Raw genomic sequence first — 288,358 nt, forward strand, 5'->3', positions numbered from 1 at the left:
TATCTGATCCATGGGAATCAGCATGAGAGGTCGATGGATCATTTGCCATCCTCTGCACCAAAGGAAAGAAGATAATGTCTGCGTGCAGCCAGAAGCTGAACAGACGGCTGGACACCGAGAAGGGGGTGTTTTCCAAGCAACGGAGCCCCAAAAGGTATGCTGAATTTCGGGCTAAAAAGTGTGAACACAGATTGATTTATTCTCTGGTTCACGAGAGCTGCGTTTGGAAAAACAGCTCTGAGAGCAAAGGCTTGCATACCAGGAATTCTTGTGGTTGATAAGATTTCCTGTCTGAAGAAGTATGCACAGTTGCTAGGCAACGACAGTCAGTAGGCTTGGAAAGTTACTGACTGGCTCAGTGAGAGCGTGAGAGAGTCAAAGTTTGTTTTGGCTATCTACGCAGCTGTGCAAGGGCTTTGAAAACAGCGTGCAGTTTGCCTGCCAGTGAAGGCAGTAAACAGCCCAAGAAGAGACTTTTGGATTATACAGGCTTGAAAGTAAGAGCAGACACTTGGATTCAGAATGGATGCCAAGAAGGGGGGAGGTTTACCCTATCCACCTCCCCTGACTAATGACAATTATTCATCTTGGTCTATAAAGATGAAGGCCCTGCTGCAGAATCAGAGGATCTTTGAGGTGATTGAGAACCCCATCCCTGCAGCACCAACGCGAGGTTGGGAATCACAGAATCTAAAGGCCAAGACGGCTATAATTCTGTGTGTCTCAGATTGCCAATTGGTGCATATTCAGAATTTAGAGTATGCGCGAGAGATTTGGGAGACGCTGCGTAGAACACATCAGAGGGATGCTGGTTCTTCAGCGTTGCTGTATTTTGAGAAGCTGACCAATCTGAGGCTTGCGCCTGATGGAGATGTTCAAGCGCACCTGACGGAAATCAAATATCTGCGCCAACAGATGGTGGAACGCAATTTCCGTCTGCAGGAGGAAGTGTTTTGCTTCATGATGATAAACAGCCTAAATCGGACTTACAAAACCGTTGCCAGTCAGCTTGGTTCCCTCCCGGCTCAGGATTTGACCGCGGAGAGGGTGTGTGCCGTTGTTTTGAATGAACATGACAGACTTACTGCACTGGAAGTAAAGGACAGGGGGAGGGAGGAACGGAGTTCTAATTCCCCCACTGATGTGGCTACTGGAGAAAATGCTGTAGCTTTAAACGTTGTCCGATGTTACAATTGTGGACAGGCTGGGCATCTTCAGCGGAACTGTAAGAAGCCACGCCAGCCAAAAGGAGCTAAGGGCCGCTCAGCAAAGCCTGAGGCGTCAGGCAAAAGTCATACCAAGCCTTCGGTGAAACCTGCAAAGGCTTTGATGGCGAAAGGAACCACGCCAGATGTTAACAACTCGTTTGTAATTGACACTGGATGTACGTTTCATATGTCCCCACACAGAGATCTCTTTTCAACGTTTAAGAAGCAAAGCTTCGCTGTGAAACAGGCCAACGGTCAGGAGCTGGAAGCAACCGGGATAGGGACTGTGTATCTTAAGAGTCTGAACTTGACTATAAACAATGTTTACTTGGTTCCTGAGTTGAAGTTCAATCTGCTGAGTGTTTTGCAGATTGCAAAGAAAGGACTGAAACTGTCCTATGATGCTGAGAGCTGCAAGATCTTCAAAGATGGAGAGTTGTATCTTTCTGCCAGAGAGAAAGATGGACTGTATTTGTTGACTTATGCACAAAGTGATTACATGGAATGTAAATCATCTGTGTCTAACCTAATTTCTCTCGCAGGTGTGACCAAAAGGGATACCAAGAAGGTGACCGGGGTCGACAGAGAATTTCAGCGAGTGTATGCTGATGTGATTGGTCCTCTAGCACCATCTAGAGGCAATGCAAGATTTTATCTTGTGTGTGTGGATCATTTCTCTAACTTTGTCTGGATTTATGTGTTAAAGAGGCCACAGGAAGCCGTGGAAAGGTTTCAGGAGTTTTGTGACAAGGTTGAAAATATGCATGATGCTAACATTGATTTTCTTTTCACAGATGAAAAGCAAATTTTTCTTTTACAGGATTTTCAGGAGTTCCTGCAGAAGAAAGGGATAAGACACAAGGTTGCTGTTTCAGCGGAAGCGTGGAACAGGGGTGTCTGTGTACGGGTGAACAAAGAATTGCAAAAGGGGATGAATGCGCAATTGCTTAGTTCACATCTGCCACATGAGTACTGGGCCGAGTCGCTAATGTCGTATTGTCATACGTGGTTGAGAAAGGTTTCAAAAGAGTTGGGAAGTTCTCCTTTTGAGAAACTGTTCCATAGAAAACCTTCTGTTGCCCATTTCAAGGTTTTTGGGTCTCATGTGAGGACAGAAGCTCCAGGTGGGGTAAAGAATGCCAGAGGCATTTTTGTGGGATATGAAAAGGGTCTCTACAGAGTAATTTTGTGTGAATCTGGTCAGGTGATTCTCACAAAATTTCTAGAGTGTGCTCCTGAACAGGAGAGAGTAATTGTACACACATTTCCCACAGGGGACAATTCAGATGATGATGATGATGATTTTACAGAGTACAGTGGTACTGAGAGCGACAGTGATAGCTCGGAGAGCTCAGTTGTCACAGTCATTGAGAGGAAATCTCACACAATAGATAGACCTTCACAGGTGAAGGATGAACCACTGTTTACTATTGGAACTGGTTCTCCAAAGAGTCCTGAGACTGAACCAGTGAGCAGAGAAGATCAGCACCTCATACGAAGGTCTGAGAGAGTTACAAAGGGTGAGCCACCCAAGAGGTACTCAAAAGAGTTTGCTAACTTAGCTGTTGCATGTGTTGCTGTTGTACACAACCGAGGACAGGTTGGAGCTGTGTCTAAGTCAGAGACAAAGACACAACAGAGAGTTGCTAGCCAAGGAAATGCAGATGCACTCATTCCTTGGAAGCCAGACAACCAGAGAGGTACACTGGGGAGACCAGTGGCGGGGAGTTCCAAGGGTGGAACTGTAACAACAGGGGAGTGTTATGTGTATAATAACTGTTTGTTTTCTTCTCTGGATCACGCTTTGCTTGCCGCAACACGCATTGATTCTTTTGGGGGAGGATGTTACGAAAAAAGAGCAATGCAGCAGCGTGCTCCAGGTGGCTGGAAAGCCAAACAGGATGTTGATAAATGGGACTGTACCGTGGGAACAAAGGGACAGCCTATTCAGTGTACTGAGCACTGGATGTTGGCTCAGAGTGGCACATGACCCTGTACTGGAAGTACATGGGAGGAGTTTTTCTCTCTCTGCTGTTGGTGATGAGAGAGTGCAGTCACGTTTTCTCTGTACTGCTGGAAGGACAGAAATAAAGGCATGTAAATACATTTCTGTCTGTCTCTTTCCCCTCCCTGGGGATGAGAGGGGAGGAATGGTGTGTTCTTCTCACGTTGGGAAAGATCGCCGATTGAGATCTCGCCTGATCTTTCCGGGAGTCGCAGACAGGGAGGTCAACAAGGATTCAAGCCGGGCACCTGGAGGGTGGCCAATTCCTCTGACTTTTGGCTTGAAACCGACAAAGATGGGTGACACCTGGCTTGAGAGCAGTACATGTGAAAAGGATCTAGGAGTCTTGGTTGACCACAAACTTGACATGAGCCAACAGTGTGATGCGGCAGCTAAAAAAGCCAATGCAATTCTGGGCTGCATCAATAGGAGTATAGCATCTAGATCAAGGGAAGTAATAGTGCCACTGTATTCTGCTCTGGTCAGACCTCACCTGGAGTACTGTGTCCAGTTCTGGGCGCCACAGTTCAAGAAGGACACTGACAAACTGGAACGTGTCCAGAGGAGGGCAACCAAAATGGTCAAAGGCCTGGAAACGATGCCTTATGAGGAACGGCTAAGGGAGCTGGGCATGTTTAGCCTGGAGAAGAGGAGGTTAAGGGGTGATATGATAGCCATGTTCAAATATATAAAAGGATGTCACATAGAGGAGGGAGAAAGGTTGTTTTCTGCTGCTCCAGAGAAGTGGACACGGAGCAATGGATCCAAACTACAAGAAAGAAGATTCCACCTAAACATTAGGAAGAACTTCCTGACAGTAAGAGCTGTTCGACAGTGGAATTTGCTGCCAAGGAGTGTGGTGGAGTTTCCTTCTTTGGAGGTCTTTAAGCAGAGGCTTGACAACCATATGTCAGGAGTGCTCTGATGGTGTTTCCTGCTTGGCAGGGGGTTGGACTCGATGGCCCTTGTGGTCTCTTCCAACTCTATGATTCTATGATTCCCTGAGGCAGACAGCAGCACAACAGTTAAGACTCTTTAACTAACTGCCATAACTGCCACAGAGTGTATGACATCAGAGTTCTACAGCTCTTGCAATTCATGCACTTAACATATGCATTTTGGATGCTAACATCCAAGTTTTCAGTGGTGGCAGGGGTGCCATAGAATCATTGCTTTTCTGCATGTTCTGTCTCTTTTTCCTTTTGTTTATTTCCCCCTTCCCTTCTTGGGCTGGCGCTTTAATGCCAATTATGTAGCGTGGATATTGCAAATGAAGCTTGCAAAATAATCCTGGGAACTGTAGTTTGCTAAGGCTGCTGAGACTTGTTAGGAGATTCCCCTCTTCCCCTCACAGAGCTACTACGATTCCCAGAGTTCCCTGGGAAGAGGGATTAATTGCTAAACCACTCTGTAACTCTGTGAGGGGAACAGAAGTCTCCTAACAACTCTCTGCACCCTTAGCAAACTACAGTTCCCATACCTGGGGGGAAGCCATGACTGTGGTATGATACTGCTTTAAATGTGAAGCTGCATCCAGTCTCATTGGATATTCTGTGCAAAGTGAGTTAGGTTGGTGGGCCCTCTGCAAATGCCCAACCTTGCCACCCTCTGGAGCAAGCCCTGATGCTAGATCAGGGGTCAGCAAACTTTTTCAGCAGGGGGCCGGTCCACTGTCCCTCAGACCTTGTGGGGGGCCAGACTATATTTTGAAAAAAATATATATGAATGAATTCCTATGCCCCACAAATAACCCAGAGATGCATTTTAAATAAAAGGATACTCTACTTATGTAAAAACACGCTGATTCCTGCACCGTCCATGGGCCAGATTTAGAAGGCTACTGGGCCGGATCCGGCCCCTGGGCCTTAGTTTGCCTACCCATGTGCTAGGTAAAGAGTTTGGCCTTCAATTTGAGCATTGATGACAACCTAGAGTCCCTCAGCCAGTGGAAACCTGGAAGGTCTAAGTACCTTTGGTGGTGAAAGTATCTGGCCGAAAATGAGTTTCATAGTTAGGTGGGGATTTGAACCTTGATCTCTCCGATTCAAGTCCTATCTTATCTGCTACCTCATGCTCCAATGTATTCCACCTGCCAGAGACCCCCAACAAAGAAGGCACAAGCTCCTGTGAATCAAGTACCTCCTGAATATTATCAGCACCCAGGCGCAGTAAAGCGATAGTATAATCCGTATAGTTAAAGCTATGGTTTTCCCAGTAATGATGTATGGAAGTGAGAGCTGGACCATAAAGAAGGCTGATTGCCGAAGAATTGATGCTTTTGAATTAAGGTGCTGGAGGAGACTCTTGAGAGTCCCATGGACTGCAAGAAGATCAAACCTATCTTCTGAAGAAAATCAGCCCTGAGTGCTCACTGGAAGGACAGATCGTGAAGCTGAGGCTCCAATACTTTGGCCACCTCATGAGAAGAGAAGACTCCCTGGAAAAGACCCTGATGCTGGGAAAGATGGAGGGCACAAGGAGAAGGGGACGACAGAGGACGAGATGGTTGGACAGTGTTCTTGAAGCTACCAGCATGAGTTTGACCAAACTATGGGAGGCAGTGGAAGACAGGAGTGCCTGGCGTGCTCTGGTCCATGGGGTCACGAAGAGTCAGGCACGACTAAACGACTAAACAACAACAACATTCAGGCTGAGCATTGTGCCCTCTGACTGCTGGAGCGATATGCCACGTTATCTTCACCTTGGGAAGATTATTCTCCACGTGTCGCTTTCAGAGGGATGTTCTTGGGTGCCAGCCAATATTCCAGAATCAGGCCTGACGGCATTTCAGTTCATTTGTTCCTCTGTAATCCTCACAAATCACACCCACGCGATCTGTTGTGCCCATCTGCTGCCTGCTGGAGTGATCAAGAATAGTCAGATAAATCCACTACATTATAACAGATGTGATAGGAAAATACAAATGCAGCAAAAGAGTGGATGCTTTGTGTTTCAGCTGAATGTGGAGAGTGAACCTCAACTGCACAGTGCCACTGTTTTAATGAATCACGTATCATCTGTCTGTCTGTCTATCTGCCTATATGGGGTGATATCTAAACCGCTGCAAACCATAGGAGACAGTGCAGTTACAGCTTGTGGTTAGCCCAAGGGTCGGCCCAAGACATTCTGGCACCCGAGGTGAACCACAAAATATACACACACCCCCACCAGGGAAGAAGTGGGTAAGTGAAGATTTGCACTGAAAACAAGGGAGCTCAGCATTGTGCATCAATAAAATGACCCGAGCAACAACACAAGAGACGACTCTACACATGGACATCACCAGATGGGCAGTATCGAAATCAGATTGATTATATTCTCTGCAGCCAAAGATGGAGAAGCTCTATACAGTCAGCAAAAACAAGACCTGGAGCTGACTGTGGCTCAGATCATCAGCTTCTTATAGCAAAATTCAAGCTTAAACTGAAGAAAGTAGGAAAAACCACTGGGCCGGTAAGATACAATCTAAGTCAAATCCCTTATGAATACACAGTGGAAGTGACGAACAGGTTTAAGGATTTAGATTTGGTGGACAGAGTGCCTGAAGAACTATGGATGGAGGCTCGTAACATTGTACAGGAGGCAGCAATGAAAACCATCCCAATGAAAAGGAAATGCAAGAAAGCAAAGTGGCTGTCCAACGAGGCCTTACAAATAGCGGAGGAGAGAAGGCAAGCAAAATGCGAGGGAGATAGTGAAAGATACAGGAAATTGAATGCAGATTTCCAAAGAATAGCAAGGAGAGACAAGAAGGCCTTCTTAAACGAGCAATGCAAACAAATAGAGGAAAACAACAGAATAGGAAGAACCAGAGATCTGTTCAAGAAAATTGGAGATATGAAAGGAACATTTCGTACAAAGATTACCATAATAAAGGACAAAAGTGGTAAGGACCTAACAGAAGCAGAAGACATCAAGAAGAGGTGGCAAGAATACACAGAGGAATTATACCAGAAAGATATGGATGTCTCGTACACCCCAGGTAGTGTGGTTGCTGACCTTGAGCCAGACATCCTGGAAAGTGAAGTCAAATGGGCCTTAGAAAGCACTGCAAATAACAAGGCCAGTGGAAGTGATGGTATTCCAGCTGAACTATTTAAAATTTTAAAAGATGATGCTGTTAAGGTGCTACACTCAATATGCCAGCAAATTTGGAAAACTCAGCAGTGGCCAGAAGATTGGAGAAGATCAGTCTACATCCCAATCCCAAAGAAGGGCAGTGCCAAAGAATGCTCCAACTACCGCACAATTGCACTCATTTCACACGCTAGCAAGGTTATGCTTAAAATTCTACAAGGAAGGCTCAAACAGTATGTGGATCGAGAACTCCCAGAAGTGCAAGCTGGATTTAGAAGAGGCAGAGGAACCAGAGACCAAATTGCAAACATGCGCTGGATTATGGAGAAAGCTAGAGAGTTCCAGAAAGACATCTACTTCTGCTTCATTGACTATGCAAAAGCCTTTGACTGTGTCGACCACAGCAAACTATGGCAAGTTCTTAAAGAAATGGGAATGCCTGATCACCTCATCTGTCTCCTGAGAAATCTCTATGTGGGACAAGAAGCTACAGTTAGAACTGGATATGGAACAACTGATTGGTTCAAAATTGGGAAAGGCGTACGACAAGGCTGTATTTTGTCTCCCTGCTTATTTAATTTATACGCAGAATACATCATGCGAAAGGCTGGGCTGGATGAATCCCAAACTGGAATTAAGATTGCCGGAAGAAATATCAACAACCTCAGATATGCAGATGACACAACCTTGATGGCAGAAAGTGAGGAGGAATTAAAGAACCTTTTAATGAGGGTGAAAGAGGAGAGCGCAAAATATGGTCTGAGGCTCAACATCAAAAAAACGAAGATCATGGCCACTGGTCCCATCACCTCCTGGCAAATAGAAGGGGAAGAAATGGAGGCAGTGAGAGATTTTACTTTCTTGGGCTCCATGATCACTGCAGATGGTGACAGCAGCCACGAAATTAAAAGACGCCTGCTTCTTGGGAGAAGGGCAATGACAGGCCTAGACAGCATCTTGAGAAGTAGAGACGTCACCTTGCCAACAAAGGTCCGTATAGTTAAAGCCATGGTTTTCCCAGTAGTGATGTATGGAAGTGAGAGCTGGACCATAAAGAAGGCTGATCGCCGAAGAATTGATGCTTTTGAATTATGGTGCTGGAGAAGACTCTTGAGAGTCCCATGGACTGCAAGAAGATCAAACGCATCCGTTCTTAATGAAATCAGCCCTGAGTGCTCACTGGAAGGACAGATCGTGAAGCTGAGGCTCCAGTACTTTGGCCACCTCATGAGAAGAGAAGACTCCCTGGAGAAGACACTGATGCTGGGAAAGATGGAGGGCACAAGGAGAAGGGGGCGACAGAGGATGAGATGGTTGGATAGTGTTCTCGAAGCCACAAACATGAGTCTGACCAAACTGCGGGAGGTAGTGGAGGACAGAGGTGCCTGGCGTGCTCTGGTCCATGGGGTCACGAAGAGTCGGACACGACTAAACGACTAAACAACAACAACAAAATGACCCGAGAGGAGGAATCAACCAGCTCTCAGCCTGCTCCAACTGGCCTCTGCAAAGGATCAGTGCCGGATTTACGTATAAGCTAAACAAGCTATAGCTTGGGTCCCCACTCTCTTGGGGGCCCCCAAAAAAATTAAAGGGAAAAGAAAATGGATGTATATTTCCAAAATATAGGATAAGTTCAACAATTACTTTGATAAAAAAACATATTTTGTTATGTGCAAATGGCTTTAGATACCTATTAGGTACATAAATTACTATATAGCACAGGGGTCAGCAACCTTTTTTCAGCCGTGGGCCAGTCCACCGTCCCTCAGACCATGTGGTGGGCCAACTTTTTTGGGGGGGGGAATGAACATATTCCTATGCCCCACAAATAGCCCAGAGATGCATTTTAAATAAAAGCACACATTCTACTTTCTTCAGATGGTTTTATTTAGGTTTTATTGATTTAGTATGCTGTAAACCGCTTTGAGATTTTTCTTAAAAATATAAAGCGGTATAGAAATAAAAAAATAAAAAAAAATACTCATGCAAAAATACCAGGCAGGCCCCACAAATAACCCAGAGATGCATTTTAAATAAAAGGACACATTCTACTCATGTAAAAACATGCTGATTCCTGGACCGTCCACGGGCCGGATTGAAGTGATTGGGCTGCATCTGGTCCCCAGGCCTGAGGTTGCCTACCCCTGATATAGCATATGTTCAACACAAAAACAGCGACAATTTGTTGTTGACAAAGGACAGCTGGACATATAAAGGGCCCCATTACCTTCAGTAGGTTGGGGCCTTATCAAACCTAAATCCTGCCCTGCAAAGGATTTGAATGAATTGTTATCACAACTGTTCCTGTTTATTTTATTGATGCGTTTTCCAGTGGCTGCTTAAAAACACTCTTGCTTAGGCAAGCCTAACCAGACGCATGCGATACGGACATGTGTTTTAAGTTTATCATGGGTTTTAATTACTTTTTTGAATTTTCCAAATACTTGGTTTTAATTGTCGCCCCCCCCCCCGGATTATTTTATCTTTTTTTATTTTTGCAAAATGCTTCAAGGGCTTTTAAAGTGCTTTTAAAAACAAACAAAAAATCAAGTCTTATATACACTTTATGGGGGGGAGCCTGCACACACAAAACCCAGATTTTATTTTTGTTTTATTTATTTAACTTCTATACCACTTTATATTTTTAAGAAAAATCTCAAAGTGGTTTACAGCATACTAAATCAATAAAATCTAAATAAAACCATCCGAAGAAAGTCAAATACAGTCATACCTTGGGTTACAGACCTTAGCTGTCAACTTTTCCCTTTTCTTGCGAGGAATCCTATTTGGAATAAGGGAATTTCCCTTTAAAAAAGGGAAACGTTGACAGCTATGTTACAGATGCTTCAGGTTGCGTGTTTTCAGGTTGCACACTGCGCCAAAGCCGGAAGTACCGGACTGGGTTACTTCCAGGTTTCAGCGCTTGCGCATGCACAGAGGTGCTAAATTGCGCTTTGCGCATAAGCGCCTAATCATGACCTGGGTGTGCGCAGATGCGGCGCTGCACATTGCGAACGTGCCTCCCGCACGGATCACGTTCACAACCAGAGCGTCCACTGTACAAACAGTCAAAGCAATGTAATTAAAACTAAAATATTATCATAAAGATTTCAAAAGAAAACATCACAAAGGAGGTTAACTACGGAATACATAAAGTTAACAACAAAATCTTAAAACATTTCAAAAGAAAACATTGCTAAGTGAAGTCAAATATAAAATGCACATTTAAAACAGCATAATTAACAAGAGAATAAAAGATTATCATAAGCGTGACACAGTTTATGAACTGGATGAACAGACACAGATGAACTGGAGCACAGCAAAAACTTATTTGCAAACTGTCCGGGATTTGCGCGCGTTACTCCCAACGACGGCCTCGGGCAGAGCAGGAAAAACACAACGCGATTCTTGCGCGCGCTTGTGCTCATTGCAAATTACCTTTTTATCACCCGAGGAAACCATCGGATTGCAAAATAAAATAAAACATATCCAACTTTCCTCCTGCCCCGTCACCCCTGCATATCCTACCCACAATTTCCAGCAACGGAAAATTAATTTATTCGGAATATACGGTGCACGCTCGCTTCCTCCCCCTCCCCGCACCGCCCCCTGCCGGCAGAAACGGCAAACTGCAACGGCGGGCAAGGAAGAGGAGCAGCACGCCGAGCGAGGGCGTCAACTGCGGCGGCGCGTGCGCGAGGACGCCGGCAGCAGCGCCTCTCCGGCCCCGGTTGGTGGGCGCCACGCGCGCGCGCTCGGCGTTGGCGGGTCGTTGGCGGCCGCGAGGCTTCGCGCCGAGGCACGTGCGCGGGGGGGGGAGGGGAGCGGGGGTTGCGGGGCGAAGCACCTCCGCTTTCAGTGCTAGGCGGGAAGGGAGGAAAGAGGAGGCTTTGAGCTTCCTCTGCCAAGTGTGACCCTCCCCCCCGGGGTCAGTACTGGTTTAAGCAAATGAGAAGAATAAGAATATACCCTCACGTATTTTATATTAGGGTGGTTGTTTTTTTTTGAAACAAAGCCGTTCATTTAAGGAGAGTTGGGTGCGGCTGGTAAAGGGGCGATTTGAACCCGCGTCTCCTAAACCGTTGCGTCGGCTTTCCCCCCCAACCCTAATTCAGACTCCCGCCGGCACCTATGAGAGTTGGGGAATATGGGTGAAACCTCTTAAAATGACTTAAGTGTGCGGGTAGTTTCATACAGGGGAAGTCAATTAGAATCATAGAACTGTAGAGTTGGAAGGAATCCCGGGGGCCATCTAGTCCAATTCCCGGCAATGCAGAAATCTCAACTAGATCATGCATAAACAGAAAAAAAAAATTCCTTCCAGTAGCACCTTAAAGACCAACTAAGTTAGTTCTTGGTATGAGCTTTCGTGTGCATGCACACTTCTTCAGATACACTGTGTATCTGAAGAAGTGTGCATGCACACGAAAGCTCATACCAAGAACTAACTTAGTTGGTCTTTAAGGTGCTACTGGAAGGAAAAAAAATTTCTGTTTTGACTATGGCAGACCAACACAGCTACCTTTCTGTAACTAGATCATACATGGCAGGTAGCCATCCAACCTCTGCATAAAGACCTTCAGTAAAGGAAAGTACACCACTTTCTGAGGGAGTCCGTTCCACTGCCAAATAGCTCTTACTGTCAGAAGGTTCTTCCTGATGTTTAGTTCGAATCTCCTGTCTTATAACTTGAATCCATTGGTTTGGGTCCTAGCCTCCAGAGCAGGAGAAAACAAGCTTGCTCCATCCTCAATGTGACAGCCCTTGAGATATTTTAAGATGGCTATTCTATCTCCTCTCAGTCTACTTTTTACCATGCTAAGCATACCAGATTCCCTCAACCATTCCTCATAAGGCTTGGTTTCCAGACCCTTTATCATCTTGGTCACCCTCCTCCAAGACACGTTCCAGCTGTTGAAGGATTCACATATTCCTCTTTCTTGTGCATTCTACAGTAGTACCTATATTGCTCAAACTTGACCTGGTTGGAGAGCATTCATTTCAAATGTCTGGATTTCTCTGTATCATTTTCTTTATTTCAGCAGCTTAAATCTGCAGTGATGACTGGGCGGGCTCGAGTAAAAGCCAGAGGGCAAATCCTTTCTGAAGAAGAACCTACGTTTGGACAACCTGGCTCCCTGCAACCGGTATGTAGGTGAATTCTGTGACTAATTTGTTGTTTTTATGGGGGGGGGGGGAGAGTATTCACTCAAGTCTCAGAAATGTCCTTACTTAAGCAGGGTGTGGAGGCTCACCACATGCAGCAGATTTTGGGGTACTAGTCAATGCAAGCAAAGTTGCCAGTTATTTCACATGTGAAGGTCGGCAACATCATCCCCACCGTTTGGGAATCCCTTGCAGACAACCACAGTGCCTGGAGACAGAGTCAGATTGTGCATCCATAGCAGTGTCCAGAGGAGGAATGATGGCTGGGAGGAGTACAGAGAGAAGAAAGGCCATGGTGCATCTGCAGCAGCACAACTTAATGCCTTCATCTGCCCCAGCTGCAACAAAACTTGCCTCTCCTCTGACAGTCTCTGCAGCCACAGTATGTGCTGCAACCACTGCCCCAAAGGCACACACCTCCATTGTCTCCTGAGACAGATGGATGCCAACAACCATATAACTTTCTGTTTTAGGCACCAAAATGTCTTGGACCATCTCCACAAATTCTAATCTTTTGAGGGAAAGTGGTGGGCTATTGCTCCCAAACCTTAAATCAGTCAGTCATTGTTTGTCATCTTGTAACCAATGGTTATTACTAAATAGGGAAACCAATATTAGGCAAACAAGCAAACAATATAAAAATTAAAACACAGAACTCGCTATAAAGTTTACAAGGTGAAACAAACAAATGAATCAGATGATGGGCCTGAGCTATACACCATTAGGTACACCCCAGAATACCTAACCACATTTTGTGCAGTGTATTTATTTCTAATCTTCCAATTGTTGCTTCTGTCATCAAGTTCTGTCAACTCAAGAGGAAGCCTTAAGGCTTCGGTAATCTGTTCAATTCTCTCAGCCTCCTATCTGCAATATGCAGAAAGTGACCCAGACCTGCCTTAACAGGTCTGTTGTAGGTCTGTTCCAGCCCACTTCTCAGGATATAGAGCCTCATAACATGAATTTTATTACACTATATATTTAAAGGGGTCTGTTCTTTTCTTGTTGGTTGCATTAAACCCGGGGTAGAGAATCTGCCTCTCTAGATGCTGGGCTACAGCTCCCATCATGCCTGACCATGGACCATGCTGGCTGGGGCTGATGGGAGTTGGGGTACAGCAATATCTGGCGGGCCACAAGTAGTCCCCATTGAAGCATTCAATTGTTTTGATGAACAAACATCTCTACACTTCTATTCTACCACATGTCAATAGGGAATGGTTTGTTTTTCTTTAAAATAAATTACTTTTGTGCATAGTATTTTAAAATGATATTTACTACCTTTGTGCCACTGTCTCTTCTGCCATTTCTACTTCACAGAGTTGCTCTGGGAGTGGGGATTCTTTTGCTTTGCAGAAAGAAAATTATAATACAAGTTCTGGGAACAGCCCCCCTAAATGTAAGTGTTTGGCTTAAATCACTATTTAATAAGTCACTATTGTTAACTCATCTTTCTCTCCAGAGCATGATAAGGTGTTCAAAGTGCTGGTAATTATTTGAGGTTTTTTAAATTAAATTTGTATACCACACTCCATCTGTACATCACAGGGTAGTTCACAACATAAAACTTTTGCTTTTAAAACTTTACATGGCATATCTGAGACAGCACCCTCTTCCACACAGGCCACTTCACCCTTCAGGTCATCTGAAGAGGCTTTGCTCTAAGATCAATCCTTTTCCAAAGGAAAATATTGTTGCACACACTACAATTTTGAAGTAGAGATTTTAGGGGTGTAGGTACATATTCATGGTTTGGTTTTCTTGGAATGAAGTTTGCTGGAGATGGTGGTGCCTTCATGATAAGCTGCCCAGATGGGCGGGGTATGAATTAATAATAATAATAATAATAATAATAATAATAATAATAATAATAATAATTTAGTTTTATTCACATATAGATGTAGAGGCTGACCATAAGAGGGAAGGGGGCTCTGCATTGACACTCTAACATACCTTACTCCCCCATTAGCTTTTTAGGGGGATTCCCAGAGCTGTAACTTTAGTTTCAGAACAGAGAGCAAGTCAAGCCTTGCTCTGCCTTCCCAGCTCCCACCTTACAATCCCTAGCCTATTATTTTCTTTTACCCAGGATGGCATCACCTCCAACCAGGTAGGGGTGGATAGACCTCACTTCTTCTGGAAAGATCGCTAACTAGTAGTTTTATGGTAACACACCTGGGTTTGGCCAACTCTTTAGTCGTGCAAAGACATACTTAACAGACTTGGCCAGAGCCATTAATTTGACAGAGGTTCATGAAGCCATTTTTCCCTATTACAAAATACACCTCACAGTTATAAAACCACAGGGGACCCAAATATGACATTAAACTCCCACCCCCAATCCAATAACAATATAGGTAAAGGTAAAGGGACCCCTGACCATTAGGTCCAGTCACGGACGACTCGGGTTGCGGTGCTCATCTCGCTTTATTGGCTGAGGGAGCCAGCATACAGCTTCCAGGTCATGTGGCCAGCATGACTAAGCCGCTTCTGGCGAACCAGAGCAGCGCACGGAAACGCCATTTACCTTCCCACTGGAGCGGTACCTATTTATCTACTTGGACTTTGTGCTTTCAAACTGCTAGGTTGGCAGGAGCAGGGACCGAGCAAAGGGAGCTCACCCCTTCGCAGGGATTCGAACCGCCGACCTTCTGATTGGCAAGCCCTAGGCTCTGTGGTTTAACCCACAGCGCCACCCGCATCCCTAATAACAATATGTTAGGGTGCATAACAGAACCCCTGTATTGTGATATGCTGTTGCTGGAAAAGCTCACCATGCTTCTTCATTTTTTACATTTTGTTGATAGTTAAATGATGTTCATGGTGAGTTTTTCTCATTCTCTTTGATTTTATGTTTGCTTTGTCTTCTAGATGGCTTTTCTGTCGGAAGTTCTGGGTATAAAGTGATGGACAGAGGGGGAAGGATCCGTTGCAACTTTCAAGACATGGGAGTAAATACCAGGGAGACAATAAAACATGTGAAAGATTCTAAAACAGGTAGAGTAATCTTTGTCTGGAAAGGGATTTTCATCTAGAAGTAGCCATCCTACTACAGCAACATGGCCTTTGCCCTGAGCTTTATTAGCATTGTAGCAGCCAAGCTGCAGCAATATTCCAGTTGCCGTGTTATGGGAGAGAGTAGGGTTGCCTGTGCATAGCCTTGCCATTGGGAAGTGTTTGTGTGTTTTAAGAAAATGTTGGAGTTGTGTGCTCAGTTATAGAAAGAGAGAAGGCACAAAGCCACCAAATAACCAATCTCTTGCTTTCTCTTTCTTTCTCTTTTTCTCTCTTGTGAAGTCTCATGCTCTAGCCACAGGCTCTTCTTGTCTGCTTTACACTGAAAAATATGAATTGCTCCTTCCAAGCAAACTTGGTTGTGCCCACACTGAAGCCACTTCATTTGTAGGGCATGACAAAGGCTGCTTGACTCTGCACACATCTTCCCCCAGTGATGCTGCTGTAGCCGCCGCCACTGCCACCAGAAAAGTGTTGGGCGCTGGCAAGCCACTGGTGTGTGTGTGTGTGGGGGGGACTTTAACCACATCAGTTACGTGGACCACTGGTTGCCTACCCATGCGCTAGACCAATTTATAAAACAACCTGAACAGAGAATTTGTACCTTTGGCAAAATGATTGCTAAAATTCAGCTGAGTAAACTGAGATTAGGAATGTACAAAAAAAAAAAATTGTAGTAAAAGCAGCAGTCTTGTGGCAGCATAAATACAAAAGATGGCCCCTCTCAAATTGGGGTGTAAACAGGGAGACAGAAGGAAATCTACTTGATAAGTCCATTTTCAGAGGATTTCTCTGATCCCTATTCAGGTGTATCTACTTTTTATATTGTGTTATTCTATCAAGATTTGGGTTGTTAATTAATTTGGCACTTTCATGCCTGGGGAGACAGAAGAAAGTGGAAAGGGCATCACAACACTTAAGAGAACCAGAGCCAATCTCATACAGTCTTCACAACTGAGTGCATGCCAAATACATAGTATAGGCATTGTATATACTGTTTGTCCCGGTTTGCATATAGCACTAAGCCACACCATGGCTATACGTGAACATGCAGACACAGTAAAAATGATGTCCATGTCACTCCCCTTATCAGCTCTGCTTCTGCACTACCCACAGCCATCCATGGTGTGTCATTTGTCTCGCTCCAGACAAGCCATAAGCTGTAGCCAAGATTTGTTGTTTGTTCAGGGGAGAGAAACCAAGGTTTGCTTGTGACGCAAAGAGAAACCATGGCTTCTCTGAGTAGGGTGACAGCAGCAGGACTGGAGGGTGGGGCGGAACAAAGTTGCTATAATTTTTACTGTGTGTACCTGCATGCTTATGTCTTGACTTGGTCATGTATTAGTGTTATGTGCGAACCAGGCCTATAGTCTTAAGTTAAATTTATCTATAAAGGCAGTCACATATTTAGCTCCTGTTGTGTGGCTCTGTATGCTAAACACTGCACATTGTTATGGCAGCTGCAAGTATATCTCCATTAGTACAGTAGGAGTGATTTGTAGTTTAGGTCTTTCCTTGCCTGGAGAAAAGTTTTACCCAATCAAGGCTAGCAGCACATTGAAAAGAATCAAGAATACCTATTTGTTCATGCAAAGTGAATTTTAATAAAGTTTGTCTATTTCAGGCTCAAGTGGAATTCCTGTGAAACTTGTTACCAACCTGTTTAGTTTAGGCTTGCCAAGGGAATGGCAGCTTTACCAGTATCATGTAGAATTTATGCCAGAGCTGGTGTCGAGACGTTTGCGGACTGCACTGTTGTATAGCCATCCTGAATTTCAAGGGAAAACCAAAGTATTTGATGGTGCATCTCTGTTTCTAACAGAGAAACTGGAGAATAAGGTAAGATCGTGTGCATCATTAAAATATGCAGGAGCCAACATTCTGGTATGTTTTGTTTGGGAAAGAGTTGCTTAAGAGGCGATATGTTAGCCTTCAAATATCATAAGAATTGTCTTGATGATGATGGAACAAATTCGTTTTGTGTTGCTCCAGAGGATAGGCCCTAAAACAGTAGATTCAAATCACAAGAACTTCCTAATGGTATGAGCTTCTCTGACAATGGAACAGAGACTGCCTTAGAAGGTGGTGGACTCCCATTGCTTACAGATTTTTAGGCAGTGGTTGGATGCCCAGCTATTAGGGAGGCTGTACTGCACTAACAAGGGTGTCATGGACTAGCTGAATGCCGAGACTTGGTGAGAGGCTCCAGCTGGCGAACCCCCAAGTAAACCCCCAGGGGAAGAAGACTCAGAGCCAGGGGATTGGTGGTGAAACAATGATAAGCAGTCAGAAGGACAAGACTGGGAGGAGGAGGTGTCAGAAACTAAAGAGCAGGAAGAGTCTGTGGCAGAGAGCAATCCAGAACCAGAGGCAGAGTGGAGGCTGGCTGCTGAAGAAGCCAGGGAGTCTCCCCACCCACTGCTGTGACCAGCTCCCCTCTCCCCTGGTTGCTCAGAAAAATGAAGAGTAAATGCAGGAATCTCAACTAGATAATACATGACAGGTGGTCTCCCCTTCTCACTTGCATTCCCTCACTCCTGCCTGCTGTCTTCTCTTCTTCATCCTTTTTCCTTCTCTCTGATACTGTTCCGATCCAGTGTCAGCATTTTTGCCCTCTTCTTCCATGGTAGTTCTAATCATGGCTGGGCCGAGAGGAAAGGTCTGACTTGCTAGATGGCCTGTTGGAAAATGACCTTCTCCATGCTGTGGCCTGAGGTGGGCTTTCCTCCTCCCAGATGCCTCCTCTTCATTTTGTTTGTTCATTTAGTGTGTTGGTGCTTGTGTGTGAAAAAAGCAGAAGTTGTGTGAAAGATAGATGCTCTGGAATTCCCCCATAAAAATGTATAAAGGAACTTCAAACTTGCTTATAACTTCCAATCTGGTTTATGCCAGACCCTGGAAACTTTTTATTAGCCACACCCCCACCCCCACCCATGAATGGCTTGCAAAAACAATAAAACTCTGGGAAAGTCTTTTGTTAGTAAAATTAACTGCCTGTCCCAAGATTCATGAAATTCAATAATTTTATTTCCCTGATTGGTGCAATTGCCCGATGATAAAACATAAGAACTGCCCTGTTACATCAGGCCAAAGGCCCATCTAGTTCAGCATCATGTTTTCACATTGGCCAACCAGATGCCTCCAACAGGTCATGAGCAGTCTCTCTACTTGCATCTCTGATATTGGAGGTAGCATAGCCTTCATGCCTAGAAGCCATTGATAGCCATATCCTCTCCGGATAAGGCACCTACATTTATACCAGGCCTTGACAATCTGTAGACTTCCTGTTGTTCGCTGGTTGTAGAAGCTGCTTGGTGTGTGATATTTGCTTTCCTTTCAGTTATGAAGAGAACTAAGAGGCTTTCATATGCACATTTCAAAGAAAAGCAAGCTAGGCATGAGACTTCAGCCATTAGTTTCCTAACTCATCCCAGGGTCTACAATATTCTCAGTACAATCCTTTTGCAGTATATAGAAATGAGCAAATGTAGTCTGAAGAGAAACCACATAACTCTAATGTTCCACTGACCCCTGGTTAGGTTACAGAACTGTCTTGTGTAACCCGGAGAGATGAAACTGTGAAGATGACTATTACACTAACCCACCAGCTGCTTCCCAGCAATCCTGTGTGCATTCAGTTTTTAAACATCGTCTTTAAGAAGTAAGCCTTTTGATAATTTATTGTCAAAGATCAGTTGGTCATAAAAAGATGCTCATAATATTTATATACAGTGGTACCTCAGGTTAAGTACTTAGTTCGTTCCGGAGGTCCGTACTTAACCTGAAACTGTTCTTAACCTGAAGCACCATTTTAGCCTATGGGGTCTCCTGCTGCTGCCGCGCCGCTGGAGCACGATTTCTGTTCTCATCCTGAAGCAAAGTTCTTAACCTGAAGCACCATTTCTGGGTTAGCGGAGTCTGTAACCTGAAGCGTATGTAACCTTAAGCGTATGTAACCCGAGGTACCACTGTACTGCTAAAACAATAAACAGCAAGCTATTAAAATAAAACCTTAAACATCACTGGCAGTTTATCATGTTTCTCTTTCCAGACTTCTTTGGGTGCAGTTTTATTATTGAAAAAGTAAATGAAGCCACTTTCACTGTTAACATTTTAAACTGCAACTAAATATTTAACTTTCTAGCAAGAGGTGCATATATTCAGTGCATCCAATGGCCTAGTTCACAAGTCACAGAAAGCCACAGCTTATGGTTAACCATGAACGCAGGGCTCACTCCTGCTTTTCTTCTCCTTTAGCATGGGTGGAAACAGCAAACCATGATCCCCAGCTTAGTATTATACCTGGAGCAGAGATCATGGTTTGGTTGTTTCTCAATCAAACAAACCACAATTAGTAAACCAAAAACAAACCATTATTTTATCTTGTGGCTTGTTTTGGAGCTAAACAAACAACAATTCTCTGTTCAGAAATAATGCTAGGCATCATGGATTGCACCTCACAAGGGGAAGAGAAGTGAGAGCCATTTGTGTGTCCATAGTAAGCTGTTAACTATGGTTTACCACATGGATCAGGAAACCTTTTCAGCTTGAGGGCCACATTTCCCTCTGGGCAACCTTTTGGGGGCCAAATGCCAGTGGTGAATGGAGCCGGAGGCAAACAAAAGTAGGGAGATCATGAATGTGAACAGTAGATAATGGCCAAGGCCATCTACTGCCTTATCTCTACAGATACAGATATCTTAAGATATACAGTGGTACCTTGGTTCTCAAACAAAATCCGTTCCGGAAGCCCAATTGGCTTCCAAAACATTTGAAAACTGAGGTGTGGCTTCCCATTGGTTGCAAGAGCTTCTTGCACTCAACAGAAGCCATGTCTCATGTTCGGGTTCCAAAAAACATTTGAAAACAGAAGCATTTACTTCCAGGTTTTTAGCGTTCAAGAACCGAAACGCATGACAACAGGAACCGAGGTTCCCCTGTATTTCTAAACATACCCACTAGTTATTGTGGACGTCAGATGTAACTTCCAACGTGGGATATTCTGAATGCTGATAAAAATTCTCATTTCCATTGCCAGTTGTTTTGAAACCAGCAGACCCCTTTCAGATTAGCCCATCCAAAATCCCCAAGACACCAGTCGTGTTCAGACATTTCCCACAAATTTCTGCTAGCTGTGCTCTTCGTGGTGCTGATGCCTCAAATTCACCATTCAAGATTTATTAGATGAAAATTGCTCTTTTTATATAAGCATGTTAAAAAGTACTATATAACTCTATTTGATTGTTCTAACCATAGTTTATACACCCGAATAGTTTCTGCCAAGGTAGATTTTAGTTCACATGTTGAGTTAGATTTGAGAAGTTTGCCCTGTGTAAAATTAACAAATTAGGAAAATTATGCTTCTATTGCATGCCATATTTAAACATATGTTACTATTTAGGGTTTTGAAAAAGTTGTCTATGCACCAGATTGGACGAAACTTCTACAGTCCTTCAGATCCAGTGGAAATTCCCCAGCACAAGTGAGTTGGTTGCCCCCATCTTGTAATTACATAATTGAATCTCTTATTGGTAGATTCATTGTATGGCAATATGTTTTATGTGCAGCCCAATCCTATTCATATTTACTCCAGATAAGTAAGTCTCATTGGATTCAGTTGGCTTTGCTCCTGCATAAGAATTGCAGCCGTAATCTTTTTGCAGCAAATGTAAGCTTTAGCTGTTAAACTATGTCCAAATTTGGACCTCTGCTTTTATATACCACCATGCTTAAAATGTAATTCTAGTTTCATTCCTGCATATACATTCCCTGCCTTTGAACCAGAGGGTGTGCACAGTCTGGATTTATTAGATCAACCCAGATATGTCTTTGCCATCCTTTTCTTTCAGATTGACGCTTTGGCCAGGATTTGCTGTGACTATTGGACAGTTTGAGGAGAAAGTGATGCTATGTGCAGATGTGAGCCACAAAGTCCTTCGCAATGAGAATGTATTGGAATTTATGATGAACCTTTATGGAAGTGTGGACAACTCACGTTTTGCAGAAACATGTGAAAAGGAACTGGTGGGGCTTATTGTCCTTACAAGGTAATGTTTGTTATTTGGAAGTCGCTTCTTCTTTTGGAAATTTTAAGTGGGTGCCTACATTTGAATTGGCAAAATTAGCAAAGATTCAGTTGATATACACTCAGAACTTTTAAGAGCTCCCTGTATGAATCCTATTTCCTGTAAGTTAACAGATTGTTGGGTTCTAGTCAGATAGGGTGGATTTCCCGAACCTGTAGCCCTCTGGATGTTGTTGGGTGATATTTGGATTATGTTGTCACCATTGGCTACATTGGCTAGGGCTGGTAGAAAGTTTTGTTCAAAACATCATGAGGGCACCTGGATGGGGAAGGAACAGACAAATCCTCATGCATAATCATTGCTTCCCTTCTGTGAAAAGAAAAATTGCAACTTGTCCCCAGGCCCACTGAAGGGCAACTGCAATATTGCATGAATTCACAGATCCCATATTACACCATGTATATGAGTAGGTCAAGCTTTTCTTTTAGTGCAAGTCATCTCTGGTGTGCCTGCCATTGGTGCTGAATCTTAGTGAAGCAGTGAATTCTGCTGGATCATTTTGGGTCTATGACAGAGCAGAATAATATTCTGAAATGCACTTTATGATATTTATAATATTTTGAAATGCATTATAATGTGCACTTAATCATTTCAGATACAACAACAAGACCTATAGAATCGATGATGTTGAGTGGACTGTGAAGCCAACAGATGTATTTCAGAAAAGTGACGGCACTCAGATCTCTTATGTAGATTACTACAAACAGGTAAATAAGAAGCAGGGTGATGCAGCAGGGCTAAACTCTTTTCATTGATACAAAATGGCTGTTAAGTGAAGGGTGGAATTTCACTGGTGAAATACAGGAAAGAGTTGAGGCAAAATGGATATGGAATAATGTCATTAGGAATGCAAAATACTCGAATTCAGTAGGACATCCCATTTTGCCTTGTGCTGTGTATGTGTTGCCAATAAGTACCATGGGCACAGAATAAGAACAATTTGCCTACCTCTTATTTTAAATTTCCCTGAACAGCAGTATGATGCAGTCCTGACTGACCTAAATCAACCCATGCTTGTAAGCCAGCTGAAGAGTAAGGGCAAGAGCACTGTTGGACCTCGTGTGGCCCACCTTATCCCTGAACTCTGCTACTTGACAGGTAAACAGCAGGTGATCTGGCCATTAGAGCAACTTTGTGAACTTAGAGAAAACAGTCTGAACTTGTCTTCATTCAGTCCTCCAGTATTCAGGGCTTACAGATCTGGCTTATAGTCACATTGACTTTGGAGAAATTGGATGTTTTCAATTGTGGCAAGCAGAATCTGGAATACCTATTGCATGAGGATGGACTGTTATGACAGAGTACATTCTTTGCATGCAAAAAGTTCCAAGTTTAATTCCTGGCACCTGCAGCTAAAGCAGAGAAGGCCCATCAGTTGTTGTTGATCTACAGCTTCCATCATCCCTGACCAGTGGCCATGCTGACTGGGACTGGTGAGAATTGGAGTCTTCTGGAAGGCCACAGCTTCCTTACTCCTGGCATAAATGTTAAAAAGCATGAAGAAGATCAAGTATGGTGGAGTGTTGTGAGAGTAGGCTGGGATGTTGAGAAGTAGCATTGTCTGCAGTATTAACAAAACACATAATTTATCTGTGTAGCCTTCTCCACTTCTTTGGCAGTCCTTTATTTGACACACACAAGTGTAGGCACCAACCGTCAACATTTGACAGTGCATATTCTAAGTACAGAGTGGGGTGGCTTTTTTGTTGTTGCTTACTTTAGTTTTGCATTTGACACGCATTAAAACATGCACTTCCTCTTTCCCACTGCACTCTGAAGTGATGACATGTGTTGACTCTGAATGCATAGAACTGCTCTTAGATGTTCTATCTACACATCATTGCAAGGCTTGCTGGATGAAGTGAGATATGAGATACTTTTGCACTTCTCTACCTGCCTTTCAGTCATGCCACCTACCTTGCTTTTGGGTACCAACTTTTCCCCCCATGGGTCCAAGATCGATTTCCTGATACAAATTGTTTGTTAGGCTTGAGCAACCGTGCGACTTCTGACTTCCGTTTGATGAAAGATTTAGCCCAAGAAACTCACTTGGCCCCAGACCGCAGGCACCAACGACTGTCTAGACTAGCCGACAACATTCAAAGGTAATTCTACTAGATCTGATGGACTGTATAAGTTTCGTCCAATTTGGTGCATAGATAACTTTTTCAAAACCTTAAACAGGTTTCGACAAGATCTGTTTCATGACTCTTGCTGCGTCTGCCATGCTTAGACTTGGACACTGCTTCAAGTATAGCTGCCCAAAGTGTGATACAGGCAGTGTAATATTTGTGTGTGTGATCTCTGTGTGATGTGATCTACAGGAATATTGACGGACTGTTTACGGACTGGATCTGGTTTGTGTTGAAGCTGGAAGCTGTTCCATATTTTTCACTCTTAAGGACAAAAAATAATGCTTTCAAGTTATAGAAAATGGACATATTCTACACTTTAATATTTATCTCTTTTTGGATTTTGTATGCAACTTGTGTGTGTTTTTATGTATTTATTAGTTATGCTAGGCCTGAGCACATATGTTCCATAGTACTTCAGCCCTTACTGTTAAATGGCACCTTTGACCACTTATAAGGCATAAGGCAGAATATACATATATACCACACAGTTTGCATAGGCATGCATATATAGAGAGGATTGCAGCCTTAGGTGTTTGTGGTGTTTATTCTGTGCCTACAACCCCTAGATGGAGTTAAAGTACCATAGCTGGTTATTACAATGACTAAGAGTATTTCCCCCTTTAAACATCCTGAAACATTCATGGATGGTTTCTACAAATAAGTCATTGACACTGTACACTCTTCTGTGTGGAAAAGACTTACTACAAAAAACCAAAAACCTGCATTTTTAGAATTATTCTGTATCAACTAATTTATGCTTTTTCTTTCATTCATTGCTTTCACCTTCAACTGATATTGTTAGCTGTGTTATGACAATACTGGCTTGGTTAAGCTCCAATAAGTTCATTCAGCTGTATGTTTTGATGAAGAGAATGTGGTGCTGGTGGGAGACAATGAACTTGGTCTTGGGGTGTTACTGCTGTGAATCCCTTCATCATAGGCTCAGGTTGTATATATGTAAATAAACTGTATACCCTAAAGTCACCACAGTATCTGTTGTACTTTGTTCCAAAGAAACACGAACCCTAGGTCAGTGCCTGGAACCCCTGAAATCTTGTACCGCTTGGAAATTGGGGTGGCACGCAACAATATAAATTTCTGCTTTGCCTTTATTTACACTGTAAAAACTATATACAAGCATACATAACATTGGGGGTCACATTTTATTGCAGAAACAAAGATGCGCGTTTAGAATTGGAGAGCTGGGGGCTGAAGCTTGGGTGTCAGGCTTCCTTGACTGGCCGTGTGGTCACCTCAGAAAAAATCCTCATGCAGAATGAAGTCGTAAGTATTATAGAGACTCCATTCCGTCTTATGTCCTGCACTTGAATGTTAGAGAGACTCAAACATGATTCCAAACATTGCCTTTGGCTATTAGAATAGTTCCTGTGCACAGCGGCATTTGTCTATGGGTGTGAGTCCTTGGAGGGAGATTCTGAACTTCTGTACAATTTAAGGTCATTTGAAGTTCCTGTTAGTTGACAGTTTATACATAAGCTTTCTCCCTCAAATTACTGGGGTCATTTGCATCTCTTTTTCTTCTTGCAGTGCATGCCAATGAATGCCAATGACTGGTTCAGAGATATGCGTAATATGAAGATGATAGGAGTGGCACATCTGCAGAGCTGGATACTGTTGTGCAGCAGCAGAAACTCGGAGCTTGCACATAGTCTCATGAACTGTTTGAGACGAGTGGGAGGTCCCATGGGATTCCACATTGAATATCCAAAAGTGTGAGAGAGATTCAGATAACAAACCTTGTTTTCTTCTTTACCTCACTCCTTTTCATACATTGTGGGTTTGGGGTTTTTAAATGGGTGCGTGTATAAGAAATTTTTAAGTGTGCATATCTAAAAATGCAAAGTGTGTAAATGTGACAGTGATGCATTTGCAAACTCATGGGGGAACGAGTGTTGACTTTTTGTTCACTATCTAAGGCAGAGGTTTTCAACCTTTTTGAGTCCACGGCTCCCTTGACCAACTACATTCTTTCTGCAGCACCCCTGTGGAACTCAAGAGCCAGTTATGTCACCCCTTGCCTACAGAGCTGGCAGCCCCTCACCCTTTTTCGAACACCCTCCCTTGTGGAGTGTTCTCCTCTCCCCTCTCTTCGCCACTCTGAGGTCCATTCCTTGGTCTCTGGGCTGCCCCCCCCCCAAAGAGAGGTGTCTCCTCATACTGCCCCACAAGGGCCTGGGAAGAGGATGCCCCCAACAGAGACTGGCCAAAGTTGAATGTGAGGCTAGCCCCTTACCTTGGGAGGCAGCAATGACAGCAGGCCTGCATGGAGGAAAGGCTAGCCATCAGCACTGGGCCCTCAGCTCCCAGGTAGGCCTTGCACACAGCAAGCACAAGAAAAGCCAGCGCAGTGACTGCCTGCTAGGCCTCCCACTTGCCTGTCCATTCCCAACAGCAAGGGCTGGTGGACTGGCTAGCTGGACTCCCTCGCCTGCTTGCTTGCTTACTCCAAGGCCGCCTCAACTCCTGGCAACCAGCACCCCTGGCCAGCCCCAGAGGCAACATTTGCCTGGGAAGCTTGTAGCCAGGGTTGCTGCAACAAACAGCTTTTGGGAGGCAGAAACATGAGAGGGCATCATAGGAGGGAAGGAAGGAAAGAGGGACAGAGGCCATTGTTGCCTGCAGCTCCCCTGACCATCATTCAAGGCACCCCATGGTGCCATGGCACACTGGCTGAAAAATCACTGATCTAAGGAACTCTTGGAGGCAGGCCCCTAGGTTTGCTGCTGCATAAGGTATGTACAGCAAACAGCAGTGTGCTTCCCTTTTGTCCTGTGTATATCAAGCACGCTAAGGATGGATAGCGGGCGACCTTTGAGTATGTGGTGGCAGTTTGAAATTGCCATGTATGGTGGTTCTTTACTATTTTTGTTTTATTTCATAAAATGTAGACACTGTTTAATTGGTTTCTTTTTTTTTACAAACACCTCAAAGCAGTGTACAAAAAGATAAAACAACAAAAACAAGTAGCAGTTCAGTCACGTGCTACTGCCAGCACATGCAGGATTGAGCTTATCGCACCGGGTAGCGCAGAACCACATTATTTGTGGTATATGGAAAGCTTCATTCTCTGCAAGGCTGGCTGGATGCCAGCTAGTAGTCAGCATGAGTATAGAACTTGGTGGGAGACATTGAAAACCGCTGGCTTTTGTATAACCTTCCTCCTTGCTAATTTTTTATGTTGAAGTTCTTCAATATTTGTGTGCTAATTTAATCAACCTTGATTGCCCATATCTCATATATCTCTAACTCTGACCATGGTTTGTTGGTCCATGTTAAATAGTGGGATTTCAGGCAAATGAGAACCTTCAGGTCATAAAAACTAAATCCCCACTTCACTACTTTTCTGCCTGTGCATATTACATCAATTAAGGCCATGAGTAGTAGCTGATTCACGCAATTTATAACTGGTGAAGTCAACCCAAGTTGATTTTCCAGTAGAAATTCACACACAGATGGGTTTTGCAAATATTAACTTTTTGAAGCATTCCACATTTACATACCCACTTTATGTTGACTTTGCTATAGAGAAAAATCCAAGGATTGTATAGTTTTCATTTGATGTGATGGTTTATCTTTAATCAGCATATCCTACATTCCTTTGTTGGTAGGGGCTCATATGTTCTTTAGTCCAGATAAAACCTGCTGTCCGTGAACAGATTTTGCATGGTTTGCTCTGAAACTTTAAAGACGGGCATTCACACAGGGCTTGTATTGATCTTTGCAACTCCATAACTTAATATGCTTTGTCTCTCCCCGTCTCTCCTTTTTATTGAGTGGCTCCAGTCCTAGAATATGTCAGAATCCTGGCAGGGTAATCTAGCCAGCACGAGCTGGCAACAGTACCAAAGCTCCACCAGCTGCGAGGGGTCGGTCTGTAATTATGCTCTGGCAATATCTCTATAGTTAGGCTTTCTCCTGCTCTTGGCAGACTTCATTGGGGGCCTGAGGGTTGGCACAGAAATCCCTTGCATTGGCTTCATGTCTGATTTTCTTACTGAAGTGGGAAAGTAATGACTGGCCATGAATGAAGTGGTTTTAGACTGAAATATGCATGCTTATAACAGTGTAATTGAAAGCATAGTGTCTCTGAAGTAAGTTCCACTGAATTCAGCGAGGCTTCCTCTTGTAATTGTATTGGGGGCAATAGTCTTAAGGAGGATTCCTCCCTTACCATATTTTGTTTGCAAACATCACAGAGTAGTGGAGAAAAGTATTTGTTGAATCAACCCTATACTGGACGTCAGAAAAGGGGTAGGGATGGAACGGGGTGTTTTCAGGCTTTTTCATTGGGTATTCCAATTATACACGGTTTCATGTAAGTATGCATAAATGGGGAGTTGCCTGTATTACTATCCTGGGGGGGTGTATGTGTATGTATCACAACTTCATATTTTACTTGGGCCTATATATAAAACGTAATTCTGTTTTCGTGGATCATCCTTCCTCTTCCCACCACTGTAATTTTGTGCATTATTAATCTCTCCTGAACTGCTGATGAATTCTGTCCTGGGTTTGATATCTTTTTCCCAAGAAGCCGGTGGAATGCTGTGTTCTGAGAGATGTCCTTTAGACTGCCAATTACAGTGTTAGCATTTCTAATGTTCCCCATTGCTTTCTGATCTTTGTCTGCAGCATACCAGTACAGGAGAACCCCTCAGCGTTTATTCGAGCTCTGCAACAGTATGTGAATCCTGAGTTACAGCTGGTGTGTATGCATATTTGAGTTGCTTTTCAAATGTGTTTGAAGAGAGGCGTGTATGTTGCCTGCTGATGTTCAAGGTGGCTGGAAGGAAGCTATTGGAAATTGGTCCTTCTAGAGAAGGCAGCGCAATAGGCTGCTTTGTATGATGATGATTTTTGTATGGTACAATTTCTTTTCCTGTTCACCTTGACTGCATATATGTGATACATTACTTCTCCCAGATAATCTTGAAATCCGTAATTTATCCCTCACAGAGCTACAATTCCCAGCACCCTTAACAAACTACAGCTCTCAGGATCCGGGTGGGTGGAGGAAGTCTTGTGTTTTAAGTTTATGGTGTGTATGCAGACTTTGTCAGCATTTGTCCTGGTATCCTAGTATTGAGAGAGCGTCCTCCTCACCCTCTGCCCTAGTTCTCAACCACAACTTTGCCAATTATACCAAAGTTATCAAGGACTATAGTTTGTAATCCACTGCGTTTGTAATCCAAAAACTTGCAGTGGAGGGTTTCAGAATTCTTGCCACTCCATACTGCATCAAATTTAAAGGGTTACTATTAGTGCAACTTTACTATTATTATTTAGCTCTTAGCTATGCCTTCAGGTTGGGTAAACGGGGGGGGGGGGTTAGTTTGTAATTTTTCTATTTTCAAAATGTAACTCAAAAGTATTTTTTTTTTCAAGTATAAAATTCAATTAAACAATTAGAAGTTTTGGGTGGCTCTTGCAGCTAACCACTCTGCTTTGGGCAGCTTTTCCTGATTTGGAAACTTGTTTTCAATTAATCTTACATTTGTACTACATGTTACATGTAAGAAAATCCTGACAACCTACTTCTGGTGGCTTAAAGGCATCCTTGGGGTGGTGCAATTGGCAGCTGGAAAGCAGGGAGTCACGCCTTTCTTTCACCAACCTTTTCTGCTTCGATTGCCACTTTCTCTCCTCCTTCAGGAGAGTTCCAGCTGTGTAATGCTGAATCAAGGATTGAGCAAGCCTGGCTTGTGAGCAAACCTCAGGGACTGAATCTGCTTGTCTGTTGTGCCACTTTTAGGTGCTGTGTGTGTTGCCTTCCAACAAGAAGGACTGTTACGATGCTGTGAAGAAGTTCTTAAGTCTTGAGCGGCCCATCCCTAGCCAGTGTGTGCTTGCTCGCACCCTGAGCAAGCAAGGGATGATGATGAGCGTAGCCACAAAAATTGCAATGCAGATCACCTGTAAGCTTGGAGGGTCACCATGGGCAGTTGAGATACCAGTAAGTAGTTTTGTTGACATCCACCCCCACACTGCCACTTCCAGACAAAGCAGGCCTTTATCATGCTGGTGTACTACCTCCTCCAGAATCAAAGGTTGTATGCCACTGAGTACCAGGTGTGTGGGGATCACAAGTGAGGAAAGTGCTATTGCACTCAAGTCCTGCTTGCAGTCCTTCCATCCTGGCATCTGGTTGGCCACTGTGAGAACAGGTAAGGTAAAGATAAAGGGACCCCTGACCATTAGGTCCAGTCGTGGCTGACTCTGGGGTTGCGGCGTTCATCTCACTTTATTGGCCGAGGGAGCCAGCGTACAGCTTCCGGGTCATGTGGCCAGCATGACTAAGACGCTTCTGGCGAACCAGAGCAACGCACGGAAACGCCGTTTACCTTCCCGCCGGAGCGGTACCTATTTATCTACTTGCACTATGACGTGCTTTCGAACTGCTAGGTTGGCAGGAGCAAGGACCGAGCAACGGGAGCTCACCCCGTCGCGGGGATTCGAACTGCCAACCTTCTGATCAAGTCCTAGGCTCTGTGGTTTAACCCAAAGCGCCACCCGTGTCGCATATAAGAACAGGATGCAGGAGTAAATGGGCCTTTGGTCTGATCCGGCATGGTGGTTCTAATGTATGCCGCCTCTGATTCTATCTGCTGTTTACTCAACAGCTGAAGTCCGTCATGGTGGTCGGCATTGATGTCAACAAAGATGCTTTGACCAAAGGAAGCTCAGTTATTGGATTTGTGACCAGCTCTAATTTACAACTGACTAGGTAAGATTCTTGATTCACTAGCTCAACACTTCTCAGGAGATTGTCACTGCAGTGGAAGCTCAGCAACTATGTAATGTGAAGGTGCAGATCCCATGTACTTGTCAGCTGTTCTGTTGATGCACTGTGTGGGCATGAATGCTGATCTTTTGGATATTTCAGTATTTCCCATGGGAAATGGGAACAAAGCATGGGCATTTGTATCACAAGTATCTGGAGCTACATCTCTCAAATCAATTTCCTGTAAGACAAGTAAACATGCTAGGGTTCAGCAGCTGCTGCCCCCCCCAACCTATTTGTGGTTTCTCTTGGTGATGTAGGAGTGTACAGAACCTCCGTGAAGGCAATAGAGGACTCCGAATAGAGTTTAATAAGCCTGTACTGCTATAACCTCAAAACAAATTTTATTTCCTTTTATGTCCAGGTGGTATTCTCGTTGCATGCTGCAAAATTCAGGATCAAACATTGCAGATTGTTTAAAGGTCTGCATGAAAGGTAGGGGTGCTGCTGTATAAATTAGTGAAATATACTTAATGGTTGAACATTTATTTCTTGAGGTGGGGGAGTAGATGATCCTTCATGTATCTGGGTCCCAAACTAAAAGTAAACAGCAGCAACACCTTGAACTGGATTCAGAAACTGACTGGAAGGCACTGTACTTGTACATCAAGCCCATACAATTTGTGTGGTCTGCCAAATTATCCACAGTCCTTGGGCTGTACATGAAGGCCTGTAACAGTAGGCTGAACCCTGCTGCCAACACCAACCCTGCAAGGTTGCCTAATAGCTCCAGGGAGTCCTGTCCTATTCTTCTGTCTCTCTGCTGCCACGACCCTCTTAGGAGTCACCTATGGCAAGGGGCACAGGATTCCCACTGCCTAACAGTGGCCTTCTCAGGAGTAGGGAAATAGCCAGCTGAATTCTAAGTCTCCTGCTTGGCAACTTCAGCCTGGCTCCCCTCCTGCTTCAGCAGTTTATTCAAAATGAGGGAATGAAAGAGCAAGTATGCAGATCAAAATAAAACATCATACAGTGGTACCCCTCGATGCGAACGGGATCCGTTCCAGAGCCCCGTTCGCATCCTGAACAGAACATAAGATGCGTGCGCAGGTCGCGTTTCGCCGCTTCTGCGCATGCGCGTGACATCATTTTGACCGTCTGCGCATGCACGAGCGACGAAACCCAGAAGTAACAGGCTCCGTTACTTCCGGGTCGCCGCGGAGCGCAACCCGAAAGTGTTCAACCTGAAGCGTATTTATCTCGAGGTATGATTGTACTAGGATATTAGTCTCACTGTTTCTACGGTAGGCCAAGCACTACAAAACTTATTCTCAGTGGTCATCTTTGGTGTTGATTGCATCAGGCATCAGTTGCAGGGACAAAAACTGCATCACAACACTAATATTTTAAAGAGTGTCTGACTCAAGTGGGTCTTGACTGACAGGTGGCTCTATCCAGCCAACCATAAGTCATGCCACATTCACAAGAGATTAGGGCCCTTTGCTATGTGGCCTACCAGATACTTTATTAGGCAGCAAAAATAGGGTTTGGAGGTTCTGCTGGGTTGCTGTGACTATTTGGAGAAGGACTATGGATGGCTCCTAGTAAACAGAACATGCTTCACATGCAAAGGTCATAGGTTCAGTTGCCAGCATCTCCAGGCGGGGCTGGGAGAGATCCCCCATCTTTAAACCCTGGAAAGTCACTGCCAATCAGCACATATTGAGCTGGATATAAAATGATCTGACTATATAAGGCAACTTCCTATGGTATACTCCGTTTATCATGGTAGCTTACAAGACTTTCCTGCATTTTATTTATTTTGTTCCCATGGTTGCATACTGTCAAATAGGATTTTTAAATACTACATCAGTCTGCAAAATGTGTTTACCAGAGGAGATAATGGGATTATTGTACATATCAGGAATGGTGGAATATGTGACCCTCAAAATAATGCTGAACTCCATCTCCCATCTGCCTTGGTCATGATGAATAGTTAGGGATGATCGGCTAAGGATGATGGAGAGTCACAAGTACCATTTGTATACACCAGGGGTCAGCAACCTTTTCCAGCCGTGGGCTGGTCCACTGTCCCTCAGACCATGTGGTGGGCCGGACCATATTTTGGGAAAAAAATGAACGAATTCCTATGCCCCACAGATAACCCAGAGGTGCATTTTAAATAAAAGCACACATTCTACTCATGTAAAACACCAGGCAGGCCCCACAAATAAACCAGAGATGCATTTTAAATAAAAGGACACATTCTTCTCATGTAAAAACACACTGATTCCCGGACCGTCTGCGGGCCGGATTTAGAAGGCGATTGGGCTGCATCCGGCCCCCAGGCCTTAGGTTGCCTACCCCTGCTATACACCATGCAATAGGCAGGTATCTGTTGCAGCCTTTCCTGAGCAGGTGCTCACGAGAAGCTTTGGACTACAACTTCTATCAGCCCCAGGCAGCACAGCTATGGAAGTTGTAGTCCATAACATTGGGAGGGTATCGGACTGGAGAAGGCTGATCTGTTGCCCATCTCTAGTGCCATTCATTCTTGAGCAAGTAACACCAGCTTTTGAAAACAACAACTAAAAGCCTTTGTGCCTACAGATAAAAGTTCATTCATTTTTGTTTCATCTGTAGTGTCAATGTGAAGGGAAGCTTACATATGATCAGCTTGTTCCCACATGGGATCAGTTATGTAACTCCATTCTTTATTTCCTCCTTGTGGTTCTGTAGATGCTTTAAGTAATTGGCAGACATGTAATGGGCAGCTGCCTGCACGCATCATAGTGTACCGTGACGGCGTTGGAGATGGGCAGCTGAGGATGGTGGTAGACTTTGAAGTCCCACAGATACTAAGTGCCCTCGATGAGTCCAGTGGTGGCTGCAGGTAAACTGATCCTGTCCTGCCTTTTGTCTTTACCAGGCAGGTACTTTGAAACAATCACGGTTGCTGGAAGCAAGACTTGTTCTTTATCCGCACCTCTCATTTAGCAGTGGTGGCAAAGAATGCATGGTTAGCCCTGCATCACTGATTCACCTTTTAAAATGTCTTTCTTTTTACATCAGAAGAGCCAAACTATCGATGATTGTGGTCAGGAAGAAATGCCTTCAGCGTTTCTTCATCGAGACCAACAGAAGCCTGCAAAACCCTCCTGTTGGGACAATTATTGACACAGAGGCTACTCGACCTGAATGGCAAGTATAGATATTGGCACAACTACGAAAGCGAGGTGATGGAAAACAGCTTCAGATTGGCTAAGTAAGACGAGCCTATTAAGCAGTTTCTATCAGTTCCAAACCAGGAAGACTCCCTCTCTTGAATACTCCTGCCCTATTTCTTTGCTTGGTTGTTCAAAGTAATAGCTATTCCAGAATGTTCTGACAGACTGGACAATTGGATAACCAGATGCTGCGTTAAATGGGAATTATTTTTACATGAAGGTTCATGTTCAAGGAATCTGAAGGGCTCCAGGCAGCAGGATCTATAACAGGTCCCCTCAACCAGCAATGTGGGCAGAGGGTAGGGTGAGTAAACAGTCACCCTCTGGGTCTTGTGCCTCAATGCCTTGTGGAAGCAAGCAAAGTCACTTGCCCAATTTCTTCTTTAAAATTTCACCTTCTAACTACAGACGGTGACCATTTCTCGCAGGAGTTCTGTTTCTGGCCCCCATGCACCTCTCTGGAGTGTGTATAAGTCTGCCCCGTTCCACTCCGTTCTGCCCTCCCCCCATTCTGCCTTGTTCCGGGTCCAAAAGGACCCATGCATTGGCAATTGCGTGTCAATTGGATGCGCTTAAATGGTCACCACCTGTAGTCTTGGTTTAATAAAGAAGAGCACAGGTCTCCATATCAGTGATGCCCCAGTATCTTTTCTGATCCCCAATCTTTTTAGCTTTCACCACAAGATCATACCTTTATATTCTGCATTAATGCAGTATCACATTCTGGACCAGCGGTAAACAATGTGGTGCCCTTCAGATGGACAAATCACACCAGCCATCACCTTTAGTCACGCTGATAGGAGTTAAAGTCCAGCAGTGTCTGGAAGGTACCACATTGGCTACCCGTGACCCAGACCCATACTTACAGTCACTAGTAGATATTGAAACTCCTGAATGATGTGCTGTGCAAGTATTTTATCTTTTTATGGATACAGCAAGATAGCTTATAATTGAGAGCCAATATGATACTACAGTGGTTAAAGTGATGGACTTTGACTGGGGAGAGCTGGACTCAAAGAGCTGGTCTCCTTAGGCCAGTCACTCAAAACTCAGCCTAACCTAACTCTCAGGATCGTTGCAGAGATATCGGTGAGATGGTTGTGGTAACCAGTAGCCATTTACAACTGCATGTGTGGAAGAAATAAAATGTTAGCAGACCTAATTTAGACAGGAAGCTTAATGGTACTCCCTATGGTCGTCCCATTGATTAGTTATGGGCACAGGCTGCCACCTCGCTTGAAGACTAACTCTGGTGAAAGGTGTAGCTCTGCACCCACCCTCCTGCATGTGCAGAACTGCCTCTCCATTAAAACAAATGCACAGGAGCTTGGCAGTACTCAGTGCAGAACATGCAAAGCTTCACATTAGGGTAGGTGTGGGAAGCCTGCAGGAACCTCCACATGTTCTTGGACTTCAGCTCGCATCAGCTCTGGTCAGCATGATCAGTGGTCAGGGATGATGGAAACTGTAGCCCAGCAGCATCCCGAGGGCCACAGGTTCCTCATTCCTGGATTAGGGAAAGAAACACCAAATTGCTGCTGCTATTATTATTAATTGTTTGTTTGTTTGTTTGTTTGGATGGTCAAAACTGATAGCCAGTGCAGTATAACAGTTTTGGTTTTAAACTGAGAAGACCTCATTTGAATCCCCACTAAGATGTGACATTCACTGGGTGGCCAGTCACTTTCTCTCTGCCTACCCTTCTTCACAGGATTGCTCTAACGATTAAATACTGTATAGTGGTAGGGCCAGGATGACCATGTATGGATGCGTAAAGTTGGCACTTAGAGCTGCCCTTGAAAAATAAGATTTCTGCTGCTTTATATGTGTCCAAAAAGCATAAGCAAGCCCATTAACTTAGTATATAGTATTATTATTAATTTTCATTTATATTCCACCCTTCCCAAAGGAGCCCTGGGTAGCAGCTAATATTCATATTATTCATATTAATAATTGCTTTTGTCAATATAGTTTTTATTATCATAATAGTAGTAGTAGTAGTAGTTAGAACATATTACATTGACGTCTTCCTTCTTCTAATTCTAATGTTGCCCAACAGGTACGACTTCTTCTTAATTAGCCAACTTGCCCGCCAGGGCACTGTCAATCCCACATACTACAATGTGGTTTATGATGAGAATGGATTCAAGCCAGACCATATGCAGCGTTTTACATATAAGATGTGTCACCTGTACTACAACTGGCCTGTAAGTAACACAGTTGCATCCAGATAGTTAATTGCCTTCCTTTTCCTCCCACACAAAGTTAGGAAAGGATTGGCCTCCTTTTCAAGTAGTGCCAGTGCCTTCTTCCTCTTACATAGGATCAGCCCTGTCCAACTTGCAGCTATCGATGTAAAAAATGCAGTCTACCTGTTTTTGTTGCCCCCGGAATTGAGAGAACAAGCAAATTATCAGGCACCTAGCAGTTGCATACGCAACTGGTCAGCTGAGTCACAAATTGTTCAGCATTGTGCTCTGTACATTGGTGCAAACTTCCTTTTGTCCGGTGTACTGGGTAGTTGTTACAAAATACCAGCTTTCAGCTGGTGAGTGAAGAAAATCCGTAAGTGAGCTATTGTTTTCTTCTTATTTTTAAGAGAAGCAATAGACAGAACTATGCAGATAAGAGAACACTTGCAAAGTTTCTGTCTCTTTAGGGCTGGGCCAAAATGCTTCCCTTTGCACAAAAAAATATTCACAGTCCAGCTTTAATTATTGGTGGCCACCATCTTCTCGCTCAGTACCCTGTTTGGGGTTGAGGATGAATATTAGCTGCCACAGAATATGGCATTTAGGCAACAGTACCTGTCCACAGAATATGGCATTTAGGCAACAGTACCTGTCCGTAACCCATGAGCCTTGTTGCCATCTCAAATCTAGTACCCATCCAACCGTGGGAAATTCAGGCAGCACACACAGTAAACTAATTTGTACAAGCAGTAGTTGAAGGTGTATGGGTTTTCTTTTTAATGGAAGGGTGGGGGGTTCACATGGTTGAATGCACTGCTTTTCCATACATAAATAAAAATGAGCAAACCAATCATTGTGTATAATTGTATTAAAGGAGAAAACAAACTCCAACAAACTAATACTTGGATAGGCTGTATTTTGATTGTACAAACCTATTTGTCAGTTAAATGTCATGTATTTTTTATGTTGGATACTGCTGGCTGAAGAATTCACAGAGTCTTGTTTCATCTGTTTTGAAGACACTGGAAGCAGTTAGCCAGGTTCAGCAGAAGGTGATGGAGCAAAACCTCTGATATACTCTTCCCATTTGCTTTCTAGGGCCTAATAAGAGTCCCAGCGCCATGCCAGTATGCCAGCAAGCTGACTTTCTTGGTGGGCCAGAGCATCCACAGAGAGCCAAACCTGGCACTCGCTGACAAACTTTTCTATCTGTGAATGGTGTTGAGGTGGCAACTGTCAAGAGGTTTTGTCTTTGTTTGAAAAAGAAGTTTCTGTTTTTTAGAATTGAAGCAACAAACCTCGTTTCCTACTGGTGATCATGGAGCAAGTCTTTTAGTCATGTTTAAGGTTTTATATGCATATCTGTGAGATGCCTTTGAGTATGTATCTGTATTCTTTCAAGTTGATTTTGCACATAGATGTTTGAGTTCAAGTTTGGAGATACTTTAGAAGAGGGCCGTTTGTATAAAGCTGAATGGTTGGTTTTAAAATTAAAGTTATATTCTGTTTGTATGTAAAACTTGTCTCCCCCTCCCCTTATTGACATAAAATTATTTGGGCCCAGTTTATTGTTTTTTTTATCTGTTTCTAGTTGGAGCCTAGATAGCTGTCTTTTGATAGCAGTATTTCACCTTGCCTTAAACCCTGGTGATTAAGAGCAGGACATTTTTTCTAACAAATAGAGTTCAATATTGCAAAGACAAGGTAGGAGAAAGGCTTGAATACAAAGAAGACCCTGCTGAAGGATGTGTTTGAATACTGCGTTTCAAATGGAACTGATATACTTGTTGGTTTATATATAGATGTAACATTTATTCTTGAAGCTTTGAAAAGTCCTTTAAAAGGTCAAGTTTCTTTTCAAATTAAGACATGCCATGTTGGCTTCCTGCTGCCAGTCTTCCTTGAAGGAGAGGATGGTTCAGCCCCTCCTTTAAGAAGACCTCCCTGAACCCAAAAGTGCTAAGCAACTACAGTGGTGCCTCGCAAGACGAAAAGAATCCATTCCGCGGCTTAGCGGATCAGCTGTTAAGTGGCTTAGCGGCTTAGCGGATCAGCTGTTAAGCGACTTAGCGGATTAGCTGATAAGCGGCTTAGCAGCTTGGGAAAAAGGGGGGGAAGGAAAAAAACCCCCGCAGGAACTCGCAAGACATTTTCGTCTTGCGAAGCAAGCCCATAGGAAATTCGTTTTGCGAAGCACCTCCAAAACGGAAAACCCTTTCGTCTAGCGGGTTTTCCGTCTTGCGAGGCATTCGTCTTGCGGGGCACCACTGTATTGCCTAGTGGCAAATATCCTCTTTTGGGGCGAGGTCCTTGAGAAACAAGTGGCAATCCACCTTCAGGCATGCTTGGAGAAAACTGATTACTTGAAACTGCCTTGGTCACCCTGGTTGATGACATTTGTTAGTGGTGTGTGCCCCTGCTCCTTCTCCTCAACCTGTCAGTGGCTTTTGATGACCACAGTGTCCTGGAGTATCTCAGAGGTGAAAATTTGCTTCAGTGGTTCTGCTCCTCCTTGCAGGAACATTTCCAGAAAGTTGTTGTGGAAGGCAACTGTTTAGCACCATGAAAGTTGCCCTGCAGTGTCCCACAGTGTCCCTGCTCCTTATGAAGCCTCTGGTAGCAGTCATCAGAGTTTTGTAGTGATGTGCAATAAATATGTAGGTGACACCCAGCTCTTATCTGTCTGTTTGAACTGAATTGGGAGAGGTGGTTGAGGTGTTAGACCAGTGCTTCGAAGCAGGGATGGGCTGGATGTAGACAAACAAGCTGAATCCTGAAATGACAGGTGTACAAGTTCATAAAAGAAACCCTTTCACACTAAGGAAAACTTTGCTTTGCTGGTGTGAAGAAGCTCTTTGTAAGGTGTTGCAACCCATTCTGCATTGTAACTGATGTCCCAACCAAATGATCCAGGGAGTCATCATTACTGCGTAGGAGGAGGGAAGCTTACGTGGATAATAACTTGCAAGCCCAGAGGGAAGAAGCCATGGTGGAACAGGAAAATTTCCATATTTTCAAGGTTGTCTACTCTTCGCAATTACTATTATGACTTGCATGGAGGGATTTGGTAGTGGTGCTGCTGCGAAAATGACAAGCAGCACTATGGGGGCAGTAACAGCAAAATCATTTTCCTCCTTAGTCATTATTGCCCTTAGAGGTGACACAGGTTTAGTGAGGACACTTCTAGGTGACCTGTTAATTGAGCAGGGCAATTAGACTTCATTGACTATTTAATGAGCATCCACCCTGAATTGTTTTTGGGGGGGCAAGGGTTGCCCCATACTATCCACTGCATTTCCCCCTAAAATTCCTTATCACAAAAGTCTGATCTTTTGCAGTGAAGTAGGTTTGTTGCACAATATCTCCCAATCAGCTAATTTCATAACCCGAATCTGCCAGTGTGTAATTGAATCCTACTCGAAAATAGAGATAGTTTGGAAGCCCTCTTTCCAGCCCCATGCATAATTCAACTGCAACAGGAAGACTTGTAGATGAATGAAGCTCCCCGAATGATTGAGCACACTGGAAGATTAGGGTTCTCAATTGTGCAAGGAGTCTCCACAGATACACAAGACTCCCTGCTGCAGAAGCATACTTTAATCACACAAGAGCATGCACACACACTGAAGAGTTCACATGATCTTGGGGGTCAGGGCTAAAAGAGCATCACTGCAACCCTGGTCTACCAGTGTTGCCTCTTAAGGGCTTAGCAAGAACTTTGTAAGACTTAGCAGGTGCTTCTAGATGTGGGCGATTTAGCAGTACACAATCACTGCTGTTCTGCATTAAGCTGGAAGCAGAATAGCAATTCTGCTTCCAAAGTCTCACACTCTGTAGCCAAGTAGGCAGTCCCCTTTCCCCAACACCAAGTGTTGTGGAGATTTTAAGTGTTAAATACTCCCAGCTTTCTCACTGCACTGCTGATTATGATTGCTCCTCTGGCTGCAATTTAAGTGGAGGGAGAGAAAAGAAACAGATAGAAGGCATTGCTATTTGGAAAGGTAAAGGTACAGGTATCCCTGACGTTAGGTCTAGTCGTGGACGACCCTGGGGTTGCGGCACTCATCTCGCTTTACTGGCCGAGGGAGCCGGCGTTTGTCCACAGACAGCTTCCAGGTCATGTGGCCAGCATGACTAAGCTGCTTCTGGCGAACCAGAGCAGTGCACGAAAACGCCGTTTACCTTCCCGCCGGAGTGGTACCTATTAATCTACTTGCACTTTGATGTGCTTTTGAACTGCTAGGTGGGCAGGAGCTGGGACCAAACAATGGGAGCTCACCCTGTCGTGGGGATTCGAACTGCCGACCTTCTGATCGGCAAGTCCTAGGCTCAGTGGTTTAGACCACAGCGCCACCCGTGTCCTCTATTTGGAAAGAGAAGCACCCAACTGAGTGTAGGATGCTTTGCTTATGAATTTGAGCAGATGCGCCATAAAAAAGCATAATTATTCAACACTGAATGCTTGGAATAGAAACAGCCAGCTTCTCTTACTATACTGGACTACTAACTGGTACACTTAGAAGCCCGCTTCTCACCCAGTGGTCACTGGGATTGGAAATACTAATGCAGGCATAGGCAAACTCGGCCCTCCAGATGTTTTGGGACTACAACTCCCATCTTCCCTGACCACTGGTCCTGTTAGCTAAGGATGATGGGAGTTGTAATCCCAAAACATCTGGAGGCCTGAGTTTGCCTCTGCCTGTATTAATGTATCACAGACAATTGTCGAATCCCTGGGGCAAGGCTGCATTTGCGCTAGGGAGAGGCTAGTATGTTGTACAACTCAAGCTCTAACTTGATTTGCACAGTCGGGAATTTCTGGATGGGGCCAAAGCGCCTCCAAAGTGGGCAAAGTAGATGTCCCTGAAAAGCTCATATACTGGGATTTAAACAATTGGTGCTTTTGTCTCCTCCATCTTTCCAGCTGCATTGCAATTGTTTAATTTTCCAAAGTTAATTATATATTCTGGAGAACAATGAATATGCGCTTCAGATACTCCCAGTATTTATTGTGCTGGTTGGGAGGCTTGGAGAAGCCTTTTGAAGCTCTTTGAAAATGCAAGAACAGTAGAATTCCAGTCATTTCCCTATACAAACCTTAAGCAAGTCCAGACAACAGCCACATACTTTCGAGAGAGTCATCACCGGATAAAGAAACACGCAATTTGCAAGGGGGCAAGCCTTGTGCTTCGTAAAGCGTCAAAGGAGAGTCGACAGTGTACAGGTAAGATTTTGCTCTTTGTCGTTTTGCATTTATTACAAGGGTTTCTAGTGCTGATTGAGGTCGATGTGTCTAGGGTTGTTGCATGGCAAAACACAAGAGTCTTAGCTTTGCTTTTCAGAAGGCAGTTTGGGAAGAAAAGCCTCAAAGAAAGTATTTTGTGCAATTCGGCATATGAAAAACAGATTGGCATCCTGAAATACCCTTGACTGTGCTGGAGATGGAGTCTTAGGATGTTGTTATGGTTGCCTTTTTTATTTGTTTCAAATTGAGAATTTATTTGAGAATCAAAAAGACACACATGCAGTGTGTGGATCATTTAAGCCAGGGCTTACCAATGAATCTGTCTTTAATCTGGAGACTTAGCTGTGGAACATTATAATTAGGGCTACAATGTTTGGTTGATGAATCAGTTTGATTAAACCTTTCAAAGTGTTTCAATCAAGGAAAAAGGTGCCCCCAATTAATTGGAGAGCCACTTCTTTGGAATATAAGTATGTTACAAGCTGCAAGAGACAAGTGTCATCTTAGCAGATGCTTTCCTACCTCTGTGAGAGAAAGGGGGATGCTTGCCTTTTCTGAGATTATGCTTGCTGTCCGGCACTGCTTACCCCGTCTAGAAGCTCCACGGAGATCATGGGACATCCATTCCCCTCTGATGGAATCAGCTAGAGGAAGCATCGGGGCATAAGGCTGGTTGAGAGTGAAGGTCTCCACGGATCAGGTTTGGAATCAGTGAGAAGCTTTACCTCTCTCAGCCTTTCTCAGAACAAATCATATGGATAATGTCAGGGGTTTCCAATTTTCAGTCTGCAGACTACCAGTAGTTGCAAGCTTCCTTCAGGTGATCTGTAGTGTGTCTGTGAAGATGAGAGGTAGCACATCAGTGGCATGCGGTCAGTGGACTAGACTGATCCCTTAAATGTTCCTGCAAATTAGTCTGGGCCTCCTTCCCAAAGTCCAGGAAGCTTCTGCCCAGCTTAGGGAGGGAGGCATGATGCTCACATGCATAACATCAGGATATCACGCATACAGTGTCATTCCCCCCCAAATCATCCTTGCAAGCTGCCGCTTACAATGAAATTAATCACATGCCACAGTAGCACTTCCATCCCATTGAATTGTCATATTGATTTTTTATTGTATTTATTCTTTTATTTCTTATATTGTATTTTATTGTGTGACAATTTGAATTCCATTATTGGAATTTAAAGGTAAAGAGACCCCTGACCGTTAGGTCCCGTTGTGGACGACTCTGGGGTTGCAGCGCTCATCTCGCTTGGTTAGCTGAGGGAGCCGGCGTACAGCTTCCGGGTCATGTGGCCAGTGTGACTAAGCCGTTTCTGGCAAACCAGAGCAGCGCACGGAAACGTCGTTTACCTTCCCACCGCAGCAGTACCTATTTATCTACTTGCACTTTGACGTGCTGTCAACTGCTAGGTTGGCAGGAGCAGGGACCGAGCAACGGGAGCTCACCCCGTCGTGGGGATTCGAACCACCGACCTTCTGATCAGCAAGTCCTAGGCTCTGTGGTTTACCCCACAGCGCTACCCGCGTCCCCCCTAATTTAGAAATAGTGTAGTATAAATACTGCTGTAGATTTTGGGGAGAACCCACCTAAACCCTAGAAAGTAATAATTGCTAGGATTTTGATTAGTCGGGATAGGGATGAAAGTAGTACTCACTGGAAGGACAGATCCTGAAGCTGAGGCTCCAATACTTTGGCCACCTCATGAGAAGAGAAGACTCCCTGGAAAAGACCCTGATGTTGGGAAAGATGGAGGGCACAAGGAGAAGGGGACGACAGAGGACAAGATGGTTGGACAGTGTTCTCGAAGTGACCAGCATGAGTTTGACCAAAATGTGGGAGGCAGTGGAAGACAGGAGTGCCTGGCATGCTCTGGTCCATGGGGTCACGAAGAGTCGGGCATGACTAAACAACAACAACAACAACAAGCTTCAGAGCTGTGCCAGACAGGGAATCCCTGGGCTGATTTTACAAACCAGTCTGGCTGGCTTAGTGAAGAGCAAATCTGTTAAAATGACAAAAGGGGTTGATGGGCCATCTGAGAGGAGTCCTTTGACCTGGGGAGACGGATGGTGCCAGGGTAACTGGGTGTGAGGTGACAGAAAAAGGGAGTCTTTTAGCGGAATATTGGGTGGTTTCCAACTAAACAGTACTGCGAACACAAGGAGTTTTAACTGCCCTCTCTTCTTCCTGTTGTGTTGGCATCAGTCTGTCTCGGGAGACAATGGAGGAGCACGCCTTTGGCGCTGAGGTCAAGCTGTTGGACGGTTGCAGCAGCTGTAGAGACTGATATGGCAGAGGCATGTTCTGTTGCAGCTGGGGCAGATGAAGGTGTCCAGTTGTGCCACTGCAGGTGCACCATGACGTTTCTTCTGTCTGCACTCCTCCCAGCGGTCATTCCTCCTCTGGTCCTTGCTGTGGATTAACATCCTGACTACCTTTCTCCAGGAACTGCAGTTGTCTGCAAGGTTTTCCCACAGGACAGGGTTGATGTTGCCAGCCTTCATGTCACATTTGCAGACATCTTTGTAACGCTGAGTTGGTCTGCCAATTGGCCTAGTGGCAGAAGCCAGCGCTCTCTAATTCTGTTGTGGCATTTCCCCTAAACCCTCTGGAGCAGATTTGTGGAGTGTGCATAACTTTTGCGCAAAATAAGAGGTGTGTGAGGTTGCATTCCAGCCCCATAAATTTTCTTGCTTGTGTAAGCTGGTCTTTGCCTATTCCTTTTATTTATTTTTCCTCTGGACAATGTGCAAATCTAGTGGGGTGCATAAAGTCTAAAACAATTCTGGCACAGCTGTTCCTATCCAGGGAAATACATGCAGCAGCAGATTATTTTAAACTGGAGACATTCCAGGCTAAGAGCTTAGCTGACCTTTGTTCCCCAGCATCCAGTTCTTAAAGATTAGTGGTTTTTGAAAAATGCAACTAGAAAAATAATCCACACACTACTGTAACTTTGATACAAAGGAAGGAAGGAATGAATTTTGGTGTTTAGTCAACTAAACTTTGAATTGACAGAAATTAGGTTAAGCAACTATTTTTTATCAATTTAAAAAATGTCTCCAATTAATTGGACAGCTAGGTTTTTTAAAGTAATATTTCAAATGTAAACAGTTAAAGATCCACCAGTGACAGTTTTTAAAAGTATTTTAAAGTATTTTTAAATTTTTTAACCATTTTAAAATGGTTTAAATTTTTAAACCAGTTTTTTAAAGTATTATTTCAAATGTAAACAGTTAAAGATCCACCAGTGACAGCAAGTACTAATACCATTTTAGAAGAGACTTTTTTTCTCGAAAACACAGAAAGGAAATCCTCTTTTGAGATAGAAACAAACCCGTATGAGGAACAGTTGAAGGAGCTGGGTATGTTTAGCCTGAAAAAGATGAGATTAAGAGGAGATATGATAGCCATCTTCAGATATCTCAAGGGCTGTTACATGGAAGAGGGAACAAGCTTGTTTTCTCCTGCTCTGGAGGCTAGGACTCTAACCAATGGCTTCAAGTTACAAGAAAGGAAATTCTGACTAAACATCAGGAAGATCTTTCTGACAGTGAAAGCTGTTCCGATAGTGGAATGGACTGCCTCGGGAGGTTGTGGAATCTTTCTTTGGATGTTTTTAAGCAGAGGTTGGGTGGCCATCTGTCATGGATGCTTTAACTGAGATTCCTGCGTTGCAGGGGGTTGGACTAGATGACCCTTGGGTCCCTTCCAACTCTACAATTCAATGATTCTATGTGCTTGCTGTGATATTGTGCAAGCCCTCTCTGAAGAACATTTTCCTTCAGAACACGGGGTGGGGATTGACAGTTGTTTGTTTTAGCCATAGGAAAACTTGTGCAGATATTAATTAATTAAATTAATTGTGATTTCTCAATTGGGTGCCGCCCTTAAATAAAACAAGGCTTTGTTTTTTCTTTCATTGTTCAAATCCACGTACCACAGAAGCCTACATTGTGTGGGTGTTTATGCGTGAAGTGTAAGCGGCTTCCATTAACCTTTTCTCCCTGACCCAGCTATTGTTTGCATGCTCCAGTTTGTCAAAGTTTTCTGCTTCTAGGACGGTGCATATGAAATATACTCAGAGTCGCGAAGTGATTTCATGCTCTTTATTCAGCTCATAGTGGTGAGGAGGAATGAATGAAAGTCCCCTCAAAGTATCTGCTTTATATACATTATTTACACAATGGGCTGCACATGATTGGCTAATTCCGGAATTCTACTGTAAGCCAATCAGGTTGTGGATTCACTTCTATCTGGGGCATGATTGGGTAGTTCCTGCCAACCAATCATACTGCTGCATTGTTCTAGGACCAATCAGACTGCTGCATTCTGAATCCTATTGTTCTAGGACCAATCAGACTGCTGCCTTTTGGATCCTATTGTTCTAGGACCAATCAGACTGCTGCAGTTTGGATCCTATTCAACTCAGTACATAACACCCCTCCCCTCTAAGTTCCAGTCCTGCCCGGGAGGTCGCATTCATAGTCCTCGAGGTACGCTGGCGGCCCACGTGTGCATTGCGGCCTGGGGTGTTCCCTGGTCCGGGGTTCAGGTTCTGGCTCGTGTTCCAAGGATGCTGGCTGTGATGGGGCTATTTGGTCTGGCGCAACCGGCTCGCTCAGTCGTGGTTCTGGTTCCGGTGTCCTTTCGGCCTCGCAGGTCCTCTCTGTATTTACTGATTCTGCCTCTCCTGCTGGCCCCTCGTGCTCTATGGGCCTCACTGCCCCTCTGTTCCCTTGGGACTCCTCTGACCTTTCCTCCTCCTGGTTTTCTCCCGGGAATCGTCGCCGTATCTGGTCGCAGTGGCGGCGCCAGCATTGCCCCCCATCTGTTAGCACCTCGTACGACACGGGGCCAGTGACCCTGGTGACTCTGGCGGGTACCCATGCTGGGCCTGCCCCAAAATTCTTTGCGTACACTGGGTCCTGGGCCTCGAAGGTCCGGGGGTTCCTGCCTTCCCCCACCACTACCTCATCCTGAGCTCTATCGGGGTGAAGGCGGTCCAATCTGATTGCAAGGCGCCGACCCATTAGTAGTTCAGCGGGGCTCCGGCCAGTCGCTGAGCTGGGGGTGCTGTGCTGTGCTAGAAGGAATGTGGCAAGGCGGTCTCCCAATCCCCTTGCGTCATGCGGCGAAGGGTGTCCTTGGTGGTCCGCACCATGCGTTCTGCTTGGCCATTGGTGGCAGGATGGAATGGCGCCGAACGGATGTGGCGGATGGCGTTCTGCGCTGTGAAGGTTTGGAATTCTCCTGACGTAAATGCAGTCCCGTTGTCTGAGACGAGAGTGTCAGGGAGCCCGTGGGTTGCAAACAGCCTGCGTAGTACCCGGATGGCTGCGGACGTAGAAGTGGACGGTACCAGTGCGACTTCCAGCCATTTGGTGTAGGAGTCCACCACTATGAAGAATGTTTTCCCCTGAAAGGGGCCAGCGAAGTCCACATGCAGGCGTGACCATGGTGCTCGGGCGGACTCCCAGGACTGGACTGGGGCCCTTGGGGGATCTGGGCGGGATTCTTGGCAGGCCTGGCAGTGTTTGACCCAGGCCTCTATCTCTCCGTCGATCCCCGGCCACCACACATAACTCCTGGCAAGGGCCTTCATTCTTACTACCCCTGGGTGTGTCTCGTGTAGGGCTGTGAGGACCCTTTTGCGGAGGGGCTGGGGAACAACGACCCTGCTTCCCCATAACAGGCACCCCTTGTGGGCCGACAGTTCATGTTTGCGGGTTGTGTAGCCGGCGAATTCTGGCCCGGGGCTGCTGCTGGGCCATCCCCTCCACACCCAGTCCAGGACCCGGGAGATGACCCTATCTTTCTTGGAATGGTGTGCAACTTCTTGTGCCTGAATGGGGCAGTCGGGAAGCAGCTCCAGGCTCATAACCTCTTGTGCAGGTGCTGGGTCGGGGCCTGTTTCCGGTAGTGGTAGCCTGCTGAGGGCGTCCGCATGGCCCATCGCCTTCCCCGGACGGTGAATCAGTGCATACTGGTAGCTGGCAAGGAAAATTGACCACCTGAGGACGCGAGGAGACAGCACTTGGGGGGTCTGCTTTTCAGGGGCAAATAAGCCAAGCAACGGCTTGTGGTCAGTCACCACGGTGAAGGGCCGCCCGTACAAGAAATCATGGAATTTTTTTACTCCCTTCACGATTGCCAGACCCTCCTTGTCGATTTGCGAGTAGTTCCGCTCGGTTGCGTTGAGTGTCTGGGAAAAGTATGCCACCGGTACCTCTCTTCCATCCGGGAGTTGGTGTCCCAGGACAGCGCCAATTCCATAGGGCGAGGCATCGCATGCTAGCACCACCGGCAGCCTCTCGTCGAAGTGTGCCAAGACCGAGTTTGAGACAAGCAAGTCCTTGACTGCCTGGAATGCGGCCTCCTGGCGCTGGCCCCACACCCAAGGGGCCCGCTTGTCCAGGAGTCTGTGTAGGGGCTCCGCTACCGCCGCCTTGTGGGGAAGGAAGGAATGGTAAAAGTTCAATAGTCCCAAGAAGGCCTGAAGTTCAGTCTTGTTCTTGGGCGCTGGGGCATCACAAATGGCCCGTACCTTGTCCCCAGTCGGGTGGACCCCTTCTGCGTCCACCATAAATCCCAGAAAGTCCACCTGAGGCACTCCTAGTAGACATTTTTCCCGCTTCACCTTGAGACCCGCCGTCTGGAAACGGTGCAGAACGGTGCGGAGGCGGTCCTCAAACTCCTCTGGTGTGGGCCCGGCAATCAACACATCATCGAAGAAGGGGGTGACGCCAGGAATCCCTTTAAGTAGAGAGTCCATTAGATTCTGGAATATGCCTGGTGCCACGCTGACACCGAATTGCAGCCGCTTTACCCTGAATGCTCCTCTGTGCGTCACAATCGTCTGTGCCTCTGCTGTGGCCTCATCTACTGTCAGCTGTTGATATGCTTGGGCCAAGTCCAGCTTGCCAAAAATTTTCGACCCAGCCAGGGTGGCAAGAACATGGCTGACCACTGGCACTGGGTATGCATGGGCCGTGAGGGCCTTGTTTATGGTACATTTGTAGTCTGCGCAGATGCGGACCGAACCATTAGGCTTGACGGGCGTGATGATTGGGGTTTCCCAGGGGGCATTAGGCACCGGCTCCAGCATTCCTTGCTCCACGAGCCGGTCCAATTCCTCGTCTATACGGGGTTTCAGGGCGAACGGGACCTGGCGGGCCTTGAGCCTGACCGGTCGTACTGCGGGGTCAAGCTGTAGAGCAATGGGGGGGCCCGTATACTGTCCCAATTTCCCATCGAAAACCCCCGGAAATTCCTTGCATATGGCGTCCACGTCCACTTGTAAGCTTGTGTGGTTCACCCCGGTGACGGCTAGCCCCAGTGGTCCAAACCATGCCAATCCCAGTAAGCTAATGTAGGGGCCCTTGACCACAAGCAAGTCCAGTTGCCGCGTCCGCCCTCGGTATTGCACCCTGAAGGTCCCCACCCCCATTGTGGGGACCTTACGTTTTTGGAAGTCCCGGAGGGTGAATGGGGCCGGCCTGAGTTTGGGACCCCCAGTAGGACACAGTTTCCTTAAGGTCCTTGCCGAGATTATGGATAGAGTTGAACCCGTGTCAAGCTCCATGCGGCATGGGGCCCCCTCTATCTGTACGTCAACATAAATTTTCTCTACGTTGGGGTGGGGCAACTGGTATACCTGGAAGTCCGTGAGCTCTGTCGAGTTGCCTTGGTGCGTTGGGCCCCGGGACCTGGGGCTCTTGGATTGGTCATCTGATGCCTGGCGTCGGGTGGGCCGAGCCCGACACACCCGGGCGATGTGTCCCGATTTTCTGCACTGCCTGCACTCTGCGTTGCGGAAACGGCAGGTCCTCCTCTCGTGACTTTCTCCACAGCTTGCGCAGTTCCCTCCTTCTCGTCGAGGCAGCTGTGGTATGTGGGCTGCTTGAGTGCGCTGCTGTACTCGGTGCACCTCCTCCCTGTCGGATCCTGAGTCGTCAGTGAGGTCTTCGTGGTGGACCCTCGGTTGGGACAGCTGGCTCGGCCGTGCCTCTTGCGTCGACCTCTCGGCAGCTTCCGTTGCCAGGGCCTCCTCCAGAGCGACCTGGAACGTTAGGTCCTTCTTAGCGTAGAGGCGTCGTTGCAGCTTCTCATCCTTCAGGCCACCGACGAGGCGGTCACGAAGCATGTTCTCCAGCTCTGAGAAGTTGCAGAACCGGGCGGCTTGGCGGAGAGAGGTCACAAACCCAGTTATGGTTTCCCCAGGGGCTTGCCGCTTTGCGTAGAAGGCATTTCGACGAGCCACCACTGAGGGCTGCGGCGAAAAGTGCCCCTTCAGCTGTTCCATTATTGTTTTGTATGGAACAGTAGCGACGTCTTCAGGCGCAAGGAGAGCCCGGGCGATTTCAAACGTCTCCTCTCCGCAGACGCTGAAGAATATCGCCCTCTTCTTGGCGTCTTCTTCGTCGGTGACCCCTTTGGCTTCTAGGAGGAAGGTGAAACGGGAGGCGTACGCTTCCCAGTCTCCAGATGCTGGGTTGAATGGCGAGAAGCTGTTGTCGGTTGCCATTCTGAGTTCCTTGTGTCCCGGAGCTGAAGCCTGGATACACGGTGCGAGGCAGCGGTGCGGCAAGTGGCGGTGCTGCGGTGCTGTGTGTGGCAGTCAGCTCAGCGGGATCCCACCTTCGTCGCCAGTGAAATATACTCAGAGTCGCGAAGTGATTTCATGCTCTTTATTCAGCTCATAGTGGTGAGGAGGAATGAATGAAAGTCCCCTCAAAGTATCTGCTTTATATACATTATTTACACAATGGGCTGCACATGATTGGCTAGTTCCGGAATTCTACTGTAAGCCAATCAGGTTGTGGATTCACTTCTATCTGGGGCATGATTGGGTAGTTCCTGCCAACCAATCATACTGCTGCATTGTTCTAGGACCAATCAGACTGCTGCATTCTGAATCCTATTGTTCTAGGACCAATCAGACTGCTGCCTTTTGGATCCTATTGTTCTAGGACCAATCAGACTGCTGCAGCTTGGATCCTATTCAACTCAGTACATAACAGCATACATACTGGTTTTCCCAGTAGTGATGTATGGAAGTGAGAGCTGGACCATAAAGAAGGCTGATCGCCAAAGAATTGATGCTTTTGAATTATGGTGCTGAAGGAGACTCACATGGACTGCAAGAAGATCAAACCGATCCATTCTGAAGGAAATCATTCCTGAGTGCTCACTGGAAGGACAGATCGTGAAGCTGAGGCTCCAATACTTTGGTCACCTCATGAGAAGAGAAGACTCCCTGGAAAAGAACCCTGATGTTGGGAAAGATGGAGGGCACAAGGAGAAGGGGACGACAGAGGACGAGATGGTTGGACAGTGTTCTTAAAGCTACCAGCATGACTTTGAACAAACTGCGGGAGGCAGTGGAAGACAGGAGTGCTTGGCATGCTCTGATCCATGGGGTCACGAAGAGTTGGACACAACTAAACAACAACTATCTATCTATCTATCACATATATATATATATATATATATATATATATATATATATAATAATAAATATCCTTTATTAGGCATAGCAAACCACACATTATCAGACACCATATACAAATTGTGCAAAATACGAGCTCAACATAACAAGGTTTGTCCCAGTCAGATCTTTAACTCCAGAGAGAATCAATTTGCATAAATAATATAATACAACACTACCACATCACCGATCAATTAAGAACCACTAAATCTCTTTATAATGGCCCAGTCTTTCTACATGGACAGCACTCAAAAATTCAGCCACTATTAAAGTAATTTGATCATTCCTGTCCGAGAGCAGGACCAGAACCGTTGGTAGCATAGAATTGAGCCTATTGAGTTGTATAGTTGTATATATAACTCAATAGGCTCAATTCTATTGAGTTGTATATATATCAGCCTACTGTCCTACTAATTCTGCTACTAAGGCCGAATCAGTGCTGTGTGTCTTGAAGTTTGTTCTTGTACAGTTGATTTAAGAATTAAAATTTAAAGTGTGGAGTGGCATGGGGGAAGCCAAATCATAGAGTCGTAGAGTTGCAAGGGACCCCAAGGGTCATCTAGTCCAGCCCTTTGCAATGCAGGAATCTCAGCTAGAGCATCCTTGACAGATGGCCATCCAGTCACTGCATAAAATCCTCCAAGTAAGTTGAGTTCACAACCTCCCAAGGAAGTCTGTTCCACTGTTGAACAGCTCTTAGTGTCAGAAAGCTTTTCCTGTTTAGTCGGAATTTCCTTTCTTGGTTCGAGTCCTATCCTCCAGAGCAGGAGAAAACAAGCTTCTTCCCTATTCCCTCTTTCATGCAACATCTCTCGAGATATTTAGCGATGGCTACGATACCTCCTGGATGCAGGTGGCACTGTGGGTTAAACCACAGAGCCTAGGACTTGCTGATCTGAAGGTCAGCGGTTCGAATCCCTGCAACGGGGTGAGCTCCTGCCAACCTAGCAGTTTGAAAGCACATCAAAGTGCAAGTAGATAAATAGGTACCGCTCCAGCGGGAAGGTAAACGGCGTTTCCGTGCGCTGCTCTGGTTCGCCAGAAGTGGCTTAGTCATGCTGGCCACATGACCCGGAAGCTATACGCCGGCTCCCTCGGCCAATAAAGCGAGATGAGCACCGCAACCCCAGAGTTGGTTACGACTGGACCTAATGGTCAGGAGTCCCTTTACCTTTACCTATGATATCTCCTATTAGTATTTTGCTCATGCTGTGGTTCCAGTCAGAAACTGTCCGTGGCAGTATGCCTCTGAATGCTTGTTGCTGGGAATCACAAGTGAGGAGACTGTTGTGTTTACGTCCTTCATTTGCGCTTCCCATTGGCATGAGGTTAGCCACCGTGAGAACAGGATGCTAGATGACATGGCCTACTACTGGTCTGATCCAACAGAGCTAGACACTCCCCTCTTCAAGCTGTGAGAGACCCCAGGAGTTCCAGCACTTACCCAGTGTTCTGTTTCCTTGGAAGGAAGGTCAGCAGAAACTAGTGTTTTTAGAATGTATGGTTTTATTTACAACCTGAGCATAGGATAGAGGGTCTTGCAGCATTAACTCCCCCAAAGAGCTAGCGTTTCCATTAGTTACAACTCTAGATCCAACACAGAGCAAAAACCTGTCTCTCCACAGTTTCTCACCTGCTTTTAACCTTCTAACTCTGGCTGTTGTTCCTCCTACATACCAGCTAGGTGAGTGGGATGAGGGAAAGGCCCACCCATTTGCTTCAATGAATGGCACCCCACAACTTCTTTGTATATGCTAAATCGTGGTACTTAACTAGTCAGCCAAAGCCCAGTGCCTTGTGTAACAGGTTCCACAGCCTCTCCTACTAGATTATATCCCTTATTAGATACATGATCATAGGCCTGGAGGAGATCCAAGGAAATCATCTGGACTGGACTGCCCCCCAAGCCCATTACACTTGGCACCCCCTCTGACTCACAACGTTATGTTCTTAAGCCCTGGAGAGACATCAGCTTCGATGGATTAGAACACTTCATGGAGGATGAGGCTCTCCATAGCCACAAGCCATAATGTCTGTGGTAAATTTCCAGTCAGAGACAGCATGCCTCTGAATACCAATGGCTGAGAATCACAAACACATCATCCACCTTCCAAAGGGAACGAAACCCTGATGCATGGCACCTGAAACGTTTTCATGACTCGAAATAAGTGGGGAGCACATAAAAATTATAATGAAGCCCATTGGGTGCTGATTTAAATGACAAACGGCATTAAAATGTCAGCTAGGCTCAGGCTCCCTGTGCTGCTCTGGGTGCTAGGCCAGGAAAAATAAATATATATATATATACACTAAAGGCTGTCCTAAGGCAGGCAGCTGCAGTAAGCCCTGCCAAGGCACTGAGGCTCTGCCAGCTGCCCAAGGATGTCAGGTGCGGATGCCAGCTCTGTACAAATATAGATAATAAAACTGCATTGAACTGGAGTTGGACCTCATCTGCACTATGCATTGAAAGGCAGTATCATACTACTATAAACGGTAATGGTTTCCCCCAAAGAATTATGGGGAATGATGGACCTGGTACAAGACTCTTCCCCGCACCAGGTCTTCCCCGACTCCCAGGAACGGCGACAGAGGAGGGGGAGGAATAGGTGGCCACAGTCCGCAGCTCTCTTCCCTCTGCCCTCTGCTTCCTCCCATGTGAAGCCGTTCCGATCAACAAAGATGGGAATTAGGGACTCTGTGTTACAAAGTGAGAAGCCGTGATGGCTTAAGGGTTTCCATGATGGTCTTGACATTTTCAGGGCTGCTGGACACTAGGCAGTTCCTCTTCCCAGGGAACTCTGGGAATTGGAGCTCTGTGAAAGGAACAGGCAGAGCCGTCTTTCCCACTGGTGTTAGTGGTTCGTTGCGCCAGGGCACAGGCCTCTCAGGAGCACCCTAGCAAGTGGGGGAGCTGCGTGGCTTTGCCAGCAGCCTCCCCTTTCCCTGCACGCCCGCCAGTTGCACCCCACCAACTATATGGCTGGCGGGCGTACAGCTTCCTTCCCAAGCCTCCGCAGGAGGAGAGCAATCCCCACAGAGGCTTAGGATGGCCACAACATCTGCTAAAGATGGCCCTGCTCCCGGTCATTGTTCTTCTGCCTCTGTGATGGGATTCGGATTCAGAGGCTGAACCTGAACAATCCCAGCCTGCACAGGAGTCCCCGCCCCCAGAACCAACTGAGCCGGGGCTGGGGCCTGAGCCTGAAGGGTCCTCACCTGTGCTGGATCCTCAGGTGCAGGCACCAGCTGAGTCTGCTCCGGCCCCTGAGGTGATGGAGGACCCATTGCCTGCAGGTGCTCCACTCTCAGCCCCGTCAGGGAAAGAGGAGGTTGCCTCTGGGTCCGGTAACCCTCCAGTCTCTCCTGAGCTGCAGAGGCTCAGGGCAGAGAGGCAGAGGGAACTAAGTTCCCGCAGGAGGAGTGCTCGCCTCCAGGCCAGGAGAGGCGAGTCACCAGAGGATCGGGGCCGCCCTATGCCTCGGGGCAGATAAAAGCCAGTCAGCCCCAGTCCCAGGTTGCAGGAGCAACGTTGTTGCTGGCCTGTTCCTGCCTGCACCTGTCCTACTCTTCTGCCAGAGTTCCTGACCCCACCCGACTCCCTGCCTTGGACCCAGCTACAGCTTTGACGGACAGCCTCCATACCGCACCATCGACCTCGGACTGGACTCGGACCTCACCTCTTGGTTAGCCCCCAGGACCAGCACACCTGCTTCCTGGCAAAAGGCTGTGTGCAGGCTTCTCGGGGGCCCCGATACCAGAGAGCATGTCCACCAGCACGTTTTCCTGCTTGGTTGCCGCCACCACACCAGGGATTGGGGCAGTGGGGGAGGCAGAGGACATTTTCCACTGCCCCCTCCCTTGTTTGGGAGTTGCTGGGGGAGGGGCGCCGGAGGGATCTTTGCACCACAGCGCCTGATATGCTTAAGACGGCCCTGGGAACAGGGTCCTCTGAAGAACTCTCAGCACCCTTGACAAAATGTCCCAGGATTCTTGGTTTGATACTGTTTAAAAGTTATAGTGCAAATGGGGCCTTAGTGAGTTTCCTAGAGAAAGCAACACAGCCAAGGATTGGAGAGGCAGTTCAATTGATATGATCGATGGAGGAGGGGTAGAGTTACAAGACCAATACTAACTGTACCCTCAAGAGATTTCATTCACCTTCACTAATACAGACCCTTCAAGTGTCCCTATTTTCCAGGGACATCCCTGATTTAGAGAAGCTGTCCCAGTTTCTGATTTGATCTTGGAATGTCCCACTTTTCCTTAGGATGTCCCTATTTTAATTGGAGAAATGTTGGAGGGCATGGAGTTATCCGACCCTGAAGCCGTCTGTACAAGGAAGGTTTTTTCCAAAATGTTTAATGTTTTATTATGTTCTTATATATGTTGGAAGCTGCCCAGAGTGGCTGGGGCAACCCAGTAAGATGTGTGGGGTATAAATAGTAAAATTATCATTATGGAATGGGACGTCCCTATTTTCATTGGCTGTTATGCTATGTGCACATTATACCTTTAAAGCATATTCGGAGCACATTTTTCTCCTCAAAGAATTCTGGGCTCTGTAGTTTACCCTCACAGAGTTGCAATGCACAGCAACCTTAAACAAACTACAATGCCCAGAATTCTTTGAGTGAAGAAATGTGCTTCGACTGTGTTTTAAGAGTGTTGTGTGTACATAGCCATATTGTGATGGGGCTTAGAGATGAAGTGGGGAGGAAATCTTAAACGTGTTGCAGCATTTCTGTTTCAGTGGCAACCTTCCATTCCTTCATATCCTGAAGTAGCTGGCAATTAACATAATTAACTATACGTTGCACATTTTTCTTTCAGAAAGAGCTGCCACCTCTTTCTTGTCATCTTGCAAAGCTTGCCTTGACTTTGCACAGATCGTTCAAAGTAGTGGTTCCTTTGTCCTTGCACCAAAAGATGGACTTGAGTGAAAACTGGGACTTGGATGATGCCAACTGGCTGACCCACAGTGGAATTCTTCATTTTCTCAATGCTTTAAGAGGTACGGTATTCCAGATGGCTGTTAGATCTTACCCACTTCTAAGGATGGAAGGATTTGCCAGTTTTGAGTCTCTCGGTTTCTCGTTTTTTCCAATCTTAAATGCAGTTCACCATATTTTGCAGCAACATGTGGGGTTTTTTTCAAAGTCCTAATGAAAAATTTTCAGCATTTTATTCCATTCCCGCCCCCCAAAAATAACTACATGTTTACATGTGGTTTTGACTAATGTACACATTTTTGCAAACAATCTTCCTTAATATAAGGCATGTTCTTTTCACTAATATTTTCATTTTTATGCATATTTTCCCCTAATATATGCATTTTTGCAAACATTGTTCAGTTGGATTTTTATTTTTATTTTTTTAAATTTTTTTTGGACAAGTGCAACTTTGAAAGGATAGCTCTTTGCATTTCATAGGTTATACTGAACTTAAATTTTCCTCCCAGGCCAATAGTGGAGATCAGAGGAAAGGAGAAATAACAAAACAGTTAAACACTCTCTCCTAGATACCTGCTTTCCTAGTGTTTCCCACATGTCTGTTAAAATAAGTTGGAGATCCTAATTGCAGATCTCTTGCTGCATTACATTTAGGTTGGCATTCAGGCTGACTGTATACCCAATAATAAAAAAAATAGCAAATAACAGTTTGCTTTCTACATGTGTAAGGGGCTTTTTGTAGTGAGGGTGATCTAGGACGGGAACCAAAGTGTTTGCACTGTGTTGCATTGAAGGAAGGATTCTAAAGGCACACAGAGATAATTAGCAACCTTTGGTAGCCCTATTTATTATTAAGAGTGGTCCTATGTTAAGAGTGGATTTGTTTCTTAGGATCCCTGTTTCCACTATTAACCCCATTTCAATACTCTGCAGCAGAAGACATTGCACCTTTTCGTTAACCAGGGGTGGTGAACCTATGGCAGATAGATATTTGTGGGACTACAACTGCCATCATCATTGACCATTGGCTATGCTGGCTGTCGCTGCCAAAAAAATAATTGTGGGAATACAGCCTCTTATTCGAGTGTACACACAGGCAACTAGTAGTCTGGTCCTCTGACTCTTTCATCCACAGTTTTATGGTAACGGTTTATGAAGCAGTAGACCAGGGGTCAGCAAACTTTTTCAGCAGGGGGCTGGTCCACCGTCCCTCAGACCTTGTGGAGGGCTGGACTATATTTAAGAAAAAAGAAAAGAAAAAATAATGAATTCCTATGCCCCACAAACAACCCAGAGATGCATTTTAAATTAAAGGGCACATTCTACTTATGTAAAAACATGCTGATTCCTAGACCATCCACAGGCTGGATTTAGAAGGCGATTGGGCTGGATCCGGCCCCCGGGCCTTAGTTTGCCTACCCATGCAGCAGACAAATGTCTGAATGCGGCCACTGGCTTTGAATCCTCATTCAGCCATGAGGCTCAGTGGGTGATCTAGGCTTCTTCGCTCTTTCTCAGCCTAATTTGCCTCAGTGTGGCTGAGGGAAAAATATAGGCTAAATCCACAGCTAAGGCACTGAGGGTTTTTTGGGGGGGGGGAGGAGGGAGGCTAATATAAAGAAAGAAAGCAGGCAGGGAGACCGTTGTTTTCTCCATGACACCATAGGCTGATAAAAATGTTGCAGGCCTGATGAAAAAGGGGGTGAAAAAGCTGCAAACAGGTGCAGGGAAAAAGTGAAGATTAACATTCCCCCTGCACCCCGCTTTATCCTACCAAATAAGAAGTATTCTGGCTCCACAAATACCTATGGACTATGAGGGCTGCTTTTGTGATTACCGGTACTTACTCTACATTCAGAAGACTGTGGTATTTTGTCGATTTATTCAATTTGGATCTGGCTTTACTATTTTTATTTTTTGTGGGAGGGGGATATAATTTCTAAAACACAACCTAAAAAAAGGATGGAGAGTTAATGCCTATTACGTTTGCAGAATATGCCTGCTTTGGTTGCCTAGCAACCAATGCGAGGCAGGCTCAGTTGGCAGAAAGGGGGCTGCGTTGACTGAGAGGAGGTAGCTGTGTCAATTCAGGTGGGTAAGAGACAGGGATGCTCCATTCACTCCTCACATCTGAAAGCCACAGATGGCTTTTTTAGAACAAACTTTGGGTTCCCTCAAAGGAAGAAGATGGCACCAGGGAGGCGTTGCCAAAATAAGGAGGTGAGAGTCGGCAAAGAGGCTGCGCAACCATCTAGCAGAGTATTTGGCCAGTGCAAAGTTTGAGGGCTGATGAGACCGAATAGCATCCTTCTGCGATGGAGATGCTTTTTCCTGCATCCAAAGTTTATCGTCGTCATCAATCAAATCAGGCAGTGCTGAATTTAGGCACGGTATGAGGGGTGGTCCTAACTAAGTAGCTAAAAGAGAAGACCTTCGCAACTGCCACTCTGCATCAATTATGACAAATGCCATTACTCTGGTTTTTCAAAAGGTTTGTTTGTTTTCTCCCCCACCAGACACCAAGGCTTCCAAAGGTGATCCAGTGATCTTTGGTGCCCATCAGATAGGTAAGTAAATATCTCTGGAAATATTCACATCTTTTGCAGTACAGTTTTGAGATGTTTTAGGCTGCAGTCCTGTATACATGTACATGAACTCTGTGGGATTTACTTCTGAGTAGATGTGTACAGGATTCACTGTTAAATACTGAAAATATAGGATGGCTATATTTTCCTGTGGGGTTTTTTGGCGAGTTTTTAACGGCTGAGCAAAAATGGCTTCACAGAAGTATTCGCTCTGTTTGTGTGTGGTGAAATTGTGGGTGACATTTTGCTGAATATTCTTGGCAGGCGGAAGCAAAATTCCGCAACAGAAAATTCTGAGGGATTCCAGCTCCCTTAACATTGAAACTCCATGGTTACTTCATACTCGTGGATGAATGAGCTAGGAGAGCCAGGCTGAAAAAGGCAGGAGCCAAAGCCCATTGCTTCCTTCACTAATATTGAGAAATATTAAAAACTGGATCCACAGATGCACTCAAAACTCATGGGGGGCAACATAGGGGGTGATATCTTGCTGAATGTTCTCCAGGGGAGGACTGCAGTCGTCTAACAAGAACAGCTTGAAAAAAGAGCATTTCTCCAAAAAAAATTGTCAGAAAATTATTTTCTGAGAAATTTTGGCTCCGCTCTGTCTTGCGATGTGAGATTTCTGCTGCTTGGAAGCTTTAGTCACCTGTGTTGGAGGTTTATTGTGAAGCTAGCTTGACCAAAGAGGCTGTACTTGCAGAACTGTTGCTTGCTCCAAGTGTGGTGGCAATTGACCTCTAATCAATACTAGCCCTTGACCTCTAATCAATGCTAGCCCTTAACCAAATAGCACCCCAGGCAAAAACGAGAATGTTTGGTGCTCCTTTTCCTTTTTTCTAGGTTTTGGATATCTTGTTATTTTTTTGTTTGCTTTTGTAGCCTCCTGCACAACTTTGATGCACGATTTAATCAAGCTGTTGTACATTTTTCTGTGAATAGTTATAATCGGTACCATAATATCAATGTAATGTTATCCGTGTGGGTCAGTGTTGTCTTTGCAAGCCAATCTGTATTGTTTGTTTCAGGTGTTGAGTGGGTAGCCTGTGACGATGGCACCCACATGATTTTCTCAATTATCATTTGCTAAATCAGTCTGGGTATGTGGTGGATCCTTTTGGTATTACAGTAGCTGCAGATGAATCCTATATTTGGGGCAGATTCTGCCTATTCTGCAACTGCAGCCCCACCTGACTGGAAAATATTCCTAGGAAGAGAGGTCAAGTTAGATTGAAATTTTACAATGTCAGGGCATACTGACATAGTCAATATGCTATGTGGCACTGCCTTTGATACATAGAATGATCATGTTAGAAGAGACCTCAAAGATAATCAAGTCCAACCCTGCCCATGCAGGAAAAACATTGCTACAAGTGATTTGATGGCATACATTGTGTATGCTATCAAATGCCAGCAGTGCCCTTCAGCTCTCTATATTGGACGAACAGGCCAAACCCTACGCCAAAGGATAAAGGTAAAGGTAAAGGTACCCCTGCCCGTATGGGCCAGTCTTGCCAGACTCTAGGGTTGTGTGCTCATCTCACTCTATAGGCCGGGAGCCAGCGCTGTCCGCAGACACTTCCGGGTCATGTGGCCAGCATGACAAGCTGCATCTGGCGAGCCAGCGCAGCACACGGAACGCCGTTTACCTTCCCGCTGGTAAGCGGTCCCTATTTATCTACTTGCACCCGGGGGTGCTTTCGAACTGCTAGGTTGGCAGGCGCTGGGACCGAATGACGGGAGCGCACCCCGCCACGGGGATTCGAACCGCCGACCATGCGATCGGCAAGTCCTAGGCGCTGAGGTTTTACCCACAGTGCCACCTGCGTCCCTACCACGCCAAAGGATAAATGGACATAAATCTGACATCTGGAATCACAAGACAGAGAAGCCAGTAGGAGAACACTTCAATCTCCCAGGACATTCAATACAGGATCTCAAAGCAGCTCTCCTATTACAAAAGAAATAGACTTGAAAGAGAAGTTGCTGAATTACAACTTAGCGCTAAACTGAAAACTATGGAGAGACCTGGTCTGAATAGAGATATTGGATTCCTGTCTCATTACATATGCTAACCATCTGCATACTATCTCTGGCTTTGTCCTGTAGGACTAATTGCAGTCGTTAACGGGTTTACGATACCCATTGAGTCAATCATCCATCTCCTACTACCCTCCTGAGAAAAACCCTCTCACTATATATAAGGGTCTGGTGACTTCTGTTTCAGTGTATCTGAAGAAGTGTGCATGCACACGAAAGCTTATACCAAGAACAAACTTAATTGGCCTCTAAGGTGCTACTTGGGACGCGGGTGGCGCTGTGGGTAAAACCTCAGTGCCTAGGACTTGCCGATCGTATGGTCGGCGGTTCGAATCCCCGTGGCGGGGTGAGCTCCCGTCTTTCGGTCCCAGCTCCTGCCCACCTAGCAGTTCAAAAGCACCCTTAAGTGCAAGTAGATAAATAGGTACCGCTTTATAGCAGGAAGGTAAACGGCGTTTCCGTGTGCTGCGCTGGTGCTGGCTCGCCAGAGCAGCTTCGTCACTCTGGCCACGTGACCCGGAAGTGTCTTCGGACACTGCTGGCTCCCGGCCTCTTAAGTGACATGAGCGCACAACCCTAGAGTCGGACACGACTGGCCCGTACGGGCAGGGGTACCTTTACCTTTAAGGTGCTACTGGACAATTTTTAATTTTTTTAATATATTTTGATTGCTACAAGTGTTCCTGATAGGTTGGATTGTTATCTGCCAGGGGTCCTATATCATCAGATTTCCTGCATTAGCAGGGGGGGTGGTCAAGGGAATGGCTGGATCTCCTCAGCTACACCCAGCTCTGGGTGCAAGGGTGCTTGCAATCACTGGAGATAAGGCTAGGAGTTATTCTTCTTTGGATCAAAAATTAGGCACCTTGCTGGAGGAAAATTAGAGCTGATTATCTACAACTGAGGTATTGTCTAGCACAGGGATGGGGGATCTGTGGGCCCCAGATGTTGTTGGACTACAGTTCCCATCATCCCTGACCATTGGCCATGATGTTATCTGACCAGTTAATTTTAGAGCTGCACAAAGTGTCTATGGGGATGACAAACTTGTGATTGTTATGGCCGGCCCCAAGAAACTGATGAATCCAGATGGATTTCTGGATTCCCTGCTATGGGTTGGTGGTGGTGGGGAGTTTCCTGCATATTCAGCCAGAACTCCTGGTCTCCATTTGGAATGAGGGAATGTCTTGGGTCATATACACAATTGCTCCCAAATGGCCCTGAACTAATTTTAAAGCCAGTTTGGAACCGTGATTATACAGTGGTACCTTGCAAGACAAATGCCTCGTAAGACGAAAAACTCGCAAGACGAAAGAGTTTTTCGTTTTTTCAGCTGCTTCGCAAGACGAATTTCCCTATGGGCTTGCTTCGCAAGACGAAAACGTCTTGCAAGATTGTTTCCTTTTTCTTAAAACCGTTAATACCCAGGGTGCATTGCTTGAAGAGGTGCAGTTGCGACTTGACTTCGAGGAGCAACTGATAGCACGCGGTGTGGTAGCCTTTTTTGAGGTTTTTGAAGACTTTGGTGATTTTTGAAGCTTTTCCAAAACTTCTTTTGCAGCCATTTGGTAAGTTAAACTTTTAAAACTTATTTGGGGGTTTTTGGATTTTGGGTCGGGGTGTTTTCTAGGAGGTTTGGTGCTTTTGAATTTTTTGGATGTGAAGCACTGGTTTTTTGGGGGGGGAGTTGCGAAGGTAGGAGCTGTGCTGCCATGGGGCCCAAGAAGACTGCTGCTGCAGAGGCCGGCGAGAGGAAGAAGGAGAAGGTGACGCTGGAAATGAAGAAGGAGATCATCCGGAAGCACGACGGTGGAACGCGTGTGACAGACCTCGCCAGGGAGTACAGGAGGAATCCATCGACCATCAGGACCATCCTGAAGATGAGGGAGAAGATCCTTGCGACTGATGTAGCCAAGGGAGTCACCAGGATCGTGAAGAACCGCCCAGCTGTTCTGGAGGAGGTGGAGAAGTTGCTGCTCATCTGGTTAGAAGAGAAGCAGTGTGCAGGGGACACAGTGACTGAGGCCGTCATTTGTGAGAAGGCCAAGGCCTTGCACGCAGACCTCGTCCAGCAACAGCCAGGAACCTCAGGCGAGCCAGAAGTCTTCAAGGCAAGCAGAGGCTGGTTTGACCGGTTCAAGACGAGATCTGGAATCCACAGCATGGTCAGGCATGGAGAGGCTGCCAGTTCTGATGTTCCTGCGGCTGAAGACTTTGCAGCGGAGTTCCTGAAGGTTGTGACGACGGAGGTCTACGTTCCACAGCGGCTGTCCTCCAAAGAACTGAGGGACATTTGCCAGAAGTCGAAAGATGTGCAGGCTTTTGCACAGCGGCACCACCCTGACAAGGACCTGACACGTGACCTTGCGAACACTTTTGATACGAGGGTCATGTCGTCTTTCAGGGAGGTGCTGAAAAGGCAGATGAAGCAGCAGACCATGGACAGGTTCTTCAGCAAGAAGCAAAGAGTGGAAGAGGAACCTTCTTCGAGTTGTCCCCCAGAGTCTTAGAAAATGTATGTACAGTACTGTACACTTTGGTGATTTTTAAACTTTTTTTGACCATAGGAACGCATTAATTGATTTTCAATGCATTCCTATGGGAATCCGTGCTTCGCAAGACGAAAAGTTCGCAAGACGAAAAAACTCGCAGAACGAATTAATTTCGTCTTGCGAGGTACCACTGTACAGGTATATTATTCTTGGTATTAGTAATATTGGGCTTCTTTTATGCTTGTAGTTTTTTATTGCTGCAAGTTGCTTTGAATGGACTTTGCTTGGAAATGCAGCACATATTGTATGTAAATATGTGGTGGGCCAGAGGCTCCCACTTTCTAGGTTTAGCACCGTATTCAAGTTCACATGCTTGCCAGCCCCATTCAAATCCTTGCATGGGTGTACAGATGGGTTTGCAATCTAGCCAGGTCCTGTGGCAGCGCCAGTTGTATGAACTAGCCCATCTACACACATGGTTCCTCACATCTTATGGAATCCTAGTGCCCCCCCCCCTTTTGAGCACAGAGGCTGCCAAGTACATATGGAGGAATCTGTCAATTTTGCATTCTTGCTTTTCATGTATTAAGTTCATATCTCCACATTTCAGCGGTCTGTGATTTCTTTTTAAGGATTCATGAACATTCTTCAGCTTTTCAGTTCAAATTTCGCTGAATATACACATTTTTTAATGTAGTGCCCATTTCCAAAAGCAAAAACACATTTTTGTATGCCATTTTTCACTAATATGTGCATTTTGGGGCACACTTTCCCCAAATATACACATTTCTGTGCACATTATTTGGAGAACTGCATAGCAGAATTCTGAGAAGTCTGAATTTCGAAGAATAACTGTGTTTCGGTTTGCCTAAAGGTAAAGGGACCCCTGACCGTTAGGTCCAGTTGCGGATGACTCTGGGGTTGCTGTGCTTATCTCGCTTTATTGGCCAAGGGAGCCGGCGTTTGTCCGCAGACAGCTTCCAGGTCATGTGGCCAGCATGACTAAGCCACTTCTGGCAAACCAGAGCAGCGCACAGAAACGCCGTTTACCTTCACGCCAGAGCGGTACCTATTTATCTACTTGCACTTTGACATGCTTTCGAACTTCTAGGTTGGCAGGAGCAGGGACCGGGCAATGGGAGCTCACCCCGTCGCGGGGATTCAAACTGCCGACATTCTGATTGGCAAGCCCTAGGCTCTTTGGTTTAGACCACAGCGCCACCTGGTTTGCCTATTGGTCCATAAAGTACAAAATAGGTAGGTTTGCATTGAAATGCAAACTGAGCCATTCTTACTGGCGAGAGTCTGAATTCTCAGCTTCTCTCCTAACCCAACAGAGGCAGAGCAGTTGCAGTAATGATCCCTCCAGTCAGTATCCTGTAGAGGTCCTCTGCAGCTGATGCAGAACAGAGCCAGGTGCCAGTGTGGACGTGCACAAAAAAGAGTCGGAAGCTAAAGCCTTTGTGATTTTCATTGCAGCACAACTAGAAATCCAATTCCATTTGATGTTCTTTTAAAAAAAAAATCCCCCAAGCTGTTTGCTCAGATTATTTAGTGGCCACCCAGCTGAGAGAATTGGCTTCCCCCCCCCTTCCCCCTTTCACATTCTGACCTCATCTGAGCTTGGAATGAATCCAAGGAGCCAGTGCTGTGTCTGACAGCATCCTCTGTCAGAAACAAAAGAGGTCAAATTATTAAAATAAAGTAAGAAAGGGGCGCTCTTCACATCCAAATAGAGAAAACAGATGTGCGGTGACTTTTTTCGGTGCTCTTTCCAGCAGCAGCCCTGTACGTTAGGAGAAGGCGCATTAGGCGGATATGTTATAAATATGTACATTCATCACCATGGCAAAAGATCTCGTGGCGGCTATTAATTTTAGGGGTGGAATACAAGGTCTCTTTCAGTGCCTACCGGTTTCGGGTGCCAATGGGCCATGTGGTAGCAAGGCTCGCTTTAAACACTTCTTGCAGGCGGAACTTGGAGCTACTGTGGGACAAGGCATGCAGTGAGGAGCTCCTTTGACTCTTCAACGTGACACAATTTCAGCCGGCAGATTACTTTTGCCGCGAGATGTGCTGCGGCGAGCTGTGTTTCTCGGGGACGGGGAAATGAGGTTTGTGATGAGTTGAGAATAAGCAGCACTCTTTCGCTAGATCCGTGATGGGGTGAAAAGGATGGTAAGTGACTCTTTTGATGCCACCCTCTAACTATAAATGTAGCTAGCAAAATGTTCATCATTAATTAGGGTAGGGAGGGTATGTACTGACGGAGAGATTTTATATTGCAAGGGCCCCTCTGAGGATGCAATGTGCAAAGCCTGTCCTATCATTAGAAGGGCAGAAGATGACGTTTCAAACTGTTTTTGGGTTTTTGGAACAGCAGTGCTGTTTCCATTCATTTGAATGAATGAATGAATGAATGAAAAGAAATCCTGTAACAAATAAAGTTACAGTACAAAACACCACTCTTTTTCAAATATATTCTTGAAAGTATTGTCATGCATGGGGGGAGGTTAGTCTGAATGCTTGGGCCCTCTTCTAATTCTTGGAATAGCCAGGCTAGCTTCTTCGTGAGGTAATAGCCTGGGTGATGGGCCATTAAGGGAATGAAGGAAAGGGCTCTGTGCAAGATCATCTCCTGGCAAATAGAAGGGGAAGAAATGGAGGCAGTGAGAGATTTTACTTTCTTGGGCTCCATGATCACTGCAGATGGTGACAGCAGTCACGAAATTAAAAGACGCCTGCTTCTTGGGAGAAAAGCAATGACAAACCTAGACAGCATCTTAAAAAGCAGAGACATCACCTTGCTAACAAAGGTCCGTATAGTTAAAGCTATGGTTTTCCCAGTAGTGATGTATGGAAGTGAGAACTGGACCATAGAGAAGGCTGATCGCTGAAAAATTGATGCTTTTGAATTATGGTGCTGGAGGAGAATCTTGAGAGTCCCATGGACTGCAAGAAGATCAAACCTATCCATTCTGAAGGAAATCATTCCTGAGTGCTCACTGGAAGGACAGATCCTGAAACTGAGGCTCCAATACTTTGGCCACCTCATGAGAAGAGAAGACTCCCTGGAAAAGACCCTGATGTTGGGAAAGATGGAGGGCACAAGGAGAAGGCGATGACAGAGGACGAGATGGTTGGACAGTGTTCTCGAAGCTACGAACATGAGTTTGACCAATCTGGGGGAGGCAGTGGAAGACAGGAGTGCCTGGTGTGCACTGGTCCATGGGATCACAAAGAGTCGGACACGACTAAACAACTAAACAACAGAGGCCCCTGCCTCAACTTGCAGGTAGTTAGAAGGACAAACGCAGAGTTGAGAGCTGAGAGTGAAGGGATGTGAGCTAGAATCTGGAAGAAAAGCTGCAGACTGGGAAGCTGGAGAGAGTCAGAGAGATGCTTGATTTCTGTTTGAATCCAAGGCTGCAGCTATGGAGTATTGAAGTATTAATACTGTGAACCGATCCATCATAGATTCAGGTAGTATATATGTGTAGAATCATAGAATTGTGGAGATCGAAGCGACTCGAAGGGTGATCTAATCCAACTCCCTGCATTGCAACCTCTGCTTGAAAACCTCCAATGACCAAACCTAAAACAGCCTAATTAGGACTAAGCCTGAGCATATTGCTGGGTTTAAAGCACATCCCCCCCCAAGAAAAAATAATATTGGGAACTGTAGTCTGTTAAGGGTGCTAGGAATTGTAGTACTGTGAGGGGTAACCTTACATCCACATCACACGTTTTAAGCAAATTTAAAACATTTGGTTTCCCTCTGCCCACCAAGAATTCTGGGAACTGGAGTTGGTTAACGGTGCTGGGAATGTAGTTCTGCAAGGGGTCAACTACAGCTCCTAAGATTCTTTTTTGGGAGAAAATGTAATTAAATACCATATTTTTTGCTCTATAAGACGCACTTTTTCCCTCCTAAAAAGTAAGGGGAAATGTGTGTGGGCTCCTATGCCTGGTGGTCCCTTCCAGCTCTACAATAAGAGTCCACCACCAGGACACTCCTCCTGCAGCCTGCACAAAACCCCACAAGAGATGCTGCTTCCAGCCCCTCCAAGTGTTCCTATTTTCCAGAGTTATGGAAAAATCTAGATGCAAGGCTGCTCAGTCACCCTGCTCGTCGGGCAGAGCCCGTGGGTCCCTGCGGAACAAAGGAGGATTCCAGCCACCAACCGGAGCAAATAGCTGAAGATCAAAGTTTATTGCGCAACAGGTTCAAAAAGGAATTGAACCCTGAGGGTGGGGTGACAAGGACTTTTAAAACTTTCCCACCATATCCCAGAATACAGTTCGTACAGCATCATTGCTACATCATTGCTACATCACTGACATGTCACCAAAGGGGAGGGGTAGACAGGGGTTACACTAGTTTAACCTTGGCAAACATCCAGACAAGTCCTTGGTACAAGATTAGCATAAGCAGACATGTCAGGGCAAGACCCAGGTATAAGATTAGCATAGGCAAACACCTCTGAAGTCCCACCAACCAAAGTACAATAGAACTTCCTTTGCACGTCTGAACCCCTTGGCAAGTCTGGTGATGGGATTAGGCTTTCCATGGCCAACAATCAGCTCAGCAATTGTCACCTCTGGGCACTTCCTGGGGTAGGGGGTGTGTATATACATGTCCTCACTGGCTAGGGGAGGTAGCAGGGAAAAGAGTCGTTTTTCCAAGGGCAAAATAGTGTTGAAATGGAGGAAACTGGCAAAGGAGTTGATTTTATATGATTGCTAAAGCTAGGTAACTTCCCTGAGCTGTCAAGTCGAAAGGATACATTTAAGCAAAATACTTGTAACATTTAACAACTTTAAAGATGTGCCCCCCCCCCCGGTAATTTGCGTAACACCAGGCACAGTCCCGAATTTACAGAAGCCGTCCCGGTTTCTGGTTTGGCCCTAGAATGTCCCTTGTTTCCTTAGGACATCCCTATTTTCAATGGAGAAATGTTGGAGGGTATGGAGTTATTCCACCACTGAGCCATCTGAAGGCAGCCTTGTGTAGGGAAGTTTTAAAATGTTTTACTATGTTTTTTATAGATGTTGGAAGCTGCCCAGAGTGGCTGGGGCAACCCAGTAAGATGGGCGGGGTATAAAGAGTAAAATTATTATTTGCATTATTGTTATTATTATTGAATAGGACACCCCTGTTTGCATCAGAGAATGACAAACCTAGACAGCATCTTAAAAATCAGAGACATCACCTTGCCAACAAAGGCCCGTATAGTTAAAGCTATGGTTTTCCCAGTAGTGATGTATGGAAGTGAGAGCTGGACCATAAAGAAGGCTGAAGAATTGATGCTTTTGAATTATGGTGCTGGAGGAGACTCTTGAGAGTCCCATGGACTGCAAGAAGATCAAACTTCTCCATTCTGAAGGAAATCAGCCCTGAGTGGTCACTGAAAGGACAGAGCGTGAAGCTGAGGCTCCAATACTCTGGCCACCTCATGAGAAGAGAAGACTCCCTGGAAAAGACCCTGATGTTGGGAAAGATGGAGGGAACGAGGAGAAGGGGACGACAGAGGATGAGATGGTTGGACAGTGTTCTTGAAGCTACCAGCATGAGTCTGACCAAACAGACTCCTGACAGGACAGGAGGACAGGAGTGCCTGGCGTGCTCTGGTCCATGGGGTCACAAAGAGTCGGACACGACTAAACGACTAAACAACAACATGGAGTTATTCCACCACAGAGCCATCTGAAGGCAGCCCTGTGTAGGGAAGTTTTTAAATGTTTTATTATGTTTTTTATATATGTTGAAAGCTTCCCAGAGTGGCTGAGGGCAACCCAGTCAGATGGGCGGGGGTATAAAGAGTAATAATAATAATAATAATAATAATAATAATAATAATAATAATAATAATAATAATAATAATAATAGATTGGACGCCCCTGTTTGCACCAGATAAATGCTGGAGGGTATGTCCTTCCCACCACCCGGCGAGAAAGGAACTTTCCCCGGGCGGAAAGTGGAGTTTCCGCGCGCTAGGACCTGGCAAGCGCCGCGCGGCGGCGATGTGCGACTTCCCTGCTGGAGCGTGTGGGTTGGCGGCGGCGGAGCGGGTAGAATTACGCTGGCAATCCCAGCCCCTTGGCCGCCTTTCCAAGGGACCGCTCTTGCTTGGCGAAGGAAAAGAAGGAAGATCTGCCCAGAGAAAGAGAGACGAAGAAAGCAAGAGGCAGACAAGAGAGAGCGCTCGGCGGGGCGAATACATGGGCCAACATTAGGACCCAGAGAAGCCGGCGATGATTTGGGCAGTAGGTAAAAAAGCTCCGCTGACATTCCTGGCATTCCGGCGCGAGGAAATAGGGGCTGTTTGGAGTATTTCGTGCGTGTTTGTTTGCTGCTTTTTCGGAGCGCCTGCAAACGGCGCTTTGCAGGGACGCAGCCTGTCATTTGCGCGCTTGGGGAGGGGGGGAGAGACACCCCTCCTCTCCCCATTGCTTCTCTCCTCTCCTCCCCTTCCTTCTCTCTTCTTTTTCCTGGGCTGGGCTGGAAGTGGGAAGCTGAGCCGCGCTCGCTTCGCGGGGTCTCTTGCGGGGAAACTTCGGAGCCAAAGAGGTAACGACGGAACTGTGCGCGGTGCGGGAGAGAGAGAGAGAGAGAGGAAAAGCCCGGGGCAGCCAGCGCGTCATCCTCAGCAGAGATGATGGAGAGGGGAAAGTGCGGAGTTGCCTGCCAATTTTAGGACTCCCCACCCCCCTCCACTCCCTAGGCATGGATGTTCATAGCGATCTGGAAAGCCAGAGGGGCTAGTTGTACTCTGGGAAACTTTTTGGACATATGGTAGGAAAGCTTTTCGTTTAGAGGGCCGGGGGAAAGTCCTGATTTCTGTAAAGTTGAATCCGGGCTGCTCCATAGTTCAGCTGACTGCATTGAAAAAAGTAGAGCACGGAGAGAGAGAGAGAGAGCACGAGAGAGCATGAGCAGAGCAGAGGAGCTGTCTCTAATTTAAAAGTACATAGTAATTATTTGTATCCTGCTTGGGGAGCTTTTCGATCAAGTGCCCTGTAAATATCCTAAATAAAATAAAGAGCTGATTTCGATAAGTGTGATATTTTTCTGCAGCAGAGCAGTGCTGCGGGTAGATGCCAGGAGGAAAATAGCAAGGAGGAAGGACATATAGTGCATTGAGAGTCTTCTTGAAAAAGCAGGGCACAGCGTGCCAGGCTGTTTTTCATTGCTTGACAGGAGGTTGCTGTAGCATTGGGAGGCTGCTTTAGCTTTCCCCCTCGGTTACAGCATGTATCAATGTGTGGTTTCCAAAATAGGTCTGTCATATGGTGGGGTTTTGCTCTGCCCTTAGGGAGATGATCCATGATTGCCAGGTTTAGCGCTCTTTTGAGGCTCAAGAAAAGCTGGTGGCTTGTCAGATTGGAGGGTTGGGGGAATCCAAGGTCAGGTGGTTGCCACCTTTTGTTTCTCTGGAGAGGCTCTTGGCCCCCAAAGAGGTTTCCAACAAGCAGGCATCCGTCCACACTGCAGAAGCATTTTCCATGTTGGGATTTGCTTGGGCACCCTATCATGTTGTCTGTCTGTTAAAAAGATTTGGCAACCCTTTCCAAGGGATGCAGTTATAAATGTATGACTGTGTGGCGTGCCTGGTTTCTGAAATGAACCAGGCCGGGGACCCACAAGCCTGAAAAGAACCTGTGAAGAACATGGCTTCTGAATGAGGCCAAGGCCCATCTAGTCCACTTCCTGTCTTCGCAGTGTCCAACTAGATGTCTGTGGGAAGCCTGCAAAGGAGGACCTGAGTCTTGCACCATCTTTTCTAGAAGCTCTTATTTGCGATTGTGGATGGGATGGAGGCTGGGTGTGCTTGCTCAGTTATGAGAAAAATCTAGAGGCGCCTTTGATTCAGTGGGAAAGATCTATCCCTTGCATGCAGACCTTCCTAGACTTGCCGATCAGAAGGTCGGCGGTTCAAATCCCCACAACGGGGTGAGCTCTCGTTGCTCAGTCCCTGCTCCTGCCAACTTAGCACTTCGAAAGCATGTCAAAGTGCAAGTAGATAAATAGGTACCACTCCGGCGGGAAGGTAAACGTTGTTTCCGTGCGCTGTTCTGGTTCGCCAGAAGCGGCTTAGTCATGCTGGCCACATGACGTGGAAACTGTACACCGGCTCCCTTGGCCAATAAAGCGAGATGAGCATCGCAACTCCAGAGTCGGCCGCGACTGGACCTAATGGTCAGGGGTCCCTTTACCTTTAGTTTAAAAAGGAGCTCAGTTGGCAGACCTGGGAAATACCTGGGGATCGGAGGGGAAGTATTGCAGGATCCATAGCTCCGTGGCAGAGCACTTGCTTGGCTTGCAGAAGTTCCCAGGTTTGATCCTGGGCATCTCCACTTATAAAACAATCAGGTACAAGTCGGTGGCAGGAAAGACCCTCTACCTGAAACCACATAGAGGTCCTGCTGGGCAGAGTAGAAAAAAATTACTAGCCTAGATGGAGCAATAGTCTGATCTAACACTAAGCCTCCTCATAGGTCTGCAACACATGCATTCACACTGCACTGCAAATGCTGCTGCTGCTCCTGTGTGTGCAACAGCTAAGGAGTCTTGACTACAAAACTGGCTGTGGTGGAACTTTGGCACCTAAAATCCTAAAACACCTGTGACCCAAATTCTCTGCAAGCATGCCACCTTCCATGCTGACCTACTCCTGGCCTTAAGATCAATAGATGATGCCCTCTTGGTAATTCCTGTGCGGGGTGAAGTGTGTGGTGTTGAGGGTTCAGGAGAAAGCCTTTTGTATCGAGGTGCACCTGGCCTCAACCCTAATATAACTTTAGGCGATTGGTTCAGGTGCACTTTTTTGGGTGGCCGGGTGGAGGAGGAGAGTCCTAACTGGACAAATTACTTGATTTGTTGCTGCTCCTATTAGCAAATGGTTGTTGATTTGTTATGTATTTGAGGGTTGTGTTATTTTCTGGATGTTACGCTTAGTTTTTATCTTGTCTAGTTTTGTTGTAAACTGCCCTATGGCTCATAACAAGGGTAGTATATAAACACTCCAAATAAATATTCTGATGCCCCAATACTGGCAAGAAGTTTAAAAAGATAAACTTCTTTCTGAGCCTGTACAATTCCGGGTAGGAAGCAACTCTGCCTGTAGGGTGGTATGTGATTCTACCAGTTCCGTTGACTTGTTTGTTTTTAGTGTATGAAGAGAGCAGGAAATATTTCCAATACCGCATAGTTTTCAGTCAACAAACATTGCTACAAAAACGAAACATGTCTTTTGTGTGGACCCTGGACTGGTCCCAAAATGGTATCATAATCTTCTCCATATTGCAGTAATGCAAGTGTGTGTGTGTGTCATTTGGTTAATTTCCAAAACATATTGACAGTTGAGATAAAATAAAAAAACAGTTCTTGGACAAGGTTTGTACATTGTACCATCCATGACACTGTGCTCCTCAAACCACTGATTCTGTAGAAGAGCCTGTTGGTAGACCAAGTTGGTATAAAGGGTAGATCAGTCTCCTTCAACCTCATGCCCTGCAGATTAAGTCAGTCTCCTGCTCCTATCAGCCCCTGACATCATGGCTCATGGTGAGGAATGCTGGGAGTTATGGTCCAACAACATCTGAAAGGCACCAGGTTATGGGGGTGGGATTGGGTTAGAGCATGGGACTTTGGGACTCTCTAGTTAGCAGCAAAGATTACTGGGTAGCCTTCCTTGGCCAGTCACTATCACTCAACTTAATCTACATCACAGGGTTGCTGTAAGGAAGAGGACCTGTGCTCCCTGGAGGAAGTGGAGACTATAATCCAGCCTTTTATTTAACATCTTGCCTGATATACAACAGCTGTGACCAGGCTGGGATAGCAAAGATAATAATAGTAATAATAATATTTATACCCGGGTGGCGCTGTGGGTTAAATCACAGAGCCTAGGACTTGCCGATCAGAAGGTTGGCGGTTCGAACCCCCACGATGGGGTGAGCTCCCGTTGCTTGGTCCCAGCTCCTGCCCACCTAGCAGTTCAAAAGCACATCAAAGTGCAAGTAGATAAATAGGTACTGCTCCGGCAGGAAGGTAAACGGCATTTCCGTGCGCTGCTCTGGTTCGCCAGAAGCGGCTTAGTCATGCTAGCCACATGACCCGGAAGCTGTATGCCGGCTCCCTCAGCCAATAAAGCGAGATGAGCGTCGCAACCCCAGAGTCGGCCACGACTGGACCAAATGGTCAGGGGTCCCTTTACCTTACTCTTAATCTCAGGGTTATGGGTTCAAGCCCCATGTTGGGCAGAAGACTCTGCCTCATTCATCTGCACCAATTCTGGACAATTCTATGACTCCAGGATTGGTTAGGTATGTGCGCTCATGAGAGAGAGGCTGGGGACAGGGATCTATCTTCTGAGCATACATCCTGGTGTGCTTGCACAAAACTTACACAGCGCCTAGTCTTGAGTCCTTATTCTGATTTGTTTGTGGTGAGGTTACACAACAATGCTAGTTTATTCTGATTTCATCCTTTCTGTTAATCATTGATTCCACACTTTTCAATCCATTTGACAATCGCCACCGAAAATAAATGAATATCGGGCCTTGTTGCACCAGAGCGATATAGCCCCTTAATTCGCTTCAGTTGTGTAAACTTAAATTTCTGGTGTGGAATTGAATCCCTCCCCCTCTGGAGTCAACTTGGGCGAGAGAGAAACTGAGACACAATAGCGGCAAAGAGCAGGGTCTTTATATCAGTAGCTCCAAGGCTGTGGGACAAACTTCCCTCTGTAGGTTTATAGCTCTCCCTCCCTATTGACTTCCCCCCAAGGGTGCAAAATAAAGGTCATTTGGCCTTCAGTACAGCTAGCTAGCTAGCTTGGTTGGTTGGTGCTGTTTCTGTTGTTCCCTGTCTACAGGTTTTGTTTCTTTTGTTTTTAGGCGTGGGGAGTAATTAGGATGTTTTTGTACACTGAGTTTGTGTGAAGGTGGCTGACAGGTTATTCTGAATAAATAATAATACAATCAGATAGTAATGTTTGTCCTAACAACAGGGCATCTGGCTCTATGTGGTTTCTGTGGATTCAGTTAAGTTTATTTACTTAGGCAGTTTTGCTATTTCCAAATAAATAAAATTAAGAGGGGCAGGGGAGTGTATATCCCAAACCAGGTCATTAATTAAAAACATATAGCACAGTGCTCAGTTTAAAAATGAAGTTTATAGTATGTGCTGGCCATCTGTCATGAGATTCCTGCATCGCTGGGGTTGGTCTAGATGACCCTCCGGTAACTTTTCAGCTCTATGCTTCTACCATACTGGCATTTCTGCTTTTACACCGTTATTATCGCTACAACTCAGACTGCTGTATGTACCCTAAATCTCTCCTGCATCTAGCCAACCCACCTCCAAATTCTGCAAAATTTTGTTATTCAGCAAGCAGAACCATGTAAAAAAGGAAATATTTGTTCTATACCTTTCTCCCATCGCTGATCTTGATATTCTTAGAGCAGAGTTTTAACCACTCTCCCAGCTCAAGATAATAATAATAAGAAATAACAACAATACTTACAGTAATTACCATTCTGTGTATAACACACTACAGTTTAAGTTGCTTTGTAATAGCGGGCACCAAATCCCTTTCAAAGAGTCAGATATGAATGGCTAGGATTGCTTTTTTGAAACAACCCTCGTGCAGCGGGAATGGTGTGGTTTGCATAAGAAAAACCACACACTGGTGTTAACAATGGGCTGGCTAATTGCAGGAACAATTCTAAGTAAATGATCCTAAAAAGGTCTTTCCTTGGCAAACAGCCTGAAAAAAGAGAGAGAAAAGAGCAGGCAGACTCTGTGTTGACTGCTCTAAATGCCAAACATACAAGAGGGATTATCTTCCATTATTTACTTCCAGGGTTCTTTCTCGTTGGAAACTGCAACTGAGGTTAAAAGGATTCAGGCCGCAGCTCAGTACAGAGAAATCTAGTTTGGTGCAGATGAATGAGGCAGAGAGCATTTTAGCACACTTTGCACACTAAAGTGATATGGAAATGATTGGCAATGATGACTATAGTGATTATAGTATTCTTATTAATAAGCAGGGTGGGTTTATGGGTGGGCTGGGTCCTGACTAACAGTGCAATCTAAGTTCCATTCAGTTCAGTGGGGGTTATTCCTAGGTAAATGGGGTATAGCATTTATTTATTTACTGCCGTATTTTTCGCTCTATAACACGCACCCGACCATAACACGCACGTAGTTTTTAGAGGAGGAAAATCCGTAGGCATGCCACCCGTAGGCATTCCCTCCATAACACGCACAGACATTTCCCCTTACTTTTTAGGAAGAAAAAAGTGAGTGTTATGGTGCAAAAAATACGGTATATTTCTAGGCTGCCCTTCATCTGTCAGGATCATGCGGCAGTTAGCCATTGCCCTCATGTTATTCTAACACGAATACTTCAAATTTTTTTGCTGTATTTCCTCTGTTTTTGGTATACAGTGGTACCTCGGGTTAAGTACTTAATTCGTTCCGGAGGTCCATTCTTAACCTGAAACTGTTCTTAACCTGAAGCACCACTTTAGCTAATGGGGCCTCCCGCTGCCGCTGCACCGCCCGAGCACAATTCCTGTTCTTATCCTGAAGCAAAGTTCTTAACCTGAAGCACTATTTCTGGGTTAGCGGAGTCTGTAACCTGAAGTGTATGTAACCTGAAGCGTATGTAATCCGAGGTACCACTGTATTCAGAGGCATGCCCTCCCTGATCCTAAAGATAGTACATTATTATTGTTAGTATTATTAGTATTAACATTTCTATACCCCTTTTTATTTTTAAGGGGGGGGGGAAATCTCTATCACGCCCCAGAAGCATTTCCCTTCATTAATTTGTCTAATCCCCTTTCAAATCCATCTAAGCTGGTGGCCATTGGCCACTTCTGCTTTCTTCAAAAGATTAATTTGGTAGTTGTGATGTTGCACCAGACTATGCAGGGGTACGTGCTCAAAAAGCCCATCTGAGCCGATGTGTGGGTGGATGAAATGAAATACTACAAAAGACTGCTTTTATACTTGTTTCTTGGAACATGAGCCAGCTGTGTGTATGGTTTAAAAAGTGTAGATTCCGTGTTAGCGTTCTGTGTTTTATGCTACAATGGGTTTGTTTAAAAAGTAAAATTAGCTCCTGAAATGAACAAGGACACATTCAGAATAGTAATTTATAATCTTGTCTGTGTCGTGCTACTCATAACTAGGTTATTCCTCTGTAATAAACAAAAATCAGCCCTTATTCCCTTATGGGGGGCACAAGAGTCCTTATAGAGTCCTTTGTAGGTTCTCCATCGGCTGGAGAAAATAACAGAGGCCAACCAGAAAATACTGAGAAGCAAAGCAGCTAGTAAGCCTGATCTTTATTGACTGTTGCAACAGGGTGCTCCCCTCACACGCAGGAAAGGAGGTAAGACCCAGAACAAAGGTGTGCCTGACCCTTATATAGACATTTTAAATTCCCCGCCCTGGAGTTCAATACCACCCCCAGAAACATCATACCTACATCACAGAAAGGGGTGTAGCTCAAGACCACCCCCCAGATACATCATACCTACATCACAGCAAGGGCAGTCTACAACAGAAATCTGAGTGCGTTGTTTATCTCCTGTCTGGCAGGTTATCTGTTAATAGTCACTTGATTGGATTACCTGGGGAGCCTGGCCAGTCTTTTGTAATGATAAATACTTAGTTCCTGAGCCAGGTCACAGGCTCACCCTATTCAAACACAGACATACCCTTAAGACAGGATTTGTGAACAAAAAGACAATGGAAAGGCTTCTCCATTTTCCTTCGACCTTGCAGAGAAATATTTGAGGTCAATTTGGGAGGGACAAAATGGTTTCTGTGGGGTTCCAGACATGTGGCCTATATATGCAGCTATATATATATATATATGTGTGTGTGTGTGTGTGTGTGTGTGTGTGTATAACCTTAAATTTTTTATTTCACCACATAACTGTGTGGGTTTGACACAGAAAGGTGTAGAATGAGCCCAAAATTCAGAGTGGGTTGGTTGTAGCTGGCCTAGCTCTGCAGCCTTGGCCTAGCTCTGAGGCAGGTTTGGTTTAGGTGTGGACAAGGATTGGAAAGTCCAGGAACATGGGTATGGGGAGGGACTTGGGCGTCAGGCACCGGATCAAGCAGTTATGGAGCAAAGGGTCACGGGGCAGGCGCAGAGAGACATGCAGAAGGCTCTGGGGTAGCAGCAGAGGGTTGGAGAGGCCAATAGCCGCTGTCAGGTCAAAGGCAAAGGGGACAGCCCAGGATCCACCATCTGAGGTAGCAGTCAGGAAGTAGGAGAAATAGGGGAGAGTCTTTGAAGTCAAGTCAAGTTGCTCAAGTTCGGCTTGTTGTGTCTTGATGTCTTTTAATGTCAGCTGACTCTCTTCAGGCTTGAATTGCAGCCTAGACGGCATCCATTTATCCCAGGCAGCCCCAAACTCGGCCCTCCAGATATTTTGGGACTACAATTCCCATCATCCCTGACCACTGGTCTTGTTAGCTAGGGATGATGGGAGTTGTAGTCCCAACACATCTGGAGGGGTGGGTTTGGGGGTTCCTGGTTTATCCCAAACTAAGGCCTAGTCTGCCCAACTTCTTGCAGGTTTTGTTGGAGTGCTGGGGATCCTTCTCCACAGCCCTTTTAACGGCTCCAATGTGGTAGATTACCCTCTCTCATCTCTTGGTCATTCTCTGGCATGACAAAGAGCCAGGAGACCAGAAATTGGCTTTCTGACCTGCCTCAGTGGATGGCTGAAAATCTACAGCAGTCAGTATTTCACATGTAAATTGTTGACAGTGTAAATTTTTGTGTGTGAAAAAGTGCAACATAAATGTTGACAGTTGCATAAATATTATATTCAGCATTCGCTTATGAATGTCCACAAAGTAAATCAGGATTGTCAGCATTCAGATACAGTCACCAAATTGCTTAATATGAATGATGAGTACCTTGCTTGTGTAAGATAATGTTTGCTGATATCTGTTGGGTGTATAAAATGTTGTGTTATGTTGGTGAGATGTCCCTGAGCACTTGTTCCCTAGTGGTATGTATGTGGATTCTAACATGCAGTTTCAAAGTCTTTCCCAAACCCCATTCCCCCCCCCTTTTATTGGAAAACACAGTCACAAATACAGTGGTATCTCGGGTTAAGTACTTAATTCGTTCTGGAGGTCTGTTCTTAACCTGAAACTGTTCTTAGCCAGAAGCACCACTTTAGCTAATGGGGCCTCTCGCTGCCGCCGCACCGCTGCTGCATGATTTCTGTTCTCATCCTGAAGCAAAGTTCTTAACCCGAGGTACTATTTCTGGGTTAGTGGAGTCTGTAACCTGAAGCGTATGTAACCTGAAGTGTATGTAACCCGAGGTACCACTGTGTATTGAATTCTGGTACTGCAAAGTCCAGGAACGTTTCAGCCTTACTGCCCTTGGGAGACAAGCCTTCTATATATCCCAGTCGGGATTCAGGCCTCATCATGGAACTGAAACTGCCTTGGTCGCACTGGTCGATGATCTCCGGCGGGCTAGGGACAAAGGTGAGAGCTGTTTCCTAGTTCTGCTGGATCTCTCAGTGGCGTTTGATACAGTCGACCATAACATCCTTCTGGACCGTCTAGAGGGGTTGGGAGCTGGGGGCACTGTCATACAGTGGTTCCGCTCCTTCCTCCTGGGCCGTGTTCAGAAAGTGGTATTGGGGGATGAGTGTTCAGACCCCTGGGCTCTCACTTGTGGGGTGCCTCAGGGTTCTGTCCTCTCCCCCATGCTTTTCAACATCTACATGCAGCCTCTGGGAGAGATCATCAGGGGGTTTGGGCTGGGTGACAAGATGGAAGTACTGTTTTTGGGGGACAGGAGGCGGGCTGGTGTGGAGAACTCCCTGGTCCTGAATGGGCTAACTGTGCCCCTTAAGGACCAGGTGCGCAGCCTGGGAGTCATTCTGGACTCACAGCTGTCCATGGAGGAACAGGGCAATTCTGTGTCCAGGGCAGTTGTCTACCAGCTCCATCTGGTACGCAGGCTGAGACCCTATCTGGTTGCGGACTGCCTCGCCAGAGTAGTGCATGCTATGGTTATCTCCTGCTTGGACTACTGCAATGCGCTCTACGTGGGGCTACCTTTGAAAGTGACCTGAAACTACAACTATTCCAGAATGTGGCAGCTAGACTGGTGACTGGGAGTGGCCGCCAAGACCACATAACACCTGTCTTGAAAGACCTACATTGGCTCCCAGTACATTTCCGAGCACAATTCAAAGTGTTGGTGCTGACCTTTAAAGCCCTAAATGGCCTCGGTCCAGTATATCTGAAGGAGCATCTCCTCCCCCATCGTTCTGCCTGGACACTGAGGTCCAGCGCCGAGGGCCTTCTGGCAGTTCCCTCACTGCGAGAAACCAAGTTACAGGGAACCAGGCAGAAGGCCTTCTCAGTAGTGGCGCCCGCCCTGTGGAATGCCCTCCCACCAGATGTCAAAGAGAACAGTAACTACCAAACTTTTAGAAGACATCTGAAGCCATCCCTGTTTAGGGAAGCTTTTAATGTTTGATGTATTACTGTATTTTAATATTTGGTTGGAAGCCGCCCAGAGTGGCTAGGGAAGCCCAGCCAGATGGGCAGGGTATAAATTATAAATTATTATGATTATGAATATGGCTGGGACACATCTGGAGACTTAGCATACCTGGGGTGGACAGGTTATTTAGGTGCAGTGGCTCAGTAAATGGCTTGGACAATTAGTTGTCTGTATGTGTGCCTTTACATATAGTGGCTTGGGGTTAGCTAGCATAAGGAAGCTCATGGAAATAAAGTTTCCCATGTCCTCCTCTCTCCATCACTACATCTGACTTTGTTCAGGGCCAAGTAACCCTCCAGAGCAGGGGTCAGCAACCTTTTCCAGCCGTGGGCCGGTCCACTGTCCCTCAGAGCATGTGGTGGGCAGGACTATATTCTTTTGGGGGGGGAGATGAACGAATTCTTATGCCCCACAAATAACCCAGGGATGCATTTGAAATAAAAGTACACATTCTACTCATGTAAAAACATGCTGATTCCCGGGCCGTCTGCTGGCCGGATTGAGAAGGCGATTGGGCCGCATCCAGCCCAAAGGCCTTAGGTTGCCTACCCCTGCTCCAGAGAGTTCATAGGAATATGCAGTCAGCTACAAAGGGATGGGAAGCTTTTCTTAAGGGCACCATGATCAGCCAATGTAACCCAGCTAGTTTTGCCATGACTTGATGATTATTGTCTTGCGGTAACATAGAGGCAGGATTTTCACTGGTGACACCAGTGTTGTGGAATGCTTTCTCTCTTGAAACAGGAGAGGCCCCCTCTGTGTTGGCATTCTGCCGGCTCCTGAAGACTCACCTGTTTAGGCAAGCATTCCCCTGAACTGAACTTGTGGCTTTATTGTTTTAACTGTTTTAATTGTTGTATTAATTCCATATCGTATTATTCCAGATAGCTTGGTCCCACCCCCAACCTAAATCCTGGCTTCACCCATGATTCCTACATTACAAGCCTACATAGCTTTTGTAAGATATTTCCAACATGCTTATCTGAGTTTGATGAAGTTGGTTGATTTGGCGGTATACATAGGGATGAGATACTGAGATCAGCTGCATGAAACCAACTTGCCTCTTTGTTCAGCTGTGGCGTGTTTCCAAACCAGCTAACACCTACATTGTGTCTAGGAGAGTAAGGCGTGTTAATGTTAGCTGCCCCGAGGCCATAGGAGAGCCGTCTTCTCCTATCCAGGGTGCAATTCTGATTAAAAGGATGTGAGTCAGCTTGAGCTGGATTTACGGCTGTCTCTCCAGATGCTAAGGCTGGCCTCCTTCCCCATAATTCCCAGCTTAAAAAACAATGCTATAATAAAACTCTTGCCCCCTTTCATCAAATGATTAAAGAATAAAAGGGAGGGGTTTTGCAATTTGAGAGACTGGGGAGAAGGGAGAGGGAAGCAGTTTTAGAAGGCAAGAAATTCATTTGTATTCATTTCCTACTCTGCATCTGATACAAGAATCCCAATTTCTGTGCATGATCACGCACACATACATTTTGGTGAGATGTAATGTGCCACTTCAATAGTTTGCGCACCCAGACTCCACTGAGATAAGCTGCTTTCCTGCTGCAATTTTTTTTGGTCAGTAGAATCAGATTTGTGAGGGGTTTCCAGGCTGATTTGCTTGCTGTACTCGCTTAATCCGTGATCAGTTGATCGCTCACTTGACTACTGGATTACATGGCTTGATTGCTTTTTGACTCTCAGCAAAACGTATTGTTACAAAAGTAATGTGACACCCCCATGTTCTGCAAGATTCCTGGGGGTTCCAGGCACTCACCAAGGGTCTGTGTTCCTTTGGATAACTGAGACATGGCAGATAATGCCATAGCTTTAAGAAATATGGTTTATTCACCCATTTATACCTTCAGTCTGCCTGCAGGGAGTCCAGATCTTACAGCATGTTCATTTCAGGAGGGGTTTGTCCCCCACAGCAGTGCAGCCAGCCTTCAGCCAACCTGCCCAAGATGGATCCCAGTCTTTCTTATTCCTTCTTCCCAGAACACCCAGCTAAAAACTCTTTCAAAGCCATTGTTATCTCTTTCAAACAAACCAAGGAATGTTGTCTGTGCAATTTCATTCTACGGTTCTAAACTTATATGGTTACTGCAGTAGATAATGAAATCAAGAGAGGGACATATTCCACTGGGACTGCCATAAATTCAGCAGTCTGAATTTAAATATTACGGTGTCGTAAGACAAATCGGGCGTGTTTTCTCTTATATAAATTGTCAACTTGCTGCAATAGAGAGTTTATATCCAAAAAAATAAGCAAAGAGCACATTCATGAATGGCACTGTGAATGGCTTTTCCCACTAATGCTTTTTTAAAAGTGTTAAATTAGTTAAAATAGCATGTAAAACAAGGAATGGGCAATATTAATTCAAAACAATAGTTTCTGGAAATTAAATTTCCTTGTGCAGATGCAGGCAATATATCCATATAATCAGTTATTCTTGTGACAGTGGCCTCTGGATAGTATAAATGTCCAGCATGTTATTTTACCACCTGTTGTCCAGATTTAAAGTTTATGGACAAGAACATACTTTATATACCTAATTGTACTGCAGTAAGAGGTGTATGAGCATCATATATGTCTGTGTGGTATTTTGGACATAATAGGAAACTTGAATGCTCCTCCGTCCTCTCCTCTTACCTTACTGTGAGGAGATCAGAAGCTTCCACTTCTCCATTGAAGCAAACCACAGTTCCTTGAGTTCAAATGTACAGGGAGCTATGGTTTGTTAGACCAAACCCAGATTAAATCACAGTTTTACATCTTGGCTTGTCCTGAACCATATTTTAAACAAGGGATTGGATTTATGTTGGACTCCAACACCCATCAGCCCCATCTAGCATGTCCAATGATAAGAGATTAATTGTCAAGTAATTGTAGTCCAACAACACTGAAGGGCCGCAGGTTCCTCAGATCCCCAGACTGAGATACTCTGGATTGTTTAAAACAGAAGTTGCCAATCTCCTTGTGGGCACAAAAGAGGAGAAGGTTAGAGGCTGTGGATAAGCCTGAGGCTTGTTCATGTAATGGGAAAACCTGGTTTCCTACTGCATCTGAATTGACGCTATGTCTGTTTTGATCAAAAAATTCTGAAACCAACCAAAAGCAATTTGCTTGCATGCAGTGATGTAGTTTTAATATGTTGCTTGTGGACATAAAGTTCAAATTCTAAGCCCACCCAAGTCCTAATCCAAGGCTGCGATAGCTTGGGAACTAAGCCATTAGCAATCAGAAGAGCAGTGAGTCACTTGGCTTCAAAAACTCCATTGTAATTCTAGAGCAGCTTAACCACTGACCAGCGATGTGAGTTTTCCTTGAAAATTTAGAATTGGAAAATACTGGGAGCTGCCAATAAATGAATGACCATTTATCTATCATCTATTAAGTCTTTGAACGCTTGCCAATATGGCCTGGGTGCTTATCCTGTCCGTGACTTCCCTCTTACAGTTCTGTGGCAAGGTTGTGTTGTTTGCAGTAAAATGTGTTTCTGCATGCAGCCTTTTATGTAGACAGACATCTGAAATGATTCACTGCGAAGTATGTATACAACGGATGTCTTTGTTGGGGGTTGTGAAACAACACTTAAACATAATTCAGAAACCACAAGTGTGAATCACTTTAGGAAAAGTGTTGGGGTATTTAAAAAAAACAAAAACGTGACTAGTTCATGGATAAATATTTTCTTCTTTTTCTTTTCTCATAGGCCTCCCATCCATTTGCTACACTTCCAGTACTCCTGCCCAGATACTGGAAGAAACTGGCTGTTTTTACACAGATCCTCAGCTGTTTGGTAGCAGGCGGGATGGTTCACCGTTAATGATAGACTTTGTCAGCGATACTGAAAGTAAGTTCTTGGTGCTTGTAAAAAACCCTGCTTTCTAGCTGCTTTTGTCAATTGAGTTTCACACTGGTTTGTTTTTGGGGGTTTTTTTTTTGGACAAATAGCTTTCTTCAGATCCTTGTTGACGTTGAGCCTTGCAAGTGGATCATTATACAAGGAGAATGGGACCCAGGTGCAGGACAGAGAGGGCACTTAGGTTTAATCAGAAGCAATTTGGTCCCTGAAGATCAGAGGTGGGGAGTCCCCAGACCACAGCCCAAATTTAAACCACCAAGCCGCAGCATCTGGACAGAGGTCTCATCAGTCCACCCCCCCCTCAAATGATGCTCTTACATCCCTCTTCCCTTGCACCTCCCTATTTTGTACTGGCCTTACCCCCTGATCAACAGTTGAAATTCACCAGGCGCATTTTCCAGCTTGCTGTTGTCTACTTGAGACCAAGTGAAGATGCCCAGGCGCCAGGACGGCGTTTGACGTCTCCACCATCTGGAGGTGCATGACTGGGGAGCATCGGATCTGTTTTCACACACTTGCAACACATCCTGTAGATTTCTACCCGTTCTATTTCATCTGAATTTCAGGAGCCCAAAGGTTGTACAGTGGTTCCTCGGGTTACATACGCTTCAGGTTACAGACGCTTCAGGTTACAGACTCCGCTAACCCAGAAATAGTACCTCGGGTTAAGAACTTTGCTTCAGGATGATAACAGAAATCGTGCTCCAGCGGCACAGCGGCAGTGGGAGGCCCCATTAGCTAAAGTGGTGCTTCAGGTTAAGAACAATTTCAGGTTAAGAATGGACCTCCGGAATGAACTAAGTACTTAACCCGAGGTACCACTGTATTGAAAAATATGACTTTAGAGCTGTCTGGCCCCAAAATGACAACGAGGCATTCCATTTTGGCAGCTGTAACCCTGGTTTAAGGCGCCATTTGGCACTTACCTTATATATCTGAGTTTCTAACGCTGCACCTGACATTTGGCTGAGTAATGAACTCAGGTTGGCAGTAGGATAATTGATGGAGGAAAAGGCCATGCAGGATTTCTCCATCTTCCTCATTCAAAATAATCCAACCTTTCCCTTTTTTGTGTGTCTCTTTCTTTCTCTGTCGGCCATCTTTTCTCTTGCTTCAGCTGAAGACCCCCCTTGCAACTTCCACCCCCCGAGCTTCCTCCAGGTTTCAGAGGTGGAAATGAGAGGTTCGGAGGACGTTGCCCCTGGCACTGTGTTACAGCGGTTGATCCAGGAGCTGCGCTATGGCAACCCGAGCGAGAACATGAACCTGCTGGCCATCCAGCACCAGGCCACAGGGAGCGCGGGACCATCCAACCCCACTGCCAGCACGCTGCTTTCTTCTTCCACGGAAAACCTGGTGCCCGAAGACCCACAAATGGTCCAGCAGTCGGCCCGGCAGGAACCACAGGGCCAGGAGCATCAAGGGGACAGCACTGCGATGGAGAAGCAGCCCAGGGGTGCCCAGCCTCAGCAGAACAATGAAGAACTGCCAACTTACGAAGAGGCCAAAGCCCAGTCTCAGTTTTTCAGGGGCCAGCAGCCCAGCAGCGCTGCTGGGGCAGGTTTTTACATGGCTGGAACCTCCTGCCCGAAATCCAGAACGGAAGGGAGGCCGACGTTGGCCCGGGCCAACAGTGGGCAGGCGCACAAAGACGAGGCGCTCAAGGAACTGAAGCAAGGCCACGTGCGATACCTTAGCGAGAGGATCATGCAGTTGTCGCTGGAGAGGAACGGCACGAAACAGCATCCGCCCGCCTTGGGGAGAAGCAAAGGGTTCAAAGCGGGAGGGCCGTCCCCTCCTCAGTCCACCAGCAAAGGTGTGGATCCAAGGGGGCCGCCGCCAGACTACCCGTACAAAAGCAAGCAGGTGGTCTCTCCGGTGAGCAAAGCTCAGGAGCACGGGATGTTTTTTAACGACCAGCATTCTGGAGTCATCCAGGAAGTGGTGATGCCCTCCTATTCAGCGTCCCAGGCAGCGAGGAGCGAAGTAGCTGTTGTCCGTTATCAGCCTCCCCCAGAGTATAGCCTGACTAGGTAATGTTGAACTCCTTGCCATCTTATTGCCTTTCTTTCAATCTTTAGGGGGATGTTTTGCTTTTTTCCCTAAAGTTAAGTAAGACTCCAGACTCAGGGTGGTTTTCAGTAGGGCTGGGAGATATATTGAAGTATCATCCATACCGTGACAGTGGTTTCATAATTTTGGACCTGGCAATATGTTGCAAATCATGATGTGTGTTAGGGCTGGGCAGCGTACCATCCAAAACTGGTTTGAAGTTCATATCATGATAGCAGTTGTATAATTTTTGACCTGGCAATATATTGCAAATCATGTGCGTGTGTGCATGCAATGCAAAATCATGATGCAGGAAAAGCTGGGAAGCCAGCCAATGCTTTTACATAGCTCTATCTTTATTTCAGATGTCGTGATATTTCAGTACAGTTGTACCTTAGTTTTTGAGCAGCTTAGTTCTCAAACGTTTTGGCTCCTGAACGCCGCAAACCTGGAAGTGACTGTTCTGGTTTGTGAACTATTTTTGGAAGCCGAACGTCTGATGGGGCTTCTGCGGCTTTCGATTGGCCGCAGGAGCTTCCTGCAGCCCATCAGAAGCCGCACTTTGGTTTCTGAATGTTTTGGAAGTCGAACAGACTTCCGGAATGGATTCCATTCGACTTCCAAGGTATGACTGTATATCACAATGTTTAGCTGGTGATATATCGCGATGTTGAAAACTGGATATTTCCCAGCCCTGGTATTCAGTTATGCAGTTACCCTAGTGCAACAACTCTTAACTACTGTGCATAACATAATCTCCTCACCTACCTCTCTCCCCACATGAACCCTAAATGTGCTCCAGGGGTTCCCTCCACATTCTGGAGCAGATTTAGGCAGGTTGCAGGGAGAGGAGCACTTGGGTAAGTTACATTGTCCAGCTCAAAGCCATTGGCTCTAAAATAATACTGCCCCAAAGGGCAAAACAAACCTTTTGTGTACTGCTTGTGTACATTGTAGATGTGCAGCAGGAGTGTGTTGCTTATTCCTCTTCTTGCATGATTTCCCTCCTTCCTCCTCCCCACCAACACAATCCTATCGCTGCGTATCTTCCCTCTACTTGATGTGGTGAACATGCAACTGGGACCCAGAGGAGTTAGAATCCCAGGAGAGAAGCAGTGGGCAAAGGGGTGGGAATTGCTTCTCCCTGCTGTTTTACCTCTGCAACATGATGCCTTCCTCCTGCTGTCTTTCTAGTGGGAAAAGCGTTGGGTATATTTGTAGGCCACACTCCCAGGTTCAAGTGGGGGCAATGGGCGGTAAGCTCTGTGCGCTGAGTTTTTGGATCAGGTCCATAGTGCTTTGCAGCAATACGTTTCCTGAAATGGCAACCTGGGACACAGCCCCTCGTAGCTCCTTGGCTGCTGGTGTTGTGTTCCTGAAGCGTTTGCATTCCATCTGATCAGCACATGTTTTGAGTCTCGGGCAACAACATACGGAGAGTTGGGTGTGTGTTTTTCCAGCCAGAAAAGCACGGCTTTCAAGAGAAATGCGAAAAGCCCTCTTTATGTAAGCGAGGTAGCAACAAGGGAATGAGGAGAAGGAAAGGAAAAACAGGGTCAGCTTCGGGTTACAGTCTCAGGAAGTTGTAAGAGGATTCCATCTGCAAGTCTCCTTTCAGACGGAGGATTTTCCAGGTGTCAGGCACATGGATTCCGTGCGCCTCACACTCCAGTCTCAAGCCATGTGTGCTGAATGGGACATCTCCTCCGGTTGTGTAAAGACCAAACCAGACACGACGTCAGGAAACCTGTAATCAGATTTCCTGAATGTGTGTGCTTTTAAGATAAAAGCACCAAAGCCCAGTGGTAAAGCACATGCTCTTCATGCAGATATCTCCATGGCACCCCCAGTTAGAAGGATAAAGTAGTGGGGTCAGGTGTGGGATGCTTTGGCCCACAAAATATTGCTGAATTGGAAATCCCATCAGCCTCAACAAGCGTGGACAGGGATGATGGGAGTTGTAGTTCAGCAACATCTGGCGGGCCAAAGGTTCCTCACACCAGATGGTAGTAGATCCAGGGCTCTTTTTTTCTTCAGCCGGAACTCACTGGAACTCAGTTCTGGCACCTCCCAGGGGGGTGCCATTCTAAGAGAATGAGGGAGGTGTTCATGGTGAATTCCGGCACCTCTTTCCCCCCCCGGAAAAATAGCACTGAGTGTAGTCTTCTCAGCCTGACTTCCTAGAAGAAGAAGAAGAAGAAGAAGAAGAAGAAGAAGAAGAAGAAGAAGAAGAAGAAGAAGAAGAGTTTGGATTTGATATCCCGCTTTCACTCCCTTTAAGGAGTCTCAAAACGGCTAACATTCTCCTTTCCCTTCCTCCCCCACAACAAACACTCTGTGAGGTGAGTGGGGCTGAGAGACTTCAGAGAAGTGTGACTAGCCCAGGGTCACCCAGCAGCTGCATGTGGAGGAGCGGAGACGCGAACCCGGTTCCCCAGATTACGAGACTACCGCTCTTAACCATTACACCACACTGGCTCCTAGAGAGCCTCTGTTTGTCAGAGAAGTCAATACTGGGCTAGTGGGAAAAATTATCTGACCTAGTATAAAACAACTTCCTATATTTTGGGTGGGAGGGGGATAGTTCTATTAGGAGCATCCGGAGGTGATTTGTATCAGGGAATTTATATCAGGTGATTTATATCAAAACACCACTAGCCTGTCTCTGCAGCTAGCTGCAATCTGATTCAAGGACCTCCACAGCTGTTTTGAACTACAAGGGGTGCCAGTCAACGTGGGGGAAAGCAGTATGACACTGAACCTTGCGTGATTTCCATTCACCTCCTCCCCTAGGTGAACTGGCAACTCACCCTAGGCAAGCAGCAAATGGCAATGGAGGTTTATAAAAAAAAGAAAACCTTTACAATGGAAATGCTGCTTCTTATTTGGTTCAGGGTTAGTTGTTTAAAAATAAGCTGTCGAAAGAGACCGGCTATTTGCTGGGTGCCTTTTTGCTGGCGAGAGAGACTGGCTATTTGCTGGCAGGGAGAGTTAGTTCTTTCTAAAAGGGGTTGGCTTGCTATGGTGAGGTGTGTCAGTCGCCTTGTACGGACAGGCTGAGACTCTGCGCTTAGCAGTTTATATATACAATCTGAGGGAAAGGCTTCAAAGGCAGATCTGGGACAAATGTGGTTTGTAAACAGGGGAAGGGGCACTATTTGTCCCAAAGAGGAACATGTTTAACAGCTGCACATCTAAAGGAGCAATACAAACCTCAAAGAAAGGTTTGCTGGCATGTTCGCATGAGGCCATGACTATTTCAGCCCAACCTATGCAGAACACAGTCCCCTATTTAGTGCAGAGTACAAGGCCTGGTTCTGTTCTTCTAGCTAGGAGCAGGACTGTGTTTGCTTGTGTTCCCACATGATTGCAGATAAAGTGGCTGCATGCACAGTTATACCTTTAAAAGATATTCAAAGCACATATCCCCATCAGAGAATTATGGGCACGTTGGTTTGTTAAGGCTTGCTGGGAATTGTAACTCTATGAGGTGTAAACTACAGTGCCCAGAATCCTTTGAGGCAAAGAATGTCCTTCAAATGTGTTTTAAAGGTATACTGTGTACTCAACCACATCTTGCGGAATTTAGTTCCCTGAGAGTCTCATCATTCTTTAAAAAAAAACACTAACCCCACCAATTGCTGTCTGTTGTTGCAAGAGGCAGGCTTGAAAAGAGTCTGGCAAATTCCCGCTGAAATTTCAGCTGCCAGAGAAATCTTGCTGAATAAGCTTTCCTAGTGGTCAGTAAGATTTCCCAGAATTCAGTATTTCTATATAGAGAACTTGAGAGAAAGTCGCCTCCTGCTCTTTTGCGTTTCCTCCCTTGTCTGCAACTAAAACCTTTCCCCATATTTGTCCCATGCTGACCTCTCCCTTTCCTTACTCTCTGCTTTGTTGTATCTCCAACTACTGGAAGTTGGATTGTAAAGTCCTTGGGGCAGAGACTTTTCCTTAAAAAAATAAAGTTATTCCGTACATGCATAGTGCTATATAGGTGTCGAGTTATATCACTAACTAATATTATTATAACTGGTGGGGCCTGCAACAAAATGTTGCAGCATGGAGTGCTCCCATCCACTACTTCCACCCTTTCTATCCCTTGCCCCCAATAGAATCCTGTGGTGGCACAGCATGCTCAGTCTTCATTGGGCTGTTCTCTCCTCCCCGCCCCTCAGAATTCCTTTTGAACTTCTTAAAAAGTCTGCTGATACCTCCCTCTTGTGTGCAGGTGGTACTGTTTTGGCTACATAAAAATCCACACTTGGGGAAAGTGTTTCACTGTTCATGAATGGGATAAAGGTAAAGGTAAAGGGACCCCTGACTGTTAGGTCCAGTTGTGGCCGATTCTGGGGTTGCGATGCTCATCTCGCTTTATTGGCCGAGGGAGCCGGCGTACAGCTTCCGGGTCATGTGGCCAGCATGACTAAGCCTCTTCTGGCGAACCAGAGCAGCACACGGAAATGCCATTTACCTTCCCGCCATAGCGGTACCTATTTATCTACTTGCACTGCATACTTTGGAACTGCTAGGTTGGCAGGAGCAGGGACTGAGCAACGGGAGCTCATCCCGTCACGGGGATTTGAACCGAACCGCCGACCTTCTGATCGGCAAGTCCTAGGCTCTGTGGTTTAACCCACAACGCCACCTGCGTCCCATTCATGTATGGGATACTAAGCACCAATAAGCAGTCACTTCTGGCAGACTGATTGCTCACACTGCCGATGATCCGATTAATCTGTTCCCACCACTCATCTGTTTCCCCCTCCCATACAGCCGTCAGTGCCAGTCATCTTTCCCATCCCTGCAACAGCAGCACAGCCCGATGTCCTCACAGGCCTCCTCTCTTACTGGCCCACTGCACTCTGCCTCTTTGCCGCCCCTCTCGATGGCCATGGCGTCTCAGTCCCTGCCTGCAACTCCGCCGAGCCAGCAGCAGGAGCAGCCGCTCCCACCAGATGCCTTCACTATAGTCCAGCGAGCCCAGCAGATGGTGGAGATGCTCTCCGACGACAACGAGGCCCTGCAGAAGGAGCTGGAGGGCTACTATGAGAAAGCAGATAAACTCCAGAAGGTGCGTGGTGTGGTTGAGTGGGACTGGGCTTTGCGTCTTGATCCTCTTGGGTGACACAAGAAAAGTGTCCTGCGCCACTTGCTGATGGGGATGAACAGCAGTGCCTGGTTTGGCCCAGAATATGATAAATTGAGGGACACGTCTAAATTGGAACTTACATAGTGCAGCGGTGTGGGACCCAGTAAAGGTCCAATTCAATAGCATGGTCTGAAGGCACATGAGGCTGCTATCTAAGCAGGTCCAGGTCTGGTCAGAGCTTGGATGGGAGACTGCATGGGAACCATGTGAGTGCTGCTTTGCATTCCATGATGGAAGGAAAGTGGGATATTTCACTGCGTATACTGCTTTGATGTCCCTTGCAGGACAGCCTTGGGAGAAGAAACAGCTAAGGAGCACTTAAGGCAGTTGGGTGGTGTCTTGTATAGCTCCTGCAGCCAAGCTGGTGCCAAACGGATTGCTCTGATTTCCTTTAGACCACATCAGCGAGGCTGAGAGGGGGCCTTGTTGTCTGGGCAGCCCAGGACCTCTAGACACACTGCCCAGGCTTGCAGCTCAGAGAGGTCATTTCGGTGCAGCCCATAACACCAATAGGTATTTGCATGCCTAGCAACAACAAAAAGTGAATAGGTAAAGGTAAAGGGACCCCTGACCATTAAGTTCAGTCGTGGCTGACTCGGGTTGCGGCGCTCATCTCGCTTTATTGGCTGAGGAAGCCGGTGTACAGCTTCCGGGTCATGTGGCCAGCATGACGAACCAGAGCAGTGCACGGAAACGCCGTTTACCTTCCCGCCGGAGCAGCACCTACCGTATCTTTCGCTCTATAAGACGCACCAGACCATAAGACGCACATAGTTTTGGAGGAGGAAAACAAGAAAAAAAATATTCTGAATCTCAGAAGCCAGAACAAGAGGGATCGCTGCACAGCGAAAGCAGCGATCCCTCTTGCTGTTCTGGCTTCTGGGATAGCTGCGCAGCCTGCATTCGCTCCATAAGATGCACACACATTTCCCCTTACTTTTTAGGAGGGAAAAAGTGAGTCTTATAGAGCAAAAAAATACGGTATTTATCTACTTGCACTTTGACGTGCTTTTGAACTGCTAGGTTGGCAGGAGCAGGGACCGAGCAACGGGAGCTCATCCCGTCACGGGGATTCGAACCGCCGACCTTCTGATCAGCAAGCCCTAGGCTCTGTGGTTTAACCCACAGCACCACCCGCTTCCCTAAAAAGTGAAGAGTGGTATATAAATACTGGATAATATGATGTGATGTAAGTTGGGGGAACTGCTTGACTTGGTAGAATTCCCATGACCAGCTGAGAATTAAACCTGGGTCTGCCTGCTGGACAGCATGAGCTGTAACACTGAGCTGTGTCCTCTTCCATTGCTGTAGTCGCTTTCTTCTGTGATGGCTGGGGAGCTGGTTTCCTTCAGCAGCAGTAGGATTATTAATGCCTGTGGAGGAGTTGTATTTTTGGCATCATTGTAGGAGAATTCTTCCTGCGGCACAGTGCTAGTGTGAAAGTTGGCACACGCTTCTGGCCACTGCACAAACCTCTCTTTCAAAAGTTTCAAGTCAATGATTGACATGCATCCCTGCCCAGCTTTTAATGGAAAGTTGTATGCTCTCCCTTATATTCTCTCTCTCTCTCTCCCTGTCTCTCTCTCTCCTTCTCATACACACAAACCTTTCAGTTTGAAATAGAAATTCAGAGGATTTCAGAAGCCTATGAGGACTTGGTGAAGACCACCACCAAGAGGGAATCGCTGGACAAGGCAATGCGTAACAAGCTGGAAAGTGAAATCAGGCGTCTCCATGATTTCAACAGGGCCTTACGTGGTATGTTCTTTTTACGAAAGGTCTTTTCATTCCCCCTCCCATTGCATTTCTGTTTCGTTCCTGAACTATCATCTTCCAAATGGCACGTCAAAGATTCTGACCGAGCAAACTGTTTTCCTGTAACAACGTTTAGAGGTTATTGTTGGTAGAGCCATTATAAAATATATATATTCCTGGACCTGGTTGAAAAATTGTACTTAAATTATGTGGAATGGGGTGCCCTCAATGGCTCCCTACTTCAAACACAATGTCTAAATTCAGTTTACTGCCACACTACAGGAACAAGCCTGAGCAAGCCTTGCACTCTTTGTACAGCCACGAGATTGAAAATCTTTGCTCCCGTTTTCAGTTGACTTCAGTTGTCTGCAGTTTTATTGAAACTGAGAACTGCCCCACCCCCTCCTTACTCCCATCAGCCTCAGCTAGCATGCCGGTGCTGAGCAGTGATGGGCTGCCATTGTCGAAGAACATCTGGTGGGCAACAGAGTGGGGAAATACAGATTAGGGAATCAAGCCAGGATTGTAAGCCAGATGTTTCTGGACCTCCTGCTGGTCCTCCTTGGCTTTATAGACAATTCACTTTGGAATTATGATATAACAAAGTCCCTGTTAGAACACAAGTCCAACTCCCCCTGCAAATCAATTTCATCTGTCCTCAGGTGTTGCTACCAAATTTTAACAGCTTCAGTTACAAGTAAAAGACTAAAAAAAACCCCAAAGTTTAAAAAAAACAAACAAAAGAGTGAGAGTCCATATTTTAATATTCAAATTGTTTGGATTTTGCATGGTGTTTCATAACCAGGACTGCTAGAGAGCACCAACTCTATGAGGGAACATGAGCATCCATAGGGAAGTTTGTGTAGAGAAATATACTTTTGGCCCTCAGACAGAGACTCTACAGAACAGAGTCTCTCCTTTGGGGGGTGGAAATTCAGGCTGGCCTTCCCTGTTTTTCAGGACGATCTACATGTCTTTCATTATTGTATAGCTGGCTTCCCTTTCCCAAGATTCTTTTTATATCATGGTGCATATGGCAGGTCTCTTTATTCTCTGAGGTTGGCCATATGTATATGTTTATTCTTAAGCTGTTTCCCCTTCTCTGTGCAGAGCGATTGGAGGCTGCCAACAGGCAGCTAGCCAGCAGAGAGTTTGATGGGAACGAAGATAAGGCAACAGAGGGTCTTTATGCCTCTCAGAGTGAGTACCACATTGATCTATAGCGGAGATATGCATGTTCACTATGTGTGGTTTGTCAGAGAATGGAAGAGGTGTTTGTTTGTGCTATGTTTTTAGCAGTATTTTAAAAGTTGGAGGCTGGTTTCTTTCTAACAGACTTGTTTTCCCGTGTTGCTTCGTTGGAGTTAGTGGTAGGTGGTGGTCAAGGGGGAAATTTAAATAAATATGTTGATGTCAGGGCAAAGTCTCAAGAGAAATAAGCTTCATAGTGAAATGGAATTCTTCTCTCCTTTTGGGATAATTCTGAATTCACACAGGTACAAATAAAAGGAGAACAAGGCCCTTTGTTTCATCAGTTTTGAACAGGCCTTCAAAGGGATATTTCGTACCTCAGCTCTGTGGGAACCACTTCTCAGGGATTTGTTCACATGTCTAGGGATGGAGAAGAAACTTAGGTTTGTTTGCATTTAAATTGAGAAACTACCTAATTCGCGCATCTTGAAGTAATAAGTGAACTGAAGCATGGCTAGTCTTTGAAAGTCACACTTTTTTGAATTTTGCAATGCTGTTCTGCAACCATTTTGTACTATTAGGGGAAAATGTGCATGGAAATGCATATATTAGTGAGTATAACACTTGAAAATGCATTATATTAGAAGAAATAGCTTAACAGTCACAACAAAATGTCTTTGCCTACCTAAATTAAGCTGCTGAAATGGGGGGGTGGGGTGAGGAACCTAACTAGAAATGGAATTTAAATGACTGTGAGTTCAGTTCAATTAGTTCTGATATTGAAAACAAACCTTCAGGCTAAGAATATGCCCAGAGGCACTCTTGTTCTGTAATTCTATCTGTATGTCTCTTGTGCCCAGCTCTGGTTGTTAGATCTTGGTGTTCTGGTCAACGAACAAGTAGATTTAAGCTCCCCAAAGTCTGCCCACCCCTGTTTCAAATGAGCTGTTCAGTGTTAGGTTGCTGTTGTTATGAATTACCTGTCCTTCACCTGAAGGCGGTATGGCAGTTAAAACACAGTGTTAAAAACAATTGAAAGCAACTCACAATCACAGAAATGAGGTGGGTCCTAAAAATATAAATGTCGTATTGGCAGCAATTCTTGTTGTGCATTATGGTTATTGAACCATTGTGTTTAGATTGTTATCCGTGAACATCTTTGAGCACAAATACATTTCAGAAAATGCAGTTTATAAATAAACTGAATGTGACTATGACTAATCCTGGTTCTTTTCCGTGAAAGGAGCTCAGGTTTCAGGGCTAGGAATGACTGATGGCTAGTTACAACAGGGGCTCATGCCTCTACTGGTAGGTCTGTGCCAGGGGTTCAGGCACCATGTTGTGCAGCCTTGCTAACACCCTCACATAACTCTAGAGTACAGCCCTCCATCAGCTACCCTGTGGAGCACAGCTCAGAGTCACTAAACTCTCATTTCAAGTGCTTAACAAGCCTCCTTTTGCTGTCCAGGGCAGACTGTAAAAAGGCAGGTCCATGTAGCCCCTTTTTCTGCAGAGGGCTACATTGAGGGCCAGTGTGGTGTAGTGGTTAAGAGCGGTGGACTCGTAATCTGGCGAACCGGGTTCGCGTCTCCGCTCCTCCACATGCAGCTGCTGGGTGACCTTGGGCTAGTCACACTTCTCTGAAGTCTCTCAGCCTCACAGAGTGTTTGTTGTGGGGGAGGAAGGGAAAGGAGAATGTTAGCCGCTTTGAGACTCCTTCGGGTAGTGATAAAGCGGGATCCAAACTCTTCTTCTTCTTCTTAACCTTGAGGACAGTCTGTCAAGGGCCATATTCTTAGGGTGGGCAGGGCCAGAGCCGGAGGTAGTTGGGGCTGTTCCAGAACCAAAAGTGGACTGGGCGCTCCCTTTGTCTGCCTCTCTGCCTCATTCTGCTACCCATTTCCCCATTGTCCCCCCCTTGCACCCTATATGAAATCATAGAGTTGGAAGGGAACCCAAGGGTCATCTAGTCCAACCCCACTGCAATTCAGGAATCTCAACTAAAGCATCCATGACAGATGAGTAGCCATGGCCGCACTAAGCTCATAGGGACCACCAGCACCAACAGGGTTCTTTGGCCGGTCCCTGCACTGCCAACGCTGCTGTTACTGAAAACGGGGGGAGCCGGGGCGCCCAATGCAAAAATTAAAAGGGCTGAGCAGAGCCCCCAACCCCCTCCCCGATGACCTCAGGTCCACCGGGACTGGGATTGCCCTGGTGGCAATCAAACAGGAGGTCCAGAGAACAGAACACAGTGGAGCCACTCACACACCCCAGCCAAACACTCAGCAGCCTCCACCGCTATGGCCACTGCTGCTGCTGCAGCCATCGAGAGAGAGAGGTAGGAGGGGACTGGGAGAACTAGGGAGGCCATGTAGAAGCACGCAGCCCAGTCCAAACCCGTCACGACCCAACCTCTCTGGTGACTGGTGTGAGGGAAGTGGGCAGGAGCCCAATAGAGAACTCTGCAAAGGGTATCACCCCAGGAGAAGACGGGCACTGTTTGGGCCCTCCCTTGCCAGCAGAGGGGTGCCGCTGGTGGCTAGAAATGGACACAGGATCCAAAACTTTTAATTTCTTTCATATATACACACACACACACACACACAGAGAGAGAGAGAGAGAGAGAACATATATATACATTCCTTTAAATATATAAATGTTGTTGTTGTTTAGTCGTGTCCGACTCTTTGTGACCCCATGGACCAGAGCATGCCAGGCACTCCTGTCTTCCACTGCCTCCCGCAGCTTGGTCAAACTCATGCTGGTAGCTTTGAAAACACTGTCCAAGCATCTCGTCCTTTGTCGTCCCCTTCTCCTTGTGCCCTCCATCTTTCCCAACATCAGGGTCTTTTCCAGGGAGTCTTCTCATGAGGTGGCCAAAGTATTGGAGCCTCAGCTTCAGGATCTGTCCTTCCAGTGAGCACTCAGGGCTGATTTCCTTAAGAATGGATAGGTTTGATCTTCTTGCAGTCCATGGGACTCTGAAGAGTCTCCTCCAACACCATAATTCAAAAGCATTGATTCTTTGGCGATCAGCCTTCTTTATGGTCCAGCTCTCACTTCCATACATCACTACTGGGAAAACCATAGCTTTAACTATACGGGCCTTTGTTGGCAGATATATAAATATATTCTTTTAAATAAATAAAGGAATATATATTCCCATATCTATCTATCTATCTATCTATCTATCTATCTATCTATCTATCATCTATCTATCTCTATCTATCATCAGTCAGTCTGTATCTGTGACAGTCCTGGGCATCCGGCTTGGGTCTCATAAAGTTCCACCATTTCTCCTTGTAACACAGCATTCACTGAACAACGCTTCTGTTCACGCATCGCTATAAATATTGGTGTGGACACTTTCACTGCCCTGTCAGTTCACGACCTGTGTGCAGTGATAGTTCCTTGAGACAGGGTCATATAAAACGGCAGGGATGTTTAGCATGCCTACCTCATCTGGGCCAGACAGCTAGATGCTACAAATAGGAGAGAGAAGTATTTCCAAGAATAGAAAGAAAGGTTGTATACAGGACCTCCTCAAGCAGGTCAAATTTATTTATATACTCTCATCCCTCTAGCCAGAGTTGAGGGTGTATCATGTAAGCCGTGGCCGCTGAGGTGGAAGGGAAGTCTGGTTTGCTAGAGTGGCTGGTAAACGATCACAGATTATGTTGTTGTGTCTTTGAAAGGGGGAGTGAAAACTAAGGAACACCCATGCTTGGGTGAGCATTTAGATCTTGTATCCTAAGGAAACATTGCCATTGGATTTAGCTCATCCGCTTTAGAGTCCAAAACAAAGCTCTAAAGGCAGTGGGGATGGAGGAAGAGACTGCATGGTCTGCATGCAGAACCTGGGCTGTCAAGGAACAGGCCTCTAAAATCTTAAGGATCTGTGCTGTGTCGCCGTGATCCTGTTGAGGGTTCTTTCACTTCGTCAAGGTCGAGAGGCCTCTGGGTAAATGTCTACTGCTGAATGAGCAGGCGAAAGGCTATCTGGTAACCCGCAGCCCGTCCCAGGGCATGAGAGCTATTCTGGAATGTTTGGCAGCAGCTGAAGTGATGTGGATTCCTGTGCATTTAAGTGACTCGCAGCAAAGCTCACTTGAATGGCGCACGGCTAAATAAAGCACAGCAACACCCACTGGGAAAGGACGTTGGTACTAGCGAAGCATCTTCAGAATCAACAGCTGGCATAAAAGAGGAGCAGCATACTTACATTTCTAAGAGCCAGTGGGATCTAATGAATGGTGTGTCAGGACTGAACCAGGAAAGCATCAGTTTGGCAACTTCTCTGTGAATCTCATTGGATCACTTTGGACCCAGCTGTTCTCTCTTAGCCCAGGGATGAGGAACCTTTGACCCTCCAGTTGTTGTTGGACTCTCCTCAGCCCCTAGCCAGCTCCTTTGCCTTAAAGGTAAAGGGACCCTTGACCATTAGGTCCAGTCGTGGCCGGCTCTGGGGTTGCGGCGCTCATCTTGCTTTATTGGCCGAGGGAGCCGGCGTATAGCTTCTGGGTCATGTGGCCAGCATGACTAAGCCTCTTCTGGCGAACCAGAACAGCACACAGAAACACCATTTACCTTCCCGCCGGAGCAGTACCTATTGATCTACTTGCACTTTGACGTGCTTTTGAACTGCTAGGTTGGCAGGAGCAGGGACCGAGCAACGGGAGCTCATCCCGTTGCGGGGATTCGAACCACCGACCTTCTGATCGGCAAGTCCTAGGCTCTGTGGTTTAACCCACAGCGCCACCTGCATCCCACTCCCTTGCCTTAGTGCTCACCTATTTTGCTGGGTAGTTGTGATGATAAAATGGAAGGAGAGACCTGGGCTTTACATGCTGAAGAATCAAGCAAATACACATTTTAAAGTTCTAGCTGCCAAATAGCTTGGCTTTCCAGCAGCGAAAGAGGCTGCAGTTAAGGTGATTGAAAAGTACATGTAGTTTCACAAGGATATGGGCAAATACAGCAGCTGGGCTTTAATCGGAAGGCCTTCCAAGTCTCACCCGGCTAGCTCTAAAGTAAGAAGCGTGAAATGGTGTCTGAAAGAACAAGTGCACAGCAATAGTGGTCCTTAGTTCAAATAGGTTCCATAGTGAATGACGGGGAGTAAGACAGCCTGCCAGGGGCATGTCTAGGGATTGACCAGGTTGGCCCCTACCTAGGACACAAACCCAGGGAGATGCAAAATTGCGGGTCTTCACTCTGGCTCGGAATAGCTAGGAGTTTGCCTGGCCTGTTCCTTCACTTCTGGGGGAGCCTTGGCAAGGGTTGGGGGTCGGTGCACTGATACACTCCTTGCCATGGGGACAAGGGAGCCTTGCTACACCTCTGCAGCCTGCCCAATGAAACTCTGAAAGTCTTTATGTATTCATATCTCGCCTTTCTTTCAAGGAGCTCATGGTAGTAGCAGAAGTGGTTCTTCCCTCCCTCTCGCAAGAGCCCTGTGAGGTGGGTTTGACTCAGTGACCCAGTGGCCGAGCAGAGATTTGAATGTGGGTCTCTCTGGTCCTAGTCTGACACCCTAGCCCAGGAACAGGGAATCCCCAGACCTGGAGGCCGGATGTGGTCTACTTGCCTGGCCCTAAAGACTCTGCAAACGACACCCTGGCCTGAGTCCGTGCCCTCCTTCGTGCCTTCCTTGAGTAGTTTCTCCTGGCTGAAACATGTCCTTGAACTCTGGTAATGCCTCTCGCTTGCCTGGATGGAGAGCTTGGTAGGGAGCTTTGTGTTGGCTTTTGTGTGGCTGGTGTGTAGAATGTGTTACGTCAGTGTTTCCCAAACTTGGGTCTCCAGCTGCTTTTGGACTACAACTCCCAACATCCCTAGCTAGCAAGACCACCAGGGATTATGGGAATTGTCATCCCAAAACAACTGGAGGTCCAAGTGTGATAAACACTGTGTTACATCATTGGTCAACCCACATTGATAATAATAATTATTATTTATATACCCCGCCCATCTGGCTGGAACCTGGCCCTCTAGCTGAGAAGGGTCCTGCAGCCCTGCCATGACCAATGCACCACGTTGCCTCTATTTGAGTTTATTTCTGTTCGGTGTCCCTCCTGGGTCTGTGAGAGCTTCTGATGCAGCTGGCTGTTGCCTCCCTTTCCAGACAAAGAGCATTTGAAAGAGAAAGAGAAGCTGGAAATGGACTTGGCAGCCCTGCGCTTGACCAGCGAGGAGCAGCGAAGGCACATCGAAATCCTGGACCAGGCGCTCAACGGCGCACAAGCCAAAGTCGTCAAGCTAGAAGAGGAGGTAACACCAGACCGTCCTTCAGTTCAGTTCACCACCCTACACTTTTCTTTCTCTCTCTCTCCCTCTCTCTCACAGACATGCCCTATCTGCACTCTACATTTAAATCTCTATGACACCACTTTAAACACTCATGGCTTCACCCTAAGAATTCTGGGAGCTGTAGTTTGTTAAGGGTCCTGAGAGTTGCTAGGAGAGCTTCACAGAGCTATAATCCCCAGAGTTTCCTGTGAAGAGGGATCGATGAAGGCGAACTCACTAAAGGCCCCATGATTTGTTGGGAGAAGGGATGGCTGTTTAAACTGTTTTAAGAGTGCTTTAAATATATGGTGTGGTTTTGCACAAAGACATTTTACTGTTAGCATTCACATCTGCAGCCTGATCCTACCCGTGTATTCTAAGCAATGCCGCAGAGCTCCGTGGGGCTTACTTCCAAGTAAGTATATTTAGGGTTGCTGTCTTACAGCAGCTGCTGAATATTTTCCAGCACATGATATGCTTGGTTGCTAGAAACCAAGGAAATATGAAACTCCTCCCTCAACATCCTAATACAGGAGAGTGTGACAAGCCACCGTTATTGACAAATCAGCACAAAATCTGAAATTACTTAGAGGAGCAAAACTCAACGGACATTTTCGCAGGAGAACGCTGGGACCATTAGCTACACAAATAGACCAAATATCAGTCTGAAAGGTTTATGTCAATTTATGGATTATATAACGAGGTACTTTGCATTTAATTTTTGGTGTATTATGCAGTCCACTACTATTCTAGGGGGATCAAGTTGAGAGGTTCACTAGAAATAAGGTTAGTGGCATTTGTGAGGGTTAAACAACTTTGTTAGATTAGAGGTAGGGATCTGTAGAGTACTGAGGCCCCCTTCTCTGGCCACTGAACCCCTATCCCCCCCTCCCACAGAATAGTTGTCAATCTTTCCACCATGGTCATGAGGTCTGGCAACTTGGGTTTTTCTAAAATGAAAGCTTAGAGTCTTAGGATCTTGCCTCCTATCATATTGAGCGAGCAGTAAACAACAGAGTCAAACAAACAGCCTCTTTAGTTTGGGACTGAAAGCTTTGACTGGCAGCAGCACGTCAACGCTTGGGATTTGCTTCGAATCATGGAATTGTAGAGTTGGAAGGGGTCCCAAGGATCATTTAGTCCAACCTCCAACCTCCTGCAATGCAGGAGGGACGTGGGTGGCGCTGTGGGTTAAACCACAGAGCCTAGGACTTGCCGATCAGAAGGTTGCCGGTTCGAATCCCCGCAATGGGGTGAGCTCCCCTTGCTCAGTCCCTGCTCCTGCCAACATAGCAGTTCAAAGGCACATCAAAGTGCTAGTAGACAAATAGGTACTGCTCCAGCGGGAAGGTAAACGGCATTTCCGTGTGCTGCTCTGGGTCTCCGGAAGTGGCTTAGTCATGCTGGCCACATGACCCGGAAGCTGTACGCCAGCTCCCTTGGCCAATAAAGCGAGATGAGCACCGCAACCCCAGAGTCGGCCACGACTGGACCTAATGGTCAGGGGTCCCTTTACCTTTTACCTGCAATGCAGGAATCTCAGCTAAAGCATTGTGACAGATGGATCACCCTGGTGTTTGAGATCTGGAGTTGACTTGGATGCAGGGACTTAACCTCCATAAAACTTACAATGTTTTCCGCCGTGCGCGAGCTCTGTGCTGTCACCCTCCTCTTCCTCCTAATGTCTCTGTGTTCCCCCTGTGGCAACCCTGTTGCCCTCCAGCTGTGCAAGAAGCAAGCTCACGTCGAGAAAGTGGAGAAGCTTCAGCAGGCCTTGACCCAGCTGCAGGCGGCCTACGAGAAACGGGAGCAGATGGAGCGCCGCCTGCGCACCAGGCTGGAGAGAGAGCTGGAATCCCTGAGGATGCAGCAGGTGAGACAGAACGTGGGGTGTTGCGTCTCCCGAAAGCGCCTCTCGGTTCAACCCTATGGCAACCTGCCATCAAGATCAGCTGCGGTGGGCGGTGTGTTGGTGCTGCCCCCCTCCAACACGATGGTCGCTGCACCTTATGGGGTTGGGAGCAGTCGGTTTGGGGGCTCTGTGGACACGCTGGCAGAGCCAGTCTGGCATTCCTGAAGGTGCCTGCAGAAATATACCTGTCCAAAGCTCTGCCACACCACACCTGTGATGTGTCAAAGCCCACAGTTCAAGCTGAGGTCTCTTCCATAAATGTAGCACGCAGGTACCACACCACTGCTGGGCTGCTGGTTTGTTAGGGGTTTTTTTGCAGGATAGTATCATTACAGGTGTTACCCTTTGGATTTGATCCCATACAGTTAGATCCAGACCAGCCACGCAGTCCTCTGCCGACCTACTCAGAAGGAAATCCCGTTGAATTCAGCGAGTTTCCCTGTTCATGGGCATAGGGGTTGTAGCCAAAATCAGTTGGCTGTAGTTCCCGTTGGTTTAGTAGGAGCCAAGTTCAGCTGGCAGCCCATTGCCTGGGGAGTGTGGATCTGAAGGAAGACACAATTCAGCTTTCGTCACTAGCCGCAGAGAACCCTAGGAACCATAGTTTGCTAAGGGTGCTGGGAATTGTAGTTATGTGAGGTGTAAGCTATAGTTCCCATGATTCTTTGGGGGGCATGCTTCAAATATGTTTTAAATGTGTGCTTTGCAAGCAGCTCAAGGACCACTGGGAGACTACATCTCCTGCCTCCCAGAAATGACATGACAGCAAAGGAGAGACCAGTCTGACCTAATATTTTGGCTAATAATAATAATAATAATAATTATTATTATTATTATTATTATTATTAGTATTAGTATTAGTATTATTATTATTATATTCATTCATTCATTCATTTATACCCCGCCCATCAGGCTAGATTTCCCTAGCCACCCTGTTGCTCCAATACTTGCTTTCCTCTTCCCTCCCTGTTCCTTTTTCCTCTTGTATCACGCCTAGTAAGTTGTGAGTCAGTAGGCAGGGGCTGCCCTACTTTTTACAATCTCTGCAATGCCTAGAATATATTTTTTGGTCCTTTGCTCATGTTTAATATTAATAATCCAACTCCTAGGGAGCGCTGTGGACTTGAAAATGCTACTACAGTCAGATCAGTAGCATACGATCTTGAGATCTAGTACCATGCAGGCAAAAGAATTTCTGTATATCTACAATTTTCACATCGTTCATTGGTGGAGCAGAAAAGGCTTTTGAACGTAAATTGCAAATTTAAAACAACAACCAGCAATGTCATTGTGTTGTTAGCCATAGGCCTGTGAAGCAAGCATGACATCTTGAACTTGCATAAAAATCCAGCAAGTTAAAATCTACTGTGAGCCAGTCCTTGCACAGGGACATCTGGAAAAGTCGTTTGGCTCAAGTTCCTTTTGAAATGTGGGAAGTCGCTTTCTGGTATATTAAAAATCTGGTGGATTCTTGTGGTTTGCACAGTCTTGCAAATCTTAGAAGCTAGGTTTTATTCACATATTCCTGCAAATATGGAGCTTTGCAGGATCGAGCAGTTGCAGTTTTCTGAGATCTCATTTTTTTAAAAGTCCACATTAAGAGTCCCCAGGGGCACTCTCTCAGTTAAAAGCCGAAACTGGAAAACTCCCACTTGAGATGAGAGTCCACCTGTGTTTATTCAATCATTGGCTTATACTAATCCATTTGCCAGAGGACAAGCTCACAAGACTCGTTTAGTAGGAGCAAATTCAACTAAATTCTACCAATTTAATGACTTGGCTGCGGGAAACAACTCCTTTGATTCAATTACATGGCTTTTCTGTGAACGACTTGATGGGGACCTCGTTGTAGCTGCCAAATTGGAATTTAGAGGATGCCTTCTGGATATTTTCATGCACAGATGAACTAGTGTAAAAACAGCACCCTGGCACGTCCTGGTAAATTTCAAGCCAGTTTGGAAAATTAATACGTTGGGTTTTGTTGACGTTTGCTCTAAGGAGAGCTTTCAACTTCACTGAGAACCCCCAACAAATGCCCTCAATTATTCTGGGTGGATGGCGTGAAGCCACGCGGGAATATCATTTCCTCTGCAAAATTGGGTGGGGGATAATTTCCAGGATACTTATCCCCCCTTTAAAAATTCATTTTGTGATAAAGGCATTGACCCAGCTCAAGTTAGTCATCACTAAAGACCCACTGAGAGCTATAGGACGTGGAGTGAGGCGTGGCGGAACTTTTCCCATCGATTTCTGTGGGACTTTGGAGTGACTGACGGTAGCTGGATCAGAGCCTGTGGCCCAAACTGCCTGGCTGAAGACGGGAGGAGGAGCTTGCCTTGTTTTGTAAAATGCCATTAAATGTGCTGAGTGCAGGGAAGAGACTGTTACGAAAAAGGAGCAATGCAGAAGCAAGCACCAGGTGGCTGGAATGGTAAACAGGAAACTGATGTTATTGGATTGTACCGTGGGAACCAGGCACAGTTTGTAAAGTGCTCTGAGAGCCGGATGTTACCTCAGAGCAGCACATGACCCTGTACTGGAAGTACATGGGTGGAGTTTATTCTCTCTCTGCAGTTGGGAAGCAGAGTGTGCAGACATGTTTTCTCTGTACTGGTGAAAGACAGGAATAAAGACATGTAGATATATTTCTGTCTGTCTCTTTCCCCCTCCCTGGGAGAGGAGTGGGGGAGGAGTGGTGTGTTCTCCTTCACGTTGAAGAGAATCGCCGAAGAGACCTCCCTTGATCTTGCCGGCAGGCGCTGGCAGGGGAGGTAAACAAGGATTCAAGCCGGGCACCTGGAGGGTGGCCAAATTCCTCTGGACTAAGAGAAGAGCTGGAGGCTCTGACTTTTGGCTTGAATACCGACAACTGGTAGCAGACCGATGGATATCTGATCTATGAGAATCTGCATGAGAGGTGAGAGGTCGATGAATCGTTGCCATCCTCTGCACCTAAGAAGATAAAGAAAAGCGTCTGCCTGCAGCCAGAAGCTGAAACAGACAGCTGGACACCGAGAGGAGTGTGTTTCAAGGCAACGGAGCCCCCAAAAAGGTATGCTGCATTTTGGGGGAGAGAGAATGAACGCAGAAAGATTAATTTCTGGTTCACAAGCTGCGTTTGAACAACAGCTCTGAAAGAGCAAGCTTGCATACCAGGAATTCCTGTGGTGAGATAAGGAGTTCCGTCCTGAGCAGGTTGCTAGGCAACGTCTGCCAGTTAAAGAATGGCTAAAAAGAGCCTGGGTAATCGAAAATGTTTTGACTACCTTTTGCAGCTGTGGAAAACAGCGTGCAGATTGCCTGCCTGAGAAAGCAAAAAAAACAGCCCAAAAGTTTTGCCTGCCAGTGAAGCAGTAAACAAAAACTTTTGGAGTTTACTGGCTTGAAAAGTGAAAGCTGGCTTGAGATTGAGTGTAAAGCTGACCCTTGGATTCAGCATGGATGCCAAGAAGGGGGGAGTGCCCCTGAATGCCGTGGTTCTAGATGAACACAGCCGGCATGCTGCACTGGAAGAAAAGGACAGGGGGAGGGAGGAACGGAGTTCTAATTCCCCCACCGATGAGGCTACTGGAAAGGATGCTGTAGCTTTGAATGCTGTGCAGTGTTACAGTTGTGGACAGGCTGGGCATCTTCAGCGGAACTGTAAGAAGCCACGTCAGCCTAAAGGAGCGAAGGGCCGCTCAGCAAAGCCTGAGGCGTCAGGCAAAGGTCACACCAAGACTTCGGTGAAACCTGGAAAAGCTTTGATGGCGAAAGGAACCACGCCAGATGTTGGGAACGCGTTTATTATCGACACTGCAGCGACCGTCCATATGTCCCCACACAAAGGACTCTTTTCAACGTTTAAGAAGCAAAGCTTCACTGTCACACAGGCCAACGGTCAGGAGCTAGAAGCGACCGGAAAAGGGACTGTCTATCTTAAGAGTCTGGACTTGACAATAAACAATGTTTACTTGGTTCCTGAATTGAGGTTCAATCTGCTCAGTGTTTCGCAGATTGCAAAGAAAGGACTGAAACTGTCCTACGATGCTGAGAGCTGTGAGATCTACAAAGATGGAGAGTTATATCTTTCTGCCAAACAGAAGGATGGACTTTATTTGTTGACTTTTGCACAAAGTGATTACATGGAATGTAATTCATCTGTGTCTAACCTAGTTTCTCTTGCAGGTGTGAGCAAGAAGAAGACCGGAGTCAACAGAGCATTTCAGCGGGTGTATGCTGATGTGATTGGTCCTCTAGAACCATCTAGAGGCAATGCAAGATATTATCTTGTGTGTGTGGATCATTTCTCTCACTATGTCTGGGTTTATGTGTTGAGAAAGCCACAGGAAGCCTTGGAGAGGTTTCAGGAGTTTTGTGACAAAGTTAAGAGTATGCATGATGCTAACATTGATTATCTATTCACAGATGAGAAGCAGATTTTTCTTTTACAGGATTTCCAAAGGTTCCTGCAGAAGAAGGGGATAAGACACAAGGTTTCTGTTTCAGCGGAAGCGTGGAACAGGGGTGTCTGTGTACGGGTGAACAGAGAATTGCAAAAGGGGATGGAAGCGCAATTGCTTAGTTCACATCTGCCACATGAGTACTGGGCCGAGTCTCTAATGTCGTTCTGTTATACGAAAGTGAGAAAGGTTTCAAAAGAGTTGGGAAGTTCTCCTTTTGAGAAACTGTTCCACAGAAAACCTTCTGTTGCCCATTTCAAGGTTTTTGGGTCTCATGTGAGAACAGAAGCTCCAGGTGGAGTAAAGAATGCCAGAGGCATTTTTGTGGGGTATGAAAAGGGTCTCTACAGAGTAATTTTGTCTGAATCTGGTCAGGTGATTCTCACAAAATTTCTAGAGAATGCTCCTGAACAGGAGAGAGTGATAGTACACACATTTCCCACTGAGGACGATTCAGATGATGATGATTTCACTGATTTCAGCTGTACAGAAAGTGATGACACTGATAGCTCGGAAAGCTCAGTTGTCACAGTCATTGAGAGGAAGTCTCACACAATAGATAGGCCTTCACAACTGAAGGATGAACCACTGTTTACCGTTGGAACTGGTTCTCCAAAGAGTCCTGAGACTGGACCAGTGAGCAGAGAGGATCAGCACCTCATACGTAGGTCTGAGAGAGTTACAAAGGGTCAACCACCCAAGAGGTACTCAAAAGAGTTTGCTAACTTAGCTGTTGCATGTGTTGCTGTTGTAAACAACCGAGGACAGGTTGGAGCTGTGTCTAAGTCAGAGACAAAGACACAACAGAGAGTTGCTAGCCAAGGTAATGCAGATGCACTCATTCCTTGGAAACCAGACAACCAGAGAGGTACACTGGGGAAACCAGTGGCGGGGAGTTCCAAGGGTGGAACTGAAACAACAGGGGAGTGTTATGTGTATAACAACTGTTTGTTTTCCTCTCTGGATCATGCTTTGCTTGCTGCAACACGCATTGATTCTTTTGGGGGAGGATGTTACGAAAAAGGAGCAATGCAGAAGCAAGCACCAGGTGGCTGGAATGGTAAACAGGAAACTGATGTTATTGGATTGTACCGTGGGAACCAGGCACAGTTTGTAAAGTGCTCTGAGAGCCGGATGTTACCTCAGAGCAGCACATGACCCTGTACTGGAAGTACATGGGTGGAGTTTATTCTCTCTCTGCAGTTGGGAAGCAGAGTGTGCAGACATGTTTTCTCTGTACTGGTGAAAGACAGGAATAAAGACATGTAGATATATTTCTGTCTGTCTCTTTCCCCCTCCCTGGGAGAGGAGTGGGGGAGGAGTGGTGTGTTCTCCTTCACGTTGAAGAGAATCGCCGAAGAGACCTCCCTTGATCTTGCCGGCAGGCGCTGGCAGGGGAGGTAAACAAGGATTCAAGCCGGGCACCTGGAGGGTGGCCAAATTCCTCTGGACTAAGAGAAGAGCTGGAGGCTCTGACTTTTGGCTTGAATACCGACAGAGACTGCATCTGATCTTCTGATTATGGGATACCTATTAACTCAAGGGAGACAAATTCTGAAACACTCTTCTATTTATGGACTGTCAGGTCCCAGACAAGCCTTGCCCCATAAGCCATAAAGACTTTCCCATGTGTCCCCCCCCCCTTCCTGGCTTTTTAGATTATATGTAACATACTTTCTCTTCCTGGTGTAGTATAGCTGGGACACTGACCTACATGCAGTGAAAGATACCCATGCTTGCCAGTTGAAATATGCCTTGTGTGAGCAGCTGGAATCCTGTTTCTTAATTATGTTTTGACCTAGGGAGCAGGCGACCAGTTTATCCAGTGCCCATCCTGATTTGCCTGCTCAATGAGCATTCACCCTGATTTGTTTGCAGGCAGTTGGATGCCATTGCATAAAAGCAAGCACTGCCCCACTCTGCCCAGTCCATTTCCCCATCACTTTCCTTCCCGCAAGCAGTTTGATCTTTTAGGGAAGTGGGTCTGTGGTGCAAGAATCCCTCCCAGTCAACTACAGTCATACCTCATGTTACGTCTGCTTCATGTTACGTGCTTTTAGGTTACATCCTACAGTTACCCGGAAGTACCGGAAAGGGTTACTTCCGGGTTTTGCCGCCCATGCATGCGTAGATGCACAAAATGACATCATGCGCAGAAGTGGCAAATCGCAACCCGCGCGTGTGCAGACGCACCGCTGCGGGTTGTGCTCTTTTCATGTTGTGAATGGGCCTCCGGAACGGATCCCGTTCGCAACCAGGGGTACCACTGTACCTGTATAATTCACAACCCAAAATTGCCAGTTTGTGATTGAATCCCACCCGAAAATAGCCGCAGTCTGGAATCGCCCTTATTGTGATGGCCAAATCAATTGCACAGAAAGGCATTTCTTTGATCTGGTTTGTCTGCCGATTTTAAAGAATTTTAGTTGGCTTAACGTGCGTATCACCAAAAATTCAGCCTGCAGCCAAGCCCTAAGTACATGCAGCTGAAACAGCATTTTATTTCTCCACTTAGCTGTGTCTCTGCTTCCCTTCCTTCTCCTCTGTTACCGCTATGTAAGATTTCAGCTTGTAAGTTCCTCAGGGCAGGGGTCTGTCCTCTTGGGTTTTTTTTTGTAAAGTGGCATGCACGCTGTTGTGGTATATAAATAAAATAAAGTTCCAGATACATGCCACTTTCAAATATTGAAGGAAATGGGAACTAACTTAACTTTTTAATATGTGCTACTCTTTGTTAGAACAGGGTGGGGGGATTACTGGGCCAGGGGAGCACAAAGAAAGTTCATTTACAGGAGAATGAGTCATGTGAAATGTCCTTTCTTTCAAGTAACCACAGTGGTTCAGCAACTGGGGTGGAATGAGGAAGAAAACTACTGTACTTGTCTACAGCAGAATGCTTGCTCTCCCTGACCCCAATTCTGACCACCCATATCAGAAGGAAAGTCTGGAAATCATTTAAAACCTTTTCATTATCACTTCCTGTTGTCCACGGGACGGAATTCCTTTGGTCCACTTTTTGCAGCAGACTGACCTGATTCGATGTTCCCAAACTTGCTTCCCAGGTTGGAATTCAGCTATCGGATTATACAGTTCTCAGCTTGTGCCGTGTAGTTTTGATTCCCAAAAGTATGCACAAAAACCCACATTTTGCACAAAAATGCATTCAACGTGCATGGGGGCGGGGAATAAAAGCAGCGAAGCAACAGAAAATGCATATTTTACAGTGAAAGCGAGTACAGAATGCGTAAAATTTACATGCACCAAATGTTTTGGTGCATTCTTTTGGAATGTCCACAAACCAGGACAAATCAGACATAGGACCCGAGTGTCTGCAAATAAAAGACACAGAACAGGGTTAAAGGTAAAGGCACCCCTGACCATTAGGTCCAATCATGGCCGACTCTGGGGTTGCAGCGCTCATCTCGCTTTATTGGCCGAGGGAGCCGGCGTACAGCTTCCGGGTCATGTGGTCAGTATGACTAAGCCGCTTCTGGCGAACCAGAGCAGAGCACGGAAACGCTGTTTACCTTCCCGCTGGAGCGGTACCTATTTATCTACTTGCACTTTGACGTGCTTTCGAACTGCTAGGTTGGCAGGAGCAGGGACCGAGCAACGGGAGCTCACCCCGTCATGGGGATTCAAACCGCCAACCTTCTGATCAGCAAGTCCTAGGCTCTGTGGTTTAACCCACAGTGCCACTTGCGTCCCTTACAGAACAGGGTTACACTGATCCAAATCATGACACATTGCTTTCAAGTGCACATCACAGAAGTCCAGCAGCTACTTTTCTTCTTTAAAGTATCAGTGCAGTTCCACTTGTGGAGATTCTTCAGTCCCCAAGTCTTCGGTTTCCTCATATCTTCCTCAATCCTGGGACACACACACACACACACACACACACACACACACACACACACACCTTTTCCTGATCAGCGACTGAACTGTCAAAACCATGGCATATAACGTTAGTGAGGACAACGACAACCTAAATGATCAATGACTGCCTTCCTCTTTTAGTGGTGATGGGAAGCGACACAGCATGGGAATATTCCACTAAGCACCACCCACTGGTGTGGATGGGAAATGGCAGAATTCTTAGAAGAAACATGTGGACACTCTCATGCCAATGGCACACACGAATCAGCCAACATCTGAACCAACTTGCTTGCAATATTAAGCGCCCTTTCTGGGAGCACTGCAATGCTCACTGGAAAACAACCATCTTTTTTGGTTTTCATACTTCTCCAGGTTTTGGAAAACAGTTCTCTCCTCAAATAAAATATCACCACGTGGAAAGCAATGAATTTTAGCATAAAATGCATCTAGATGTGCATACAATACACTGAGATAAAATATGTATTTTGAGATGCATTTTGTGATAAAATGCAAATTTAAGTATGTGTTTTTGTTTAGTTTTCTTTATTTTTTAAAAAAGTAATCACAGATTAATGCAAAAAAGTGACAGAACCAATCTATCAATGAACACATTTGAAAATGGCACACGCCATAAACAGACGGATTTGTCCATCCTACACACACACACACACCCCCCTACACACCTGTAAACTGAGCTTTTAGATGCTATATATAGAAAGGCAGGAGAAATATTGAAACGTATAATAAACAATAAACAGGTTAGTCTTCAAGGTGCTGCTGATCACATTCACACTATACATTTAAAGCACTGTTAAACCACTTTAGCAGTTGTTTTAGCAGCGCAGATGCATCTAGCACCTTCATTATACAGCTTTTGGTGAATGCTGAAGATGCACCTCTGTACCCTGGCCTCTGACACCTGAGATTTGTGTTTTCAGGACCCGCCCTATTCCTGTGACACTGATTTGTTTAATACTCAATTTAAAATTGTCGTAACCACCCCCTGAGGTTTCCTGTTGAAGGGTAGGTGATGATGGCACCCCCCCCCCCCACAGAGCTACAATTCCCAGCACCTATAAGACACTATGGGACGCGGGTGGTGCTGTGGGTTAAACCACAGAGCCTAGGACTTGCCGATCAGAAGGTTGGCGGTTCAAATCCCCGCGACGGGGTGAGCTCATGTTGTTTGGTCCCTGCTCCTGCCAATCTAGCAGTTCGAAAGCACATCAAAGTGCAAGTAGATAAATAGGTACCGCTCTGGCGGGAAGGTAAATGGCGTTTCCATGCGCTGCTCTGGTTTGCCAGAAGCGGCTTAGTCATGCCGGCCACATGACCCGGAAACTGTACGCAGGCTTCCTCGGCCAATAAAGCGAGATGAGCGCCGCAACCCCAGAGTCGGTCACGACTGGACCTAATGGTCAGGGGTCCCTTTACCTTTACCTTTATAACAGACTACAGTACCCAGAATTCCTTGGAGGAAGCTGTGATTGTTACACATGGTATAAGAATGTGGCATCTGTGCTATAGTAGTTATGATGCTGGGCTAGATGAAACTGATTGGCTCCAGCAGGCCTCTTCTTTTTGTTTTGTTTCTGGTGGTCGCTGCTAACTCTGTTTTCGTTTGCTTTTCTCTAGCGGCAAGGGAGCTACCAGTCAGCCCCGCTGCCAGAGTACAACGTCCCTGCGTTAATGGAACTGGTGCGTGAGAAGGAGGAGAGGATTCTGGCTCTGGAAGCCGACATGACCAAGTGGGAGCAGAAGTACCTCGAAGAGAGCGCCATCCGGCATTTCGCCATGAACGCCGCTGCGGCAACTTCCACGGAAAAGTAGGGAAATGGCTAATGGAAGAAAGAGTCTGTCAGCATTGTTTGTGTTTGCCTTCTTAAAAAGAAGAAAATGAAAACGTACATTGGGCTCGAACCTCAAGTCAATATATAGATCAGGGTTTCCCAAACTTGGGTCTCCCAGCTGTTCTTGGACTACAACTCCCATCATCCCCAGCTAGCAGGACCAGTGGTCAGGGATGATGGGAGTTGTAGTCCAACAACAGTTTGGGGAACCCTGATGTAGACAATAAGCAACTTGCAACAAAAACTGTGTACAAACTATAAAGCACAACAGAAATATATTTCCCTACTGGAAAGAATTCTGAAGGGTTTCTGGGAATTGTAATTCTGTGATGAGTAAGCTACAATGCCCAGAATACTTAGAAAGAAAGAATGTGCCTTAAAATTATAATGTTTATGCAGCCAAAAGGCCGTCATATGGAGGCCTCTTTTCTGTGTTATAGCTAGTCACGGCCTCTTCACCCCATGTCACCCGCACAATGTCCATTTTCTCCTCCAACAGTCAGCCAGCATTTTGTGGCCACTTAAGCAAGCCTGGCCCTCATTGGGATGTTTTGAAGTCTCCCACACCCACCTGGGGGCTTTCCCTCCTTGAAATATGCCTTGTGCTCCTGCAAACCTCTCCTGTGCCTGCTGATACCTCTTGTCTTGTGGGCGAGTGGTGGCATTTTAGTCACTAACGGATCCACATTTGCCCCTGAACTTCAGAAAGAGAAGGAAAGGGTTTTATAGTGACAAACTATACAAATAGTCTTTGAATTCTGCAGAATTCTTCTTCAGGAAGATGAGTCGGTGCTGTGGATAAAGACTTGGCTGTGGGTGTTCTCCAGTAGCGGGTGACTTTTTGGGCAAATATAGATGACCATTTGTTGTCTGTTGTTGTTTAGTTGTCTTAGTCGTGTTCGACTCTCTGTGACCCCATGAACCAGAGCATGCCTTGGAAACTATCACTTTCTTCTCAAAACTTCTCCTTTTTTATGTCCGTGGAGTTTTCTTGGCAAAATACTGGAGTGGATTGCCAGTTCCTTCTCCAGGTGGATCACATTTAGTCTAAACTCTCAACTATGATCTCTCTGTCTTGGGTGGCCCTGCATGGCATAGCAGGTGGTAAATTACTATAGTGGGCATATAGCCTCTGTCTGTCTGCCGCGTCCTGTCTAGTGGAAAACTTTACTGCTTTTCTACTGCTTTTATTTTGGGTTGGGTGCAGATTTTGGTTTTCAAAAAAATCTGCTGTGGCTTCATGCTGCAGATGACTCACTGTGGGGAGAAAGAACATAGCTCAGTGTTCAAGTACCTGCTTAGCATGCAGAAAGTTCCAGGTAGAGTAATGAGAGAGTAATTAGATTTAGTTTACATTTAAAGGCAAACCTACCCAGCACTAGGTATGCGGGTGGTGCTGTGGGTTAAACCACAGAGCCTAGGACTTGCCGATCAGAAGGTCGGTGGTTCGAATCCCCACGATGGGGTGAGCTCCCGTTGCTCGGCCCCAGCTCCTGCCAACCTAGCAGTTCGAAAGCACGTCAAAGTGCAAGTAGATAAATAGGTACCACTCCGGCGGGAAGGTAAACAGCGTTTCCGTGCACTGCTCTGGTTCGCCAGAAGCAGCTTAGTCATGCTGGCCACATGACTCGGAAGCTGTATGCCGGCTCCCTTGGCCAATAAAGCAAGATGAGCGCCGCAACCCCAGAGTTGGCCACGACTGGACCTAATGGTCAGGGGTCCCTTTACCTTTACCCAGCACACACTTTCTGAAATGTTGACACGAACCGAAACATAGCCAGCCTTCTCCATATCTTGCAGTACAGTTCTTCAGCCGAGTATTTTGTGTCCCAAAAGTGTGTTCAAAGGTAAAGTGTGCGCAGGAGTGCTAACAGTAGTGAACACGTTATATTAGGGGAAATTGCTTTGCAAAAATGTGTATTTCTGTATCTTGTGAATGTAACTTGTTTATGTTTAATACTGAATTTTACATTTTTGTGACCATAATAATAATAATAATATTAATTATAATTATAATTATAATTATTATTATTTATACCCCACCCACTGTGAGTGGCTCACAACAGAATATTAAAAACATGATAAAACATCAAACATACAAAACTTCCCTAAACAAGGCTACTTTCAGATGTCTTCTAAAAGTCAGATAGTTGTTTATTTCCTTGACATATGATGGGAGGGTGTTCCACAGGGCAGGCGCCTCTGCCTGGGTCTTGCTGGTGAATGGTAGGTGGTATTAAGTAAATAACTAAGTGAGGCAAAATTGCATACACAAATGTGAATGAATGAATTAATTAGTATACCACCCTTCACCTGTAGATCTCAGGGTTGTTCACAATATAGGAGAAATGCACACCAAGCGGATGAATTTTCATGGGGACTTAAAAAGAAAAAAAGACTCACAAACCAATGTGGAAATGTGGAGAGCAGAACATAAAAGTGGAGCTATGAAAAACTGTATTTTGACAGCTCTGCCCATCTCTAGCTCCGTGTTCAATCCCACGCCTCTACAGTTAAAAGGACCAAGAGACAGATCTCCCTCTGCCATAGACCCCTGGAGAGCAGCTGCCAGTCAGAATAGAAAACATTGGGCTGGAGATGCAAATATTCTGAGCTAGTATAAGGAAGATTATTTATGCTCCTTATCTTTTGACCAAATCAAAACTGAAGGTTCCCCCCCCCTCTCTGTCTTTCTCTCTCTCGTTGCCAGGGACTCCTCAGCAATTAATCACTCACGGAACGGGAGCTACAGTGAAAGCTCCCTGGAGGTCCGCATGTGGCAGGAGGAAGAAGAGATTTTGCAAGCCAACCGACGGTGTCAGGACATGGAATACACGTAAGGAGCAGCTGTCAAGTAGCTACCATGGGATTTACATGAGCACCCGCAGCGCTGAAGCCTCTTGACTGTCTTGATATTCTGGCAGGCACACCAATTCAACCCCTTTGCGTTAGCCCTATGCCAAAGCATGGCGGTGGGAACACAGGGGCAGACACAGTGTGAATGCGCAGCTCGTCTCTCCCTCTGACCCCATGAGCACCCAAATAAGACTCTAGTAAAAGCATGCTTTACCAAATACTGTGGAGGCCAGGTATATACAGTGGTACCTCGGGTTACATACGCTTCAGGTTACAGACTCCGCTAACCCAGAAATAGTGCTTCAGGTTAAGAACTTTGCTTCAGGATGAGAACAGAAATCGTGCTCCAGCGGCGCAGCAGCAGCAGGAGGCCCCATTAGCTAAAATGGTGCTTCAGGTTAAGAACAGTTTCAGGTTAAGAACAGACCTCTGGAACGAATTAAGTACTTAACCCGAGGTACGACTGTATATATGAGATGGGTTGTATGGGGTGTTATGGAAGGGGTTGTACCTCTGGTGGGGGACACGTCATGCTCCTTCTGGGGTAGTTTGTCCACCTTTGATCCCCACCCTGCCTGCACTCAGCTCTCACCTGTGGCTCCTAGAAGCTGTCAGCATGCAACAGCAGCCACACCCAGCTTCCAGTGGCCGGTTAAACCAGGTGAGAGTAGCCAATGGCTCTCAAACCCTCGGTGGGTTACGGACTTCCCCTGCAAGCAAAGACAGGCTCCGGCAGATTGACCGGACAAAACAAATAGTGGGTCCAGCAGTCAAGAAGGCAGTTACTGCAGGTGATGTGTAGAGGGAAGTGAGGGGCAGGGAGGGTTAGGCAAGCTGGGAAGGTTGCCCATCTAGGAGAAGGAAAACTCCGCTGCCTTTGAGATATCTTGAGGAGAAGAAAAGGCTAAGGAGTAAACCCTACACCAAGGGTAGGGAACCTAAGGCCTGGGGGCTGGATCCAGCCCAATCACCTTCTCAATCCGGCCTATGGATGGTCTGGGAATCAGTGTGTTTTTACATGAGTAGAATGTGTCCTTTTTTTTAAAATGCACTTCTGGGTTATTTGTGGGGCATAGGAATTCGTTCATTTTCCCCCCCAAAATATAGTCCGGCCCCCCACACGGTCTGAGGGACGGTGGACCGGCCCATGGCTGGAAAAGGTTGCTGACCCCTGCCCTACACCAATCCAGAGGGGAGTCCCTAAGGCAGTTGGATGGTGCCTTGTAAGCCTCCTTCTAGCAACTCCTGGTGCCAAATGTATTGCTCTGCTTTCCTTTGGACCACATCAGTGAGGCCGAAAGGGGGTCTTGTTGTCTGGGCAGCTCAGGACCTCCATACACGCTGCTCAGGCTTTCGCCCTGCGGAGGTCACTTTGGTGCTTCTATTGTAGCAGTTTGAAGGTGCACTCCATTGTCTCTGGAGACAGACAGGTGCCATCAATGTGTATGAAGGAGCAGTTTTGAGTTTCAGACATTCTACTGTTTGGTTATTCAAAACAGTACATAGAGCATTCCTCTTGCCTTATTAAGCACTTGGCAGAATTTTGCATTTTGATTCATTTCAAATTAAAATTAGAGTTTTAATTGTGGATTCTCTGTGCTAAAGAATTTAAAGGTTCTGAACCTGGAAAGTCTGCTTTCTGCAACCTGTGAAAATTGAGCGGATTTCTGCAAATTTTATAATGTTGCAGTCAGGTTGAATCCACAGATATTCTCCCTCTGCGATAAACACTCACTCTCAGACACAGGAAACTAAATATACACCACATCCATTTATAAACAGACTTTGCAAACTCCTACAGTTGCAGCTTGGGCACTTCTTTAAACAGATACCGGTACTAAAACTGAATTTGTCATACCAGCGTTGTGGGACCAGGCCACCTCCTTTCAAGCCTCTTCTCATCTCTGGAACACGTTTATCTGCATATTTTAACAGGATAAAGAACCTGCATGCAAAAATCATAGAGAAAGATGCCATGATCAAAGTGCTTCAGCAGCGGTCCAGGAAGGACCTTGGCAAAACTGATGCTTCAAGCCTGCGACCTGCTCGGTCGGTCCCGTCCATTGCTGCAGCCACTGGAACTCATTCTCGCCAGACGTCCCTCACCAGCAACCAGGTGGCCGAGGAGAAGAAAGAAGACAAGACTTGGAAAGGGAGCATAGGTGAGCTTCGGTGTTAGTTGGGCCTTGGCAAAGAGATTCAGCTCTCCCCATCTCTTAGTAGAACAGCTTTGGACTACAACTCCCATCAGCCCCTGCCACCTTATGCGTTGGCCCCAACCATTGCAGTCCAAAACATAGGGAGGGCACCAGGTTGGGCAAGTCTACTTCCGCTGGTTCTTGTTGCTTTTCTGGCTGTTGCGTTTTATGAAAGTGGATTGTTGTTGTTTTTGCTTACTGAGTGAGTGGATGAATTCATTTGTTGTTACAAACATCATGGTCATTTCAACCATCACTAAAAAAAAGAAATACACATATACAAAATTTACATGCATACACCATTACAAGGCAGAATCACCCAATTCATACATACTGTGTGTGTGTGTGTGTGTGTGTGTGTGTGTGTGTGTGTGTGTGTATAAAAATAAAAATTTGTTGTTGCTTTGCTTACTCTATATTGATTGGTGTTTTATTGTGTTGCAGTTTTTTTGGCTTTTTATGGGGACCCTGTGGCCGAAGATGCAGGGTAAAAATGACAATATATAAAATAGCACCAAAGGAGGAGATCAGCCAATTAAAAATGCTTGGTCAATGCACTTGGTCAAACAAAAGCCCTTGGCAGCTGGGGATTCACACTTTATAGCACTTTGAACTTAGGCAATAATGATAATGATGATGATGATGATGATGATGATGATGATAATAATAATACTGAAATATAAGTGACACACACACAATCAATTTAAAATAAGCAATATGAATTTTTAATTCATACAAGAGCAAGCATATGTCTTGGGTATTTGGTGAGTCAAATAATCACATTCGTTTCCATTAAGTGGCAAAGTTTAAATGCAGAACATTGTCAGTGGTGCATTCACATTTAAATTATTATTATTCTTTGCAATTGACACAAGAGTATTGGTTAGTTCAAATCCAGATCTGATGTTCAGCTCCCACATTCCACTACTTTGGGGGCCTTTTTTTCCTGCCTCCCTCCTTCAGCCTCAGGTTACCTATCTCTTTATCCCTTACTTCCCAGCTTTGTGAAAGCTCTTTGTAGCCTTCCCAGTAAAGCTGCTTATTCCCTTTCTTTCCCCGGGACACTCTTGGCCAAACTGGCAACTTACCCTTCCCTCGCAGGACTTGTACTGCAAATGTCCCGCCTGCTTTGTTCTCTAAGCAGTTGGAATGTTTGTGGACATTCTATGCCACCACGCCATCTTCAGCTAGTATGTTATCAAAAAGCTTCACTGTGGCAAGCACAGTACAATACAGCCACGCAGACCAGTCCATTTCCTAGTCATTGCTTGCAATTGTTCACTTTCTTGTTGTTGGTTCCATGGTATTGGCATTTTTAATCTAAATTGCTTGGATGGGAAAGACAAAATAACAGAGATGGGGCATATCTGGTGTTTTGTATTGTGTGTTGTATCTCCCTCCCCCCCTTTGTTTTAACATGCTGTGTGGTTAATTTAAACCACTTTGAGCCTTTGGGAAAATAGAGTAGAACTTTAATTAAACCAATGGGGTCATTTCCCTCTCTTGTTTCTCCTGCTCCTCTAGGATTGCTCTTAGGGAAGGAGACCCAGGACCAGTCGCCCATCCCTTTGTTGCCACCTCCACCTCCTGCCACACTGTCTTCTGGAATGTCCTCATGGCCGGTGACTGTCTGCCACACTAAGACGGGGAGCAAAGACAGCAGCACTCAGACGGACAAAGCCTCTGAACTTTTCTGGCCAAACTCTGCCTCTTTTCCGGGCAGAGGGAAGTTGACTAACACCCCAGGGGGCAGCCCAGCCCTCAGGCACACTGCAGGCAGAGGCGTTGGAGAGAGGCCGGGTGAGTAAATTTGAACGCCATGGGCCTGGGAACAGGAGCAGGGCAGGGAGGGTGTTTTGAACTGCAGTGTGCAGAACCTAGAATTATGAAATTCTGTCTCCAGAAAAGAAAGCTTTAAATAGACGGTTGCCTTGCCTCCGCAATAGACTGGACGAGAGATGAACTGCTGCTTAATCCAGATAAGGCTGAGGCACTGTTGGTAGGAGGTTCCCTAGACCGGATGGCTGGGAGGTTGCCTGCTCTTGGTGGGGTTATATTCCCTCTGAAGGAGCGGGCACCTAGCTTGGGGGGTACTTCTACCTTTGTAGTTGCTTGAGGCTCAGGTGGCCTTGGTGGCCCAGAGTGTCTTTTCTCAGCTTCAGCTGGTGGCCCTATCTGGACAGAGAAAGCCTAACTTCTGTTGTCTATGCTCTGGTAACCTCGAGGTTAGGTTACTGCAACACGTTATACATAGGGCTGCCTCTGAAGGCAGTTCAGAAACTTCACTTGGTGCAGAATTCAGCGGCAAGGTGGTTTGACCCTTGTCCACACCAATCCTGATCTGACTGCACTGGCTGCCTATCAGTTCCCAGGCCCAATTCAGAGTGCTGGTTTTTGACCTATAAAGCCTTAAATGGCCCAAGGACCACAATACCTCAAGGACCACCTTTCCCCATACGAACCGACCAAGACCCTCCAATTATCTGAGGCTCTGGTGTGCTTCCTCCTCCAGAGATCGGTAGGGTGGCAACATGAGAATGTGTCTTTTTGTTTAGGATTGTGCATCAGTTCTAAAGGAGCAAGTTATTGCTCCTTCCGCAGGCAGCGCCTTAAATCTGATTTATAGCATCACAGAGTGCTGTACCCAACCCCCAAAATATCTCAGATTAACTCCAGGAGACCGTCACTTACCTCTGAAGGTCAAACTGCATGTTGCATTATATAAATTCCATTATTCTTTTTTCCCCTCATTTATTTTTATGCAGAGCAGCTGTAGGTGGCTGCAAGGTTGAGTGGGTGTCTGGCAGGGGAAGAGAATCTGCTGCACCCTTTCACTGCCAGCTGGTTTGCTTGCTTAGAATTGCTCCAAAAGCATCTGCTTTCCCATATCTGGGGGACGGGGGTGAGACACGTGGTTCCCATATTTCCCCCCATGGAAAGCAGCACAATTTTAAGCAATCAGCAACCAGCTGGTAGGAAGGAAACGGTTAAGTAGACTCTCCCCGCCCCCAACTTCCCTTCTTCCGCTATCAGTTTTCACTTTAACTTTGATGCCACTCACAGTGTTTTTGCAAGTCTCCTCCACACTGTGCACTTAAAATGCCTTTATACCACTTTGACCAAAGAGTCCTGGGAACTGTAGTTTGCTAAGGGTGCTGAGAATTGTCAGGCGACACCCCCTGCAGAGCTACAATTCCCAGCGCCCTTGCCAAACTACAGTTCCCAGGACTCTTTGGGGGAAGCCATGATTCTTAGAGTGGAATAAGAGTACAGTGGTACCTCGGGTTAAGTACTTAATTCGTTCTGGAGGTCTGTTCTTAACCTGAAGCACCACTTAAGCTAATGGGGCCTCCTGCTGCCGCCGCACAATTTCTGTTCTCATCCTGAAGCAAAGTTCTTAACCCAAGGTACTATTTCTGGGTTAACTGAGTCTGTAACCTGAAGCGTATGTAACCTGAAGTGTATGTAACCCGAGGTACCACTGTACTTTAAATTTGGTGACCAAGCCACACCCAAACAATTGGGAATTGTGGTAACGCAATGTGCACTTTGGCCCGAAGATCAACTTTCGCCCTCTTCACGGTTTCTCCACAGAGAACTCTCCCAGCCATGGCAAGCTACCGGACAGCAGCAAAGGCGGCAGGGTCAGCAGCCTGCTTCACAAACCTGAATTCCCAGATCCAGACATGATGGAAGTCCTTATCTGAAGCTACACTTCTCAGGTGCTGCCGTTTCCCCTGCTAGTGCACATAGCCCCCTGAAGGAGGGCGCTGCCGTCGTTGGCACTGTTGCTGCTGCTGCCGTGCAAAACTCGAGAGCTCTGGAGAATTTTACAAAACCGGACCAAAGAAGTTTAGATCTAGACGGCAAACGAGACTTTTAAGCAAAGCACAGAGCATGTGAGACATTGGAGATGGGACATTTGGGATACCTGCTACGTACAATCATTAAAAAATTACATTGGCCAACGAGATGTGGATTTGAAAGAGCGACGGCAAAAGGAAGACATGAGCATCTGCATTTTCTGTCGGGGGCGGGGGAAGGAACTTTGGAAGGCACGGTCAGCATGCCAAGGACAATTCTGCAACCACCAAGTTAGTGGTGGTTGCTTTTTTTAATCACCTGCTAGCTAACCAGAGCAGCCACATTCCCTCTGTGAAATGTTTTGTGCAACGTGCACCCCTGGGATGAGGGAGCAGGACTTCCCTATATTTAGACATCATCCCACTGCCTTCTTCCTGCTGTTTTTGTTTTCATATCCTTCCTACCCACCTTTATAGAGAGAGAGAGACATGGTTAAAAACAGGGTGCGGAACAACGTGCCCTTCTGATAAATTTTCGCAACTCTTCGCCTCTATTTAATATTTATTGAGCAACGACAGCATGCGGTTGCCAGCACAGAAGCAGCAGGATCCTTCCTTGCTAAGAGGGCTTAGAACATGGGTAGCTGATGGGGGGGCCCCTCTCCAGATGTGCTTGGATTAGAGCTCCTTTCGCCCCAGCTGAGAGCCAGGAGTGAGCTGTAGCCCTGTAACATCTGGAGAGCACAATGTTGGCTGCCACTGGCTTCAAATCTAATGTTATCTCACGCATTACAGGTGGGACATAGTTACCTCTTTCCTGTAGTAATAGTAGTAGTAGTAGTAGTAATAATTTTATTATTTATACCCCGCCCATCTGACTGGGTTTCCCCAACCACTCTGGGCGGCTGGGTTGTTCTGCTGGGGCAAGAAACCTACCAGCCAAACAAAAATAGTCATTAAAAAGCACCTTAAAACCTGATTTGTGGTCTCATAAACTTTCATGGGCATAGAGTTTCGAGCAGGGGATGTTCCCAGCTCTGCCTGGAGATATTGGGGGATTGAACCTGGGAACTTTCTGCTTTATCGCTGAACTATGGCTCTCCCTTGTCAAATACAGGCATGGAATCCTATGTAACAACAGCCTAGGAAGCTGCCTAGATGTCTGGGTGGTTTCAAGTAGATCAGCAAGGATTTTTCATTCCCGCTTGTTTCAGAACGGCAGCAGAAAATGCCCCCTCCCCCATTATACTGCTGAAATTAAGAAAACTGGGCGAGAGGGAGCAAGAGGTAACTAGCAGAATGTGCTTGGGGGGGGTGTGGTTTGAGTTCAGTTCTCAGAACAGAATTCCCAGACTCAGAAACCTTTAAGTGTAAATGTACGCCTTTTGCACCAATTGCGGTTGGCGGTTCTCAGGATTCTTGTATAAAAACAAAGTCAGTCCCACAGTCCTGAGGTCTGCCCGCTGCTGCTATAAACAGGTTCGTTTCAGTGTCCCTTTTCCTAGGTTTCCTGCTAGTTTTCCAAAACTGTTTGATGTGCGGCCGTGCATGTTTTGCGAGGGCTATAAGCTTTGCTCTTCCGTCTCGTGCAGGTTCTGTGAAAATGCTGAGCAGTTTAGCAGTGCTTTGTCTATTAAACCAACCACCAAGCTCTTAACCCTAACTCTGAGAGATTCAAACAGTGGTATGCCATCTGCTTTGTGCATCTATCCCAACCAGCAAGGGTGACTCCAGGAAGCCACCCAGGTTGCCCTGTTGTCTTTGTTGAAAGGCCAAGTGGAAACTGAGCATAATACATACTCTTCCCATGTGTGATTCCTGGCAAAAGCCATCATGATTAGTAACCACTGACAGACTTCTCTTCACATACATGCATCAAGGAGACCTAGACAAGCTTAGCCTCCTATGTCATACATGCTTGGCTCAGCAACACTTAGCAAGTGGGATCCAAACGTAAGTTTCACTTGGTTCCCATCAGTGGGACAACTTTCTGCGTTGGATTTCAATGGGACTCGAAGTTCAGCTAACTAATCTGGATCCAGCCTGTTACGTTTTTGCATTGGATTTATTACTATGGATTTATACTTGGCCAACAGGGTTTTGTGTGCCGTTGTTGGTCTGGGGAGGTATCTGGGGATGTGCATTTTCACCCGCGTTGTCAGGGAATAGGGCTGGGGAATGAGCACCCCTGTCCCCACTGTGCCATGCCAATAGGGATTGCATTGGATGTCTTTAGTTTTTTCCCCATTGGTCACTTGCTGCTGTGCTGTACTCTTTTTTTCTGAATGAACAATTCAGTAAGCTTCTGTACAGTGCTAGTAACTATTTGTTCCAAGAAACGTCTCCGCATTAACACCCAATTCGTACCTCTTGATGAGGCGTTATGCGCAAATAAGCCTCCCAGAGCCTGCCTGTAGAGGCTGTCAGCCCTCAAAATAACTGTAAACAGCAGCACCTTGAAATTCCACACACACTTCTCCTTGCCCGACCCTTCAGACAAGGAGAGAGCCTTGCTGCCTTTTGCTAGAAAGAAATCAAGGGCTTTCCTTGTTCCCTCTAGCACAGGGATGAAGAACCTGACACATTTCAGATGTTCTTAGACTCCAACTCCCATTGGCCCAAGCCAATGGGGCCAATGTTTTGGTATGATGGCACTTACTGTCCTTCAACATCTGGAGGGTTATAGGCTCCCTAGCCATACATAGTGCTGCATTCCACAAGAGTGAACAGGCAGCACCAAGGACTCTGTTTGCATGGGTAGGGCATGGAGAGAACTGGAAAGGCATGGCTGGCTGGCAGTTTGGTGGACCTACTACAGTCACTTGGAGGCTACTTCAGCTCACTCATTATTATGGAGCACACGCAGGAATCGGGGCTGTATGTGACATAGTTTGCTCATTGTGCTGGTCCCGAGGTGCAGTTTTAGGAGAATTAAACTGCAATTTCCTCCTCCTGTATATCTATATTGATGTGCCTTTGTACTTGTAGCATTCAGTTAAGCACCACTTACAACAACATCCCAAGGGTAAATTTACAGTGTCAATGACGCTTGCGTTTGGCAGGCAACGAACTCCGATATATTTGAAAATTTACAGCCCAAAGGATCAGGAAAGTCCATGCTTGCTTCTCTAGTTGTGCTTGATGTTTTAATGCAAAAAGGAGAGGTTTCTCTAGAACACCCTAAGTTAGAGCACAGTGTATGTGGAATACTGCTGTTATGACTAAAGTGGTGGCTTAACCTTTAGCAAAAACGTTTCTGCCCCTCCTCGAACACCTTGGCTTGTGTGTTTCAGTATTGTGCTGTGTGACACTTGTGTTGTATTAATATTACAGGTAAACGGGTTGTAAGATAACGTCAGATTGCTTCCCTCCCCCTTCCCCCAGTTGTCCTTCTGTTGTACAGAATGGCTGGTGTAGAGCATCGTTCAGCTGGAGTGTGTTTGTACATACATGGGGCAGGGAGGAATCAAGGAGTTTATACACCTCCCACGAGAATTACTGATGGCCTTGGGCCTGCCAAAGATTTTTCTCCTCTGCTGCTTAAATTTGTGCCTTAATATTGTATATAATAAACGTATACAGTGGTGCGCCCCTTTGACTTTTTTGGTTTTAAATGGGTTGGAGGGAAGCATATTGTCTTGTTTCAGAGCATTTGGCAGGAGCTGGTCAGCAAGAACACACACTATGTCGGTGAAATCATCTCTCTCTCTTCAAAGAAACGAAACAGCACAGGAGGCCAGGCCTAGCAAGCCCAGCAACTCTGCCCTAATGTGTCAGTTGTGAAGACTGAAGGTCCCCGAGTTTCCTCTTCTCTTGGGTCCTTCCCAAGGGAGACTCCATCGCTGTGCCTGTCTTTGCTTCTCCCTCTTCATGCCTCTTCTGGTCCTGGGAGAACAGGAGGAGACCCTCTGGACTCTTCAGCAGCCTGCCTCATCTCTGCCTCTTGGCCCCCCTCCTCTCTAGCCTCCACTTCTGGACTGCTCCTTCCACAGTCTCTTCCTGCTCACTAAACCCTGTTACCCCTTCAGCTTCTGACACCTCCTCTTCCCAGTCTGCTCCCTCTTCTTCCTCTGACCACTCATCATTGTCCCACCACCAATCCCCTGGCTCTGAGCCTTCTTCCCTTGGGGGTTCCCCAGCTGGTGCCTCCCACCACTCCTTGGCACCCAGCCAGTGTGTGTCCCATCTTGATGCTTTCTTCGCATTGTTCTCCAAGTCAAGAGTTTGACGTGTGAGCTGAGAAATCCTCAAGTACAAAACCTTATCTCACCACTTCCACAAACTCACTTGTGGGCCTAAGCAGGTAGCTTCTGGGTGGAAGCTGCTGTTTCCTGATTATTACATTCCTGCCACACATCCAGCTTCCATTGCTGTTGGCCACCCTACCAGTGGTTCCATGGCAAACCCCTACATTAACAGCATTGAAGGGACCTCCCAGGGCACAAGCCTCAGCAGTGTGTATGAAGGTCCTGGGCTGCCCAGACAACAAGACCCCACTCTCGATCTCGCTGATGTGGTCCAGAGGAAAGCAGAGCAATGCATTTGGCACCAGCTTGGCTGCAGAAGTTTCCAAAAGGAGATGTACAAGGTGCCATCCAACTCCACTCTGGATTTATGTAGGGTTTACTCCTGAGCCTTTTCTTCTCCCAAAGATGTCCTGAAAGGCAGCCAAGGTTTAGGATTTTCCTTCTCCTAGATGGGCTACATTCGCAGGTTGACGAGACCCACCTACCCCTCATGTCCCTCTACAGCAGCCTTTCATAACCTGTGGGTCCCCAGATGTTGTTGAACTACAACTCCCATCACCCCTAGCTAGCAAGGCCAGAGCTCAGGGATGATGTTGTAGTTCAACAACATCTGGGGACCCACAGGTTGAGAATTGCTGCTCTTCAGCATGTGCAGAAACCGCCTTCTTGACCGCTGGACCCATTACTGGTCTTCATCTGCTCAATCTACCGGAGCCTGTCTTTGCATGCAGGGAAATTCTTAACTCAATGAGTGTTTGAGACCCATCAGTTACCCTCACCGGGTTACCCAGCCACTTGAAGCTGTTTCCCAGGTTGTGGCTGCTGTCACATGCTGATAGCTTCTAGGAGTCACAGGTGGGAGCTGAGTGCAAGGTGAGGACCAAAGGTGGGCAACTTACTACAGAAGGAGCACAATGTATCCCTCACCAGAGGTCTTGCCCCTTGCCTAACACCCCATACATCCTGGTGGTGTGAGCTGTTCAACAGCGGAGCAGACTTTGTGGCAGAGTCTGTTAAGAGTTTTTTAAGCAGAGCCTAGGTGGCCATCTTACTGTGACTAAAAATGTAATTAAGCTGGGTGGAGGTGAGAAACATGATAAATAAAATGGATTTAGCAACTGGCTATTGCATGCTCCTAAATGAATCAGAAAAATGTTGGCGCTAAGCCAGGAGGACATCTTCTTTGTAAGGCATGGCAACCCACAGAGCACATTTTTCCAATGGCCCTGCAACATTCTTGCCTGGCAGTTCTGCACCTGTTGGGTCCAACTCCTTCCCCTTCCTTCCTCTTCCACTATTTTTCAGAGGGAACATTTGTCAGCAGGATGCCACAGATACCAGCAGGGATGTTGACAGTGCTGTATGAATCGCCAGGAGGGCACAGCAGACTGATGCTCCATGCTCCATAGTCCAGCTGCTTTTTCTGAGGTACATCCACTGCATGGAACTTATAATCCTCAAGTGCTTGGCTGAAAAATAAAACAGGTTAGGCAATGATCCTTCACAGTGAACAAATCTTGCATATATTATTTTTAAATGTACCCTACGTAATATTCAAGTCCAGTATGAAGTTTCCAGTCAATAAGCAAAATTCCCTCCTCACTTCTTCTTTGCCCTGTCCTCACAGAGAAAGAACTTAAAAGAGCACCAAATACTAATATATATTTAATCAACCATTTAATGAGCTTTCCTCAGCCTATAGGAGCTGAGCTTTATGCACAGCTGTTTAGTGGTATTACTAAATTCAACTTCAACCAGGAGTATCCTTAGGGATTTTGTATGATTATTGGGCTGCTTAGTACAGCGTTTTCCCTAACTGTAGTCTTCAGCTGTTGTTTTATTTGACTACAACTCCCATCATCCTTGACCACTGGTCCTGCTAGCTAGGGATGATGGGAGTCCAAAAACAACTGGAGACCCAAGTTTGGGACACCCTGCTGTAGTTCACTGCTGGTTCTGTTTCCAGACAGGATGGGTGGGGAATCTGTGGTTCTCCAGATGTTGAAATATTTAAGCACTTGGCTCCTCCTCCCCACCAAGAATCCTGGGAACTGTAGTTTACTGTAGAGCTATAATTTTTGGGAAAATAAGCAAGGGGTCCCTCCAAAAAGAGTGAGCTTTGTGAAAGAAAAGAGAGAGATGGCTCCATGCAGGCATTCGCAGAAGGGCAGAAACCTTACGCTGTCTTACACAGACTCCACTTCATTTCAGCTAACAGCGGTTCTCAACCTGTGGGTCCCCAGATGTTGTTGGACTACAACTCCCATCATCCCTGAGCTGTGGCCTTGCTAGCTAGGGGTGATGGGAGTTGTAGTTGAACAATATCTGGGGACCCACAGGTTGAGAAAGGCTGAGCTAGGAGCATGTGGGTGACAGTCCTGGTGGATATGGGGCCCTTGGTCGCCTTCCAGTAGACGACAAGAGGACGTTCATGTTACAAAAGCTAGGCAGCTGAAGGCAAAAGAATAAAAATGAGACTGACAGGTTGGCGAAAGGGGAAGAATAAGCTGAGGTAAATCAGCGCACACTCACAGAGACACGCAGCACAAAATGGAATTCAAGGCTATAAATAAAAGCCCAGTATTATGCTGCCATAGAAACGAAATATGGAAGAACAAGGAGATGAAGAAAACAAGTAAGTGGAAGGGACTCCGTGTCCTCTATGCTGGTGAGCACTTCAGATGGCCATTTATGACTCCCCAGAGATGAAAATGCATGCATGTGCGCGCGTTTCCTTCCTAGATTTGTTCTGGGTTTTCCATTGACACCAACGTGAGCTCCATGTTGGAAGAAAGGCAGGATATAAATCCGGGAACTGAGGGAAATCTGGCACCCACAAACCCTGGCATCCACCACACATGACAAGATATAGGATAACTAGCGGTTAGCTTCCAAAACAGTCAAGGCTGAAGCCTGCAAGGTAACGTGTGTCCAAATGATGTCAAGAACAATTGAGGGAGAAACTCATTTGTGAAAAACTGCATGTGTGAATTTGGAATCGCTGTGAGGGATGCCGGCATGTGGACGGAAGACGGTTAGCAGGGTGTGAATGGAGGAGAGATTCAGAGAAAGTTTTTTTTTGCGAAAAACAAAAAGCGTATAAAATGAGAGTATGAAATAACATTCATTTTTAAGTAAACATGCAAGGTGTCAAGGGGCCTCGGATAGGAAACCAGAAATACTACTGATCCTTGCACACCAACCCTTTCCCACGGTACTTCACCCTTTCACACAACGTTATTCTGGCCTTCAGATGAAATCTTTTTTGAAAAATGGCTTTAAAAAAGAAGCACGATAAATGACTCTTGAGTGAAGCTAATGTTTGTTTGGGCCCCAGATCAACTGTGCTTTATGAGAACCATGTGTTTGGAACAAACTTGAGAAAGATCAACTCAACTGTCTACTCAGCAAAGAAATTACCTCAGTAGGAGAGACACACCAGATGTCACTCATCTGAAATTTATCTTTGACCCCACACCCTTATTTTCTTCAGCTGTGAGAAAATAAGACAAACTCAAGCGGCCTGAATTGAAGTGTATCATCTCCTTGTTCCCTCCAAGACAGTGGTTGCCTGACCCACTGACCCTCAAGATGTTATTGAACCACAAATCCCATCATCCCTGACCACTGGCGCTTCTGGCAAGGGCTGGTGCGAGTTGTTATTTGACAACATCTGGAGGGCCACAGGTTAGCCACTCCTGCTCTAAAACAATTTTTGTCCACCCTGTTCGCTTATTTCATGGCTTTCCTCCAAGATCTCTGGGAGCGAAACTAGGTTAGCTCACTTTATATTCGCAACTCTCTTTGAGGTGAAATTTTGGGCTAAATTACATGCGGTTTTGGAGTACTGTGTCAGGAGCTTCCACTGTAGTTCCTCTTTTTTTGTAAAAGCAGCTGTGCCCCACCCACAACAGCCCTGCCCCAATTCAGGGTTGTAGCCACTTATAGATGTTTTAAAAGACGAAAATTTAAGCCACTGAAGGAAAACTACGTGTTACTTCAGGGTAGGGATGGGCGTGGGGGAGAAACTCAGTTTAGTAAGGGATTTTAGTGCAAACCTACCTAATTTGTCCTTTCTAACACACGAGAACCAAAAGAACCAACTGTCCTTTGAAAATTGCGCTTCTCCAAAACTTGTGATGCAAAGATGTTTACAAAAATGCAGAGGAAAAATACATTATAGAAAATAACATATAAAATGCATTTTATTTTTCTTAATGCAAATCCAAAAACATTTATTATTTCACTATCTATTTATCTATGCATGCAGTGTTGTGTGTGTGTGTGTATGTGCATACAGTGTTTAAAACCTCAATAATATGCATATTAGACAAAGTAGCACACAAAAATGCGTATATACTAGGGGAAATTTGCACTAAAATTTTCATGAGTACTTGGAAAAACCCACAAATTGATGCAGAAATTTGGAGAACTGAATGTAATAAATGAGAAACGCCCATGAACTGAAATGGACAGATGCATTCATTCGTATTTCAAGGAAGAGTGGGGACCTTTCCACAGGAGATGTCAAAATCAACACAAAGGGGTTGCATAACTCTCCCTTCTCCACTCCCTAATGCCTCCCACAGCTGTTTTCTCCTCAGCTGAGCTGATTTCTGCTCTCAGGGTCTGTTGTGAGGGGACAGCCAAGGTGAAGAAGGAGTTGTGAGGAGGGGAAAGTGGCAGCAGGCAGAGAAATGGTTAAGCACCTCACACCTGCTACTGTCCCTGGAACAGCCCCCCAACCGACCCCCACATTAATGGTATTCAGCAACCATGGGACCAGAAATGGTGTAATCTATAGTTTGTCCATTAATAGGTTTTGTGGCTGAAGTATGGATTAGAACCCAGGCCCCTTATCCACTACAAGGCCACAGTCACTCAGAGAAGGATAAGGATGAGGCACTCTGTTAATTTTGGTTTTTCTCATTTTCTTATTTCTCCAGTCTCAAGGCAGGTGCATACCCTCCAACATTTCTCCAATGAAAATAGGGATGTCCTATTCCATAGTAGTAGTAGTAGTAGCAATAATTTTATTATTTAGACCCTGTCCATCTGATTGGGTTGCCCCAGCCACTCTGGTCAGCTTCCAAAATATACAAAAACATAACAAAACATTTTAAAGAAGACTTCCCTAAACAGGCTGCCTTCAGATGTCTTACAGAGCTGTGTAAAGGTTGCATAGTTTGTCTAAAGGTTGCATAGTTATTTATCTCCTTGGCTCAGGGGGTGGCAAAACTCCATACACTCCAACATTTCTCCAATGAAAATAGGGACGTCCTAAGGAAAAGCGGGGCTTTCCGGGATCCACTCAGAAACAGGGACAGCTGGGAGGGACGTTTGCAGGCATAGGTAACTGAGGCCACCCTGAAGTTGTTGGATTACAGCTCCCACTGTCCCTGACTCTGCTGACTGATGGGAGTTGTAGTCCACAGACTCCCCATCCATCAGGCTGAGGCCAGCGCTTCTCAAACTATCTGAAGTGGCGGAATGACAGTTTCTTCTCCCATTGTGCCAGGGATCAGGACCAGATTTGGCCCCTGAAGCGTCACACCCAACATGGCTTGTGGTGGAGTTACTGGGAACCAGCAGCCAATGCCTCGCAGACTGGCATCAATTGGTCCACGGTCCTCCACTTTTGAGTAGCACTGGTTTAGTTTAATACCTTAGCAAGCATTAATACCTTAGCAAGTTTCTGATATATTGCAACTCTAATGGAACTTATGACCTGGGCCATTGCTGAGCTCTTGCTGAGCGTTATTCCTGCTTGCTGAGGTTATAGCAAAGAGCAGTTCTCCCTCCCACTTCCCCGAGCTAATAAAAATGTGTGAGAAACTGCCAGAAGTCCCGGTTTTCTGCTCTTCTATAGGGATTTTGTTTCAGTGTCTCTTCCTCCGGCCTGTGCAAATAATGACAGGGGTCAGGATAGAAGCTCTCCGGGATTTGCTATTCAGAGCCAAAAGACCATGAGAAAGAGAGGCAGCCGGCATTCCAGAGGGAAAATGCACAATCCCTCTCGCCTTATAGCGAGTTTGAGAAAGTGCTATTCCTCTGGAATTTCCCAAACAGGACTCAAGCCAGCAGCCCAAGTGATGAATGGGAGGGTTGGGTTGCCAAAAGAGAGAGGGGTGGGAGGGAGGAAAGAAGAGAGATGGAAAAAGCATCCAGAAGGCTGTTTTTCTTGAGGTTTAAAGTGTGTTATTAACCTCCTTCTCTCTTGGCCAAACAGTTTATGGTTGAGCAGTCGCAGAGAGCCATTCTCTCTTGCCTTAAATCTAAGCAGCTTTCCATGGAAGATTCTGTTGGAATCAGTGGGACTTATTTTTAAGCAGCGAGTGGAGACAGAATGGGGCCCTGCTCTACCAGCCTCGGTCTGCTCTCAGCCAGCCCTGCCTCCCACTTCCTTCCTTACGAGTCCAAGGGGCAGCTGCAGGGTCTGTTGGCTAACTCTTCCTCCATCTCAGTGTTTCCCCTTGCAGGGAGGAAGATGAGGACAAAACTAGAATTTGTTGGCTCTGCCTGTCATTGGCTCAGGCTTCAACTTTGGCTGGCCTCTGTGTCCTCCACCCCACTGGTGCCAGCCGGTCACCAGCTAAGACCATTTTAAGTAAGGGGAGACATGCTAGCATCTGATACCTGCCATGCACAGGATGCTGGCGACTTGTTCACAGAACGAGTGAATGGCTGAGTTCTTTTACCATCTTGAGTCTGATGAAGAGTTCTGGAGAACTCAACACCTTGCAGGGGTTTTTTGTGATATTGTGCTGGCTTAATACAGGCATTAGGGACGCGGGTGGCCCTGTGGGTTAAACCACAGTGCCTAGGACTTGCCGATCAGAAGGTCGGCGGTTCGAATCCCCGCAACGGGGTGAGCTCCCGTTACTCAGTCCCTGCTCCTTTTCAGCACCCGCCCTATTCCTGTGACACTGATTTGTTTAATACTCAATTTTAAATTGTCGTAACCACCCCTCTGAGGTTTCCTGTTCAAGGGTGGATGGTGATGGCAAAAAATGGTTAAGGGTGCTAAGAATTGTTAGGAGGACCCCCCCCCCCTCACCGAGCTTCAATTCCCAGCACCTACAACAGACTATGGGACGCGGGTGGCACTGTGGGTTAAACCACAGAGCCTAGGACTTGCCGATCAGAAGGTTGGCGGTTTGAATCCCCGCAACGGGGTGAGCTCCCGTTGCTCGGTCCCTGCTCCTGCCAACCTAGCAGTTCGAAAGCACGTCAAAGTGGAAGTAGATAGATACCACTCCAGCGGGAAGGTAAACGGCGTTTCCATGCGCTGCTCTGGTTTGCCAGAAGCGGCTTAGTCATGCTGGCCACATGACCCGGAAGCTGTACGCCAGCTCCCTCGGCCAATAAAGCGAGATGAGCGCCGCAATCCCAGAGTTGGCCACGACTGGACCTAATGGTCAGGGGTCCCTTTACCTTTAACACAGGCATTGCCTTGATATGGATTTTATAATCCTTGGTCTCCCTCTTCCTCTGTACATTCCCCCACCCCCAGTCACTGTATTCCATTACTTTTCCCTGCCCCGCCCTGGTTTTCAGTTTGCTTGCTCTCTGCAATCAGCTGGCATTCAATGGGCAACATCTTCGTTTAGCTGTTTTTGGGGTGTGTCCCCTGCTTAATTCCTCCTCCCTAAAGTTTTTTGTACTTCTGCAACATTTGGCTTACTTTGAGTCTGCTAATACCTCCTCCTTACTTGTACTTCTACATAAACTTTGGAATTAGAATATGGGATTTAAACCTGGGACCGTTGCCTCGCTCACAGTCCTGTTTCAATGACTCTCTTTCTACAAATACATAAGCTAGTGCTTGGTATGTTATCTCTCTTCGGAGCAGCTTCAGACTGTTCTGATGGCTCTTCCACCTGCATGCAGAGCCGGGGTAGAGAATTACACAGTGTGTGAAGTAGCAGGGGACTTGCAATGTGGTTTGTAGGCAGTGAAGGAAGATTACGGGCTCTGCTGCTAAGCCGAGACCACCACTTTTTTCTAACCCAGTGAAGCACAAAGTGGGAGCCCACGGATTAGGAATGGAAAACATTGGAAAGAGAGGATTAGTGCATTACATTAATTGCAATAGGAGCTTAGAGCTGGGCTTGCCGAAGACATTATTAAATAATGCACGAAAAGGATGCTGGCGTATCTGTCAAAAGTCTCACTGGAATACATATTGTAAGAACAGCGTTGGCATCCATTGCAGAGTTATTTTCTTCACCAAATTTTCCTTAATAGGGATTTTTAAAATCACGTTTTCCTATCTGGAGCAAAAAATACTTTCTCGGCTTATCATTAATGTTCCCAGATCAAGTTTCATGCACTAAAATGCCTAACAGGCTGAAAGAGGTCAGGGAAGCCCCTGTGAATGAAGATACACTTATGAGATACATATTATTATTGTTTATTGTTATTGTTGTTGTTATAATTTATATATCGCCCTTCATCTGAAGATTCACTGAATCCCCATCAGATTTCTTGGGGGATAGAGCAAGGCAGATTCTTTGCTGCTTAATTTACCAAAATACTGAGCTCCAATTGTTTATTATATCTTCTTCATATCAAGGCATTAGCCTATTATTAAATTAAAAACCTATCCCAAAATAGCTCCAAGCTGGTGTTTCAGCACTGGCTGCAAAGGAGGGGGCTTCCACTGACACCCATTATTTTTATCAACACTAATCTGATCACACCTAGCGATCCATTAAAAAACTAGGAGAGCTGGGTAGGCCACCTATTTCCCCCCTGAGGACCCAAGTTGGGACTGCCCCCCGGGGAACTCCCACACCTATGCCTGCCTGCAATTGGCCAATTAAAGGTAAGCGGACTACATTGACGCTTTACCTAAACTGATCACATCAAGCACACATCTTAGCAGGTTTAGAATGCTTAAAGCACTTCAGGTATGCTATACTTACAACATGGGCCAGCGACACGGCATCCATGGGTGCACACGTAGCCAGAGGTCTTTGCTGCCCCAATCCCATTAGGCATGAAAAAAGACCTCCAATTGGCTTCAATTATTTGGGGATGATGGGCACTGCACATCACCTGGAGAGCCAGAGGTCAGCCACCTTGCCTAAGGCGGATGTGCGGCCTCATCCAGAACAGGTAAGCTGCTATGGCGGGTTGAATATAAGACACAGCCCTTAGAGTGAAGGGTTTATTGTACACCATTTTCAAAACATTTACAGAAAGGCCATTACAAGTAATTTCATAGCAACAAAATGAAACATTTCTGGGAAATTAGCTGCCCGAGCTAAAACAAGTAAACAAGGAAGTATTCCAGAGACAGGGTCATTTTATGTTAAAAGGGTAGCGGCGACCTTGGAGAACTGCTACTCGTTGCCAGATTTTCACTTTAACCATGTTTTTCAGAAGGAAGGAAAAGGCTTGCTCCATTTAGTCCATCAGTGACATAGCATATTCAAAATGAAAAAAAGGAAAAGTACTACTTGATGTATTTCTCCATGAACTTTTTGTGAAATTCAGACCGCAGCGTGTCATTGACAAATCTTTTGTCCTTTTTCATCTCATCGACTCCCTTTGCACAGTTCTTGAAGACCACATCATCATCCCATCTAAATCCAGGAAGAAGCAAAGTATGTTAACCGTGAGAATTAAAGAGAAAATGTGTGACATCACAACAAGACAAAAGGTAAGGAGCGTTAATCCATGCTATAGTGCAATAGCCACCAGTCACAGCCAGCAGTGATTTGTGGGGCTGTGCACTGGACTTGATGTGATTCATTATATATCTATGCTGACTTTTATTCACATGAATCACAAAGTGGCTTGCAAACAATAAATAACAACATAATAGAACATCATAAATCATATAGATCAATTAACAAATCATCAGTAAAACCATTACAATTCATAAAACACTATTAAAATAAATGAGGAAAACAGCACTATTGGGGGGGGAAATCACATTATAGGATCAAGTACTACAGCATTCATAATCTATAAGACAATATTAACAACGTTAAAAAAACAGCAACCAAAAAATAAACCTAAGCATACAATTAACATTCATTTAAAATATTCTGGAACTGTGAAATTGTGGAGAAGTTGGGAACAAGTAATTTAGGTGGCCATCCCTATGTAAAGCAAGCACCTCCATACCTCCTCTTCACTTTGAAGTTTGCCTGAGGCTGAACTGGACCAGTCAGGTTCAACAAAGGGTTCCCACTCAGGATGTTCTCCATCCGTATCCTCTCCTCTTCAGCTTTCTGCTCTAGTTCCTGGCAAGGTGAGAAAAAGATGGTCCGTGAGCTGTAACATAGACCCTATTTTCTGTTCCACCTGATTTTGAGGAAGCTGGGGACTTGGCCTCATAAAATTCCCAACCATCTTGTCCAGTCTATTTAGGTTTCTCTTTTCTGTTTTTCCTTCTTGCAGTACCAGGTTTTAAATTAAAGGCAGCTGTCACCATTACAGTGCTGAAAACAAACACACGGCAAATATTGGCTTGGTGTGCAGCACGAAACTGCTCTGGGGTTTTGGCTTTATGTATTCCCCTCAGCTTGGAACAATAAAGTCAAAACAATGGAAGGCTGATCTTCAGATTTCCCCACAGCAGGGCATGGTTATCTCTTGATATGAATTCTCTAGGAAGGACAGGGAAGGCTGTAATGGAGGCGGTATCACTCTGTACATCAAAGAGGGCACTGAGTCCAGAAAGCTAGACATCTCTCACCCACAAGCCTGGTTTGTTTGTCTGTATGGAAACCTGTGCATCTTCCTACATGCAGTTCCTTGTTGCCCATGGCGACCAAGCCAGGGCTTAAATATATATGGCAGATCTTCTGCATTAACAGATTCAGGACCAGCAGAGCATTCTAGAGGGGCCACATGCAGAAGGGTACCAGATTCAACTCCTACTTAAGATAATATTGGAGAGCAATGTTTAAGGCAGCTTGAAATATTGAAAGGGATAACTAGAGTTGGCAAGGGAAACAGAACGATTAATGCGATAATGAAAAACAAAAGGCAGCTGCATAGAGTTCTCCATCTTAAACAGCTTCTGCTGGCCTCTAGTGGCATCAAACAGTCATTTCTGGAAACTGTTTTCTGTAGCATTTGTATACAGCGGGGGTAGAAAACTGGATCCTGACATCCCCCAGCCGCCATGGAGCACTTGGGAAGGTGGGTGGGAGCTGCCCATCTGTCAATCACCTGGTGTCACCATGACATCAGGTGAAGAGTTTTCCTTTTTTTCCTTGGCTTGAATTAAAGCTGTTTGCAAAGGAACAGAACGTTCCTTTTGCCAATGTGGTTTAAACTGCACAGGGAAAGGAAGTGTTTCCCTGCAGGGCTTGCTGCAAGAACAGAGCAAGACCTGCTTTGCGGAAGGATCAGCTATAGTATGGAGCCCCTAGTTGCCACAAGCCAGGCTTGGCAAGAAAAAACAGAATGTTCACTCTATGGCTTCCAATCCATTTCGTCTGGGGACTGGATGTTCTCCCCTGAAGCTACACAGCAGCACAATTCTGCTCTGATGTAAAGTAACCAGGGCTAAGACTTCACTTTGGAGATCAGTGGATTACCCAAAAAGGGGACGGGGGTCGTTAAAACTATTTCTGACATAACAAAATCACGTACAGCGTGTGTCCATTAATGTTGTTTGTTGCTTGAAAGGCTAATTGCTTTGAAGTCTTCAGGCAGGGATTTAACACACACACACTTTGAAAGCTATATATACAAGTCATTAGCAGTGTAATGGCTGCAGAAACACCTGGCTTGCAGAAAGCTCCAGCTTAAGTCCCTACATTGTGTCTGCTTCAAAGGATTCAGGCATTGGACCTAGCAGAGACCTCTACAGGTTAAATGGGCCAATGGCCTGCCTATGGCAGCTTTTATAATAAGAATTAAAAGATGCTTACCTTTCGGGCCTGCTCCTCAGCCCGCTCCTTCTTGATCTTTTCTAGCTCAGCTAAAAGAGCAGCTGTGTCGTCGTCACTCTCTTCGTCATAGTCCTCATCTTCATCCTCCTCCTACAGATGCAGCGAAGTTTTAGCAAACACTGTCCCATCTCCTACACACCGTGGAAACTTAGGCAGAACTTTATGCGTAGCATTACAGACAACGGCATCCTATTTCCAACACAACGGATCAGGTGAACCTCCACATGAATGTCCTACACAGACATTTTTGCACTTTGCAATTTCCATAGGCCCATGTGATGTGCCAATATACTGCCACATGTGCTGCATGTAAGCTTTTAAGTTTAAGAACACCAACTGCAGTGCTTCAAGCTTGGCCTGTGTTGCCTAAGCTTACTAGCCAATCTCAGTATGACAAAATGCTCCATCAAAACAATTTGGGTTCAGCGCATCTTGTCAGTTTCCTCAAAATTGACAGTATAAAAATCATCCTCTCTTCTCTACATCCATATGACCGTACCATTTTAAAATGAAGTGACTGTTCCTCTAAAATTCAGGCCTGCGCCAGGCACAACCCACCGCACAGTGTGTGGCCCATCAGTTAAGTACTGTGGGCAAAACAGGTGCCTGACAGTCCATATATCATAGAATTCCACAGTCCTAGACAGGCAGACAGGTCAGAAGACTTATGGAGCCCCAGGTGGCTTGCAATGCACAGCTGCCGGGCTGTGTTTGCCATAGCTGATCGCAAGTTGCACATACCTACCCCAAAGAGGGCCTGCAGCAGGCGTGGGGAACCTGTGGCCCTCATATGTTATTGGGCTTCAACTCCCATCAGCCCGGCCAGCATGGCCAGTGGACGAGGCTGACACAAGCTGCAGCTGGGCAACAGGTTCCCCTCTATTGCCCTAGAGAGGCACCCCATGCTTCTGACGTTTAAGCAGGGAGAAGGATTATGCCAATAAAGGATGAATGAATGAATTTTGTCAACACTTCAGATTCTGATATTAGAAAGACTGTGTGCCACAGTTCCGCTAATGGACTACTATTCTGATAGCAGGGTTGTACCCATCAGGGTTCCTCTGCTGATGGAAAGCAGCTTGAGCCACTGTCAACTTCCATCAATAGATCGGGGTGTGATTTTCACCAACTCCCCCTTCCCACTCTATCTGCACCAGGGGCTTGGGAAAAATCTCCTGCCTCCCTGTTTTGCTGATGGAAACCTCTGTCAAAGCAAAAAAGGATGCAACCAGCCACCCAATGTAGCTGAGTGGAAATATTAAAGTGGCAATAACTTGTTTTCACTTCTTTTGATGAAGTTTTTGTTGGTGCCCCAACAAGAACCTCTCTACTGACTTTTAAAACTTCTGTTTTTCTGTCCAGGAAATACTGTTTCCCAACATCCAAGAATACATACGTCAGTCAAAGGATCGTCTGCATCCAGGTTAGCTGCAGGGATCTGATCTAGCCGGGGTTTCTTAGACACAGAAGAGGACGTTGTGTGCTCTGGGGAGCAAACGCACGAAAAACCGTAAGAACTTGGGTGACCAACAGCAATAAAAGAAAAGCGTGACCGAAACATAGAGAATCACCAACACTAAGCTTGCTGCGAACCCAAATGCAAAAATAAAATAGAATTACTAGAATCATATGAATGATTTGCCAACACAAACCAGTATTAAGTCATTTGTTGCATGTACAACCCTGCCTGGCATCATCTCACTCTCGGATCAAACTCCTTCAGATGTCTGGGGAAACCCACATTAAGGAGACAGACTTGGCTTGATCCTTGCTTTTTGGAAGAAGGTCTCAAAAGCCGAGGAAGGTATAATAATTCTCTCTTCTACTGCTTTGTTTTGCAATTCGCTCTCAGCTGGTTTCTCCTATTAAGCTCCTGGTACCCTTAACATTAGGGACGCAGGTGGCGCTGTGGGTTAAACCACAGAGCCTAGGACTTGCCGATCAGAAGGTCAGCGGTTCGAATCCCCGTGACGGGGTGAGCTCCTGTTGCTCGGTCCCTGCTCCTGCCCACCTAGCAGTTCGAAAGCACGTCAAAGTGCAAGTAGATAAATAGATACCGCTCCGGCGGGAAGGTAAACGGCGTTTCTGTGCGCTGCTCTGGTTCGCCAGAAGTGGCTTAGTCACGCTGCCCACATGACCCAGAAGCTGTACGCTGGCTCCCTAGGCCAATAAAGCGAGATGAGCGCCGCAACCCCAGGGTCGGTCACGACTGGACCTAATGGTCAGGGGTCCCTTTACCTTTTAACCCTTAACATTACCCCATCTGAGGAGCAAATTTGCGAGGCAGGGATCTATGTGGTGAGGGGATCTCTCCTGATCTTCCAATACTTGAACTTTTAAAAATGGGTTTAATGCAGGTTTTAATGATGTGAACTGCTTCCAGACTTTCCTCATAATAAGAATTATAAAATATTTTCATTCGATTTTTTTAAATATTTTAGATTTTGTTGAATGACCTGGAACTGTCCTTGAGACACAATGTGATTCCCGAGCAGCCTGCAAGTCACAGCCTGACCACCCCTCTGAAAGGGAAAATAATCTGCCAAAACAACACAGACCTCGCGCAGGCCTGTCTCTGTTCTTCTCCCTCACGACAACTCTCTCCCTCTCCTCCAGTTCTCTCCTGAAGTCACGGTTGCGTACCTCTTCAGGGGCATCCTGGGTGGTTTGTCTGAAAACAAGAAGCAAGCGCAGAAGCTGAAGGGAAGGAATTATCCACATACAGCTGACGCATTACAGTTGCTGTGACTATGAGAGGTGAAACATTCGTAACAAATATCACCTCGGCCAAATGCTCATGATTTTACTTATTACAAATCACTAACCCACTCTGAAGACTTCTAGAGCACCTCAACACATTTAAAAGGAATAATCGGACACTTAAAACAACAGAGAATAAGCTTTTAAAAAGAAACAAGTCTCCCTGGCAAAGGCATTCCGGGGCTAGAAGCCACCACAGAAAAGGGGGGGGGCTGGGGAAGGGCCTAAGAGAATGAAGGAAAGCATAGCATTTCAGGTACCCCATATGCCAAGCTGAATTGGGCTTTGAAAGCTGCTGTTTTATGGCAAATGGGTCACTGCCCCACCGACTTCAGGGTGCCCTTAGCCAATCCCCACCTGCCCCCTTTATTACTTATAACCAGCCCAGGGGCAATGTCTGTCAGCTTCCTCCTCCTCAGTCCGAGTGTTGCTCAACAGGGGGGAAGATGGGGACAACCCTAGATTTAGCTAGCTCTGGCTGCCTATGGCTCCGACCCTGTTCACTGCTGGTCTCCATTCTTTATCCTCTACCACTTCCAATGGGCAACAGCCACCATTGGCTTTTAAGGTTAAGGACCAGTACCAGAACTAGCAAAGTGGTACTAGGCAAGCTATTATTCTTGCAGCTTCAACCCACTTCTGCAGTATGGAGATAATGACACTGCCCAACATTATCAGTAGCTGCAAGATTTCAGCATTGATTTGGAAGCAGATCCCTTCAAATTACAGGTGCTATTATAACCCCACCGTACACGAGGGATAGGGAAGCTGAGGAAAAGGTCCCAAAAAGCACAGCAGCCAAAAATCAGTCAGATCTTTTACTGGTCCTCATGATGAGCCTGTTGTTAGATCCAGTTTAAACTGCATGCTCGTACCCATCTGGTTGTGGAAGATGCTTTGCCCTTATTGCCCATTTGTGAAGTTCTACAAGAATTCTAAGATGGCCGTACAGTGGTGGGAAATCTCTGGACTGCAAGCCTAATTAGACTCACCATGCTGACCCATTTGGCTCATGGGGCCATTTTGGTCAGCCAAAACCCATCTCCCATATACCTGGTGCCATATATGACATCACGTGCAGGGCAGGTGAAGATATGGTTTTGCTGAAAGCAGAATTTATAGGAACCATCGAGCAGCTGATTGCTGTGTCTTGCAAAGTGCTGTTTCTCTACCTATGCAGGTCTTCAAACTGCTCAGATAAAGAAAAATGGGTCACTGGCGGTCAAGTGACTGACAAGCCATTTGACACCCTCCTGTCAAAACTGGTCTGCAAGGGTGGGGGTGGTAAGGATCCGTATCCAATTCTCCACCCTTCCAGCAAAGTTAGTTTTGCAAAGACATCCATAAAAGTTAATCACTCACCCAAATTACAAAGAGTTTGTCTGCCCACCCGCACAGCATTTGTGCTATGCTGTTAGCCAGAAAGAAAACAAATAATGAAATCACTTTTAGTTTGCAAATGTTTTCCTGTAGCAAATCCTACCTGCCAAAGGGGCAGGAAAAACCATTCCCTGCTAAAGACAAAATAAAGGAACACTGCAGAAAACAATCCCCACAAGAAACGTAAACTGTTACCTGTATTTGATTTTAGTATGAGAGGGAAGATCTCGGCTGGAATATTGTTTGGAGAGCTGACTTAAGTCACCTTCTCCTTTCCCTCTCCCTCCTCTTGCAGGTTCAAATGTTGGTCTAGCTGCAGTAGTCATCTTTAATACTGTGAGATCAAATGCACATCATGGATGGATGCTAGAGCCTGCCAGAGCAAAAAAAGCAAAAAATCTAAATCAACATGCATAGCAAGCCTTATTACCACACACTGCAGTCCCACATAAAATCACTCCTCTGCGGCAGCTATTACATTTTTTTAAAAAAGCAAGATAGCTGCTTATGACGCATTGAGTACCATGCACAATTTGGTCCTGCGAGCCTAGGCAACAAATCAGGAAGACCCTGCCTTAATTCTCACCTCTACCATAACCTCACTACTTGGACTTTAGCAAGCCATTCTGCAATAAATCTCAACACCACACTCTTGTAGTAATGATGGCGATAGTACTGACATACCCGAGAGTTAGCCAACTGGGTGCCCTCCAGATGTTGCTGGACTCCCATCAGCCCTACCCAACATAGCCAAAGGTGATGGGAGTCCACAGAACTGGACTACAGTTGAAGGGCGCCAGGTTGGCTGCTCCTACCTTACAGGGCTGCTGTACGGCATTCAACTGGGTAACATGGGCACTGCTTGGAGCACTTGAAAATGCTAGGTGGGCATTGAGCATCACCTCCTTACCCTTACATTTTGTGCACTCTGGTTTCTGTCACAGTGTCCAATTGCACCAGAAGCGGTTTAGTCATGACCCAGAAAGCTGTCTGTGGACAAACGGTGGCTCCATTGGCCTGAAAAGCGATATGAGCGCCACAATGCCATAGTCACCTTTGACTGGACTTAACCGTGTAGGAATCCTTTACCTTTACCCTTACATTACGGCATAGGAACGGAGGCAATACTCTTCCATTCGCTCCTACTATTCTGCACTGATTCACCGAATAATCCATTAAATTGATATACTGTGATTCCCTCGTCATAGCTGTCAACTTTTCCCTTTTTTAAAAGGAAATTCCCTTATTCTGAATAGGATTCCTAGCAAAAAAAGGGAAACGTTGACAGCTATGCACCTCATTGTCATGTACAGTGGTACCTCTGGTTACGTACTTAATTTGTTCTGGAGGTACGTTCTTAACCTGAAACTGTTCTTAACCTGAAGCACCACTTTAGCTAATCGGGCCTCCTGCTGCCGCCGTAGCACAATTTCTGTTCTCACCCTGAAGCAAAGTTCTTAACCCGAGGTACTATTTCTGGGTTAGCGGAGTCTGTAACCTGAAGCGTACGTAACCCGAGGTACCGCTGTACTGCAAAAGGACATGCTTCGCATTTTAACCCCCTGCACCTTTAGTGCGACCCGCCTTTTTTCCGCTTATCTTTGTACAAAGAAACGGTAATGGCTGTTCTGAGGCGGCTTTGCTGCTGAAAAACAAATTCTGATTCTTAAAAAAACCGAAGCCATGCTCTCCCTGCGCGACAATCGACCTAAACCACCAGCGTCTCCTGCTATGCCAGGGGAGCCCTGCTGGGCCGGGCCAAAGGCCCACCCGAAGCCCCTGTGTCCCCCTGTTCTCACCCGTGGGCCGCCCAGGAGTCAGGACCTGAGGCCTCCCGCTCCTGCGACCCCCGCCAAAGGGCCTCCGAAGACGCCCCCTTCCCCCGCCCGAAAGGCTCACCGGCTGCTCCCTCCTCACGGGCACCAGGGCGGCGCGGCCACTAGGCCGGCAGATCCGTCGCAACCTCCGCACTCCCGGGAGCCACCGCGTCCAAGGCCGCAGGTGCGCGCGCAGACCCCGAAGCCATAGAAAATCCACAGGCTAGAAGGACGCGCCGCTCTAGTTTCCGGTTAAAATAAATAAATAAATATATTTATTTATATTTATATCTGAAGAAGTGTATCTGAAGAAGTGTGCATGCACACGAAAGCTCATACCAAGAACTAACTTAGTTGGTCTTTAAGGTGCTACTGGAAGAAAAAAATTTTTGTTTTGTTTTGACTATGGCAGACCAACACGGCTACCTATCTGTAACTAAATATATCGCGTCGCTCTGGGCATAAGCACGTCTATGGTCGTGCGATGGCTAGGCTGCGCGCGGCTTCAACTTTCGCCTCCTCGTGGGAAGAAATGGAGAGCAATCCAAGAGGGAGGTGGGGCTGGAGAAAAAGACTCAGGGAGGCTGAAATGCGCAAACACCATAGAGGATACCATAGAGATGGAGGTAGAACGTCTCCGCTCCTTTTTTCTCCTTTCCGTTGCGCAAAATGGCGGCGGCCAGTTGGAAACCGGAAGTTCCGGAGAGGCGCGCTTTACCACGCTGCTCGTAGAGTTCCGCCCTCGAGGACAACGCAGTGGCGGGAGTCGGGGAAAGGAACGGTCTGCTTACGTCACGCTGCTTAGGATGCCCCGCCCACAAAGGGGTGGTGCCTGGTCGGAAGTGAGATGATTGCTCCCCGTGAGTTTCTGTTGCCATGGTGATGGAGAGAGGCTGGAAAGGCTCGGAAGGGAACAGTTTCTAGAGCAGAGCAAAGGGCTTCTGAGTGTGTGCAGAGTTCTTTCCCCACCCCGCTCCGTAAAGATAATTTGCCGTCACGTGCTTGGACTTGCGGGGCATTGCTTCATAAACCACTTGCCTTTGTTCTTCTCTTTTTTACGGAATTGAAGGATAGCTGTGCTTGTCCCACCAGTTAGGGCACCTCGAGGGGCCCGACAGCTTTTCTTGAGCTACGGGGAGAGTGGTTTCCACTTCCAAACCTTCGTGACTCAACAGCTTCTTTTCACAGTAAAAATCAACAAGTTTTATCCCACTTCCCCCCTGTTCGGTGGTTCAAAGAAAGCTTTAAAAATCTAGTATATCTGAAATGCTAAAAGTCATGTTAAGCCACGAGAGGTCCTCAGGGAGCTGCAGAACTCACCAGAATCACTGAGGTGCTGTAAGGCGTTAAAGACAAACCAGGAGGTCTGTCTGGGGACCAGGGGCTTGTCCACATTTGAGTATTATTTAGCTGTTGTTGTTGTTGTTGTTGTTGTTGTTGTTGTTGTTGTTGTTGTTGTTATTATTATTATTGCTATTAAATTAGATTTATATACCACCCTTCATCCAAAGATCACAGAGCATTTTGCAACACTTTAAATTCATGGCTAAATTCACAGCCCCCATTCGGATTAGACCGGAGTAATCCACATCTGCATGTATTTGAAATTGTATATATCCTGGGAAGCAACTTCAGTCTTTCTTTGGGGTCCCTTCAGGCAGGTCCCAAACCAACGGATGACAAGAAAGGAGATTCTGGCTAAACATCAGGAGTAACTTTCTGAAGGTAAGTTCAACAGTGGAATGGACTCCCTTGGAAGGTGGTGGGCAGGTTTATTTCATTGTAGGCTTTTAAGCAGAGGTTGGGTGGCCATCTGATCTGTCAGGGATCCTCTAGTTGAGATTCCTGCATCGCAGGGGGTTGGAAAGGTCAACAACTTCAATCCTAAAAAAAGCTCTGCACCTTTGGTCGGCCCTCATGCATGTTCACTTCATCAAACCCGGCCCTCTTTGAAAAAAGTTAGGGTACCCCTGGGCTAAGATGACCCCTGGGGTTCCTTCCAACTCTACAATTCTCTGTTTCTAGGACCCAACTGGGAAGGCGCAAAAGGCTTAGGTGGGGCTAGTAGAGCATGTGCATTGTGTACAAAAATCTAGAAGTTCAGTTCCTGCCATTTCCAAAACTTGGCCAAATTCACGATATACTTCTAAAGCACAATGATACCATTTAAAACACTTTAAACAGTGGTTTAACAACAAATCCCTCTTCAAAGGGAAATCTCTTACCTGCAGCTCTGTGAGGGGAATAGGGGTCTTTAACAACTCACAGCACCCTTAACAAACTACAGCTCCCAGAATTCTTTGGGGGAAAGCCATGCATGTTCAAAGTAGTGTCATAGTATTTTAAATATATGGTGTGAATATGCCCTGGACAGCTGCTACCAGTCAGGGTAGACAATAGTGTGCAAGATGTTCCTACTTATTTTGACTTTTCTTTAATAGAGCAAGTCTGCAGTGGCTGCCTAGATTAACAATCCAAGCTTTTCATTTCAATGCATTGATGGTCTTCATATAATCGTGATGTTCCGACTATCAGCTCTTCCATTTCTTTGGGCTCCGTTTAGTTCTCATGTATACCTATATTTACCAGCTTATGTTATGCTTCTGATAAAGTGGCTAGAATATGCACTACCAAGGTTTATGCCACATTACTCTGTTAATTAAGGGGCCACAAGTCTATCAAGGTGTGGGTATCGTTTTTGCTGCAGCCAACTTACTGAAGTTCATGTTTTAAATTGACATCTCTCAAATGCTTCCACCCAGCAAAAATATGCAACTGTGCATACCAGAATAGCTAAGTGGAAGGCAGGGACCTTATCAAGGTTTCCTTTTTTCCTCCTGATTTGCCACTTGTAGATGGAGCAGGCAGAAATGTTTCTGAGGAGGAGTGGTAAGGAAAGAAGCTGTCCGTCCAGTTCATAACCTGCAACTTGAGTCCCACCCTTTCAGCAATGTCTCTCTTCCAGACCTGTCCCAGAATTGAACACGTGTGTGTGATACAAAAGATGCAAGCCCAGTCTTGCCTTCTGTGGAAACTTGGAAGGGATTTGACACTTGTTTCGGCAACAGTAAATATGAAAGCTATGTCAAGATACTAAATCTCCCATTTGTTGCCAGGTATTTACTTCTGGCAAAGAGAATCAAAGTAACACCTCATTCCACGTTAGGGCTTGCACAGAGGGTGTGATCTATAACAAAACCCTTTATTTAATAGGCTTAAGATCACAATGGATGGTTGTGATGATGTTCTGGCACTACAGACACGGTGCTCTGCGTTTAGAGTCAACAGCAAGGAACACGCAACTGAGATTCAAATTGGAGAAAGTGTGCACCCAAGGCCCCTCTCCCTTGGATTCTAATGCAGTAGATTTTGGGTTTTTTCTAAAGAATAAGATACAAAGATGCAACCATTTGAACAGTTGGTACGAGAGAATCCAGATGATATTCCACCTGCTGGTGCGTGTTGGCATCTGTCTGTCTCGGGAGACAATGGAGGAGTGTGCCTTTGGGGGTGAAGTCAAACTTTTGGAAGGTTGCAGTGCCTGCTGTGGCTGTAGAGACCGATATAGGAGAAACATGTTTTGTTACAGCTGGGGCAGATGAAGGTGTCTGGTTGTGTGTATCCTCTGGGAAATGGCGTGTTCCCAGTGCTTCTGAGTTACTGGCAAAATAGGATTGCATAAGATACTGGGCTTGCTGAAGAGCCACTAAGATAAGAAAACACCCACACACCATATATTCCCTCATTCTGTCCCCCTGACCAATAGAAACAGATACACCCTGCCTTGTTGCCACCTGCTTATCCTGTATATATCTATCAAAATATTACACAAAATGCCATTAAGTTTCCATGTTCTCCACTGATCATGGAAACTTTATGACATTTTGTAATCCCGAAGCTGCCATAGAGCAATTCCAGTTCATGGGGAATGCAATTCAGTATTGTTGGGCTCAGTACCCTTTGCAGGATTAAAAGTTGAAACGCCAATTCTGTTTCTTCTGGTTACGCTTCTGTGTTTCCTTTCACCTAAGGAATAAGTGCAAGGAGTTGTTTGAGGGTGGGGTTGGGTGAATATTTGTAGCCAGCCTATCAAACTGGCTCCGAGTGGTCAAGATGAAAGAGGGTTCAAAGACTATGCAAGCTTTACTAGCCTGACTCTTGGCAAGGCTCCATGCATTCTCGTTGTTCCCTGTCGAACTTCATCACCCGCCTCCTCCCATTCTTGTTCCATCAAACCTACAGCTGGCAACGAATGAAAGCAAGCTATGAACCCTTCCCATCTCTTGCCTGTTCAAGCCCTGCAAGGGCCAACTGACTTCTGCAACAGTTGAAATATCTCCTTTTCTATGTGGAACAAAAAATTCAGTCTGTCAGTCGCTGATTTTGTTGTAGCAGGCTGCTGAGAAAATCCATGATGATACTGAGGCTGCATGTCTAATATACATGCTTCCCTGAGAACAAGTCCCACTGAATGCAATGGGCCTTATTTTTTGAAGCAGGAGAGAAAAAACTTGCTTGTTTACCACCTGCTCACACTGTTCCTTTCTGCATGCATATTACTTGGGCCTTCTGTATGCAGAACAGATGCCTTACCATTGAGTACAATTTATCAAGAGCTCTGGCCTCTGCAGATAAGAGGGCTGCAGTTGGACTTTTTTTCAGTCCCCAGACATACAAGGGAAGGCAATGTGCTCAGATGCTGGACTGGAAGCTGCTTTCTTGTGCAGAGAAACAGCATAAAGCTCTCTTTGATCAGGAAGCACAGCAAAGCTTTAGGGCAGAAACAAAACATAGCGGGCGCTGAATATTCCAGGACCATCAGAAGCTGAACAGACCACAAACCCCATTTGTGACTATTGCACTTTTAAGTTATTTTAGACTCTGGAATTAATGGTCTTATAGGGAGATTCTCCTTTAGGCTGCAATGGGCCAACTTCAGGATACACCACCCTGGCTAAATTGGGAGCCCCTCCAGCTCATTCTGCCGAGTGGGGCCCTGGACGCGTGCCCTAAATTCCTGCCCTGGTGGCACCGCTGCAAAGAGTGTTGAATTGCACATTCTTCTCTTCTCCTGTTCGCCGTTCTGCTAAACCAACTGGAATGCAATGTCAGAAAACAAACCTCCGAGCAGATTCTTTACCCAGCAATAATATTTGACATTGCGATTGCCCATCTGGTGCGTATCCCTCTGCCAAAAACAGCAAGTTAAACACCGAAGCCTGCTCAGTAAATTTTGCTGGACAAGGATGAGGCGATGCCACCCTCCACAGGCGCCCAATGGATTAGCAGCTGAATCTCAGTTAAACACGGGCAACAGGGTGGTGCCCCCAGCTGCAGTGCTCTTCACCAGATGTTGTTGGACTACGATTTCCATCATCCCTGACTATTGGCTAAGCTGGCAGGGGATGATGGATGTTGTCGTACAACAGGATCCATGGACCCAAGGTTGAATAACACTGTCCTATTGCACTAGAGGGCAATAGGCTTGTCTAGGGGCTGCAGGGCATACACAGCTCTGTACTCCAAGAACTCACCGCTTCTTCCCACCCCATAATATCTGCCGCCTCACTCTGCCCAACGGTAGGGCCTGCTCTAGCTTCAAAGGCTGGCCTTGTGCCCAATTTGATCTTTGCACTGGTATGCAATCCCAGGCCATTACGCCTACTAGCTAAAGCAATCTGTATGACCCTGCAAGTCAGGCCAGTATTATAATATTAACCCGATTACAGATTGTGATGGAGGGGTGAGTGATAATGGTACCCATAAAAGCAATTGGTTCATTTCTGAGCTGAGCGATTTGCACTTCCGCTTATTATATTATTTCGTTATCTTTGCCAATTTCCCCAATGATTCAGAGCTCAGAATGAGAGCTTATACAGAAGATGGACTCTCAAACCCATCTGCTTCTCAGGCGGATCCTGATCAGGGCAGGCGCTCACATGTGCTTCTTCTTCCTCCTGAGTAGACTCACGTGTTGCCGGCTGGTCACACTGCCAGTGCCCTGAAGCACACCTTGGGCTTGCCATCTTCTCTGCCCTTGTGGCCATGGGTGTGTGTGTGTGTTTGACAAAATCTGAGAACCAGTAAGGGTTCCAGGCAACTCCTGTGGAGACCTCCAATAGCTCCTCAAGGTTGCTCCTCAGCGTTAGAGGAAAGGGGTATAGCTCAATTATAAGAGCATCTGCTTTACATGCAGAAGATCCCAATTTCAAACCCAGAGAGGGATGGGAGAGATCCCTGTCTGAAATTTTGGAAAGTCACTTCCAGTTGGTGCTGATAATACTGAACCATATGGACCATGGTTCTGAACTTGGCATTTCTATTCTGATTGTGTGGTGGTCAGCTGGGGAGGCCTGCTCTTCTTCCAAGAAGACCACAGGTTCCAGGTCTGGACCCTGGAAATTATGGTATTACATGGTGTTCCAGGTGATGTCCCATTTTACATGGAGCTCCAACTGGCTTCCCACCTGACAAGCTCCACTCTTCCTCAATGTCACCATTGCTGAAGTATCAGGTGCTCTCCAACCAACCACATCAGTTAGGATCACAAGCTTATTGTTCATTCTCGTAACTGGTGGAAAATACAGCTCCTCACCTCACACTAGCCCAAAGGGCTTTGCAAATTTCATGTTCATTTCGTGACTGATTGAATAATCTGTCAGTGGTGAACATTAGCAAGCTGTAGTCAAGCCAAGACATTGGTTGGCATGCCTGATTTTCCTAGATAGGCAGCCAATGGTACCTAAATGGAGTTCAAAATTACACTGGGCTGTGTATGACAGCAATGGCACGAGGGCTCTCATTAAATTGATTTCATGGGCTGCGCACACATATGACTGGCATGTCTATGAGAAGCCAAAATGACACAGCAGTTCCATTTAAACTGCATACCACAAGAGTGTATCCTATGATTTCCTCCTCCCCCCTCCAGTATCAGTTTGTAAGTCATCTGAAGTCTTTTATGTAATAAGTTGCCAGGTACCTGTTGATGTCAAACCTATTCTGGCTGTGTACACACTGTGCCGTTAACATACAATCAAAGCACATTTCCCCCCCCCTCAAAGAATTCTGGGCACTGTAGTTTGTTAAGAGTTGCTGGGAATTGTAACTCTGTGGGGGGTAAACTACAGTGTCCAGAATTCTTTGAGGGTAAGAATATGTTTTAAATAAGGCATAATGTGCTTTTTGCTCAATCATTTGGTTCCTTAGGACATCATATGAAGCAAATTTGCATTATTAACTGCTGAAGCCCTCTGCTCACGACCTGATGGTGCAAAATGGTGCTGGAGGTGTTTGGAATCTCACAGCAGGCAGGCATAGCGTGATAATATGAGGTGCAGTCCAGAAAACACTATCTGCTTGAAGCTGATAAAACAACTGGAGATTGGCAGACAAAGATGGCTTAGAGCAGAGCTGTGGCTAACCTTTAGCCCTCCGTATGCTGTACAGGCAACAAACAGGTCCAACTAATGCTTGACCCTGCCTGTGTGCATTGCAGGGACCTGGAATTGGCAGGAAAAGGGAAAGTAATGGGGTGCAGCGGGCTTATGCAGCCTCTGCTGTCAAGCACAATGACCTGGAAAGCAACCCCCATGCAAATTGGAGGTTGCCTGTACTATGACTCCTATCCAGGGCCGTAGCTAGGGGGTGGGCCCCCTGCCAGGGGCGCAGGCGATGGGGGAGGTGCAAAATCGGCTTTAAAATATGTCCATAAATATAAATATTGATTATTGCCTCATAAGAAATGGTTTTGAATAGAGGGTGAATTGAATGGGTGGGGTTGGGGATGGTGAAGAGGCAGAAGGAAGAGTTAATTTGTCCGTGACTAGGGGACACATTCTGAAGGAAATCAGCCCTGAGTGCTCACTGGAAGGACAGATCCTGAAGCTGAGGCTCCAATACTTGGGCCACCTCATGAGAAGAGAAGACCCCCTGGGAAAGACCCTGATGTTGGGAAAGATGGAGGGCACAAGGAGAAGGGGAGGACAGAGGACGAGATGGTTGGACAGTGTTCTTGAAGCTACCAACATGAGTCTGACCAAACTGCGGGAGGCAGTAGAAGACAGGAGTGCCTGGCGTGCTCTGATCCATGGGGTCAAGAAGAGTCGGACACGACTAAACGACTAAACAACAACAAGGGGACACAATCTGGACGGTTCTGCCAGGGGCGCAAGATCACCTAGCTATGGCTCTTCTCCCATCATCCCTGACTCTTGACTATTGGTCATGCTTGCTGGAACTGATGGGAGCTGGATTCTGAATGGCCATAGCTGAAAGGCCATAGCGCCCCCTCCCCATTGTTTGTTCCCATACCACTTCCTGTCAAATAGGCTTTCTATTACAATTCTTAAACAGCACCGTGTAAATTAATTTGACTTCCTCTTCAATATCTCTGCCTGCCTTTCTCAGGAGATCATTCACAGATGTTCATCAGGTAACATCTCATTCAGGTGAGCTGATGATGTACATCTGCATATGACCTCCTTAAAAAGTCAGGCACAGATGCACAGGTAGAGATCAAAGTTAATCATATGGTGCTGTTTTAAGTTTGCAATGGATGGAAGGCTGCCGCTAAATTGATAGTTTGGGTGCATGCAGGGCAGGTCCAAGGCATTTTTCTGCCCTAGGCGAAGGACACAACTGGCTCCCTACCCCATTCCACATAGAAGAGTCACCGTCAACAGTGGGGATGGGATTGCATCCTCCACTGCAACTGGGGCTGCAGGGTAGTTTAGCAGGGCTAATGCACGCATGTAACACACATAGCTCTGTCTTCCAGCAGAGTGGAATAGCTAGGATGCTTCAGAAGAACAGCCAGGGAGCCCCAACTGCCACCCTCCCAGCAGCTGCTGCCTGAAGCAGTTGCCTCACTTTGCCCAGTGGCAGAGCCGGCCCTGCAGATATGTCTGGTGCAGGTGTGGGAATTGTAAATGGTTGATTTAACAAAGGAAAATCACATACCACAGGAGTGAATTGGCATCTCCACCAGTAAGATACATAGTATTTGTGGTCGCTGGTGCAGGCAGTGCGCTTACCTGACCTGTCACTGACGTCGCTTTGAATTACCAGGAGAGAAAGGGGAGGATTGAGATGGTGACCAGTTTGGGGCAGTGCAAACACACCGGCAGAATGGTTGGATTTGCTCTTCCAGTGCATCTTCACTGTGCTGACCCCACTCTGCATAAGTGTTGCCCTGCTGACAGCTACTCATACATAGTGATTTGTTAGCAGTTTATAAGTAAGTCGGAATATAAATCTTTTCATGTAATAAGTGGCTGTGGGGTTGCTCATGTCAGAAAGGCCGTAGCTCAGTGTTAGAGCATCTGACTTGCAAGCAGAAGGTCCCGATCCCTGGCATTTCCAGTAGGTTTGGAACAGACTCCTGTCTGAAAACCTGGAGAGCCGCTGCCAATCACTGTAGACAGTACTACGTTAGATGCACCAAAGTTCTGACTCGGTGTAAGGCAACTTCCCATATTCCTATTTCCTGTAATTGGATAGAATTAAAGTGGTTCAAAGCAGACCAGAAATTATTGTGTCATTCAGGCCGGGACACATCAGTGCTCAGGTGAACACACCTGCAATGCATGGGTGTCCTGAAAATGTGAAATAATAATCTTTGCTCATGTGCAGAGTACACCACGCCAGATTAATCATAATAAACTTCTTGTGTCTCAGATTACAGAGAATTATCTCCCAGGTGAACAACAGTTCAACAAGTTCTTGTCCCTAATTTTTAACCTTTTTATGTTTTATATTTTATATTTAGTTCATTTTGAAAAACCAATTTTGCCTTATAAACATCAATAATTATACATCCGTGCTTATTCTTAAAAGCCTTTTCCTAAAGTCGACCTAAATTCCCTTCCACGATTTCCTCAATTCTCATACAAATAACAAAACAAAATAAAAGCAAAACAAATTATAATTATACACCCTTTGGATTCCCAAACTCCACCCCCCCTTTTCCCGGTTCCAATCCCCAATAATCGTCCATCAATCTACTCTCAGCCTGGAGACCTCACGTCCGAGGCTCTTAATTCTCTCTCAATTCCTCTCTGCCGGCTTTTTTTGATAGTCCTTGGTATTAAACACCAAATCTCGGAGAAGCTCTAGTCCAATAAAGTCCATGTTTCTTCCAACCAGACCTCCATACTTAAAAGTGGAGCCTAAATCTTGTTTCTTACTCCTTTCAAATCCAAATGTCTCCAAAGCTCCAACTTCCACCTTAATCAGATTTGTAATCCTTGGGTCTTCAGATCTCCACACAAGGAGATCTCTCCATTCTTCAGTCTCCAATTCAAACCAAATTTTCACCATCAAGTTCTTATTTTCCTTTGCAGCCATCATGTCAGGCCTCTGGCTCTCCTTTATCATCTGTAAAATTACAGCTCCTCCTTCCTTTTTCTCAGGAACAACATAAATCTCTTTCTTCACACTCTCAAAGCTCTCAAGTTTCTCTTCTTGTTCAGCTGCATGGGCTTCCTGAGACAATTCCTTATCAGATTCAATGAGTTTGTTTACTGTTAATCCGTGACCAGGGAGAAGAGTCGGCAGAAGAAGATTGGAAAAAATTTAAGGACTATTTACAGAAATATTGTAAAATTAAGGATTGTTGAATGATGCTGGATTGAAATTGAGTGGTTTCTAGCTGTAATGATATAAAGGAATATGAAAAAAAAGGATTGGATAGAAAACAAGGTGTTTATAAGCTGTAATGCTTTAAGTTAAGGATTTGCTGAACAAATAATTTGAAATGGAATACAAGAAGGGGAGGTATGAGGAGGTCAGAGAAATATGTTATGGAAAAGTATGTACTATGAACTATATGTTGTTTTTTTAACTTTTTTGTTTGTTTTTTGTTTGCATAAAAATTGGAAACTTTAATAAATATCACTTTAAAAAAAAGAAGAGAGAATTATCTCCCAGGTGTGGAGAAGGATCTGGATACAGACAGGCATAGAGTCCAAACTTTACATTTTAGAAATTTACTGAAAAATCACAAAAAAGCAAGCAAGAAATAATAGCAGGATTTTCCTCCATTTCTCATTCAATAAATTTTGAACTTAAGTTAGGGGAGAGACTTAGAATCATAGAATCATAGAGTTGGAAGAGACCACAAGGGCCATCGAGTCCAACCCCCTGCCAAGCAGGAAACACCATCAGAGCACTCCTGACATATGGTTGTCAAGCCTCTGCTTAAAGACCTCCAAAGAAGAAGACTCCACCACACTCATTGGCAGCAAATTCCACTGTCGAACAGCTCTTACTGTCAGGAAGTTCTTCCTAATGTTTAGGTGGAATCTTCTTTCCTGCAGTTTGGAACCATTGCTCCGTGTCCGCTTCTCTGGAGCAGCAGAAAACAACCTTTCTCCCTCCTCTATGTGACATCCTTTTATATATTTGAAAATGGCTATCATATCACCCCTTAACCTCCTCTTCTCCAGGCTAAACATGCCCAGCTCCCTTAGCCGTTCCTCATAAGGCATCGTTTCCAGGCCTTTGACCATTTTGGTTGCCCTCCTCTGGACACGTTCCAGTTTGTCAGTGTCCTTCCTGAACTGTGGTGCCCAGAACTGGACACAGTACTCCAGGTGAGGTCTGACCAGAGCAGAATACAGTGGCACTATTACTTCCCTTGATCTAGATGCTATACTCCTATTGATGCAGCCCAGAATTGTATTGGCTTTCTTAGCTGCCGCGTCACACTGTTGGCTCATGTCAAGTTTGTGGTCAACCAAGACTCCTAGATCCTTTTCACATGTACTGCTCTCAAGCCAGGTGTCACCCATCTTGTATTTGTGCCTCTCATTTTTTTTGCCCAAGTGCAATACTTTACATTTCTCCCTGTTAAAATTCATCTTGTTTGTTTTGGCCCAGTTCTCCAATCTGTCAAGGTCGTTTTGAAGTGTGATCCTGTCCTCTGGGGTGTTAGCCACCCCTCCCAGTTTGGTGTCATCTGCAAATTTGATCAGGATGCCCTTGAGTCCATCATCCAAGTCGTTGATAAAGATGTTGAATAAGACCGGGCCCAAGACAGAACCCTGTGGCACCCCACTAGTCACTCTTCTCCAGGATGAAGAGGAACCATTGATGAGCACCCTTTGGGTCCGGTCAGTCAGCCAGTTACAAATCCACTGAGTGGTAGCATAGTCAAGACCGCATTTTACCAGCTTCTTTACAAGAATATCATGGGGCACCTTGTCAAATGCCTTGCTGAAATCAAGGTAGGCTACATCCACTGTGTTCCCTTCATCTACCAGGCTTGTAATTCTGTCAAAAAATGAGATCAGGTTAGTCTGACATGACTTATTTTTCAGAAATCCATGCTGACTATTGGTGATCACAGCATTCCTTTCTAGGTGCTCACAGACTGTTTGCTTAATGATCTGCTCCAGAATCTTCCCTGGTACTGATGTCAGACTGACTGGGCGGTAATTATTTGGGTCCTCTCTTTTCCCCTTTTTGAATATAGGGACAACATTTGCCCTCCTCCAGTCTGCCGGGACTTCGCCTGTTCTCCAGGAATTCTCAAAGATGACTGCCAGTGGTTCTGAGATCACATCTGCCAGTTCTTTTAATACTCTTGGATGCAGTTCATCTGGCCCTGGAGACTTGAATACATCTAAACTAGCCAAGTATTCTTGTACTATCTCCTTAGTTATTCTGGGCTGTGTTTCCTCTGCTGAATCATTTGCTCCAAATTCTTCAGGTCGGGCATTGTTTTCTTTATCGGAGAAGACTGAGGCAAAGAAGGCATTGAGGAGTTCAGCCCTTTCTGTGTCCCCTGTTTGCATTTCACCATCTTCTCCTCTGAGTGACCCCACTGTTTCTTTGTTCTTCCTTTTGCTACGAACATACCCATAAAAGCCTTTTTTGTTGCTTTTAACCTCTCTAGCAAGCCTGAGTTCATTCTGTGCTTTAGCTTTTCTGACTTTGTGTCTACACGTGCTGGCTATTTGTTTGAATTCCTCTTTGGTGGTTTCTCCCCTTTTCCATTTTTTGTACACATCCTTTTTTAATCTTAACTCAGTTAAAAGTTCTTTAGATAGCCACCCTGGCTTCTTTAGGCACCTTCCATGTTTCCGTCTCATTGGTATTGCCTGAAGTTGTGCTTTTACTATCTCCTTCTTAACAAACTCCCAGCCATCATGAACTCCCTTTCCTTTTAGTATTACTGTCCATGGGATCTCACCCAGCACTTCCCTAAGTTTTATGAAGTCAGCTTTCTTAAAGTCAAGAAATTGAGTCCTAGTATGCTTGGCTGCTCCTTTCCGCTGTATAGTAAACTTCAGAAGAGCATGATCACTCACGCCTAATGATCCTTCCACTTCTACCCCACTAACCAGGTCATCAACATTGGTTAGGACCAGATCTAAAATGGCTGTTCCTCTTGTTGCTTCTCCCACTTTCTGGACAATGAAGTTGTCTGCAAGGCCAGTGAGGAATCTGTTTGACCTTATGCTCTTGGCTGAGTTTGACATCCAACAAATATCCGGGTAATTGAAGTCCCCCATTACTACTATCTCCCTTCCTTTTGCATGCTTGGCCATCTGTTCCAGGAAGGCATCATCTATGTCCTCCGTTTGACTTGGGGATCTATAGTAAACTCCCACAATGAGGTCACTGTTATTCTTCTCTCCCTTAATTTTGACCCAAATGCTCTCACTTTGGCTTTGAGGTTCTAAATCTTGGATCTCTTCACAGGTATACACATCCCTGACATATAACGCCACTCCTCCTCCTTTCTTGTCTGGTCTGTTTCTCTGAAATAGATCGTATCCTTCCATTATTACATTCCAATCATGGGACTTATCCCACCAGGTTTCAGTGATGCCTATTATGTCATATTTAGTTTGCTGTACCAAGAGCTCAAGCTCATCTTGTTTATTTCCCATGCTTTGCGCATTAGTGTACAGACATTGAAGTCCATTAATCATTCCCCCGTGTCTCTTATTTAAGGATTTTTTCCTCCCACCACTAGGTCTGCGTGCTGTTTGCTCCATTTGGTCTATGACATTTGGATGATCATCTTCATCAATTGATAGACTCCTACCTTCAGGAGCACTGTCTCCCTCCCCCACATTAGTCAGTTTAAAGCCCTCCTGATGAGGTTTCTGAGATTTTTGGCAAAAACATTCCTCCCAACCGTTGTGAGGTGCAGCCCATCGCTTGCCAGAAGTCCAACTTCAAGAAACTGCAGTCCGTGATCTAAGAATCCCAACCGTTCCTGTTTACACCATTTGCGAAGCCAGCTGTTCACTTCCACTATTTTTCCCTCTCTGCCTGGGCCACGTCGTTCAACTGGGAGGACAGATGAGATGACAATTTGTGCATTTAATTGCTTGCTGGAAGCGGACCCACACACATTTTTTTGAAAATACTCTGGAGTCCAAGGGTATGTTCTGGTGAGAGGGCCAGAGAGGGCCACATTTGGTGTTGATGATTTCCATTTCTGAAGCTGTCATCATGAACCAAACATCATCTGACATCCACTTCAAAATTCCAACCATTGGATGGAGGCCACTCAACACAGCTAGGGCCAAGTCACCAGAGGAAAAGTCACTGAGTTATGGGATGCTGTGCAACACACATGCATGCCTGAATCGGCTGTGTTGTGCTGTCACTCAGTGCAGGTTACTCATTAATTGCACCATAATTAATGCTTCATTCTTTCTTCCTCACTTGCTTCGATGAGGAATGCAATTAGTGCCAACATCCAAAGTGCCAAGATTGACCCAGCAACCAGTGAAATGAGCAAGGAAGTACTTAGTCTAGAGGTTGGTTCCAGAATGAATCCAGAACTAGACATAAACCATTCATACTTTCTCTGCTGTCATGGGCCCTACCACAGTGCAAGATTCTCTGTGAACAAAAGAATCATTATTTTTTAAAAGCCCCAGCAGATGCTTGGCATATAGTATTTTGTTTATCTCATTCATTTACATCAAGGAGGGACGTGGGTGGCACTGTGGGTTAAACCACAGCGCCTAGGACTTGCCGATCAGAAGGTTGGCGGTTCAAGTCCCAGCGACGGGGTGAGCTCCCGTTGCTCTGTCCCAGCTCCTGCCAACCTAGCAGTTCGAAAGCACGTCAAAGGTAAATGGCGTTTCTGTGCGCTGCTCTGGTTCGCCAGAAGCGGCTTAGTCATGCTGGCCACATGACCCGGAAGCTGTACGCCGACTCCCTCGGCCAATAAAGCGAGATGAGCACCGCAGCCACAGAGTCAGTCACGACTGGACCTAATGGTCAGGGGTCCCTTTACCTTTCCCAACCTTCTGAGTTCGTCAACCCCTTAATGAGCTGATAAATTTGTTGTTGACCCCAACCCAAATTCTTAGGAATGAAAAGCCAAGAAGTATCACTATCTAATCGACATTGATAATCACCCACCATCATAAGCAGGAATCATAATATAGAACAAATAAGCAAAGCAGTTGTATTGTGGAACCATCCTATTAAATACAGGCAGTTCTCATTGCCAATAGAGGTGCACTCTGTACATGCCTATGCTCTTTATTCATGACAAAACATTTTGGCACCTGAGGTGAACCACAGAATTGCACCTGCCTCTCACCAGGGAAGAAAGGGTGGGGAAAGATCTACGTCAGGTACGAGGGAGGGATAAAAATATACATTAGGATCTGCTGTCTGAGGCAGTCACCTTACCAGACCTTATGCTTGGGCCGGCCCTGTTCCTGAGATACATAGTTCCTAATTAAATTATTCACACTATACATCATAAACATTTTCCCCATTTTGGCCCCCCTTCAACCTCTAGGTCTTTCTTCACCCCTGCGCAGCTCTATTGACCACAGGGGGCCAAGCCTGACCACTTTGGGAAATGCTGATTTAGAGCACTCGACCCCACTTTTCAGCCCAAAAGCCTCACAGTGAGGCTTACAAGCAATGAATTAAATTAGGGCGTGTTAAATTTATCAACTTTTGAATTCCGAAAAGGCCGGGTGCTGAAAAGTTGTAATATGGCTTGGGAATTCAAAACATATTCTGGTTAAACTAATATACTGTGGTTTTGCTTTGTAAGTAAAATTGCACAGAAATCATTAAAATAATTGCCAGTTTTGCAGTTATGATGATGATGTAGCATTACCTGACATTTTCAGAAGGTAAAATTACAATCCTTTGGTTTCCCAAAAGCAGTTTATGTGCTTCTTCATCAGATGTAGACTCACCGAGCTAAATGTTGTCCAGTCACACAAATAATAGCAATTTGAATTCTTCTCCTGCATGAACTTATAAACAATATAGTCTCTGCCTGCACACACACCTCACAAAAGGAAAAACGGATGGGGAGGACTGCAAGGGTGTGGGGTGCAAAGTCAACTCTAGTTTACCCATCACAGTTACAATTCCCTGCAACCCTTAACAAACTACAGTGCCCAGAATTCTTTGAGGGTGAGAATGTGCTCTGATTGTGCCTTAACAGTATAGAAAGCAATCTCAAGCACAAGAAGCTTGTGTGAAGCAAGCTGGTGTAAGTTAAACCTGCGTAAAGTTACGCCAGATTCAGCAGCAAGGTGGCTGTGGTTGCTCTGCCTAAGCCCGGTATATGGAAAACAAGCCTTTAAAACAGTGTTCTTAGGTTGCCAGGCCATGTGAGCATGCTGAATGGTTTTAGGATTCAGCTTAAATCCCTGCTTTCTGGTTCTGCCCCTCTGAATGTTCCTTTTTTGGGGACTTACACCGGCCTTGGCTCAGCCAGGCTTGCTGAGCCCCAGGTGAACAAGTTACGCAGATGTGTTGTTATTGTTTAGTTGTGTCCGACTCTTCGTGACCCCATGGCCCAGAGCACGCCAGGCACTCCTGTCTTCCACTGCCTCCCGCAGTTTGGTCAGACTCATGTTTGTAGCTTCCAGAACACTGTCCAACCATCTCGTCCTCTGTCGTCCCCTTCTTCTTGTGCCCTCAATCTTTCCCAACATCAGGGTCTTTTCCAGGGAGTCTTCTCTTCTCATGAGGTGGCCAAAGTATTGGAGCCTCAGCTTCACGATCTGTCCTTCCAGTGAGCACTCAGGGCTGATTTCCTTAAGAATAGATAAGTTTGATCTTCTTGCAGGCCATGGGACTCTCAAGAGTCTCCTCCAGCACCAGAATTCAAAAGCATCAATTCTTCGGCGATCAGCCTTCTTTATGGTCCACCATAAAGATACGCTGATGTATCTTTAGCTTAACCAGGGTTCGGGATTCAACACCAGCTGAACCAGGGGTGAGTTCTGAGCCAGAGACCCACCACATCCTAAGCAGCTCATCCCAGCACAACTTGCGACAGGATTTGCATGCACACACACAACAATCCTGGGAACTGTAGTTTGTTAAGGGTGCTGGGAATTGTAGCTCCAGTGAGGAGGAATCTACAGTTCACATTTTCTGTGAGATGGGTGGGAGATGCGCTTTAAATGTATGGTGCATTTTGAGGTTTATAATGGATAGGGCACAGAGTGAAATAAAAAATAAACGATCCCAGCCCTAATACTGGGGGATGGCTTGCAGCCCAGTAATATATTGCATGCTTTGCAAGCAGAAGGTCCCACGTTCTAGCCATCTCTAGACTGAACTGGGAGAGATCCCTGTCTGAAACCTTGGAGAGGTGCTGTCTGTCAGTGTAGACCAGGGGTCAGCAACCTTTTTCAGCCATGGGCCGGTCCACCGTCCCTCAGACCATGTGGTGGGCTGGACTATATATATTTTGGGGGGGGGGGATGAACGACTTCCTATGCCGCACAAATAACCCAGAGATGCATTTTAAATAAAAAGGACACATTCTATTCATGTAAAAACACGCTGATTCCCAGACCGTCCCTAGGCCGGATTGAGAAGGCGATTGGTCCGCATCCGGCCCACGGGCCTTAGGTTGCCTAACCCTGGTGCAGACAATACAAAGGTTGATGGACTTAGACGGCTACCTCGGTTTAAGGCAGCTTCCTTAGTAGAATCCTTTGACGACGACGCCCCAAGCAGCTGATTTCAGGTTTCATGCAAGAGCAGCAAACTGCTACTTATTTACTTTATTATAATTATTGTACTTTTATAACCTGGACAAGGGAAAAGGCTCCTGGCTGTGCGATTTTCTCCCTCGGGTGCCAAAGCACCTTCTCCAGCCTTGGGCCACCTTGACTTTGATGGGGGTGGGTGGGCATTTTGCAGCTCAGCCACTGCGCGCAAAACCCGCGCGCTGCTGCTGCTGCGTAAAAACCCCTCCCTGTGACCCGCTGGCTGGAGAAGGGCGTCGCAAGCGCGCCATGATCGGCTTAGCCGGAGCCACTGACCCGCTGCAGCCTCGTCTCTCTTTCCCCCTAAGTGGGTGACAGGCAGGCCGGGCGGGCGGGCAGGGTGCTGCATGGGGGCGCGGGGAGGAGATTCTGGCCGAGCCACCCGACAGGCGTGCTGCTGGGGATCCCCACTGCAATGCGGTCCTCTCTCCACCCATCCTATCGCTTCCTCTCCCTCCGCCTGACACCAGCCGTGGCCCGGAGCCAAAAAAAGAGAGGAAGATAGCCTGGCGCTGATCTAGTGACGTAAGGGAGGCAATAACTCGGGATATTTCTTTCTCCCCTCCCCTTCCTTCCTTCCTCTTCCCGATCGGCGGCCTGCACGCCTCTGAGCGCGTGCAGAGCGCCCATTTTCGCTTTTGCGGCGTTTGTCACCACGTGTTGGCGCCTCCTCGCGCCTGCCTGCGGTTTCGGGTTTCACTTCCCTCCTTTAAAGGCTTCGCCGCGCGCCCAGGCGCGCACACACACACCCGCACCCGCGCGCCTCTGTCGCAGCAGCGTCTGGTCTCGCCCTTTCCCCTCCGCTGCCAAGAAGAGCCAAGCGGATCGCATCCTCTCCTCGCCCGGGAGAAACTTCAGGCAATCCTCGTTGCTGCGTAGGGAAGATGCGGACCTCGCTGCCTCTGCTGGCGGCCGTGGCGCTGGCCTTGGCCGGCTGGGCGCAGGGCGAGGTGTTGGCCGCGAAGGGAGGAGAAGAAGCCGCGAGCTTCGGAGACTGCGACGGCTTCTTCTACCAGCGGACACCCCCCGAGGGGCTCCCGGGGCAGCCCGGGGATCAGCACGTGAAGATCTGCCAGAAATACAACCAAGAGCCGCGCTTCGCCACCCTCTACAGCACGCGGGACAGGATCCCCCTTTACGCGGCTTTTCTGTACACGGGAGGCGGCCAGAGTGGGGAAGAGAGATGGATGGTGGAGCCGCAGGTGAGGAGGGAAGTGGCGGGTGATATTACTGATGATGATGATGATTTCTATCAATATGTTGTGAATCGCCCAGTGATCTTTGGATGAAGGCCGATACACACATTTTATTATATACACACACACACACACACACACACACACACAACACACAATACCTGTCCTTCTCCAGCAGTTCCAAGGCTGGGTTACAATCTAAAATTCATATTTCAAAACAGTTAAAATAGATTATAGGAAGAGTGTAAGCTGGCCAGTTTTCTTTTTTTTTTATTCTGCAATATTATGTTGTGAGCTGCCCTGAGATCTACAGGTATAGGGCAGTATACAAATTTAATAAATAGATTAAGTGGGGGGGGCAGGGGGAGTGGATTTTGCAAAGCACCAGGTCAGGGCAGCTTGCTGTGAAACTGTTTGCCGCCATCATTGTTACTTAAGGAAAGCTATGGGCTTTGGAACTCGCTGCCACGAGAGGAGATGGCTTTTTTTCTTCCTGGAAGGAAGGGATTAGGCATCAGAACAGAGCCTGGTACTTGGATGAGGCCAGTGGCCTGCCTGGTCCAGCGCCCTGGTCTTGACAGGTGCCTGCGGGAAGCCTGTAAGCAGGAGACGATGCTGCTGGATAGCCCTGCTGTTGGAAACGAGAGAGGATTGGCTGTTGCCTCCCTGCTTTGCTCTTTGCCACTGTGGGAAGGAGGACGCAGGAGGGGATCACCCTGCAGCGGTGCACTTAGGTCATTGGAGGTTAGGCATTTAATGGCCTTGGAGAGCTCCCCTCCCTCCCACTTCAGAAGGCAACGGCCATTACTTCAAAATGTGGTAAGCCAGCAAGCCAGCCTCCAGAGCTCTCTTGATTATTCTGCTGGCTGAGACTCTAGACTTCTAGTGCGGCACCATTGTGCTGGGTTTGTGTGCGGAAGACGTAGCTTCAGATGTGATCTCGGAGCCTTCTTCTGTATTCTAGGGCACCTTGGAGACCAGACAGGGAGCTATAACCAATCCTGACTTTTTTTTTTACCTGTGTTATCTTTCTGATGGAAGTGCTTGCTGCATTCTGGAGTGACGGCTTGTCTCTTCTCTCTCCCCCACCTGTCTACTCCGACTGCCAATTCCAGCAGCAGTAAGGTTCTCCTCCTCCCCTTGCGCATTGAGAGCATATCCGAAAGCACATTGCTTTGTGCTGCGAGACTCGGAGCACTATGATGTCAGGGGGAGGATTGTCACATGGGGGGGCGGCGGCTCCATGTGTCTTTTTCGTTGGCCCTCTCCGCATTTAGCACATATTCATGGCAATCCCATTTTATACTCTCAAGAACCCTGCAAGTTTGGTTGGGTTGAAAGGCAGTGTCACCCAAAAGCCACCCGTTGTGCATCATGAGCGGGGATTTGAACCCAGGGCTCCCAGTTCATTATTCATGCTGGCACTCTCTTCCATCTTGGACCCATGCTTCTGACAGCAATCTATTGTGTGACTTGCCAAGGAATGCACCCATGTTACACCCGTGTAGGGGCCTCTCGAATGTGCACTCGGGGATGTTGCCAGTTGCCAGGAGGCCCCTATTCCTCAGTTCCCTGAGAAGAGGGATTGATTGTTAAACTGTTCTGGGGATCATAGCTCTGTCAGGGAGATCTAGGCTGAGACTCGAAAGCCATGCTTGGGCCAGGTGGATGAATGGGAAAGAGAAGCCTTGGGGTGTTATTTGAGATTCCCCAAGGAAGGGGAATTAAAAAAAAACACCCTGCTGCAAAAGCTTGGGAGCTACAGCTCCTGCTTTACAGATGACAGTTTTCAGTTTGAAAGGCTGTTGGGTCCAATCCTGGCTTAAGGATAAAGAGCCCCAAGAAGGGAGAACAAGGCTGCATACAACACCCAAAGAGAATCCTGGGAAGTGGCGTACTAGGAGTTATAGCTCTGTGAGGAGTAAGCTACAGTTCTCAGGATTCTTTGCCAGGGGTGGTGGCATATGAACTTCATACCTATGGCGTGTAGGCTGGCTAGAAAAGGCCGCAAAGTTGCCCGTCAGCCGTGAGCACCTAGAGAGCAGATTGAGCAGCTGCACACAGGTCAGTCTTCCTCACTGTGGAGCAATGCCAGTTTCTGTTTAATCTGAAGCAATTGCTTCTAAATTTGCATCTGTTCATGTAAATTGGCAGATGCAAACTTGTGCCTTCTTTTTAATTATGATGTTGCATTTCCTCCCTTTGGGAAGTAGCTACCTCAGGAAGGAAATTAGAAAGTGTACTGATGGAGTCTCTTAGCAGGCAGAAGGAGCAGAACATTGGCTTCATCATACACACACACACACACACACACACACAACCAGATGTGGGGGACCTTTGGCCTTCCAGATGTTGTTGGACTACAACTCCCATCTGCCCCAAGCAGCAAGAGCAGTGGTCCAGAAGTCATAGTCCCATAACACACCTGGGTGAACACATCTTCTTTCTCCCTGATATGTATAATTAACAAAAACCCAAGAAACCAGGTGAGGGTTGTTAGGGATGATCTCCACCTTCCCCTCACATCTGGCAGGGTTGTCAACATTTCTTTCTTCATCCAGCAAGACTCCTGCACCTGCAACACCTGTATGGCAGGCAACAAAGAACTATCGAAACGTAGAGGCATTGTCACACGGCTGCACACCTATGCAGGAGGGAAATAATAGTTCAACTCAGTTTCCTCCTTTTGGGTCACGTCTACAGGCAGAAGAAACCTCGGCACTCTTAGCTAAACCAGAGGTGGGAGCCCCTCCGAGATGTTGTTAGACTACAACTCCCATCATCCCCAGCAGCCAGCATGGGCATTAATCGGGATGGTGGGAGTTGTGGTCCAGTGACACCTGCAGTCATTCTTTGAGGGAAGCTATGGTTGCTTAAGGGGACGCTGGTGGCGCTGTGGTGTAAACCACTGAACCTTGGACTTGCTGATCAGAAGGTCAGCTGTTTAAATCCCCACCACAGGGTGAGCTCCCGTTGCTCAGTCCCAGCTCCTGCCAGCCTAGCAGTTCGAAAGCACGTCAAAGTGCAAGTAGATAAATAGGTACCACCCCGGCGGGAATGTAAATGGCATTTCCGTGCGCTGCTCTGGTTTCACCAGAAGCGGCTTAGTCATGCTGGCCACATGACCTGGAAAAACCGTCTGCGGACAAACGTCGGCTCCCTCGGCCAGTAAAACAAGATGAGCACCGCAACCCCAGAGTCGTTCACGACTGGACTTAACTGTCAGGGGTCCTTTACCTTTTATATGGTTGCTTAAAGTGGTATAACACTGCTTTAAATGTATACAGTGGTACCTTCAGTTGCGTACAGGATCCGTTCTGGAGCTCCGGTCAGATCCTGAGGCTTCCGTAACTGGAAGGACCTCTTCTGCGCATGCGCACGGTAGAGCGCTGCTGCGCATGCACGCGCGGCGAAACACTCCTGGGTTTGCGCTTTCGCAACCCGAAGGTTACATTACGTAAGCCGAGGTGCTACTGCACTGCGGACGGAGCCAAGTGCCCTAAAGTTCGAGTAGCCAATCTGCAGCAAGGGGCCAGCAGGTGACAGAGGCTGCAGAAGTTTGTGGCGCACCTGGGCAAAAGTAGGCGGGACCACAGGCGGGCTGTGGCGCTGAGCCAGCCTTACATTCCTAGCTGCCTCTCCAGAGCTGTGCTCGCTGCTGTTGCTTGTTCCCAGGCTCAGTGGAGGAGAGGTTAAAACCACACAAGCCACTGAAATGGGTGGGGTTGTTCTTGCAGTGTGCACTGCAGCGACTTGGGCATGCTTGCTGAGAAGAATGCCCATGGGTAGTTGTCAAGACTTCCTGTGCTTTGAGAAAACCATTGGATGCAGGAACCCAGGAGGAAGGCTCATAGCTTAGTGGTAGAGAATCATGCTTTGCATGCAGGTTCAATCCTTGGAATCTCCAGATAGCAGCTTGGCGGCCGTCGCAAAACCTTGCAGGAGCGAATCTGCTAGTTTTAACTCTACTTTGCATGAAGAAACTGCTTTCTTTTGTCTTTCCTGAATCTTCCAACGTTTGTCTTCATTTAGCGTTATGACAGAGATCCACCGACTTTCTCCCCATCCCCATCCATCATGCCTTCGCCCCTTTACTTGGCTCCCCCCCCAAACTAAAAATACTGTGACCTTTCTTCCTTGGGGAGCTGCTCCAACCCCTTGACCGTTTTGGTTGCCCTCTTCTGAGCCTTTCCCAATATCCCTTTTGAGGACAAAATAGGGGTGTGCACAGTTTGTCCTTCCGGGAAGGGGCGTCTGTCGTCGCTGATTTTCTTGGAGGACCTCCGACCATGACTGTGGTTCCCACAGGAAGGAGTCGGAGGCTATCTCCCGAGGGAGCCAAGAATGGTGCCAACCTCTGCCCTGACCCCTGCGGTACACAAATAGTCTTCTCCAAACAGACAGAGGCTTGACTCCAAAAATGAATAGGGAAGGAAAAGGCAAGAGGGGTGGGCGGTCACCAGCTATTCTTTGCACACAAACGCATCCCATTGTCATGGCCCCCCTGCTCATCGGCAACAGAGCCGTCTGCAGAGGCTTCAAGAGGGGCATTGTCTGGGGAGGCCATTAGCCTGTTTGGCAGCGATGCTTTTAGGCATGCGCCTGTGCCAGCTGATGCTCTGCAAGGATCGCCCTTTCAGCTGCAGGGACATGCACAGGGCACTTCCTGCTAGCCCCAAGGGGGGAGAAGGGCTTGTTACCACTCTAATCTTAGGAGCTGTAAAGGGAAGCATCAGCAACATCCAGCGGCAGATACCTTGGGACCTTGAGGAAGCCAAACCCCCGAGATACAAAACTGGCATGCCAGCCACAGAGCCTTTCTCCCCCAGTGATGTCACTGTCAGCCTGGCTCTCTTACGGGTTTCCCAAACTTGGGTCTGCAGCCGTTTGTTTTTTTTATACTACAACTCCCATCGTCCCTAGCTAGCAGGACCATTGGTGAGGGATGATGGGAACTGTAGTCCCCATACAGCTAGTGAAACCCTGGATTAGATAATGGAGAATTAGGCTATCAACATGGGACATGGGTGGCGCTGTGGGTTAAACCACAGAGCCTAGGACTTGCTGACTGAAAGGTCAGCGGTTCGAATCCCCGCGACGGGGTGAGCTCCCGTTGCTTGGTCCCAGCTCCTGTCAACCTAGCAGTTCGAAAGCACGTCAAAGTGCAAGTAGATAGATAGGGACCGCTCTCCAACGGGAAGGTAAACGGCGTTTCCGTGTGCTGCGCTGGTGCTGGCTTGCCAGCTGCGGCTTAGTCACGCTGGCCACGTGACCCGGAAGCTGTCTTCGGACACGCACCGGCTCCCGGCCTCTTGAGTGAGATGAGCGCGCAACCCCAGAGTCAGTCACGACTGGACCTGATGGTCAGGGGTACCTTTACCTTTACCGTAGGCTATCAACAGTTAATATATGGCTGTGTTCTTTCTCCACTGCCAGAGGTGGCATGTCTCTGAACACCAGTTGCTGGCAGTCCCAGGTAGGAAAGACTTTTGTTGTACCCAGGTTCTCCTTGGGGGATTCCCAGAGACACCAGGCTGCTGGACTTGATGGGCTTTTGACCTGAACCAGCAGGGCTTTTCTCATGTTCTTAAGAGGCAATCTCCACTTCCTCAGTCCTTTGGGGAGTGGTAGAGGAATGTGCAGAGAGCTTTCAGCCAGCTAGCCCAGGGGGGAAGGTGTGTCTGGCAAGGTTGCCAGAAAACAATACAGTATTTTGAAATAAGAAACGTTGGCTGTGGTGCAGGGCACAGCTGAAACCCAAGGTTGTGGGGAGGGTGTGTTTGCAGAAGAGATTGGTTGCTCTTTTCTTCAGTTCCTGAACTTGCATTCTTTTGCATTTTCTGCTTCAGGCTGGGAGAGAGCAGATTGCTGCAAGCCGCCTGTCAAACTGGATGGCAGTGGCCTGGTACACGCACGCAACACCCGTCGCTTGATAACTGCAGTGTCAGATGGGTGGCTTGCATGTCTAAAAGCTGTGGACGGTGCTTTCGTACTCTCCCCTGAAAGCCGGTGCTTCTCAGTGGAGGCAGATCACACATTCAGCGGACAGTGGAGCATTCGAGGGTAGGGTGGGAAGTGGCTCCAAGCATGGAGCATTTAAGTGCATGGAAACATAGGCATGTCTGAAACAGGCCTGAGTGAGGATTTGCACTTGGGCATTCACATTCCAAGTTGAGAAGACTTCCCCACACTGAAAAGTGTCGCCAATCATTCGTGATGCGGTTGTCGTCATGGTGATGCGGCTAGGGATGGGCGAATGTGCCAATCTCACTTTGTCATTTTAGTATTTTAAATTTTATACGTTTTAAGGTACGGTTGTAAAACTTTACTAGTAGTTTCCTCTTTTGCAAGCCGCTTTGAGGTTTTCCGCAACCAAGCGGTGTATACATTTTATGACATAAATAAATGGAAATTCAAAGATGGCAAAGCCATTTCCCCGATATAACATTTTTGGGGGTATGTTTTCATGTGTTTATACGCACATTTTACCTTGGTGTGTGCCTCTCATTGCTCAACTGGAGAGCTGCACAGCAAATTTGGGGAAACGTGAAATTTGGAGGTTGGCTGTGCTTTCTTGGTCCATGTATTATTCTGAAAAGGGCAAATTTAGATAAGTTTGCATTTAAACACAAAGTGCATCAGATCCCACCCCTAGCAGCCTGGTACTGGTCTGATCTGATCAGGGAGGATACAAAGGAGTGCTGTGGGATGTGTTCTGGACCCGTTCTACCTGAGGAACTGCATGACAATGCCGGGTGCAGAAGTAGCCCCAGAGCTGGGGCGAGTGACATAGTCAGGCCATCTGCTCTGTGAGATTGCAGAGGCTTTAATTGCCAGGGACCCGCATCAGATTACAGGCAAGGGGGCAAAGCACATGCTCTACCCCAGCCCTTGAAATACCAAATAGCCTTTTCTAAATACCAGCTAGAGTAATGGACATAAATTTTTAATAGCCGTGTGTTCAAGATGGAAAGGGCAGGAAGCTGCAGACAAAAGGACAGCATCTGCTAGCGCAACAGCAGTGGCACAAGATAAGATGTCCTTGCTTATGCTCCTGTTCAGCTACCCACATCCATGTGTACACACATTGTTGCTAAAGAATGTTTTTATCCAGGGTCATGGGCAATAGCTTAGCTCTGTGTGTGTTATGTACAGTGGTACTTCGGGTTAAGAACTTAATTCGTTCCAGAGGTCTGTTCTTAACCTGAAACTGGGCTGCTTTTTCTCTCTCTCAGGTTCTTTCAGCACCAGCAGGCATGGGTTCAGCAGGTAAAGTTTTTCCCTGTGTCAGGATGATGTGATGGGGAAAAGGCTCAACGTGTGGAATGTCTGCCATGCATGCAGCTATTTAAGCTTCAGGAATTCAGCTTGGGTTGAGAGGGGTTAGTTCTGTGTTTTGTCAACTCCTCCCTAGTCCCAGACTCTGAGTACATTGCCTCTTCCCTTTGGAATCCTAAATATTCCTCTACATATTCTAATAAGGGACATTGAATTTCCTCCTCCTCTTTAGCACCTAACTTCCCATTCCCCTCTCTTACCAGGAGATTCTCTTTCTCCAGATGCTTAACCCATTTCACCCCCTCCAACCATCTCTGGTGAAGCAGCAGTGGCTCCAAACTATGATTTCTGTCAGTCTTCCCTAACCAGTTGCCCTCTAGGTGTCTGGGACTGCAACTCCCATCAGCCCCGGTGTGTTGGCAGGGGCTGATGGGAATTGTAGTCTGAAAACAAGGAGAGCGACAGGTTGGGGAAGGCTGATTTTGGTGACGTCGCTTCCCAAGTGTCCCAGTGGACAAAGCGCAGGATTTGGAGAAAAGAATCTGGTTAAACCTCCGACTTCAGTGTTTGGCTGCAGATCAATAACCCTTTCTTTCCTCAGCTTCACATCTCTAAAGAGGGATTAACGCTTACCTGCATTTCTGACTGAGTTGGGCAGGGGGCTGAGATAAAGTTGGCAGCAATATACAGTATCAGTAGTAAATAGCAGTCGCTGTCCCATTTTCCTTGTTCCAAGTATTTAGTTACATGAAGAAAACTTTGGATCACTTATCCGAAACCTAATACATAGGCTGCAATTTGAGAATAATCCCAGGCTGTTGTTTGGCTGATAAAAGTGAATGAGTATAAAACTAGCGAGCAGTGGACACAGGTACACAGCCCCTCTCCTCCCAATACAGTGGGAGAAAATGGTGGTACCCAAGGATTCCATTTTGGCAGCAAGAATGCGTGTTTCTTTCTTAAGATAATTTCTACCCTACGCTTCTGTTCCAATAGTAATATTCAGGGCCAGATGTAGCCCCCTCCAAGAGACCCCCTATTCCCCTCACAGAGCTACAATTCCCAGAGTTCCCTGGGAAGGAGAACTTGAGTGTTAAACCGCTCTGCCTATTGTAGCTCTGTGTGGGAAATAGGTGTTTCCCGAAAACCTTTGGCACCCTTAACGAACTGCACTTCCCATGATCCTTTGAGGGAACCAGTGACTGCTTAAAGTGGTATGACACTGCTTTAAATGTTTAGTGCACATGGGGCCTAAAATAACGGTAGTGTGGTCTTCCCAGGTCCCCCTTCCTCCAGTTTTGGCAAGTAGCCGCAGGCTGTGTCCGAAAGGCACATGAGGCCCCCTCTTTGCTGAAGCGAAGAAGGTCTGGATCTAGACAGTGCCTGGACGAGTGCCCACTTGGGAACCACAGGGCTCATTGGTGGGAAAACCAAGTGTGATATCATTAGTAATTAGTAAAACAGAAAGGCCCATCCAACTCCAGTTTGGGCTAGTAGCCATGGCTGGCGGGGCTGTGCATGCTTTTGCATGGGCGGTGGTGTTCTGGGTGCTGAGAAGCATTCTCTCCTTGCAGCAAGCTGGTACCCATCATTATCAAGCTTAGTGCCGTCCTCTTTACAGGAGCTGGAGAAAGAGAAGAGGGATGTGGGTGAGGACCGGGTGGTTGCTAGGCAACCGCAGCACAGCTAACCAGTTGTTAAGCAACTGCAGCAATCAGGAGCCATCTTTCACGGCATAAACAGCTCCTGCTCCCACATTAGGAAGAGAAGAAGGGAAGAACATTGTCCAGATGCTTCTGTAATTGCAGGCATCACAGCGCAGGGGGATGCTTCCGCCTGTTAAATATAAGAGGAGCTAACCTGATTAGCAGCAGACAGGGCTTGGTTTTTGAGCTAGGAATCAGCACTGGAGACAAGGAACAGCCATGCACTCTCCTGGAATACGTAAAGCAGTAAGAGAGACTGGAGGAGTGGATGAAGCAGATAGAGAGATGGTTTTTCTCCCTAATACTAGAACTTGGGGACACCCAAATGAAGTTGAGTATTGGTTGGTTCAGGAGGACAGGCAAAAGGAGGTACCTCTTTTGAGGAGCACGTAGATAAACTACAGAATTCACTACAAGATGTCCCAGTGGCCACCAACAACCCCTCAGCCCCAGCCAGCATGGGCAATGGCCGGGGTGATGGAATTTGAAGTCGGTAACATCTGGAAGGTCAGAAGTTACCCCACCCCATCCTCATCCTAGAGACTCAACAACTCCCAGCCAGCCAGCCGAAGATCTGGAGTTAAGGACAAGGTGGGCAGACTATCGCTTGCAGGATGGCTGGAGCCCGTCCTTGTCTGCTTAGAAATTACACAGTAGCATCAGAAGGACTATGACAGCATTGCAAGTAAGCCCACAGACGTTACTAGCCTGCTTCTTCTTTTTACCAGCCAACTAAGAAGCTACTAGTTTGCATCTTTGGTTGTAACAGAAGGAAGTCCCCTCCTCCATAGTCCTCATGAGAATTTGGGCTACTTGCAGGGCAGTTAAAAAAAGAAAACTGACTTCTACCAACCAAACTGGTGGGATGGGTGGAATGATTTGTCTCTCCTCTGCCAGCCAGTTTGGCTTCCATGGTGGTCACAGAGGAAAGGGCTCTTCTACGTTCAAGGCTTGCATGGAAGCCAGGTGGAGCAGTAAATAATAGAGAGGGTGAGAGATGGACCCATACTTCCTCCACCAAACCACTCACTCACCTGTATGGAATTCCTGATTGCCTCTGGGTACCAGGTGAGCTATGAAATACAGGGCTAGATGATGCACATTCCATGAATGGCTCTAAGGATGGAGGCCGATTGGCCATGATTCACATTGACTCCCTGACATTCCATTCACTTGTATGCGTAATTGAGTTGTTCCAAAAGCTGGTTCTGATGCATCTCTGCATCACACACAAGCTGTTAACAGTGTCATTTGGAAAAGGTCATCCTAGCGGTCACTCTGCTACTAGAGACCTCTGGAACAGGCACATTCCTTTAGGTGACTCAGGAGAAATGCGTCCTCAACCTATGTAATAATCTGAACCTGGCAAAAAGCTGTGTAATGTAAGAGGCGTGTCCACCTGTTCAAAATTCTACATTGCTTGTGGCAAAGGCACTGATTGGCCAAGTTGGCATGGAATGCTGCTTGCGGATATTCCAACTACTCAATGAAATGAGGTTGTTAGGATGTTTGTAGATCAGCTTCTGTAAGGGAAGGGAGAACTGCCAGTTTGGCTGGAATTGTAATAACTTTGTTATTGTAATAACCTTGCAAGAGGTGTGGCTTTGCGGGACAGTCTAGGAACAGAGATGCAAAGGGCCAGGAAGCCCTGAAGGAAAAGTGAGGAATAGGTCTCATATTAAAAGGTAGCAGCGTTACTGGGGATACTGTTGACTGTATCAACATAGAGGTTTTATTAATAAATGTTGTGTACAACAGTAAGTAGGGACGCGGGTGGCGCTGTGGGTGAAAGCCTCAGCGCCTAGGGCTTGCCGATCGAAAGGTCGGCGGTTCGAATCCCTGCGGCGGGGTGCGCTCCTGTTGTTCGGTCCCAGCGCCTGCCAACCTAGCAGTTCGAAAGCACTCCCGGGTGCAAGTAGATAAATAGGGACCGCTTACTAGCGGGAAGGTAAACAGCGTTTCCATGTGCGGCTCTGGCTCGCCAGAGCAGCGATGTCACGCTGGCCACGTGACCCGGAAGTGTCTGCGGACAGCGCTGGCCCCCGGCCTCTTGAGTGAGATGGGCGCACAACCCTAGAGTCTGTCAAGACTGGCCCGTACGGGCAGGGGTACCTTTACCTTTTACAACAGTAAGTGTATCTCTGTAATTTGGAGACAGCAGTAATTACCAGTGTGTCTTTTAAATATGATGGGTTGTATCTAATGCTAGTCCTATTCAGTAAACCCACTGTACATTAATTTCAATGGGTCTACTCTGAGTAGCAATTAGTTGAATGCAATCCAGGGCATGGACGTAGCCAGGATTTATGTTGGGGGAGCCAGGATTTATGTTAGGGGAGCAGAACTGAGCTATCTGTGACGCGTTTGTCAGCTAAGTATTTTTATTTATTTACTTGATGTAACCATTAAGTTACATTGCATGAATTGCAAATTTTTCAATGTCAGGTTTTGACGTTAATACTTTTTTTTTTACAAATTTAAAATTCAAGACTTCAGAAATACCACAAACACTGAACTCCACCTGAATCCCTGTCTATGGTTTTGTGTTCAATTAGAGAAATGGCTGGCAAGTTTTAAATCACAAACTTTCCTTGTTCTTGTTTAAAGGCTTGAGACAAAATGTAATTTTTGAAATTAGACAAGTCTTAAGATTTCTAGAATCTGGATTGTCCAGGAAATTGCACACAGGGCCCGAGAAATTTAATGAGTGACCTTTTTTCTAAAATCCAATTATTTCTCTTGTTCACATTTCAGATCGATGATCACGAAAATGGCCTGGAAGGAATGATGCCGGAAGTTGAGGTCACAGGTTCAGTGGACAACTTGGGGTCCAAGCAGGCCCTCACAGCAGACTATGTGGACTCTGGCTACGAGAGGGGGCAACTAAACCCTAGTTCTCTTCATAATGGCGACCACGAGATAGCCACCTACACACTGACCAATGCGGTGCCGTTGACCCCACCTCTCCATGAGATATGGCACTGGGAGATTGAGAGCCTGGTAGGCCAAGCCTTGGCTCCACACTGTGACAATGGGAAGGGTCTCTATCTTGTTTCTGGAGCAATTCCTTCCACCCTCAAAGTGAAGGACAAAGTCTCTGTCCCCGAGTCTCTCTGGCTGGCCGCCTGCTGCGATGATGGTTCCAAGACCTGGTCTTTGGGATTTATTAAGCAGGCAACTGCTGAGAATCGCCTAGAAGACCTCACTGTGGAAGCCCTTGAGAAGAAGCTCCACGCAGGAGCTCAACTGTTTAAGAACCACTGCGGCCAAGACAGACACGACCCCAAGAAACTGGAGGAGGTCCACCATGCCGTGAAACACATCCGAGCTAAGGAACCAGTGCCACAAGCGAAGAAGTCCACCACAGGCCAGCACACCGGCACACAGCCAAAGGAGGAGAGTGGCTTTCTGAAGAAGTTGTTTTATTTCATCGTTACCCCTATCTTCAAACTGCTGAAATTGGTTGTCTACCTGGTTGGCCAGATTGTGAAATACACCTTCTCTCTCCTGTGGCGCCTCATCCAGACGATCGTCGGAGGGGTGTTCACCTTCATTAAAGGAATTGCCACAGCGCTGCTGAATGTCTTTGTTGATGTGGCTCGCGTTGGCGTCAACATCCTGAACGGAATTGCCAAAAACATCTACAGCGTCCTGATGGTTACATACAAGATTCTCAGCATCCCTGTGAATGTGATACTAGACATCGTGTCCTTCCCTTTCTACACCCTGGGTGCCATCCCTACTGTCCTCCGAGATATCGCCTCAGGTATTGGTGGATTATTCTTACTGGCAATTGATGCCACGACAAGCATTGTGAAGGGCCTAAATTACATCGTTTCACATTTAGCCAAAAGGTTCCTTCTTAAGATTTACGAAGTCTGAAAAGCGGTGTGAGAAAGCGAATGGCTATGAAGAACTCTGGGGAAAGAAACCCAAAGCAATACTTTCCGATATGTTGCTAATCTCCTGCTGTTCCTATAAAGTATTTATTTGTGATGACATTAACAGTAATGAACCGATGTTCTGGTAACATGGGTGAGCTTCATGCCCCCTTCCCCTCCCGAAGGGGCATTTTATGGCAAAATTAAATGTTCACTTATTGTAAAATGTTGCACTTTGGGTGGCTGGTTGACCTTTCCGTCTCATGTCAAGTCTTTTGAGAACCAGGAAAAGTTCTGAACAGGAGAGAAACCTTCATCCTCTCTACTAGAATATATGAAAATGGTGGATACAGAATCCTCTGCAGTGACTGAACCTGCCAAAATACTTCTCTTTGTAGTAAGTTTGCAGCATAAGCAGAGAACCTTACTGGGGGGGAAGGGTTTTTAGAGATTTTGAAGAAATCATTTTCCCAAGTCAAGAATTATCCATGGAGAGGAAAGTCGCTTTCCAAATTTCCCTTTTTGGTTTAGGCTTTAACTCAGTGATAAGAGAGCATCCTTGGCATGTGGAGGGTCCCACATTCAATCTTTGACATCTCCAGTTAAAATAGAGAACTGGGCTGGAAAAGACCCCTATCTGAGACCCCAGTTGAGCGTCTGTCAAGCAAAGGATACAGAATTCGGCTGGCCAGTGCTCTGACTCATTGTAAGAATTATTTTTGCACTTTTTTGCACTACTTCCTCCTTCCCCCCACTCATCTGGCAAATAATAATAATAATAGTAGTAGTAGTAGTATAATATACCCCGCCCATCTGGCTGGGTTTCCCCAGCCACTCTAGGCGGCTTCCAACAAAATATTAAAAATACAATAAAACGTCAAACATTAGAAACTTCCCTAAACAGGGATACATACCTTCAGATGTCTTCTAAAAGGGAGATAGTTGTTTATTTCCTTAACATCTGATGGGAGGGCGTTCCACAGGGTGGGCGCCACCACCGAGAAGGCCCTCTGCCTGGTTCCCTGTAACTTCGCTTCTTGCAGTGAGGGAACCGCCAGAAGGCCCTCAGTGTTGCACCTCAGTGTCTGGGCTGAACGATGGGGGTGGAGATGCTCCTTCAGGTATACAGGACCAAGGCCGTTTAGGGCTTTAAAGGTCAGCACCAACACTTTGAATTGTGCTCGGAAACGTACTGGGAGCCAATGTAGGTCTTTCAAGACTGGTGTTATATGGTCTTGGTGGCCACTCTCAGTCACCAGTCTAGCTGCTGCATTCTAGATTAGTTGCAGTTTCTGGGTCACCTTCAAAGGTAGCCCCACGTAGAGCACATGGCAGTAGTCCAAGCAGGAGATAACTAGAGCATGCACCACTCTGGCAAGAAAGTCTGCAAGCAGGTAGGATCTCAGCCTGCGTACCAGATGGAGCTGGTAGATAGCTGCCCTGGACACAGAATTGACCCCTGCGCCTCCATGGACAGCTGTGAGTCCAAAATGACTCACATAGAGCATTTCAGCTGGCAGGTCATCCACTGCTGTCCTTTGAAGGTAGAAGAATGAGTTCCTACAGGGAGGAATTCAATCTAGCGCTGATGGAGCAATCTCCCCTTCCCTTGTGTGCTGTTCTGGGGTTTTTCCAACCCCCTCAAGCCAATTTCAGGGGGCACGGGGGAAGCCCTTGTGTGAGGTTCTGCTAGTGTCATTAGTTAGTTGAACCTGGTCAATACTGGTGTAGAATATCTGTTTAAGAAACGGAGTAATGGACTGGGAAGTTCCCGGTTGAATTTCATCTCTGCGACGAACTAAACTAGGCAACCTCAAGCCCCTCCATCCACAATATGGAGAATAATTATGTTGACAGGAAGGTGTGCAAGGTAAAAGCATAATGTATGTGAGGCACCTTGAATCTTGCAAGCGCTATGCACACATTCACACGATCCATTTAAGGCACTACGATACCTCTTGAAACAGTAATGGGTTGCCTCAAAGGATTCTGGGAGCACTTTGTTAAGGGTGCCAAGAATTGTTTAGCCTTCCTTCCTCCCCGAGCTACAATTATCAATCCCTCTTCATGGAAAACGGGGAATTGTAGCTCTGGGAGGGGAACTATGGGTCTCCTAAGAACTTTCAGCACGTTTAACTACTCCCAGAATTCTCTGAGGCAAGTCACAACTGTTTAAATGGTGTGAATGTGGCCGTAGTGCAGTGTCTCTTCTATGCTGTTCTTTTTCAGAGTGTTTGAGGCTTACTGGCTTTTGCTTCTAAGGCAGGTCTGGGTTTCAAACCTGTACTTAGATTAACATCTGAATTGGATTGTTGTAACACAATACACATGGCTCTGCCCTAGAAGACAGTTTAGGCTGTTTTAGTGAAAAATGAGGCAGCTAGACTTCTTATCTGTGGCTAGATGTAGGGAGCACCTCACAAGTTTTTTTGTTTTTGTTTTAAGAAATAGCCATGGGGCTCCTGGTCGATTTTAATCTTTAAAAAGCCTTTAAAAGGCTTGAGACAAGTTTAACTTAAGGACCACTGCCCCCTCTATGAAGCTGCTCAGCTCGGGAATGCTTTTCCCATGGCGAATGGCAGGGCACCAACCCATATATCTTCCGTGTTCCTGGTTCTCTGCTTTGATCTCTGCTGCTGTTTTACATTGGATTTTTGGTTTCATGTATTTATTGCTAACCTTTATTTCTGATTTTGTTTGCCACTCTCAAGACGTTTCACATGGGAGAGTGGTATAGAAACACCACCTAAGTGAATAAATAGTATTTTCACTACCTCTATAGAGTGAGGCTTCTCACAGCAATCTTTATTATTTAATTTATCCCTTGCCACATACTACGGTGTCGGCAGAAGAAAGGTGGCAGTTCTGTGCTTAAGAACCTATAGCCCAAAAGCAACTTCCATCACCCATGCCCATTGGCCACACTGGCTGGTGCAGCTGGGAGCAGGAGCTCAAGTGGAAAGCCAGAGTTCCCCCATCTCAGTCTTAAAAGGTGGCGTGGCTGGCAACCACCAATAGGATCCATCTTTCCCTAATTTGTCCACAAAAAGAGTTAGATAGCCACTAGGGAAACTTATAGTTTGCAAAATAAGTGGACCCAATTGGGGACCAGGGGGAGGAAGAGAAAAAGCTGTGAGTGCTCTTACGAACGGTCAGATTCTGCATCAGGTCATGCCTCCATGTTTAAGCTGCTTAGTTACAGACAAATAATTATCTGGTACAAGCAACGCCAGGAAGAAGTGTATATGCAGCATTTAGTGCCCCCCTGTGTTCAGATCAGGTTAAACAGGCAACAATCTCCTTTTAACTGGCTGGTTTGAGTCCTTTGTTTGGAGCGACTGCCGTTCCTGGGAATAATGGGCACGATCCAGCCGAAGTTAAGGATTTTTAATCACACCCCATGGGTTAGAATGTGGAATCCCTCCTTTTAAAAGGCGTAGGCATGGCAAAACACATCAAGTTAGCTGTGTGTTTTGGGTTTTTTTTTAACTGTGTAACAGCAAGAAGTTGAAACGTTAGGAAGATCATTCTGGAAAGCTACAGAGTTTAATTACATTCTAATTAAGCTGTCTGGAGATAAGTTTCAGGACAAAAGGAGTACTTCTACACACCAGGTGCATGGGAGTTACACAAACTCATTACCACAATACGTGATGGTGGCCAGAATCTTTTAAAAGAAAGATAGACCCATGGAAGATGTACCTTGTTAATGGCTATTAGTCACGACAAGCCGCACAATACCTCCATGATTAGAGGCGGTTTACCTTTAATTCACAAATGTTTGGGGGGGGGCAAAAAGGGCAGGTGGCTCTCTTGCACCACACCTTGCCTGTGAGCCTCTCATGTCACACAACTGGCTTCCTGCTTGGAGAAGGGAAAGCTGGATTTTAATAATGAATTTTTATGTGTAAAATCAGACACACTCCAGTTTTCCTCCTAAGGCTAGAACCTGTGAACATCTAATGAAGCTGAATGTTGGAAAATTCAGGACAAAAGAAAGTACTACTTTGCACCGTGCATAATAAAACCTATGGAATTTGCTCCGGACCAGAGATAGTGATGATGGCCCCCAATTTGGATGGCTTTAAAAGAGAACTGGACAAATTCATGGGGGACAACGCTAGCAGTAGCTACGAGTCATGATGGCTATGTTCTACTTTCACTTTTGGGGGCTGCATGCCTCTGATAAACCATTACTGGGGGGAATTCTGTTGCACTCATGGCCTGCTTGTGGGCTTCCTATCTGGTTGACCACTTTGAGAATAGGATGGTGCATTAGATGGGCCTTTGGGCTGATCCTGCGAGGCTTTTCTCGTGTTCTCATGACAATATGGACCTTTGTTCTGATCCAGCGCGACGGTTCTCAAATCCATATATAAAATTAATTTCAAAAGGACCTTCCAAGAAAACCACTGCACAGAAGAAAGAAAGACACGCCACATTACAGGGGTGGGGTTTCTCGCCAGTTTTTATTGAACCAATAAAATTCCTACCGATAACAATGAAAGAAATTTCAGCAAGTATAAACGCTATACATTTTTTAAACAAACCCCATTGTTCCGTACCTATAAATAGAATTTTTCAAAACCTCATAAAAAGTGCAGATTTTATGAATTGCTGTTAACAGGTTAATAATATGCACACACAAATTCCTTTATTGAAAAATATGGTGTTTTTTTTTTTCCTTTTTGTCTCAGCTCGCTAAAAAGTTCCTTCCGCATCTGTTCAGATACAATTCAAGTTGCGTTAACTAAAACCTTAACAGAAAGAAAAAGAGTCACACAAACAGATCCAGTTGGATAGGCTTGTCCAATAACCACGGATGTCAGAAAAATGCTAGCTGAACTCTTGGTTCTGTCCGCAAGAAGTCCTAAATCGGCACAACTGCAGCAAGAGACACACACACAGTGCAACTCTATACCTGTCTACTCATAGCTAAGTCCCCAGTGAGCTCAGTAGGGATTACTCCCAGGTTGTGTATGGGTTTGCACCCCGAGGGTCTGGTGCTTTTAGGGTGGGTAGCATCTAGGGTTCACCCGAGCGCGCCAGCTATTCCCGGAGTTAAATATTTCTGGGGTGTAGGAAATGCTTTGTTGCTCCAGAGGAGCTTTATCCTGCACTTGTCCTGAGATAACAAGAGTTCTCCTAGACATATATGCTGTAGTAAAGATACGCTATTAGCCTCTTCTCAACCCACCACCCTTCAGTGCCATTAAATTCCTTGTCACCAAGATGGCACAGCCCAGCCACAGGCAACCAATAGCCAATTGGCGAGGCAACCGTCAGCTGAATGAGTTGCATACACTCTTAAGGAAAGAGTGTATTTGTTTTAGTCAGCTTCTCTGCACAAGGAAAGCTCTCACAAACATGTCGAGTCCATTGCTGCCGCCCTTGGAGTTTCTGACCTACTCCTTTTCCCTCCCGGGATAGTCTTTGGCTAACTGCATCCCTTGATGGCAAGGGAAATGGGCCTGGCGCCTTCTTATGGAGCTCAGCCTTAGTTAGGACTGCCTTGCTGGCCCGTCTAGACCTCTATGGTGGTTCTTCCTGGGTGATCATGGGAGGCCATCGCCTCCATTCACAAAGACTTTTGCATTCCCCCTCAACACATCCACTCAAGAGCGAGCACTGTACTCAGTTAGTTTCGAAACAACCTTTCCCCTCGCGTGGTGCAAAATGAGCTCGTTTCCCCAGGTATTGGGGGGGGGGTGTCACTATTTGAAACTTACAAAGAACGTGATCTTGCCTCTACAGCAAGGTCTGTTCAGCATGGACAGTCCTAAGTGGCTATGGATTTTACCGAGTCAGTTACTTTACAAAAGGGAAAAAAGGGAAAGGAAATAAACCAAAAAAGCTTAAGCCTATATAAAACACATCACCTTTCTCTCCCCACTCCTGCAGTACACACATACAAAATGCATACACATGGACGTTAAAAAAAAAAAAAAAAGCTGTGCGAATCCTAAATTGCATCATCGATAAGCTTATTCTACGTACAGCCATAATGTAGAACGAAGAAACTGAAAATGGGCAACCTTGGAGGACTGGACCATCCAACTCGGGTTAGCCCTACATTTCACAAAATTTTTTTATTAAAAAAAAAAGAAGTTACAGTAACAAAGTCAAGGACCACAAAGGCCTATCACAGCTTCTAGAAAGACACTACGTTTAAAAGGAGGGTGGGGGTATAAAAAAAAAAAAGCCGAAAGAATTAAAGCAACATCAATACTGATTATTTTGCAGAGACCAGGTAAGACGTTCACAGCATGCTACATATAGGACTTCCAACTAAGAAAAGAAAAAAAGGTCAATTTGCTTGGCTACCCTGCATTTGTTCAGGTACCATTTTGGTTTTTACCCTAGAGAACCCCATGCATGGACTAAAGGATTATGTAAACCAGGGAGTGGCCAGCTTATGGGTCACCATAGTCTGCAGATATTCACTGGGAGCCAGAACACTCAGTACCACTGCCACCCCGGGGATGACCAAGCTGAACAAAATATTTAAAAATGGCTCATGTGTGCCGAGACGGTCATTCAGGCTGCGGATGGAATGTGCAAGCAACAAGTCCAAGAGAATCTATGCAGAATGCTAGGTGGACATTCAGTTGCTTCGCTGCCGTCTAAGCGAAACTACGGAGAAACATCTGACCCCCAAGTTGATCAGAATGTATTTGATAGGGCTACCAAGAGAGAGGGGGCAGAAAAAGGTGCTTTGGGGGCTGGATCCTACCCTTGTATGGTTGGCTGGTCAGCCCATAGCTTTGGTATCTCAGCCTACTGTACGCTCAGTTAAATTGAGTACTTCTTTAAACAGGGAGCTCCTTTCTGCTGTGAGCTCAGAAGCGAGAATTAAGGGGAAAGGAGGGGAGAGGGCTGGCATTTCAGACAAAATAGCGTGGAGCAGAATACTGATAGAGCTGAGGTTTCTACTGCCTCTACAAGTTTTAGTCATTTATTTCCCAAGCTCCACAATAATTTAAAAGGCAAGGGCTCCTGGATGTTGCCTTGGGGCATGGGAGGCTGCTGAACTATTGAAGCTAAGCAGATGTGGAGCTGGTCATTCCTTGGGAGGCTGTTGGGAGCAGAATAAAAAGCAGAATAACAGCAGAATAAAAGAATTAAAAAGGATTTTAGGTAAGTACATATGCCTTCCTCTGGAACAGCGGTTCTCAACCTGTGGGTCCCCAGATGTTGTTGGACTACAACTCCCATCATCCCATCTTGCTAGCTAGGGATGATGGGAGTTGTAGTTCAACAACATCTGGAGACCCACAGGTTGAAGATCCCCATTTGTGACCAAATTTATACAGAGGGTCGTTATTTAAGAAAATGAAGGCCTCAGTCCGGAAAATGTTTATTTCAGGGAAGCCAGAGGAGAGGCATTTCAAGATGGCTGTTATTTTCAGGTGGGATTCAATCACAGGCTGGCAAATTCATGAAGTTTATCGAGAGCTCTTGTCCAACAAACCTGCTTCCCAAAAGGATCAGATTTTTTTTTGCAGTAACTGAAGGGGCAGAGAAATGCACTGCTAAGCATGGAATAACACCTGCTGTGACACAATAGTCATCTAACCTCCCTGCAGACAAATCAGAATGTCGTCTGATCTCTCTGCAGACAAATCTGGATGAGCGCTCAACAAACAGGCTGCCTGGAAGCGCCTTAAGGGTTGTGGAGCTTGTGCCTAAAACAAGCATACAAAAAACCCCACATCCACGTGTGGCTTTCCTTGCTTTGTAACAAACATCTGTGGCAGGAGTCTGGCACCCTCTTCATTTAGTCCTGCCACTCCAATTACAGAGGAAAATGTACACTCCACAGAGGTGGGAAATCCTCACATGCCAATTCTGATTTCTATTATTCCCATCTCATAAGATGTGCACCTTTTGACCATGTTCCACCTTTCGAAGGATAGACCTGAGAGCATACAAATCTAGAAGAGGTTTGTGGGGGAAATGTGAAACTTTTAAAATTTATCTGGCGCTGTAGAAAGCAGAGCCCAAAATAGCCCAACTCAAACAACAGCATTCTGACAGAAATCTCCATTAAAAATGGCCCCATGCCGTTCAGCAAATGTTTGTGTTGAAATCTCTCTTCGTATGATGGGACTCTATGCTCCTTTTATAATGCAGGCCCAATTTTCTGTTTTATTTGTGCAAAGAACGCTTCACTTACTAACAAAAGAAGCACTCTTTTAAAATGTCAGCAAGGGATATCAAAAAACCGAATGGTTCTTTTGAGGGGGGCGGGGGAAGAAGGTTCAAAGTCAGTTGGAATTTCACCCTCTTAACTAAGATGGGCCAGTTCTGGAAGGCCAGTTTAAGCAAGCAAATTTCCAATAGTATGATACCCGAGGCAATCTTAATCGGCTGTGAATGATCGCCAAAGAAGACGACAATGCAAGGTACCATACTCATTTGAAAAATCTGGTCAGGAGGTTTGTAAATGCCTTCCTCAACGCAGGGAGTGTTAAGTGTGTCTCTATCATGGTTTAAGGGATTTCACACAAGAGCTGGGCATCAGTCCAATGCCCATCTAGTCCAGCATTCTATTCACACAGTGGCACCAGCTACTTATCAATGACCGACTGAAGCAGACTCAGTTGAGAAGAGTGGATTGGCACTAGTAGCCAAGAAAGGTATCATTCAACCACCTTCCAACAACATTAAGACACTGATGAACAGCTGCACCCCAGTGTGGGGCAAACGAAGATGGGATGGGGGGGTTTCTAATGACCTATCAGACCCTCAAATCAGAACTTGGGCAAAATTTCAAGTAGTAACCATGCTATGTGTGCCTGTGCTTGCAGAGGGGAGGCCGAATATGCAGGGAACCTAGAAACCTGTTTGGTTAACATCAAATCACATAACAGTCCATTTGCTTTTGAGCCCGGCAGCTGCTGCAAATCAGAAGCCCGCTGCACACCAAACGCCAAACTATTTAAGCAAGCCAGTTCTGTGAATTGATTAGGGCATCTGAACACAGTGGGACTTACTTCAGAGTAAACATACCCTGGAACTGGGCAGTAATGACTTGATCCCCTGCCCCTGACCAATATGCCTTGATTTATTTATTTTTTGTTTGTTTCTTTACTGGAGCTAGAATCTGGAATTTCCCCACGCATACACCTATTTCCTGCATCTGCACTTGCAGGCTCATGTTTGAAACTTCTCTCTCTCTACCAAGTATGTGCAATTCCACCTGTGAGCCTATCTGTCTCCCACCCCAAATAAATTTGATGCAGTTTCCCCACCTAAAAAAGGAGGGGTGGGGAGATGTCTTGACACAAGATCTTGAAGCAGCCATATTTTATTTTTGCAATCACAGCAAAAATAGCAGAGGGAATGAACAAGCACTTGAGGGGCCTCCTTTTTATGCGCTAAGTGGCAGCCTGAGTCCCACCGCCCTTGCTTTGGGGATTTATATCCTGCCATATAATCCACAGAGCCTGCTGGGGGATTCCCTTGCCGCCGAGTCCTGCTGCTACCAATGGCTGCTGCCTATGACACTCTTTTGCCCCTTGGTTGACAACTAGGACAGATTTTGGCTCAAGGGTGCCAGCTGCTGACACATAATCCAAAGCCATACTAGAAGAAGCAAAACAAAAACGAAAAACAAACCCCCAACTATGCCTACACTGCAAAAGAATGATACACGTTTTTGACATCCATGAAGTTTGACAATTCATTCACATGTGCTATTTTATAAAAAAATAGATTTTGCACATTTTTTAATTTGGCACATCTGTGAGCTTAAGGGGTATATGTCAAGCAAAGAAGTACAATCATATTCACTTAGATGCCTACTCTGAACGTCAGCATTTAAAAACACACACACACGTACACACACACACACAACCCCATCACATTTGAGTATATAAAGCTATGCACCAGATCATGACCACATAAAATGTCTACTCTTGAATCAAACATCATCACCTTGAAACATTTTGTTAACATTCAAGTTTGCCATTCTATTTCTAAGGAAAAAACACAAACTGGTTTTCAAAACAGCAGGTCCCAACCTTGGATACCACATGTAGGTCTGAAATCACGTGAAATCAAGTTTACGCTCCTGTTAATGGATTCACTTTATATATATTTCACAGAAGGGAGAAAGAGAGAGAGAGAAAGAAACCAACAGTCTTCTTGATTTAAAATCTAATTGCCTCTCACTGAGATGACTATTCAGTTAGAACAATAAAAAAAGTCTACAAGAAAAGGCACTAATGCTTCTGCAATTGGAACACCAGCCTCCCTGTTAAGAAGAAAAGCCACGACTGCTCTGAAGAAAACGTTTAAGCTCTTAAAGTCTGTTTATGGCTCTACCTCTAAATGTGAAGACAGATGTTATATCTGAAGAGCCATGGGGCCAGAGGGCTCGGTCCTTCCCCAGCCGATTTCTCTGCATCCACGCCCTGCCTGGTTTTTCTCTGCAACATGCAAACAAGTGCCTGGAACAACAGCAAAGGGAGAAAGAAAGAAAGAAAGAAAGAAAGAAAGAAAGAAAGAAAGAAAGAGGCAGAAGTTCCCCTGGCAGAAGTTGCTTCTTCCCCCTCCCACAATCACCAGGGAGGTGTTTGGTGGAGACCTGTCAGCACCTCACTGCAGTTCAAATCCAGTCAGGGTTAAGCGTCTTAAAAGTCCCAGGGAGTCTCCAATGGAGCCCTCAAACTCTTCCACTGAAATCAACCCGGCTTTGGACAGGACAGGAGTCAGGGCAGTGCACTTCCAGCTTCTGCAATGGCGTCATGCTAAACACAACCCACAAAGGTAAGTTGCAGGCAGCGTTTGCACAAGCCATCCCCATTGCAGACCGCAGGTGCAGATGGCTGAATGCTCTTGTTAAATCCAACGCCATCCTTCAAAACGCTTAACTTTAGCTGGATTTTGATTCGGCTTTTTAAAACACACACACACACACCCCTCCAGGTTTCTCACATGCACAGACAGAGCAGTGAGATACCATTCATCTTCAGCAGCAATGCATCGCTCATTCAGTCATCAATGCAGTCATTTCCTTCCAAGGACATATAGACACACTACTGACTCCAACAAGTTTCAACAGTTTCCTGGGAAGCTGAACTGGTGTGGGAAGTGTGTGTTGGGGGGTGTCTTTTAAGAGAAAGCCCTCAGCACTATTTCCAAACTGCAATTCCCAGACTTCTTTAGGAGGAGCAACACATGCAGCCAATATGAATCTGTAGTGTCAATATCGTCTGGGAGAGTTTCCACGTCAAAACAGCCTGCAATTCCAAGCGCAGAAGGTTACGTCTCTTCAAAGCAACAAACAATTTTTTCAGCAGCCAAGGGGTGTATGTGTCGCAGGACAATCACACAACATCACAGCCGTTAAGAGAGAGAAGGATCAAGTAATTTTTTAAAAAATTAAAATAAACCCAACAAAATAACCACATCCAAACTTTAGTTCCTCTACCCCCTCTTTTTTACTTTCCAAAATTGCTCTCATGAAAGAAACCACTGCAGAAGTCTTCAATGTACAAGCTTATTCTATATTGCTTTCTACAGCCTACTGGATTGAAGGTCCATCTCATTCATTTCCAATGTGTATAAAAGCAGGTAAAAATAAATATTAAGGGGGACACAAAATCTGACATCAATATCAATTCAGCAGAAGTCAGTCACAACTGAGTCTTGTAAAAATCAAAAGAGAGGAAAAGACTGGGGCTTAAATCGTTTTATAGACTACCCAAAAGGCTTGAGGGCAGGTTAAGGTTCCTTTCCTGGACCCCAGATACTGGCAGTGGCACACAAAGGGCTGGTCTCCAAGCCCTGCTGGGCCTAAGCAGTGTTGATTTCAAGGGGACTCAGTTGAGACTAGCTTTTCCTGATGCAAGCCAGTCACGTGAAAGTCTCTATCATGTCTTGTCTTTCTGGCCTCTCTTTAGGCACTTCACTGGATCATTAATGCAAGAAGGTAAAGCTCTAAAAACCAAGACATTTGTGCCCTGAAGGGAAAAAGTAATCAGTGTAGTCAAGCAATGCAAGGGCAGGACTCTCTTGGCTGCTCACTTCTCTTTCCCAACAATGACATCTGCCCATGGGCACAAGCCAATCGGCCCGGCACTGCTCTGGCACCTCCTCCATTCATTTCTATGGCGCTTGCATGGGGTCTCCCCCGCTAGAAGGAAGGTGTAGAAGGGCTTGGGGACATCCAATTAAACCAACGCTTTGGTGCTCGGGTAGGAGCCGATTGTTCGCAGCAAACACTAGCAAAGTTTGGGAAGGAGACGCCATTTTTCACCGCGGCCATGTTGAGCGGGACATTTCAGCAGCGACTTGGTTAAGGAAAGGCTCGCTCTTCTGCTCAATATTGCACTTCCTTTGTTCACTCATGTCAACGTATAGAAACATGATTCTTAGCTTGAAAATATTGCAGAGTGTTCTGAAAAATATTTGACGGGAATCGATGTCCCCAAAGCTTAAGCTGAACACTGATATAATTATCCTTGAATTAAAAAGTGGGGTGGGGGGGATGACAGTGGAGCAAAACGAGACTGCAACTCGGGGGCAAAGCACATTCTTTGTTTGTAGAAGGGTCCCAGGTGCGGTCTCCAACACTTTGAGTTAAAGGTTAGGGACGATTGTGACCCAAGACCTCAAGGAATCACTGCTGGTCAGAACAGACAAGTCTGACTCAGTAAAAGACAGCAAAGTTTTCAGGGGAGGGGGAAAGCTAGCTAAGCGACTGATACATGCTCTGCATGCGAAAGGTCCTGGGCTCAATCCCTGCCATCTCCAGTTAAAACCATCTCAGGTAAGAGGGCTGGGAAAGACTTCTCCCCACAACTTTGGAGGACCAGAACAGACAGACCAGTGGCCTGATTCAGCACAAGGCAGCTCTTTACAGTTTTAAGAGAATGTGCTCTTGCAGATTGCTTTTTGGTTTCTTTGATCAGACGGCATGTGCACGTGCGTGTGCTGGATTTGCATGCATCACATTACCACCAGATCAATGAACCAGTTAAGGACGAACCTGGATTTCAAAACTTTTAAAAAAAAACTCTTAAAGTCAAACTTCTACAAGTTCACATATCCCAAGTTAAACTGGCTTGCTGGCTGGGCAGTAAGTACCATTCAAGCATCATTCGGGTCAGCAGAAAGAGCAATTGTAGGCAACACAGAAGAATGCAATCCCTGAACTGATTATGTACAGTTGAAATGGATATGGTAGAAAACCCTCTTCGTTCAGAAAAAAAAAGCATTTGAATGCTGTGTCTCAGTAGCACGCTGCAGGATTCGCAGCAGTTCTTTTCACATTTAAAAAAAAAAAGGCAGACAATAGTTGCATCAGCTTTCACACAGCCTCCAAACTACTGCCAAAGTACTAAAACTCTAAGAAAACTCTAAGAATAAGCCAGTTGAGCACTTCAGTTTAAACACAGCACATACTGGATTCAGGAAAGCTGCATTAATATTCTAGAAAGAACTAAAAGGAGAAAATAAAATAAAATCCTTCGCTCTGGATTCCATTTGCAGGAAAAAGTGGGTAGGAACAGAACCTCGGAAGATGCACCAACAAGTGTTTTTCTTCCGAGTGTGAGAAGAAATAGCAAAAGAATCAAATATAACAAACCGTTTTAGGGTTTGTGACCAATACTCCAACTGGAAACAACTTAAGAAGTAGTGTTCCTCAGTGCTATTTTTGCTATCGTTAGTAATGTTAAGCATCAAGAAAACGGGGGGGGGGGGGGGGGGATATATAGATCATTGCACGTTAACCACCGCTAGGAAGGCGGCTTCAGCTTTTGACACTAGAGAATCCAATAACCTGATGCTACACCACAGGCAGGTGTTTCTGCACATCTGTTTGGAAGCTTTCTTCACACACTTGCAACGGCGCTTCAGGTCAAGTGGCGCGTAATGGCACGGAGGGCATAAAGGAGTTCCGCCTGCATGCGCGCTTCCATCAGGAGAAGGTTCACGTGGACCTGCAGGAAAGATTCAAACAAAAGATGATGATGGCATCTTTTAAAAATGCGTAAATGCTGCAGCTCACCATGAGGTCGACCGAAGGGCATTTATATTTCTTTCAGCTTTATCGTTCCCGAGTTGAGATTGTGATAAATGGGTTTGCCACTCATCAGACTGCAGCATCCAGCAGTGACTTGCACATGTGAACAAGCCATCGCAGAGACGATCTTTTGTACTACCTTGTCATGCGGTGTGTGTGTGTGTGAGCATTCAACAGAATCCAGTGTGTCCATTTTTCCAGGGTGTTTCATAGTGGTGTGATGTGGCAAGTTTCGCTCTTGGTGGCTGTGCAGTGCAGAACTTCACATTAATGCAATATGAACTTTGGATTAATGGATATGGAAGCTTCCCTTCTTAACAATGCCATTTCCCCTGTTTACACATAGACACTTGTTCATGCACCCATCAATGAGACACTCACCTTCTCCGAGTGCTTGAACTGGCGCCAGTAGCTATCGTACATGCGCTTGGTAGTTCGCTCTGGGTAGCAGGTCACTGTCTTAATGTAAACCTTCAGGCTCCGTTCAAGTAACTGATTAACTTCTCCATAATCGTAGTCATCATACCTAAGCAAGATTAAGCCGGCCTGAATCTCTCTTTTCTGAGCATGCACATCTTTAAAAAGAACACCTTTCTACTGCACAATTGTTTTTAAAAAGCATATGCTGGGGTAAATCTGCCTGAAGATCAGATGGTAAGTCTGCTAGAGCCAGGCTGGTATTATTCAACTAGATTTGCAAAAGGAAGGAGGGCAAGACAGGTGGATGACTTGTACAGCTCTTCCAGTAGCCGGCAGAACCCACATTTGGAACTACACAGAAGCCACAAAGAATAATGTGCTGAATTGATTTGAATATAATTTACACCCTTGTAGATTCTTGGGGCCCAATTCACGCTGTACATTTGACGGGCTTCAGATGATGACAACCATGACTCCCATCCTGAACACACACACATTTCTATGGTGGAAATGGACTGCACAGCCCTTTGGCTTCCTGGAAGTCGTTTTGAACAGCTAAGGGGAACCCAGAGGATTACTGTTCAATTAATTTCCAAATAACTGGTTAACAGATTTTTATAAGCACCCTAGAGAAATAACACTTGGTCTTTGATTCCAGAACACATGTTGCACGAGTGTGTCTAAATTTACTGTTCTGCTTTGTTTAAGAATACTTCGCCCACCCCAACGTCACCCATGTTGTCCCTGTATTTATGCTGATAAACACTGCAAACACCTTACGGGGTGGAGGGAAGACAAATGATTTTACCCTTTTATCCACTCTTTCTCCTCCACTCTTTCACTTGAAATATGCTGTAGTGAATGCTCAGGCCTGCACTAAGCAAAATGCAACCACTGGTCCAATCCTAACCCCCAACTTCATTCCTGAAACCAAGGACACGCAAGCCTCTTTAATATAAGCCACAGCTGCATTCTGAACCTGAAGCAGCACCCCAATTACAGAATACCTCCAGAAGTGCACTTATTTAGCCAGATCAGTTGGTGACATACCTGATTCCAAACATACAGTGAACATAATTAAATAAAGCTCTTCTTAACATGGTTGTGTCAACATCTTCATGTGTGGCCATAGTGTTGTATGTGAGGCTATAGACCATCCGGAACTTCTCATCCAGGAGATGCCCAATGTCGGAATAAAGCCTGTTCACAAGGGAGAATCCATGGTTTTCCCAGGTATAGTCCTGCAAAAAAGCACAAAGACTACCAATTTGTACATGGCATGTTTGAGCAGTACTGCAGAATGGTTTTGAAGACACACGATGCCGTTCTACTGCTGAAGCAAAACAGTGGAGGTAACAATTTGTTGTGTGCCCTTGTGTGAAATGCACTGGGCAAGGGGGTCCCAATTTAGTCTGATTATGCACCTGTATCCAAATGCATACTTGTGATTTAAGGTGAAGCATTATCAAGAGAAGAAATTGAATTAAGTAGGAACCGTGTATCATCAGAATGCATACAAACTGTAAGTGCAAATTTATATGTAATAATAATTGACACAATGAAGTTATATTAGAATATGAAAATCAATTTATTATTGTTGTTATTTTAAAAAAATCAATAACTTTTGAATTCAAATGTAAAACCTCTTTCTTGCTCTGAGATGAGCAAACTTGTCGTGATTTTTGGGAATACCCAACTGATGTACTTGCTTATTCTCTACTGAAAGAACAGCGAGTCATGAAAGCCTGTCTCGAATCAACTTTAAGTTGCACCGACGTGGAAGTTTTGAGCAGCTTAATTTTGGAAAATGACTTTTCAGCTGTGGTAACTGACAGGAATATTAAGAGCGAACATTAAACCACGTGGATAATAGGGGTCTGCACTGGCTTTGAGTGTACCTTGAATTACAAATCAAATCAGGGTAATTTGGGGAAAGGCTCTTATGTTTTTCCAAGTCAGATTGCACCGTTAACAAGGCATCGCAAGACAGCCAGGGACTTCTGAAGCTTCCAAGGTGATATTTATTTAACTGAACTCAATCAGATCATGGGTGGCACCAAACTGGGTGGATATCTGCCTAATTTGGGGTGAATTCTCCACTCCCTCAGCAGCCCCCCATGCCCCATTCCACATTGTTCAGCGAATGTCCCCATGCCCCTGAGGCTTTTGGGGGGACATGCATGGCTGCAGGTGGGAGGAAGTCCCACAAACTTCCTTAAATTCACTTATCCCTAGATCTGAGCCACTGCGTAGTGAGTGTGCTGTCTGGAAACTTTGCATTCTGACCTCATGCAATAAACCACCTGGTTTTTCAGAGGGTTACAAACGTAAGCTACACCATGTTCAACGCACCTGGGCTCGGAAAGTTGGAAGATGCTCCTCACCCCGCCTGGCAAAGTCTTTGTACCCAAAGCCAGGATCTTCAACGTAGCGCGAAACGTTGGCTGTGGAAACTATTTCATCGTCAAATGCTGCCAAAGGAAAATATTGAAGCCAATTAAGTGTACTCTTCTCATTCCTCCTCCAAGGTGTAAACCACTTAGAAGCTTCTTTTGTCAATTAAGCAGTATATAAATCTTGTTGATTAAAAATAAACAATAAGGTACTTAATGGGAAGTATTCTCTGGAGTGGCATTCCATTTTATTCTTCCTGGCACTATTTCTACATACGGAAGTAAAGCAATGGCTCTGATTTGGGTTAGCCGCTTGACCTTTTAAAGGTCAGTGCCAGGCAAAACAACAACAACAGAGACCACTGAAGATTTGTTCCCCACTGAACACACATAATAGAGGCTGAGGGCTGAATCCAATGCTAGTCCTACTCACTCGTTGAAATTAATATGACTAACTTATGTGGATTAATTTCAATGGGTCTAACTATGAATAGGGCCGGAATTGGATAGTGTGGCTGTCCCTGTTCTGAGCAGTAACATTTCTGTAGAACCACAATAGACACCCACTTGCTGCGTCTTCTGAAAACAATCAAAGACACTTTTGTTCCAACAAGTTTTCCCAGCTAGGTGGCTTCTGCCATGAGTGTCTACTATGTATTGCTTTTAAACCTACCTATTGTGCTATATTGTTTTAAACTTTCTCTTTTTTTGGCATTTTCATTGCATTCTGTACATCATGTTGAGACATCTGAGGAGTGAGATTAATAACTAACTAACTAACTAACTAACTAACTAACTAACTAACCCTGAGGCAATGCAAGGAGCCGATAGGAAACAGACTGGAGATGTTCAAAGTAATCAAGAATGGAAGAGCCCTCCTGTGGTGCAATGGGCCAGTTTGTCTGGCTACCAACCCGAAGGCTGGTGGTTCTAGCCCACCCAGGGATGGCTGTGGGCAAAATTCCTGAATTGCAGGGGGTTGGACTAGATGACCCTCGGGGTCCCTTCCAACTCTAGAATTCTATTATTCTAAGAGACATTGTTTTAACTGTTTTAAGTCAAATTTTAAGTCAAATTAAGAACCAGGTGATCATAAATATTATACCTGGTTAGTAGGAATACTGTGCAGTATATACATGCAATGGTATGGGACCAAGGCTTGGGGGTCTTGTGCTCTCCCACACTGCACACAGAACCTTAGAGTTGAATAAGACCTTATGCACACAATGCCTGGGCAAGGAAGCCCTGCTCCTCGATGATTAGAAAGGACCTCGGAGATCAGGGTTCAAATCCTCACTCAGGTATGAAGCTCACTGGGTGACTTTGGGCACGTCACAGTGTCTAAGTCTAATCTACCTCACAGGGTTGTTGCAAGAATAAAATAGGGAGGGAGAAATGCATGCAAGCTTGAGCTCCTTGGAGGAAAGCTGGAATATACATTTAATAATTAATAAAAAAGACCTACGTCCAGAAAAGGGGATGGATAGGGACCAGCTAAGCAGAGGCTACTTGAACAGGCATATACACACATAAGCCTCAAATCACAGAAATGGTTGTGTATCGTAGTGGGGTGTTTGCCTAAGCCCTGGGGCTCACTTTTAGAAGGGGAAAAGCCCCTGCAGAAGGATAGAGGTCCTTTCTCACGACGCCAATCCTGGGTTTCAAGATTGCCAGCCATGCACATGACAAGAGATGCCACAGCCTGAGCATGTCTGGCAGTAATCATTGTTAGCCCTGTTGAATCAGTAAGGGACAATCAGGAACCACCCTGGCGTCATGTACTGTGGGATATCAGATGCACTGAAAAAAGAAATCCAGGCGACCCAACCCTTTAAATTAGAGCCATTTGGCTAGAGCGGAAGGGTTCAGCAAGTTGATTTATGGCTATGTAACCAAGCACCATGGAAGAACTTCAGCAACACCAGTACTAAGGAAGGCCAATTGCTCCCATCCAGAGATGATCTCCACCTCGTCGCCTCCTGTCTGCCAAGCGGCTTGAGCGCATTAATCACACTTCCGGAGAGCTGACTGCTGCAAAGTTACTGCAGTTGACCTTGATGGTCCAGCTTGGCTCACTTTCAGGAGCCCTAATGAGCCTGGGTGGGGAAAGTCCCCTGTGTCTACTGCTAGAAAAATCACTACCCGGGGGGGGGGGGGATCAGTTGATCCAAGAATCACAAGGCTGCCTTTATCCTCCCTTCTGGCTCATTAGCCAATCAAAACATAAATCTGTGTGGGAAGAAATCAGCTTGGCAACCATCCAAATAGGTCCTCAGTGCAGTTGGGGGGGAAATGAGCTATTGAGCCAGGGCTTATCCTTTGTTTCCTGGTTTCTGCAATCTGTTTTGAACTAATGCAGAAAGGAGGTCCATGCCTGCTTCTTCTTCTTTTAATGACTAGGTTATTAGATGCTGACTGTCAAGGGTGAAATAATTTCCACCTTAAAGTTCCTTGCTTTCTTTTGAATTCTTCCATTCTAAGAGGCACAAGGAGATTTTTAGTTCACAAAATAAAAAATGGACCACTTTCTAACTGAGTTTCTTAGGCTGTGTTAGCCACCCGTCACTTTCAAAATCTAAAATCTTTTGCGTTATCTTTTAGTTAACTCTTCAACCATCATGTGTGCCTGGATTGGCTCCAACATAAGATTTTCTGGAGCTGATGTGCCATTTTGGTCTTCAACAGTTGCCTGCCAACCTTTTTGGTTTCCCCAAGATTGCCACCTTCCTCTATGGCTACAGCATTTTAATGCATCACTCAACTGGCCCCGTGTTGGGTTGAACTGGGACTCACCTGGAAACATGGGACTCAAACAGCACAGAAGTGTGATGGAGAAAGTGCTCTAAGGTGTTAAATTCAAGGAAAGTGGAATTCTTGTTTTCCTTTCCATCTGTTTTTATTTAACTTGGTTGTGTGTGTTCTTTGCTCTTCAGCAAAACCTCTGAAAACTGGATTAAACGAAAGCAACTAAAACGAAAAGGAGCAGTACCTTCAGTGACAACCAGGAGGCTCTCAGTCTTTTCCTTTTCAAAGCGAGTATCCATTTCCTCCTGAGAGGCCTCCTCGTCTTCCTTCTCCTCCTGCAGCCTTTTCATTCTGTCCATCAGGGCCTCCAGCTCACTTAAAGAATCTGAGATCTAGAAACACATCACATCCTTCAGGATCGAATATAGATCATTCCCTCTCCCGCCCCCAGTTCCATACTCAACATTTTTGAGGAGACGCTCAGGTCTGTGCACTGCATGCACTAACAGATTTAAAATTGCGCCAAGCAAGTTTTGTGCACTGCCTAAATCATGCAAACGTTCCTGGGGCCCATTAAAAAATCCTACCAATCTGATCCAGCCACTCCTCTGGCTAACAGAATTTCAGCAGGCATTGCCCACAGATGTTTAAGTGTATTTTTAAAGCAGTTAAGAGAAAGGAACTTCCTTTCTGTTTTAAAATGAAGCTTGTTTTTGGGTCTAGAATCACTTTCTGTGTTTGCAATGCAGCTGCAGAACCCACAAGCTCTGACCATACCCAGCCCGTTCCTTTACTTCTTTTGTGCCAGGCTCTTCTTTGCAAATTCCAGTCCGATGTGCTGCTGTGCATTTGCCAGTTCAGCCCCTAAGAGTCCACACACGGTCACTTTTGCCCCCAATCTACCTGTATCACTTTACTCTAAGCCAGTCAATCAATGATATCTGATCCCCCCCTTTTTAGTATCCCAAAGAAGTTGTGACACGTCATTTGAGAAAGCCACTTTGCGTTTCGTAAGTCACTACATGAAAACCATTCGTTACCTCTGCCTACTGACGTTTCATAAACGTAACTTGCATGATTTATACGGCCAGCAGAATCCTTGGTAAGGAATGCAACAGCCATCTTAAAAAAGGCAATTTTTAGTCGTCTGGAAGAACCCAAGAGCTCTTTGTAGCTCCTTCCTTTAGAAAGGTTTGCTGTTTAGGGCTATACAAAAGGGACAGGCTCTGGTTGGAACTGGATGGAACTAGACTCTTGTCACTTGGAATAAAAACGGTAGCAGAGGAGAATTTGGTCATCCTAAGGATGAGGGTGAAAATGTTTATGATCATCCAGATGTTGGGAGGAGAAGAACTGAGCAACAGAGAAGAAAGGAGAAACATGATCCTCCCATGTTCTGGCCTGGGTCTGCCCCTCCCAGCAACCCACTGATTCCTCCTGACCTCACATGGCTATTAAGTGCTTTCAGATGCAACCTCAGACTGCCTGGGCAAGAGAATAAGGCTCTTTTCAAGACTGCCTGTCATTTTGCTGGTTCCAATGAAGACACCAAGGTATGGGGAAATGGGGCTGGGAGGGAGGAGCAAAGTAGTGTTCAATCAGTTTATTATGGCCATAGACCAGCAGTAACAAAGTGGTGTTCTGGTGAGAGTTTGCACACTTAAGATTTGCGAAAGAGAAATATATTTCATGTTAGTGCTGCGTTTGCAGTCCGGTGTTGCTTCCCCTCCCCTGAAACGGACACCCCGATTCTGTGCTGCAGAGCTAGCTTGCCTCTCAACTGACCTCTCTTTCGGATCTGCCCACAAAACCCCACCCAACTCGGATCCCAATTCTTCTGGGGTTTGCGTTTCAGCTCCCTATTCCCCAGCCCTGACAAACACAGGAAAAAGCTGATCTCTCAACCACAAGCAGGAAACACACCTCCTCTCCACCCTGCAAGCCCCTTCCAAAAAAAGAAGAAAAAGTGGGACAAGCAAAATGGGAATTAAAGAAAAGAAATCTGGCAAGACTAACCCCAAAGTTGTTACTTATGAGGGATGCATTTTCGATGTTGTTGTCGTTGGCAAGGTCGCAGACACAGAAATTGTTAACTGATATGAGCCTGTAGCCATTCGAGGTATCGAGATCTCTCTCTGGATTGATGCCACTACCAAAGACAAAGCTTGCCAAGGCATGGTAGTGTGCCAAGAGGACCACAGCATGCACCAGTTCCGGAAGAGACCAATTATTTTCCCCTGTCTTGACAAGTTTCTGAAATGAATGAAAAAAGGAAGACATATGCATATATGTTAGATGCAGACACAGGAAGGAGACGGAATATTCCAGTGGCAGGAAGGCAACAGTTATCTGGTCTCTTCCAAGTTTCCATTTTGAGAGGGGTAAGTTGGGGGCATTCAGTATCAAACGATGCCAGAAGGCTGCCAAGTCACAAGGGATATAAAATGTACAGCATGCTACCATTTAAGAGAAAATTATATGAAAATGATATATCAATGGCATCTAACACCAAGTAAACTGGCAAAAATGTATAAAACCAAATCAAATGAGTGTTGGAAATGTAAAGAGAAAGAAGGTTATTTTTATCGTATGTGGTGGTCTTGTAGGAAGGTTAAGGGTTACTGGGAAATGTTATACAATGAAATGAAAAGGATGTCAAAAATAACGTTTGTAGTCGGTGGAAGAAGAGTGGAAAAAATTTAAAGACTATTTACAGAAACATTGTAAAATTAATGAATGTTAGAGGGATGCTGGAATGAAGCTATATGGCTTTAGTAGGAATGTTATAAAGAATTAAGTAAGAATAGATTGTTTAATGGGCCAAAGGGGAAAAAATAAGGTTAGATTGGGTTAAGATAAATTATAGGACAAAAAATGAGAAAGATGGAAAGGATTTGCTGAAATAGCTAACTGAACTGGAATACAAAAAAGGGAGGTGTGAGGAGGTCGTTGAAACAAGTAAATGAAAGACAAGATATGGAAATATTGGATGTGTTCTTAATTGTTTTTGTTCTTGCTTCTGTTTTGTTAAGATAAGCAGTGTTTTTGTTTTTCTTGTATTGTATTGTTTTGCTTTGTTTAACTCTTTTTCTTCTTTTTGTAATCTTTAAACTCTTAATAAATATTACTTTAAAAAAAAAGTTTGTAAAAAAAAACCAGAAGCCTTTCTCTTGGGAATTATAGAACTACCTAAATTGTATAGAAATTTATTCATGTATGCGACTACAGCGGTAATGTTACTTGCCCCAAAATGGAAAGAAGAAGAAGTCCCAGCGAAGGAAGAACGGATACAAAAACTTATGAAATACCCAGAAATGGCGAAACTTACCAGAAGAATAAGAAATCAAGATAACAAACTTTTTATAAAAGAATAGAGATGGCTTATGGAATATTTACATATATATTGTAAACAAATAGAAACACTGGCAGGATTATTGTAATAACCTGCAGCGACATAAGGGTATATATATAAAGAAGACAAATAAATGAGCATGTTAAGTTAATTTGGATATGCAGAAGATATTAAAAATAAATTTAAGGAACCACAGAAAGAGGGGGAAAGAAGCCAAGTTTTAAAATGTCAACATGATTGTTAAATTAGTGAAATGTATATATCTGAAAAGTATAAATAAAAGACATTTTTTAAAAAGTCACAAGTAAGCACTATTTAGGCACTACCAGCCTTTCCCAACCCTTGCCTTTTTCTGGGCAACAGATGGGAAGGGCCATAGCTCAGTGACAGAACATCTGCTTTGTATATACATTATCGCAAGGTCAATCTGTACCAAATCCATGTAGGACTGGGAATGTCCCCTGTCTGACACTTCGCAGAGCCACTGCCAGCCAGTGTAGACATTACTGAGCTAGATATACCAAGGTGGACCACTGGCCTAAGGCACTTTCCTATGCTCCTATGGGCTCTTGTGCCTTTAACCAGGATTGGAAGTGGCCGTTTCTGTATCCTGGATGCTTTTTTAAAAAAATCACTGACTTCTCTCTCTCCCCCTGTTATTGCTTGAGCAAAAACTACTTAGCCATTACACCACTCTTCTGAAAAAAGCTTAAATAGGATTCCTAGGCAGGCTGACTGCAGAAGAAAGTCCCTACAAAGAAATTGGCTCCAAGGAACTCAAGCAAACAAACCCAAGCCAAGTTCACCAGGTTAAAAAAGAAGACGTTCGAATGAGATTCTCTCCTTCCCAGATCTAATTCCTTTAAAAAACAACAACCCACACATAGACATTGTAGTAATTTACTCATATGCAAATATTGGAGCGTTTCTCATTTGTAGTAAATACCTGAATGTGCTCTTTTGAAACTAGCCAGGGTCGATGTGCAAGAAGCTTATTGATTTCATTCAGGTTTTTCAGTCTTTGTGGAACGTATTCCAAGCCATTCAGCCATTCTGGGATCCCTCCAGTCTTCAGGAACTCATCCACATGCATGTTTATAAGGTAGGAACACTGGTGCCTGGCAGCAGCCTAGAGTCGGAAACAAAGATGAAAGTGAGCTGATCGAAACCTGCCTACTCTCCTTGAGGAAAGGAGGAGAGCGCAGGCACAAGAGAGAAAAATGCATTGTCATAAAGGCGGAGAAGCACGCATTAAACACATGTGCAAGAAATTCCAGTTCGTTTTCTCTGACAGAAAGGCAGATGATAGAGCAAGAAACCTGTTTTGAAAAGCATGATTTTTAAAACCAAGCAAGCGATAAATGTGCATACTGAACATCTGCAAGTATGCCCTAGCAGAGCTGCCAGGACACTCCCAGCCAAATTCCTAGTTCAAATCTTGCCGTGAATTCAAAACGTGGCCTTGGGAAAGCCACCAGCTTTCAGCCTCAGTCCTCCCCTCTGCACTATGGGGATAAGAATATTGATTCATTTTTACAGGACTTCATAGATTTGTTGTTGACAGACTAATATATGTGAAACACTTTGAACATTTGAACGCTAAGTAATATATTTTGACTACTTGCAGGATTTGGCTATTTAAGGACTATGCGTTGCATTTTATTTATTTTAAATGGAAATTTAAAGAGGAGCAGGTGGTGTGTGGTGGCTCAACTGCTGGACCTGGACTGGAGAAGTTTAAGTTCAGATCCTTACTGAGCCATGACATATTCTAGCCAGGCAAGAACACAAAGACACCTGCCTGGTGTGGAAAGCAAGGCCAATAAGGGGAGTGCTTTGAGGAGAGGTCAAACAGCCAGATAGAGAGGCCTGGGGGACCACATTCTGCCTTGGGCCTGAGGTTCCAAGGGAAGCAGATCACTGCTGAGAATTTATAAATGTATTCTGTAAATAAATAAAATTTCTTTACTGAATAACTAAATCCATATAATTTATTCAGAGTGCAGCTCTGACTGTTCCTGTGTGTGAAATATATATTTTATAATAGTATCCGGAACATAGTCCATGTAATTGATCGCAGGGAAGCAATTTCATTTATGGCTGCATGTCAATCACCTTGGGATGCAAGCTGTGGTATAAATCCCTTAATACTCTGGGATTGGTGCCTTTCTTCTGAAGCCAGACTCGATCCTGCCTCAAGTCCAGCTGCTGGAATTTAAAGCTCTTAAAAATGCCAGACTTGTGAGATATCACCATTTTTCTTTTCTTTTTAAACCCTCACAAAGTGAAACAAATAAATGTTGGTTTGATTTACAGAAGCGCTGGAAAGGATACAAATGTCAACTACAACTGGGAAGGAAACAAGAAGAGGTAGAGTTTCTGAGTACATACCATGATTGCAATGTAGTGCCGGTAGGGCAAAGGAAGAGGCCCGTCCACACGCAACATATAGAACTGGCTGCGAAGGAAAGACTCCAGGTATTGAGTGTGTAAACTCATGACCTGGGTGATGTTGTCTAGGCGGCCCGATGTTGAATATTCTTCCACAAGCAGGTGCATGCGTTCATTCAGACTGTTGGCTTGGATAACCTACAGGGAACATAAGCAAAACAAGCTAGCCAAGGAGGATACTTACCTCTATACTGTACTATAATCAGTCGTACCAACAGGCTAAAAAACAGTTTCTATCCGTGGGCTGTTAAGCTGCTGAATGGAAAATAATATAGTGCAACTGACTTTTGGGGTTGGTGTGTTGTGCGACAAGCACACAGAGTGCAATGAGATTGAGTGTTTGGGGGGGGGAGGCTCAGTTAATTTCATCGTACACAGATTGTACATTGACAATAAAGGTGGTATTATTATTATTATTATTATTATTATTATTATTATTATTATTATCATCACCATTTTTATGAGACCCTCAAGGAGTTGACCATTTCAAAAACAAACAACTACAGCAAACTAAGTTCAATTGTTCGTTTACTCCATCTCTGTAGAACTTGTTGGTGAGATAGCCTCTACAGAATATCTACTGTTGCACAAACTTCTATAACCGCAGCCCACTTTATTAAAGCATTTTTAACCATTCTGGGCATCCAGAAATCTTTTTAGCAAATAAACATTCAGTAGAAATTAAAGCCTGCAGAAACATACAACAGAATGCATGCTTGCATGCCCAAGAAGCTGGCATAAAGAACACAGGTGTAAGCATCTGTTTACACCAGATCCAAGCCCCGTCCAGTGGCAGGGGCAGGGCCTACAGCTCTGCCTAAGCCTGGCAGAGGGAAAACAAGTCTTTAAATCAGTGTTCTATGCTAGGTTGCCAGGTCAAGTGACTGAGCTGAACAGGTGAGTTTCATAGGCGAGTTTCCGTTCTGGAATTCTCATCCAAGAAATTTAAGCCAAGCCGTCACCTGCCTGATATAAACCTGGGCTCAAAGCTGTTTAGACACTCAGGAAGAAACATAGGGTGCAGGGGGGAACATCATTCAACAGGAATCTGTCCCGTCATCATTAAAGCACATTTAAGGTGCTGGAAATAAACTTACTTCCTTTTCTGGTATAAAGGCACTTGGTCCTCTTGTCAAAGGCAGAGACACTCTGATTTTCTTTTCCTGCAGAAGAAATAGCAGATGCAAGAATTACCATGCTTTCAAAATATTAGGCCTAGAAAGCCTGCCCTATATTGAGTCAGACCATTGGTTCATCTAGCTCAGTACTGTCTCCACTGACTTGCTGTAGCTATCTTCAGGGTTTCAGGCAGGGAACATTTCCTGCCCTATTTGGAGGCGCCAGGGATCAAACCTGGGACCCTATGCATGCAAAGCAGATGCTACAGCCCTTGCCAGGCAAAATGGGCAAGGTTGTTTCTTCACTGAATTCTGTATGAAGAGATGGAACAGTTCTAGAAGCCAAGCCTTACGAGGAACGGTTGAAGGAGCTGGGTACATTTAGCCTGGAAAAGAGGAGACTGAGAGAAGGTATGATAAAGGTAAAGGTAAAGGGACCCCTGACCATTAGGTCTAGTTGTGACCGACTCTGGAGTTGCGATGCTCATCTCGCTTTATTGGCCGAGGGAGACGGTGTACAGCTTCCAGGTCATGTGGCCAGCATGACTAAGCCGCTTCTGGCGAACCAGAGCAGTGCACGGAAACGCCGTTTACCTTCCCGCCGGAGTGGTACCTATTTATCTACTTGCACTTTGACGTGCTTTCAAACTGCTAGGCGGGCAGGAGCAGGGACCAAACAACGGGAGCTCACCCTGTCGCAGGGATTCGAACCGCCGACCTTCTGATCGGCAAGTCCTAGGCTCTGTGGTTAAACCCACAGCGCCACCCGCAGCCGTCTTCAAATATCTCAAGGGCTGTCACATGGAAGATGGAGCAAGCTTCTTTTCTCCTGCTCTAGAAGGTAGGACTCAAACCAATGGCTTTAAGCCACAAGAAAGGAGATTCCAACTAAACTTAGGGGAAAACTTTCTGACGGTAAGAGCTTTCTGACAATGGAACAGTCTCCCTCAGGAGGTTGTGGACTCTCCTTCCTTGGAGGTTTTAAAGCAGAGGTTGGATGGTCATCTGTCATGGAGATTCCTGCATTGCAGGGGGTTGGACTAGATGACCCTTGGGTCCCTTCCAAGATTCTATGATTCTGACCTGTATGGCCTGGCCCCTCCTCCTGCGGTGGGGCTGGGGCAAAGATTCACCTACCATGTGGTACCTCTAAGAACACACACAGCACGTCAATTTCAAATAGCACTACCTCAAATCATCAGGTATGACATACTGAATAGAATGGGTGGTGCTAGAAGAGGACAGAGCTTGGAAAATACCCAGAGGAGGAGCAACAGCTAGACTGTGAATTCCTAGGATGCTGGAAACCAGTCCAGCTTGCCCAGCAAGCTCCCCACTATGTAGCTTGCAGCATGGTCAAAACCATGTTCCCAGCAAGAAGCCACTCACTTTTAAATATCTGTCTTTATACGCTTTTTTGTTTGTTTGTTAGGAAAATGTTTACTCCAATGCAATTTACAGAGAGATGTGATAATCGTACACCATTAATACAAAACCACGCTGTGTAAATTAGGGATGGGTGAATCCGTCCATTTAGCTTTACTTCAGTTTCTCATTTTTCCAAATCTTAAATCGACTTAACTATATTTCCACATCCGCTTATAGCTTTTTTAAAAAAAGCCCCCATGAAAATTCATCAACATTTTAGTGCAAATTTCCCCTAACAGTTATTTGTACGCAATTTCGCCTAACTCAGTATTTCCGCAAAACAATATGTTATGCACCCCTACCTGAAAGCAATCCTACTCGCCACAGGTGACCAAGCCTGCTGTAAGACTGGACAAAAGAACCCAAAGTGTTTTTGTTTTTTTCACATATGGGCAGAGAAGCACATTCTACACACATAAGCAATTTGTTTAAGGGCTCCAAAAGTCATTAACAACGCTGCAGTTCTTGGAAAGTTATCAGAAAAATATATTGTAGCAAGTTCCAAAAAGAAAGGGGGGGCAGAGAAGGAAGTGAAGCCCTGCCAAGTTAACACACACACACACACGTTATGTCAAGCTTCTTGGACACAAAAGGCAGAAACGCATGAAGAACTAATGCAAATTGTTTCCCAAGTGGTGAAGATTTTGGACGAGGAAACATACAGAAAAGCACAACCAAATGCTTGCTGCCTGGGAAAACAGCAAGCTGTAGGCTGGCTACCCGTTTATATAGCTTCTTTTTGCAACAACTGAGCCAGGAATGGCTCGAGTTCTCTTCGCCTGATACTTTCCCACTCAATTCAAAACAAGTTCTGATTTAATTTAATTAACACGTTGAGTAATAGGCTGCCCTGGCTGTGCAAGTAGATGTCTCCTCATCTCACAACACAGGGAACTAACTCTGTCGTTCTTCTTAACCCTTTACCAACCGCACCTTCATGGGTTTCCAAGAGCTGGGGACCTCACGTTGTGTTCCGCTGCCTCCGCATGATCCTGGCATCAACCTCAGACTGCCAGTATTTTGTGGGAGGGATTCAAGTGCACACAAGAAACTTAGATCTGGGCAATTAAAGTGAATTAGTTGTACCTGAGATGAGCAGATAATAACCTCCGATGTCATTAGGCTCTTGTGTTTGTAGGGGGGAAGAGTTCTAGGGTTTGCTGCTGGGCAGACTTATTTATTAAACACCACCAATTCCCCCCCAAAGAAAGTTGACAGGGTGAAAAAATTGACCCTGATGCTTATTATGTACTATTAAGTATTCTTTCAGCATTATGCATTATTATACATTGCTAATTATTATGAACCGTGTTTATATAATTATATTCTGCTTTTTGTATTTAATGAAGATTATGCTATGTATTTGCATTAGGTGGTTTATGTTGCTATGCTGTAAAAAAAAAGAGGTGGCCTTTTGAAGAAGGGTGGTATATAATTTCTTAATGGTTATTATTATTATAATAATGCTCTGCTGCTGTAACACAGCAAATCTACTTTTAAAACAAAACAAAAACACCTCTCCCTTGAGAGGTTGTGGACTCTCCTTCCTTGGAGGTTTTTAAGCAGAGGCTGGATGGCCTGTCTGCCATGGATGCTTTAGTTGACATTTTTGCATTGTAAGGGGGCTGGACTTGATGACCCTCGGGTCCCTTCCAACTCTAAGATTCTATGATTCTATGTCTATGACATACCCTGCTCTCTCACAGTTCCACTTCTCCACTGAAAATCTCCCCCTTGCAGCCTCCACACTGTAAACGAGAAGATGAGCCAGTGGTCAGAAACTGAAGACATGTGGTTGGAGGTGGGGATTTCTGTTGAGCTCCAAGATATTCTCTGGAACAAGATTTCAAGCCTGGGTCAAAACAATAAGGGCTTTTTCTTTCTTTCTTTTTGCGACTTGTCAGATTTTGAAAAAGAAGGCGTGCCATGCAATCATACTGTATATCTGAGGCTTTGTTTAATTGAAACATTGCCTATGTGCCCTTGAGAAGGGATTGGAACATAACACATGTAAAAATAAAATTTCAACCTCAGACAGAAGTTTACTTACGGAGGTGAAACTTTCATCCATGTTTGGGGTTAGTGGCAACTGGCAACCTATGTGCAAAATTTAGCCTCTAAATGAGTGCCACCTTATCTCCCCCATTCTCCTGTTCCTAACTTTGCTTTGATAAGGGTCAGTTTAGAGGCAGGACAGCAGTCCCTCAAAGCCCTACTTCTTAGAAGCGACCTTCCAGAAAAACTATTGACTTGATCAAAAAACAGGTGCTTGGCTACTAAGTGCTGTGTGTGTTTAAAGTATTTCCTTTTAAATCCCACCTTTCCTCCAGACAGTCTCCTGCTCAGGTACTAGCCAGGCTCAGACCTGCATATCTTCAGTGATGGAACTACATCAGACAACTCCAGATACATTCTCTGGGCTTGAGCCATTCTCTGATTGCTATTGTTCCAGGAAAATATGAATTGGTGCAGTTCCTATGAATTAGGTACATTTACGAGTCGTGGTTGGGGAAAAGAGGTAGGAATAGTCCCCCCCCCCCGCTAATGAAATGCAGCCTTTTGAGAGTGTCTATTATTTAGAGAGCTGAATGAAATAGTGGGAAAACATCACAGAGCTGTAGGAACTGCAGCTTTCTGCTGCATGAAATGCCAACACTTATTCAGCTAATGGTCTAAGTAACCTAATGGACAGTAAGTACAGTAGTACCTCGTTTTGAGTCCGCCTCGTCGAGCGTCCATTTCGGCAAACATTCGCGGCAAACCTGGAAGTACCAGAGCGGGTTACTTCCTGGTTTACTGCTCTGCGTGCACGTGCAGAGTGGTGCGTTGTTGTGCATCCTTTTCGTCTAGCATCTGGGGCTCCGGAATGGATCCCGGTCGCAAAACAAGGTACGACTGTATCTGGAGGGGGGGGGGTGGACTGAGAAATCAGATGATTAACCTGGTGCCTTACTAGTCTGCAAAGGACTTAGAACTAGTTTTATGGGAGGCGGAGGCACATGAGGAGCGCATGGAAGATGGTAGTCCAGCCCCACCCCAGTGGGCTATTAGGACATCCCGTTTGCCACAGCCATTAGTCCCTCCCCACTATTGGGCTGGCACCAAGGGATTGTGATAATGACCAGTACTCTGTCAATCTGTCCTGGATGCTTTCCAACTCTACAATTCTATTATTCTTAAGGGGCATATTCAGCAAACCCTGCCTTATGCAGACTTCTTTCCTGAGAAACACTGTGCTGTGCACAATATAATATCCCAAGACATTTTATGAAAAGGGGGGGGAGGAGCCAAGGTATGATCTCTTAGAGTCCTTGTGCCATCCTGTTTTTAAATAAATAATCTATAAGACACCATCTGCAGACTCTAGGTCTCCCTGCCTTTATGCAAGCCGAAGGCGAACGGCACCTTGGCAGAAACAGAACCACAAACTTGGTTGGGATGCTTTTCTACAAGGCACGTGGCATTTCAGAGCCTTAGAACGACATTGCCTTCAGGCAGGTTTAGGCAAGAAACAGAGGACTGCTGGGCAGGCAGCACAGAAGAGAATCAGCCATTCTGCAGGCAAGTCGGTTGAAGGGAGCTCATTAGATGGCAGCACTAAACAAGCTATTGCTCGAGAAAGCTATTTCAGATACGTGCAAATGTATCTGCGCAAATGCTCCAGAGATCATCATAAACATCCACATTTAACCTAGAAGAAAATGGGCCCTTCGTGTCCCATTCAAGTCATTATTATTTTAACCACAGGGATCTGGCATTCCTGTCTGGGTAAGGGTCATCCACACAGCAGTGTGGGAGGAAGATGGATCAGTGCCCCAGGCCACCCCCAACCCCTTTAGCGTGAACAAAGCTGCAACTCCCGCCCTGCCGGCCCTTGCCAATCTGTTCCATAGACCACAATTGCAGGGCCAAAGTAATATCCATATTTTTTTTGCTTTTCCATGTTGTTGAAATAAAAGCACAGGAAGCTGCCCATCTTGAAACACCCTTCAAGGGCAGAGAGACAGCCTATGGGCCAAATGAGATGATGCATAAAACATGTGAATAATAATCATTAATGAGAATGGTGAGAAGTTCAGGGTAATTTTTTAAACATTTTGACAGAAACAAGTTGTTATTATTATTAATTACATTTTTACACTGCCTTTTCAGTGGTACCTTGGTTTACAAACTTAATCTGTTCCGGAAGTCCGTTCTTAAACCAAAGCGTTCTTAAACCAAGGCGTGCTTTCCCATAGCAGCGGGGGACTCAATTTACAAATGGAACACACTCAACAGGAAGCGAAACATCATCTTATTCCAAGGCAAACTTCACAAACCAAAACACCTACTTCCAGGTTTGCAGCGTTCTTAATCCAAGTTGTTCATAAACTAAGCTGTTCTTAAACCAAGGTACCACTGTATACCTGTAGGTCTCAGGACTGTTCCCACTACCCAAGCTTGTGCCCTGAGGAGGTCACTTCGGTGCTGTTAACACAGTGGTTTTACTTCACCCCCAGAGGCGCACTCCATTGACTCTCAAGATAGACGCATGCCAACAATATCTTCCAGGCAGCTCAAGCTGGCATTCATAGTTTCCCCCATCCCCACTATCTCCTATGACAGGCATGGCCAAACTTGGTCCTCCAGCTGTTTTGGGACTACAATTCCCATTGTCCCTGACCACTGGTCCTGTTAGCTAGGGAGGGCCAAGTTTGGCCATGCCCGTCCTATGAGGTAGGTTAGGCTGAAAGAGAGTGAATGACTGAAAATTGCCCCATGAACTTCATGACCAAGCAGGGATTTAAACCCTCCCTGGTCTCCCAATCAGTTGATGCTTTGCTATATAGGAATCCTAGTACTCCCAATTCTGTGTCAACCACACCCTCACAGCAGCCATTTTGTGTCAAGCCACGCCATCTTGTGGTAGCCATTTTGTGACTGGTGCCCACAAAATTCTTTAAAAATTCCAAATTTGCCCCCTGGGCCAAGAAGTTTTAAACCACTATACCAAACTATGCTGGCTCTTTAGTAGACACAGGCACGCTGTCTTGCTCAAAAGAACTGCACTGGAAACATATAAGCTGAAGTTAATTTGAAAGTTATAATGTGCATAATTAAGAACAATTCTTCCAACGTTTGCGTGTATATGGTGGATTAGAGCCATCTGCCTTTTGGCTATGCTTTCTGCAGCACATTCATCCACTTTCAAAATGTAATTCCTGGCATTGATGAGTCTCCTCCTGGCCAGCTGAATCCATGTGTCAACCAAAGTTATAAGAAGGCCTGATATTGCCAGACTCAAGTCCAGAAATCATTTTTACCTTCCCACCCACCAGCCCGACATGTAGTACCGAGTGCATTAACTTGTGACATTTAAACGTTGTGTTTTTGTCTTTACTGCTGCCCTTCTTTAAAAACTGATGAGAAACTGATATTGGGTACTTACCACAAACTCCCTCCCCTACAAAAAGAACCCTCCTTTACATATTTTTTTTTCCAGGACACTGCACACATGGGCAAAGGCAGCCACCCATTCAGAGGGACTTCAGGAAACACGGCCTTCAACTTTGAATTGATTTCATGGCATCACTACATAACCAAAGCAGACGGGCTACGATGGCGCCACCACTCTGGGCATGTGACTACAGGCTGCGGGATCACTATTCCCAACATGGTTTCATAAACAAAAAACAAAGAGGCAGAAAAGATGTCAAAGCAGCGAAAAAATAGGGACAACCAAGAGGTGCAATAAAAGAGGAGCATTTGGGAGGAATATTCTGAAGAACCAATGGTTTCAAGCAAGGTAATCATAGATATGGCATAGCAAGCTCTGAGCATGGGTCTTTGTGTAGTCCAAATGGCATCATTCACACACAAAGGAGATTTCAGCAGGCGTGGAGGAACTCTAAGCTTGCAGAAGTACCAAAAATTACAGTGGTACCTCAGGTTAAGTACTTAATTTGTTCCGGAGGTCGTACTTAACCTGAAACTGTTCTTAACCTGAAGCACCACTTTAGCTAATGGGGCCTCCTGCTGCCGCCACGCCGCCGGAGCACGATTTCTGTTCTCATCCTGAAGCAAAGTTCTTAACCTGAAGCACTATTTCTGGGTTAGCAGAGTCTTTAACCTGAAGCGTATGTAACCTGAGGTGCCACTGTATAACAGAAAAGTGGGGGAAGAGTCCAAAATGAATGACCTCCAGATGAATGAGGTCTGAGCACATTAAATGGTTTTTTTTGGGGGGGGGGGGAGGAGGAAAGGAGAGGAAAATCAGGGGGTGGAAGAATGGAATGAAATACCCTGAAAGAAGACATAGCTGGATGGTACCCTAAGCAGGAGCATTCCACACTCCAGCAATTTGCTTCTGGTCCCACTTGAATCTAAAAGCCAGTTTGCAACTCTCTACCATGCTGTAGGGTGGCCAATGAAAACCACTGATAAAGCTTTTGGGAGGGGGAGAAAGTGCTTGACTCTCATTGGCTGGGGTTTACTTGGGCCAGAAAACAGGTTTGGTCCTCATTCCAAGTGTCCTAAATGCATCCCTTTCCTTCCTGCCCCATAAATGAAGGATTGCCATTTGCTCACATGGGGAAAAGTCAACTGCTGCCCTTTGGGATAGTGCTGCAGTATGGACAAGAGACAGAACCCCAAAACCCTATAGCACCTTACTATCCAATCCTGACACAAGCGCCCCAGCCCTCACAGACTAGGATCCAGCAGAGCAATGCCAACTTGGGGCAGAGCTGGAAATAACCTGCACCCGCCTCTAAGAGTCCTTGCAGTAATCAGGACTTTTTTCCATGCACAAACCACCTTGGCACAATAGAGGCATTTGCAAGTCAGCCTATACAGTAATACACATCTCGGGAGCAATAGCAAAGAATACTTTCAAATTTATTTTGTTGACTTCTGCTGTTTTTATTGCCTCTGTTCAGCAGCTTGAAACGGGGAGATATCTGGTTGCAACAGAAAAAGAAATCTTTTCTTGCTGTGGAAAATTCCACAATCTCAGTGAGACAATTCAGCATTAAAATTTCATACCGCACCACTCAAGAGAAGAAACTCTGAAACGTGACTGTACTGTTTGCCAAAAGGACTGTGTGTCATCCAAGCTATGCATAAGTTCAGACAGAGGACTTTGTCCCAAGAATCTTCAGTTCTATAAACTTAAAAAAACTAGTCAATCCCTTCAGACTGATTATTACAGTCAACAAATCCAAGCATGTTTGCAAATTATTCCCAGTTTAGCTCCCGTAACACCCAACCTCTTTTTGCTTTATCTGTTTTTCCCCCAAATGAAGCTCTCCTGCAATTATTTTACTTCAATAATCACCATCTGCTTTGATGGCCTTTGCTTGAGCATGCTTTAAAAGGAACCTGCTCCAGCCATGATGTGCCAGGTTTCTTTGGAGTAAAGATCAATCTGAACTGCTGATTCATTTAACATCCATCCGCCCAGATGCTTTTTCATGCTTTTAAAGACAATCAGGGAAGTGATGTACCTGTGGCTCCTAGCAGTTTATTTTAATACAGTTAGCCCGCAATTTACGCACGGGTTACATTTTGGGGGTCGCATCTGAAGCCAAAATAGTCAAAACACACTGGCAAGTGGGAATACAAATGTCTCTCCCCCCCGAATGCCCACCCCCTTTCAGCCCCCTTTCAATTTTAAATTTTTTTTGCCAACACATAAAGCTGAATGCATGCAAGCTGATGTGCACAAGTTAAATCTGTATAAATTGTGGGATTACTGTACATACATATCTCACCTTTCCTCAGAGTTCAAGGCAGTGCACATGGTTCTTTCCCACCCCATTTTATCTACAATACCACACCTGTGAGGTGAGGTTAGACCAGGGTTTCCCAAACTTGGGTCTCCAGCTGTTTGTGGACAACAGCTCCCACCATCCCTAGCTTAGCAGGACCAGTGTGGTCAGGGATGATCGGAATTTGTCGTCCAAAAACAGATGGAGACCCCTGTTTGGGAAACCCAGGGTTAGACCAAGAGATGGGCCCAAGGCTACCTGGGTGAGCTTGGTGACTGAGGTTTCACTGGTTTGGGTCCAATACTTTCACTACTGGCACCACACTGGCAGATAGATCTTCTCCCTGCCATGCTCAAATACCTTAAGGAGCAACAGGAGGCTACTTCAACTCCCACACTAGGGTTGCCCACGCTTCCAGAAATGAAACCATCATGAGGAGGAGCTGTATGCCCAGTCTCTCATTTGGGGTATTGCAGTGCACCCACTTACCGGCATCACTCTGCTAAAGTAAGAAGGGAGAGACAGAGAACAGTTCTAGACATTGTATGGACTAAACCAAGGGTCAGCAAACTTTTTCAGCAGGGGGCCGGTCTACTGTCCCTCAGACCTTGTTGGGGGCCAGACTATATGGGGGGGGGATGAATGAATTCCTATGCCCCACAAATAGCCCAGAGGTGCATTTTAAATAAAAGGACACATTCTACTCATGTAAAAACATGCTGATTCCCGGACCATCCGTGGGCCGGATTGAGAAGGCGATTGGGCCGGATCCAGCCCCCGGGCCTTAGTTTGCCTACCCACAGACTAAACTGACAATATTTTGGGTTGCACCTTCTGGGGTGCTTCCCTGCACCTTAAGACTGCAGGGGAGCAGAGACCTACTGAACTCTTCCTGTAACATAAAAGTTTGCTGCATGCACTGAACTGGCAACTCAAAGAGCAAGGAGGCTCTTTCCCTGGTGTGCTACTTTATGAGCATTCAGAAATGCAACCCTCGTGTCCATCTCTAGTCTGAAGTGGCACAGCCCAGAATTCTGTCCCCCTCAATTTGTATAAAGCGCAGGAAAATATCTCAGTGATTCACCCAAGGACACAAGAAGTGTCCCCAATTCTGCATTTTCCTCTGTATGTTGGGAGAATCCCTGGGTGGGTGACTCAACTTACAACAGAAGTTGCTCTTTTATAAAAGGAAGAAGTTATTTATAGACCCAGAACTATATGGTTGTTCATTCTGGGTTAATTTAAAAGCAACACTATAAATAGGGATGAGAGTTGATGACATCCTATGATGCAATCCTTGTCTGTTGTGCTCTAGAAATGACATTTTAGAGGCCCTCTTTCTTCGACCCCAAACTGTTTTACCGCTACAGTTCTGTACATGCACACATTTCTAAGCCTGTGAAAATATTTTATAAATCAGGTTTGGGGGGCCCTTAGAAGAGCTAAACTGCATTACACGATTGATAAACAACTGAAGTAAAAATATTTGTGAGCCAAATCTATACTTTATCTTGCAATCCATGGGTAATTCCTATTTTTGTTTCCTTTTTAAATTGTGAAATGTTCAGTTAGGCACCCTGAAGGCATTTGAAAAATAGCTTTTTTCAAATAATAAAAATAAATGATAGACTAGAAGGAGCATTTTTCCTTTAGCCTCCGTGAATTCAATCATGTTGGAAGGTTGTTTTGCCTGTCCAAGTTTGAATTTGGCAGAGCTTGGTGGGTGTGGGAGATGATATTCTGCACAGGGTGTTAGGAGGGAGAGGGAGAGAGAGGGAGCTCAGCAGGGAGAAATCATTTAACAACTGAAACAGAAACCTGACCTGCAACTCATACCATACATTCATTGATGAACTGTACATTTCTATAGGAATCAGCATTTTTGATTGTGAAAGCAGTCTGTAAGGCATCTGTCAGGGAATCAGGAGCAGGAGCACTGGGGAGAGAGGATTGGGAGAGCGAAGGGGAAGAATCCGAGGGCAGCGTAGGGGAGTATGACAGTGGCCCGAGAGATTCCATGAGTTTCTCCAGCGAATCAGAAGATTCCCAGAAGGGGGCGCCGATGGTCAGGGCAAGGGGGGTCCCAGGGGGGACGCACCAGAAACAAGGAGCCAGAGGGGAACCCCAAAGCAGCAGTGGAGGATCGGGACCAGTTTCCCCACCAGAGCATAGTGGGGGGGAGGAGTCACATGTGTCAGGGCCAGCGTCTCCTCCAGAGAGGGAGTCAGGGCTGACCACGCCTCTATCGGAGAGTGGGGGAACGGAAGGGAGGTCAGTTGCAGCTAGCCCCCCCGAAGGGGGAAGCAGTGGCAGCAGCAGTGAAACGGTCAGGAGGAAAGCTGCTGGCTGGGCGCGCGCGCCAAGTTCAAATGTGCAGGCGCGCGGAACAGCAGGAGACCCGGATGGGGAACCAGCTCCTAAAGCCCGCCGGAGGGAGGGAGAAGGCTCAGGGGAATCAGCGGGAGAAGAGGCTAGAAAGGGCGGAACCCCGGCGGGCAGGCGGACCCAGAGGAGGAAGGAGCAGCGGAGAAGGTGGAGCAAGGCTAGGATCTTAAATTGGTGTCAGGGGGGAGGAGACTCAGACGGAGCATCAGTGGTCTGACACTTTAGACGTGGGGCTGCGCGCTGCGGCTCTGGAAGTGAAACTGAACTTCAATAAAGACTTTTATACTTAACAACGAAGCAGCGTTGGTCCTTTGTGAGCTGGGACCTAGGGTAGCCCTGACAGTATGCTCCGTCTCCTATAAAAACCTCGCGTGAGTTGGTGCAGCGAGGGGCAAGACTTGGTGTTTTGCGAGCTCACGAAGATAGGCAAAGATGACTACAGAGAGCCAGGTGAAAGAACTGCAAGAAGCAGTCACGACGCTTTACGCGGAAGTAGCAGCATCCAGGAAAAGAGAAGAAGAAGCAGTAGCGCTCTGCCGGGATCTGCAGGCCAGGTGGGACCGTTGGGGGAAAGAGGGGCTGCCAGGACCCAAACCGGAGGGAGTTGGCCTCGGGAAGAGGGGGGGCAGCCTAGTGGCCCACTTTGATGGGAACCTGCAGCAATACCCTAACTTCAGAGCTGACGTGGTTTACGCGCTCAATTTGCTTCGGAAAGACTTTAGAGATGAGGAAGAGAAGGTGGGCTTCATAATCACTCATTTGCATGGGGAAGCAAAAGCGTGGCTGCGGAATTTGTGGCGCGAAAAAGACCCCGCCCTCAAAGATTCCGATGCATTTATCAAAGCTATGGACGCTTGCTTTAAATCTACGGTAGATGTAGATATTGCTCGGAGGGAAATGCATGGACTACAGCAAGGGAAAGCGACGGTGAGGCAATATCACTCGCGCTTTTTTGCCTTACTGAACGTGCTGGGCTGGGAGAAGGACTCCATTGCTGTCAGAGACCTGTTCTGGGAGGGGCTAAGTGGAGAGGTGAAAGATGAGCTGGCAAGAGGGGAACGACCCCAAAGTACCCAAGAAGTTGCCCAAAGAGCGTTGGCAATTGGTGTGCGCCTGGAAGGACGCCCTTGGAGCAGGGAGGAAGGACGTAAGGGAAGCACCCCAGCCAGGACAACCCCTTTCTTTCCCAGAGAGGCGGGGCGGGCGCTGTCCATGCCTCCTTTGGGAAGGGGAGAAGAGCCGATGGAGATTGGTGGTGCCAGGGCTCAGACTGCCAGCAGAGCCCAAACACCGGGAGCAGTCAAGGGGAAGGCTCCTAGAGGGACCAGGAAGTGTTACATCTGCGACAGTGCACAGCACATGGCCAAAGAGTGTCCCCAGAGGCTCCAGAAGCACACTGCAGCCTCAGCAACAGTAAAGGGAACAGGTGAGCAGCCGAAACAGCTGCAGGGGGAAGAAGAAGCCTGGTTGGAAACAGAGCCACTGGGGCCCAACCAGGCAAGTCAGTGAAGCAGTCCCCAGAGATTTTACAGCCCACAGACCCCCTCCCACCCAAACCAGTGGTGCAACTCACCGCATCGCTCCAGTTGCCCAATGGGCACACCATGCAAGTACCAATAACCATTGACTCTGGGAGCAACGCAGACTTTATTGGAGTGGACTTTATCAAGCAACATCGCATAGCACTCATGCCAGCCACGATGCCCCTAAACGTCGTCACGGTCGATGGCAGGAAGCTACTGGGAGGAGAGGTGGTACAGCAAACACCACCGATGGTGATGCAAATTGGAAACCACCGCGAAGTCATCAGCTTCAACGTCACCCACCTGTCGGACACGCCCATAGTGTTGGGTATGAGTTGGCTGGATAGGCACAGCCCGGCATTGGCATGGTACCAGCGGCAGTTGACCTTCTGTTCCTCCTACTGCGCAGAACACTGCATCCAGACCCGCCAGGAGGAGGAGGGGCAAGAGGATGAACCGCAGCTACACCTAGGCATGGTGCAAGCGGTACCCAACAAGTACAAGGAGTTTTTGGAGGTCTTCTGCGAGAGGGAAGCGGATAAGCTGCCTCCCCACAGGCCTTACGACTGCAAGATTGACCTCCTGCCGGGAGCGACGCTGCCGACTGGGAAACTGTATTCCATGTCTGAAGATGAACTGCAAGAACTCAGGGAGTTCATAGATCACAACTTGAAGCGGGGGTTCATCCAAGAATCTAAAGCAGTGGGGGGCAGTCCCGTGTTTTTCGTGAAGAAGAAGGACACGCCCCAACGGAGACTCATAGTTGATTATAGGACCATAAATTCCAAAACAAAGCCCGCAGCATTCCCCATGCCCAAGATCGACGACCTGCTCGCGACGGTGAGGAAGGGACGGATCTTCACCAAGTTGGATCTACGAGGGGCGTACAACCTTATACGCATGCGGGAGGGCGATGAGTGGAAGACAGCCATGTTTACACCTTTAGGCACCTATGAATATCGCGTAATGCCTTTTGGTCTGCAAAATGGCTCCCATACCTTCCAAGCTTTCATGCATCACGTGTTAGCGGGACTCCTCTACAAGAAGTGCGTCTGCTTCCTGGACGACATCCTGATCTTCTCGGAATCGCAGGAGGCTCACGAGAGGGACGTCAAGGAGGTCCTGCAGAGGCTACGGGAGCACAGACTTTACGCCAAATTAGAGAAGTGCCAGTTCGACATGACGGAGGTGGATTTTCTGGGCTACAAGCTGTCCGACAAGGGACTCGCCATGGACAGCGCCAAGGTCCGCGCGGTGTTGGACTGGAAGAGCCCGCGCAATCGGAAGGAGGTCCAGAAGTTCGTCGGCTTCGCCAACTTTTATCGCAAGTTCATCAAAGGGTTCGCGAAGGAGACGGCGGCCATCACGGACACCCTCAGCTCCAAGAAGAAGAAGTTCACCTGGACGGACCAGGCGGAGCAGTCCTTTCGGAGACTCAAGCGTCTCTTCGCGTCCGAAGAACAGCTGCTACATGTAAACCCCAGCAGACCAATGAGGGTTGAGACGGACGCCTCAGACAGAGCGGTGGGGGCCGTCCTGTTGCAGCAAGATCCGCAAGGGGAATGGAGGCCGTGCGCATTCTACTCCAGGAAACTCAGCAAGGCGGAACAGAACTACACCATCTGGGACAGGGAGTTGCTGGCCATTCATGCAGCTTTCAAGGCGTGGCGGCACTTCCTCGTTGGAGCCAGACACACAGTGCAGGTCCGCACGGACCATAAGAACCTGGAGTACTGGCGCACGGCGCGGTTCCTGAACCAGAGACACATCCGCTGGGCGGAGTTCTTTGCGGATTTCGATTTCCGGATAGAATACATCCCGGGAGACAACAACGTCATGGCGGATGCACTATCCAGGAAGCCGCAGTATCTCGAGGAAGCGGCGCCGGTGGCGGCCAAGCACATTTTCGCACCGAAAGCGTGGGCGTGCGCTTCAGCTGCCGTGGACCTGGACGCGGTGCGTCGAGCGCTGCAGACGGATTCGTTCGCACAATCCAAGATGGAGGAGGTGCGAAAAGGCACAGCGAAGGACGACGAGTTCCAGATACGAGACGGACTGCTCATCCGCAAAGGGGCTCTCTACATGCCCGGAGACGACCTCCGCGCGAAAGTCTTGCAGCAGCTACACGACGCGCCCAGCGCTGGGCACTTCGGCAAGGACAAAACGGCGGAATTAGTAACCAGAGACTTTTGGTGGCCCAAGGTGAGGGGAGAAGTCGCGGATTACGTCTCCAGGTGTGACACCTGCCAAAGGGCCAAGCCAGTACACAGGAAGCCGGCGGGTCTACTAGAACCCCTACAGACGCCGCTCGAACCGTGGGAGAGAGTGGTCCTGGACTTTGTCACAGATCTGCCCAGCTCGCGAGGCAAAACAGCGGTGCTCGTGGTCGTAGACATGTTCACCAAGATGGCGCACTTTATTCCGTGCGCGAAGGTGGCCACAGCGGAACAGACCGCCAAGCTGTTCATAGACCACGTGTTCAAAGCTCACGGCTTGCCGCGGTCCATCCTGTCCGACCGGGGTCGCCAATTCGTCTCGAGCTTCTGGCAGAGGCTGCTGGGCATCCTGAACGTCAAGATCAACTTAGCGTCGGCACGACACCCGCAGACCAACGGACAAGCGGAGAGGGTCAACGCCATCATGCAGCAGTACCTGCGATGCTACGCCAATCAACAACCCTCGACCTGGGTGGACTACCTACCGCTGGCCGAGTTTGCCTACAACAACACGAAGCACGGGTCTACGGGAGTGACACCGTTCTTCGCCAATAATGGGCGGCATCCCAGAACTTTCCCGGGGTTAGAGACGAAGGGGGAGGGGGAGCCAAGGGGAGCAGAGCACTTAGCAGCAGAGTTACAGGAGGTCCACGAGCAACTCCGCAGGCAATTGGAACTGGCGAAACACGCCTACAAAATGCAGGCAGACAAGCACAGGAGGGTCGGGGAGGACATCCAGGTGGGGGACTGGGTCTGGTTAGCAGCCCAGGCAGTGCCGGCCAGGACGCTAGCTAAGAGGAAGCTCAAGCACAAGCAGCTGGGACCTTACCAGGTCGCGGCGCAAATCAATCCAGTGGCCTTCCGGTTGACACTCCCGGAGGGCTCCAGAATGCACCCAGTCTTTCATAGGTCAGTGCTCACACCCTACAGGGAACCCCACAGGTTTCAGGCGACAGGGAACGCGCCAGACACACTTAGTGAATCTCCGAAGAGGGAGGGGTCACGGAGGGCGACGCCACTCAACGAGGTCACGGAGATTTTGGACTCGAGGTGGGGGGAAGAGGGGGTGGAATACCTCCTCGCCAGGGAAGGTACCCCAGCCAGTGCCAACAGGTGGGTACCGTGCTATGCCGTGGAGGAGCACTATCTTAAAGACGAGTTCCATGCACTCTTCCCACACAGACCTATGCCGGCAGAGTATTTCGACGACTGGCTCTTCACACCCACACTGTCAGCCAGTACGTTCCAGGGTTTTTCATCAGCTGAAGAGACGACGCCAGACACTAGCTCCTCGGAGGGGTCTCTCTCGGGGTTTGCCACAGACCGCTCCTATTGGTGGGACACTCAACCGGAGGTGGGGTGGCGCAGGGAGCTGCTGCGGGGACCTTTGCAAGCAGTCTCACCAGAGGTACCCGGGGGAGGGGAGGACATGGACGTGTTGGGGGAGGATCCTGGATTCGAGCACATCAGCAGAGAGATGGAAGCAGAGGAAATCGACGTCGACGAGCCCGTTGCGGTTGGGCCGGATCCAGTGGACCGGCTGCACACCAGGGGGGAAGAATGGTATCCCGCACTCACACCCACAGGACTGGAGCACCCGGAACCCACACCCGAAGAGGGGGAGGGGGAAGGGGGGGCTTCGAGGGGGGGATGGATGTCAGGGAATCAGGAGCAGGAGCACTGGGGAGAGAGGATTGGGAGAGCGAAGGGGAAGAATCCGAGGGCAGCGTAGGGGAGTATGACAGTGGCCCGAGAGATTCCATGAGTTTCTCCAGCGAATCAGAAGATTCCCAGAAGGGGGCGCCGATGGTCAGGGCAAGGGGGGTCCCAGGGGGGACGCACCAGAAACAAGGAGCCAGAGGGGAACCCCAAAGCAGCAGTGGAGGATCGGGACCAGTTTCCCCACCAGAGCATAGTGGGGGGGAGGAGTCACATGTGTCAGGGCCAGCGTCTCCTCCAGAGAGGGAGTCAGGGCTGACCACGCCTCTATCGGAGAGTGGGGGAACGGAAGGGAGGTCAGTTGCAGCTAGCCCCCCCGAAGGGGGAAGCAGTGGCAGCAGCAGTGAAACGGTCAGGAGGAAAGCTGCTGGCTGGGCGCGCGCGCCAAGTTCAAATGTGCAGGCGCGCGGAACAGCAGGAGACCCGGATGGGGAACCAGCTCCTAAAGCCCGCCGGAGGGAGGGAGAAGGCTCAGGGGAATCAGCGGGAGAAGAGGCTAGAAAGGGCGGAACCCCGGCGGGCAGGCGGACCCAGAGGAGGAAGGAGCAGCGGAGAAGGTGGAGCAAGGCTAGGATCTTAAATTGGTGTCAGGGGGGAGGAGACTCAGACGGAGCATCAGTGGTCTGACACTTTAGACGTGGGGCTGCGCGCTGCGGCTCTGGAAGTGAAACTGAACTTCAATAAAGACTTTTATACTTAACAACGAAGCAGCGTTGGTCCTTTGTGAGCTGGGACCTAGGGTAGCCCTGACAGCATCCAACTTATTCTGAGCCAAAACGGCTTCAAATGTCGTGTTTACTTGAGTCTAATGTGCCATCGAATCTAACATGCACCTCAATTTTCAGAACCTTGAAACCAAAAAAAGTATTTGCTGCTGAATGTAAATGTGCCATCAGATCTAATGCACACCTTGATTTTCACAACATAATGTGGCCAAAAAAGGCGAGCATCAGATTTGAGTAAATACGGTATTCCTTCAATAACATGTATGAAATTGCTAGGTTACTTCCAACTATGAAACAGTGCTTGTGCATTTAGAAAAGGAAAGCATGACATCGGTTTCTCTTAATTTCTAATCACCTTGCTCATAGCAAGACTCTTTGTTAGTTGAGCTGAAAACAAAAATCTGCTTTATGTTCTTTCAGAGCCTCAAAGTTTTAAATCTAACCAGCATATCATTTCAACTATTTTCAAAGAGAGAGATTAAACAAGGTGCCAAATGCAGCAACATGGAAGTAAACACCTTAAAAAGAAGATTGCTTTGCTTCACTGCAGAATGCATAAGCAGGAGCATTTACTCAATTCTAACAACCTCCTTTGCTCTTATATGGTTTTACTAATGCTTCAAATCTAGGTCAACAAGAGCTGAGCTTGCATGTAATGCTTGATTCACAAGCATGGTTTATTTGTGGCTAAACTATGGTTAAGACACTAGGGAAGGTTTGGATGATTAAATCAAACCTTTATTTGTAAGCCATGACTTTATGTGTTATGTGCAAACAAGGCCAATGTGTGAGATGAAAGGGAATCCTGATTTTTCAGGAAAGCTGCAGAACTACACTTGTGCAAGAGCCATGCATGGGTGCAGGTATCTCATTTCCTTACAGCCAAACCATGAATTGACCTCCAAACTGCACCTGTGGATAGGTGGGAAGACAGGGGGTTCTGAGTTCAAATGTGAGGTACCAAGTGTGCATTGAAACAGCACCAAATAAACGTCCTGGAGAGGTTTTATACTATTCTGGGTCAGTTAAAAGACAATGCCCTTCAGTTCTAGAAAGCACAGAAAGGGCCAGTACAGTCATACCTTGGATCTCAAACGCATTGGCTCCCAAACAATCGAAACCTGGAAGTGAATGTTCTGGATTTTGAACATTCTTTTGGAAGCCGAACGTTCGACGGGGCTTCCTGCAGCCAATCAGAAGCCACGCTTTGGTTTTCAAACTTTTTGGAAGTCGAACAGACTTCTGGAACGGATTCCGTTCGACTTCCAAGGTACGATTGTAATCGTAAGCATTTAACATTAGCCAAGGAAGAAAAATGCAACCTAGCCTCTAGGCAAGCTCCCCTTGCTGGCAACAAGACTCTCCGACTACTAAGCCACAGAATTAAAGGTAACCCATCAAAGCCATTTGCCGCCTCTTGGTTTGACATTTCCTATGTAATAAAGCAGCTGGAAGAATAAAGGGAAATGTTACCATCTTTACAGCTTTTAAATTAACTACACCAGGAAACAGGGTGGGCGTTTCTTGTGTCCTTAAGGTTCTCTACACAGAAGAGCAAATCACTCAATAGTCAATATTTTTCTCAGTGCGAGTCCTGAGCACCACAGACTGAGATCCATGCCAAGTTGTACAAGGCTGGCTAGAGGGCAGCCAACACATGAGGATCTTAAAAAAAAAAAAGTGGGTCAAAGTTCAGAATTCTTGCTTTTTATAACAGAGTACAGATTGAATGCGAATCTCGACATTGTGCCAGATCTACTCACCCTGCAAGCTATTTTTAAAAAGGCAAGACATCCCCAACCAGACAGTCTTCCCTCTAGAATTGGAGCAGCCATTGGGAACTTATTTCCGAATATACCTGTATTACGTTCTCTCCATTAGGGCTCATTCATGCAGCTCTTCCAAGGTATCCTTTAACTCACTTTCACTGTGGATTTTGTCAGCACAATCAAAAAGCAGACCCTCCAAGTGTCCCTATTTTCCAGGGACATCCCTAATTTAGATAAGACATCCTGGTTTCTGATGTGATCCCAGAATGTCCTACTTTTCCTTATGGCGTCCCTATTTTCATTAGAGAAATGTTGGAGGGTATGGACTTATCCCCCCCCCCCCAAGCTGTGTGAAGGCAATCCTGTATAGGAAAGGTTTTTTAAAAAAAAAGTTTAATGTTTTATTATGTTATTATATATGTTGTAAGCTGCCCAGAGTGGCTGGGGCAACCCAGTAAGGTGTGTGGGGTATAAATAGTAAAATTATCATTATGGAATAGGACGTCCCTATTTCCATTGGAGAAATGTTGAAGGGTATGAAAAAACAAAATGAAGACAAGAGTGAATAAAAGTGAGGAACGAGGTCTAGATAGGGGGCCAACCCTTCGGCATGGCTGCAACTACAGATGCAGCAAAAGTCTGTAAGTCATGACACCATGTTAATGCTTCTCCACGTAGAAAATCACCCTTCCCCATCAAAACAAAGACATCAACCAGAATTCCTACAATTCTTTGGAAGAAGCTGTGAAAAGGACTAAAAGAACAATAAAAATTTGTAGTATGTCTAGGCCCTTGGGCGCAACCTACCTTCATGTTCTGGTTATTTGAAAGAAAACCCAGGACAATTCTGTCCTATTGCAGAGTTTCCAACTGGGCAGCTCAAAAGATCTGATAAGGTGCCGGCTGCATACCCACCCAACCCAACCCATTGCTCAGAATTACCCGAGCCTTATTTGTAGGCACTTCTAGCCAAAAACAGTACAAAACTGATGCAACAAGAGCACTGCAAAGAGAAAGAGTTATGCTGTATGACAGCCATAGTCAAGCGCTTCTGGATCAACTCAGAAGACTCATTATTTTAAAGCTGTTTCAGCAACTACCAACACTGCACAGAATGCTTACGCAGCTCTCCAGGAAACAGATACAAAAAGTTTTAAGAGTGTAGACTGCTCAGTATCTTGAAAGTTGATTTTAGAGCACGGACATTTAAGTACTCTCCCAACACACTCAGCCTATTTTGTCTCTGCCAGCAGAAACCTGGCTTAGTTGTCACAGGAAGGGCTGAGCTTTACATTGCAGGTAATTTCAGAATTCTTTTGTAATGCTTAATTTTTTCTCTAGAGTAATGTTAACGACAGAAGCAGCAGTGTGAGGCAGTAGTCTTGGTTTTTGTTTCAAAGTACAGTGGTACCTCGGGTTACAGATGCTTCAGGTTACAGACTCCACTAACCCAGAAATAGTGCCTCAGGTTAAGAAGTTTGCTTCAGGATGGAAACAGAAATTGTGCAGCGGCAGCGGGAGGCCCCATTAGCTAAAGTGGTACCTCAGGTTAAGAACAGTTTCAGGTTAAGAGCGGACCTCCGGAACGAATTAAGTTCTTAACCTGAGGTACCGTTGTAGCCCCATCCTAAGGCTGCACCCCAAACAAGCTTACCTGGGAAAAACCTCATTGAAATTAAAGGGATTTTCAAGGAAACATGCTTAGGATGGGGATACAAGTTGAACATCTCTCCCCCACTTGCCACAAATCACTTTGGCAGCCAAACGTTAAGACTAGGGACAGGGAACCTGAAGTCCAAAGGCTCACTGTCTTGTCACTTAGCTCTCTCACCTTGGCCCGCAGCAACTCTGCCCTGAATGCTGCTCAAGTGTTCTTCCCTGGCTGGAATGTGTCCTTGAACTCGGATAGTGACTCTTTGCTTGCCTACATGGAGGATAAAGTGTGTGCATGGGTAGGAAGATAGTCTTTCCACAAAGGTAAAATTGCTCCATCTGCTTTTGGCTCTGGCCTCAACCCCTACCGGCACCTGGAAGGTCACCTGGGTGGCAAATGCCCTTCCCTAGATTTAAACACTCCTCATCTTTAAATATTTCAGGCGTACACCTAAAATACACACCTAAAAATGTAAAGCGGAATTTCTACAAATATGTGTTTCTAAACTTGAGCATCCTATCAGGAAGCCCCAGTTTGCTGCTGCTCCCTGGAGAGAGAGAGAGAGAGAGAGAGAGAGAGAGAGAGAGAGAGAGAGAGAGTTTTGTTTGTTTACAGTAATACCTCTGCGAACGTCCGCCTTGTCTAGCATCCATTCCGGCGAACGTCCACGGCAAACCTAGAAGTACCGGAATGGGTTACTTCCAGGTTTGCCACTTGCGCATGTGCAGAAGCGCAAACTGCTCCATGCGTGTGTGCAGACGCGGTGCTTTGCCCTGCATCCTTTTCGGCTAGCAGCCGGGGCTCCGGAACGGATCCTGGTCGCAAAACAAGGTACGACTGTATTAAATTTGTGAAGTGCACACTTCCTGGGAAAACCATGAGTGAAATGGCACTGAGAAAGCTGATCACTGCATTTGATAAACAAATCCTACAAGTCTCCTCTGAAAAAGGATCCTCTCATTGCCGTTTCTTTAGTCCTATATTATAAGTCTACTTTTTCGTTTCTCGGCTTTTAATCAAAGAGATACCAGAGATCCAAAATGCTGTTTGAGACAAACGGCTTCTTGTTTTCAGGCCAGTGTCAAGACTAAGAACACATGTTACAGCCACATCTGAAGACTGCCTGCGTTTTGGATGCTGGCCAGTATTCCCCACCCCAAGGAAAACCAGTTTCCCCATAGCCACAGCTGCAGAGCCAACTTTTACGGAGCAAGGAAACGCCGTCACATTCTCTGCTGCAAACTGTCTAACTGGCTGCTGATGAAAGGGCAAAACTGTACCCATTTGCTGCTTCCTGTGTAAAGCCAATTTCTATTCTGAAACACCAGTTGGGGCCACGGCATTGAAGTTAGGTGGGTTAGTGAAAGCCACAAACAAACAAACAAACAAACAAACAAACAAACAAATATATATTCATTTGGAAGGAAACAGTAATTGGGCCCTTCATTATGTGCAAACATGCCATGTCTCATTCAAAAAGGTAGGATTCCAATGCCTCCCCTGCCTTCAATACAGGAAAGGGAGATGGAATTACGTCTCAACGTTGAACAAGCAAAGATCTAGCATATGTCATGACATATACACTCAAAACGTGCATCATCCTACAGGTGCACTCATCAGAGAGCCAAGATTTATTACATCTCACTGCCGAACTCTCTCTCTCTCTCTCTCTCTCTCTCTCTCTCTCTCTCTCTCTCTCACACACACACACACACACACACACACACACACACAGAGCTGCAACCCTTGGCTTGTTGCTGTGCAATGAATGGAATAGTTCTAATTTGAAAAATGCGAAATTTGCACTTAAAATGTGTAACCCACCACATGGACCCTTAAAGAAAACCCAACAGCAGCTAGCAACAAAAAGTCAACAAAAACAAAACAATCGCAGCAGTAAAACTCAACGGAAAAGATCATAAAGACGACATAATCCATATAATCCCCTATAAACGGCAACAGATCGTTTCAGCTTTGCTACAACAGCTCTCTTTGCTTCCCACACCTTCTGCTAAAACTGACGTCAAATCCAAAAGATAAACTAGCCAGGTATTCCACTGCAAAATACCCCAATTATATTTTCTGAACCGTAATTAAGGACCATTTCACAGCAAACACAACAGCACCTGGCTTGTCACAGAGTGTATGAAGAGCATCGTGTGAAGCGGTTGTCTCAGAAGGTAGGGCTGAGCCAAAATGGAACTTCTGTCTTCTATCAGTGGTGAAATGGTGAAAGGCATTTGGGGGTGGGTTATAAATACGCAGCAGCTACATTTGAACCTCAATTACTACCAGTCCTCCCATGATGCCATCATGAAGTACCACTCATAGTTGATGATGCTCTCCCACTAGCCATCCCTTCATATTAACAGAGAACCTAATTTGTCCCCTCAAAATGGGCTGGGGATATGAACTGATGCTCCACCTTTGCTGAATTTATTTCTCTGTTTAACAAAACATATATTCCGCTTGATTGTAGTAGTAGTAGTAGTAGTAGAAGAAGAAGAAGAAGAAGAGGAGGAGGAGTTTGGACTTGATATCCCTATCCCGCCTTTCTCTCCACTTAAAGAGTCTCAAAGCAGCTAACAATCTCCTCTCCCTTCTTCCCCCACAACAAACACTCTGTGAGGTGAGTGAGGCTGAGAGACTTCAGAGAAGTGTAACTAGCCCAAGGTCACCCAGCAGTTGCGTGTGGGAGAGCGGGGAATCGAACCCGGTACACCAGGTTGCGAGTCCACTGCTCTTAACCACTACACCACACTGGCTCTCTTTCTTTGTAGCAAAGCCTCCAAGCTTCATAGAATCATAGAGTTAGAAGGGACACCAAGGGTCATCTAGTCCAGGCCCCTGCAATGCAGGAATCTCAACTAAAGCATCCATGGCTGATGGCCATCCAACTTCTGCTTAAGAACCTCCAATTAGCGTTATCAATAGAAACAGTGAAAAACAATGAATTGAAAGCATTTTTAAAACAAATGTATTTAACAGAACATTTTTGCTGTAAAAATAGTCACATAGAGAGAATGGCAATGCTGTTCTCTTTGCATCACTGCAGTGTTTAAACTTTTCTTCCTGCTTTGCTTTAAAAAAGGGAGAGCCCCTCAAGCATTATTATTATTTTTTGTGTGCCCATTTTCTTCATTTGCTATATTAACACAAGGTGTATGGGCTGGTTGAGTGACTCTAGGACATGCACCTATCTCAGCCTTACCTCGAGGGCCAAGTTCATAACATGCAATGTTTCCCTACTTGCCATTTTCAAGCATTTTAATTAAAACAGTATTAAAGAGTACAAGACAAGTCTTGAGCGCTTGCAGTGAAAATAGCTCCCTCTTCTCTTTGCTTCCTTGATGTCTGATGGCCCAAGTCCACCAATAGCAGGATCACCATCCTAATTCTTTCAAGAGTAGCAAATACAGAAAAAACATGAAACTTAAGTATGAGCAAACTGAAACTCAAGAACTGTACTCTATCCCCAATAATAGGGATAAAGGGAGAAAACAGTGATGGCTTTATACGAGAGATGGGGAACTTTTTTTTTAAGCCTGAGGGACATATTCCCTCAGAGGCAACCTTCTGAGGGCCGCATGCCAGTGGTGGATTGGGAAACAGGAAAAAGTGGGCAAAGCAATGAGCATGACTCTTATGTTTGTACAATAGGCTATATTCTAGACACAAAAAAAGTCAGAGGTTTACTTGCACACAAACACACAAAACCCCTCCATCTTCCATACAAGCAAGCAAGAGAAATCACTACAGTTCAAGGAAACTTTCCAGTCAGGCACAACTCCTCAAAAGGTGTGGAGCTGGGATAGATGGGGAGATGGCCTGGAGAAGACTCCTGAGATCCAGACAGACTTTTGAAGAGCTGAATTTTAGGCCCCAGCCCTGAGTTTCACCACCCCTACTTTATATCAAAGCAACTATGTGCAGATCATTCTGTGGCCATTTACTCTCTTGCAAACAGTTTCTATCCCTGAATCCCATACATCTGACCACACAACCACAAGCCTCAAATCCACCTCAATACCAATAAAGTGCCTGAAGTGAATAAGGTTGGAATGAGAGGGGAAAGTGACCTTTGGTGAGGGAACAGATGAGGGCCTGAACTGCGTGGCACACACAATACATTAGAGTAACTCACAACTGTAAATTGCTGAGAACAGGGAATGAGACTCTCCATCTAGCACAATCCAGTCACTTGTACTGATGGACTGTTCACCAAGAGCACATCTGCTTATTATGATTAGCCCTCACCCAGTCCATGTGAACACACCAGGATCCAATGTTGAGAAGCAAAACTTTATTTCATCAGTATACTGGCAACACCCATGTCCAAATCTCCCAATGACCTCTCCCAGTGGTTTCATAGAAACACGGAACTTTGTGGTACTTCTCAGGATTAAGAGTTATTGTGCTGAACACCAGCACACCAGTCCCACTTTCTGGAACAGACCTATCAGACAGGAGTGTAACCGCTTTTAGACAGCGTCTCCAACCTTATCTAGGGCAGGCAACCCAGAAGGATACCATTGGCTGATGCTATTGAACAGTACAGAAAGGTCTAAGAGAACCAGGAAGGATGCACTTTCCTGTTGCTCTCCCAGCAAAGGTCATTCACTAGGCTGACCCAAGCCATTGCTGCCCCCAAATCAGGCTGGGAGCTGCAATGAAATGGGTCTAAACAAATCTGTACCGTCCAGCAATGCCTTCAGCTGAACAGCCACAAGCTGCTGAAATGTTGTTATCACCAAAAAGCCAAGAAAGATTAACTACTGGTTTATAGCTGGCTAAATCAAGGCCTCACTACTCCCCCCCCCTCAAGGCGGCCAGAACATCTCCCTCTCTCAGTCAAAGCCTTCTGGACCCAACTAGCAATTCTCATGTAGCTTGATTTCACCAGCCAAGATGGGCAATGGTCAAGCAGACAGGCGACAGGCTACAACTCTCCAACCACACTGTTCTTCACTTAAAAAAACAACAAAGCTCTTCAAAAATTGCATTTTCCCAAGATGGCAAAAAGCAGCTAAGAAAAATGCCCCACAGGCAGCGAGCATTCCTGACTGCAGCTTCCAGCTTAAGAGAAAAACATAACCAAGGCCACACTTGTGGAAGCATTCATGCAAGCAAACATCACAAGTAGCTAGGCCTAGGCTAAGGTTGCAGAATTGCACCTTCCCACCTCCCTCCTTCCTGCAGCTGGTCTTGCCTGTGGTGAAGCAGTGTCAGCAGCAATGCTAACCACACAAGGTTTGAAACCAAGTGTTTTTGAAATGCTTAGTACATTTGGCAGCATTGCCTCAAGTCTCTGTGCCCTCTTTGTGACTCCCAGAAGATGCCCCATGCCCAGGCACCCACAACTTCTAGTCAATGCCCTTTGTTGTGGTTCTTTGGTCCTGTTGGTTGGGAATGATGGACCACCATAGAAAAAAAGAGGTTTGCCAACATGCTCAGCATAGAACAGCATGTTGTTGAAGTGCTTGGGAACTGAACCCTTAATCCATAAACTATACCCTAATTCAAAGAGGCAGGCTACAGAATGCAGCCAGTCTTTTTCTCTACAAGGGGCCAATTCATTCTCATTTAACACCACCTCTCTATAGGGGCCTCCTGACAACCTATTTATTGAGTGATCACCCTGATTTGCTTGCACAGAGGTTAAACTGCTTTTTAAATTATTTTTACTGTACGTATCAAATGTATACAATATAACATAATAGTATGAGATAACCTTTTTCTCCTATTACAGTGGACCCCAAAATGCTTATGGTACTATAATTTCTTGAATTCTGTTGCATCAATATGTGACAAACATGCTCCAATTTTCAATAAAAAGGTGCCTTAGTTGCCTGCCCTCTCTCCTAACTTATTAGTTAACTTCACCATGTAAACTATGTCCTAGATCCTTAAAATCCACTCTTCTAATGTTAATTCCCCTGCTTCCCAGTTTGCAATAATTGTGATACCTGCTGCTCTTCAGATAGGACTAGGTATTTTACATAGTCAAATAATACAATTGATGAATCTAATGGTAGTTTATATCCCCAGAAAGGTCCCTCACCCGGTGTCACACCTCAATAGCATTCTGGGACACTGAAAACCTGCGAGAAACATCTGCTTTAGAATATCTGAGGTAGGTAAGACATTCAAAAAGCCGCACCATCACCATAGAAACAGAAACTAACAATTACACAATCCACATAATTAAGACAGCCACTTTTCAATAAGCATATTTGTTTCTTTTGGCAGAGTTACTTGTTTGGTGTTTGCTTAAGATATAAAATTAGATTCCTTTGTGATCTCAAGACATCCATCCATCCAGAGTGTAATTAGAAGGCATAGAGGCAACATTATCAGGTTGTTCTACCAGGTGTAGCTAAATTGCAGAAAGATCTCTCTATCTAAGATTGCTATTATTCTCCCTGGGCAAGTTCAGCTCTCCACATTTCTGCCTGAATTTGCAACTTGGTAAAAATGCCCTTATTTGCCAGCATTTTAGTATGAATTTCTCTCCATACTATTTTTGGATTTTTGCCTAATATACACATTTTTGCAAAGCAATTTTCTCTAACAAAGTGCATGTTTGTATGTCAGTTCCACCAATATATGCATTTTTATGCACACTGAACCCTATTGCATTTATGTACACATTAGGTGGCTGGAGAACTGCATTGCAAAATCTGGAGAAGTGCAAAATTCGAAGGATAGATATGATTTGGTTCGCATGTTGTTTCAGAAAGCTTGAATCAGGTAGGTTTGCCTTTGAATGCAAACCAAATCAAATTTCTCCCCAATCCCTAACGGCAACATCTGCAACCATCAGTTTTCAGAACTTTGATGTATAAACCCTGACACATGAACTTAAATTGTAGACTATTACTCAGGTTTAAGTCCTACTAAGTTCAATAAGATTCTCATATGGACCACCTTTGCTTGCTGTGGCAGGCTCTCAATACAACTCTGCCCCCAGAGAAGTTGAATTTAACAAATTTTCATTTTTCAAGGAAAAATTTAGGTTGAATAACAGAATGCTGACTTTTCCTTCCTGTAACTCTTTACTATTATTTCTGTGTGGCCCTTTAGATTGCATTTCTATTCGCTTTCATGTCGTCATAGCTGGACTTTTAAACTGCCTCAAGGGTTGAGCATAGATCCAATGGTAAGTCATAAATTTAAATGTAAGTAACTTAAAATTTAAGCATGACACAACCTAGGGTGTGCTATGTGGTTCCGCTGCATTGAGAAGAAGAGGGGAGAGAAAAATACACACATGGGTATTTCAGAATGGGGAAGTTTAGAAGCATTATAGCCGCTTTCCTTTGACTTCTCAATTCTACAGGCACGCGATGGAAGAAAAGGGAACTCGGTGGTTGTGAGCTGCTGTGCTCAGCTTGGCAGGCTTCCAGGCAAGACATGTTGACCCACCCACTCAAAGCCAGATTTTCAGCCCAGCAAGTCAGACGACAGCATCCCTTTGCAGTTGTTTACTCCTATCCTCTGTGGAAATTAGAAGCAGAAGTCAGAGCCCAACCCCCCTCCAAAGCTTGTTTGGATAAAGAAAACCCAAAGACTGTGTATGCACCCTTTCCTTACTGGTTTGCAACTGAAAAATATATGGTATGCATCAAAATGAAACAGGGTGCCTTAGACCACGGTGCATCCAATCACCAGGCCGCCATGTTTTTTAATAAAGGAAGAAAGTGGCGCCACTCAAACATTACCTTTTAGCTGTACATCAAACATGGTTCAGGTATACAGATAAAACAGGTGTAGGGAACCTTTTTCAGTCCAAGGAGCACATCCCTTGTGGCGGGAGGGTTTAGAGGCAAAAGCAGGCAGAACAAGGAATGTAAATTTCACCTTTGTTCTGTAGGCTAATTTCTAATACAATCATACACTCTTCCTCCTGCCAAGCAAGTGACATTGTCAGAAATTAAGGACACGGTAGAGCATGAGACTCTTAAGCTTAGGGTTGTGGGTTCCAGCCCCACGTTGGGCAAAAGTTTCCTGCAGTGCAGGGGCTGGACTGGATGACCCTCATGGTCCCTTCCAACTCTACAGTTCTATGATTCCAGCCAGGCAAAAGCATTCAAGGAGGGTACAAAGCAGGGCGAGTGAGGGACAGGCCTAGGGGGCAGGGATAATCCCAACAGCCAGATCGGCTTGGAGAGCCACACTTGGCCCCAGGCCTAAAGTTCCCCAGCCCTGAACCAAAAGATGAGTGCAAGAAATATTACCATCTTTGCCACTTTACTTATGCATCACCTTATACTATAAGTGTCTCAAGGCAACTCAAAGCACAAAATACTACATACAACAGTAAAATAAAAAAAAGAGATCATGCACCAATTTAAACATCCCAATCCTAGCTTTCCGTACAATCACCATGAACAGCAGACTGAAACAAACTGTCAAATAGGAGGAAAGAAAAAATAATAACAGGCAGGTGCCTGGGTGGAAATTTTCAGTCTGGTGCTGAAAAGGCAGTAATGCCAATGCCAGGCAGGCCTAATTGGACAGGGCATTCCACAGACAGGGAGCCACTACTGAAAAGGCCCTCTTATGTAAATGCCCTATGTAATTTCTCAAGTACATACCATGCATATATACACTTGCCCAGAAGCACGACTGAATTCAGCTCCCTACTGAGTGCACACACTGTGAAAAACTCAGTGTTGCTTCGGTGTAACATAGAAAATTATCCCCTCTTCCTTCATCCAAGCAACATGTTGGGTACAAAGCAATATTGTTCTTGTTCTCACATAATGATCACCTTTCTTCATTCAGATACGACAATGGGTTGCATTCAACTAACTTCTACTCAGAGCAGAGCCGCTGAAATTAATGGCCATGACTAACTTAGGTCCATGGGTCTACTCTGAGTAAACATTGGTTGACTACAACCAACCAAGTATCCCAGGGGCTATACAAACATTCTGTGGATTTAAGATTGGTAAAGCTCATGAGGACCTCATGGACCAAACAGAGAAATGGCTAATCCTAAAATGGCAGTAAAAGAAACCACAATATGCAACACAAGAGTCACCTCTATGGCCAGGTAGCAATTCGTAGTCCCATTTTGGTAAATGTGGTTAGATCCCAAAATATATCAATTCTAGTGCACCCAAAAACCTGCTAGGCCTTGGTGTCCATGTAAGCAGCTTTCATTGTGGCATTGGGTCAATTAAATAATCTGCCCTACAGTGAACCAAAGGCATCAGAGATTTACTTTGGTTGAGAAGACACTGAAGGTACTGAAGAGCCTTGCCAGATTCTAGCACACTGAGTTTCTGCTCTGGGTGGGTTGATGCTTCTGCCAGATTCTTGGCATCGATTCCAGAACCCTGCAACATCCCTCATCTAAACCAAACCTGGTTGTGGGCTCACACACTGAGTTGCCTAGCAATGACAGTGTGATTATTCCTCCTCCTTTTCAGTCTAACAAAGTAGCTGAATTGGCACAGGAGGCAGCAGCAAAGCAGCAAATGGAGGATGCACAGAGGCCTGGCCTGCTGCCCATACCTCGGCCTGCCTTGGGAAATTAGGGTTTAACTTAGCATGGATGCCGATGGGTAACACCTATATGGAGAGGGCAGGGTGTGACAAAGGAGCGGCAAAAGGCAGGGACAGAATGATATAGTTAATCTTTTAATATTCATTTAACGCTAACTGGGTGTGCTAATCATAATTTTTGTTGTTTAAGCACAGCGAAGCAGTAATGCTACAGCTAACTGGGAGGTTATTCTGCTATTGTAGCCTGAGAAGATTGGAGGCTTGGTGCCATAAAGTGTTCCCACCTGTCTAGCTTCAGCCAGGCTGTATAGGCATGGAAGATCTCTATGGTCTGATCTCTATGTCCCAGACACTCAAAATCTGGGAACGGCTGGTGAATGGTGCAGACACCCACATCCACCTTATCCAGACCACAACAGGGCTTGTGCTTGTTTGGCTCAGGAACCTTGAGAGGTTTTGCTGGGAAAGGAGGAGCTGATTGGTTATGGCAGTGTCTACCCCTCTTCTGCCTTCAACTTGGCTCTCCCAATGCTCAGCTCAAGTTGCTTGGCTTCGGAACCTCAGTCTGTGGTCGGAGAGAGAAAGATGAATTATGGCAGCATGAGCCCTGGATGAGACCATTAGTAGCTGGTGGCGGGTGGAGTGGAGATACACTGCCCAGCCCAACCCGATCCCTTTCCAGCTGTTTCTGTCTTTTAGGGCCGCTGGGAGGTTTAAGAAATAACAAGAGCCCAGATGGATCCGACTACGAGCTCTTCAAATCCAGCATGCTGTTTGGAACAGCAACCAGCCATATGCTGCTGGGAAGCTTAAAACCAGGGCATGAAGTCAGTAAGCCTTCCTCTGTTATCTGTCCCCAGTATCCAGCATGCAGAGACACCAGCGTCACTCGACAACAAAATGTTGCAGCATGCAGTGCTTCTGGCTCAGGTTTCTAGCCACTTCATTTCATCCACCCCCTCATTTCCCTTCCTCTCCAGTCATTCTGTGCTCAATGTGCATGCTCCATCCTCACGGCTGTTTTGGAGTTTGTTTCTTCTTCTTTACTTAAGGGGGTGGGCATTGGACAGACTTGTGCCCAATCCCAGCTGCATGAATTCTTTACTCAGCGGGCAAATCTCCCGGTGTAGTGGTTATAGAGTATCGCACTTGGACTGGAGAGACCCAGGTCCAAATCCCAGTACAGCCATCAACTCACTGGGAGACCTTGGAGCACTCACTATCTCAATCTAACCTACTTTACAGGGGTGTTGTGAGGATAAAAAGGAAGGGGGAAAAGAAAACCATGAACACAGCTTTGGACTTCATGGAGGAAATGTGGGGCACAGATGTAGTAAGAAACTAAAATTGTTTCTAAATTCCCCACTGAGAACTATGCAAAGTTCTCTCTTTCACTCCTGAGAACCAGGAAATGGCCCATCTATATAATGAGGCGGATCATTCTACTCTCTCACCCTGTTCCAGCCACTATTTTCAGCAGAGAATCAACAAGGTTGGGATGATTTAAATCAACTATATTTAAATTATGTTTTCATTTATTTAATCAAGTAGAAAAGAGAGAAAATAAAAGAAGTGCTTTATAGGTATGTTAAGGGGTTTTATGGTACAATGGCAGCTTGGCCATATTGTGTCAAACAGACATGCTCAGAATAAATAATTTGTAAGTCAGACCATTGGTCTATCTAGCGCAACACTGTTTATGCCAGCTGGCAGCTGCTCTTCAAGATTCCAGAAATGGGTCTTTCCTAGTCCCACCTGGAAATGGAACCCTGAGACCTTCTGCACCCAAAGCAGATACTCTACTACTGAGCTAAGGCCCCAGTGGTAAGAAAGTCTTGTACACTTTCTCAAAACTTTTCAAACAAGAAACTTGAAAACAGTTTTTTATTCTGCCATGCTAGATATAGATTCTGACCAAAGGCCTGAAATAAACTGCAAATCTATTTATAACATAGAGTTGAGATGCTGGTCAATTGACCGCCTATTACTTGACTGCCGTCAAATATTCCATGAAGTCAAGAATGCCTTTGTATAAGCGGCAGATTTCTTTTCTTTTCTTTTTTACTGCATCCCATGGTCCTTTGAGAGCAATGATACAAGGGCTTCTGTGTACTGGTTACTTGTAAATAAAACCTCTAAGCAGTTTATAATAGCAGCTGCCTGGTGTCATTAATTTTATTTATTTATTTTAAAAAGGTAGACTGTATCGCACTTTTCATCATATCTGAGTCTCAAAGTGGCTCACTATGGGCATGAGGACACTACACTATTTGGAGACAGTACTCTATCAACTATGTAATTCTCTATACTGTTGTTCTCCCAAAATGATGTTTTCAGCAACGTCCAACTGAGTCCAATCAGCTGTTCATCTTGCTAGGACCTTGTCTCAAAAAGTGGGCAGTCCCAGGTGCATTAATAGGGGTAGGGTGCAAATGCTGCCCATTTTCCAATACTCAATACATTTGGAAGACCTGAAATCTTGCATTTGCACCATTGATCACAACTATATTTTCTGACAGAGCACTCCACGGGTTATCAGTAAGAACACATTATTTTGCTTGAACCAGGAAGTTCCTCAGTTTCACTGAAACCCTATCAGTTAATGTTATGTACATATCAATTCAAGGATATATCTATGCACATGGGCCTATTTTAATATCTTTTTAAAAAGCATCTTAGAAGCTTTCACAACTAACTTTCTAGTCAAAGAAGCCATAGGTGTTTTATCAGGTGTGCGGCATGAAGACGACCAATAAAGTTAGTGGTGAACACTTAATTATTTAAGCTTTCATTAGATTTCAGCAGCACTTTGAATTCCTGGCACATTTAAAACAAAGTATATCATGTAATCCCTTGATGACAGAGGTGGTGGCCAAACAGTAAAATATTTGGCAGCATTCTTAATTCCCCATTCTAAACACAGCCTACTCTGAACAGGCAAATTCAATCAGTTAATCCTTATAGAATGTCTTATCTTTCTTGATCAACCATTCAAAAGGCCTCGTGATGAAAAAACAGAGATGCCAGTGTTTCTGCCCACCGTGCTACTTAAGCAGTACAGTGGTACCTCGGGTTACATACGCTTCAGGTTACAGACTCCGCTAACCCAGAAATAGTGCTTCAGGTTAAGAACTTTGCTTCAGGATGAGAACAGAAATTGTGCTCCGGCAGTGCAGTGGCAGCAGGAGGCCCCATTAGCTAAAGTGGTGCTTCAGGTTAAGAACAATTTCAGGTTAAGAACGGACCTCCGGAACGAATTAAGTACTTAACCCAAGGTACCACTGTATTTGTAATTGCCAGGTCCTTGGTAACTGAAAATAAGCTTTCCTAGATTGCGCTCAAGGCAGGTTTGGGTGTGTGTGTGTGTGTGTGTGTATGTGTGTGCCTAAGAAGATTATATGGGACTGAGATCAAGTGTCGATCTCCCACCACTATGAATATTGCAAAAGCCTATCAGTTTTCACCAGACACTGAACAGTCTGTTAGCCCACCCTACTGCTTCAACAAAGCTTGTTGAGGAGATACTCAGCTAGACTCAATGCCCAAGAAGAGACTGGGGTGGGTGGTGGGGGACTCTGGAATGTGGGAAAGTAAAGAAAAAATAGGGGGGAAACTGAACCAACCAACACCTTCAGCAAACATTGCTGTGCCATTAAAGTAGAGCAACAAGGCCTCAAGAATCCCCTCTTCCCAGCAGCAACAAAGATTAAGCAAGAAATCCTTCCACAATCTCCTCTCTCTCTCAGCCTGTTCACACATGCTTAAGGTACATACTTGGGTAAACTTAAGTCTCATGCCAGCAGCTGCAACCATACAGTGTGAATGTGACAAACCAGCAGCTGAAAACATGCATCCAACACACGATTAGAGACAGCCAGGATTTGCTATGGCTTCTGGTAGAGAGTATGGTCAGAGGCAAAGCCAGGTAATGTATAAAACAGCCATCCCTACTTCTGGAAGTTGGCAGAACTATAGAAGAATTGCATATTGAAACCATGGAAATCAGGATGCCAATTCAGCACATCTTTGCATAATTAATACAGGATTTCCATATTATACAAATTGTGTCACCTGGAATGTGGTAACTAAAAAGACATTGCACACTGCAATCCAACCTGCAATCATAACCCTCCAATGGTTTGCATGAACAGCAGTAATTTGCGTAGCAATCCATAAATAGTCCCTGGGAAAGTCAAAGCATCGTCTGAATTAGAAGCAAACTACTGCTAAAATTATATGTGGAGACACTCCTATTGTTACTATTACTAAAGTACAGTACAGATGGTGTGCTAGGTGCTGTACAAATTATATTAAGGCAATAAAGTATCTAAATAAAATTAATTTTAATTTTGGACAGGAGTAAAACACCAGTTTATTAGAACTTGCATGTCACCCCATGTTTGTCCCACTCTATATAACCTACTTTTCTGGAGCAAATAAACATATTTCACTAATTAGATTTATAGCATGCCTTATCCCCAAGGCACTGGGTGGGTACAAATATGTCATCACCTCCTTTATGCTCACAATAACCCTGTGAGGGAGGTCACAATTACTGATATTTTGCAGTTGGAAAACAAATGCAACAGCAACTTGCTCAGGGTCACCAAAATAGACAATTGTTGCAACCTGGCATCAAATCCCAGCTCAGAACTATAACATCACCAGGACATACAGCACCAAGCAATCTGAAGCATATTTACTCAGAATTTCTAAATATTTCAGTGAGATTTGCTTCCGAGCAATAAATTTTTGGGTTGGTCTTCAATGTCACAAAAAGTTATCTGCAGGCATTCTCTGGTTTGGTATTGCACTCTTGAGTTAGGAACCCTAGTCACATACAATCTATACAGTAGTACCTCGGGTTAATTACTTAATTCATTCTGGAGGTCCGTTCTTAACCTGAAACTGTTCTTAACCTGAGGTACCACTTTAGCTAATGGGGCCTCCTGCTGCCGCCGCGCAATTTCTGTTCTCATCCTGAAGCAAAGTTCTTAACCCGAGGTACTATTTCTGGGTTAGCGGACTCTGTAACCTGAAGTGTCTGTAACCTGAAACGTCTGTAACCCGAGGTACCACTGTATATTCAACACTAATCCCCATCCTAGCCCATGTGGCTAAGCTAGGTGAGTGGTAAAGCTTCTACAGTGGTACCTCCAGTTATGAACAGGATCTGTTCCAGAGGTACGGCCAGATCCTGAGCTTTTCAAAATTGGAGAGACCGCTTCTGCGCGCACACATGCGGCAAAAACCTGGAAATATACTTTCGGGTTTGCTGCTTACATACCCCGAAGTTTACGTAACCGGGGGGATACGTAAGCGGAGGTACGACTGTACTTGTTAAAGACCACAACAGTGACTCTATACCCAAGTATTATGAAGTACCTCTTCTCTGAGGTACTTCCTCTTTTGCACTACCACCCCCCCAACAGCAATGCTGGGAATTGCCCTTAGTGCTCAACCCCCATAGATTAACTTCAGCTTGACTCCTGACTCGCTGTTCTGGAGATTGCCACTCTCCCCTGCAACTGATTAGCTTACAGTGGCATGTGAACCAGGCCTAATTCTGGCTTCCCGGAACCGTGTGAACACGCCGGCTCCTGCTGAGAAGCCCTTAGCCACCTCCTCCTCAGTCCTCTTTACTACCATGACATGCTGAGTAAAAACAGAGGAGCAAAGCAACCTCTTTGGAAGCCACTTGCCAACATGATCCCAATAAACCATAATTTGGCTTACAATGGCATGTGAGTTGTGAATCAAGCCATATTCACACTAGTTGCTAGCACCCCGTTCGTGCATGTGTGATTTCCTCAGATCAAGGAAGAGGAACCTTTCTGGCCACTCCTGAGGGTCAACTCTGACAGGTGGGTGGGACAACCCACGCATCAATCACGTGATGCCTCACCTACCTGGCAAAGTCCCCTTGAGCAGTGCTTCCCAAACTCCTGACAACATTGTGAACCACATAGCAAGGGGGTTTGACAGTCCTACGCCCAGCACTTCAGAAGCTGAGCACTGGCCTTGCTCAGCAACTCCCAAACGCCTGGCAACCAGCTGATTGTTGGGAATTTGGGAAGTACTGTGCAAAGTGCTTTGCAAGCCCTGTGGTCAGCACTTCTCAGCTCCCAAGCATACGGCTGACATAGCTGCTTTCTGCAGGGATCAGCTGTGGGATCAAGTTCCCCATGGGAACTTGAACTCACAATGCATCACCCAATGGTGCAGGGATGGGGCATGAAACTTGTATGTAGAGACAACTCCCAATTTACACAGGGGTTACATTCCAAACGGCGGTTCGAATCCCCGCGACAGGGTGAGCGCCCGTTGCTCGGTCCCTGCTCCTGCCAATCTAGCAGTTCGAAAGCACGTCAAAGTGCTAGTAGATAAATAGGTACTGCTCCGGCGAGAAGGTAAACGGTGTTTCCATGCGCTGCTCTGGTTCGCCAGAAGCGGCTTCGTCATGCTGGCCACATGACCCAGAAGCTCCCTTGGCCAACAAAGCGAGATGAGCGCCGCAACCCCAAAGTCGGCCACAACTGGACCTAACGGTCAGGGGTCCCTTTACCTTTAACATTCCAAAGTACCATGTATATTTGAAACACAATTGAAAATGCCAGCAAACACCCTGTTCCGCCCCTTTCTGTGACATTTTTGGGTCACTTTCAGGTTCAGCAAGGTCACACACATATCGGACGTGCCTAAAACGGTCGCTCCCTGCAACTGATGCTCACACTAGCTGTTACTGCCCAATTCATACATGTATGATTTTTCTAGCTCTTCAGTGCATCCCAAGAAAACTTGACAGCCCAGACTGGACTGATGGCTTAGGGAGTGACAAAGATGCAGAGACTTCAGAAAGCCCAATATGGCCTGCAGGTTACTTAGTGAGAAGCTGAGAAATGAAACATGAAAGGCAAGCTCTCACTATGCAACTCTAAAGTTGGCCAATACGTGCAAACCTACCTTATGCATGTTTACACAGAAGCCAATCCTACTGAGTTTAATGAGGTTTACTCTTAAGCAAACATACTCAGGGCTTCCAGCCAAGTCTGACAAACAGGACCACCAGATCTATACTTCACATCTTAAAGCAGTTTAGAACCAATTTCACAAAAATGTACTTCCCAGAAAGATCCCTGAGGAATTATGGCTTTTGTGAAGGTTCTGGGAATTCTGTGCTAAGAATAGCCTCAACACTTCACAGCACTCCACACCCAAGGAGTCTTCAATCTGGAACCGTGACATTTATAAACCAGTATGAAAGTGCATTCATACCCCTTTAATAGTCACAGCTTTCCCCAAAGAATCCTGGAAACTGCAGTTTATCCCCACAGGCCTACAATTCCCAGCACCCTTAACAAACCACAGTTCCCATGATTATTTGGGGAACGCTATGTGCTTTAATACATGGTGTGGACGTGACTTAGAAATGCCCACAAAAATAGATGACAATATACCAGGACGGGTTTGATCACATAAAGTAACACCACTATTTAGAAAACATATATTGCCTTGGGAGTTTTGAGATCACTTTGTTCCCATTAACTCTGTGATCTGTAGAACAACCCTGCAAATTAATGCAGCACTGTATTTCCCAAACTACAGCTTGGGACAGGGCTATAATAAGGGTGGGCCTTCATAAGACCATCTAGCTAGTATGCAAGACTTTCCCTGGCTCACAGCTTATTTCCACCCTCTTGCAAAACCCATGTTTGGGGATGGGGCAGAACTAATATGAACCACAATACTCTGGAGCAGCCTTTCTTAACTGCCATCATCCTTGACCAGTGGCCATGCTAGCTAGGGATGCTGGGAGTTGTAGTCCAACGACAGCTGGGGACACAAGGTTGAGCAAGGCTTCTCTAGAGTGATGGGGAGAACTCACCCAACAGGAACACCTGGCCCAGAAATGCAACAGTTAAATCCAATGGTATTGCTCTGTGCTTCTCAAATCCATGAAACTTCTCACAGATTAGAAAGCAGGAAGAAACATCAAGTATGATGTATAATATGATCCAAGAGCTTAGAAGAGGGGGAGGAGAGGGATAAATAAATGCACGTACCAAACATACACATTTGTTAGCACAAAACACATTTTTATAAGCCTACAGACAGTCAACTTTTTTTTTTAAAGTGTGTATTATCCTACCCAGCCCTCCCCCACACCAGTTCTCCAAAAGCCAAACCCTTCTCTGGAAGACAGCAGGGCGGGGGGGGGGCGGAGCTGTTCTACAATTTCACTGCATGGCTTGAAAAACAACTTTGATTGGCACTTGGCCTGACCCACAGAGCAAGAAAAAAAGAAAAAGAAAAACAGCTTTGGGACAAAGAGTGCAAATATTTGAGCGCAATGACTTACATGCTTTCTTCATATTTACAAGAAAAAATCCTGGTACAAAGATATAATTAGAAAGAGGCTGCCAAACATACACATACACAGCGCATTTGCCTTAGTTGCTCCAAGCTGATAGATCTGCCCAGCTCAGCAGTTTTAATTCATTTGCGCTGGACAAACAAGAGGCAACTCAGTTAATCAGATATACAGAGTGGAGGTTAACCAATCAGAATATTCCTGAAGGGTGGCTTGCTGGATAGCTAGTATTGTTAGAAATAGTGGCAGATGTGTCTGGTTCGGCTTGGGGCTCCATAAACCAAGGTTTTGACGTGGTGAACAAGCGTTGCAGTCAAATGTTTATCTAAAAGGCCTCCCCTCTCCTTGTACATCACTTTGGAGTTTAGTTTATGGTTTGCATTATTCCGCATTCTGACTGAACCAGGGAAATCTGGTTTAATGTCATTTAACAAGCCAGGACCAGATCCCTTCAACCCACTAGCCATGTGTCCCAATTTTTACGACGCGTTTTAACCCACCCCCCACCAAATCACTTGCCATTACTGGCAGGGGCAATGCAACAGACTTCTTCATAAGGATGTCAGCACACATGGAGAATTCAATTAGCTGTTATTATGGAAGGTGGTGGGAAATTCAACATGCAGCTACTGTCTTCAGCGGAAGCCTCATATTCACTGCAACATATAATTCCACTTTGAGGTAGTCTTAAGAAAATAAAAAACATGTTTTTTTAGATGTTGCTGGCTCTTTCACTTAAAACTAAATGGCCTAAGCCTAAAACTACTTCAGGATACGCTTTTTCCCATATTGACCCCTTCCCATTCTTCAGTCACTTTGGTCTTGTTCCAGGAAACACTTCCATCTGAAGTAAAGCCAGTATCCACTGGAAGCAGGGCCTTCTAAGATATGGCACATTTCTTCTCAGAAGAGCTTTCCTATGAGGAAAGGTCCTCATCTGCCTTCTGAAAACCATTTAAATTATTTTATTATTTAATGCCAAAAAGACTAGCAGTATTAATGCTGCTGCCAAGATTCTGGCATTTCTATTAAACTCTTTTTTCATCTTTTTATGAATTTTATATGCATTTAGGGTCAATTCAAATCTCCCTCAGGGGTAGAAAGCATGATAAAAATGTAATAAAATAAACTGTGTAATAAAATAAACTGTGACAAGAGATGCATGGATAACTTTGCCACAAGAGGGTAAGGAAAAGTAGCTGTGCGTGACCTGCACCCAAATCATTAGTCAACCTCCATTTCTCCACCCATCAAAATAAGGAAACTAACTTAATTTGCCTGATTGCATTGGCTTTGAAGGTTTTCAAGTACTTTTTTCCCCTTTTAGGCAAAGGAGCATGTTGTTGACTACTCATACTGTGGTAACGAAGACTGCAGAAGCAAGGCACGTAGGAAAAGGGAGGAGGCATCATTCAGTTTGGATACACACAGAAAAGCGGGAGGGGGAGTAACAGGTAGCCAACTGGCCTCTATTCAATTCTTGGCTTATTTTCCAAACACAGTCAGCTTATTTTTAACCTCTTATTCACAGCCATGAGGGCTAGGAACCACACCTCAAGAAAGAGAGGAACGATATTCTCAGGATGCTAACTGTACCACTGATTCAGAGGTGGTCCCATGTTAACAAAACCCCTTCCCTAGGCATATTCATATGGCCCCTATGTTGATGGCTTGTAAAACAGCCTGAAGACTTTTTTGTTGCAAAATGCTTTCACTTGCTATTTTAGCTGTTTTGTATTTCACAGCTGTTGTTCTTTTAAAACTCTTTATGCTGTGCCACTTGTTTTTTTATACTGTTTATTGCTGTTGCTATAATATTTTTAGTTGTTTTAGTGTTTTACGGATTGTGTGGTTTCACAGTTTATAATCACATTATGAATTTTATGCTTTTAATATGTTGTGGGAAGCTTGGGGAAGGGTTTAACACCTGAATGGCAGCCTATAATAAATATTGATCTTTTTAAACAGAATGTACATGACACAGAGATCAAGTATCAGAGAGGTGTTGCCATAGGAATTTACTTACCCACATCTCAATAAATCAGAAATCACCTCAACAGTACAAAATAGTTAAGCTATTCCTTAAAAAAGGGATCCAAGGATGAAAATATACTCATTCATTACCCCAAACACACAACTTCCCAGGTAAAGTAGGAGTTCAGTCTAGAAATATTACTTTCTGCAACATCCTTATACAGGCAAAAACAGCCATGTTTATATTACTTATTACATCTGAACAGCATCTATACACCATTTTTTTAAAAACTGCATTTTAAGGAATTCATACTAGGAATCAAGATTCTCACTAACAAGGGAGCCTTCCTACATACAGACAATGATTCATGATTCTAGCATCAGATTATGTGACCAGCAGGATTTGGTCCTCTTTTGAGCACATTATTACATAATTTTAAAACTGCAAAGAATTAGGGTATTGTATCTTTCACATACCACTTTTTTCCATCATCCAGTAACCCTTAGTGCATCAATCTGCTGAATAATATCCATCTCAAAATCTCCACACATCACTTGGTATTCTGGGACCTTACATGAAATGTATGTAATCCTGACCAAGCCGCCTTAATAAAAAAAGTCATCACAATAATTTGTCAGCATTTTATTGTACGTTTCTCCTAATATATACATTTCTGCTTGTAATTTTGTTCCCTAATACACCCCAACATATTTTATGTTATTTTCACCAATATATACATTTTTATGCACATGCTTTTGTGCACATTATCTAATTGGAAAACTGAATTGCAAAATTCAGAAAAGTGCACATTTTGAAGGATAGCTTCATTCGGATTCACATTTGGGAGGGGTGCGGGAAGTACAAATAAGGTAGTTTTGCATTAAAATGCAAACAGAATTTCTCCCCTATCCCTTACTGGGTGCCACTTGGCCAGTATAAATGCACACTGTGCCACAGTACAGTCCTCCCTCCATAAAGGGAAGAGACATAGACACTGAGGTGAAGGAACTGCAAAGTTCTAGGCAGGGAGCTAATCTTGCAGCAAGTAGGGCCAAAGATGCTTCACACCCAGCAACAGAGGATTAGCTTGCAGCCCTCAAATTGCTAAGTATGGCAGCTGCAGAGAAGCAGGCAGCACATGGGAGCTTCTAGTCAAAGGTGTTCTTCCCACTCCTGTTTTGTACCCTGGCTGGCTGGATTCACAAGGAAGCTTGAAATGCCCTCTTCTAATGCCAGTGTTGGAGTACTGCTCCGGTCTACCGCATGCATGTAGCTGTGTGCAAGGAGCCCCCATTCATTCACTTACCAAAGAGATGCCTACTGGTAGAAGGCAGGAGGAAGAGAGCAGTTAGAAGGGGAATCCCATGTTTGAAAAACCCTGCCAGTAAAACATACCCAGCACTCAACAGAAGATGTGGGCAAGATATCTTCTAGAGAATTTTGCTTGGCATTACTGTAGTAATTTTACTGAGGAACCCCCAATAAGCTTCCAAGAAAGCCAGATTTTCTGAGTACACACACAGACATGATGTTCATATACAGAAAGGGGAGGGGGATCTAATAATAAGAGATTTGTCATGGAGACAAAATCTAAAATCAGACACACAATACAGATATAGCTGCTACAGAAAGTGTAAGCATAAAAAAGAGCAGGGAGATTATATAGAGTTGGGAGGCATTTATTTTGACATACTCTACATATACAGAGAGGATACAGTTCAAAAGATAAAAGTTTCCTTCCCCTTCTCTTTCTTCACCCTCATAGCAGACCCACACACTGAAGTCAAGGTTATGAAGAGGGCAGTGCTCCTTGCAAAAATGTGTGTCAGATGTGGGTGGAGATAAGGAAGATGAGATGTAGTCCATCTCTCTTTCTCTCTCTCCTGCGGCATGTCTTCAATAAGATATTATATGCAGAACTGAGGCTTAGTGTTGCAGAGGCAAAACCAACAGGAATCAATATCAATACAAAAGGGAGAAATAGTTAGAAGGTAGGAGGTTTCTGCTTCAATCATACATTAAGGCTGGAGGGTATTCTCTGCATTCTAGTCTGACAACACTGAAACCAATGAAAACCCTGGTTTGCTTAGTGACATCATTGGTATTGGCTGCAATCTTACAGGATGAAGCATATTCAGCGTCTGTCTGATATATGTGTCTAGTTACAATCTATCCCCCAACCCCCCAAAAAGGGTTCTAGTGTGGCTCAATGATTACTTGGGGCAAATATCCTATTTCCATGGTAACGGGGAGACTATGATAGCTAAGTTTTACACCCAGCAGACCCACTGAAAAAACGAGTATGACTAAGTTAGGTCATTTAATTGCAAGATCCCCCCCTCACTTTTTTTAACTAGAAGGGACAGAGCTGTCATAAATAAAGAGGGGAGCAATTTGAGTTAGACTGTCAAGTCTACGGCACAAATAAAATTTATATTTATTCTGCAAACTATCCCATAGGCTTTGCGCTGATAACAATATCCAGGAGGATAAACCACTCAGTCAGTCTGACCTTACCATCAACTATACCACCATTATCCACTCCTTCAATTTACTCCAGTCCTCAGTCAACATCATAAGCTTAGGCATTAAATATTTTGATGGGCAGTAATGCAAGGAGAAATCATCTCGTCACGCATCAGTTTTGCAGCCTCCCACAAAGTTACACCACAGCCAAAACCTGAATTTCTTCTAGAAGTAAATCAAGACCTCTCAATTAAGATTAAGCAAAAAGCAGGAGAGAAACTAGAAACTCATGAAAACACCTACATATAAATATTTGTCTTTAAAGTACATGCATGCTACACTTGATATTAAAGTGGAATTTTTTTGAGCATCTTCTGGGTGGCAGGAGGAAGCTCAACCTGGAGCTATGAAAAGGGAGGGGGCATAGGAAGATGCCTTTTGCTGAGTCAGACCGTCAGATCCATCTAGCTCAGTTTTGTCAAGACTGACCAGTAGCGGCTCCCTAGAATTCCAGACAGGAGTCTCTCCTAACTGTACCTGGAGACACCTGGGATTGAACCTGGGACAAGTAGATGCTCTACCCCTGAACTTCAGCCACATTCTAGCTTCCTTTCGCCTTTGGAAAGAGGGTGCACAAACCAAATATAGAACTTAGACAGTGTTTTTTCTTATTCTTTTGAAGGTCTTGAGACTTCAGGGACAAGACATATTTTAAAAATTCCAATGGATAAGTGAAGTAGTGATACAGAAGGCAAAGGTACAGCAAAATTAGAATTTCATACAGACACATACCACACCAAGTACAGAGAGCACAACCCTGCCAAAGTCAAGCCCCTTTAACTGATTTCACTAGACACTGAAACCCTGGGAAGGATATCCCAGGGGCCATAGGAATCATTGCAGCACCCTTTATAAGGACAGAAAGAAAACTCCTCAACCTTGGAGAGGGAGATCCAGTGTTGGATCCCACCTCGCCATTGCTATGGAACCTTCCACAGCCCTTCCTCTATTGTTGTCAGAACTGATCTCAGCAGAGCAAAAAAAGGGGGTGGGCATGCCAAGGGTGTGCTTGGATCCAAAAGATCCAACGCCTTCCCATTCCCCTGGCACACCTCCAAACCAGGAGCACACATACAACAGTGAGTTTCATTCCCTTTATTTCCCATGGGAGGTGAATGGTTTTGGGGGATGTAGAAAAAACAGAAAAGGACAAAGGTGAGCAAGAGCCGTCCTCTGTTCTCAGGGCACTGGAGAATCCAGGAGGTAGATGAACTGCCTTCAGTTCCCTTCCTTTCAGCCCTGCCCACCCAGGATCACACTGTTTAAAGGTGATTATCTTTACCATACTGTTTAAAGGTACTTGTTTTAACAGGATCACACAGAGAAAGAAAAGTATACACTTATTACAGTAAGTGTCAGACTTAGTGAATGTTAGCATTTACTAGCAATTCTTAAGATTTTTGGAGGACTGCCCACAGTAAATGTCAGAAATGTGCAAGTCATTAACCTGCGCTTTTAGCATTAGCACATCATTTACTTCTAAGCAATGGAAATATATAGGCATATTATATATAAACTAATTAAGGCAATTAGGTTAGCTCTGAGATTTACTGGTAAATATTTTCTGACATATCCCACTGAACCTTTTTTTTCTTCAGTACAATGATTACAAACAGAAGACAACATTCGCCAGGGCTGGAATTCTATACTTTCTTATCTGGAAGTAAGGCCTACTGATCTCAGTGAAGCTTTATTTTCAAGTAAACATGCAAATTTGTATTTGTTATACTTAGAGGAGACCCATTAAAAACTCAATGGGCAATTGTATAAATCAGATGTCACCCATATTCTATACACAAACACAAAGACACACACCCTATTGCACTATATTCATTTAGATGGTATGTGAAACCAATCCACCACCAAATCACCCCTTTTTCTTTTACTGACAACATGATCGGCTATTTTTTGATGTTGCCAGGCTGTATACAATTTTATCAATTGCTATTATTATTATTATTATGCTTTTGTTTAAGTGGTTCAGTACCAACTGTAACCACACTGAGCACCTTTCAAGAACAAGTCACACTAAAAGCACATGAACAAATAATAAACTATGCATACATTGTATTAAAATGATAATATGCATATTTTATGCAATTTTAATATACAATATATATACATATAATATGTACAGTATTATCCTACTTTACTATGCAGTTATAAACAACCTTACATTATAAACAAAAGAACACAGTTTTAAAACTTTTTAAAACAACCAAATAACCTTAATATAGCTAGCACTTAAAAGCAGCCAGCCCAATACACTTTGTAATATAAAAATAATGGGCTGGCTCCAGACTAATTTAGCCACGCTTTACCCTCATTAAAAATGATTGGACTTTTCTTAGTTGTAATTAACACCACAAGCCTAACCACATCACATCTACTTAGAAGTAAGTGCTATTGAGCTCAACAGGGCTTAGTCCCAAGTAAATGTGGTGACAGGACTCTCAGTTGTCCCATGGACTGCAATGGGGCTAATGCATGGCTAACTTAAGGCTGCAGTCCCAACCCCACTTACCTGTGAGCAAGCCCCACTGGGACCAGCACAACTTACTTGTGAGCAAAAAAACGGTTAGGATTGCAGTTAAGTCTACATCCAGCTGGATATGGTTATTATTTTTACACAGCTGTACTATGCAAATCATACCTATTTTATACAGCTTTACTACTGGATAGGAAAACACACAAACTGCTCTCTTGATATATACATACCGGTATGTATTTAGAGATAGGGTTGTATCCAAATTAAGTCCTGCTCAGAGCAGACCCGCCAAAATTAATGGGCATGGCTAACCCGGATACATTCCTTTCTGAGGGTCCTAGAAGTTAGTTGCAGACAACACCAGCTGTCCAAGTTCTACTCATAAGTAGAGCCACTGAAACCAAGGGACCCAAGTCAGCCTTGCCCATGGGACTTCAGTGGGTCTACTCTGAGGAGGGCTATTGGGTTGTATCCCAGCTAAGTCCTGCTCAGAGCTGACCCACTGAAATTAATGGACATGGCTAACCTGGATACATTCATTTCTGAGGGTCCTAGAAGTTAGTTGCAGGCAACCCCTCGCTGTCCAAGTTCTACTCACTAGTAGAGCCACTGAAACCAGGAGACCCATGTCAGCTATGCCTATGGGCCTTCAGTAGGTCTACTCTGAGGAGGGCTACAGTTTTGTATCCCAGTTAACTGCTCCCCAGAGCAGACCCACCGAAACCAGCAGACCTAAGTCAGCCATGCCCATGGGACTAGATTTCACACTTACACGCATATAACGCCTCATTATAATATATGCTTTAGGATAACCCTGACTGACTGACACACGTACACAAGCAGCCCTACGCGAAGGTGAAAGAGCCCCCCACCACCACCTCAGCGGGGCGCGCGCCTCCCTCTCCCCCCCCTTTATAAGAGTTGGCCGAGGGGGCGTGGCCCGAGCGCAGCAGCCCAACGGTCTGCAATCGGGAGAGGCGAGCAGCATCTCCGAGCGCCTTCGGGCAGAAGTCGCCTCCTCCGATCGGGCTCCCCCCCCCCCCACCAACCGCCCGATCCCCGCGCGCGCTGCTCCCCAACGTTCCACAGCACCGCGCGCACGCGCGGAGGGGTGTATGTGTGTGTTTGTGTGAGGAACGTGACGGGGGTCGACGTACACCCACCTGCCTCAGCACTTTCCGGCAGTTGCTACAGACCCTCCGGCACTCTCCGTGGCCGCTGCCGCCGGGGACGGACGAAGGGCAAGAAGCGGCGCCCCTGTTCATGGTTGCCGGAGCCAGCGGGGGCAGAGGAAGGCGACTGGCTGCAGCGGCTGCCTGCGCTCAGCGCTCAGCGCCTCCGGCCGCCGCCCCCATCCGCCGCTCCCCTCCTCCTCCTCCTCTTTCCCCCTCCCGCCCCCCTGGAAGCGCTTTGGCTTCAGCCGCTCAGGAACAGCCGCTGCCATCCCCGCCCCGCCCACCAACCGCGGCTCTCCCTCGCGCGCACACCCCTCGGCCGCGGCCAATCGAATCGCCTTGGCCACGCCTACCCGCAACCCCCGGCTGGCCAATCGCAGGCGCCGGCCAGAGCCAGCCAATCGGCCGAGCGTTCTCCCGCTCCCCATCTCCGGGCAGTCTCCGAGTTGGAGGAGGGGCCGTCGCGCAAACGGGGCGGAGAGAAGAAGGGAGCTTCTCGGCAACCTATAAGGGGGCGGAGGAGGTGGGGCCAGGTGGCGCGAGGCGGGGCTTCCCTCGGCCAATGGGACGCGGGCCATGTCCATGGGCTGGAGGTGGGGGGAAACGCACCCACGAGGTGGTCACGCCCCCGTCTCTCAGTGCTTACTGCTGCTGCTGCTTTGGAAGGCGCAGGAAAGGGAGGCAGAATGATAGAATGGTGGAGTTGGAAGGGACACCGAGGGTCATCTAGTCCAAACCCCTGCAATGCTGGAATATTTTTGCCCAATGTGGGGCCGGGACCCAGGACCCCCAAAAATATTAATCTATTAACTGGTTTTGCTTTTACATTTACATTCTTTCTTCTGCAAACACCCTCCACAAACCCGCCAGTATTTAAAAACACATAACTTCCTCTTGCTTTGCACTCTTCCCACCTTAGATCAAATCGATGCTGTCAGGTGCCATAAGAAAGCTGCAGAGATAGTGCAGGATAGTGCGCACCCTGGAAATGATCTCTTTCTGCCTTCTGGAAGAAGGTATAGGGTTATAAAGACCAGGACTAGCCGCCTGAGAAACAGTTTCTACGCAAATGCAATTCTGGTTCTAAACGCAGCATAAGGAGTCTCTATAGCATATTGTATTTTAAAATGGGGTTTCAGAGTTTTTAGGGGGTTTTGAATGTCTTATGTAGATTTTTCAATTTCATTGTTCTATATGGGACAATAACAATAAAGCTATTGTGTTGTCTTGTATATGCTGTATAAGACAATGGCCCTGAATAGTCAACAATACACAACCTTATATATGCCTACAGAACCAGACCCTGCGATCGTCGTCTGTGGCCCTTCTCTGTGTGCCCACGCCACAAGAGGTCCAGAGGGTGGCATCACAAGAATGGGCCTTTTCTGCGGCGGCTCCTCTTTGTGGGATGCTCTCCCCAGGGAGGCTTGCCTGGTGCAAATACTTTTCTCTATAACCAGGTCTGCCTTTAGCTATGTGGCCTTTTAGAAGTGGGTGGGAATATTTAAATGCATTATTTCCTCCCTTGGTTTTAATGTAGCTATGTGGGGTTTTTCATTTGTTTATTTTGGGTTGCCTTGCTCAAGAGAAAGCAATTAAATAATAATAATAATAATAATAATAATAATAATAATAATAATACTGTTTGGATGTGTCTGACTGAGTGCAGTGGGACTCATCCCTAGGTAAGTGAATGTAGGACTGCAGCCCCACTGAAACACAGGGAAACTTACAAGTGAGAGCACACATAGGATTCCACTGTTACTGCTTTATTGTGGTTTTTAATCAGTTGGCCTGTTGTTTTTAATTAGCTGCTTTTCATTATCTACCCCTAGAACAGCAATGAACATAGAAACAGCTGTGCTGGATCAGGGTTCAATGGTCCATCCAGCCCAGCATTCTGTTCTTGCAGTAGCCACCCAGATGCCCGTGGAAATGCTGTAGGGTGGGCTGGAAAATGGTTTAAATAACTAAATAAAATAGGGTGTTTTCAAAATTTCAGATCCAATTCAAATGTGGGAGCTTAAGCAAAAGGGCATTTTCACAGATGATGTTTCAGGGTTTAGTCACTCCCCTCACCCCCCTTCCACAGCTGTAAGGAAAGCATCAAGTCTAGGAAGAATTTGAGACATGTATGGTTTGGGAATGCTCTTCTTCTGCATTCTGTCTTAATTTAAAACTGCGTTCACACCTTTGCACACATGGCCTGCAGATAGCTCTGAAGTACTTTTGTTCATGTCACACGTAAAAATGTCAGGAACAATGTGGGACTGGAGAGCCAGTGCTGCCACCATATCTGCCGTCTGCAATGCAAGTTAGCAAGCGATGAGTAAAAGCTCAACACAAGGACCTACCTTTGGCATTGGAAGCAGATGGGATGAGGCTGGCCTTCACTAGATGGCTCCTAAAAACTTTTCTTTTACGGCGACAGGCCTTTGCAGCTCTTTAAACTGGTCAGCCAGACACTCTGACGATCGCTTGTTTGAACGGGGTTTTGTTTTTGTACAGTGCCGTGATACGTTACGATACGGAGGTACAGAAATATTTTTATAAATTGATTGACATTACTGTTCTTTATTAAATCTGTATACCGCCCTTCATCCAAAGACCCCACACAATAAAACAAAAAACCAAACCAATAACCTCCCTGACTTTCAATGGGTTCACTCTGAGTATAACTAAAACTGGACACAACCCAGGCTACCAGGATGCTGTTGGTCTCTCTCACCTCCCCATAGCACATGACACCATTATCATGTGCAATGGTTAATTAGTAATGCAGTCACTGGTATTATTATTCGCGGGGGACCAGAACTGGAGGCAATGTGTGTGTGTGTGTTGAGGATTTCCCCCTTCACCTCTCCACGAAACCCCAAGTCTCCTTGAGATTTATTAATAATGTAATAATGAATAATATTTATTAATAATTAGTCACTTATTACTAGTAACAAACCAAAATTCTGGTATTTGCGAGGTGAGGGGGTCATGCCTTGCTTCCATTGGTTGAGAGATTTTGTCGTCTGCTCACAGCTGTAGCACAACCCTTCTAGGGCTTAAGTAGTCTACCTAGCAGGCTCTATAGTAGCTCATAGAATCAGGCAATCTTATGTTTCATCTTCCTACTCAAGGCTCTGTCATCAGCGCCACATCCAGCTGCAAAAGGCCAATTACCTTGCAAGGTGGAAGGAAAATAAGTCGTACACACGTCTGCAAAACACGGTGCTGACTGTCACTGGGGTGCTCCTCCAGGAGGACAGCCGTTGCCCCCAGCAAAAAAATAATAACAATTAATTAATAGCCCCAGCGATGGGATAGTTTGCTTGCACATGTAGAAACAAGACAGCGGTGCTGCAAGGCAGGACAAGATTAGATATTTGCTCAAGGGGAAGTTGGGACTGTTTGGAGAGTGCGCAGCGAAGTCTGTTTGCCTCGGGTTGCGAGGATGGTGAAAAAACGATGAGTCAGGGCTACTTGTCTCTGTGCTAATGCACAGCTAGACAGAGCATATAATTAGGACGAAGGCAGAGCTCAAGTCCACCGAGCCAGGCGGAGGCGAATTTTTATGTTCTACAGTGCAAGGATGGCCAACATAGTGCCCTCCCAATGTTGTTGGGCTTCAGCTCCCACCAGGTCCAACTAGCAATGGGAGGAACAATGGGAAGTGTAATTCATCGGCATTTGCTTGCAAGTATGTTGGCTATCCACAGAGCCAATTCGGTGCCCCTCATCAGTGGACTAGACCAGGCGTAGGCAACCTAAGGCCCGGGGGCCGGATGCGGCCCAATCACCTTCTCAATCCGGCCCACGGACGGTCCAGGAATCAGTGTGTTTTCACATGAGTAGAATGTGTCCTTTTATTTAAAATGCATCTCTGGGTTATTTGTGGGGCATAGGAATTCATTCATTATTCCCCCCCCCCCAAAAAAATAGTCCGGCCCACCACATGGTCTGAGGGACGGTGGACCAGCCCCCTGCTGAAAAAGGTTGCTGACCCCTGGACTAGACTATATAGAAGCTATCATTATGTCAGAACCTCCAGGTGTGTGTCCCTCTTTTCAAGGGACAGTCTCGGATTTACAGAAGCCATCCCAGTTTCTGATTCGATCCCAGAATGTCCCACTTTTCCTTAGGATGCCCTTATTTTCATAAGAAAAAATGTTGGAGGGTATGGAGTTATGTGACCCTTGAGCCAAGGTGATAAGCAACTATCCAACCTTTAGATGACATGTGAAAACAGCCCTGTTTAGGTATTGGTGTTTTATTATGGTATAATATACAGTGGTACCTCCGGTTACGAACAGGATCTGTTCTGGAGGCCCGGCCATATCCCAAAACCTTCGTAACTGAAGGCTCCCTTCTGTGCATGGCACGATGGAGCACTTCTGCGCATGTGTGAGCGGTGAAACCCAGAAATATACACTTCCAGGTTTGCCACGTTCGCAACCCGAAAGTTACGTTACCCGAAGGTAACGTAACCTGAGGGTCCACTGTATGTTGGAAGCTCTGCTCTCCTTTCTTAGGGTTAAAATAAATCTTTAAACTGGACATGGGAGTGGATAGCCCTTCAAACAGAGGAGTCCTCGAAACTGAGGGATTCCAGCAGGCCAATGCAGAATTGGCTGAGTTAGCCAGAAGTGGAATGTGTTTAGCTGGCTTTTCTGCACGGATGTGCAAAGCCAGCTAGCCCCGTACTTCTGTTTCATTCTCTTTTGCGAAGCTGAGCAGTTCCTTTACTGTTGTACAGGAAAGATTTTAAAAAACCACACTATACAGACTAATCCGGGGAGCATTATTAGATATTCCAGCTCAGAAAAAAATGAGAAGCTACTTCTTACCATTCTAAGGATTCCTATTACTGAAGCCCATTTCTACCTTTATCCTTTTAAATGTTGCACATAGCATGCAACATATACTGTAAATAGTATCCTGCAAAATAAATGATTATATTTTACCCACGGCTCACCTTTGCCCTTCCAGGCCGCCTCCCCTCCCTCTCCCTCCCTTTCTCTCTCTTATGAACAGTAGGACTTCTAAGGCCCAAGTTTAGCCCAAGAACTCTGGTGAGAAGTGATTCATGTGTGGCTGTGTCCTCCCTGTACTGTACAAATTCAAACTGCAGGAGGGAGGTAGCATTTTGAATTATCCCTGCATTACAGTTGCCGGCTGCCCATTATCTGGGAAAGGGCCTTTTTAGTTGTGGCTCCTAGCTTGTAGAATGCTCTCCCCAGTGAGGCCCGCTTAGCACCACCATTAACATCCAAGTAGAAAATGATCTCTTCTCCCAGGCATTTCACAGATGGTGGTGATTATTTCTACTGTCTGTTGATTGTGTGTTTAAGCTGCTGTTTTGTTTTTGTTTCACAAATAATTGTATGGTTTTAATGCATTGTTCTTTTTCTGATGTTACGCCATCCTTTATACTTTTAAATTTTATAAGTTGTTTGGAGACTACATATGTGTCAAGCAACTAATAAATTGAAATTATTATTATTATTGTTGTTGTTGTTGTTGTTGTTGTTGTTGTTGTTGTTGGTTATCTGTAAAACCATGCTATTGCAGGTTAATATTAGGGCCTGAAAAGTCGTCATATTCCAGAGCTAACCCCACAAGAGTATTTGTTATTGATCCCAATTCTAGACAAATGCCTTGCTAACTTTGATTCTGACTTCACCTTTGTATATCATGTTTCTTGGCCAGTCTCTCATCAGTTTCCTTAAGAAATGCTTTTTTTGAGCTGTGTTTCCAAGTGATGCCCACTGCAGTCTTGGATGGATGCTACAACAAGGTCCTACACGCGTACAGACTTTGTATTTGTGATCAACCTCAGGTTTAGTTTCTTTCGGGTGTTAATAACAGCTTCGTAACACACAAAGTGGCCCTCTATGCACTGGCTGCAACAACAACAGCAACAACAAAAATAAGGAAAAAGGAGTTTGGTGAAATCGCTATAAATTGTGTTCTTGTGACTCAGAGGTTAAGTCCAAAATCAAGGTAGATTTAATCTTGTTGGTGTCTCTGGAATCTTCCCTCTCTTACATCATGGATGTTGGCTTATATTATGGATGGATGTTCTGTATTATTAATACTATTGCTACAAGTTTGTCATGGCCTTTAGTGGAAATAATAAACTTTAGTGGAAATAATAAACTAATTTATATACTACTTAACTACAGTAGTCTCTGAGCCGTCTACAAAGATACAATGCCAGAAATAAAAAAGAAGGGTTGAGTTCCATTCTAGGCAGCCTCTTGAGGACAACATGGCAGTGGCGGGCGGAGACATAGGCAAAAGTGGGTGGAGCCATGAGTGCAAATCTTGCCTTTGTACACACAAGCAAGGACACGCTTCTCCATCAAGGAAGGAAACAAGCATTATCGGAATCCAAGGATACATTTCAGCCAGGAAAATATGCAAACTGAGGGAAGCTCACATGGAATGATTAGAGCATGGATTGTATATGATTAATTAATTAGTTAGTTAATAAATGGTTTTCTATCATTGCTAGGCCATGGCTAACAACAACAGTCAAATATTTTCTTTCAAAAAATCGTTTTTAGTGATGCAACTGGAATTACAAGGCTGCACAAAATCATAATGTTCAAAACTGCGAAAACGAAACGAAACCTAAACCAGTGAACCTGCAGAAAAGCAAAGAAAGGAGAGCATTTGCCTGAGTCTAAAACTGTATGGCACAACAGGAAGGGCAGAAAGGCAGAGAAAAGCATAGGGAAGTAGAGGGAGATAGGGAAAAACACAAAACGAAATGAAAAGAAGATTATAAAAGAAGATTATAAAAAGCTTTTTAAAAGAAGGAACTTGACGAGGTCACATGGATTTTTTGCACTCCCGATGCGGATGATAATTCTGTGGTTAGAAGCAATTTAAAGGAGGGACTGTCTGTGCATTTGTATTTCAACACCTGTCATGACAAGCACCAGTTCTCACGCCAAGACACAGTGTCACATGCAATGTTGACACTAGTGAGCATGCAGGACATCACCCCCATTTTGCAGGTAGGGTAATTAGAGGTGAAAGCGATTCGCCAAAGGCCAGAAGGTTGAGCAGTGGCACCGCAAACAACCAAATCCAAGTCTCCTGTCTCCCAGCTTTTTCATCTACTGGGACTGTGGCACCACCAACACCCAGATGAACAGGTCCAGACTGAGGTTGTTCAAAGGGCCCACTGCAAATAGCCCTCGAATCTGAGACCGCACATGACTTCCCCCAAAGAATCATGGAGACTGCAATTTGTTAAGGGTGCCGGGAATTATAGCTCTGTTAGGGGGTAGACTTCAGTTCCCACGATTCTTTGTGGGGAATGTCATATGCTTCAAATGAGCTTTAAATACATGGTATGCATGGAGTCCGAGTGCAGGGAACGTCGGTTAAGGATTACGAAAAGGAATGTCGCCAAGTTAGCAGATTCCTCCTCTATTTTGAGTGTTCCCCCAGCACCTTCTGTTTGCATTTTATTTTGCTTCTAAAGGAAGGCTAGGAAGGATTTAGCTGCACAGGACAAAATCCAAATGCAGAGCAAGGCTCCTCGCTGAAAACTTCAGCAGAATTGTCCCCACCCTTTCCCCATCAGACATGGGGCCTCTGGAATGTGTACACATCCTGCTCACTACCTGGTTCCCGTCTAATCGAAGCCTCACCCAGGTCACAGTTTTAATTGGCTTTTTTAGAGCCCTCCAAGCAAGAGTTATGAGACTCAGCACCAGCTAGCATGGTCAGTGGTCAGGGACGATGAGAGGTATAGTCCCAAGAACATTTGAAGGACTACAAGTTCCTCACCCTGGACATAGAGGAATTGTGCACCATACAGGAAGCCCCGCGAAGCCAGCTGTTGGAACAATACCATCCATGCATTATGAGAACACAAGAAGAGCCTGTTGGATCTGGCCAAACACCCACCAAACCCAGCATCCTGTTCTCACCAGACACCTCCAGGAAGCTCACAAGAAGGCCTGAGTGCAAGAGGACTGAGGAAACCCTTAACAATACCCATTAAGACTAGAGATCTATACCTGTGGTTCCAAGCTGGGGGGGGGGGCGAAGACCCCAGGGAATCCACATAACCGTCAGCTGTCCGGGACATCCTGTTTTGAGGGGCCATGCTTTTGCACAAGAGCACAGCACCCCAAAACACACGAGATCGCAGCAGCCAAAACCCTGCATCCCAGTTTTGTGCTGGGACATGTTTGAGGGTATGGCGGCACCATTCACATAACAAAAACTAGCAGTACTTGCCTAATTGGGAACCAAAAAGCAGAGACATCACCTTGCCAACAAAGGTCCGTATAGTTAAAGCTATGGTTTTCCCAGTAGTGATGTATGGAAGTGAGAGCTGGACCATAAAGAAGGCTGATCGCCGAAGAATTGATGCTTTTGAATTATGGTGCTGGAGGAGACTCTTGAGAGTCCCATGGACTGCAAGAAGATCAAACCTATCCATTCTTAGGGAAATCAGCCCTGAGTGCTCACTGGAAGGACAGATCCTGAAGCTGAGGCTCCAATACTTTGGCCACCTCATGAGAAGAGAAGACTCCCTGGAAAAGACCCTGATGCTAGGAAAGATGGAGGGCACAAGGAGAAGGGGACGACAGAGGACGAGATGGCTGGACAGTGTTCTCGAAGCTACCAGCATGAGTTTGACCAAACGGCGGGAGGCAGTGGAAGACAGGAGTGCCTGGCGTGCTCTGGTCCATGGGGTCACAAAGAGTCGGACACGACTGAACGACTAAACAACAACAGCGATCTACCCCACTTTGCAACATCCCACATGTGAATCTTGTACTAAGCACCGCTGGAGGGAAGCACAAATCCTGCTACTATCACATAATGCACCTTTGCCCTCCTTTGGAGTATAGGAAAAACACTCTTTATAAACCAAACCATTAAACCCAGATCCCTTTGAAAACTCGGCAGCAGTGGAACTGATGGGGGAATAGGGGCATTCCAGGATCAAATCAGAAGCTGATTGGCTTTCATCATTCTGGGATTGTCCTTGGGAAATAGGGACACTTGGTATGGAATAACCCCACCTGCAAGACACAAAATCCAGCCCTCCTCTGTGCAGTTCCTTGTTGCCATTTGGGACTGACTCCCCACAGTCCCCGGCTGCTCCCTCTCTTGCTTGGAGCCTGGAATCTTTGAATCTTGATATTGCCTTAGACGAGTAAGGTACATTTTTAAAGTTAATTCCACTAGGGTTGAAAGTTCATTCAGCCATAGAGGAAACTCAGGTCCAGGGAGATGGCAAACACAATCTTCCTGGCCTCTCTGTCTGGTTCCTAGGACTCTCCCCCAGCCAACATATTCTCATCAGCCACACACCCAATCCTCAGGGTACACCCCTTGCCAATCCTATTTCATGCCCTTGAGTGGATCTTTTTTTAATAAAAAAAACCGCCTTCCTGGAATGTGTCCTTGGACTCTGGCAGTGGTTGCCGGGGAGGGAGAACAGAGACAGAGGTGTACGAATGCATGAAGGAGCTAGCACACTGTATAAAGGTAACGCTTGCATTCATTGCTTCGCCCGCTTTTGTTCCTGTCTCTGCCCATCACTGCCTGTCCAGAACGGGTGTGACCCTCAAGATGGAAAAAGAAGTTCCTCCTTCTCTGACCTAGGCTCTGTGACGGCTGGGCTCCTGGACTGCTGCAGGAAACAAACCACATTCACACCATCAAGTTAAAACACTACAATACCACTTCGAACTGTCACAGCTTCCCCCATGGAACTGAGCTGTGAGTTGTTAGGAGACCCCAGTCCCTTTCGCACAGCTACAATTCCCAGAATTCCCTTGTCAAGAAGGAACCACTCTGGGAGTTGTAGTTCTGGGAGGAGGAATAGGGACCTCCCAACAGCTCTCAGTACTTTTAGTGAGCTACAACTCCCAGAATTATTTGCAGGGGAGAGGGAGCTACGATTGTTTAGACTGGTATCATGGTGCTTCAAATGTACGGCATGAATGTAGCCTCTGATTGACAGGAGGTTCTATCCAACCGAGCCAAGTACACAGGGAAAGAGAGCAGGCAGGCAGCCAGCTAACAAAAGAGAGATCCTGGCCTGGAAACAGACCATGGGTGGTTCTGGATCAGCAGCCCAAGTAAACAAAGCAATGCAGAACTGGAGAGATCAGACTTAATCCAGCCACAGAAATAAATGGTGAAGAGGTTCAGGCGTGGGCTGGAGTGGGGGATACTGGGGGTCACTGAAAAGAGGTAGGGAAGATTTAAAAAAAAAATCCCTCCTGTAAAACAGTACCTAAGGGGGCTAGCAGGAAAAAAATTAAGAGGTTGGGCAAGATCTCTGTAATGCAAGCATAGGCCCTGGACTGTTTTTGGATCATGCAAATTAGCTCAAAGTGAATCTCTATCATGCAGCTATAGCACTGGTTGTACTTTTCAGAAGTAATAATTCACTCACTCCCTTCACCATGGAAATAAATCAGAGGCTGAGGTTTGAATCGTAGCATTACAGAATTGCAAAGTTGAAAGAGACCATGAGGATCATCTAGCCCAACTCCTTGCAGTGCAAGAACGTTTTGCCCAACGTGGGGCTCAAACCCACAACCCCAAGATGAAGAGTCTCATGCTTTTCCGACTAAGCTATCTCATTCTGCATGCACACCATATAACATATTTTTTGCTCTATAAGACGCACCAGACCACAGACGCACCTAGTTTTTGGAGGAGGAAAACAAGAAATAAAATATTCTGAATCTCAGAAGCCAGAACAGCAAGAGGGATCACTGTGCAGTGAAAGCAGCAATCCCTCTTGCTATTCTGGCTTCTGTGATAGCTGCGCAGCCTACATTCGCTCCATAAGACGCACATGCATTTCCCCTTACTTTTTAAGAGGGAAAAAGTGAGTCTTATAGAGCAAAAAATATGGTATATAAAGCACCCCACCCAAAGAATCCTTGGAGCTGCAGTTTACCTCTCACAAAGCTACAATTCCCAGTACCCTTAACAAACTACAGTTCCCATGATTTTTTTATTTTATTTTTTGTGCTTTAAAATGTACGCAGCCTGAGTTAAGTTTAAGTGTTGCAATGCTATAACCACAGATGGTGGTCTAAGGTGTTGCTAACAATTGAAACAAGAATGTAGCTAATGTATTCATTAAAAACAACAACAACAACACATCCCACTGTTTTAGAAAGTGCAGGTTGCCAATTAACTTCCTAAGCTGTTTGCTAGGCGACCGTCTAATTTTTCTATTTCTTTCCCCCACTGCAAAAACAATCAGCTCAACAGAGTCATTTTCCGAACCCGCTCACCGAAGACAACATCAAGGGTTGTGCTTCAGATGTTTTTAGCCTGGTAACAAGATGATGTCAGTGGTAAAGGAAAGTGACCAATCAGCAGGGAGAATGAATCAGATAACTGCTGAGATTTCACCCAGGCTGTTTCCTAGCAAAGTCGGAGCTGCTTGCAAAGTGCCAAGCAGGGGGGAAGGGGGGAGATCTCTGCACTTCCTTTGCACTTGCTGCACAGACAGGATGTCTCCAGCCACTGTTTGATAGCATTTGCATGAAGTCAAAGAAAGAAGTCTGTGTGTGTGTGTGTTTGTGTGCACGCATATGTGCACATGAGTTTGTGCTCGTAAGATAAATATTGATAGCTTTCCTGGCAATACCAACCTTCCAAAGACCACAGTGATATAGAAACTTACGAACATCAGCTTTGAACAGTTGCTTCTTCTAAATGCTTTTGTTCTGTAAACAAACCCTCAGCAACCATATGATGTAACTCCTGGCAAATTAATCTTATTCCTAGGCTCTTGAAAAATATTGACGAAGCTGCTTCCCTTCAGTCATGGTTATTTTTGCTGTTAAGAGCATTAAAAAACCTCTGCTGGATCAGGCCAATGACCCATTTTCTTTTAAAGCTGGGTGACCATCACTGCCCCCGTGAGAACATGGTGCACAGTTTAACTACGTTGCTGGCAATGTATTTTCCTCAGGAGACAATGGAGGAGCATGGCTTTGGGGGTGAAGTCAAACCATTGGGGAGTTACAGTGCCTGCTGTGGCTGTAGAGACCAATACAGAAGAGACATGTTTTGTTGCAGCTGGGGCAGATGAAGGCGTCCGGTTTGAGCTGCTGCAGTTGCACCATGGCGTTTCTTCTCTATGTGCTCCTTCCAACGGCCATTCCTCCTCCGGTCACTGCTACTGATACACAACTTGACTGTCTGTCTCCAGGCACTGCGATCATCTGCAAGGGATTTCCACACAGCGGGGTTGACGTTGCCAGCCTTCGTGTCTCGTCTGCAGACATACTTGTAACACATAGTTGGCCTGGTGCCTGAAGCCAGCTCCCCGTGGAGCACATATTTGGGGAACTTGCCATTTTCCATTCTGTGGACAGGACCAAGCCAGCGTAGACGTCGCTGAGATGGGAGCATGAACATGCTCGGAATGTGGGCTTCGGAGAGCACATATTTGTAAATAAGTACTCTCTTTTATAGGGGGCGGGTGGCGCTGTGGTCTAAACCACAGAGCCTAGGGCTTGCCGATCAGAAGGTCGGCAGTTCGAATCCCCGTGACGGGGTGAGCTCCCGTTGCTCGGTCCCTGCTCCTGCCCACCTAGCAGTTCGAAAGCACGCCAGTGCAAGTAGATAAATAGGTACCGCTCCGGCGGGAAGGTAAACAGCGTTTCTGTGCGCTGCTCTGGTTCGCCATAAGTGGCTTAGTCACGCTGGCCATATGACCCGGAAGCTGTCTGCGGACAAACGCCAGCTCCCTCGGCCTATAGAGCAAGATGAGTGCCTTACCCCAGAGTTGTCCGTGACTGGACCTAATGGTCAGGGGTACCTTTGCCTTTACCTTTACTCTCTTTTATGTGTCTGAATCCTACAACATTCAGCTTTATTGGATACCCAACAAATCTACTGCTAATGTCCAAGGTTATCATACACCTCCGTGGCTTCAGGGAATCCTATCCCTCCCCCGGTGGGATGCCAAGAAGCAGATACACAAGAAGAGTTCTTACCAAGTAGTTTATTCAATATTCACAGAGAGAGATGAAGGAATGTGGTCTCTCTTAGATAATGGTGTTGCTCCGAGTAGGGCCGGATTTATGTTTAATGAGGTCTGAGGGACAGTGGACCAGCCCCTTCCTGAAAAAGTTTGCTGACCCCTGCCCTAAGCTACTGAAGGTAATGGGGCCCGGCTTCCAGGTGGAAAAATCAAAATTGGAGACTGAATTGTTAGAATCCAGTACTAAGAATTTGTCCAAAATGTATAATTTGCTGCTGAAATGGAATACACAAGATGAAACGGTTAAGTCAACTATGATTAAATGGGCTCAGGACATTGGTCATAATATTTTGTTTGCTGACTGGGAAAAGTTGTGGACTACCGGGATGAAATTTACGGCATGTAATGCCTTAAGAGAAAACATTATGAAAATGATTTATAGGTGGTACATAACCCCAGTCAAGCTTGCAAAGATTTACCATTTGCCTGATAATAAATGTTGGAAATGTAAAGAAAAGGAAGGTACATTTTTTCACCTTTGGTGGACGTGCCCGAAGATTAAGGCATTCTGGGAAATGATCTATAATGAACTTAAAAAGGTATTTAAATACACCTTCACTAAGAAACCAGAGGCCTTTCTCTTGGGCATTGTCGGCCAAGGGGTGTTAAAGACGGATATAACTTTCTTTATGTACGCTACAACAGCAGCTAGAATACTCATTGCAAAGTACTGGAAGACACAGGATCTACCCACACTGGAAGAATGGCAGATGAAGGTGATGGACTACATGGGCCTGGCAGAAATGACGAGTAGAATCCGAAACCAGGGAAGAGAAGCGGCGGAAGAAGAATGGAAAAAATTTAAGGACTATCTAAAGAAATACTACAAAATTAATGAAAGTTAGAATGATGTTGGACTGGAAAGTAAATGGTTACTATTAGCAATGGTTAAGACAAGGAGAATAAGGAAGATTAGCTTAAATTCAAAGTAAAATAAGGGAAGATTTGCTGAGTAATTGATTAGAATTTGGAATACAGAAAAGGGAGGCATGAGGAAGTCGAGGAAGAAAGGTTTAAGAAATTAGGATATGAAATGGTACTTGTTCTTTTTTGTTTTGTTTTGTTATTGTTTGTTTATGTATTTGTTGTTGTCATGTATTGTTTGTGTGATTATAAAAAACTGTTTAATAAAAATTTTAAAAAAAAAATGAAGGTAATGGGGCCCTTTATATGTCCAGCTGTCCTTTGTCAACAACAAACTGTCGCTGTTTTTTGTGTTGAATATATGCTATATGGTAATTTATGGACCTAATAGGTATCTAAAGCCATTTGCATATAACAAAATATGTATTTTCTTACACAAAATGCTGTTGCTGTATGTAGGTTTTATTTTATTTATTTTTTATCTTATATTTTGGAAATGTACATCCAGTTTTCCCCCTTTAATTTTTTTGGGGGCCCCCAAGAGAGTGGGGCCCAAAGCTGTAGCTTGTTTAGCTTATACGTAAATCCGGCACTGGCTCTGACTAAAATCCGACTCCTCAGTCCCTCCTCTTCTACATCACCCCTGCTGACCTGCGCTTTCTGCCTTTGAATTTTCTGTTCTACCACACTCAAGGCATGCCTGGTCCTGGGAGGGGGGGGGGCGGGTCAGGAATGCTTTCTAGAGACACCGAGTCTGTTAGCTGTCTCTCCCCTGGTCCTTCTCCTTCCTGCTGCTCTCCCACTATTTCCCAGCTTCTCCCCTCTGCAGCCTCTGTACTCTGACCTTCTGCAAACCACTGTTCTAAATCTATACTGTTCTCTTCTTGGGAAGGTGCAGGAAGGGGGGGCGGTCCCCACCATTCCTCCTCAGTCCAGTCCCTGACACCTGGACATGCTGGGGTTTGAATTTGGACCTCTTGCATGCAAAGCAAATGTTCTACCACTGAGCTGTGGCCAATGCTCATAGTGTGTTTATGACAAAGGACTTGCAAGCGAAGGGTCTTCTAGCAATCTCTCCTCTTAACAGCCAGGGACCATGCTGTAGGCCCAGGCAGCCTGCATATCCTCTTAAGTCCACCTTTGCCCATCAGCAATACCTGTCCCATGCCTCATCACAGCCGCCATGGAGAAATTGTCACTAAGCTAGTCGAGGCGCACACAACATTTTTAGAACAGCTGTTCCTGTTATGTTCAGTCCAAACACACCTTATTTCTCTCCCGGGTTCCTTTGTTTGTTGATTGCAGTTATTTATAGCCTGTCTTTCAGGATACAAATCCTTTCACATTAGGAGGCACATGAAAAACTCACCCTCTCTGAAACGCAAACACTTGCACACTGGCAACAGGGGAGGAATTTGATCTCATTCGCCTCGAAAGGCAGACATGCCTAATTTGCAGTTTGCGAAACAACCACCTGAAGAAATTAGGTAAAGGTAAAGGGACCCCTGAGTCGTGACCGACTCTGGGGTTGCGGCGCTCATCTCGCTTTACTGGCCGAGGGAGCCGGCATACAGCTTCCGGATCATGTGGCCAGCATGACTAAGCCGCTTCTGGCGAACCAGAGCAGCGCACGGAAACACCCTTTACTTTCCCGCTGGAGCAGTACCTATTTATCTACTTGCATTTTGATGTGCTTTCGAACTGCTAGGTTGGCAGGAGCAGGGACCGAGCAACGGGAGCTCACCTCGTCACGGGGATTCGAACCGCCGACCTTCTGATCGGCAAGTCCTAGGCTCGGTGGTTTAACCCACAGCGCCACCTGTGTCACACTTCTTAAATTACTGTATGATTTTGACAAGTCCCCCCCGCAAAATCTTTGTTTTTGTTTTGTTTTTGTTTTTCCTTTTTGTGTGTGTTCTTATTTGTAATTTTAAATGTGCAAATAAAGTATTATAATTTCTAAAAAAAAAAGAAATTAACACTTCTCTGCATTTTGCTCTGCAGTCAGGTAATGTGTGCAAAAATTTGCACATACGAAAATGCAGGTATTAGTGAAAATGACATACAAAATGCATTGTATTAGGGAAACTGTAAATATCAGGGAGAAATATGCTTTACAAAAACACATATATTGGGGAACATTTTATTTTAAAATGCGTACATTAGCATAAATTAGCTGGTGAATATTCATATTCATTAACAAACTAACAGACAAACAAATGACAAACCGGTGTGGAAATGTGGTGAACTGAACTTAAAAATGGCAACTATCCCTGATGGCTCTGCTCCACTTGCAAAGCTGGAGGCAGTAATGCTTCAGGAATACCAATTCCTGGAAACCACCGGAACAGACCCTCCAAACGTCCCTATTTCCCAGGGACGTCCCTAATTTAGAGAAGCCATCCCAGTTTCTGATTTGATCCTGGAATGTCCCTCTTTCCCTTAGGATGTCCCTATTTTATTGCAAATTGTTGGAGGGTAAGGAGCTATTCACCTCCCAAGCTGTCTGAAGGCAATCCTGTATAGGCACAGTTGTGGGTTTTTTTTAATGTTTCATGTTTTATTATGTTTTAATACATGTTGGAATGTGCCCAGAGTGGCTGGGGCAACCCAATAAGATGTGTCGGGTATAAATAGCAAAATTGTCATTATGGAATGGGACGTCCCAATTTTCATTGGAAGAATGTTGGAGGGTATGCAGGAGGGGAGAGTGGTCTTGTGCTCAGGTCTTGCTTTTGGGCTTCCCACAGGAAACTGGTTGGCCGCTGTGAGAATAGGAAGCTGGACTAGATGAGCCATTGGCCAGATCTAGCAGGCTCTTCTGCCAGTGTGGTGTAGTGGTTAAGAGCGGTGGACTCGTATTTTGGTGAACCGGGTTCGCTTCCCCGCTCCTCCACATGCAGCTGCTGGGTGACCTTGGGCTAGTCACACTTCTCTGAAGTCTCTCAGCCCCACTCACCTCACAGAGTGTTTGTTGTGGGGGAGGAAGGGAAAGGAGATTGTTAGCTGCTTTTAGACTCCTTAGGGTAGTGATAAAGCGGGATATCAAATCCAAACTCCTCCTCTTCCTCTTCTTCCTCCTCCTCTTCTTCTTCTGTTCTGATGAAAAAGAAGGAACTGAGAAAATCGGAAACAGACAGATCCACACATGTCTAACACACGCAGGGCTGCGTCTAATGAAGTTGGCCAATTAGCACAAGGACCTTCCACCTGAGCAGCAAGGCTTCTCCTCACCCCATGTGCCCCCTTAACTCTGCTCTGGAGGACAGGGAAACCCCCAGAACAGATGGCAAGGGTGGGGTTGGCACGAAGCCCCACTCTGAAGGTGGAAGATGACTGCCCTTATCCTGATTGGTCCTCCTTGCCCCTATAAAACTATAACTTAGATATCCACTGATGGACAGGTAAGTGGTCCTGCCCACCTATCAAAGTCTGGCCACAGAGGGTGGAGACATAAGGATCTGGCCTGCTGGCTGGAGCCAGTTCCTTACTCCTGCCTTGAAATATTTGTCCAGCTAGCCCAGTACTGAATACTCTCAGTGACAGCAGCTGCCCAGAGTCTCCAGCAGAGGACTTTCCATCTCCTGCAACATGCTCCTTTTAATTAGGGGTGCTGGGTGTTGAATCTGAGACCTTCTGGAGCTAACTCTATTATGGCTGCCCTCCTAAATGGTGATAAGCTCCACTGAACTCAACACACCAGTCTTTCTGATCAGTTAAGGTTCCACATCTACCTTCAGCAGATCCCTTTGGTTCCACCATGACTGACGGTCGCATGGAACCATTCTGCGCACCAGCCGAAAGACACAAAAACAAGTTGCATAACCCTGAATAAATACATGCTAAATAGCAAATGACAAATTCGTGAGCACTTTCAGATGCATTTTAAAAAAAATGTGAAGTGACAGACATATCACTGAAAATCCGTCATGCAAATATACCCAGCACCTCATCTGATTCAGAGTTCACTTTAAATATTTGGTTGACTCACAGGTCAAAGATATCTGACTGGTAGCATTGAGACCTTTGTCATTATCAATTGCCACTGGTGTCATTATCATTATCAAATGCCACTAACGATAAGAAAATAGGACCAGGGATATGTATGTATAAGCTTAACGTTTGAAGGCTGCAACCCTATGCTCACTTTCCTGTGAGTAGGTATAATTGAACACAGAGAGTCTTACTTCTGAGTAAATCTGTCAAATTTGACTTCTTTCGCTTTCTTCCCCCCACCCCCAGTCTTGAGTTAAATTCTTCACATTTCCACAATCACTTTGCAATTTATTTCCTTGTTAAAAGCCCTCCAGAAAGCCCATCAATATTTCAGCAAGAGTTTCTCCCAATATACTAGCGTACACATTTTTGAAAAGCAATTTTCCCACATGCAGTGCAATTTTGTATGTTATTTCCACTAACATATGCATTTTTAAAACAAAACAAAATAAATAAAATAAAATAATTAAAAAATTCCTTCCAGCAGCACCTTAGAGACCAACTAAGCTAGTTATTGGTATGAGCTTTCATGTGCATGCACACTTCTTCAGGTACCTGTTCATACCAATAACTAACTTAGTCAGTCTCTAAGGTGCTACTGGAAGGAATTTTTTTAATTTTATTTTGTTTTGACTACAGCAGACCAATGCAGCTACCTACCTGTAAGTAGAAATATGCATTTTTAGGCACACTTTACACAGTATATTGTTATAGATTGAGGGGAGGGTATCCCCCCAAACCCTAGCAATGAATAACTGCTAGGATTTTTATTACCGTAATTGGGTTAGGGATTAAAAACATAAACTGCAGAACTGTGCCAGACAGGGAATTCCTGAGCTGGCTTCTGCAAACCAACCTGGCCAAGCTACAAGCTATGGCTATCAAGAGAACAATAGAGGCCATGAAGAATACAAGGGAATGTCCCTTTTGCCCCCAGGTATGAACAGAGGCTGGGAGGTTGCCAGGGTAACTGCTCTGGGGGAGGGCAAGGGGTTTTCTGGGAGGAAGGATGAGTAAGAGGGGGAAAGATCCATCTTGGTAAGAGAAGCACAAGGATCATGCCATAAGGTCTGGACTTCCTCAATGCAGACTGATGGTGTAAATAAGTGAATAAACCATATTTCTTAAAGAACGACAGTCTCCGCCGTGTCTTCTGTTCTCTCAAGGGACACAGACCCTGTGTGTGTCCCTGGGACCCCATGGGCTTTTGTCACTGCTTGGCACCCAACCTTTGTAACAATAGGCCTTTTATATATTTATATATATTTTAAAAATTGCACGTTAGAAAAGCTGCACTGCAAAATTCAAAATTCGGCAAAGTGCAAATTTCCAAGGACGGCTTCATTTTGGATCACATTGTGGTTCAGAAATCACAGTTTAGGTAGATTTGCTTTTCAGTGAGAATGGCATCAATTTTCTCCTACTTCTGAATAAACCCGCCTAGGATTGCGCCGTTAATTAATCAGAAGTTTTTTGAATGTTACTCTGTGGCTCTCGCATGCATACGTACGCACAGGGGTGCTCACTATTTTAAATCCTTTATCGACTTGCACAGATCTTGAACTAAAAATAAAACCCCTTGGGAGGCAACCCATCTAGGTCAGGAGGACTCGAGTTGGGTTAAAACCAACGATTTGGCAATCCTACAGTGACCATTGTACTTATTGCTTCTGCAACTGGTTCAGTGCTGCGAGCTTGCTTGGCCATATAGAGAAAACGAGTGGTGGTGCATCGGGAGCTTTATGACCGCTGTCAAAACACAGCTATATACCTTAGGACCTGGCAGGAGATGGGCTGTGTGTGGAAGATGCTGCAGATAGAAGCAGAAAGAAATGAGAGGAAGGAGTCAGGAGAAGTTAATTGAACATCTGTAGTATTGATGCTTTTGAATTCTGGTGCTGGAGGAGACTCTTGAGAGTCCCATGGACTGCAAGAAGAACAAACCTATCCATTTTGAAGGAAATCAGCCCTGAGTGCTCACTGGAAGGACAGATCGTGAAGCTGAAGCTCCAGTACTTTGGCCACCTCATGAGAAGAGAAGAATCCCTGGAAAAGACCCTGATGTTGGGAAAGATGGAGGGCACAAGGAGAAGGGGATGACAGACGATGAGATGGTTGGATAGTGTTCTCAAAGCTACCAGCATGAGTTTGACTAAACTGCGGGAGGCAGTGGAAGACAGAAGTGCCTGGCGTGCTCTGGTCCATGGGGTCATGAAGAGTCGGACACAACTAAACGACTAAACAACAACAGATCAGTGGCATGTGGTCCATGGAGTAGTGGGACTAGCTTAGTCCCCTTAATGTTCCCAGCAGGACCTTTCCACGGACCTGCTTAGCCAGTGTCTCCAGGTTCCATGTATGTGTGTGCATGCATCTCTCTTTCTCTCTCTCTGTCTGATTACCTGCAAAGGATGCAAAACTGCAGGACCCTGCAGAGCAATACACGCACATGAGAAGGAAGCAGCTGCTTGAAGCAGAACTGCAGCCCCTTCTTCATTTTTTTCAAAGAAGAGCAGTCAGAAAGCCTGAAGTTCCTATGGCTGGCATGTCGAAACTTCAATCCTACAAAAAAGGTTAACAACTTTGGTTGTCCCTTTGATCCCTGCAACCTTAACATCTCACTTCCTCCCTCCTCTCCTTCAGCCACTGTGTGTGTGTGTGTGTGTGTGTGTTGAAAGCATGGTGTTTTCATAAAATAAACCCCCAGCCCCAATCTGCCAGAACCTGAAGGATCAGCATCAACATGCAATGACCAACAACAATGCGATCATAGAAAGGGAGATGATGAAGAAAGGGTGTGTGTGTGGGTGTGTGTGTTAAAAATTGTTGTTTTTTTAATTGGGGAGGGGGAATCCACCCTTCCAACTGGGGTTGTCTTTTTCAAAAAACAAAACAAAGCAAACTTTCAGCAAGCTGCTAGAGACTGGCAAACTGACTGGCTGGGGAATAGCAAAAAGCTATTCACCACAACAAGCGGACAGCACTACCAAAAACAGATGTAGAAAGACAAACTGCAGTTGATGGGCCCAAGGTTTCTCTGGCTAATCAGATCTGGAATCTTTCCAATACTGAATGGCTTCAGAAGACGTGGAAAAATAATCCAGTGACTAGGCTCACAATGTATAGGAAGCAGCAATGAAATACTGTATGAGCAAGCTCTGGGGCCTAGCGGTGTGGTATTCTCACTCCACAGCTTTACAGCATGCTCATGTGCAAGGCCTACTTGGAAAATAAGTTCTACTTGGAAGCAAGGCCCTCAGATAGACAAATCTGGCAATTTTGGGGTTAGCCTCAGTTTTGTATTTTTTTTTCAGGCTTAAGTTCAGTTTGCCACATTTCCACATCAGTTAGTGATTTAAATTTTTTTTTTTTGGGGGGGGGAGTCCTTGTGAAAAGTTGTCAGCATCTCAGTGCACATCTTTCCTGCCATATACATTTTTGTATGAAATTCTGTTTGATCTACACACGTTTACAAGCAACCTCTCCTTGCAGAGTTCTCCAGCTTTGTCCCACAACAACTGCCCAGGCGAAATCCTTACCCCCAGAAAGGAGGGGAGAAGTGAACATCGTAGCCAATTGGAGCTGGAAGACAACAGACCCTTCCAACTCCAGAAAGTGGTCTGGGCTGCACAGTCAGAAGAAACATTACACTCCTGCCTCTCCTGTGTCGTGTTGGTGACCGCTGGCTTAGAAGATTGCCTGCACATAATGCTTCATAACTTTCTTTTCTTTCTCAAGGTTTACTTTTTTTTTTAATGATCAGAGTCTGAGCTATCATAAAGGCCTTTATGTGCACTTGACTGGTGGCCACCACCCGAACGGATCAGGCTTCACTGACTTTAACTGAGGTGTAGGGGAACTGAGGAGTGGAAACAACACAACTAGAATACAGCGGTACCTCGGGTTACATACACTTCAGGTTACAGACTCCGCTAACACGGAAGTAGTATCTCGGGTTAAGAACTTTACCTCAGGATGAGAACAGAAATCATGTGGCGACGGCGCAGCAGCAGCGGGAGGCCCCATTAGCTAAAGTGGTACCTCAGGTTAAGAACAGTTTCAGGTTAAGAACGGACCTCCGGAACGAATTAAGTTCGTAACCAGAGGTACCACTGTGTTAGAATTCGTCAATGGCAATTCTTTGTTGTCATGTTTCAAAGGCATCCTCTCAGTTAGCAACGTATACTAATCGCTTGAGGGCTTCTCAGCTGCAGCAAGGGTGGAGGGCCTAATTCTGTGCATCCTGTGCATGCCCATTAATCTGCCACTGAAGACAGCTATGCTGTTTCTCCAGGGTTGAAGGCAGTATGCTTCTGAATAGAAGCCAGGGGAGGGGAGAGTGCTCTGGTGCAGAAGTTCTGCATCTGGTTGGCCACTGTGAGAATAACAGGTTCTTCTTATGTTCTTATGATAAATGGTCCAACTTGGTATAAGGCAGCTTCCTATCTTCCTGTGTTCCAGAGTATATGCAAAAAGGAAAGGGAATGAAGGAAATCAATACAAACATGCTTTGCAGGCTCTGGAGAGGAAGGACAAATCTCATAAAGTTACAAGGGTGGCTGTTGCAGCTTTATCACCAAGAGTAAGTATCTTGCGAGCCAAGATGGTGGTGTGTCTGGAAAATAGCCAGAATACAACTGAGGACGTTGATAATGACTATAAGCAGTCCAGGTAGGAGCCTAAGAAGCTATCATTTTCCATTCTGCCCTGTACCTGTTGCACGCAGCAGTGTTTCCATTCTGCTGCATTTCGTCTTCCACCCAAAGCTACATTATTCGTCTCACTGCACACCGGGGCAAAATTATGTAACGTATGCAATGAATTGTGTAAGTTACATTGTGATCACGTTGTTCCACCCTGTCCATTTCAGCAAAAAGGAAATACGGTGCAATTGGGGAGGAAACGTAATCAGTTCTGTGTCGTTTGCAGCAGCGACAAGAGTGAATTTGCTGGAATTATTTTTGTTCCTGAGAGAGGATGAATAAGCAAACACTGGCAATTTCCATTTCTGCCAGAATTCTCTGACATCCCTAGTAGGTGGAGGACTGTTAAAAACATTTTTCAACGCTGCTGTTTATCATCTGCTTTTCCTGCAATAATGCCGACAGTTTCTTCCACTCGGGCCCAAAGCAGACATGGGTCACTTCCAGACGACCTGTTTATTTGTCCTGGCTCCCACTCAGACCACGACAACAGAGGCATTTACCTAAGACCAAGGAAGATATCTTTATTGAGGAGAGAATAGGTACAGGCTCAACAACAGGTAGTGAGTCACTATGCTGAGGCTAGGTGACAGGAAGGGCAAGGCTATCCAGACTTGAAGTAGCAGTCCAAGCATAAATAGTCGAAGATAGGGCATTGGTTCAGGTCCTACCCTTTGGAGGAGAAAACAAACTTGCACAATCTTCCATGTGACTGTCAGCATGCAGAAGATCTCAAGGCCAGCTAGCTAGCCCCAGTTGGGTCGTCTCCTTCCAGCCGTCCCGCAGTGAAGACCCATCGGCCTCTGCTCAGCGACCCAGGCTTCAAAGCCAGGACACACTATATCAGCAGAGCAAACTGCACATACAGAATAGGCGTGAGGCTTGTGGAAGCACACTACAACTGCAGATTTATTAATCATAAATCAGGACAAAGAAACATGTCGTCTCTCTCTCTCTCTCTTTGTCTTCTCGGAGAGACAGAGAAAAATAAAAGCTATTCACAAATGGAAGTCCCCAGCAGACTGTGCTGGAATGTAAACAGACATGTGACACGCAACAGTTCCATGAATTTTCCAACAGCGACAACCCTTTAGATATTTGAAGACGGCTCTCATATCTCCTATTCTTTTCCAGGCTGAACACACCCAGTTCCTCCAACAGTTCCCTTCATCACCTTGGTCACCCTCCTCTGCACACGTTCCAGCTTGTCAACATCCTTCTTAAATTGTGGCACCCAGAACTGGACACAGTATTCCAGGTGTGGTCTGGCCAAGGCCGAATAGGGCAGCCCTATTTATTCCCTTGATCTGGATGCTAGACTTCTGTTGATGTAGCCTAGAATTGAATTAAGTTGTTTTTTTTGCTGTTGCTGCTGCACCACACTGTTGACTCATGTTCAGCTTATGGTGTACTAAGACCCCTAGATCCTTTTCACATGTACTTCGTATTTCACATGTAAACTATATATTTCAGTACAGACCTGTTCACACCTTTGGGCGAAAGCCGTCAAATGATGAGACCTCTTTCCTACGTCCTCCCCAAAGGCCTGTGAATACAGATTCCAAGGCGAGGTCAAACAATTCATCTATATAACTGTCTGCCACCCATCATTCTAGCTGCTCCTTTCTTGCTTTGTTCGATTGTCACAGAGCACCAGCGGTACTGCTCTGTAAAACTGTCCACCACGACACCTAAATCTTCCTCCTGTGTAATTGAAAAAGCCTTTGGTGTGCATGAATGGTTCATATTATTCCATCCAACTATCATTCACTTGCCTGTGTGTTTTCCCCTTTGTCAGACACAGATGCCAACAGGGTGGTGACCTTCTCTCCCCCCGCCCCTCCATTACAGGATTAGCTCAAGGGTGCTCTAGGTTTGCTCTGGTAGTCTGGCCCTCCACAAACACCAGTGGGTAACGATGCAAAGAGGTAGCAATTTCCATCTCGTGCCCATTGCAACCACCCTTGTTTCCGTTCTGCTACAGTTTTGCTTCTGCTAAAACCTATGTTATTTGTCTCACTATCCGCTATTGCCAAAAGTGACATAATGAACTATCTAATTCATTTCAATGCATCTTTTATGGAGGGGAAACATAAACAAAGCAGAAAATAACTTGGTGAATACTGCTTGTTGTACAATGATATCTCTAGTGTACTAGTGTAGGAAATAACATTTTCTGCCTAGTTCTTTGCTCAGGGGATTTTAAGAGAAGAAGAATAATTTCTTGCTGTGACCATTTCTCCTGCCTTTTTCTGTTTCGTTTTCTTTTCGAAAGTCCCAAAGGATACGATGCTCAAAGCAGAACTGAGACATCAAATATCTGCTTTAAAAAAATAAAAATAAAAAGCAAAAGCAAAAACCTTACACTGAGTCCAGCCTGTTTGGCTATACTCCTCAAGCATTGGTATGAATTATACTCCGGTTTAGCAGGAATTCAATAACAGTATTCAGCAATCTCAACAGGTTATCAAAAGCGTTAGGAACGAGTGCTTCACTTTGTTTGAAGCTCAAGTCAAACATTAATTAATTCCCTAGGAAGAGAGTCGGCTCTCTGTAGCTGCAGCCGGGCCTGTTATGCTCTGTGCACACGCAATGCGAATTCTCTACTAGGGGAAAAAGAAAAAGAAATAACACCAATGGCAACGGTATGCAAATGAGGCGTAATTTAGTCCATTTGCAACAGATTGCAACACTGACGCTCTGGGGCCTTGTGTTTGCTGTCTGGTCTAAGAGCAAAGATACTGAAATGACCTTGGGGTTTTCCTGCTACACAAAGAGGTTCCAATCGTTTTCTCTGTTGTGCAAGGTGGAGGCTGGGCATCGATGGGAAGAATCAAAGTTAAGAGACAACCAGCAAGCACCAGGGAGCCGTGCAAATCTCTCGGTCACATGATAATCTGATGCCAGGGCAGAAAACAGAAGAGGGGTTTTTCTCTGCTACATGTCAGGCTTGGGAACTTGTTTTGGAAGGTCAGGGCCAGAACTGCTGTCCAATTAGTCATCAAGAAGCAAACAAAAAAAAAAACAGTGCAATCCTATACATCTTTCCTTTGAGCTCAGTGGGGTCAATGCCTTACAACAGTGGTTTTCAACCAGTGTGCCGTGGCACCCTGGGGTGCCTTGAATGATGGTCAGGGGTGCCACAGGCAACACTGGCCTCTGTCCTGTTCTAAACAAAATCTGCCCTTTTCCCCTTATGGGGTATCCAAGAGCCCATATAGAGTCCTTACGTAGGTTCCCTATTGGTAGGAGAAAATAACAGAGGCCAACCAGAGAATACTGAGAAGCAAAGCAGCTAATAAGCCTGATCATTACTGATCTGTTGCAACAGGGTGCTTCCCTCACACACAGGAAAGGAAGAGGAACCCAGAAACAAGGTGTGCCTGCCCTTATATAGACATTTTAAATTCCCTGCCCTGGAGCTCAAGACCACCCCTCCATACATCATACATACATCACAGAAAAGGTGCTCTACAGCAGAAATCGGAGTGCGTTGTTTATCTCGTCTGACAGGTAACCTGTTAATGCTCACTTGATTGGATACCCTGGGGAGCCTTGCCAGTCTTTTGTAATGATAAATACTTAGTTCCTGAGCCAGGTCACAGGCTCACCCTATTCAAACACAGACATACCCTTAAGACAGGATTTGTGAAGGAAAAGACAATGGGGAGGCTTTTCTTTTTTCCTTTGACCTTGCAGAGAAAACATTTGGTCAGTTTGGGAATCAACAATGGTTTCAGGTCGGTCTTCCTGTGCTGATCTATGAACGTTCTTGGTTGCTACATTTATGAACATTTATTATACAGTGGTACCTCGGGTTACAGATGCTTCAGGTTACAGACGCTTCAGGTTGCAGACTCTGCTAACCCAGCACTAGTACCTCAGGTTAAGAACCTTGCTTCAGGATGAGAACAGAAATTGTGCTCCGGCAGCACGGCAGCAGCAGGAGGCCCCATTAGCTAAAGTGGTGCTTCAGGTTAAGAACAGTTTTAGGTTAAGCATGGACCTCCGGAACGAATTAGGTTCTTAACCTGAGGTACCACTGTAGTTGGTCAATGGAGTTGTGGACCCAAAAAGGTTGAAAACCCCTGTCTTACAAAGTAGGTTTGGGACTTTAACAAACTTTAAACGTGTTAGGCTATCTGCATTTATGTACAGACTGTCCTGCAACGATTCCTTCCCCCCCCCCACTCCCAATTAGGCCTCCTCTCCACAAAGCTGAAGGAAGAATTGTGGTTTTATAAAAACCATATTGACTGTAGAAAAGCATGATTAGCTCTTGAGAGAACTGCTTAAGATTGGAAGTTTACCGTATTTTTCGCTCTATAGGACGTACTTTTCCCCCTCCAAAAAATTAAGGGGAAATGTGTGTGCGTCCTATGGAGCGATTGCAGGCTCCTTGGCTTCAGCGATAGCAATGTGAAGCCTCCAAAGCGCAGAGGGAGTGCTCCCTCCGTGCTCCGGAGGCTACGCGTTGCTTTCGCTGAAGCCTGGAGAGCGAGAGGGGTCAGTGCGCACCGACCCCTCTCGCTCTCCAGGCTTCAGGGATAGCCGCCTGAAGCCTTTGGAGCCCAGCGGGAACTCGCGCTGTGCTCCATAGGCTTCGGGTTCCTTTTGCTGAAGCTGGGAAAGCAAGACTCTCCTGGCTTCAGCAGAGAGGGAGAGCTGCACGGCGCCCCTTCAGTGAAGTGGGAGGAGAAATGGAAGGGGCTCCGCTTCTCCTGCCGCTTCGCTGAAGGGGCGCTGAGCAGAGAGGGGGAGATTTTTCTTTTCTTGTTCTCCCCCTCTAAAACAAGGTGCGTCCTATGGTTGGGTGCCTCCTATAGAGCGAAAAATACGGTATATTGATAGCACCAGTGCTGGAAATGTAACCCTTTTGCCGGGTTACTGGAAATTTAAATTCGTTTTTCACAGTTAGCAAAACAGGGGCTTGTTTTACAGATCAGGCTTCTGATAACCAGGCAGCAGTGAGTGGCACAATGAGCTAAAAATATAAATGGGAGAAGAAGCAGGGGGGGAGATCTCCGTGGCAAATCTGCCAGTGCAACAGTGAATAAATAAATCAGACCTCATTAGCTTGAGCAATCCTCCTTGAATTTAGGCAGATGGGGAACGTCAGCAGTAAAACTGCCCTTGACTTTTAACAGACTGCAAATCACTTTCAGGATAGATCTTGCAGGCTGACCTAGGAGAATATCAATAAGGCTTCCAAAAGAGATATTGTTGACTCTTTTTCTGTGTGGCATACCTCTTAAAAGAGTTCTCAGCATGGCTGCCAACCAACTAAAGAGCTTTAAGTTGATTCATTTAGGGGTAGATCTACTGTGAAACTAAAGAAGCTTAAATTTGGGGGGCCCTAATCCCAGAGGGGCCCCAGAAGCGACTTTAGTCATGTGTGTATATAACATTTCCCTAATTTTCACCCCCCCCAATAACTTGAAAACTATAAGGCATAGGAACTATTTATTCACAGCAGTGATTTTGAACGGTGAGATAACCCAGTATTAGCAATTTCAATCAAAACCCGAGTTGTTGTAGTTAATTAAAAAAGGAAATAAAATGTGGTGATCTGTCATGGAACAACGTAACTGAAGAAGATTACCCAGTTCTGGTTGCTGGTTGTGAAGGGGCCCCCATAACTGTTTGGGCTTCAGGGCGCCCAAAATGTAGGTCCGTCACTGGATTCATTATCTGGCATTCAAACAACTAATTGATTACCTGATTACATGGGGATACATTTGCATATTACCAACACTTGTCTCAGAGTCCGAGTTGAAACAAACTGCATAGGTATAAAAACATCCGGTCACCCACAGGTTTGTTAAGAGATTTTGGTACCAGTAACAAGATATAATATTGGCCTCAGTATGATGGCATGTCTTACTTGAGTCCAGTATGAGAAGCTGACATTATGCACATCTGTAAATGGAACAAAAATGGGGAAGAATCCCTGTGCGAGTCAGCTTTCATGTATCAGCTTTGTCTCCAGTAACTTCAACAACATTCCTGCACCTTAAAACAATAAGTCTTTCCATCTTTGTCCACAGAAGAGTCTTTCCGCTGTCATCATATATCAAAATAATATTCCACAGTTCTTTTCTTATTACCTATGTATTCACTGATTCGCACCCAGTACCGTATCTTCTGTTCCCATTTCCTGTTGTATTTGCCGTGGTTTTCAACCCTGATTTAGCCTACCTTTCTCTTGGAGATGCTGTGTCCCCCCCCCCCCCCGTGTGGGAATCTTTTTCTTGGTGGGTTTGTTGTGGGGCAGGAACATTCTACGACATGAGAAGTTTCTCCTTCTGCACGGTTCTGAGGCAAAAATTAGACATGGGGCAGACAACCCTTTGGTACTTACAGGTCCTTCCCTAGCACTCCCTTCGCTGGGATTTGTGTCTTTAAAAAATACATATTATTGTCATCCAAGCCATTTTGGACATATGCCTGTGCAAGATCTCCGCCTCTCAGCTGTCTCAAACCTGGCTCTCGTTCCCCCCAACACAGGCATCTAATAGTTGAGACCATATGCAAGATTTCATCACTCCGATTCCTTGTTTTCAGAGATCGTCTGTTATTTGTCAGTATGCACTTCGCATCCATGAAAGCACTTTGCCATAACACTTATTTTTTGCTTAATTTTTGGCTGGGAGGGGGCGGGGTATTATATGGATGAAACCCTATGCATTGTGTACAAAAATGCCTTTTATATTAAATGTCACTTTTGCATAAATTATCATAACAAACCTTATATAAGAGCAGAAGAAGAGCCCTGTAGGATCAGACCAAATGCCCATCAATCCTGCACCCTATTCTCACACACAATGGGCAACAAGGCCATAAAAAGGACATGAGTGCCTGAAATTTGCTGTTGCCAGTTTCTTATATGCTCACTCAAATGTCTCATTGAGTTCAATGAGGCTTGTTCCTAGGTGAGTATAGTGGACGCTCGGGTTGCAAACATGATCCGTGCGGGAGGCACGTTTGCAACCCGCCGCGTCTGTGCACGCGCAGGTTGCGATTTGGCACTTCTGCGCATGTGCAAAGCGCGATTTAGTGTTGCTGCACAAGTGCTGAAACCCGGAAGTAACCTGTTCTGGTACACTGTGCACGGTGCACAACCCAAAAATGCGCGACCTGAAGCGTCTGTAACCTGAGGTATGACTGTATAGGATTGTAACCTTCAAGCTGATAACTTACTGGTTAAAGAGTTCTTGAAACAGTGAGTCCTAATCATTGGATCTTAGAGTTGGAAGAGACCCAAGGATCATCTAGTCCAACCCCCTGCAATGCAGGAATCTCAGCTAAAGCATCCATGACAGATGGCCACCTGACCTTTGCTTAAAAACCTCCAAGGAAGCAGGTTTGCTGTTTACTGTTTACAGGTTTACTGTTGCAATGTATTATTATGGGAAGTAGGGAACCAAGTGCAAGTGGCTATATGGATTAATTAAGCCCAATGGATGTGATTTTTTTGGTATGTGGTGTAACTGATGTGCAGCTATGAGATGTACTGATGTGCACACACACATTGCGTACTAATTCAGCTTCTGGACTGGGTAGCCACATCCACGTGGCTCTGGGGGCAGACCTATTGTTATAGTGAAGAGGAGGAGGAGGAGGAGGCTGGAACTTAGAACGGTACAAATTAGAATGGCGAGAAATAATAATAATTCGCGAGCATCACACTGACTGAAAAATGTGATGCATTTTGATAACTAGTAACCTTAATTTCCACAAGGACTAGAAACGTGTTCTGTTTTAGAACAAGAGAGAACAGAACATTGCAAAGGTTTGACGTGAGCCCCATGCTTTGCCCTAGAACAATAGTTCCCAACTGGTGGTCCTCGGACCCCCAGGGGGTCCAAGTTAAACCACCCAGGGGGTCCATGGCACCATTCACATGACATAAAACTACCATAGATATTTCACAATTTTCAAAAGTAAGGAGCCCATGGCTTGGCTTTTGAAAAACAGGGAGTCCACATTACTCAGCTAGTTGGGAACCACTTTGATAAACTTGGAGCTGTGCAACGGGATGGTAGATTTGCTGGTCTTCTGTCCGAATAACATGAATGGGGTTACGCAGGAGAAAGTGGTTTGAAGATTGTGGCCAGCTTGAGTAAATGGGAGCGCCTTCATTAGCATAGGCACCAGACCCATGCTTATGAAGTTTATGATGATGTTGTTGAAGAAGATGATTGCTGCATCCAGCATTTTTTTAAATATCGTTTGGATCAGGCTTATAGGTTCAAATGTACCATTAAATACAGCATAATAGATTGCAGGACTTGGTTTCTTTTTTTCAGCAATGTCCTGTACATGCTTCAGAGAACTGCACTGTCAGCAGGATATAAGCTGGGCATGTATCCATGTTTTCCTTACTTTTAAAAGAGTCATTGACCTTACAAAGGCCTGTATCAAAATGCAAAGAACAAAAACGAGACCAGACGCTGCAGTATTTGGTGGAACTTCTTTCATCGTGCAGAAAAAAAAACCCAACAGGGCCGTACATCTCTCTGCATTCATCAGAACAGTGATTGTGTATTTTGTGAATGTTCAGCAATTGGCTTTAATTAAAAAGTGCACGAGAAGGAATAAACTAGCCAAGCAGACTGGGGGCAAGAACAACACAAAATACAAGGAGAGGGACAGGGGCGGATTGGATCTACCTCTTTTCCCTCTGATCCCCTAGTATTTCTGCAGCATACCTTGGATACAAACAGGGTTTCCTAGAGGGTGGGGTATATCACATTGGGTAAAACCAGTGAAGTGTTTTAAGAGTGACAAAAGAGGTTTAATTATTGCTGTCCTCTAAAGACCCCAGCATTTTCGATTCGCTTTGCCGGGCAAACTCTGAAGAAAAACACCATATTCTCCAACTGCCCTGAAAATGATGGGACTGCCACGGAAACCCTTAAGCTATCATGGCTTCTCACTTTGTCACACAGAGTCCCGAATTCCCTGGAGCTGAGATGGTAACCTTGCAGGAGAAAGTGGTTTTGCTGGAGGTGGATCTGGGCACCTGCCAGAGCCACCTGCATCGGGAGAAGAAGCTGCGCCTCAAAGCCCAGACCAGCATCCCTATTTTCATCTGAGGAATGTTGGAGGACACAAAAAGTTCTGCAAGCTTTCCTCATAGAGTTTTTCTAGACTGTTGGGCTTATGGGAGCTGGAGTCCAATACCATCTGAAGGGCACCATGTTGATGCCTATCTCTGACGTTATACTGTTGACTGACCTCAAATCAGACCTGGCTCCAGAATTAGGCACGTACCAAGGCCCAACCCCCTAGAAAGGGCCCACTGCTTAGCTTTGCTCCTCGCTGTTGCTGCCTGTTCATCCGCTGTCTCTGAGTGAGCAACTAGGGAGAGGAGTAAGAGCAGTAACTTCTGCCCATAGCTGGCAACTGTCCCTTATTTAGCGGGAAAGTCCCTTATCCCAGCACCGTGTCCCGCTGCTGTCCCTTATTGATGATGTCCCTTAAATTTCCCGGGTTTCAAAGGAAGCAGCTCCTCTCCCTCCCTCCCTGCCGGCCAGGGAGGAGGGAGGCTCCAACTCTGTTGCTTGGCTGCATTGCTCACCCAATAAGGAGTCTAAGAACGACTGGGGAGTGGAGCTTGCATGCTTTGTGCCGATCAAATTGGGCGTGTTGCCTGGGGACTCGCCTTTGCTCAGCGCTTCCCAGTGGAGAGGGGACGGTGGTTTTCATTGCTGCATCCCCTTTGCCAGGTTGCTGCGCTGTGGGAATCACCACTTGAGGCTTCGTTTGGTTGCTGGTTGACTAAAATCCCTTATTTTGGCTGCTGATCCCTTATTTTCGAGGCTGCTGGCCCCTTATTTTCAAATCTGTAAGTTGACAGCTATGCTTCTGCCACCTTGCCACTACCCTCTGGTAGGTGTTGGAGATTGGGCCTAGAGGAACTGGGTGGGTGGGTTGTAGCAACGATGGCTAGCAGATGCTGAAAAAACTGAGAACCATCATCCTAAAATCCTGGAACCAGCAGAGTCTCAAAAAGTCATTGTGAAGATGAAAATTAAGACTGTCCAACAATTTGCATGTTAAAATGCATGATACGTGTGGTGGGGTAATAGTACTGTACTGGGTGGAAACACCAAAGAAACAGGCCTGCATTTTTTTCTGAGCTTAGGTGATAAAACATGGCTCGATATTTTCCTTCTATCCAAGGGACTCCCAGTTCCCAACGATTTGCACATCTCTGCCTTTTCTTAACATGCAAAACAGATTCCGATTTGTTGACATTTTTATGGTCATGTTGAAAAATGACCTTGTTTATTTTGTTGCGTGTAGAACAATAGGTTTGACTGTCTAGGCTCGTTCTTCCCCCTTGGGCTATGAGTCATTAGGATTATGAAACATAGAGCATTTAGACCTGGCTTTCAGTCATTGCTGATGCTGAAATCGGAGGCCATTTTCAGTTTGACCGCGCAAGTGAAATTGTTGCTCATCCTTTGCTTCTCCCTCTCTCCCTGTGGGCCCAATCAAAATCCATGCTCTCTTGCATTGAGCATCCACGCACACTTGTGTAGCACCACTTGTGGCCCCAATGGGTTTGGCGTGGATAGTGTCATTATGTAGTTTAGTCACTAGATGGCACTGGACTGAGTTGTATTGGAATCATTTAGCGTGTCTATGTTGTTCTCAGTTGGGTAGAGCTCCCTATTAAAAACTATGTTCTCTCTCTCTCAGCAGGCAGCTCAGCACATCAGTGGACAGGCCCTCAACCCCCCTTTCAGCTCATTTTGTGGGTTCCTTCACCTTCCTTCTGCAACCTGCCTACCTTCTTTTCTCAGTTATAACAACATAAGACAGGTCTTTGTTGTGTCATACTACAGCATCCCCTCCAACATTTCTCCGATGAAAATAGGGACATCCCATTTCATAACTGAAATTTTACAATTTATACCCCACACATCTTACTGGGTTGCCCTAGCCACTCTGGGTAACTTCCAACATTAAACATTAAAAAACTTCCTTATACAGGATTGCCTTCAGATGGCTCAGGGGTCAGATAACTCCATACCCTCCAACGTTTCTCCAGTGAAAATAGGGACGTCCTAAGGAAAAGCAGGACATTCTGGGATCAAATTAAAAACTGGTATGGCTTCTTTAAATCAGGGACGTCCCTGGAAAATAGAGACACGTGGAGGGTCTGACTACAGTTCCCAGGATTCCAGTGGAGGCGGGTTCATTCAAGCAAAGGGGCGCAGCCCCACCAATCTCAGTCTGCCTTCTTACTTACCACCAATCAGGGGGAAGGTCTGCCTGTGACTGGCTGTGGCTCCACCTACCGGTGACCTTATTGGATTCTGCCCTATCAGTCATAATGGGCACCAGCATCACTGCAGGGGTCTATAATACAATTGTGCCTTTTATTATAAGTGATATTTGTTAGCTGTCTTGGGGGGCCTTTGTGAGGCTGAAAGGCTGGGATACAAACATTTTGATAAACGATGCTGATGTAGTTATTATGAGCTTCTTGCTTTTCAGTTTTAAAAGCCCCATAGTATGTTATACTTAAGAACTCACTGAGTTTGTGGCTACTGTTCTTGAATATGTATCGTATTTTTCGCTCTATAAGACACACCAGATCATAAGATGCACCTAGCTTTTGGAGGAGGAAAACAAGAAAAAAAATATTCTGAATCTCAGAAGCCAGAACAACAAGAGGGATCGCTGCGCAGCGAAAGCAGGGATCCCTCTTGCTGTTCTGGCTTCTGGGATAGCTGCGCAGCCTGCATTTGCTCCATAAGACGGACACATATTTCCCCTTACTTTTTAGGAGGGAAAAAGTGAGTCTTATAGAGCAAAAAATGCGGTATATCCAAGAGTGGGTCTTCAAATTTTCACCCCACCCACCCACCCACAAAAATCTTATTGTTTCTGCCCTTTGCCAAAACCAGAAATTGTTCCCTCAATAGCCTATCAGATGCTTCTCAATAACTCATAAGCAAGTCACAACGCTGAAGTCACAGAACACTTAAGTTGTGGTTCCGAGTTGTTGTTTCTATTTGGGAGTCCAGATTGTCTTTAAAGATGTGTAGAGAACAGGGCCTCTCTCTCCCCTCTCTGTTCCTTCAAAACACACACACACACACACACACACACAGAGAGAGAGAGAGAGAGAGAGAGAGAGAGAGAGAGAGATATTCAGGATTAAGGCTTGTGGGAAATGATAAATCCTTTAGGCATAAATCTTCACTCTAGCTTGAGTTGGTTGAGAAAATCAAGGGTGATTTATTGGGGATTAGCAGATCAGAATTGAGGAATGTAAAGAGGTTTATACTAGTGAACCTCACAGTAAATGTGGTGGAGACTTGTGGTTAATTAATTACATGCACAGAAGGAAAAAGAGGAGGGTGAGGGACAGAGAAACTTGTCTGGCCTGTTTGTTTGTTTGTTTGTTTGTTTGTTTACCGTGCAGGGATGGCCTGAGGCATTTTGCTGCCTGAGGTTGGGTAGCAAGCGGTGCCAGCACCATCCCACCACCACCCGAGTCAAATACCCAAGTAGATAGTACCCAAGCCCAATCAAGTTATTTTAAATAAAAGGAAGCATTCCACTCATGTGCTGATTCCTGGACCGTCCGCAGGCCGGATTTAGAAGGCGACTGGGCCAGATCCAGCCCCTGGGCCTTAGTTTGCCTACCCATGATTTAAACCATGGGCAGCCAAAATGGCGTCCTCTAGATGTCCTGCACTCCCAACTCCCATCATCTCCAATCCATACATTTCATTCCCCTCACAGAATGCACAGCTGGGGCAGCCTGTGAATAAACTGCCATTTGGCTGACACATCTGTATATCAAAACCTCTGCCTCTTGAAAAGGGCAGCCACCACACAAAATATTTTGTTTTAAAAGAGAAACGAGAACGTTCCCCATTTTCACAGGCCTCAAACGAACGTGAGCCAGTTTGTGGTCCTGAGGGCAGCACAACAGCTTTGTGGGGACTTATAAAGGAAATGCAGCTGGTGTTGTGAGCCAGCTGTACGGGCCACCCAGTCCTGTAGGAATGGGGAAAACAAAACAAAACAGGAACAGGAACCGTTAGCTCATCATAATTCATAAATTCTTCCAAGCATCATATATACATGTCTCTGGGGGGGATGAAAATAAAGAAGATTGCAGCTCTGTTGTTCTCTCCACGAGACCAACAACAACAACAACACACACACACACACACACACGAATACCAGTCTGTTGTTTCTGTGGGGAACAGCTGGATGAGTACATCAGGATCTTAAAGATCCCCTGACAGTAGAATAGGTAAAGTTGCCATAGCTTAGGCTTCGGCCCTGAGACTATTTTGGGGGCAACCAGTTGAATGTTAATGCTAATGGTCACTCTCATTCACTTAGGTGCTTCTAAGATGGCTGCTTTGAGTTGACATGGGTGGAGGCTGGTCTGGTGTGGCAAATGAGGGCCTGTCCCACCAGCCTAGGTCGGTTGGTAGGCAGCCCCACCTGCTTGCCTTCCTGCTCACAACTGGTCCAGTGCAGACTCCCACCTAGGCATTCATCAAACCCAGACCTCCTCAGCTTCAGCAAAGTTCTTTCAGAGGCTGTGCCCTTGGGGTAACCATCTCTAGCTTCCACAACTTTTAGGCAGAATTTCTCATCTTAGAAATTAAGGGCTATTTAAATACCTCTCAACTGCCTCGATTTGAGCAGGACACCCCAGAATTACAGAAGCCATCCCGGCTTCTGGTTAGATCCTGGAATTTCCCATTTTTTGGTTCGGCGTTCTGGTGCAAGTCAACTGGCTCACGTCAGAGTGCCAGACCATAAAAATACCCTCGTTTTTCAGTCTTGCACTTTTGCACAAAACAGCTGACTCACGCCAGAGCCTAGGATGGAAAAATGAGCGTCCCAATTTTGATCAGTGGGATATTGGAGGGTATGTTTTTGGGGATGAAGGTGGGAACCTGCCTTCCTTCCTGCACCAACGCTTTGAGGAATTGAGACCTTAAAATAACAACTTTTTTCTTCCCTCAAATTTCTCTTCTGCTGTTTCTTCTTCTGCTCTGCCTTTGGGTATCTCTGGTTCAATTCGAGTGCTTTGCTCTCAAAAGACTAATGCTAATTATTGTCAAGTAAGGGCCTCGTGACTTTTGAAAAGCAGGAGGCTCCAAGGTTAATCCTCGTCACCCTACCATCAGGGAGCAAGAGTTCAAGGCTATTGTTTTCCAGGCTGACAATTGCAGACTTATGGACTGCCCACCACTGGGAGGAAGTCAATGATGGCTTAACCTTCATTTGGTGTTTTTCCAGCGTCTGGGGTGGCATGTAATTGCATCCTGACAAAATATTCATTGGTTTGTCCAGAAATGGGTACTGGAGAACATGGCAGGAGGAGAACAGCTCACCCCTCTTCTGTTCTGCAACTAAAAGTGCCAGTGTGCAGACCAAAAGTTGTTCTTAGAGCAAGTCTTGGTGACTGCTAACACAGAGGTGGGTAATGATTTTAAAGTAAGATAGCGGAGACCAGGGCTGTCTTAAGCATATCCGGCGCCGTGGTGCAAAGATCCCTCCAGTGCCCCACCCCCCGTTTCCCAGAGTTGTTGACCTTTTTCCAAGTCTCTGCAGGGATCATTCTCTTCCCGCGGAGGCTTGGGAAGGAAGCTGCATGCCCGCCAGCCATGTGGTTGACAGGGTGCAGCTGGCAGGCATGCAGGAGGGAAAAGGGAGGCCGCTGGCAAAGCCGCGCAGCTCCCCCACTCGCTGGGGCGCCCCTGAGATGCCGGTGCACTGGCGCAATGCGCCAGTAAGCCCAATGGGAAAGACGGCTCTGGCTGAGACACATTCAAAGGAAGTTCAATTACTGTTAGCAGATTTTATCTACAAAGAAATTCATAATGTCTGTGTGGAGTTCCTTCTTCCTCAGAAGAAACATTTGAGGAATTTTAAAAGAAGGAAGGCAATTTCAGCTAGACTAGCAAAAAGTTCCATATCCCAAACACATGTTGAAGAGTATGTTGGGCAGAGGTTGACAAAATCTCTTTCTTAGAAAGGAAACAAGTAAGAGAAGATGACTGGTGCCAGACAATGAGGAACAGTATTACCCCATATCCTGCAACACTTATCCAATGCAAATAGGGACTTCCTAAGGAAAAGCAGGGCAATTTGGGATCAAATCAGAAACAGCTATAAATCTGGGACTGTCCATGGAAAATAGAGAAACTTGGAGGTTCTGTTACACTGTTATTCGCTATACAGATGATGTTTGTGCAGACTGTTTTAAACATAGCTGTCAACGTTTCCCTTTTTTTAAGGGAAATTCCCTTATTCCGAATAGGATTCCTCGTGAGAAAAGGGAAAAGTTGATAGCTATGGTTTTAGAGTGCTTTTTCGAAGGAAAATTCAGAACTGCCCGGTGGTGTGCAATTATAATTCCTGCACCAAACGCTTGTGCGGTGCGTTTTCCCTCATGTGTGCATGCAGGATTTCCTACTTAGAGTCGCACTCTGTGACATTTAGAAGTCTACGTAGAGTAGGAGAAACATTACAGTCCACTTTCACCCAAGAAACGCCAAGGACATTGGCAGTGAAGTCTGTGAGGAGCGTCTTCGGCAGGGGGAGGAATAGTAGGCCATGCCTGGTGAGGGTCTGGGTTTTTAGCAGAATCTGGACTACTCAATCAGCCACCAACTTAGATGGCTCTAAAAAGAGAAACTCACTTCCAATGAGCACTTGCCATGATGGCTATGCTCTGCCTCCATGGTCGGAAGCAGTAATGATTCTCAATACCAATTGCTGGAAACTGTTGGGATGCGTCTAAGGAAACGGGGGCAGTTGGCAGGCCCCCAGCTGGCTCCAGCGCACCGGCCAGGAACCGGGCGATCTTCGGTCCTTGGATCAGCATGTAACTGCGGCTCGAGCTTCAGAAACCTTCAGAAGGTTGAGCACACAAGCCAGCAGAGTAAACTCTTTGCAACAGAAGGGCAGATAGAGACTGTGTAAAGCGTATTTACAGGCATTTTATTCAGTATCAGAAAACATGTCTGCTCTCCTTCATGTCCAAAGAAGAAGCATAAGCAAAAGCTATACACAGAACGGAAGTTCCCAGCAAGCTGTGCTGGAATGTAAACAGACGTGTGACATACAACAACTCCACATATCTGTTAAGGTGGAACGGAATATCGTAACAGAAACAGCAGAAGGGAAATGTGCTATTGTGCTCAGGTCTTACTTGTCGGTTTCCTACAAGCATCTGGGTGGCTACTGTGAGAACAGGATGCTGGACTAGATAGGCTATTGGCCTGATCCAGGAAGCTCTTCTTAATTACTTTTCACATTGATGACAGTCACTTTTTACATCACCTACATAATCCAACTTTTGCACAACTTGAATTTTCGAACTGCACAAATGTTCTCTTGAAACCACCCATTTCCCCCCACTATAAATGCCCATATTGGCTCTGGCTGCCCATTTTAAGTAAGCCCCATGTTGCACAAGGTGCTATTTAACTCTGTTACTCATCTGGTGTCAGCGAAGCCTCTTAAAAATAATTTTTTTCAAGTGGAGTCTGTGGCCCTTTCCTCGCTTTGCTAGACGATGCTGTTAAACTTTACAACCAGCTTGTCTCCTTGTATAACTCTCTTACTAGTCTGAACAGTAATTCAGTTTTACGGCCTCATCTATTACTGTGAGACACTGTGCTTCCTGGCATTCCCATCACCTAAATACTGGTTTCCCCTACATGATTTTCCTCCTTTGAAATTGTGCACTGTTAGAAAGAGCTCCAATGAGTTACTTCTTTTGATTTCAGAAAGCAGTTGTTTCACTTTGCAGATTTGTGATCTGGCAAAATGATGAATTATTGGTACAACTCATTGTACGAGTTGAACCCCTTTAGTAATAGCACGTTCAGAGTGCTATTTTTTAAAAAAGGGAATTGGATATGCTTTTTTCCAGCTTTTGCCCAAGCAATCCAGATGTGGCATGTTCCTGGGTGTAGACAGCTGATAGACAACTCTCAGCACTAGAGGTGGCGGATAAATTAGATTTAGCTTGCATTTAAAGACAAACGTACCTAATTCACACTTTCAAAAACAATAAGGAATCCCAAATACTTCTCTGAATTTCGCAGCCTACTTCTCCACCAAAAAGTGTACAGAAATGTATTTACCTTGAGTAATCATGTGTGTATATTAATAAGAACAACTTACAGAAATGCATTGATTTAGAATAAATTGTGTGCAAAAATGGGCATATTTTTTTAAAAAAAAATATTTATTAAAATTTTCAAAAAATATAAAAGAAAAACAGAAAAGAAAAAAGAGAAGAAAAAAAGAAAAAGCAACAGTTAACAAAGTTTACATTACTTACT

General features: G+C 45.7%; 5 protein-coding genes across 14 annotated transcripts; 3 read left to right on the forward strand and 2 right to left on the reverse strand.

Annotated features, from left to right (window-relative positions):
* The first annotated feature begins 4,355 nt into the window (after positions 1–4,355).
* Positions 4,356–37,422, forward strand: PIWIL4 (piwi like RNA-mediated gene silencing 4). Of its 4 annotated transcripts, none has more exons than XM_053385618.1 (21): positions 4,356–4,465; positions 12,336–12,440; positions 13,780–13,858; positions 15,331–15,456; positions 17,099–17,313; positions 19,014–19,135; positions 20,876–20,956; positions 21,324–21,521; positions 22,156–22,267; positions 22,535–22,658; positions 23,548–23,665; positions 24,868–24,979; positions 25,244–25,428; positions 28,349–28,421; positions 29,469–29,669; positions 30,337–30,440; positions 30,862–30,932; positions 33,177–33,330; positions 33,510–33,638; positions 35,724–35,871; positions 36,955–37,422. In XM_053385618.1, exons 2-21 carry the CDS (start codon positions 12,354–12,356, stop codon positions 37,069–37,071), a joined length of 2,556 nt encoding a protein of 851 aa, XP_053241593.1. In that variant the 5' UTR covers positions 4,356–4,465; positions 12,336–12,353; the 3' UTR covers positions 37,072–37,422. The 4 variants fall into 4 exon arrangements, with proteins under 4 accessions (XP_053241593.1, XP_053241592.1, XP_053241595.1 ...); XM_053385617.1 differs by lacking the exon at positions 4,356–4,465 and adding an exon at positions 11,053–11,092; XM_053385620.1 differs by lacking the exon at positions 4,356–4,465 and adding an exon at positions 11,061–11,092 and having other exon boundaries at positions 12,339–12,440.
* Positions 37,423–40,881: 3,459 nt separating this feature from the next.
* Positions 40,882–121,019, forward strand: AMOTL1 (angiomotin like 1). Of its 6 annotated transcripts, XM_053385641.1 has the most exons (15): positions 40,882–41,080; positions 55,432–55,612; positions 58,067–58,117; positions 82,946–83,086; positions 84,216–85,131; positions 89,924–90,221; positions 91,913–92,057; positions 93,165–93,254; positions 99,373–99,518; positions 101,260–101,409; positions 111,402–111,592; positions 114,327–114,452; positions 116,408–116,634; positions 118,195–118,470; positions 120,265–121,019. In XM_053385641.1, the coding sequence occupies exons 2-15, from the start codon at positions 55,528–55,530 to the stop codon at positions 120,375–120,377; spliced, it is 2,955 nt and encodes a 984-aa protein (XP_053241616.1). In that variant the 5' UTR covers positions 40,882–41,080; positions 55,432–55,527; the 3' UTR covers positions 120,378–121,019. The 6 variants fall into 6 exon arrangements, with proteins under 6 accessions (XP_053241616.1, XP_053241622.1, XP_053241619.1 ...); XM_053385647.1 differs by lacking the exons at positions 40,882–41,080; positions 55,432–55,612 and adding an exon at positions 57,583–57,641; XM_053385644.1 differs by lacking the exons at positions 40,882–41,080; positions 55,432–55,612 and adding an exon at positions 57,648–57,770.
* A 12,859-nt stretch (positions 121,020–133,878) lies between these two features.
* Positions 133,879–142,801, reverse strand: CWC15 (CWC15 spliceosome associated protein homolog). Of its 2 annotated transcripts, none has more exons than XM_053385650.1 (7): positions 142,678–142,801; positions 140,974–141,151; positions 139,197–139,309; positions 138,035–138,123; positions 136,618–136,728; positions 134,858–134,976; positions 133,879–134,310 (listed from the first exon to the last, which is right to left on the reverse strand). In XM_053385650.1, exons 2-7 carry the CDS (start codon positions 141,102–141,104, stop codon positions 134,181–134,183), a joined length of 693 nt encoding a protein of 230 aa, XP_053241625.1. In that variant the 5' UTR covers positions 141,105–141,151; positions 142,678–142,801; the 3' UTR covers positions 133,879–134,180. The 2 variants fall into 2 exon arrangements, with proteins under 2 accessions (XP_053241625.1, XP_053241626.1); XM_053385651.1 differs by lacking the exon at positions 142,678–142,801 and adding an exon at positions 142,578–142,640.
* Positions 142,802–161,277: 18,476 nt separating this feature from the next.
* On the forward strand, positions 161,278–174,897 carry ENDOD1 (endonuclease domain containing 1). The gene is made up of 2 exons (XM_053385649.1): positions 161,278–161,808; positions 173,541–174,897. Exons 1-2 carry the CDS (start codon positions 161,491–161,493, stop codon positions 174,666–174,668), a joined length of 1,446 nt encoding a protein of 481 aa, XP_053241624.1. The 5' UTR covers positions 161,278–161,490; the 3' UTR covers positions 174,669–174,897.
* A 12,788-nt stretch (positions 174,898–187,685) lies between these two features.
* On the reverse strand, positions 187,686–248,601 carry SESN3 (sestrin 3). The gene is made up of 10 exons (XM_053385648.1): positions 248,385–248,601; positions 201,161–201,226; positions 200,004–200,201; positions 198,559–198,741; positions 196,277–196,513; positions 194,505–194,652; positions 191,475–191,593; positions 190,173–190,363; positions 189,084–189,228; positions 187,686–188,619 (listed from the first exon to the last, which is right to left on the reverse strand). Exons 1-10 carry the CDS (start codon positions 248,484–248,486, stop codon positions 188,533–188,535), a joined length of 1,476 nt encoding a protein of 491 aa, XP_053241623.1. The 5' UTR covers positions 248,487–248,601; the 3' UTR covers positions 187,686–188,532.
* Between the last annotated feature and the right edge of the window lie 39,757 nt (positions 248,602–288,358).

The sequence above is a fragment of the Podarcis raffonei genome, chromosome 4 (genome assembly GCF_027172205.1).
Source record: "Podarcis raffonei isolate rPodRaf1 chromosome 4, rPodRaf1.pri, whole genome shotgun sequence".
NCBI classification, from domain to species: domain Eukaryota; kingdom Metazoa; phylum Chordata; class Lepidosauria; order Squamata; family Lacertidae; genus Podarcis; species Podarcis raffonei.

Coding starts and splice junctions, on each gene's coding strand:
- PIWIL4 (XM_053385618.1), top strand. CDS start 12,354: ATGACTGGGCGGGCTCGAGTAAAAGCCAGAGGGCAAATCCTTTCTGAA. Junction 13,859..15,330: donor TGGGAACAGCCCCCCTAAAT/GTAAGTGTTTGG, acceptor TTTGTCTTCTAG/ATGGCTTTTCTGTCGGAAGT. Junction 29,670..30,336: donor CATGGGCAGTTGAGATACCA/GTAAGTAGTTTT, acceptor TTTACTCAACAG/CTGAAGTCCGTCATGGTGGT.
- AMOTL1 (XM_053385641.1), top strand. CDS start 55,528: ATGGACTTGAGTGAAAACTGGGACTTGGATGATGCCAACTGGCTGACC. Junction 90,222..91,912: donor AAGCAGATAAACTCCAGAAG/GTGCGTGGTGTG, acceptor CAAACCTTTCAG/TTTGAAATAGAAATTCAGAG. Junction 118,471..120,264: donor AGGCGTTGGAGAGAGGCCGG/GTGAGTAAATTT, acceptor GTTTCTCCACAG/AGAACTCTCCCAGCCATGGC.
- CWC15 (XM_053385650.1), bottom strand. CDS start 141,104: ATGACTACTGCAGCTAGACCAACATTTGAACCTGCAAGAGGAGGGAGA. Junction 134,977..136,617: donor CTGAGGAGCAGGCCCGAAAG/GTAAGCATCTTT, acceptor TCACCTTGCCAG/GAACTAGAGCAGAAAGCTGA. Junction 134,311..134,857: donor AACTTCAAAGTGAAGAGGAG/GTATGGAGGTGC, acceptor TCCTGGATTTAG/ATGGGATGATGATGTGGTCT.
- ENDOD1 (XM_053385649.1), top strand. CDS start 161,491: ATGCGGACCTCGCTGCCTCTGCTGGCGGCCGTGGCGCTGGCCTTGGCC. Junction 161,809..173,540: donor GATGGATGGTGGAGCCGCAG/GTGAGGAGGGAA, acceptor TTCACATTTCAG/ATCGATGATCACGAAAATGG.
- SESN3 (XM_053385648.1), bottom strand. CDS start 248,486: ATGAACAGGGGCGCCGCTTCTTGCCCTTCGTCCGTCCCCGGCGGCAGC. Junction 196,514..198,558: donor TTTCAAAAGAGCACATTCAG/GTATTTACTACA, acceptor CATTCATTTCAG/AAACTTGTCAAGACAGGGGA. Junction 190,364..191,474: donor TTCCAACTTTCCGAGCCCAG/GTGCGTTGAACA, acceptor GCTTTTTTGCAG/GACTATACCTGGGAAAACCA.